The 288358-nt window shown below is 43.7% G+C and overlaps 2 protein-coding genes across 2 annotated transcripts; one reads left to right on the top strand and one right to left on the bottom strand.

The window, feature by feature from the left end:
• The first annotated feature begins 91350 nt into the window (after nt 1–91350).
• LOC121833978 lies at nt 91351–100612 on the top strand. Its single transcript, XM_042287709.1, has 6 exons — nt 91351–91476; nt 92473–92527; nt 93083–93325; nt 93685–93856; nt 96233–96381; nt 100425–100612. The coding sequence occupies exons 1-6, from the start codon at nt 91351–91353 to the stop codon at nt 100610–100612; spliced, it is 933 nt and encodes a 310-aa protein (XP_042143643.1).
• Nucleotides 100613–103642: 3030 nt separating this feature from the next.
• Nucleotides 103643–256891, bottom strand: LOC121833977 (neuronal acetylcholine receptor subunit alpha-7-like). The gene is made up of 9 exons (XM_042287708.1): nt 256709–256891; nt 209054–209098; nt 207975–208019; nt 196414–196523; nt 190906–191160; nt 136387–136583; nt 127163–127249; nt 107320–107429; nt 103643–103765 (listed from the first exon to the last, which is right to left on the bottom strand). The coding sequence occupies exons 1-9, from the start codon at nt 256889–256891 to the stop codon at nt 103643–103645; spliced, it is 1155 nt and encodes a 384-aa protein (XP_042143642.1).
• Nucleotides 256892–288358: the final 31467 nt, after the last annotated feature.

The following is a 288358-nucleotide window of genomic DNA, read 5'->3' as shown; positions in this document are numbered from 1 at the left end:
ACACACATAAAGAGGCAAATCCCATAATAAACCAGTCCGAGACATCCCATAAAAAATGGCCTATGGTCGTCTATGGGAAATTCAATAGGAGGCTATCACCCCCTGTAGCTTTGCATGGTCGGCCTTAAAAATTTATAGATACAGCTACAGCCAGCTATAGAGAAGTTTAGGGCCTTGTGTCTAAAGTCTCAGGTCTATGTTTCAATAACAACAATAATAATAATAATAATAATAATCAATAAGTTAGTGTTTTAACAGTGTCCAGGGACATTGTTCTTCTTGCGGGCGCAGCGCAATAGAACGCACAAACAGACGCTTGCGCGCTCGCAGTCGCACACATACACGCGCGCACGCACGTACACACGCATGCACACGCGCAATCCCACGCCCGCGCGCAGAGGCACACGCACGCACAATCAGAAACGCACGCGCGCATGCACGGGGACGTATCCACACGCGCGCGCACCAACACACGCACGGGCATGCACACACACACACACACACACACACACACGCTCAAACAATTACGACAAAGGAAACGTTGCTTAAGTTAGTTTCGGTTTCGGTTCACACACAAAAAAAGAAACAACCTGAAGTTTAAATAAAACCTAAGATTTACTCACTTTTTGTAATATTTTACATTATTATTTTAGTGACATTCTTATTGTTACTAATATAATAATATTTGCTTAGTATCGTTCTAAAAAAATTAACAGTAAATAAAAAGTAAAAGAGACTCTTAAAGACTGCGCAAGACCATCGCTATCGCAATCAGCTTCCGTTGGGCTCGGTTGAATGATTGTTGAAGTTCCAGAGGCTTCGGAAATTTCCTTTTTTTTACGTTTTAGCCGTTTTAGTGGATATTTTAAATATCTTCCTTACGAATACCGTGTTCAAGAATAACAATCGGTGACTGAGAGCTGAGAGACGCTGCCTCTTGCCAACGCCTGTAAGTTCAGAACCGCCCATGCACGACTCGTGCAAACGCCGGTTAGCAACTTTCTTTTGTTTCTGCGAAGTGGGCTGCTGTTTCAAACTTTGTCGTGTACCGTGCGCTTGCTAAGCTATGCTTGATTCTAACTATGCTTCTGCCCTGTGTTATTTCGTTATTTGAAAAGAGCGTATCTTCTTCAAAATCTGTGGCTCGCTCCGCAGTGTGAGAAAGATTCCCGCGCGGCGGAACCGTGGGCATGTTCTGGGCGCCGTCGTGCGGCGCTCGTCCGACGACGCTTGTGCGGAGCGTTCAAGTGCCGTCTGACGGCAGTTCAAGCATTCAGTCGCCGTCCCAAAGTGTTAATCACAGGTCACGCTAGTTCTGACGTCTTGTCCTAACAGCCGCTCGCCACCGATTTGCTTCATAAAGCGGGAGCGAGAAAAACGTTACAAGAGCGAGCATGCAGCATGATTTTTTGCATATGCTAATGCCTGTGCTTTGAGACGCGCGGTCTCTTCGTCATATTACCGAGGGTAAAAGCGCTAAAAACAAAGGACAAACAACGCCCTGTGTTGTTTGTTTCTTTTACTTGTCCGTTGTTTTTAGAGGTTTCACCCTCGGAAATTAGGTCTCTTCGCGTTTACCGAACCGGCACACTTTTTAAGTTTACGATTGTGTGATGCAAAAAATAAAAGGAGTTTAGATGTCACGTTTTTTAGTAGTGGCGAAAGCCCTTACAAAAATCAGAGCAGCTAGAAAAAGCAAAAACTTGAAAAAAGGCGGAAAAAATTAACTCATGTCAAACCTGAATATTTGATGGCGTTCAAGGACTACCACCGCACCAACTCGCCCGGTTATTCTTTCTGTCAAAGAATAATAGCCAATAGTAATAAACAAATAAATGCCAACTATTAATTGGTTACAAAGTCGTAATTTGTGCAGTGCAGCCCTACCCCACTCTACTCTTTTGGTGGTATCAGGTAATGTGTAAATGTATAGGGCAGTTCATAGCAACCATTTATGCCCGACCCATTATATTGAGATTTTTCTTTATATAAAAGTTATATGAAAAAAGGTGCTCTTCCTAAATTAAGCCGCACCACTGAATGTACAATAGCGTGTAACGTTTATGTATGTTCTCAGCAAAAGAAAAGGATGCATTAAAAAAAGGCCAATCATTTTGTTTCCTCTCTGTTGGAGCTTCTTTCACGTACACGCAAAATGTGGGTGTCTACGTCTAAAAGAGTGGAATTGACATTTCCTGCAGGGCTGGAAGGCCTGACTCAGTTTGGCTAGCAGCTTGAAACCTATGGGAACCTGGGGAACTGAACCGCAAGAGTGAGATTGACACCCGCCTTGCACTTCCTGAACGATGGCACCATGAGGAAGGGGGAGCTGCCCTAAAGTGAATGCAATAGCACATGGCTCGTTCCAGCGAACCCCTATACAGATACAGATGATACCAAGCAGAAAATTATTAATAACTGTGTTATTAAAAACATAAAATGTGAATGGCACGGACAAGAAGGAGGAGATCAACACAGCGCTGTGTTGTGTTCATATCCTCTGTTCCCATATTCTTCATGATTTCTTTTCAATAATTGGCTACTAACTAGTCTAATCATCAGCACTAGTCAATAAAAGTATGCTGCTATTTATTAGTATGCATTAACACGGTGCTTGAATCCTACAGTCATCCTACAGTTGAATCTTACAGTCATTTATTAATAAACAAAAACGAGGGTGCAAGCTAGCCAAACAGGCAAACAAATAATTTATTAAAGACGGGTTCTCTGAAGGATGACACAAACGCAGAGAAGTATCAAACACAGATGAGTATTAATGGGCAAAATGTGAATAGGCGACCCAAAAAAGAAAACGTAGGGGAAGACATGAAGTCATTCTTTAATATTTCTTTTCTGCTTGCCACCACTTTACAAAGGGAATTCCTTCCTGTGCCTTACAGCGTTTTACTGTTCACAACCCCTGACATACCCAAGGACAGTAAACATAAAAAAGCAACCTACTAAGATTTGGGTAAATGTGATTGAACAAACAACAAGGAATGCCTTGAGCTTTCAACCTAGGAAATAAAAAATATGCACAACATCAAGATTTAAAAAGACGGACGCATCACACGTGTTTCTAACAAAAATATAGGCCAAGAAACTTCTTCCACTCAATGGCAAAACACAGGGAAGGCACTAATAGATTTCTAGGTTTCATCATTGTTAGTGATTCTTTCAGTATACCCTTGTGGTCACTCTCTTTAGTCAAAATTATTTCATCATCATCATTCATTAAATCATCATCACAGTTGTGTTCTTTAAAGGGGTACGGAAACAAAAATTGAAATATTCAAATTTCGTTCGGAAGTGAATCAAGTATGGGGGATAATTACCCTAAATGATAATCGCACGTTTGTATTTTGAACGACTGGTTATATTTTTCGTTCCAAACGGTGCACTCGAGCAAGCGCTCGAAGAGAAGCGAACGGAGAGCGCGATGCGTCATGGGATATCCGGCGCAAACAAAACCAGAAAGAAAAGATTCCCCGCGTTCGTGGAGTAGCAAAGCAGGCGTGGTTATCAGCTCTGCCCTTGGTGGCGCTGGCAGCGTTGTGGTGGTGTCAATAGCGTCAGCGCGTTACAACCGAGCCGTTCGAAGTACCCGTGGCGTGACGAGCGTGTGGCTGGCCCACGTGGGCTGGCCCAAGGAGCACGTAGCTTCCACAACACTGTCAGCTTAGGGCTGAACGGGGTGGGGACAGCAACTTTTGTTCGAGTTTTGAGCGACGGGCTAATCATCTTTTAGGGGGAGAATGACTGTTTCCGGTTGCACGAACGAGGGTTCGAGAATGACGGGAGTCCTTCCTTTCCGTCTTCTTGGACCGTTTGGTACAATGCGCGATTTGTGTGTTGAGCCAGATGCGCGTAGGAGACAAGTGATAAGCGAAGCGTGGGTTGCCTGCAATCCTCTGAGACATACAAAACATGTCACTTGATCTCCAAACAGGAAAGCTTTACATGCTTCGTTTGTGGCAGACCATGATGTTCACAATGGTTCAGCCATGCAGTACGATGCTTGGGGCCATTGCTTGCTCACTTAGAGTTCGAGAAGGGGGGTGCCGTAGCACTTCCCAATTGCCCACGGGGTTATGATGTGGCTTGCAAGGAGCTCTTTTGTATTACTTCTTCATGAAGTAAGTAGTGTTTAGTGTGACTCAATATTTCTTCATCACATGCCTCGTATGTGGTGATCTGGCAATCCCTCCAAGTGAAAAAAGTGTAAATGTGTTCAGTAAACATGATAAGCTGTAAATCACGTAATAATAATATAAGAATGTGCAATACCATATATGATTTTTGTACAATTTACAAGTTCTGATATGTGTATTGGACACATTCCAATGAAATGTTCACTGGGGTTAATACTTCATTTCACCCTTCGTCCGAGCGCGGCGGACGCTACCAGCCAATCCAGCGTCGAGAGAGCGTCATGTGACCTTGTACTCCACATAACCAAAACGTCGCATGACACCCTCCCGGCGCCAGATTGGCTGGGGTGGCCCAGCATCCACTGGGCCACCCCAGCAGGTGCTCATTTCATGCCAAGCACCCTTTACCAAAAGTGTTAGAAGCACCCTTCATGAAGGGTGCTTGCCTGAACGCCATAAGGGTGTTAGTCCAGGGACAAACTGATTTACACCCTTAAGTGTGTAAGAACTTTTACTGTGTACTCAAGGCTTCTGTTTCCCATTAGTGCCAGTAAGCTTGTGTAAAGTGAAAAGTATTGTAACCGAACAGTAGAGAGTTTTAGTAGATCGCTCCCATGACTCCGATAACGATACCCGATACTCCGCTACCGCCTCCCTTGCGCATCCATAGTACCGTTATCGGGGCTATCGGAGGTATCGGAACGATTTACTAAAACTCTCTATTGTTGCACTGTCCCTTCACCTAAAGTTACTTCTTTTTATTTTTTTTTTACTGCTGCACTACCGGGGGATCTTAATGGTAGGACAACATACCATCCTTGAACCCACGACGACTGGAATGGTGGTCGCAACCAGCGTCGTAAGACTTAGTACTCAAAAAGTCTAATAAATATTGAGCAACCTTGCATCAGCTTCGCGTGTCATTACTATGTAAAAGTTTCTGGGGTTGAGTTCTCAAACTTGACCTCCCGAAGCTCTTGACAGTCTTCTGAGCAACACCCAAATTTTCTGGCGGTCTGTGATAAATTATGTATTAAGTGTATAACTACAGCCACTTTCGGCCAGTGACTGGCCGGAAGTCAATGGCTAGTGGCTGGCCAAACGTGAATGGCCAGTGGCTGGCCGAAAGTGACTGGCCAAAAATGAATGGCAAGTCACTGGCCTAAAGTGAATGGCCAGTCAGTGGCCAAATATGAATGGCCAGTCATAGCCAAAGGTGAATGTCCAGTCTCTGGCCTAAAGTGAATGGCCAGCCACTGGACAAAGGTGAATGGCCAGTCACTGGCCTAAAGTGAATGGCCAGTCACTGGCCTAAAGTGAATGGCCAGCGACTGGCATAAAGTGAATGGCAAGTCACCAGACGAGGACGAAAACACTGCTATTGCCGAGCACTTTGGCCAAGCTTGGGCCATCGAAAATCTGGTTGGCCATAGTACACTTGCCAGCGATGGCCCATTCACAACGTGCTGCTTGGGTCTGGTCGTCACCGTGCGTCGCGGCCGGACCCTGGCTTTCACCGCTGCTCCTCTTCTCGCGCTCGCCGTTTCTTGGAACGTGCTCGTTTCCTTCCTCTTTTCTTCCACCAATAATAATCGTCACCAGAACGTGACACAGCCCCTTCACTTCGAGAAGTTCACCATATGAAGTTTCTTCACGAAGGCGACCTCCTCGATGGCTTGCTGTAGTGTCCGCGGCACATTTGGTCTTTAGCACTCACGCACGTATGCCGTTTCCACATCCCGAAATTAATATTGCCCACATCACGAAAACAAACCGTGGTTACTCCCTCGCGTCCCTAATTGCACGTACAAATCACACGTGGGCAACACACTCTTGTCCTGACCGAACTTAACAAAACAAATTCCAATGGGTCTCATTAACCCTGTCTCCAGCCTTTGTGAACAAATATCCCCCGACGGCTCAGCTCTCTAGACGACTTAAGAAGTCAGCTCCCACATTGTCTTTCCCCTTAGTTTATTCTATGTGAAAGTCCTGTTCCTGTAATGATCAACTCCATCGCATTATGCGACTGTTGGAATGCTTCGCTTTGTTCAAAAACTCTAAAGCTCGATGATTCGTTTGCATGCGGAATTTTCTGCCATATAAGAACAGCCTAAATCATTCCACGGCCCAAACAATCGCCAGACACTCTTTCTCTACGGTAGCATAATTTTTCTCCGATTTTCTCTGTGTTCTGCTCGCATATTCCACTGGATGCAGCGGTCCTTCACTTTCCTGGAGCAATACTGCACCAAGACATACATCAGATGCGTCCGCGTCCGCAGAAGGAGTTCCTTGTCAGGATCTGGCACCAACAGAATAGGTGACCTCGATAAGCAGTCCTTCAGTTTCTCGAACGACTCCTGCTGTGCTGATCCCCATTCAACTTGATTTCGTTCTCCTTTTTTTCGTGAGCTCCAGCAGTGGTGTGGCAAGATCCGTGTAGTTTGGGACGAAGACGCGGTAATAACCGGTCAGCCCGAAAAACGACTTCACTTGACGTTTTGTCACCGGCCTTGGCGCGTCTTGTATCCGAGGCGATGAGAATGTCATCGATGTAATGATGAGCCTCCGGAATTCCATAAAGCAACTTTCTCATCAGTCTGGTGAAGGTAGCGGAGGCAGTCTTGAGCCCGAAAGGCATGAACCTGAACTGGAAAAGTCCGCTACTCGACGAGAACGCCGTCTTCCCCTTGGCCGAATCCTCCATCGGGATCTGCCAATATCCCTTTGGTAGATCCAGCTTAGAGAAAAACTTCTTACGGCCCACCTTGGCGAAGCTGAAGCCCACTCTTGGAATCGGCTCTACGTCTACCTTAAGCACGTCGTTTAATTTTCTGTAATCAACGCAAAACCTCTTAGAACCGTCTCTCTTTCTAACAATTACAACCGGCGCATTACACGGTAATGTGCACCGTTCAATAACACCCCGTCGGAGCATTTCCGCGACCTCCTTTTCGACTGCCTCTTGGACGGAAATTGGCAACGCATGTTGCCTTATCCGCACAGGCTCCTCGGTGGTCGATTTCAGATTGCACGTGATCAAGTTAGTCTGACCTGGGAGATCTGAAAATATGCTCTTATACAGTTCGATCAACCTCCACACCCCATCTTTCTCTTCATCATCCAGGTCATCGTTGACCGTGACCTCTTTCCAGCCATCTACAGTCACTTTCTCAGGCTTTGATGCCTTGTTGGCATCTCCAGCAAGTGTAGCCTCCCCAAGGTCCTGCGTTGCCACGCTGCAGCTTGGCTGCCTCCGGTCAACCTCGAACCTCTCTTGATATGTCTTGAGCATATTGACGTGGAATACCTTCTTGCGTCCTCCAACATCGAGCTCGTAGTCCACTTTTTCTTTTTGCAGGATACTAGAAATGGTCCTTTCCACTGCATTATTAGCTTGTTGTGGTCGCTCGGTAGGAGAATGAGGGCCAAGTCCCCTTCTTTCAGCTGACGCTTGGCGCTCTTTTTGTCATAGTGCTCCTTGTACTTTATCTTGACTTTTCCAAGAAGCGGTAAGCAAACTCACATGTTCTTTGTTGTTTCTCTCTTAGCTCCAGTACGTGACCGTAGGACGTCCTCACGTCGTCTTCGGGCGCCTCGTTGGACCAGATCTCCTTAAGGATGGCCAAAGGTCCCCGAACTCTTCAGCCGTATAGTAGGTCAAATGGCGAAAACTTCAGGCTTGCCTGTGACACTTCTCTATAGGCTAACAGTAGCTCCGGTAGGTACCTGTCCCAGCCCTTGGGCCTTTCTTGACACAGTCTTCTAATCATCTGTTGGATGGACCCGTTGAATATTTTCACCAACCGGTTCCCCATCGAATGGTAGGGTGCAGTCATGAAAGTCTTCATGGACAGCAGCTGGCTTACCTCTTTTATGAGGTTTGACTTGAAGCAGGAAGCTTTATCGCTAAGGACCTCATTGGGATTCCATACCTAGAGAACATTTCTACCAAGGCTCTTGTCACTTTCTCCGTGCCGATGGTTCTCAATGGGATAGCATTCAGATACCTTGTGGCAACGTCCACCAGGGTCAGAATATATCGGTCGCCCGAGCTCGCAGTTGGGTTGATCGGACCGATGATGTCGATCGACACTTTCTTGAATGGTGTCTCAATGGCAGGGATTGTCCCAAGAGGCGCCTTATCTAATCTGCTTTTTGGCACCGTGCGCTGGAATACATCGCAGGAACGCACATACCTCCTGATACCACTATGCATGCCCAGCCAAAAGAACTCTTCAGCCATTAGCGCGAGCGTGTTCTACATGCCTTGGTGGCCTGACATGACACCATCGTGTGCCATTGCCATAACAGTTGGTCGGAATCTTGCTGGGAGAGCCAGCTGCTCTATACTCCTCCCGGTGGAAAATATACAGCTCCGAAAGAGCGGGTTGTTCTTGATCAACATTTCATACTTCGCGCGGCACTTGTGTTTCTTTACCACCCTTCCGACCTTGTCGAAACATTTCCTCAAGGACGCATCGTTCCTCTGCTCTGTCGAAAGCTTATCGACTGTCGTCTCGAGAATCGGAACCTGTGGCACATACAGTGGAGGTTCCGCTTTTTTCCAACTGTTATTCTTCCTCAACTCTCCCAGTCCCGCGGTAATTTAAGGCGGAATTATCAATCCCAAATCCGTGTTTTCCAAGCCATCCAGAGCAGCTTCCTTGTGGTCGTTCCTCTCTGGTACCTCGTCTCTCTTCTCCAGCTGGTGAGTAACATTCTGGACCGTTGGTGTCTTCATCTCGTCGCTTCGCTGTTGATCGCATCGCCAATATCCCAAGCAGCACATTACGACCGGCTCAAGCTTGAGCCAGACTGGGTAGCCGGGGACGTTTCACTGGGCCTAGATTGTTTTGCACCATGGCACTAGGCAGCTCCATCCTGGTATGCAAGTCTGGCGACCACCGGCAGTTGCCTGTATAGCCATGGACTGGCTCACCACTGGAATTATGGCCTGGGCCAGGCGGGAAGCTCAGTGGTACCCCAAGCTTGGCTCTTTATTGTATATACAGCATGGGCCAGGTTAGTGGCCGGGTGGTCAGCCAAGCTTGGCTAGACAATAGAAATTCACCATGCAGTTAAACCAGTTTAACTGGTCATATTGACAACACACGTCGTAAATTAATAAAATTCAATTTATTTCCACAAAACTTACATACTGCAGGCTGCAAAAATAAACATAAAAACATATGTACAATGCAAAAAAAAAAAATTGGCATGATATTATTCATGTGTCCCAGGCGGTTGGCGAGATTCTCCACATCTTCTGGAGTTTCGGGGTTCCGGTGGTGGCTAACATAGTACCGCAAGGCATCTGAAAAAAGAATAAACATCAGTAATTAGAACCATGGCAGGTTTATTTGCAGCCGTCTGTTCTAAAAACGTAAATAACTAATGCCACTAAAAAAAAAATATGCACTATCATAAACACTATGAGAGGGAATATGGAAGCGTGTGCCAATCGTGCATGTGGTGCCAGTCTCGCGGCAATTAAGTAGAAACCTCATGTAAGAAATTTGACGAGCCACGAGACAAGCGACGACGATCCGCTTCACTGTCGTTCGGTCACTCGCGCGACGCAGCAAACCGCATGAAAGCGACGGGAGCAAGCGACCAAGGCGATGAGCAACGATTTCTAGAAATCCAAAAACCGAGCGATGCGACAAGCGACCGTGGGAAATCTCCGCCGCTCGTCGCCGACTCTCGTCGCTCGCTTAATCGCTTACATGCGGTTCAGCCTTTACGTTGCATAGCGGACGACAGACTAGGAAGGCAGGAAGGAGCAACAACAGCAGGATCCTCTACCACAGTGGTTAACCACTGCGGTAGAGGATCTCTGAAAATGAATGTATACACTGGCGGTTGTGTTACTAGAATAGCTGTTCCAAATGGGGTTGCAAAAACGTTCGGATTCACTTGACCCTGATTATGAAAATGAATACAAATGGTCGAGCCTGCTTACCTGGCTCGCTGGCGCCGAGACAGAGACAGCCAGTGCCCGCGCTGCAATGAGCACGGAGCGAATTCCGAACACGCCGTTCTGGGATGCAGCTATTTCGCGCGCGAGTGAGTGGAACTCAGGCGAAGTCAGGCTGAGGACGTCATCAGCCACAGGAACCATCGGCAGAGGCAGCACTCAAGGCACCCGCAAACTATCTTATTCAAACACAACAACTTGCAACCTCCGCAAGCAGAACAGCAGCGCGAACAAAGACCCAAGTTCGCGTTACTAACGCCAGATCTGGTTTTCTTTCTTTTATTTTTTTTGCTTTTCGGAACTTCGCCGGCCGCCGTCTCAAAACTGGCGCTTCCAGCGGACGCGAGAGCCGCGCTGATTGGCCCGCGCGCTCCCTGTCCTTGCACGTGAGCGGCTCTTCGCTTTCCAGCGCTGCGCGCGGGGAGACTGCATCAACCCCGGTCCTTGGGCACTGGCGCATTCCAGGCGCATGATTCATCTGGAGGGTGCGGGATCTTTCCCGCGCTTTTCCAGGCACCCCGCCTCAAGCACTTGCGCTTGAAGCGGCTTCTCCGTGCAAGCCAGGGTAGATAAAGGCCGCGGTAAAAAGCGGGAAAATGATAAAGTTCGAGTGGGACCACTTTCGATAGTTTGATTTCCAATTTCTCCGGTACAATTAAACTACAACCAGTTCATTTCGGGTTTGACCTGTTCATATCCAAGCTGTTTTCAAAAAGTTTTTTTTTTTTTTTTTTTCAATGGGGAAAGCGTGTTCTTTTTATGTCTCAAGCTAAAACACACTTCTTGCACTCAAACGTCACTTTCTAGTGCGAGGGCTCTTGCCACAAAGCACCAAAAACATGTTAAGAGAACGCTCATACGAATTAAAAAAAAAAAAAATGGAAAAAGTTAAACGAACTATAGAGTAACAGTGGCTTTCAGTGGGCATTCTGGGTCCGATAAAATACGAGCTTGGGCCACGGAACGTTGCATAGCGGCAAATCCCTGACATTCCTTGGCTCACCCTATCTTCGATCTGGCAGCATGCCCGAATATTGGCTGTTGCTTGTGTTGTGCGGACCAGGGAATTCCTGCGAACTACCATGGAACCCCAAAGCTTGGCAGAGGCATTGCTACCCTGGCCATCTCTGACCGAGGAAAATCAATAGACAGCCAGGGTACATCAAATACTGGCAGCGGCCTGTTTACACTAGCCATCAATGACCAAGGAAATTGATTGGTCAACCAGGGAAAGCGTTCCCTGGCAGTTCCGTGGCTTTCTGGAGCAAGGAAAGACTATGAAACGCCAGGCTGGCATACAGACGTAAATGGCTGGGCAGTCGTGACCTAGCTATCACAACTGAGTGCCAACCCTGGCCCCAGCTAAACCAAGCAAGTGTGCTGCCTTGGATGGGTTCGGATCGTTGGGATCTCTCACTTGCGGAACGTTGCCGAGCACTAAGTCGTATAGGGGATTCTCAATGCACTTCGCCGCGACTTTTCCTGCCAGAAATGGTGTGTTGATCACAATTTCCGCCTTAGGTATGTATTTCACTGTTCGGTCCAGTAAATATACGGGGTTACAGTTTCCAGTGTAGCACCCAACGGGCATCAAATTCTTTCTTAAGACTAGTGTATTGCAGCCGGTGTCCCAAAGTACCGTAACTTTTCTCTCGCCGATGCGGCCTTCGACCACAGGAATATTCTTCACCAGAATCTTGGGTGACCTCCCTACAGCTGTGTTAACCACTGGTATTTTGTAGCCGTTCTTTAACGCGAGGTAGGTCTCGTCTGGTTCGCCTGCTGTTTCGTCGGAGGCTGTTCACAGGCAAGAAGCTTGTGGTTTATTGCCAGCCCTCATAGTACATTCGTTGACCTTGTGTCCCATCCGGCCGCAGTGCCAACATGTCGATGGCTTGTATTGTTGATTGCGACCCTTGCAATTTTCCGCTTTCTGTCCTAAATTAATGCATCTAAAGCATCGGAGGATCCTCCTTGTGTCTTCTCTGACGGCGTTAGGGACTGTTCTTGGACTGGTTTTCGGGTGTTGTCCCTCTAGCTTCACTTTTAAAGCGCTAGGTTGACTCTGCGCTTCCAAAAAGACGTCGGCTTTATTAGCCAAGTCATCTAGGGTCGAGCAGTCTCTTTCTTTGAGAAAGACCATCAGCTTACTAGCGCAAGTTGTCATGAACTGCTCTATTAGCATTCTGTCCCGGAGCGCCTCGAAAGTCTTCTCGATTTCTGCTACTTCGATCCACCTATCGATATACCCCGTCAACCTGGCTGCAAATTGTTTTCTTGTTTCCCCGTCCCCGGGCTTCGCCTCACGGATTCTCTCACGATATCCTTCTTTTGTATACAGGAATCTTTGAAGCAGCGCCAGTTTCATCTTTGTATAATCTATCGCATCCGCAGGGGTCATGTGACCGACCACAGTCAGGGTTTCTCCTGTGAGACAAAGCCTTTAAGTGGTTGCCCACTTGTCCTGTGGCCATCCGAGGCCTGTGGCCTTACTCTCAAACCTCTGCGAATACGGGTCGAGGTCGTTGCGCGTCTCATTATACTGCGGTATCAGTCTGTGTGAACTGGCCCTATGACTTGGTCCAGTCGAGCCGCCTTCTCCTCCTTCGCCTCGAGCTTCGCGATTTCCTCTTTGCTGAGCCGTGATTCTGATTTGTAGCACTTCCCGTTCCTTATCCAGTCGGACACAATCCGCTTGACATGCGCGTTCTTGCGCCGCACATGCGCGTTCTTGCGCCGCGTGCTCTTCTCTTGCCGCCTCCCGTGCCTGCAGCCTATCCTCTCTTTGAATATTTTTCTCTCTCTCAACCCAGACCTTAAGCTCCCCTCCAGTGTACTCTAGTTCCCTCCCAGCCGCCATCAATTTACCAATCTCTACAACCCCGGACCCAGTCATGGTCGCGAACTCTCCTCTGGACCAACGAGATCAGGCCAGCGTATTAATGGAATCCTGGCAGGCTCGCCAAATTGTCATCGTCAATCAGAAAAAGAGAGAAACGACATCCATGAGAGGATCGAAAAAAGAAATGATATATTTACAAGAAGAGAGATAGGAACGTACCAGAAGCGAAACCATAGGAAAGGAATTAGCAATAAGAAAAGCAACACACTGAAGGCAGTTAAAGTGACGTCATCACACTGATAGCACGTTCCCGCTACCGCCCTTACCTTAAGTTCATGTCTTTCCCCTCGGTATCTTGCGGAGCGTTACCGCTTGATGTGATGAGGTAGAAGCCGGTGTCTCCTACTCCCCCTGGAGTTGTTCTGAGCAAGCGTCGCCGACCGTAGCGGTTGGTCCTCCCTCAGAGCTCTCTCTGGTCGTCACCGTGCGCCGCGGCCCGACCCTGGCTTTCATTGCTGCTTCTCTTCCCGCGCTCGCCGCTTTTTGGAACGCGCTCGTTCCCTTCTTCTTCTTCTTTTCTTCCACCAGTAATAATCGTCGCCAGAACGTGACAGCCTTATATAATGGATTATATCTATTCATCAATGAGAAAAAGGGCAGTGAAGCTATGACCCTACGAGCGTAACAACATTCCTCCGTCTATCTTTAAAATGTTAAACAGAACATGTCACACGAGTTTCGGAATTGGATACTCTCTCCCAAAGTACGAGCTACATCTAACTTTTAATCTGGATAAAACCTGGTACATCTTGAAGCAAGGTCCTATTCTCGAATATTACGGCGAACAAAGCGCTGCTGCCACATACTTAATCGAAACAGTTAATAACGAGAGAAATGGGGGGGAGTACTTTAAGTACAGTGTGCTCAAAGCACTACTTAAAAAAGGTTTAGAAAAGTTTGCTTTACTTAAGTACATTCTCTGAGTATGTACTTTTTTTTGACGCAGAAGTAGAAAACGCGCGAAAATGTTGTGATGAGAACCTCATCGCAAACGGAACCACTCTAGACGAGAAAATTAGTATATGGTTCGGTTTCTTTTTCTTTTTTTTTTCAGAAGATTTCCAAACGAGTTTTTTTACTCACGCCGAAAAACGCCGGACGTTCTGATCCTACGAGGCACAACTTTCTCACGTCCGTGCAGTTCCGTTCCAGCACACGCTTAATCGAAGCAGCAACGGCCGATGGCGCGGCCATCCTAAACGCCGCACCGAGTTTCTCCTCTGGCTAACCCCGATCCCCGATTCGGGGGGCATTCGGATCAAGAGCAGGAACTCGTAACACTTTCCCCCCAATCGCTTTTTCCGCATCTCACTCCTGGTCTTTCCCCACGACGCCCAATATTTCTTTTCACCCGCAGGCTGAAAGGGCGATGGGAGCTACCCGCTCGCCAGATCAATCTACTGCCTCCCCCTCATCACCTAACTCCGCTCTCTGCGCCTGGGTATGGGCGAGAGCCTGATCACGTGACGAAGGATAGACGTGTGATTGGTGCAACGAGCATTAAGTATCCAGTGCACTGTCAGCTTAGGACTAAGCGGAGTCTATCCCCTAAGCGCTTTGCTCTCGCACCCAGGTAAAGCAGCCTGAATCCTGAAGCTCCGTCCTGGATACCTCACGATAATACTGTGGCATCCAGCCACTGATTTCTCGGCCGTGCACGCCACAATTTCTTTTCTTCTTTTTTTTTTTTTTGTTTTTTTGTTTTTGAGGCGCGCGTTTTTGCGGGTGTCGACGACGCTCGCGCGCTGACGCTGTTCTTATTGGCGCTTTTCCGTTGCTCCGTCTCTAACAGCGAAAACTGGCGGCGGTGCGTTTGGAAATCCGGGCATAATAAGTTCCCGGGGCTCCTCGCTCGGTGGTTGCCACGGCGACAGCGTCGGCTCGTTCGGGCTTCTCGGAGGTTGCGTCGAGATCGAAATTTCGGGAGGAAGGTCAATTCAGGAGGTCCCGGTAATATGGCGTCATTGAAGGCTAAAAGAAAACAAAAGGATCGCGAAAAATAGGTAAGGAGAAAGGGAGGATAAAGAAGGTAAACATGACCGATGAAGACGGGTCAAAAGGGTGAGACCTGCATTGATCCCATGCCCCACCTCGCACGCGAAGGCGGCGACTATACGCTTGGATTCGATCGTTACGATACAACGCTTTATAAAAGGGCGATTATCTAGGGTGGTAGAAGAACTCGTGACCATTGGCTGTTTCTGTTGGGTCGTCCAAGGTGGTCCTGCAGAGGTGACAAAACATGTGGGTAGTGTTTTGGCGACAAGCTAAATACAAATTGAGACAAAAAGGGTGTAGGGGAGAGGATAATTAAAACAAAAATAACCGAAAAGTGTAGCCTCATCAACCTAATAACTATTTGTCTAATTGCACCTTTTTAGTTTTCTTTTGTGGAGAAGGGTGCTAGAGTTGTTTATAGGTGGCCTCATGACTGGGTTTGCACCGTAGAAAGGTAGGAAAGAAAATGAAATTTCGCGCGAATCCAGGAGGGCAATTTTTAGACTGCTTCGGACGTGGATTTAAGGATGCTCAAAAGACTTAAGGTGTATAGTATCGGGTATCACGTTTAGATTAAATAATCTTGCAACCGTGTCAATGCCTAAAAACAAAAATTTACATGTGCTACGAACATGCCGGTTTCAGGTCATTGGAAACCATATTTGAACTCCCAAAAATATTTTCTCCTTTAAAAGGTTTCTGACTTTCCTGGTCACTGTGCCTCAGATCCAGGCTAAATGAAGCCAATAGGAAACTTAAACTCCACTCTTGTATATTGTTTAACATGTGCGCAATGAACAGTGGCCTTTTTAGTTTTGTTGAGCGCTTGCAATAGCAGTTTTCTATTGAACTGGAAAACAGGAAGTTATATCATTAAAATATAAAAACAGGCAACTCTGGGATTTCCAAGAAATTGGCTGTTTTCATAGCGCTGGGAAGTGATTATTACGTGAAAAACTGCAGAGCTAGGTAATAGTCCTTTTAAGCAAGAATTTCGAGTCATCCATAAAGTTCATTGGGCTACCTACGATAAATAAATATGGGTAAATACATTATATATTTGTTTTTATTCTCTGTAACTACACCGAAGACCCCTCATAAACTATTGTAACGAACTCCTGGCGGGTCCTCAGCGCATCCCGCCAAGCTCTCGGTGTGGGTGCACTTATCTTACGGTGCCACGCGTGGCGGAGTCTTTCTTCCTACACATTGGTGAGTTTCCTCAACGTGGGCACATTGCACCAAAGAAATCTCGAGACAAAAACTGAAGCATGCATTGGAGTGCTTCGAATGGCGGCGTAGCCTTCCGCTTTGGCTGGAACCAGCTACGAAAAGGAACGCCGTCTGCACTTTCACTTAGCAAGGCTTTGCTAGTGACATCTTTTCTTTTTTTTTTTTCCTTTTTTGGCCATCGGAATTGGTATAACAAGGGCCACGATTCGGAGTCAATTCTTCGCAGACGTGTACAATAAAAATTTCTGCGCAAAAAAGAAAATATGTATATAGGAGTAAATAAAGACATCGCCAAAATCACTACGGGGCTATTGAAGACTGAGAAACGAACGTGGGGAGAAGACGCCGAAATGGCAAAGCATGAAGAGGTAGCGACAGTCAGGCTCGCGATGTCGATGTCTGTGGTGTCAGTTGATTATTTTATTCGGCAGGGGTGACATCCCCCCCCCTTTCCTCCCCTCGCCCCATTTTGGCCCCATTTGGTCCGTGAAAATAAATAAACTGGGAAAACGCGGCTGCGTTAAAAGGAAAATACGAGCGAACCGTAGGACGTGATGGGAATCGCCCATGTCTGCCGGACTAAGTTGTCTACGATATATTATTATTGTTGTTGTTATTATTATTATTTGTATTATTATTTCCTGCAAACTGAATTACGGCCATGCTTCATGCGTGCGCCGTATCCAAATACGGGGAGTGCTTTTTTTTTTTTTTCGCGTGTCGATTTTAGGGAGCCGTGGTTATGATTCGTGAACGGCGCACTGTGTCGACGGATTTGTCTTTTCGTTTAAATAGCGTGTGGGCTTTTCGGTTTGTCTTTGTCATCGAGAAGGCTAACTCGATCGAATCCAGCTATACCTCTCTCTTCGACAAGAAGAGGAATACGTGTATAGTGCCTCTAATAAGATAAAGGTAGCGGAAGCTTCAAAATCTAATTTACAATTTCCTCCGCCCTCTTCCAGAGTGGGCTCCTTTCGAGAGTTGCAAGCACTGCCGCTTCTGAGTTTTGTTTCGTTTATTAGGCTCTTATAGACAGCGAGGCGTGGCAATGAGAGCGTTATATTCCAGACCATCAGAATATAAGGAAACATAACTCTCAATATAGAAGAGCTGTAAGCAAAGTAAAGTCGACGCTACGTTTTTTTGTTTTTTTTTACTGTGATTTTTTATTGGGTCTAGGAAGGCGCTTCATGCGACGTGCCACAACTTCATGGCACGTCGCTAGAACGAGGTTAGGTTTAAAGTTGAAAGCGCGTAAATTCAAGTGACATAAGAACGTAAGCACAAGCAATATTACACGATAAAGGAAAAGCAAACTGAATGACAGTTCAGTCAAATAATGCTAGAAGAAAAGGAAGCGGCGTTTTTCAGGAACAGTAGTAGAAACTAGCATGCTAAAAGAACTAAAAACACACGTAGCGGTGCCGTGCAATGACAGGCTAATTTGTTTAGCCAACTTGGCCTTTTTACAACCATTGTCTTCAAAGTAAGTTTATCAATCACTGAAATGTACTGAAGCGCTGGAAGGCAGGAGCCGTTACTTAACAAAGAAGCCGAATTAAGTTAATAAATGCGCAGTCGGGGGGAAGATTATAAAACAAAAGAGCCGGATAACAATGACCCAGGGGTCATCCGAAGGTCACTTTGTTTTTTTCGCAAATAAGAGTAAGACTTTGCTGTTTAGTTTTGAACTTTCAAAACGCAATGCAGAAAACACACCCGTCACGGTGCAACAGAAGACACGGCTTCATCTGTACTTCGCTGCCGTGAACTTCGCTTTTTTGACTTCGACGCCTTCCTGAGTTTCAAACTGACAGTTGCTTCTAATTGGCTTGGCGTCTAGAAACGTTAACGTTTTTGTTTTGAGCGTTGTTATCCGCTGGTAGCTTAGCAGCTGTTACTCCGCCCCGCAACTTTCTCTCCCTGCTTAAATGAAAGAGGTTGCAAATGACCTCGCTGTTGCGAGGCAGCAGTAAGCTGGCTTTCTTCTTTTGTCAAACGCGCAAAGGCGGTGGGAGAACAAGGGCTTCGCAAAAACAAAAGAAAAAGTAAGACGCCCTCCAATGGAGCTACCTCAGAGAGCAAACAAATCGAGAGGCGGCAGCAACATCTTTTCCACTTGTCTCAATGTTTTATGTACGAGCACTTGTTGCCGTAAAATACCGACGCATAAACAAAGAAAACAAACAAACAAAACGCCACCCAGGCTCGACAACCGAGTAATCAGAGCAAAGGGAACGGACAAAAAGAAAGTATGAGGGAATCAGAAAGAGCTTGTATATTGGACGGGAAATACGGTGTTGAAATGAAAGGCTGCAAAAAGATAGATATGAAGGAAGTTATACACGGTTGCGCAATGTCTGTGTACGTTTCTCCGCTTCTCAAACGGAAGCTGTAAATAAGATCGTATTTGGAAGGGAAAGGGATGTGCTTAAAATTAAAAACGAAGTAAAAAAAAAAAGGAGAAAGAGGGGAAGCGGACGTTTTGGCGGAGTCAGAAACAGTGAAAAATGGGAAACAACTAAGAGGAACCGTTTTGTTCCGATCGTTTTGTGAGGACGGAATGGCCGACATTAGGGCTGCTTGTATTTTGAGGCGGAAGTAGAAGGACATGTTTGATAAGGAGACGTACAACGTTGCACGGAAAGTGTAGCCAGCCTTTAACCTCTGTTTCTTGCTGGGGATAAAGCGAAATGGGTGAACGATTTTTTCTTTTTGTTCTGCCTCTTTAATGTCAGCAATCGTTATGGAGTGCGAAGAATAATGGGAATGGGAATTCTGCCGGCTTAAGATTGTTTTCATATTTACTGCTGTTTTGTCATACTTTAATATAAAAATTCCGGTTGAAATATTGGCGGCAAGTGTATAAGTGCGCACGACATAAAATGGGAATGAAACGGCCTATTGTGATTGTTCGTGTGTTTTCCATGCGCCATTAAGCGCGGTCGTTGTCTAACAAATTTAAAGGTACAGTTGAATTCGCTATGCTTCTGTACCCTTTTATAATGTAATATGTTAAATGAAAAAAAAAATAAACGAGAAACAAAAGCTATGCAGAAAGCACGATGTACATATACTTGTTATTTTAAACGTGTGGTAAAATATTTTGCTTGCAATTGTGATTTTTACAGCGGCAAATTATCGCAAGAAATATCAAGAACAGCGCTTTATAACTAGCTGACTATTCGTCGACAGCAAACACCATACAGAAACGAAAAGTACATATCAGCTGACATAAAAAAAAAAGAAACGAACGAAAAAACAGAGAGTGCGCAGGCGAGCTGGTGAATGTTGATCGTGATGTAGAATACCCGAGACTGTGGTAAAAGAGGGGAACATGGTGGACATCACATCTGCGGTGCCCAAAAGCAATCAAATGTCGTATCACGTGAAGGCGCCGCAATAGGACCTGGTCCGTTTCGTTGCATTCGAACGCCAGAGATGGACCTCGTCAAAAGTGATGTTGAAGTATAGTGCAGCGGTGTGCACACCTCACTTGTAATCGGTAAACGAGAGTTCAGATTCTGGCTCAGACGTTTTACGTTCCTTGGCGTTTTTTTACTTCATTCCGTTTGATAAACATGGGGTGTTCATCTGCGTACCCGACATTGATTCCTTGATTCCGTTGGAAACAGCTCGCCGACTGGGCCTTTACTCCAGTATAGAAACAAAAGTTCTCCCGCTATATGCCCACTAATTTTCGCGAATTGTAAAATTCGTGAACTTTATTGGGCGGGAATATTTCTATTGTCTGTATAGAGGCGAATTCCAACCTTTATAACTCGCAAAATATAACTGTCGCGAATGTGATCCTGCTGCTCAATTCACAAAACTCGCCGAAAGCACTTAAGACCGCTTGCGTGTAGAATTTCGAAAGCATTCCTACACGCCGCACATCGTTATAATTAGCGCATCCCGTCTTCCTTTCGCAGACGGCGCTCCGGTGGTGACATAGCACTCCCCCACTGCGCAGGCTCGGCGAATTACCCACCGGCCTCACGACGGCTTCTGTGACAAAGCATCTGCGTTGCTATGCTTTTCTTTGTGTTTCATTTCTGCGGCGTGTGCTTGATGACGTATTTTTATGACCATCTTTCGAGGACAACGCCGACGGATTTCGGGTAATGCGAGAAATAATAAAAATTAGGGCCGCGAAAATAAAGGGCTTTACAGTACATACACACCACCACGTATACCAGTCACGTCATCGACTCGTTCCGCGGACAAACCACGAGGAAAGGTATAGTAGCCACGACGAGTTATGCCACGTTTTGCTTTGTGGAAGTAAAAGATGTGTGTGTGTGGGGGGGGGGGGGGGGGGAGGGTAGCGCTAGGACTGGGACATAACTACTATACCCGTTTTCACCCGAAGAAAAAAGGAAGTTTTGCGCATTGTTCATACGTGGCGCGAAGTAGTTCTTACGAGATTTGCTTGTCAGAGGAAAAGGCGATGCTTTTGGTGGTTGAAATGTGCACGTCTTAATAGGATAACATATATATATATATATATATATATATATATATATATATCTTATCTCAAATGCACCTACGTATATCTTTATTATAACATAAGTGGCGAAATTAGTTATCCTCTGCGAGGAGCCGGACTTTTTTTACCTTGGTTCTTGAGGTGAAAACGAATATAGAGGCCTTCACCCTCCGCTCTGTGTCCCCTCCCCCCCCCCCCTCCTTGACCTTTCCTCCAAACGTCACCACAAGTGGATTCAGAGATAGCGCCGCCAAGCTCGCGTCAGCGTCGCTGCCACTCCATCTTGCAGAGTTGGTCTCAATGAGCGCGACGCTATAGAACGCGGCGACGCCAAGACGCGCACGCGTCTGCCTACTTCGGCCTGTTTGCCGCTTGGGGGCGGGTCGGGGGTCCAGTAACGATGGCAAGCCGACGCACCAAGGAGCGTTCAATTGTTTTGCGTAGAAGAACGACTATACTCGGGGTGATCCCTTCGTCGTTGCCCAGAAGCGGTATGTCGTTGGTGGGAGCGCCGACGATGTGTACTGCCGATATCATGGCAAGATACCCGTCACGAATTTGTCACTTGTTACGCAATATGTATCGGGCCAGACTAATGGAGCCCAAAATGCTCGTCACAAGTGCGTCACTCTGTTACGCACAATGTTTCGGGCGAGACTGATGGCGTTTTTTTGTAACAGTTTTAAAATAAGGCAAGAAAAATGAGAAAAACAAATTATTGATGACTGCCTGGAAGCCCGTTGTCTCTTTGCAAATTGAACTAAATGTTCTGAAGCTTCTAAGACTGACTGTGTTCATGACTGCACTTGCTGTATGACTCACAAATCAATGACTGAAAACTAAACTATACTTTCGGACAACGTTCAGTGGTAATAAAGGCAGAGATATATTCGGCCCCGCGCGCCTTGGAACTGTGCACAAAGCTATGCACGCGCACCCTTTACCTACAACTATCATAGAATGTTATCTTTTCCATCGATAATGAGCCTAGGGTGACTGTAACGACTCCCCTCTTGCTTCACGTATGCTGAGCCCAGCAAATACGCAGCGTTAGTCTGTGCCCATAAAACGGTCCCCTAATACAGAAAAACTGATTTTTTTATTTTTAAATGAGCCATGAAACGAGTTTGTTACTTTTCCTAAATACTCCTTAGAATCACTCCCTAACGTTAATTACAGAATAAACTTGCCTTAGATTTTTTTTTCTCTAGGCCAAGGCAGTCGCCAAAAACATTCGAGAAATATGACCATCGTTCATCCCCACAACTCGGATCCAGGACAAGCGGCCGCGTGGCCAGGTTTTTAACATATGCCGCCAACGTTATTCATAGCCACGCGCTGAGTTGGCAAAGTAGAAGACGCGTGGTTTCTCAAAGTGTCACAAAAGTTTCTCAAAGAGCCAGAAATCATTCGCATACGGTCGCACAATAAAAGGGCGGTGCAATTATTTTTTTATTATGCGTAAATACCACTTAGAATGAATCCTTGACGTTTATAACCCACGAAACACACATTTGTTTTTGTACTCGTGGAATGTTTGTCGCAAAAATAAATGAAAGAAAGACGAGCAGCGTTCTTCCTCTCAACACGCAGCTATGATGCGTTCACCTTTAAGCTGATACTAGAAGCTCCGCTTTAGCGAGAGCTTTCTGCCCTTGCTAAACCAAGTGTGAACGCCCACGCATGCGCAACCAAAGCACTGCAGAATCCAGCGAGATCGCGCTGAAGGCGGCGCTTCTAGTCTCATTTTAAGGTAAACGGAGTATAGAACAAGCGGCCACGTAGTCTGCAGCCGACTATACGCCGCCAGTTTTTAGCATACCAACGCGCTGTGGTTGGCAAAGCCCAGGACACGCGCTGAGTACGAGACATTGTTAGGCTTCAGCTATTGTCGTAATTTAAGCGACTGCACTCTCAACAAAAGGGTAGTCGTAGGGTACTACATTTGGGGTAGTCAGAAGCCGTCTGAGATATCGCTACCCCCCCTTAGTAATACTAACGATCCCATGCGTAGTCACGCGGCATGAAATCAACAAGTAGTCACAGTGAGCACCCCCAAAAGCAACATGGCGGCTGGCAAGCGACAGTGAGGCAGAACGAGTAAGGCCTAGCGTGCTGGACCGCTTTTTGCTAAAATACGCTTCTGAAGTGCGCATGCCCGTTCGCTGCCTTCCGTGCGCACTAAAACACTCCAAAACGCGCCTCGAAGCACCGGCACAGCACCTATTACGAGTAGGGGTTTGGATGTGAAGGTGGGGGTTGGGGGCATTCGAGGGAGTTTGTCCGCTACTGCTTTCGCGCGGCCGGCTGCATTTATTTCCCGGCCAGAAAACATTCAAAGAAGGAATCGTATAGCGACAAATGAAATGATGTCTTTATTGAACAGGGAATCTGCTTACTTTGCTTGCCGCAAGTGATCCGGCGTTTTCGGTTGACAGCGGCGATGCGAAGCATCGCCGATTCAAGCAGCGTCGGTTTCGATCGTTCAACGCTCCTGCTCACCTGTTAGCATTCGTTATCCACTTTCAAGTCCCTGGTCATCCTCACCGCGTCTGTGCACGCATTATTCACCGCACGGAACACCCATTCAACTGGCTATGGGACTGATCCACTGATCCCACTGGGACGAGAGGCCGAGAACCAAACCCTTTGTGGCTCTCCGTGGAGCTATGGAGCGCCTCCATGCTTTTCACTCAAATAAGTAGACACATAAACGCGCGACTCCTTGAATTGGGCGGCGACACGCGCCACCTTAAGGACAGCGCTCAAACTAATAAAAAAGAAACCAGCAATCCTTGCCCTGAGCGCCTCGCCTGACATGCGCGTACTACATTGCACACTTCACACATAAGCGACATACAGACACCATACAATATTATACATGAATAACGAAAAAAATAGTCAGAGTGCAGGCGAGCTGGTGTGACTTGAACATGATTGTAAACCTGCGACTGGCGCAGAAAAGAGAACACAACAGCAGGCAGTAAAAGAGGAGGCAACGTCTCAAACTCAGCTGCAAAGTTTATTTCGAACACGCTTTATATACCCCATCTCCAACGCCGTCTCAACAAAAAAAAAAATAAATAAAAAAATAATACACACATGACAAGAGGACAACGACACTTGGGTAATCCTTCTCTTTTCTCCCTTGACCTCGGCTGTGGGACACTCACACGAAGGGTCGCATTCTAGCATAACCACCGCCACCCGGCGAACGTAGGTGAAATCACTATTAAACACAAAGAAAGAGTTTGACCTTCAAAGGTGTGTTTCCTCTTACAAATCACTCAGTCCAAAGAAACAATACTATACACTGCTAACAGCCGGAACTGGGGCCATCTCCAAAAAAGAAAACGACATTGCCCTCCTACCACGAACCACAAATGATAACACTGCGACTTTCTCGAACAAGTCCAAGGATGCACATATAAACAACACTAATACTATAAAAAAGAAAAAAAAAAAACGGAAACTTCACAAGCGTAGAAATTGTTTACATTCGTTCCCAAACTGCAATGACGCCTGACTTATAGAGTTGCCAGACGTTTTTATACGAATCGTTTCTTGGACTACACGTTTCATATCATTGCGTTCTTTGTGAATTACTTCCGTTTCAGTCCAGTTGGCTTTACAATTATTACACTTTAGAAGGTGCCTGGCTAACTCGGAATTGGACGCGTTGTTTTTCACATTCCGTTTGTGTTCCGTCACTCTATCATTTAAACATCTCGACGTCTGACCTACGTATTTAAATCCACACTCCAAAGTAATCTCATAAACCACAGAATTCTCACATGGTACCGACTTCTCGCGATGTGCCTTCTGGCAAACTTCCTGTCTCGATTCAAAAGGTGTAAGCTTGCATAACTTAGAATCGGATGTGAGCACTGTTTCTACGCCCAACCTTTTCGCCGACGCTTTTATGTTATGGGAAATAGCGTGAAAATACGGTATAGCAACTCGTCGGTTCCTCACAGTTGGTTCATTCCGCTTGTCTCTGATTTGAATAGGAAGTTGCCGTTTTAGAAAGGTTTCCTCATACCCCGCTTCCTCCAGTCTACCCCATTGTCTTCTTACAGCTTGACTCATGAAATGGGTACATGACCTTTTTAGCGCTTTACCAATTAATGATTTCGTAACTCCCGCCTTAATAATTTTAGAGTGACAACTTTGCCTCGGAAGCACCGGTTTAGCCATCTTCTTACCATATACCCAACATAAGCCATTTTTTACCCGAATGCGAAGTCCAAAAACTGCAACATGTTCTCCTCTGGTTTTTCTACTGTGAAATGCAACTCCGGGGCCGTTGGCCTAATAAGCTTTTCGAGGTACTCCGATTTTCCTTCTTCAAACGTGCATACAAAAATATCATCTATATATCTTCTGATTAAGCCCACGTTAGGTTACAACTCTTTCATCCTGTCAAACAAAACTCTATCTAAACTGTTGAGGTATATCTCAGCTAACGACGGAGCGACCGACGAGCCTATGCATGCACCTTCTTTCTGGATGTATTTTCGATTATTATATTCGAGGACTGTTGACTTTAAATAGAGATCTAACACGGTAAGGAAGCTTTCCACTGTTACGCCCGATCCTGATTGAAACTTTACCAGATTCAATCTAGCACCTCCTTCACGGCATTCATCAGCCTCTTCTTTTCCAGAGAATAATACAAATCTTTTATATCCATGGAGAATACCGAACTCTTCCTCCCATGGTTGTGTTCTAAGATCTGAATAGGTCCTTCTGTGTTTTTCAGCGATAAGGATTTGTCTAAACTGACCTGACCTAACCCATGCTGCAGAAACTTAGACACAACTTTTTGCCACGTTCCGTTTTCGTTTACAACCACTCTGAGAGGCATCTCCACTTTATGGTCCTTTTGGAAAAATTTTAAACATAGGTACATTTTGGATTGACTCATTATGCTTTAGACAACTTGCTCTTTATTTTCTTCCTTTAACACTGTGCATATGTCTTTTCTCATTTTTGCCAACTTTCCGTTCCAGTCCTTGAACAATACACTCATGGCATTTTCCGCTTTGTTTTGAAATTTTTTCATCGGGAGGATACCAAACCTCCCGATTTATCTGTTTGGAGTAATTTTAACGACCGTGAATCTATCTCATTCTTGACCATGTTTACATCCTTCAAATTCCTTTTTTCTTTCGGGTACATATCTCCCATGATTTTGTCTAATCTCCCCACCGTCTGATCCACAAAAGCCGTCGTTTCATCGTGACCTACTACGCGTGCAACGTTTTGAACAGCGGAAAATACATCGAGTCTGGAAAGCCTCACATTGAGACAAAATTCAGGTCCCTTGGATAAAAGCTTTCCGTTCCTTCTGAAATCAAAATATAACAAGGGTTGACTACACTTAAACGCGATCCCGACACACACAGAGCATTACGCCACGCCAATGGCAAACAATTCTTCCTCCTCTTCATTATTTTAACAGAGTTCAAGACTTGCGTTCGCTTGACATACCAGATCCTGTGGAACTGTGCCTTCTTGATGCTGTCCCAGTGCTGGAACTCCTTGCGACGCCTTTAGTCCATCCCCAAGAGGAGGTCCCAAAGTCTGTTGCACGCCGTGTAGAGTTCTTGTATTCTCCTGGTGGCTCCTTCCCCGTAGATCTTCATAACTTTCTTCTTTGAACTCCAAGATAAACCACTTGTTGATAGATGTCTGAACTGCGCTGGGTCGATGAAGTTTTTCCGCAACGAAAGCCCATAGTATTCTACGTCCGCTTCCAGTTCCGCCAACCGAAGTGCTAACTTGTCCAGTACCATGTATGCTTGAAAAATTAGTATGGAAGACGACGAAAGAAGAGTGGATTGATAAGAAAAAGGGATTAAGCCTGCTTTTTTATTTTTTTTTGTAGAGACGGCGTTAGATATGGGGTATATAAAGCGTGTTCGAAATAAACTTTGCAGCTGAGTTTGAGACGTTGCCTCCTCTTTCACTGCCTTCTGTTGTGTTCTCTTTTTTGCCCCAGTCTCAGGTTTACAATCATGTTCAACTTACACCAGCTCGCCTGCACTCTGACTATTTTTTCGTTAATCGTACCATACGCAGGCTTAATCCCTTTTTCTTATGAATCCACTCTTCCTTCGTTGTCTTCTATACTAATTTTTCAAGCATACATGGTACTGGACAAGTTAGCACTTCGGTTGGCGGAACTGGAGGCAGACGTAGCCTACTATAGGCTTTCGTTGCGGAAAAACTTCATCGACCCAGCGCAGTTCAGAGTTCTATCAACAAGTGATTTATTTTGGAGTTCAAAGAAGAAAGTTATCAAGATCTACAGGGAAGGAGCCACCAGGAGAATACAAGAACTCTACGCGGCGTGCAACAGACTTTGGGACCTCCTCTTGGGAATGGACTACAGGCGTCGCAAGGAGCTCCAGCACTGGGACAGCATCAAGAAGGCACAGTTCCATAGGATCTGGTATGTGAAGCGAACGCAAGTCTTGAACTCTGTTAAGATAACGAAGAGGAGGGAGAATTGTTTGCCATTGGCGTGGCGTAATGTTCAGTGTGTGTCGGGATCACGTTTAAGTGTAGTCAACCCTTGCAACATTTCGATTTCAGAAGGAACGGAAAGTTTTTTTATCCAAGGGACCTAAGTTTTGCCTCAATGTGAGGCCTTCCAGACTCGATGTATTTTCCGCTGTTCAAAACATTGCGCGCGTAGTAGGTCATGATGAGAAAACGGCTTTTGTGGATCAGACGGTGGGGAGATAAGATAAAATCATGGGAGATATGTACCCGAAAGAAAAAAAGAAATTTTTAGGCTGTAAACATGGTCAAGAATGAGATAGATTCACGGTCGTTAAAATGACTCCAAACAGATAAATCGGGGAGGTTTGGTATCCTCCCGATGAAAGAATTTCAAAACAAAGCGGAAAATGCCATGAGTGTATTGTTCAAGGACTGGAACGGAAAGTTGGCAAAAATGAGAAAAGACATATGCACAGTGTTAAAGAAAGAAGATAAAGAGCAAGTTGTCAAAAGCATAATGAGTCAATCCAAAATGTACCGATGTTTAAAATTTTTCCTAAATGACCATAAAGTGGAGATGCCTCTCAGAGTGGTTGTAAACGAAAACGGAACGTGGCAAAAAGTTGTGTCTAAGTTTCTGCAGCATGGGTTAGGTCAATTCAGTTTAGACAAATTCTTATCGGTGAAAAACACAGAAGGACCTATTCAGATCTTAGAACACAACCATGGGAGGAAGAGTTCGGTATTTTCCATGGATATAAAAGATTTGTATTATTCTCTTGAAAAGAAGATGCTGATGAATGCCGTGAAGGAGGTGCTAGAGTTGAATCTGGTAAAGTTTCAATCAGGATCGGGCGTAACAGTGGAAAGCTTCCTTACCGTGTTAGATCTCTATTTAAAGTCAACAGTTTCCGAATATAATAATCGAAAATACATCCAGAAAGAAGGTGTATGCATAGGCTCGTCGGTCGCTCCGTTGTTAGCTGAGATATACCTCAACAGTTTGGATAGAGTTTTGTTTGACAGGATGAATGAGTTGTCACCTAACGTGGGCTTCATCAGAAGATATGTAGATGATATTTTTGTATGCACGTTTGAAGAAGGAAAATCGGAGTATCTCAAAAAGCTTATTAGGTCAACGGCCCCGGAGTTGCATTTCACAGTAGAAAAACCAGAGGAGAACACGTAGGTCAGACGTCGAGATGTTTAAATGATAGACTGACGGAACATAAACGGAATGTGAAAAACAACGCGTCCAATTCCGAGTTAGCCAGGCACCTTCTAGAGTGTAATAATTGTAAAGCCAACTGGACTGAAAGGGAAGTAATTCACAAAGAACGCAATGATACATTTTTTTAATAATAATATTTTTATTGCAGGTTTCATAAATTCATACAATGTATTCCGTTTCACTAAAGCACTTGCGTGCTTGTGTGTGAAAAACGGGCAGTCCAAAAAAAACACAAAAACAAAAATACAATCCATTGAAATACAACGAGGCAACAACAACCATCAGTCATCAAATTTCCACCAATGTATCATACGAAAAGCAATTAACCAAAAATAACAAACGGGACTACTCCGACGTTGTAGAACAAGGCAACATTTCTGAGAATATCCCATAGATATTCTCGTTATGTTAAAAAACACAAAAAAAACAAGGCAACAACAACCAAAAAGCATCAAAGTTCAACAAATGTACCAATCCGAATCCATTAGCAAAGAATAACGAACAACAAGTCGACTCTGACCCTGCAAACAAGGTGGCATAACTCTACCATCGAGTACATCTTTAGTTATGTTATGATCCGTCCGGGTGAGGTTGCACGTGGTGGTTTTGTTTATATAAAGGTAATCACATGCTTACCCATCAGTACATTAAAATTTGCAAAGGTTTACACTCTAGCTGTCCTTAGTGTGTTTGGACAATTACTTCAGTTCTTTTTTTACCGACGATAAGGATTGCAAAGTTAATAAAGTGTCCGGGATGTCATTAAAATATTTGGGAACATAATACTTCCGTTGTCGCAATTCATAATTCGTATATGCTCTTGGAATATGGAGGCTTTCTGTGTGTCTCAGTTGTTTTTGCTTGTTCGACTTTAGCTTGAAATCATGTGTGAAGTAATGTTTTGTAAGGATGACAAACTTCCGCAGGTTATCCATTGACAATAAATCCAGATGATCTAGCTGCTCCTCGAGCGTAAGGTCTTCATACCGTGTGCCGTACGTTATGTTATTTAGCATTCTTTTTGTATATTATTTATTTTTTTCTTCTTAAAGCTTGAGCAGGATCCATAGGTTGTTAATCTATACCGAATTTTCGATTACCCTAGCATCTGGTAAACAGTCCTTCTTAGGTTGATATCCGCGCTGCTTCGTAGTTTATATAGGTATCCCGATACTGTTCGTAGTTTTTTTAACAAGTAGTCTATGTGGGAGTCCCATGATAAATGTTCGTCGAAGTAAAGACATAAATATTTCGTATCTCTGGCATAAGGTAGCGGTAGGCAAGAGCAGTGTACGCATTCAGATGAATGCAGGAATAAAGGCTTATCAGGGTTAATTCGCTTTTGGTGAGTGCGGAAACACATTAAACATGTTTTCTTTTTATTTACAAAAATTTTATTTTTAGAGAACCATGTCATAACGTCTTTTAAGTCTTCCTGGAAAATGTTGAGAGCACTGTCGTAATTTTTATCTGCGAGAACAAGAGCGGTGTCATCTGCGTACTGGTAAAGTTTGGATTTCAGAGGTAGGGCACCTAAGTCATTCACGTAGTGAATGACTTAGAGGTTCAACGCGTCAAAAGGTCCAACGAGTCAAGAGGTCCAATATTGGACCTCTTGACCCATTGGACCTTTTGACGCGTTGGATCTCTTGACTCGCAGGGGATCTCTTGACTCGTTGGACCTCTAGGCGCGTTGGACCTCTTGACCCATATGGGATCTCTTGATTCTTGCCTCGATGTGCCAAGAGGTCCAATATTCCCAGATTTTGTTTTATTATTATTATGTTGGATTGTGTTGGACAAGTCACGGATTTTGACGACGGATTTTTCCGACGGCTTTTTCGCTGACTGAGCCAGGTAATGCTCACGCATTAAAAAAGCAGACAACAGAGATGCTAAAAATAAAGGCGGAGAAGAAAATGTCTAAAAAAGAGAAAAAAGTTGAGCTGTGAAGACTTCCACACGGCAGGGGGGATCTCACGAACACGGCTTTGATACACCGTTTCTGGCTGGTGATGTAATCAGTGTTCGTGCGTATGACCCGTGATTTGCTTGGTTACTGAGGCGACAGATACGCGCGCGCTGGGCTGTGGTGTTCGCATGCTGGGCACTGGATTTGTGAACACCGGAAATCATTGTTGTTATAAACTGTCAAGCTTATAGCAACATTCGTTTGTTGGGGACCTGTGTACCTTCTCTCTTCCACCCCTGACCACAAAGACGTAAATCTGCATCTACCGTGTTGCTCTCTCCCGCGAATATCGAGATTTGAGATGCATTGTTTTAGGAAGTGACTACTTCGACATCCGGGTTCGAAATAATTATAAAACTATTTTGAAAACATCTTTCGTCACATACAAAAAAATGTCCATAGTTATTTTCTATTTCGACGTCTACCATCACACTAAATCACTATTACGGCGTTTGATGTAAGGATAACTGAACGTAGTTTTTTTTGTATTTCTTAAACATCATTTTCACAAGTTGTAATAATTGTTTAAATTTGTTCACGTATCGTCAAAATACCTTCCTTGATATTTTGAAGTGCTTGGTCTTCAAAAAACTTGAACAGACAGTTTGCCCTGGCGCAGCATAGCATGTAAAGTTAGTCATTTTTCAATTCGCCATGGCCTAGCACTGGACACAGTAGAGATCTATCGGCTTCAGAGATCGACCTGCTTTCCGGCACGAACAGTTCTTTAATCGATTTCAATCTCTATGACCCAATTTTCTAAAAATGATTGAGCAAGTAACCCATCATCTTACAATTCCAACCGACTAACACATCGCGTTATTTCAACTAAAAGTAAATGATATCGACAAACAAGTGTTAGGTAATTCGTGTCAAGAATGCTTAATCATGAAACGTTCAGTTTCATGGTTTATTTCACAGCATTCTCGAAAATAACGAGCAGTAAAGGAGTTACATATCGCTTGCATAAATATTTGTGGCTGCTCCCTGCTTTTAAGTAAGCCAACGGCCCAAATTAACCCGCACCGGTCATAACGTTTCAAGGAGACAATGCTCGCATTCATTAGCAACACTCTATTGGACGCCAAGTGGCATAATTGGGGCTCGTTTAAAGACGCCCTCCAGTGATATTTGAGCTTCTTCTTATGTCGTGTTATTTACCTTTTTAGTGAATCGGTGAACTCAGTGAATAAAAACTAAAGCATAAAATAGTAGCGCATCATATTTTTAATAAAACGTACGAAAACCCGGGACTGGACAAAGTTACCCAAGGAAGTATTTGCGTTTACAGTTACTGAGGTACATGACAGGGAAGACTAAATGCGAGACGGGGGCCTGAGCTACATTTGTATTTTATATCTCGGGAATATGAGTGACACTTCCGTAGAAATGGCATAAATAAGTCCTAGAACAGAGAGACTGGAACACAGATATGAAGTTCTAGAAGTCCAAAATATGTCGCCAGGCACTATCCATTATTTAACACTGAAATACATATTACATTGTGGCAAATAGTACCTGTCTACTTGTCTCCAATGGCTATGTAGTACTTGTATTCTCCAAAATGATTCAAAGAGGTCAAACAGTCAGTAACCGTCACAAGCAGTAATTAATAGCAATATCATTATAAATAAAGAAGATAAAAATAAGACTCGATGGACCTCTTGACGTGTAGGACCTCTTGACACAAATTCGACCTTTTGACTCGTTGGACCTCTTGACGCGTTGGACTTCTTGACTCGAATTGGACCTTTTGACTCGTTGGACCTCTTGACTCGGCTGTTACGTGGCTATTGGACCTCTTGACTCGTTGGACCTTTTGACTCGTTGGACCTCTTGACCATAAGCGTGAGGAATGCCACAGGCGGGATATGCTGCGTCACTCACATTATTCCCGATCTTGACTTTTTGTGCCCTGTTGTAAAAGTAGTCTTTGAAGAATTTTTGGAACGGTCCCCGGAAACCCAGTTTTTCTATTTTGTTTAGTAATATTTCATAATCTATTGTGTCATAGGCTTTTGTCAGATCTAAGAAGAGTCCAAGTACTATTTCATTATTATCTAGTTTACCATTAATAAACTCTGTTATGTCCTCAAGCAGCAGTGTCGTACTTTTCCCGTGCCGGAAGCCGTACTGGCAATTATTTATCAACGAAAACTTCTCACAGAACGATGTCATATGTTTTAAAGACAAACTTTTCCATTATTTGTGAAATCGCATATAACAAAGCAATTGGTCGATAATTGGTTACTTCTTTTTGGTGTATTGGTATAATGATGGAAACTTTCATTTCATTAGGGATAGTTCCTGTATCGAAAATTCCATTTAATATTGCAAGCAAAACGTTTTTTAAGCTGTCATAGTTAAGTCGTATCTCCCGAATTCTTATTTGATCATAACCCGCCGATTTCGTCGTCGACATTTTTTCAAGTATATCTTTTATATCTGATTCTGATATTTGAGGCAAAAACGCCGAGTTCTGTTGGCTTCTCCTTAGTTTAGGGCCTTCTGCAGCGTTCTTTGATTGGTCACGTAAGTCTTGAACCTCTTTAACGAATGCCCTATTAAATTCATTGCTTAATTTATTAATGTTGTGTTCACCAAAGTTTTTTTGTATGAAATCATCTATGCTGTCTTTTGGAGGCTTTCCAATTATTTGATTCACAACGTCCCAAGTTTTCCTCAGATTTTGTCCGCACTGTTTTAATTGCATTGAATGGAATTTCTTTTTTGCCAACCGAATTTTTGCCGTCAACCTATTTCGTACTTTTTTGAACTTTTCTTTTATTATCATCTCATCTGGATTTTGTTTACATCTCTTCCACAGCGCACATTTTTCGGAGCTTAGTTCTAGTATTTCTTGGTCCATCCAGTTGTTCCCCGGCTTTCTCTGTTCAAGTTTAACCCTTTTCATCCACCCCTCATATATGTTCCTGAACTTTTTGACTACTGCTTTGTATAGAGAGATGTGGTCTAGGTTTAACAGAGCGTCCCAGTTGAGTTTTTTTATATTGTGGTCTACCTTCCAGTTGTCCAGTATATGTTTATATTCCTGCCGTTTCCTATCGAAATTTCGATTGCCCACTATTTTTAGAGTGACTAAAAAGTGATCGGCTACTTTTTGTTTATTCATTCCTGCAAGAAACTTGACATTGCTCGTTCGCACTATTATGTGATCAATGGACGTTTTTGTAATTTTTTCTGCCAGGTATTCTTCTCTAGTGTAAGCATTAATGAGGCTTTGTAGTCCATAACTGTACAGTATGTCAAGGTATTCCGTGACTCCGCTTCTGCTAGGACACATAACGTCGATGTTGAAGTCTCCTGCTAATATAACATGGTCATTATTGTTAAACGTGGTTAAAAGTTTCACCAATTCGACATTAAATGCACTTATATTGCCGCTCGGTGGCCTGTATACCGCGCATAAAGTAAACGATAAGTCGCTTTTGTTCATATTTATCACCATAACCTCTGCCTGATGCAGGGGCACTTCAATGCGTTCGTACAGCCAAGTGTTTCTAATGAATATAAGTATTCCTCCCCCTCTTCCATTTCGGCGTACAGATATCGCATTAAACCCATCTAAGCTAAATGGTAAGGGCTCATTTGCTTCGACGTTTATTTCCGTGAGGATTATTATATCGGTATGCTCTTGTGAATCCTTGATGTAAACATTAAATTCATCCCGGTGTTTTTTCAGGCTTCGGACATTAATATGAATAACTTGAAGGATTCTACTTCCATTTCCTTCATCCGCTATCATATATTCCGTTTGTGTCTCCCAGTCGTTAAAGTTATCAAAAGAGGCCATCATGTTATCGTAGTCTATTTAAATCACTCTCACTGTCAACACGGATTGCAGCCGCCCCTTCCCTTTGCCTGACCAATATTTTTCCGTTTTTCATCCAGACGTATGTGTAACCTCTTTCTCTCGCACATTCTTTTGCTTTCCAAAACAGTCATCGTTGCAGTTTCGTCAGGTTTTCATTAATATAGACCCGCTCATTCTTTAGTGCAGTGCGCTTCGTCATCCATTGGTCTCTTTCTGACCTGTCATTGAATCTTACGATAATAGGAGGTATCTTACCCACCCTGGCCCTCAGTCTGTGCATTGACTCAATCTTTTCAGGCTGCGGTATAGATAAGGAGAGCTTTGCTGCTATATTTTTTACGATTATTGAATATCTTCTTGATCACTCTGAGCAATTCCGTGAATTTCGATGTTATTTCGTCGTGAGTACTGTCCTGCCTTTTCCACAGCCCATTCTAGCTCCTGTATTCTTGCGTCCCTTTCGTCGGCAAGTTTTTCGATCTGGCCTGTTCTTTTGTTTTAGGTCATTGGTGACATGTGTCAAGGAGTCTATCTTTTTTTATTAATTCATCATACTGTCTCGAGAGCATGATGGTAGTGCTCTCAAACGTTTCGGTAGTCTTTTCTTGTTTATCCAGTTTTTGGATCATTGTGTCATGTTTTACAGATTGTAGACTTAGTTTTCTTTCAATGTTTTCGACTCTAGCTAATACTTCCGTCAGCTTCTGGTTTGTTTCTGCTAACTCTATTGCTATAGTTGCTTCATTTCGTTCCACAGCTCTTTGAGGTGATACTGCTGCCTGACCGCCTTTTTGCGCGGATTGTCGGTGTTTATGTCCTGTACAAGTTAAGCACTGCCAAGACAACAGCTCTGCGTGTTCCATGTTTTTGAGTTTCGTTTTGTTTACCCCTGCGCAATTACCCACGTGGTAAGAATTTTTACACTCGTAACATTGCAATGATTGGCTCTTTGGTGCAATTTGTTTCAAGCAGGCTAAACATTCCTTAGGCTCCTCTGCGGCAGACATGTTTCAGCACAGTACAAAAACCGTACAAGTCAAGGCGGAACTAGGCAGTCCAGCGGAACGTAGGCCAAGAACAAAAAAAGAGCTTTTGGACCCACCTGAGGACGAAGACAGTAACGTTAGATACGTCTGGCGCCCTTCGCTGGACTGCGCTTGTTCCCCGCTTGTTGCTGGCTTATATGGGCCGTTGCCGCCCTACGATGGCGTGTTGCTCTGTTGTTGATGATAGCTTGTCCCTTGTGGAATTCTGGTGCGGCTGCGATGACAGCGCAGCTCGGATGAGATGATTTCAGCTTGATATGCCTGAGGACCAAGACAGTAACGTTAGATACGTCTGGCGCCCTTCGCTGGACTGCCAAAATATGAAACGTGTAGTCCAAGAAACGATTCGTATAAAAACGTCTGGCAACTGTATAAGTCAGGCGTCATTGCAGTTTGGGAACGAATGTAAACAATTTCTACGCTTAAAAAGTTTTCGTTTTTTTTTTATAGTATTAGTGTTGTTTATATGTGCATCCTGGGACTTGTTCGAGAAAGGCGCAGTGTTATCCATTTGTGGTTCGTGATAGGAGGGCAATGTCGTTCTCATTTTTGGAGATGGCCCCAGTTCCGGCTGTTAGCAGTGTATAGTATTGTTTCTTTGGACTGAGTGATTTGTTAGAGGAAACGCACCTTTGAAGGTCAAACCCATTCTTTGTGTTCAGTAGTGATTTCACCTACGTTCGCCGGGTGGCGGTGGTTATGCTAGAATGTGATCCTTTGTGTGAGTGTCCCACAGCCGAGGTCAAGGGAGAAAAGAGAAGGTTTACCCAAGTGTCATTGTCCTCTTGTCATGTGTGTAGTATTATTTTCCTTTTTTTGTAGAGACGGCGTTGGAGATGGGGTATATAAAGCGTGTTCGGAATAAACGTTGTAGCTGAGTTTGAGACGTTGCCTCCTTTTTTACTGCCTTCTGTTATGTTTTCTTTTCTGCCCCAGTCGCAGGTTTACAATCATGTTCATTATGCATGAACGCGGTCACAAACAGCACGGATATTGATACTCTACATCCCTATATACACGACTAGTCGACACCACCAGCTTATATACTGCTGTATTTTCTGTGACCGATCAGGATGGTGACCACTGTCATATTTTGCGTAAATACGAAATGACTGTGCAAGATTTATCCGTATATATTATTTTCCTCTACTGCTCTTAGGAAAGCGCTCGTATCTCTTATGTAATCCATTGAAAAAGTGAACTGCAGCTTATAAATCAAATTGAATAGTCGCTATACGCCACGTTTTGATCAGTTTCGTTTTCTCGCTTGCCTACACTTCAAGTATACAGAAGCCTGTTTAATTAATTGTATTAATTATCGAAGCCAGTTTCAGCCATCATAACTTTCTGAACACGCTGATGCATTTTCTTTTCTCTTTTTACATATCCGAATGACTTCAGCGGCGGTTGAGTAAATTTTGAGTACACTGAGCGCGCGCAGGTGATTTTAGCGAAGGCCGTCCGACGGTCCTCCCCAAAGCGTTGTTTCAGTTTTCTTCTTTTCGCTACAATTGTTTTTGCTCAAGCGCGTGTCTTTCAAATATCCGTTCGATGGGCTCGCCCTCGCGCCAAGAGCGCAGTGCAGAATTGCCATTTTCGGGCCCGTGCCTTCACCTACAGCGAACGCGAAATACGTATGCTAAATTATCTGAAGCCTGGTTCAGACAGTTGCGTTTGACTGCGTTGCGGCAGCGAGAAACCAGGACATCCCTGCTGCTTTTATCGCATGCCAAGACGATTCCTTGAATTGGATTCCACGCTTCATACGAAGCACAGATGTGCCGGTGAGTCGCTTTCGGTTCTCGACGCTACGCTGTCAAACGCATTCAAGCTCAAGTGTCTGAACCGGCCTTAAGCATCAAAGAGCGCCGAGAACATAGTTCTCTGTGCTGCACCTGCTGGCTACCCCAGCAGTACTTTTCCTAAAAACAAAAAACAAGTCTAAATAAATAGTACGTGTATGTTTGCCAACGCCTTATTTTTGGAAATTTACTTGGAATCTTTATATAGGTAAAAAGAACGCGTGCCGAAAGGTCTCAAATCCTAGTCCCCTTCAAAGTACACCCCCTTGGATGACACACACCTGTTTAAAGCATTTTTTTGTCGAGTATGCTCGATGAAATGTGCCAAATGAGCCAGTGAAGGCGAATCATATATCCCAAGACAGAGAAATACTCAAATACACAGGCATGATCCCAGATATCTGTGTACGTTCGTCCTGTCCGGCCTCAGTCATGGAGTTCAATGCTTAATACAGGGTGTCACAAAAGAAAATTTACACGGTCTTTTTTACCACAAATATAAACTAGGCATCGCCGAACGCTCATTCTCCACCCAAAGGTAGAGCTAGAGGTCACAACCAGATGCCAAAGTTACAGCCCGATCCGATAATTTAATCAAAAGTTATTAGTGATTTTCTGAAAATTTCAATGGGAAAATGGAGCCCATTTTTGTCCGTTTTCGGTTTCTGGTGCCTTAGAGCCATATGTGTTTGAAAACTAGGTCGGCCGCCATTTTCCCACTGAAATTTTCAGAAAATCACTTATAACTTTTGATTAAGTTATCGGATCGGGCTGAAACTTTGGCATCTAGTTGTGACCTCTAGCGCTACATTTGTGCAGAGAATGAGCGTTCGGCAATGCCTAGTTTATTTTTGCGGTAAAAAAGACCGTGTAAATTTTCTTTTGTGACACCCTGTACTTCACTGCACTTGAAAGCAAAAAAATTGGGTATGACAGGCGCGCAAGTTCGGCGGAACCGAGGAGGCCATTTGCAACTGATCTGCGCGCAGAACTGACCGATCACACCTTTAATGAGAGCACGCTCTTTACTGAACCGCACACTAAATATTACAAGAGTATCTCGTCCGGCGAACATTGCAGTCAACTCACGCCTGTGCTTAGCTTCCTGTGCTTTTCTAGAGATTTGGTTAAATTCCTCGAGCACGACGCCATCTGCCAACTGTTTACTAGGTTTACTAGCAGTACATGGTAAAACCCGCGACGGAACCAAAAAGGACAACCGCGATAGTTTTTATCTGCCTCGGGTTTTAGTAGGTGCCTACCAAGGTTGCCTGTACTCTTTAGCATGTTTATTTTCTGCCAGTTTAGGCGAACTGAGTCACACGCTTGTTTCGACCGGTTCAAATTTGAATAAATGGTAACCAACGCACAAAGAAAACAAAGTTTCAAGTACTTTTTGAGATTTTTGAAGTTACTTTTACTATTGAATGGCTGCATGTACTTGAATGTTCAATTCAACAACAACCGCAGGATGGCGCACCGTGGGACGTTTCCGTTTCCGTCCGTCGGCTGCCTTCAAAAGCATCTTCCACCGCTGCAATCGCTGGGGCACGACAAAGCCATGCCGGCGTTAACAATCTTCATGACGCAGATGCTGTTGCTCCTGTTCACGGCATCACCAAGTACCTCGGACGGCGATGGGGCCTGCCCTTCGCCATGGTCGCGGGAGCGCCCGTTCAACACCGACTCAGCAGCGCAAGAGGAAGCTCCTGCTGCCTCACTCCTGACGTGGCCAACGTGGTCCCTCACCGACAACAACCGCAGGATGGCGCACCGTGGGACGTTTCCGTTTCCGTCCGTCGGCTGCCTTCAAAAGCGTCTTCCACCGCTGCAATCGCTGGGGCACGACAAAGCCATGCCGGCGTTAACAATCTTCATGACGCAGATGCTGTTGCTCCTGTTCACGGCATCACCAAGTACCTCGGACGGCGATGGGGCCTGCCCTTCGCCATGGTCGCGGGAGCGCCCGTTCAACACCGACTCAGCAGCGCAAGAGGAAGCTCCTGCTGCCTCACTCCTGACGTGGCCAACGTGGTCCCTCACCGACAACAACCGCAGGATGGCACACCAAGGGACGTTTCCGTTTCCGTCCGTCGGCTGCCTTCAAAAGCATCTTCCACCGCTGCAATCGCTGGGGCACGACAAAGCCATGCCGGCGTTAACAATCTTCATGACGCAGGTTAGTTACATGCAAAACGCAAATTGGAAACAACCAAATAACACCCTATTTTTTGAAATGTCGTGCCCCATCGACATGAAGCGCCTACTAACCCTTTCTTGCGACGCAGTCATTTTTGTATTTTCATGCAAAGCCTGTATCGAGTTTCTTAGAGTCTTGCTGCTGCTTTCCGGCGATGTGGAAAGGAACCCAGGCCCCATGTCTCTAGCCCAAATAGAAGAATTCAATAATCTTAAAGACACTGTTACAAAACTTCAGGCGAGTCATTCTACGCTTCAGCAGGAAGTCACTCAGCTTACAGAGCAGCAAAAGCAGTACGAAGCGACCGTTTCGGCCCTTGAGGAACGCGTAGACCAGCTCTCAAGTGAACTGAATTCCCGGAAAGAAACAGGTGATTGCGATACATCTACTCCACCTCACCTTACGGAAGCTTTAAACGAGCTGTCTAAATTAAAAGCGCGCTGCGACGACGCGGAGGGCAGATCCCGCCGTTCTAATCTAATATTTTTCGGAATCGCTGACACTGACAAAGAAACTTGGGCTCAATCTGAGGGCTTGATCACAAGTCTGTGTTCCGAGAAACTCGGTATCGAAGTTTTATCTTCCGGAATTGAAAGAGCTCACCGTTTAGGAGCATTCCATCAGCAGAAAATTCGTCCCATCATTGTCAAGTTTTCATCGTTCAAAGAAAAAGAGGGCATTCTTGCTTCTTCGCACAAGCTTAAGGGCTCACGCGTTGCAATTAGTGAAGATTTTCCACTTTCTGTAAGGCTCGCACAACGTCGTCTTCTTGATTTTGCCTGACCAAAGGGAACGCCTTTTCGGCTGCGTCACGATAAACTGTTCATAGATGGCAAGTGTTTTGTGTTCGATGACGCTATCGGCTCGGTTGTTGAAAAATGTACGTAGCAATGCCGGCGTTCTTCGCGTTTGCCCACTCACAATCAAACTGCCAAACCTCACGTTATCAATAAGATATCTTCTATTCATTCTATTTTGTTTACTAACATTAGAAGCCTAATCCCAAAGAGAGATGATGTGAATTCCTTGATTCAAACATGCAACGCCGACTTCATTGTTCTTACTGAGACGTGGTTGAATCCCGACATATCAGATGCTGAATTGTTTCCTCCTTATCCAAACTTTCGTGTGTACAGGTGCGACAGAATTACTAGAAAGGGGGGAGGCGTACTTTTGGCTATTAATAATCAAATCACGTCTCGGCTCATTCCACTTTCTACCGCACTAGAAGTCGTATGGGTTTACCTCCCTACGGCGCCCTCTGTTGTACTGGGCGTATGTTATAGGCCACCTGATAGTAATAAGGAATTCACCTTTGAGCTTAATAAGTGTCTTTCTGAACTCGCTACTCAATATCCTAACGCTTCTGTTGTACTTCTTGGGGATTTTAATTACCCGAATATTAATTGGTCTACCTTCACATCCACTTGCACTTCCTCTCAAGAATTTATAGATCTTTGCCTAGATTATAACCTAATGAATATTATCACACAGCCTACTAGAATTACCGACTGCTGCAGCAATATACTCGACTTGTGCTTAAATCAGGAGCCTTCTCTTTTTAGCAACGTTACCTACTTAACAAGAATCAGCGACCATCTTGTCATCGACATAACACTCTCTCTCACTGTTCCTCGAAAATCACATTATTGCAAATACATTCGCGACTACGCGAGGGCCGACTATGTGTCTATCAACTCATGCCTCGAAGACTTTTACCAATCATTCTCTGTTAATCTCGAGGAAAGAACCGCCGATGAAAATTGGACGCTCTATAAAAATAAGCTATCCCACTTAGTTGAGCGCTTCATCCCATTGACCCGCATCATATCAGATAACTGTCACCCATGGTATAACAAAACGGTGCATAGTCATGCTAACAAGAAAAAGCGACTTTATAAACGAGCGAAATCTGTCAACAATTCAGCCTCGTGGGATGCATATCATGCGTGTGCTAGAACATACAAAACCGCCATTGCTGATGCTAAAATTAAGTTTTATACTCACGACCTCCCCAACATTTTAACAAATAAACCCAAAAAGTTCTGGAAAGTGGTCAACCCAGCTCTGTCTCTTCCATTGCAGTTCATAAACGACAACGGCATCCCACTTTCAGACGAAGATAGCGCTCTTTACCTTAACAATTTCTACACATCAATCTTTACTAAAGAAGACTTGCTAAACATTCCCGACTCATGCCCATTAACTCACCCCCAGATGAATCCTATCATAATTGACCACGCAGGTGTATTGAAAGCAATAGAAAACCTAAAGGTTTCCTCGAGCTCTGGAGACGACCAAATTAATTCGAAGGTATTAATAAACACTAAACACATTTCCTCTGTTTTTCTTTGTGACATATTCTCACAATCGCTCACGCTTTCCATAGTTCCACGTGGCTGGAAAATAGCTAACGTAATACCTGTTCACAAAACTGGTGATCGCCAACTAATAAGTAATTACCGTCCCATCTCTCTCACCAGTGTTCCATCTAAGCTCATGGAGCATATACTTTACTCAAATATAATAAACTTTCTTGACTCTCATAACCTTCTTTTTAAACATCAGCACGGATTCCGTAAATCTTACTCTTGTGAAACCCAGCTAACCGCCTTCCTTACTGATATTTACTCAAGCTTTGATTCGAATATTCAGACCGACGCCATTTTCGTTGACTTCTCCAAAGCATTTGATAAAGTACCCCACCAACGTCTTTTAACAAAGCTTAACGATATTAATATTCATCCCTCTGTTGTTAAGTGGATTTCTGATTTCCTAATTAACCGTAAGCAATATTCCTCCGTTAACAACGTAAAATCTCCCACCTCTACCGTAACGTCAGGTGTCCCCCAGGGAACCGTACTGGGCCCCCTTCTGTTCCTAATCCATATTAATGATCTCCACCTTAATATCGCTTCTTCTGTGCGGCTGTTCGCCGACGATTGTGTCATTTACCGACCCATTCTTTCAAACCATGATCATCATGCTCTCCAGGAAGACCTAGAGTCTGTAATCCATTGGTGTGAAAAATGGCAGATGACATTAAACTTCAATAAATGTAGATCCCTATCAATTTCCCGCAGCTCGCGTGCCACACCATTTTCGTATTACCTCTCTAACACTCAAGTAATAGCATGCTCATCTTATAAGTACCTGGGTGTTCATCTCACCTCTAACCTATCATGGACTACTCACATAACCTCTGTTATTTCTGATACTAACCGTTCTCTCGGATACTTGCGCCGTAACCTTAAACTTGCTACACCCTCCGTAAAACGACTAGCGTATACTACTCTTATAAGATCGAAATTAGAATACGCCTCATCTATATGGTCCCCATGGCAGTCCTACCTTGCAAATAATCTAGAATCCGTCCAAAACAGAGCCCTTCGTTTTATTTATAACAACTACTCACCATATACCAGCATATCAGGATTACGCCAATCAGCTAACCTTCATTCACTTTCCCTTCGCCGCCGAGTATCACGCCTTTCTCTCCTCCATCGAATTTTCTATCACAATAGCCACCTCAAAGAATCACTGCTATCACCTCCCCGTCGTATTTTCCCGCGTCTAGATCACCTATGTAAATTACGTCCAATTCAATCATCAACTGTTTCTCACCAGACTTCCACACTACCATTGGCCATCGAGGATTGGAATTCACTACCTCATAACATCGTTTGTATTAATGATGCTACTAAATTTGTTGAAGCCATTACCCTCTCTTTATCTAACCTACCTAGCTAGCTTACAGTGTTATAATTGTGTTTACTGTTTTTTTTTGTTTTTGTTCTATTGCCACCCCCTTGTATAATGCCCCACGGGCCCTCAAGGAAAATAAATGATGATGATGAGGAAGAGTTTATAAGACGTGACTACCCCATGCTTGTCACTTGCCAACAGGGTAGTAACACTCAATGGCTCGAGCCCAGTTGGTAGTTAAGTAAGCCTGTGGGGTAGTTTTAGCCGTCAAAACACATGATTACTAGGGGGGGTTCTCACTTTTTTTAGAGTGTGGGCACGAACCACTACCCCGATGCGTCTCGAGCAATGCCGAGCACAAGATCGTCTGCTTCTTGCGCAGGGGTTGCGGTGACGTCAGAACGCCGAGCTCTGATTGGCTCCGATTGCAAGAAGAGTGGGTAGACCTGAAGGCGGCTAGCATTAAAGTATACCCATCATCCTTTCAATCAAAGCCGAACAAAGCTCGGCGTTCTGACTTCACCGTACACCTGCCCAAGAAGCAGACAAACTTGCGCTCCGTATAGGGAGTATTCACTGGCGGCCATATTCGTGTGCACTGCTGCTGAGCGCGTGCTGTAGGCGAGCTTCCGCTGTCCTTTTGGAGCATGCATTTAGCACCATCAAGGTTGCCGGTCTTAGCAGGCTATTAATGTGAGCTCGTTCTGAGCATGCGCTCTAAACAGCACCCACAAATTGGCGTCCAGTGAATACCTCCTATAGACCAACCTCACCAGCCATTTCGAGTACGCCCCCGCTGTCACCATGCATCACGGGTTCTGTAGTCTGTCTGCACGCGCGACAATCCTGCTAGACGTCTGCCCGGGCAGAGCACGAGGCGGCACGAGCTGTCTCTTGCACGGGTGCCTACCTCTTGTGACATAGCCTCCTATATACTGACAAAACCTGGCGGATCACCTCGAGAAGCGGCCGCCGAAATGGAAAAAGTGGACCGGCAGACAACAGATGAGAGGAGACCCACGTGACTGGCGCCCCGCTGCGGCGAGACGCCGAAACACAGTTCTCCCGAGTGAACAAGTGTGTTTCGGGTCAACGCCGCTGCAAAAGCTGTGCGCTGACATCCAGGTTCCCCTAGAAATGGATGTGTGATGCGCTGTGCTACCAGATCCTAGCACTCCAAATCTGCGACCGTGCACTCATAGCTCCGTCGCCGAACTGCCAGGCTTTGTGAGCATAGAGGAAGGTATGTTTGTGACCTACAGTTATGGCGGCGTTATGCATGCGTGGAGCGCTTAGTGAGACAGGTCTATAGACCTATTCCTAAATTACCCATGCATCCAGGAGAGTGCTGGGAAGGTATGTACACGCGCCACACGCGCTCGCATTCCCCTTATAAAAGATTCGGGGCAAATTACGAAAATAAAGCTTGACAAACGCAAGTGCAAGATGCCTATTGTTTTAGGCATTTTCCTTAGAAAGTTACTGCTGCAGAAGCCACCACATGCAGGGCGTGAAAATATACTCGCAGCATGCTCCTTGGTGCTTGGGTAATTTAGCAAAAGGACTACTGATTACCGCGGACAAAAATCGAGTGGTAACGCAATGCTTGGGTCCAATCTATGAGCCGCATTGAAATATCGTCACTGGGCGAAGCTAGGCCAACACTGTGACCTCCAAACGACGTCATGAAGTTTTTCAAAGCAAAGCTTAAAAAAAATACCGCTCGATTTTATTCTACAAATTACACCGCAACAAATATGTTTCTTTGTTTATGGCGTCGCGTGCGAGTATACTTTGGTTCCCCTAGTGCCAGTAAGGTCATGTAAGATCAAAAACATTCCAACTGAGTATCGATGCACCACTCCTTTAACATCAACATTTTTTATCAGTTCCCGATTCATTAGAGAAAAAAAAAGCCTATTAAATTTTCAAGAAAGAGAAGAACCACGGGCAAACGTGCAAATAATGTTCATAGTAACCGAACTGGGTGCCAGTTTGGGGTAAATATGAACCTAGCAGAATCATTCGTCACCGTCAAAAAAATCTAACAAAGACGACAGGAATCCTCATACTACTGATGCAGCATAAACAAAAATGCGAATGTGGAAAAAAGTATTTCAAATCTCCATTGCTGATACAGTAACCGTACACACGTTCGGCATAAAAAACACCGAAGCGCGTTTCTCCCGAAAAATACTTGACAGCGGGAGCACGCGAGAACCTGGCGCAGAGTATATGACACGGGATCGTTTCTGACAGCGCGCCAGGTAGCGCACACCGATAGGCGAGCGTTCCTTAGCTGTCTCTTCGTTGCCTGCACGCATTTCTCACGTTAGAGCAGAGAGTTATGATTCGCAGCAGTAGTCCACGTATAAAAACAAATATGAGTGCTCCGTTTTTTTTGTGTGTGTGTTTTTTTATAGCAGAATTGAGCCGAGACTTTGCGGAAGACCGAGGCTGTTGCTCTCAGATTCGACTCTCAAAAGCTAAATACTGTAAAGAACGGAACTGCACTTTATTTTTATCATTTGTTGCGGCGCATTCAATGCCTTAAAAAACGCTTATTCGGGATGCTAGCCCGTTCGACGGAAACAACAGCCAAGACTAAAGAACGCCTCATCCGTGTTTTATACCGGTAGGGTTGTAGCCTCCTCCATGCTTGGGAAATCTTGGAGATATGAACGAAGGAGGTTTCCAAAAATGGTAAAGAAAGAAATATCTGAAATATCTTGTCGCTCTACGCCAGGCCGCGGTAGTGGCCGTGTTTGGAACTACATATTGTTTCCTTCGAAACAGACATCGCGACAGTGAAGTATCGGAGAATGTCTGCCTCCGGGGCACGGCGTTGTATGAAAATCGGCTATGCGCGCCTTCTTTGTCTTTTTTATGCTGGCGAGCAATCTGTCGTCAAGTGCTTTATTAGAGAGAATACATTCCGCTTCGTCCATCTGCATAATACAGCGCGCATATAGCGCCGAGTTGTTTTCTAGCGGCGTGGAAGTCCCGTGAACAACACGACGCATGCGCATCGTGTTGTTCGCGCTGGGCGCGCGCTTCAGAGAAAAAGGAATACCTCGCTCGCGTACCGAGACACTGGTAACACTGGTTTCGCAGAGACACCACCGGTAAACTCTCTCGACTGGCACTCAGAAAGTCCACGGCAATAGATGGCACCAGCCACCGGTCTCAATACAAAGGGGAAACCCCAATCGGTCGAACTACGCAAAACCTATCCTTGCCAAAAAGATAATATTTTCTTGGACTGAGATATATTCCTCGCACAAATGATTTTCTGATTTTTTGGCGTTGAAGTGTGCCAAGTTTTTTCAGTGTAAAGAATAATGCGTGGTGGAGTGGATGCCTCGCCTTCACCTGCCTTGTCAGCACGAAAGAATAGTGACGCGACCCACGAATAGGTAAACAAAAAAAGATGTCCATACTATTCACTGCGGCATTCGAGGGCAGTTCAGCCCAGTCACGTGTCTCGGGAACGGACTGTGCCTCATTGCATTTGTCAACAAGCAGAATAAATTATAGCTACCGAAAATAGGTCGCTTCCCCAAGACCAACATTGACTGAACTAGCAAAATATTATTAGTAATAAACTTTGACACCGTGCTGCTTTACTTTTGTACATGTGCGCGATAGTTTTTCTTCCAAATTCTATAATGCACGCATTGCGCTTTGTTTTGCACAAACTTTATATAAGAGAAAACAAGTTAGATGGGCTATGGAAAAAAAATTGGTTTCTCTAGAATACTCCCCATAGTCCATTCCTGACACCCTTGACTTGCGAAGCTAGCCTTGAAGCCGGAGTTAGACTGCTCCTACATCATACAAAGAACAAGGTGTTCGCTGGAGGCATAATCACAGAATTATCCCGAAAGGACGCCACAAGTACGCTCAACGCACGTTTGCTTCATACATATCCTTTAAACATGTCTAAAGACAAGTTTCGTATGACCAAAGTGACCGGACCTTAGACAGGCTGCCTCTGACGGTGCCTGCAGACTGTCTTTTGTATCACATATTAGCGGTAAAATAGCCTCTTTTGTGTTTTTTTTTATATTTTTTTCTAAAAGCGCGTTATCAAGCGAAGATAGAAAACCCCATAACTTGTAACCGGAAGTATAGTGGTCACGTCATCCCGTGCCACCTATATAGGCCTTTAATGTTCATCGCAGGAGGCACCATAGGGTTGGCAATGCCGTGCTGTACAATACGTTTGCCACGCTCGTCACCGCTGCGACTGGGCACCAACCCCAAGCCCTGTAAATAAGCCCAAGTCACCACCACGTAACCACCGCGATCTTATTGAACGTGGGACAATAACAAAATGCCTAGAATTCTCTGCGCCCTGCGTCTCTACAACTGTTAGCTACTACAGTTCGTGTGACATGTTCGACTGTCACTCTGGCAGGAGTGATATCCGTGGCTGGTACAGCATCGTGATTTCCACAACTATGTCAACAAGATTCGCGAAAAAAAAAAAACGTTTATAACACGTTGTATTGCAGAATTAGATCGCAGCTCTTGAAGAGGAGGGGAGGGAGCGAATGGGAGGGTATGCCTCTCCTTCCCTCCCCTGCCCCTCCCTTGTATCCGTCCCATTTAGTGGGAAATTTTCGCTAAATTTCACTCTAAATTAAGCAAAAATTTCCGCTGAATTTATCTGAAAATTTAGCCAAACTTTCCGCGCCAAATTTAGCGGGAAAAAGATTTCCGCTAAATTTAGCGAGGAAACTGAATTGGTGTTGACGTCACGTGACGTCCATTTTCCTGCTAAGTTTAGCGGCCTAATTATTCCGCTAATTTTGGCGTGACATTTTTTCGCAAGATTTATCGAGAAATTTTTTCGCTAAATTTAACAGGGAACATTTGCCGCTAAATTTAGCGGGACACGTTTTTTCGTTAAATTTAGCGGTAAATTTTTTCTCATGACGTTACACGTGACGTCACGTGTGACGTTATTATGAAAAACGTCACACGTTACGTCAGGTTTGACGTCATTCTTTCATTTCATTTAATTTATTTAGCTCAAAGACATCCTTACGGATGCAATACTTGGGCGAGGATTTTACAATATAGAGTAAAAAGCAGACTATAAAAAATAACTCTGTAAAAAAATTAAAAAAAGAACGACAGAGTAACAAAGTTTACATTATCTGGTTCAAACATGGTACCACATCATCATTCACAGTCCAGCATAATGAAGATTGCAAATTTTTAAGTTCGAAAGTCAAAAAGCCTATGCTAAATCTAAGGGAAAAACCGTGAAAAGCAACAGAAACAAATATCGCGTCAGAAATTCACGTTGGCTGATCCACACATAGCGCAACATTGTTGGCCGCGCTCAATGATTCTTAGTTTTGGAGTAGATTTAAACACATTTGTGCACACTTCTTTTTAAAGAACACCTCATCTTGTTGGGCTGTAACAAATTCAGGCAGTGTGTTCCAGTCGGAAATGCACAATAACAACGGCGATAAAGAAAAAAGATTTGTACGAGCTGTATAAGGTTCCACTTTCTGTGTGTTATCAATTCTGGCTGAGATATGAACTGCGAGTCTACAGAAAGACTTCTTGAAGGTGGAAGCACTGTAATAAAGACGATAAAAAAACACAAACGAGAAATCTTTCTTTGCATCTCTAGAGAACATAAACCAATACTTTGTTTTATGCACGTAACACTGGTATGATACGAGTAATTTCCAGAGGTGGAATCGCGCGCCTTTTTTTTGCAGTGCTTCAAGACTTTTGACTAGGTAATTTTGATTCGGAGTCCAGATTATATTTGCGTATTCAAGCTTGGGGGAACGACAGCTTTAAAGGCAAGCAGACGCATACCCTGGGGTGCCTGGTGAAATGTACGCCTTAGAAAGTTAAGTTCGTTTGATGCGCTCTGTATGACTTGATTGATGTGTTCATTCCAAGTTAAATTATGCGTAATGTGAATTCCTAAATATTTATATGATGTGGCAGCTTCAAGTTCAAGAGAAAGAAGGATGTATTGGATCGATTTCACATCTAACTTTTTGCTGACTGTCATTTGCCGACATTTTGTAGTATTGATGTTGAGTTGCCATACCACACACTATATGCCAATTTTGTCCAGGTCATCCTGTAGGTCGAGACTATGATCGAAGTTCACTATTTTCTGATATAACACGCAGTCCTCCGCAAAAAACCTGATGGTGGAAGTTAAGGTTAATGGGAGGTCGTTGATGTATATCAGGAATAGGTGGGGTCCTATAACGCTACCCTGTGGGACACCTGATGTGACGGGACGTTGGGATGAAAGGGTGTTATTTAATCTCACTGACTGCTTTCTGCCACGTAAAAGGGCTGCTATCCAGTCTACAATCAAAGGGTCTATTTGAAGTTTAAAGGTTCGAAAGCTTTAGTAGTAAGCCACAATGCGCAACTGTATTGAAAGCCTTAGCGAAATTGATGAAGATGACGTCAGTCTGGGAGCCAGCATGGGTGTTGAAGTGCAGAGCAGTGAAAAATTCGAAGAGCTGAATAATAGAGGAGTAGTTTTTTCTGAAGCCATATTGATTAGAAAAACAATTAGTCATTCCTGTCGAAATAACACATGATAGCTGAAAGAAGGACATTTTCCATCACTTTGCACGGGACGCTCGTAAGGGATATAGGACGGTAGTTAGAGGGGTAGAATTTTACGCCCGAATGAAAATTGATTGAACGATAGTGAAATTACAATTTGTTGCGACGATACCTGTATCAAGACTTTACTGAAAAAGTAGCACGTTGCATTATGGGAAATGTTCCACAATGCAACGCGCGGTTACGCCGACGTCGACGCCGCTCAACCCTGAGACGGTCGCCTAAGAGCTGCGCTCTGGAAAACTGAGACAAATTGTCTGCCTTGGTGCTTTAATTTCAACCGCCATAAAACAAAAGTTTTAGCCCAGTTCCATCGCAGGTGAGTATACTTGTGTCTCGCATGTATCAGTATGCTTGCGTGCAGTTCATAATGGCTTCGTAAAATAACCTTCAAACCCAAAATTGTTTCACGGCTCCTTTAAAGTTTCGAGAAAGCCTCAGGCAGTGCCAGTAAATGCGGGCTTTTTCACCACAAATCATCACTGCAGAAGTATATAGGGCGGTGGGTACCGCCGACTACGGACCTTTTAAGATTTTGATAGCCTCGCGTCAAAGGTCTTATGTAACTGGAAATCTTTGTCCCGGTACGCGTCGTCCCAAAATTAACTTGCCTGAAACCTCACGACTGCTATGGCATATTTTAATTAAACTGTGCCATCTGGAGGTAAAATTTCAGAATCAAATTAGTGTAATATAGGTAACATTTTGCGAATTATCACTTTACACAGGTAATTTGACGTCCGCGATAGTCGATAAAGTTACCCTGGATGGCTCCTTTAGTTTTTCCAGGTACCCTTTGAAAAGGGTACTTGAAATTCATCAGTCGTTAGTGCAACGCGTTTTTTGCAGCATCTAAAATGCCTTCAGAACGAACCCCTTTAAAGGCTGACAGCACCGATTCCTTATGTTACGTTACGTAAGCTTACGTACAAGCCCCCAGGATATCTGTGCTTCATATCAAGCGTGGCTACCAATTTGAGGAGGTATACCTGGCACGCGAAATTCGAGACACAAATTTTTCGGTGAGTTTGACGTAACGTAAGAAAAGGGTGCTGTGTGAACCGGTCTTTTAAAGTTGACCCGAGCTCAAGTCCTTACGTTACGATGATTCTTGTGTCCTTGATTGCCACGGTAACCCACTGTCCTAGCTCGTCGTCACCGAAACATTTGTGTTTAGAATGTCGCGTGCCAGGGTATCTCGTTGAATTGGTAGCCACGCTTAATACAAAGCACAAAATACCCGGTTACTCAGACATAAGCTATCGTAACGTAACGTAACGTAACGTAAGAGAACGGGTCTGTGTGAATCAGCCTTAAAAAAAAATAAACGAATCAGCTCGCAACTTTGGCTCTGCGCGTGCTCATCAGCGTGTGCTCGGTCGGCAATATTTACAAGGTGCTTGTTCCGAGGCTTTTTAGATTATCGTAAAAAGGCGACGGTTCCACGGCCCCAACCATAATACCGGTGACAGCTGTTCTAACGCTTCTGTTTGCGGTGCCAATGTCACGTCTCTGCTCGTGCCACGCTTTTCGTTCTTTTTGAAAATAAATGGCCAATCCATCATCAGTGTCTGAGCACAAAATGTGGCATGCACTTTTACAAACTTAACGCACAGTAAGAAAGCAAAAATTGCATGTTTCGACATTTTAAAAGACATGCCTGTACATATTTCAAGTTTCTAGAGTCGTAATGCCTCCGATGCGCGTTCTTATTTTTTAATGAATAGTTAAAGAAGTCATGTGGTTATGCATTTACGTTTCTTTCTTAACTAATAGTGTCACATTTTTTAATATTTATTCAAAAGTGCCTTTTTTTACGAATTTGAATTTTCCTAACTCGGTTTTACATCATAACGCAGCAACAACATTCAAGGGAATGCTCCTGGTACACATAGGAACTCAGCATACACAAATATTAAAAGTGTTACGACAGCAGTGTTACTGGAAACACCACTTGATTACGATAAAATTTAAAATAATTCCCTGAACGCGTTCTTGATTTTCTCAGATAGCGTTGTAGCATCGAATCTCGTTTTATTCATTGCATGCTAAAGGAACTAGTCTGGTTATCTGTAAAGCTTGTTCGGTTGTATTCGTATTCATAATTGCTTTAAATAATTTTACATCGTGGGATAATTTTTAAGCTTGACTCTGTCGTAAAAAAACCCGTTCCAGAAAAGAGGACAACTATATAAGCAACGTTTTTTTTTTAAATTAAGGCTCTTCTCGTTATAATTAAAACATTTTCCGTGAGTGTAATTTTTTAAAGCGTACTAATTGTCCTAATTATTAAAAATGACATATTGTAGAAGACGACGTACACTTGCGCCATTCCTTAGCGAAAACTAATACATTTGAAATGTACCACATTCTAATTTGAATGTATTTGAAGTACAGTTAATAATTGTAAGTACACAAAAAAATAGACCGAACACATACACTTCTCTTTTTTATTTAGTGCAAAAATGTATTTATGAAATTTTTTTAAAAATACCTTTATTTAAACTGTATTTGAAGTTCCCTTCGTGCGTTCTGAAATATGTAAATACTAAATTAGGAGGCACAAATACCTTTCACATATATTTCTTAAAATATTTATTTATTTCATGCAAAATATACTCCAACTCTAATAAAAATGCAGCTATCAAAAATATGTGCAGAATACTCTTAAAATACCTGGAAAAAGTAAATTCCGTTGTGTTATACTCTAAGTATTTTTTGACTGCGATACTTTGGTAGTTTGACTAAAACTATTATATAATTGAAAAGCTCGCGCCTATCAGAAGTTCACTTCCAGCAAATGTGGAGTACACTGAAGTGCCTAAATACAACATTTGATTAGTTTGCCAATTGAGTTGTGCAGCATTGTACTGATAAATACGCCCAGTTTATGTTATTGTCTCCTCTTTTCTATTAAGAACACACCTGATGAGTTTCTTGCACACCAATCACAAACGGGGTTATGGAACTACAACCACAATACTTGCTGATGGATGAAAGCTTCAGCAAGTGCTGTGAGCACCTCCTAAAGCTGGCGTGGTTGAGTTAGCACAATGTTAGTTCACTAAAAGTGTATACTCACTATTGTACGTGATGTGAGTAATGACCTTAATATAGTGACGCTAATGACCATATTAATTCGTGAACTAGTAAATAAAAGCTAAATAACTCTTTTAAAGTGAAGAAACTGCCTTGACTCGCTTCATCCTGAGTGGTGTTATGCAAAGAAGCAATAACATTTCTTCTAGGAGTCGTTCTTGTGGATATGGTTTTAGCGACTGCGCCAAATTAATATTATTTGTACCAAGGCTTATTAGTGAGAGATATCGTCCACGAACTTCAAAACACTGCTCCCCCTTTGACAGACTCCCGAGCAGAAGATGGAATACTTGGACCGTTAATAGGTGCAGAGGTGGTCACCGGCCAAAAGAGTACCTTCAATGAGTAGGCTATATAATTAGGGTTCTAGAGAAGGTACGGGACTGTGATTCAGGTGTTCATTGCGTCATGGTGTTTGTGCTTTTGTTCATTTCTAATGTGTGGTTGTGGAATGTATTTAGTAGTGCCTTCAAATACCACAGCGACACCATTTACTAACAAAGTCCAAAGTAAAAAAAATATTGTGTAACCGGTTTTTAACACACAAATGGCATCTTGCGGAGGAAGGAATTATATTTTTGGTATATCTAAAATCTTTTCTGATTACTATTTATGATATTTTTTGTATGCCTCACCCGCGTATTTCAAATGTGGACAAAATAATACAGACTAAATACGAAATGAATATTCATGTTCAATATATTTCAACTTCGTTTCAAGTACGGCCTCTTTTTTCTAAGGGACGTTTTGAAAGGTGGCTGAAATTTGAGGCTGAGAAGTTTAGGAAATGTGGCGCTGATTCTGTCGCTGACGCAGATGATTATTGTCTTAAATATTTTAATCCCGCTTCTTTCTCGTTCTTGTAATGAATCACAGTTAGTCTTGCGAAAAAAGAAAAAGCGAGAAGCCCGTCACAAGGATTACGAACAAGTTCTCGAAAACACCTTGTGCCTATTGGGAAGGAGATCGAACTGTAGGAAGTATTCACTGGCGGCCATAGCTGTGTGCGCGACTGCTGAGCGGGTGCTGACGACTAGCTTCCAGGGTTCTTTTGCAACGTGCGTTCCACACCACCAAAATAGCCGGTCTTAAGGCCCGTTCGCACGATGCATTTTTCTCGCGCATCTAGTGTCGCGAAACGTAGTTTCGCGAAATGGTTGCGCCGTCTGAAAAAGTCCGAAAAGGACGCGCGCATCTAAAAAAGGTTGCGCGCACACCTCGCTTCTGGAGCGAGCTTTTGATGAAACTTTGCCGAGTCCGTCCTGTCAATCACACTGAGGGCGCCGCCCAAGGCCGCTCAGAGACGCTCTCACGTGGCCTTTGAGGGGGGAGCGAGCTGCTGAGAAGACCACTTCACTGCCGGTGTTGTAGCCGAGCCAAATCCGAAAAAAACCGAAACCACGAACGATGGATACTGCCAGCGCTGCAGCAAGCACGTCACGCACCACTGAAGGAAAAGTGAGTAGCATATCGGAAAAAAAATTCAGCGATGGACGAAGACAATAGAGAGTTTTAGTAGATCGTTCCGATACCTCCGATAGCCCCGATAACGATACTATGCATGCGCAAGGGAGGCGGTGGCGAAGTATCGGGATATCGTTATCGGAGTCATGGGAACGATCTACTAAAACTCTCTAATTAGGCCTCATTCACACAGCCGGCATCTCGCCCCGTCCCGGTGAAAGCGCCGTGGGCGCCGTGCCGAAAACGGGACGGTGCGGGGACGGAGGAGTGTTCGAACCAGCGGCGGCGGAGCTGCCGGCGATGCTGCCGGCTTCGGTTTTTAGAATGAGGCGGGAGATGGAAAACACGACACTGAATGGCTAATGGCGATGATGATGATGTTGGCTTTCAACTGAAGCGCCACTTTATGGTCAACACTCAAACTATTTTCGCGAGTCTAAACGTCATCGCTGTTGCACGTGAAGCAGTACGTGTGAACGAGCACATTTCGCGAAACTTGAAAAAAATTGGGTTGTGTGTGTGTTTATACAGCCTAGAACTTGGTCTGCCTCACAGGGGCGACGAGTCTCCCAGCTGTAGATGAGAAATTTAGCCAGTGCGGTACAGCCGCTAGCCTGGGGCCTTTAACCTGCATCACGCAGTAGTGATACACGACCGCACGCCGGTACGATGCTCATCCAGATCGAAACAGGCAGGGGTGGGGCTCGAACCCAGGATCCCTGGGTTCTGCACCGCGAGCTTTCGCTCCACGTGCTCCGAGCTGATGTGTGCTAGCCCACTCGGCCACCGATCCCCCCCGCCCCCCCCCCCCCCCCCCCGCGAAACTTGAGTGTCGCGAAACTGTTGCGCGCCTAAAAGATGCATCGTGTGAACAGACCATTAGCAGCCTATTAATGGGGGTTCTTTCTGAGCATGCGCTCTAGACAGCACCACAAATATGGCGCCCAGTGAATACTCCCTATAAGGAGTATTCACTTGGCGTCATATTTGTGGGTGCTGTTTAGAGCGCGTTTTCAGAACAAGCCCAGGTTAATAGGCTGCTAAGATTGACAATCTTTAGGGTGCGGAATGCACGTTACAAAAGAACTGTGGAAGCTCGCCATCAGCACGAGCTCAGCAGTCGCGCACACAGCTATGGCCGCCAGTGAATACTTCCTATAGAGACGCTTAAGCGAGCTCGTTGTTCCCACAGCTCGGTGTTTACCAACGCAGCAGAAACAAAGAAATGGAACCTCGCCTAGCACGGTCTGGGCACGAGCGCTTCGCTATCGCATTTACTTTAATCGCACGAGGAGCGGCCTTCGAATCGTCATCTTCGATTTCTAGGATCAAAACAAACAAGGATATATAATTTGTTGTCCCTAGTGCGTGCCACTAAATAAGCTTCGCTTCAGGGTAACGACACTTGGCCATATTGTGGCTTAAAATCATGGTTGATAGTTATATGAAGTTTCATCTGAAATCACAGGAAATGCTTTTCCGTTCGCAACAAACGTTTAAACCGTTCGCGACAAAGCAAAGCAATATTGCATGAGGTTTCTGACACCGAATTTAATGCTGGGGAAGTCGCACTTTTGAATCATGACGATCGGCAGTTGCTTACGCTCTGCACAAGCACCAAAATGGCGGGGCCGGGGAACGGAGTGCCGATACTTTAAGCGCAGTTCATTTAGTGACTCTAGCTGTCCCCACAGCTGAAGCGTACCGCTCGAGGCCTGACTGTTCAATCTCCTGCCCAAAATGCTGCCCGTCATGTTCTGACACTATGGAAGGTGCAAATTTTGAACTACATATATGATAGCAACAATGAAGTGGAATTAATTTCATTTCATTCCAAGATAAACTAACAGACATTTTTTAAAGTTCCAACATTCCAACTGTGCCAGTTCTGTTTTGTCCGCCATCGTGCAGGGATTCGAAATCTTCAGTTTCAACGTTACTCTACTCGCAGACATGTTACGGAGAGTGTTTTGTCCAGAACGGAGTGAATGGGCCTCACAATAGGGCAACAGACAGCCAGTCATCGTGGCTCTAATCTGACGCTCAGGAAAAGGGTCTATTAAATTTTTTTGCCGTGGAGTGCGCTATCAAAAGCGTTGCAGATGGGCGAAACCCTGCCTGGTCGCCTTTCTTCGGATTAATCTTTATTTCATTTATTGAAGTAAGCTTAATGTCAGATGGTCAACTTTCATGGTGTTGGTTTAATAATGCAAGGACTTCAAGCTTCCACTTTGCGCCTTTACACCAACCATGACTCTTGTCCTTTGTTAAGCAGCTAGGGCTGAATTGCAAGAAACAGCGTCTCAGCTGATACTGGGGGAAAGAAAGCACTGCCAAAGCCAGCGCATGAGCTGAGCGGGGCTCAAGCCGCGTCTCAAAACGCTCGCGCGCCCCACCCTTTGCAGTACTTTCTTTCACCATAGCCCCCTGTATACTCACAAAGTCTGGCAGTTTGACGGAGCCATAGACTGCCCGGTCGGAGATTTGAAGCGCGAGGATTTGGTAGCACAGAGCATCAAAGAGCCATTTCTCGGGGAACCTGGGCGTCAGCACACAGCTCTTGCAGCGACAAGTACCCAAAACACACGTTCGGTCGCTTGGGAGAAGTATGTTTCAGCGTCTCGCCGCAGCGGGGCGCCCGTCACGTGGCTCTCCTCTCATTCGCTGTCTGCCGCTCTACTTTTTCCATTTCGATGGCCGCTTCTCGTGGAGATCTGCCTGGCTTGGTCAGTATGTAGGAGGCTATACTTTCACCCATTCTCAGCTGAGACGCTCTTCTAGCAAGCCGGCCCATGATCACAACTCGTGAAGTTTTATCGCGCTACTCTTTAGTTCTTGCAAGTGCACGCAATCAGTAGCTTCGTTCGATTTACCTGCACATCCTGCACCGGTGCAGAAAAGTAAAGGGCGGAGTACTTCCGGTCGTACCCCAGTACACATACCGGAAGTACACCGCCCGACACTTTTCTGCACCGGTGCAGGAGGTGCACGTAAATCGAATGAAGCTGATGTTGCAAAATAATATCAAGTGTGATGGCTGTGCTGCCCTGACATGTTCTTCTATGGCCGGGCTAGAGACTGGTTTTCCTTGCAGCCTTCACTCTCGTCTAGGAGCAATGGGAACTTTTTTAGCCTCGTGGGGGTGTGACCACACTACCATGCCCCACACTGCCTGAGCCATTCTGAACAACTGTTTCCCAACCAACGTAACTGAAAATGTGTTCGAGAATATTTATTTTAAATAACTGTAGTGATCCAATTAAAATAGGTTTCGGCTTATGATAAATAAGTGCTTGTTTATAAACACCCGTTCCTTGAGGAGATGAAGAGAAAGGCGTGTTGCGCAGAAGTTTCTGCAGGCAGCCAGCCTGATGAGAAAAGAGAACAACGCGGTGAGGAGGAGATGCCTCTCAAAAGGAATTAAAGCACGGTAGGGGATAGGGTTAAAGCGACCCCCTAGAGCTGCCGCCGCTGGAAGCAACTACTCCCCGTGCAAAGGACGTGAGAGATGGCGCCTGTTCTCCCTTGCCCGGCAATGGATCCTCCAACTGTTGAACGAGGCAAGCGCATGTTCATTAGCACGCTTGGCTTCAAACCTAAACACGTCAGGAGAATAACGGAGAGGGAAAGCTTGCACTGCAAAACCACGGAATCATCGACTCGAATCATGCCGCTGCCCGTTTCTATCTGTATGAGCATCGTACCGCGGCGTGCTGTATTTCTCACCCACGTCGGAGACACCAGGCGCCTCTTGGGATAGTTTAACTTTCCGTTGCCTAAACATCTACAACAAATTACTTACGGTGTATTTGCACAAAGAAGGTTTTCTGTACAGAAATGAGCACTCGTTCTCGCTTTTGGAAGTCACGTGCGCCATGGCACGCATGCTTCCGAATTCCCGTACTACGCCGCTCCGCCGACAGCTGGGGATTGTCCCACCGTTCCGGAGAGAAGATAATATGGCGTCGAACGAAAATTCGATGTTTCCTTTAAATGTATTGTGAAAGTTTGAAGTCGTCGCCTGCTAACACCAACAGCGACAACAACGTCCACTTTCAAATTGTTTATTGAAAATACAGCGACTTCAAACATCCACCAAGCTTTTCACGAACATCAAAAAACTAATCGAACTCATTGTTGGACGCCATTTTTCTTTCTCGCCGGAGCGATGCGACAATCTCTAGGAAAGGGATACCGGGTGATTCAAGGAGACGGCAGGCTCTTGAAATCGACCGGAGAATTCGGTTTCCTAACCTATCGCGCTACGACTTTGCCTACAGATGGTGCATTTTTTTTTTTTTTAATTTGGAAAGAGCGAACTTGCCTGAGGAAAAAGTAAAGAAACAAAAAGGCTTAGCTCCTTTGGAAACACAGCGACGCCACCGGTCTTCAAACAACACGGCGCCGTTTCGCACGGGACACAAGAGATGGCGCAACGAACGCCGCCAACGAACAAGCATACGGCGCCGAGAGCCAGCGTCTTTAGCAGACAATCGTTTCGACTCAAAAGTGGAGCGCGTTCCGCGGGCGGTGACAGTCGCAGAAACAAAAACAGGCGCGGTAACAACAAGGAACTGCAGTTTCTTGTCTGCTAAATACGCCGGCTCTCGGCGTCGTCTGCTCGTTCGTTGGCGGCAGTTGGCGTCGCGACCGGTAGCACCATCTCTTGTCTCCCGTGCGAAACGGCGCCGTGTTGTTTGCAGTCCGGTGGCGTCGCTGCGTTTCCATAGGAGCTAAGCCTTTTTCTTTCTTTACTTTTTCCTCAGGTAAGTTCGCTCTTTGCAAATTTTACACAAAAAAATGCACCATCTGTGGGCAACGCTGCACAAAGTCGTAGCGCGATAGGTTAAGAAACCGAATTTTCCAGTCGATTTAAAGAGCCTGCCGTCTCCTTGAATCGCCCGGTAGTTTGTCCTCGGCGCACTGGAGAGTACGGGGATTAGCAAGCGTCGGTATCGTAAGCCGCGTAACCTGAAAATACGATGACGTGTATTCCTCTACCTGGAGAAAATCTACGTCTTGTGAGTACGCCATAAGAGCAATATGACGCTGTCAACTTGGACGCTGCCGCCGTAAAAATGCGACGACTTCAAGCTTTCCACATGCTTTTTGCACACGCCAACGAATTTATATGACCGCGCCATCTTCTTTTCTTGCCAAACGATGGGGAAATCCTTGCGTCTCGGCGGAGTACAGGGATGAGCAAGCATCCGTGACGTACGTAACGCACGTGAACTCCAACTGCAACGACGTGTGCTTCTCTCTGTGGAAGAGATCTCCGTCGCTTGTATACACCATTAGAAGCTTCACCATTAGGCGTGGCGGCGGAAAAAGGCCGGTTCTCGCATCCGGTGCTACATAAAACTAACTTCGATCTTGCGAAGTTTTCGCGTGACTTTCCTTCAAACGTACCGCATTTACACGCCGACATTGTTCAGAAAAAAAGTTGGCTTTCATTCGCGAACGTTAGCTAGATAACTTGACAGGCTGGGTTGTGCTCGGAAAATTAAGACTTTTCCACGCCATTCAACCAGTAGGCCCAAGAATAGCACAAAAAAAGCCAAAAACAAACCATCTTTTCTCGGCGTTAAATTAAGGGAGCACTGCACTTTCCCAGTGTGTATGCAAGTTTTCCTTTCCAACCAGACAAAACAAAGCGAATGAAACGAGCCATTAGCCTCCTTACCGTACGTCGAGAAGGGGCAGTTGGAAAAGTGAGAAATTCTGAGCTAGACTTCTCTCCACATCGATAATAACTTGTTTGCCCAAAGTGCCCTGGTATCCCGCATAAGACTTTCAGAGGGGAATATTTATATTCCTTTTATCGTCATAAAACTGTTCAAATGATAATATTGTTTTTACTTTCAATACAGGCACAGGTTTGAGGCACAATTTTTATATTACAAAACATGTTCTAGGGTAATTTTTGAAATGAACGACAGCGCGAACACCAAGCTTGGGGGGTTATGTGTTGTTTTGAACGGCGTCGGCGTCGGCTCCTTGCACCAACAGAGACCGCGGTGGCCTACATTTCGGCCTAGGAGTTTCTATAGACAAGCATTGCTGATGACGTCATATGACTTAGTGTCAATGTGAAAACTGACGTTTCTTCCCCCTGTGGGAGATTGCATGCTTAACCGCAGGCTGTGCTTCCACTTCTCACACTGCTGCACTAAAGACTTCTGTGACACTCTCAAAATAGATTTTTACACGTATTAATATTCATAATAAAATATTTATTTACCCATTCATAATATTCATTTACGCATCCCACAAGCCAATTAAGGGTTGTGGGATGGCATCTTAATAAAGAAAAAACAACGTACATGTCTGTCTAGGTACAAAGTTAAAGTAAAATGGACACAAGATGCAAACGAATGCAAACATCAAACTAGCACACAACTAGCACTCCACAAAGCGTTTACACACACATCGTGACTGGTGCGTATTAATCATGATGTTAAACCCTGAGATATGGAAGGCAACTGGAAAATATATTCGAATAACACAGATGAAAGGTGAGCGACAAGCGTTCTATGACGCGTCTGGTGTCACCGAGGCGCGGGATAAATTGAGCACGACTGTACGGTCGCTTATCTAGATAGAAACAGGCGGCGGTGTGGTTCGAGTCAATGATTTCTTGGTTCTGCGGCGCAAGTTTTCTCTTCGCGTTGTTCTCCTGACGTGTTTAGGTTTGAAGTCAAGTGTGCTAATGAAGAAGCCTCGTTCAACAGTTGGAAGAACCATTGCCGGGCTGGAGTGAACCAATGTAAACAGGCACGGTCTCTTAGGGCCTTTGCAGGCGGAGTAGCTGCTACCTGCATCGGCAGCTCGAAGGGGTCGCTATGAGCCTACCTAAAGTCACTGGATCCTGTGAAAGTAACGCCAAGCTCCCCGCGTGGTCGCCATCTTGGTCCGTAGAATGAGCAATTTTTCCTTGACCCCTCCGTTCTTGGTGAGCCGATCTAGATTCGCTGGTGACGGGTAGCTTTATTGAGTCGTTTTTTTTTGTATACCGAGATTTTGCTAGCCACACACCGGCGCAACAAGCGTACACGTTCGTACCACCACCAGTTGCTGTGTCGGTGCTAGGAGGCGTTGAAAAATAAGTTTACTGTCTTGAAATGCGCAAGAAGAAATATATAATTTTAAGTGATCCACGGAGATGGGCATGATTATTAAGTTGATCGCGTACGAAGTGCCAAAGACATATATTAGCGAGGAACGCTTCCAGTACGATGATGCTCCATGGTAATCTTGGCGCGACTGGTTTAGAACGACCCCCTGGGAGCTTCAAAGATTTAAATGGACCAAGATGGCGATTTCCATGGGAACGTAGGCCGATTAGCCAATCGCCTCCCGAGGTTTGGGTCGTCTGTATGTTAGTACCCGTTTGTGTCCGGCTAGCAGGTAGGAAAGGCAATGGCGCTACTTTCCCAGGATCCAGTGAGTTTAAGCCTATTCTTCCTACAGCGCTTTAATTCCTTCTGAGAGGCAACTCCTCCTCACCGTGTTGGCCTCTTAGCTTCGGGGTTGAGTTGGAAGAGTTTCTAGAGTAATTAGACCAACAGGCCATGAGGCCACCTGCCTGCAGGGACTGATGCGGCACACCTCTTTTTTTCGTCTCTTCAAGAAACGAGTATCTATAAATAAGCATTTAAAGGGCCCATGAAACGATTTTTGGCTTGGGATAAATCATTTTAGATTGGGATTTCACTAATAGCACATCGTTCAGTGAGCCAAAAGAAAAAAGGTAGAAAATCAGAAGCCTGACTTTCAGTGCAAAAATTTGAAAACGCCGTGGACTATTTTGTACCTCCTCCCCTTCGTAACCTCTCTGCCTTTTCACTGTGATACATCCGCGGTCCCAAAAGCGCGTCATCGGGTCCAAACTGACGTCACACGAAACCGGACCTCATTTAGTCCCTTGACCCCTAAGCTGACATTATGGTCGAAGCTACGCGCTTGCCGGACCCATCAGCCGCCTCCGTTTCATCACCTGACCTCATTCTCTGCAGCCACATTTGCCACACTCACGTGGCAAAAGTTTGGCTAGCCCAAGGAGCACGTAGCTTCCACAGCACTGCCAGGTTACGGGTGAACGGGGTAGGGAAAGAAACTTTTGTCTGAATTTTGAGCGACGGGCTAATCTCCTAGGGGGACAATGGCTGTCTCCGGGTACACAAACCAGGTTCCGAGCGAGAGGGGCCTCCCTTTTTTTCGTCTTCTTGAACTGTTTGGTGGAATGCGCGATTTATGAGTTGAGGAGGAAAGCGAAACAGGAAAAAGTCGGAAAAGCGTTTCATGACCCCTTTAATTTTCGTAATCCGAAACTTATTTCAATCGGCTCACTAGAGATTCTTTCAAATAAGTATAATGACACGCAATTTCGATCGCAGTTGTCGGGGAATAGTTGTTCAGGATGGCTCAGGCGCTGTTGAGCAAGGTAGTGTGGTCGCACCCCCACGCGACCAAAGAAGTCCCATTGCTCCTAAGCGAGATTGTAGGTCGCAGGGAAAGCCGCTCTCTAACCGGGCCATAGAAAAAATGGCAAGGCAGCACTGAGCATCTCGCCACACTGGCAGGTGGGGCTGGCCTCGGCGGTTCACGTTGATCAGCTGGCCCTAGTCCGCTTATCGGAGGAGAACCTCTAGGATCTTTATTTGACCCAAAATAATGTGTTTCGAACGCCAGTGTGAATTCCGCCTTAAAGGTGTCATGAGAAGGTTTCTAAGATCACCTAAAATATGACGATTACTCACTCTGTTGGCTCTAAGCATCCTAGAAAATCTGTAATCATGACGATACGCGGCCTATTTTTCTATTAAAAAAGAAATTAAAGATCGCCACATACCGAGGTCATCTCCTGCGATGAAATGAGCACTGTTCCGGCAGCCAGGACGTCATGTGATAAATGAAAACGCGACATTTATTTGAGGCTGCATGCGCTGTTATTAGAAAATGTTATGATTTTGTAGATAAAAAGCAAATAAGAGAACTAAAAAAATTTTAATTATTCTTGAAGAGAGAGCATAATACTCCAATAATCGCCTCAAAAACCACGTATTATTATTCCGGGCTGTATGGGCAACGGGCAGCGCGCATTGGAGATATCACTTCACGGTTCCACCGGTCGGAGGTGCGAGGATCCTTCGCTCGCTATTGGCTGACAGTGGTCCTGGTTTCGAAACATGCTCCTCCCATCGCCGTAGTTGACCTCGGTGTGTTGCGATCTTTGACTGCTTTCTTAATAGGAAAATCGGCCACGTAATATCATGATTTAGGAATTTCTAGGATGCTTAGAGCCAGCAGAGTGAGTCATCGCCCTATTTAGGTGATCTCAGAAACCTCCTGAGGACACCTTAATGCCGGGGCCACGCTGCGTATACATCATACAAAAGACAGTCTGCATACAGATTCGAACGCGAGTCACCGTGAGATTCGTGCTTCGAATGATGCATGCCATTGGGTTCAAGAAGGAACTGGGCAATCGGCATTCGAACCACGGATATTTTGGTGACTTGTGTTTGCAGACTGCCTTTTGTATGATATATGAGCAGTGTGACCCCGCTTCACAGATTGAACGGAATCTTACCACGGCCGTTGCCTTTCTTACAACGATTAAAAGAAACGAAACTTATTGCTTAAATTGTAATAAGTATGTCGCTTTAAGAACTTCTCGCTAAACGTCTGACATCTTCATTTATTTTCCGAGTTATCAAACCACTCACATAATTGCCGAGTTATCAAAGTGCACGCGAATGACTCTTTTGACACAGTCTTGATCTAGAAAATAAGCTTCACCAGTCTTCTGCGATGAAGAAACTCCAACTAGACGGATGTAAACACCAAACAAAGCGATTCTTGCTTCTAACTCGCAAGTCAGCGAAAGAGCGCCTTCTTTATTCAGCTCTAGCGCTATATAGTAAATTTATGCGCACAAGGATATCTCTAATATAAACAAAAATTGATATGCTTTCGGATACATCCAAGTTTCTTTCTCGCCAAATAAACAGAATGGCCGTATCAAACATGCGAAACAAAATAGACAAATTTGAGGGCCAGACACCCGCGCTACTTCTCGCTTCTTTGGACAGATCTAGATGCATGAAAAAAAAACGACGGCAAAATCACGAGAGGGCGAATATGCAAACAGGGAGCAAAACCTCCGAAACAAAAAAAGAAAAAAAAAACATACAAAGAAATAAGGTATTGGAGGGGAAAAATATTTTGCGCGAGCCTCAGGATCTATCTCGGCCGGTGCTGCACATTCAGAGTATCCGAAGAGTGCAGAAAGACGCCTGAATTATATTGAAAGTGGGCCTCATTCAAGCAACAAGAATAGAGCACCGAACAGAGCCTTCAAATAAGAATAAAAGTATAAGACCATGCGTATAAAGTCTCAAAAGCGCGACGCAAATATTTCGAAACTGTTTTTATTTATCATAATCTTGCCATCCCGAACAGTTAAAGTTTTGTGTTCTGACCAATTCTAGTACTTTCATGCGAGAAGTGCTTTTGTTTGAACGGTCGCGAACAGAACAATGCGGCATATGGGGAGCAGCGGTAGGAGACGAATGCATAAGGAGTTTTTTTTTCGGCGTAACGCAGACCATTTGCATATGCTATCCAAAATATAGTTCGGTCGAAGAAGATTTGTCTCCGCCAACATGCGGGTTGTTGCTAGAAGTACAGAGTTCCCGAGAAAAGACAACCGTGCTTTTCGGCCCGGATAAATCAACTATGCATCGCAGAAAGTTCGCAATCTGTGAGAATGGGAAGCTAGCGGCTCGGATAGTACGCGAAAGTTTGACAACATAAAATTACCTGGATAAGAAGATAGCTGAGTAAAATAAAATACTTCTACGAGCCGACGTCCACCAAAACCTAATATCGAAAAAAAGAAAAAATGATATTGTGGACGCTTGCGGAATTTATAATCAGAGAAAAACACGTGTCAAAAAGAATCTTGTTTTTTTTTTTTTGCTGACAAGTTTGCTTGACTGAAATAGATGCTACAGGCACCCACTATGCCGTTCCTTGTTCCGACGACATAAGGCATATCCAGGTAATATATCCAGGTAATATCACGTTCTCAAACTTTCACATTCTATCCCAACCGATAGCTTCACATTCCCACCGAGTCTGAGCTTTTTGCGATGCATAGTTTATTAACCTGGGCCAAAACACGTTTTTTTTCCAAAAACTCCCTGGACTATTGACACCCTTGACTAATGCGGATTCTTGGGCGAGTTGGCACTGAAACTTTGAGAACATAATAGCGCTTCACGACAGGGAACGAGACACTGGGGAATTGTAGTAGACTGTTTCCGCAGCCCGCTAAGCACTCGGATAGCGCTCCGTAATCCGCCACAGGACCTTGAGCTATGCAGATAAGGCTGGCGGCGCGCATGCGCAGCTGCGTCGTTTTCTTCAGAGATACCGCAGCGGAGGAGAAGAACGGTCTACTACAATTCCCTATTGGGGAATTGTAGTAGACCGTTTCCGCAGCCCGCTAAGCACCCGGATAGCGCTCCGTAATCCGCCACAAGACCTTGAACTATCCAGAGAAGGCTGGCGGCGCGGATGCGCAGCTGCGGCATTTTCTTCGGGGATACCGTAGCGGGGGAGAAAAACGGTCTACTACAATTCCCTATTGTGTTGTCACGTTCCTACTCTCGCCCCTGTCGTGAAGTGTTATTATGTTCTCAAACCATTAACTAGCTTCTTTTTGAGCGTCTGGAAAATAAGTATACTATTGTAGCTTAGATATTGGTAGTCAATAATTTTGAATGAGTACCGAGAAATCAGCATAACTTATCATTTTTGTAACTAAAATCAATGCTACAAAAGGGACGACGTCGGTTGCGGCGCGTTGCCGACATTAGCCGCAATTAAATTTTCTTGTGGCGTAAAAATAGTTCACGACGAACAGTTTATTCGGAGTACCATAAACACAAATAAGACGCGAACAATTTACTTGCCGATATAATATTTACCGAAGAGTATAGCGTGCTTGCGAAGCGCCTTTATAAAAACTAAACTACATTTTCGGTTATCATTTGGAGACGCCACAGCAGCCACTAATTTATGTTGTTTAGTGACATCTTATGCTTCGAGTATCCCTAGATATTTACATTACTTTTGTTATGCCATTAAAATCCAAGCTGCAGTCATGGCAGTAAAATTTGACCCCAATTTGACCGTAAACAAAAGATCGCTACAAATCTGTTTTATTTCTTAGCAAAATAATAAATTAAGAACAATTTGCATCCGAGTTTGTGTTCAGTGTCAAAACTAACAGAGAGGAGTATACCCTACTCAAAAGTCTATGTAGCAAGATTGGCGGTCGCCATTTTTCTTGGGAACGAAGCGCATGATTGGATTCGAGTCGTAGCCGAACGATGACGCTACCCTCTTATACAATAAATGCTCAGAGAACGCGGGCAAACAATGACGGAATTGGATACTTAACGCAGGAGCGACTGGATAGGGTGAATTTTTTAAGAAAGTCTATTAGACGCCGTTGAAGAAAAAAAAAAAATAGGCGCAATGTCCACGTATGCCAAACCCGGTGGCCGCAGAAATCAACGCGGAAAATCGCGGAATGTCTGCGAGATTTCCTTTTTTTTTGAACTCCTCAAAGTGCTCTCCACAGCACTCCCGGCGTAGTAGGACTGCGGATGTTTATCCGATCGTCATTCACTCTTAGACCGACTGGAGGGGAGGGCTTAGACGGTTATCATCTCCTGTCCGCGCTCTTATTGCCCGGGCTTATGGGACCCGAGACGGCGAATTGCCGAAACGTTTTCTCTCGCCAAGAGAGCACGCGGAAAGGTCCTAGACTCAGAAGAAGATTCGGGGAGAATCTGTCCACGAGAGAGAGAGAGAGAGAGAGAGGTCACGGAGATTTCTCCTTGACTCCGCTCAGTCTTGTTTGAACTACTCTTTTGGAATTGTTTTGTTTCTGTTATCACGCTCTCACAGTTGCTTTAAAACGTAGCCGTCTCGTTCTGGATCTAGTATATTAGCATTTTTGTTTTTGTGCAAATGAAAAGTTAGGAAGAGGGCGAAGTAGCGAGGAAAGGTAAATTCATTTTGACGCGACTGAAAATGAAAGAAAGAAATAGATTCTTGAAGGGCTGCGATGTCACTCACACTGCAGCAATTATGTCAGTATTAGTCTCACAATGGAATGGATTGCGATGCTATTTATAATCTCCAAAGGGATATTTCATAACATTTTTTTTTTTATGTCTACGCATCGAGTATTGTAAAAAAAAAAAAAGTTCTTAGCGAATAACCGAGCCGTCTCTTCAAGCATAAAACTTAAATTAAAAAAAAGAAATGAAATGTTAGGAATAGGACATGAACGTCACATATTAAACGAGCCCCAGACAAGGAACTAGTGCCATATTTACTTCGCGACGCACAGTTTAAATGAGGTATAATTTCAAAACGTGCTTCTATTGACGCGAAGCGTTTTTTGGCTAGGTGTTCGGCATTTCATGAAGTCTGGAGGCTTTACACTGATTTATGGGCGTGCGGAAGGGGTGAGGGGGGGGGGGGGGGGGGGAGGTGAGGTGCTCGTCGCCGTCTGGTTAACGGGGAGGTCATCTGACCAAAGAGGTAGGCGAGTAGTGGCTCAACAACCTGTGAGCACCGAAGGAAAGGAGCTCGAAATTCCGGAAGGTTCTGTAAGATGGCCAGGTTTATCTGTCCGATCAGCGCTAGTATCGCTTCATTCTAGGAACCACTATGAAGTGTACATATGGTACGCATTAAACTATCTGACGAATAGCGCCTTCAACGTAGGCGTCTTGCGTCTAGGAAAACCAGAGTATCGCTAAACGTTTGTGGCGCTACAACGTTTCACGAATGCAACACAATAGCCGAGCAATTTGCTATAAACGTTTTGTGTCGTCGACGCCGAAATAAACCCGTGGTTTTGGAATCGCTCCAGGACACTGGACTTTATCCCAAGAAACTTCAAAATTTTCTTGATACGCCACATATATCATTAAATGAACATTCACTGAACAAAAGGATAAATAATAATTATTGACGCAATAATTACACCGCGAGACTCATTTTAATTTTGGAGCAATTACTACATATGCTTCAATTTCTAGACGTCAACCGCCGAAACCGAGGCATATGCTTGTAGATAGAAATAGAATGGAACATGCAGGCCAACTGCTAAACTTTCAGCATCTTGAGCACCCGAGACTTGGGAAGAAAAAGTGGACGTGGAGATCGCTAAAATAATGTGCAGCAACGTAAATGTTGCGATATAATTTTTTGGGGGGGAAAGTTTATTTTGTTGACGTACGTGTCCTATCCAGACACGATATAACATGTTTTACAGCGAAACATTTATCTTTTTATTTATTTATTTATTTATTTATTTATTTATTTATACATACTGCTGACCCGTGGGGCCGTGGAAGGGAGGAACAAACACACACACACACACACAAAAAAAAAAAGAATATGATTCATACCTCCAACAGAGCTACGAACAATAAAGTGGTTACAAGATTAAATAGAAAACGCGCCGAGAGCGCAAAATAGAAAACAAGAGCACTAAATGCACGTAAAAAGTGATAATAAATTTAACATTTAGAATATACTTTCAATATATAAAAAGTGATAATAAATTTAAAAATAATAATATAGTGGGAACCTCGCAGAAAAATTACGTGGTCGTCGTTCGCGGAAACTCCCAGTGACCACATCAATCACATGACTGCTGCCAGTAGTTTCCGCCATCGCTTACTTCCTAAAGTATCCCCTCCCCCCCCCCCCCCCCCTTGTCGTGCCGGATTGGAACCAGGAAGCTATGAACGACAGCAATCGTACGTGTAGTAATGAAAGGAGAGGAGGAGTCAGAATACCATGATCTGGTACGAATGATTAGTGGGTAGGCGCAAAGCTTCAGCTGCCCTCGTCTCTATACACACTGTTCGAAAGCAAAGGTTGAGCGCCGGACCCTGGAAGTCGGCGTTTGAACGAGTTCGAACAGTGAGCAGTGGCAATGGCAGCTCTAGCTTCTCGTCTATCTACTCATCATTCCAACCAGAGCTCCGTCTTCTGACGTCGTCGCGCGCTTTCCTCTCCTCCGTTCTTTTAGTTTTTTTACCCGTATGAAGAGGGTAAGTTCGTCCCATCGAACGAACTTGCACTCCGTATTGATAGACCTCGGAAAACACGTAGCGGGTTCAAAGAACGCAAATCTTTGTTACGGTGCGCTAAGGCGATACCACCTAGAAGAAAACACTTGCGGCGTCCCTCCCTTCCCGTCGTCCCTAGTGGACAAAAGCAGCGCCACCTAGGCAGCGTCACCATCTCCGCCAGCGTTAATGCCTCGACTTTAACGTTTGCCTTTTCTATAAACTCACTAAGGCGCAGGGAGTGTTGAAATACGGCCGCTGTCTGTCTACCCTTTTGATTTCCGCAGTCAAGGGTATTGTTGGGTATCATTTGAAGAGATTGCCTCATTAGTAAGTGAAAGCTTAGTTTTGATATTATAACTGAATTCATTCATATTTATGGGGTTCCGTATGGTTAGAGATGACTGTCGCCATTTTTCACATCCTTCCGTAGATACAGGGGGAGGAGGGGGGGTTATCGGTGGCCGAGTGGGCTAGCGCTCACCAGCACGGAGCACGTGGAGCGAAAGCTCACTGCAGAACCCAGGGATCCTGGACTCAATCCATGCTCGTTTCAATTTGGATGAGCATTGTACCGGCGTGCGGTCGTGTATCACTACTGCGTGGTGCACGTTAAAGACCCCAGGCTAGCGGTTGTACCGCACTGGCTAAATTGCTCATCTACAGCTGAGAAACAGGTCACCCGTTGGGGCAGACTAACTTCCGGCTGTATAAAGATATACACAACAATTTGCTATTTGGTTTACGTAGGTACACGTGACCAATTTCGTCATGTCCAGCCAAGTGCCACCTAGTTTCATTGGTTGTTTCTAAAAGTAACACTACCTCCCTTGTGAGTTTGGTTGAGGGGGCCTTTTAGACAGCGACGCTGACGCCACCCGCTTCCGGGTTGAACGGCGTCAGCGTCGCTGTTGCCGTCGCCGTCGGCGTAACCGCGCGGTGCATTGTGGGTAAATTTCCCCGCTGAATTTAGCGAAAAATGTTCCCCGCTCAATTTAGCAGGAAAAATTTCCCCGCGAAATTTAGCAGAAAAATTTCCCCCTATATTTAGCGGAAAATTTTCAACGGTAAATTTAGCGAAAAAATTTCCCCGCTAACTTTTGTGGAAAAAGATCCCCGCTGAATTAAGCGAAAAACCTTTCCCGCTAAATTTAGCGAAAAGATTAGCGAAAAAAAGTTTCCGCTACTTTTAGCGGAAACTTTTTCCGCTAGAGTTAGCGGGAAATTTTCCCCGCTAGATTTAACGGGAAGATTTTCCCGCTAAATTTAGCGGAAAGATTCCCCGCTAAATTTAGCGGAAAAAACTCTCCGCCAAATTTAGCGGAAATTTTTCCCCTGAATGGAGGAGAGCAGGAGAGGAGGATGGGCATAGCCTCCTCTCCGTACCTTTCCTCCTCCTCCTCAAGAGCTGCACTCTAATTCGGCGTTACAGGATATCGTAAACATCTTTCATTTTTTTAACTGTCAATGCAGCATTATATAGTTTTAGTACAGCGCCCAACGCATGGCGCTGCATACGGGAGCATCTACCTTCCCCTCAAAGCACAGTTGTGCACGCAGCCGCAGGGCCCGCTATCCGCATCGTACGCTATTCGAATACTCACCATTGCGAAGTTGATGAAACAATTTAAATTCAGTATGGTACAATGAAGAAATACAATTTAGTAGCAATCTTATTTGTAGAGAAGAAGCAATATAATTGGGTCATAATCGTGAAAAAAGTATAAAACATTTTCAGAATTACTTCGAAGAAATTTTGAGTTTTTTCTTGGCAAAAGTGAGAGCAGTTTTCGCATAACATAGGAATCCCAGAGTTCACCGTTCACGTGGTTTATATTAGAACGACCAGAACGGCTGTGTATGAATGAAAATTTTTTTATTTTTCCCTCTCAGCCCTCAGGGTTCTTGACCATGTCGTTAGCAAAAATATGTTCGCTCGAGTACTTCTAAAATTTGGATGTCTTATTCGTTCCGAAAAGGTCCGCCTGAGCGTGGCAGTCAGAGTATGAGTGAACCGCACAGTTGAAGCAGCACATTTTTTTCACTATATGTGCGCACAAGAAAGAGGGAAACAAGTAAGGTAGAGAAAGAGAGAGTGGTTCCAGGTCTTGAGTTTAATATTCAGGTATTTGTTTTCTGTTTATCAGAAAGCCCTGTGCAGAAAGGATAGAACAAATATACGTACGCCTTTGTGAACCCTGCCTGGACTCGTGAGTGTTCAGGGGCAGCGGCTAAAGTTACGCAAACGAACTATCGAACGCAGACCGTCACGTTTTCTTTTTTTGTTTGTTTTCTTGTGGAGCCCGCCAACAAATATAAAACCTGCCAAGAGGTTCATGGAAGAGGCGTTGTTTTCGTTGAAAGGTCCTCCGGGACCAGTTCGATATCCTGGTCGGGACGGTGCATTGGCTGTTCGCTGCTCTTCGTTTTATGAGCCTCAAGCGTGCGCTAAGGGATTTCGAGTGACGAAGCAGTCTCTGCGGACGCGCAAGCCTGACGCTAGAATCTGAATTGCCTGTTATTTATCGTTGGCGTCGCTATAGGCATGGTAAGATTTTTGAGAGCACCCTCCAAAGAAGAGGTTAAGGATCAACACGTGACTGGGTAGCTGTAGTCCCGTCAGCATCAACGATCATACGTGAGAGCTGTTAAGTGCTAAGCAGTGAGAACGCGAGAAAATTGGCTTTCACCCTATAAAAGAATTAAGCCGTTTTAAGATTGCATGGACGGTACGTTACGTGTCGACCAACTTTTGCCCGAAAATCGGAAGAGGAACTTGATTGAAAAAAAGAAAGCATTTGCTGGACTATAAATGTTTTGTGTCTTGACGTTTCTCGGGAAATAACTAAAAAATTGATTGTAGTCTTCTTAATGCATGTAATGACAGGATTACGAAGTGGTGCTTCAGGTGGCTTTCATATTTTGTATGAGAGCTACTCAAGCACAATAGAAAAAAAAGGAATCAAAATGTTATGTTAACAACTTGTGCTAACGCAACGTTGTATTAAAAAAAATTAGACATGTGTTAAGGTTGTAGAAATTAAGTTTACTTTCTCATCTCATGCAAGGTTTGGGAACCCGGTATTCACCTTGTAGAGCACTTTGGGAAGCTTGCTGGTTCAGTTTGGCTTGACAGGGAATAACCCAAGTTTCCTTTGTTTGGTGCGATATCCTCAGGCGCCTATGTAATGTATAACTCAGTAGTAAATTGTTTGTTCGCCACATTGTCGGAAAGTTTTGCCTGGGTTGCCTTCTTTTTGTCGCTCGTTGTACATGAAGCTTTTTCTGCCTCATACGATAAAACGAGCCCGAGTCGCTAAAACTATCCGTGTTACTAGATATACACACCACCGAAGCTTGCAGCTTCCTTGTTCCGAGTTTTTCGAGCGTAGCGATGCATCTATCCATGAAAGCTGTGGCAGGAAGCGGTTGACTGCACTTTCTTACTGCGTCAAAGTTGGAGGATGAAAACACGTATATATGCCAGAAAAAAAAAGCAAAAGGCATATATGTCTGCCAAGTCTGCCAACATAAGAGAGAAGACACAATTTGATCTTATCGAAACAAAATACGCCGAGCTGCGACAGAATTGTGTAACGTTCTTGGAGCGTGGTCGTTCAGACGCGTATCGTCGCTGAAATAAAAGTGAAAACACAAATTTCTCAATTGTATAAAAAACAATCATGTGAACACAAGGGCATGGCCACGTGAACGGGATAGCAATGAAACAAATAAAATGGATGAATCAAGGCAGGAATTGATTCTGATATTTTGTGTTGGTTATCATAATGACATTAAAACAAAAGGGAAAGTATGCCATGCTCGTCTTCAATTTTCACTGTGTGATGCCTCAGTCCTTTTGGGAAGTGGAACCGTCTGCTAGAAGGAATTTTGTAACGCGTTTTCGTCACGCGCCTATGGTACTCAGTAAAAAAAGAAAAAAAAAGTAGAGATTGTTTTTAAGTTTTACTGATTTCTTCTAAAGTGGATGATTGTTACGCAGGGTTACCGTCATCACGGTGTGTTTAACAGATGCAAATAAAATTTACGATAAGTTAACTAGCTAACAAAGATTTGGTAATTAACTTTTACATAATGGTCTTGATGAAATTGCATTGTCGGGGCCAATCACTATTAAGGGCCAGACAAATACGTAATGTTTGCACAAAGGGAACGTGCTCTGAGATATCTATCACTCATATTGCGTTTTTTTTTTCACTCGATTTTTAAATTGGATTCAGAAAAAGAGCGGGCAGTCCTGTTCACATTGATGTTTAGAAATGTGACGTAGTACTTACTCATCAAAGGCAAGTCGTCGTTATATCGGCAAACTGTCTTTGGCGTTCCCACCGAGGACACGCTACCGAAATAACAGAGAGTTTTAGTATTGCGAATAGGAGCAAACGCAAGTACTGCGCGCTTGAATTAGCGTTAGATATATCAAGGTACGGTGAAGCGATGGCGTTATATAATGACTGAATCCGAGAGGGAGAGGTGAGGCATTGCACAGTGAGTGACCGTAGGAGCAAACAAAATGTCTGGTTAGACGTGAAGGAACATGAAATTTCATCCTTTCAAGCAGTTGTGGAGAATCAAATGCACCATTAGCAACCTTGTGCAGAAAAACAACGTCTCGAACAGATCGCCTTGTAGACAGAAGTGAAAGTGAAAACATTTGAAGTGTATGTTCATAATCATAGTAAAAGCGCCTCTCAAAGTCTCTATCGTTAACAATTCGGATAACCTTTTTCTGAACATTTTCGATTGTTAAAGTCTGTGTCGTCGATATTGAGTTCCATATGACGGAAGCGAACTCGAGTCGTGACCTCACTAGGAAATTAAAAGGTGGATCAATGAAAGGGGTTGTTTAAAATTACGCGTCAAGTGCGATATTATTCCTAAAACTTTATAAGCATTGCCGACGAGAAAAGACACATGATTTTTGAAAGTTAAAGCACAGTCAACACACACGCCAAGGTCCTTTACGGGAGGTACACGTTGTATTGGCGATCCCTCAAGATAATAAGCAAAGTCAACAACGGCATGCCGCCGGCACAAGGAAAGCACTTTTGATTTTGCGGGTTTAAGCGACAATTGATTTTTTTACACCATTAAAGAATGTTTGACACGTCATTTTGTAAGATATCGCAATCTTGAAGTGTTTGAAGGCTTTTGAAGAACTTAATGTCATCAGCGAAAAGTAATAGCTCAAACATATCTACGCAAGACACAATATTTTTCATAAAAAACAGGAACAACAAAGGGCCCAGAACTGATCTCTGAGGAACACCGGAAGTTGTAAAAAAGAGTTCGGAGAAACTGTCATCAACGTGAACAGTGTTAGAGCGCACCGAAATATAGCTGTCAAACCATTCACACAGATCATGACACACTTCATATGAAAACAGCTTGTGTAAGAGTAACGGATGACTGATTTTGTCAAACGCTTTAGTCCTATTTTTTATTTTTATTTAAAGGATACTACAGGCCATTGAAGGCCCAAGTAGGTGTGGGATACAACATATAAATTCACACATACAACGAAAGCAAATAACACGACATTAAAATGTTTACAACTAACTAGCAAATATACAGGATATATTATTTAAAAAAAAGGGGAGGGGGTGAGAAGGAAGCATCAAGCAGTATGTAATTCCATCATGCACTAATACAAAATGACCTATCCAGATGTAGTACGAAGGTTTTTACAATCCTAATGTTCATGCGAAAAAGATGAAGGTGCAGCAATGTACAAAGCAAAACATGCTAGTTATCAAGACGCTCGAGACCTTCTACAAAGTTGGTGTCTATAAATAGTTCGAGAGGTAAACCGTTCCAGTCGCTAATAGTGCGAGGGAAAAAGCTAAACTTAAACATATTAGTACGCGCAAAAATGGGTGTTAGTGTAAACTGATATCTGTGCCGCGTAGCTCTTGACGCTAAAGGGGAAATATATTGCAATGGGTCTATGCGAGTCTGTCCTTGCTGAAGATGAAACAAGAATTTCAACCGCGCTAGTTTGCTTCTGGCCTGAAGAGTCTGTATTCCGTTAGCCTGCATAAGTTGAGATGGTGAATCCAGCCTTCTATACTTTCCGTAAATAAACCGAACCGCTCGACGTTGCACCATCTCCAACTTCCGGGTATTTTTCTGAGTGAATGGATCCCAAACGATGTTTGCATACTCCAACTTGGATCTGACTAATGAATAATACGCTGTGACGGTGTCGCGTGAACACTGGAAGAAAAAAGTGAAAGCCGTTTACAAACCCCTGTAACGCCGAATTGGAGCGCAGCTCTTGAGGAGGAGGAGTGAAGGGTACAGAGGGGAGGGTAGACCCCTCCTCCTTCTCCTCCTCCTCCCCTCATTCTTTAATATGCTCCGGGAGGGTGTCACGTGACTTCGGGGAGGGGGGTCACGTGACCTCGGGGAGGCGTGACCTGGGGGTCACGTGACCTTGGGTGTCACATGGGGGTCACCTCAAGGTCACGTGACCCCCAAGGTGACCCCCACGTGACCTCAGGGGGTCACGTGACCTTGGGGGTCACGTGACCTCGGGGGGTCACGTGGGGACCTTGGGGTCACGTGACCTTGAGATGACCTTGGGAGCGGTCACGTGACCTCGGGGAGGAGACCACGTGACCTCGGAGCTCACGTGACCTCAGAAGGGTCACGTGACCTCAGAGGGGTCACGTGACTTGGGGGTCACGTGACCTTGGGGGTCACGTGACCTTCAAAGGGTCACGTGGGGTCACGTCACCTTGAGATGACCTTGGGAGGGGTCGACCTCGAGGGGTCACGTGACCTTGGAGGTCACGTGACCTTCAGGGGGTCACGTGACCTTGAGATGACCTTGGGAAGGGTCACGTGACCTGGAGGGGTCACGTGACCTTGAAGGTCACGTGACCTTCAGGGGGTCACGTGACCTTGAGATGACCTTGGGAAGGGTCACGTGACCTGGAGGGGTCACGTGACCTTGGGATGACCTTGGTTACGCCGACGGCGACGGCGACGCCGACGCCGCTCGAGCCGGGAACGGGCCCCTAAGAGCTGCGCTCTAAAAGTGAAAGTCGTGTACCACTCCCTGCAACCCGAATTGGAGCGCAGCTCTTGAGGAGGAGGAGGGGAGGGTACTGAGGGCCACGTGTTCTCGGGGGGGGGGGTCACGTGATCCCCCCCCCCCCCCCCCGAAGGCACGTGATCTTGGTGGGGTCACGGGGGCAAACACGTGCCCCTTCAGGGGTCACGTGACCTCGGGAGGGGGTCACGTGACTCCACAGGTCACGTGACCCCCCGGGTCACGTGACCAAAATTTTTCCGCTAGGTTTAGCGGGGAAATTTTTTCCGCTAGATTTAGCGGGGAAATTTTTCCGCTAGATATAGCGGGGAAATTTTTTCCGCTAGATTTAGCGGGAAAATTTTTCCGCTAGATATAGCGGGGAAATTTTTTCCGCTAGATTTAGCGGGGAAAGTTTTCCGCTAGATTTAGCAGGGACATTTTTTCCGCTAGATTTAGCGGGGAAATTTTTTCCGCTAGATTTAGCGGGTAAATTTTTTCCGCTAGGTTTAGCGGGGAAATTTTTTCCGCTAGATTTAGCGGGGAAATTTTTTCGCTAGGTATAGCGGGGTAATTTTTTCCGCTAGATTTAGCGGGGAAATTTTTCCGCTAGATATAGCGGGGACATTTTTTCCGCTAGATTTAACGGGGAAAGTTTTCCGCTAGATTTAGCGGGGAAATTTACCCATAATGCACCGCGCGGTTACGCCGACGGCGACGCCAACGGCGACGGCGACGGCGACGACGCTCAAGCCGGAAACGGGCGCCTAAGAGCTGCGCTCTAAAAGGAAAGAAAGAAGATCGAGCTGGAAAAGAAAAAGAATGTCACCACGCCTCAACGGAGCCGAACATTAAAAGAGATATTTCGACGACCAATCGAGCTTCGTCGCACTTGGCGCCCGAACGGGGACTCCGTAATGAGGTAAATTTATGTCGGGACGGCGGTCATTATCAAATCGCCCATTGAGCTCTTCGCATCACCGAGAAGGCTTAACTACAACGTCAGCAACGATGGAGGAAGACGGCGCAAAAAGCGGCAGTGACGCGTCGTTGCAGGCTAAAGTTGAGGCGGCAGTTGCACGGAGCGAACAACTTCAGCAGATCCTTTCGAGGAGGGACGAAGAAATCGCTGAATTGAGGCAACGCATCGCGGAGCTTCTTAGCCGAGAACAGACTGTACCCGCACCGACGCCTGCCTATTCTGCAAGTGCTGCTGGGGATAGCGCTTCTCTGAAAGCCATGGAGACCCTGGTGTGCGGATTACTGTCCCCAGTAATCGAGAGACTCAACTGCTTGGAGGCCGCGAGCTCGAGAAGCAACTCTGAAAGCAGCGACGAGGGCTCCAAGCACCAAAAGCAGCAGAATAAAATATAAAAAAAAAAAACGGCAGCAGCAGTCGCTGCATACCGAACTACAAGAGAGCGTTCCAAACTCATGCAGCACATCTGAAAGCAGAGACAAGGGCTCGAACCAGCTAAGCCAGGGGAGAGGACTGGGAGATACCATCAACCATCGAGTTCAACCATCCACTGCGGCCGTAAGTGCAGCTCCCGTCCTTGCCACTGACGTAATTGGTTGGTTCCATCAGGTCGAATTTTGTCTGAAAATTTACGGGCTGCCGGAAGATATCGCACTGCCGCTGCTCATATCAAAGCTACCTTCCAAAGATTTTGCTTGGATGCGCTTCGAGCTTAACTCCAAGAAGATGAGCACTTGGAATGACGTGAAGTCCGCGTTTCGGCGGCACTACAATTTAGAAAGCCCTGTGGAAAATCAAAGAGCAATGTTCGCTCGAAGACAGACCTCCACAGAAACGTGCATGGAGTACGCTATTCAGAAGCTGCAACTGATAGAAGAATGTGTCTTCACAGGAAGCGAAGCCGAGAAGTGTGAATTGCTTCTTGAATCGCTGAACGACAAGGCAAAGCGGATGTATTTCGATAGAAGCTTCACATCGCTTGATGACTTGCTCGACTCTTTTATGAAGTTTGATCGGGCAAGCGGAAAAGCCAAGAAGCCCGAAGAGAAGTCATTAAAAGTTTCAAACTTCCACGAAGGAGGGGCCGATGAGCTGTGCAGTTTCGTCAAACTTGATCGGCAACAGCAGCCTGGGGAAAAACGTCAGGAATACGATGCAGCGAGCAGTGCGAATGACAAATCACGACCAAGCCTGACCTACCAAAGGGAATTCCGTCGCCAGAACAATGCAGCCCAGACCAAGGCTGAAGGATCCCGTCGCAAAGTACTCAAGCTTTGCCTAAATTGCAAACAGGAAGGCCACTTTGTTACATAATGCCCCCAGCCTCTCACGCAAGAATTTCTTGAATGGCAGCGCGCATTTCAAGTGGAGCCCAACTTAACCTCCGAGCAGAAGGAGGACCCGTTCTGTACAAAAATCATAGAGATAATGCAGAAAAAGGCTGGTACAAAGAAACAGCAGAAGGGAGCAAGTAAACAATTCGTGCTTTTTCATGATGTATTGTACAAAAGGGATGCAGGACCAGCGTATGAACGATTTGTTCTATGCTTGCCGGCGACGAAGCGAGCGGAAGTACTTCACGAATTTCATGGAAGTCGATTTGGAGCACACATGGGAATCCGTCGCACATACGAGAAAATCCACAGTAAATATTTCTGGCCTCAACAGTATCTGGATGTCCAACGGTTCGTGAAAAGCTGTGACCTCTGTCAACGGATGAAGATGACTACGACGTGCCCTTACGGACTGCTGCAGCCAGTTGAAGTCGATGTGCCATTTCATACAGTTGGACTCGACATATTTGGGCCCTTCCAGGCTTCACGAAGGTACAAGTTTGTCATAGTTGCCATAGACTACCTAACCAAGTTTGTTGAGGCGAAAGCTGTTCGTAACACTGAGGCTTCCACGGTGCAGAAGTTCATCGAAAGGAGAATTATCCACAAGCACGGATGCCCCACAGTACTAGTTACGGACAGGGGCACACAGGTGACTGCCAGATCAACTTCCGATTACCTCAAGTACCGTGGTATACGTCACGCAACGACTACAGCTTATCACCCAGCTGCCAACGGCCTCGTCGAACGAGCCAACAAAACGCTCAAGCAGATGATGCGAATCACCACCTCATCTGGAGAGAAGTGGGCTGATGTTTTGCCCTATATAGTGTTCTGCTATAACACAGGGTATCAGGACACAGTTCGTACTTCTCCTTTTCTCATTCTGTATGGACGTGACCCTGTTTTCCCCTTGGATGTGGCTTATAACAGGAAAGAGCTGCAAGAACTGCAAGCAAGCTCCGAATACGCGGTGCTCGTGCGTGAGCGCTTGGACGAAGCGCGTAGATTGGCTGCACGACACATCAAGTTGGGTCAGGAGAAGCAGAAGAGACTATTTGACGAACACCGAACTGACATAACGTTAGAACGAGACCAGTTGGTGCTGTTGAGGGCCCCGCCAGTGGGGCTTAAAAAACGGACAATGTACACTGGGCCTCATCGAGTTGTGGCCAAGCTATCGCCGATGAATTATGAAATAGAATTCGGTGATGGTTCAGGGCGGGACATCGTGCACGTAGAAAAACTGAAACCGTATCTACAGCCTGTTGCAGAATTTTCACTGTCCTAAACCTGTTCAATCGAAGACTGTTTTATACTTGTACAGGAGTTGCAATTACTACGTGGGACGATTGTGCCGTGTCTGTACTTGAATGTTGTATTCTATGTGTACAGGACTTGCAATTACCGCTTCAGACGATTGTGTTTTGCGTGGACTTGTGTACTGTTTTATACGTGTACAGCACTTGCAACTATCGCGTGTTTTGTGTGTGCTTTAAGTGTCTTCATTACACCAGTTTCTTTGCGTGTTGTGTGCGTCGGGTCGACGCCTTTTTGAGGCGGCGGCATGTGACGGTGTCGCGTGAACGCTGGAACAAAAAGGAAAGAAAGAAGAAGATCGAGCTGGAAAAGAAAAAGAATGTCACCACGCCTCAACGGAGCCGAACATTAAAAGAGATATTTCGACGACCAATCGAGCTTCGTCGCATACGCATGCAGCTTAACCTGAATCGGAGCGTCGTTCAACTTTCTTTTAATGAAACCCAACTTCCTGGATGCCGAGGTACAGATATGTTTTATATGAGGAGACCAAGAAAGTGTGTCCGATATAATTAAACCAAGATATTTACATTCTCGCTCCACAGTAACCGGGGTGTCCGCGATATTATAAATGTAATCAAAGGGCTGCTTCTTTTTTGTAATACGTAAAAGTGTTGATTTAGCAGAGTTAAGCTTCATTTTCCACCTATCGCACCATGATACAACGGAATGCAAACTATGATCTAGCAATAACTGATCCGAGCTCGAAGTTATTTCTTTAAAAATAATGCAATCGTCGGCAAAAAGACGTATATGGACACCTGCGTCAATGATTGATACAATATCATTTATGTACACCAAGAACAAAAGAGGACCTAAAACGCTCCCTTGGGGAACCCCTGACGTTACAGGCAGAACTGGAGAGATGCAACCTCCGACGGAAACAGGCTGTGTGCGTTGTTGTATATTGAATCAACTTGTCCTCTGTTTTTAACAATCCGAGCAAAAAATTCTAAAAACTAACACAAATTAGTCTCGCGAGACCGACCACTCATGAAACCATGCTACAAAGCGGTTATTTTCTGGCGAAAATAAAAAAAAAGTATTCGCGTACGAATGACTAGCTCGAAAAGCTTTGAAAAACCACAAAGCAAGAAAATTTGGCGGTAATTTGAGAAAAGAGATGCATCACCGCTTTTTAAAATCGGAACAATTACCGATTTCTTCGAAAATGACGGAAAGGTACTAGAACTGAGTGAAATATTAAATATATTTATTTATTTATTTATTTATTTACAATACCCTCACGGCCGTGAGGCGTTAGAGAGGGGAGTGGGTATTACAATATTGTTGAATCACTTCGCGAAATGCGGCGGAATCCTTGATGGCTGCGATGTCACCGGGAAGGCCATTCCAGTCCATAATTGCGTCGGGGAGAAGGGCGTTTTGATGCGCTGTGGAAAAACATCGTTGCCGGGCTATTTTTTTTAGGATGATCTAGTCTAGAGGACGAATAGGTTGGCGGAGTTGGCGGTGTAGTAAACGTTTCAGAATCGAAATGAAGAGTTCACTGCAACCTTTGAAAATAAAACTGGGTAGGTCATCGACACCACTCGAGAACTTAGGCTTCATATTTCTAATCGCTTCAGCGATTTCACCGAAATCGACACGCACGGAACATAAGTAGTCATGACGATATCTCAGTTCGTTTCCACGTTGAAAAGATTGCGGGCCGACAGTAAAATATTTGCTAAAATAATCAGCGAAAATATTTGCAACATCAGCAAGTGAAGACTGATAACTAGGATTATTATCTGTCCCAACACGCAAACAGATGCTACGTTAATTCGGTCTCATGTGTGGGCTGTTTCACGAAGTTCCAAAATGTTTTTTGGTCGACGGTTCAAGCTGTTTTTCATACTCTCCTGGTGGAGACTCTTATCACGCTTAAACAGTTTCTGTTTACTAGGGAACGGAATATGTTGAATTTTGCATATAAAAGAAGAGAACCGTACTTCTTAAAAAGTCGGTAAAATATTTTTGTTTTTTATGTAGGCTGAGTCGTAACTCCTTGGAAACCAAGTAGGAAATATCGACGACTTATTGCAGCATTTAGGAACACATCTTTCAATAGCACTTTTTGCAACTTTTACAATAGGTCGCTCCTGAAATATGCGGCTCTCGCATTGTCTTCTCGGTGCGTTACGGCAATCTGCCGTGCACGTGGTGTAAAGTATCTCGCAGAAATCCAAATGTTCATGTTCATCCATATAGCGTCGGATTTCAAGCGAATGAGTGACTTCAATACTCTACCCATAAAATTCTTATTTAAATGAATGGGAACGTTTCTTAGGCAGTATGGATATATATATATATATATATATATATATATATACACCGGGTGTTTCTTTTTTTAAGCTTAACAGATTTGTTAAAAAAAAGCCGTGAAAGTTACATTTATGCCGCTTGTGGAGGTGTGTTATACGGCCAGGGGGACATATTGTAGGGGGCTAATCGTAACCATCAGTCGTCTAATTAACTAAAATTCGTTAATTAACTTTTTAGTTAATGAAAATAGACATATGGTTCCAATTGAAAACTTGCTCAGCGTCATCGAAAACCACTAAATCAGTCATTTTGAGAAAGACGTTTGGCGCGTGAGAAGCGTAGTATTGTAATAAAGTTATTACTCCTAGAGGGCAGGTACAAGGCTGTGGCAAAATCGACAATAAAATCGCGCGGGCGCCTTATCGCAACCGCTAGCTTTGTACCTGCTCCACGAGTGGGAACTTTAGTGCACTACTACGCTTCTCACGCGCTCAATGTCTTTCTGAAAATTACTGATTTATTATTTTTCGTTTTTATTTATTTTACAACAATCCTTAGACGCCTTTGATTTGTACATTTTCCGTCATACACTAGAAGATATTTCCGGCGCACAAAATGCACCACCACCACCAGACTCCAGTGGTTCAACCGTATTGATACATCCATTGGGTAAACCGATTCGTTCCGTTCAGAAGCCTACTATGTTCTGTTTTAGTATATTTTTGCAATGGGCGAATGAGTGATCCGACAAAAATAACCTGTTTAATAGGCTCCGTCATCAAATATTTCTTTGGGCGCAACGAATATGCATTGCACGCAAAGGAATGCTCACACACACACACACACACAAAACAAAAGAAGAACGCGGACAATCCCTTAAATCACGTATTTGAAACCATCCAACTCTCTACATAAAGTACTAACTACTTCGTAAAAATCAAAAATCAGTATTTGATTTCTTTGCTGTAGTACACGAGTACAACTAAAACTTCTGAATTTTCTTAGGAGGCGTCGATTTTCTTACGTAAGTGTTTTGGCACTAACGGCTCTAAAATATAAAGCTGAAAGAAAACCACAAAGTCGACAATTCAGGTTGAAAGAAAACCACGAAATTGACAACGACCAGATCTAAAACGATCTGGTCGTGAAAATACTCTTCTAGGTTCTTCTGCTTGTGCCTATTTTGCACCCTAAAAAGTTAATATTTTATGCACCCCTCAAAGGGTACTTTGTGAAGTACATAAAATGGGCACTTTTCAGCTCCTTTTTTGATGCAAAAAACTTCTTCATCGCCCAGTTGCATTTCTAGTGCGCCAGGTGGCGATAGCGCCTGGAGCCAAACCGTGTTTCACAGGCTGAAAGAGTTCTTGGGGCGTCACAGGACCTTCCATATACAATTTTTGTTTTGTTTTTGTCTACTCTAAAAAAATTGTGTTTTAAAGGTTCTTTGACGCTCCAAAAACTCTTTCAGCTCGTGAACATCGGTTTCGTTTCTAGCACTATTGCCTTCTGGCGCACTAGAAAGGCAACTAACTGGTCGATGAAGACGTCTTTCGCATAAAAAAGGAGCTTTAAAGAAACCATTATTTCTTTTTCACGATGACCCTCTTTTAGAGATGCTTAAAATAACTTTTGAGGGTGCCAAATATGAACAAGCAGAAGAACCATTAAAGGGAAGCTGAAGCGGTTTTGATATGGATTAAAAACACTTGATTCTTTTTAATCGAACTTCAAACATCACGAGCATCGCAAAAAGTATTCTATTCCATGCCCGTGTTACCTAAAAAGACGCTTTTTCAGATGCGTTGAAACCACGCCTCTCCGCGGCAGCGGGAGAGGGAAGTAAAAGGAGAAGGGAAAGGCATGACGTATGACGACGTCACAAAAGGACCTTCGCTCCTGCGGCTTCTCGCCTCGCCTGTGCTGCTCGGCTCCCGTCGTGCGTCGTTGTTGCTCAATTGTTTAGTTTCTTTTCGGGTCTGTTAATTTTTTTCTTTTATCGCGTTTGTTCAGTTTAGTTTCACCTTTCTGTGTTGCTGTGGACTTTGTGGCCAGCTCGGCGAACGAGCTTGCTATCACCTCATGCCGAACTTCTGTGCGGCCGTCGGCTGCACAAACCGATATCGACGTGGTTGCTCCGTGCGCTTTCATCATTTTCCCGCGGACTCGGAACTGTCGAAGCAATGGGTTCTTGCCATGCGAAGGGACAAGTTTGTGCCCAACAAGCACAGCGTTCTGTGTTGGGAACATTTCTTGGTTGGAGCTTACGACGACAAAGTGCGACTTATGAATGAGATGGGCATGGGTGTAAAAACTGCTCGTCTGAAGCGCGACGCAGTTCCGAGCATCTTCCGACATAAGAGCCAGGCACCTCAGCGAATCCGAGGAGCTTACGCGAAACGGAGACGAAACGAGGTAAGGATTGCCACTTCATCGTTCTGCGAAAGCGTGCAATGAGGTTCGTGGATTATTTTAAAAGGCGGGAGCGTGTAGCCTGCCAAAGAGCTTCGTTTGAGCTAGCGCCTGTGCCCCACGTAGTAAAGTGCTCGACCTCACGAATGTGACATTTGTAAACATCGAAATTGCACGTGGAAAGAAGACTTGTGGGAAATCCAAGCCTTTTGGGCAACCGTTAAATCCCGGAGTCAGCGAGTCGGAATTTTCAGGATTGTAAACATTAAAGCTTCTCGTGGTGAAGCACTCATGCGAGATTTCCCCTTTATAAATGCGGCAGCGTGCAAGTTACTTGGTACTACTGTAAAACCCTTTATTTTTAAGGCCCTGGCTTTTCGCGAATTGGGCAACGGGGTCATATTCGCGACCATTAAATTTCGCGAATTCTAAAGGCTGGAATTCGCCTCTACAGACAATATAAATAAATATTCGCGTCCGCTAAATTTCGCGAATTATAAAATTCGCGAAATTTAGTGGACGCGAATATTTAGCTCGCGAGCAGTAAGGGTTTTACGCTATATGCAATGGGGATTTAGTAACTTGATAGCCAGCCTCTGTTCATATTATTCTCACACCATTGGAATTGTCGTGATTTTCACGGTCAGGGGTTTGTCCAGACTCGTAATCTGGAGGAAGGCTAAAACAATTTCTGGGAGGGCTTTGGGTGCCTGTATACCATAGGCTTGTGTACTTTGGGTTGAAAATTCGGGGGGGGGGGGGGGGTATAAACTACTGTTTATGGTCTAAGAAACGAAACGTCAGTGTTGCAACATATGGTCCCATAGTCAAAAGCGTATATTCATTTGCCTACGGTTCTCCTCATTGTCGTCTAAGATGGTCGCAGAGCCAAAAGCATATAGACGCTTTGCAGCAGCTGTGCATGGACGCCGCCATAACTGACCTTCAGTTTTTGTTTCCTCTTATTATTTTTATTTCACTTTATCATTACCATAGCAGGCCAGGTTACTGCCATATTAGATTCAACTGTGTCCGTTTCTGAAGCATCGGCCTTTGTAGACGATCGTCAACTACCGTTTCAGTTGCTCGGCATCTCGGTAAGACAAGAGAAGGTCAGCAATGGCGGCTGCAATTTGGCGCGTGTGTAAAGCGTTTCTATTCTTCATTGGCCGACAGTTCTCCTCATCTGTGTCTAAAATGGAACTACATTTTTGCTTATCTGGACATACCCCTACTAGACTTTCTAATTTGATTTACATAAAAAATCCTATGCAACAGCACGAAATACAGCACTAACAAATGCATGTAATGTAATTTGTTCAATTTTGAACTTTGTGGGGAAATGGATTAACTGTATTAAATGGACTGTAACACCCATTCCTCTTCCCAGGTTGTCTTTGAGCTCCTTTATGCACCGTCAGCACCCTCAAACTCTTCAACTGCTGGTGCCGACTTCACTTGTTCAGTGACGGAGACGCTGAACGGCATTGAGGCGGTGTGTGAAGAAGACAAAGAGCCTCAGTGCTTAGACCTGAGTGTTCCGCGTGCACATGAGCATGATTTCAAACACCACGGTCCACAAGTTGACACTTATGACAAGGGCATACAGGTGTTAGTGCGGCCCAAGATGACATCTCGGTCTACTCAAACTAAAGCTTCAGTCAAGTCCGTTGGTATGTCATTTTTGCTATGGTGATACTGTTCCTGCCTTGAGACAGACAAAATATTTTCTGTTTGCTCTCCCAACCCTATAATCCATTTCACAAATGTCCGCAGTAAAGACAAAGGCATAGGTGTGCAAGGCATAGGCGTGCAAGCCTAGCTCGGTAGTATGCTTTTGTTTATACAATGACTTGTTTCTAAGAGGCACTTTCTAAAGCCAGATGCTGGTGCCCATGCCTTTGTCTTCACTGCAGTTGTTTGTGAAATAGCGTATAGACATGACACTGACTGAAAGCATGCAACTGCATTTCACCTTTGAAAAGGTGCATGACTGTACAGTGAAGGTCATGCTCACTCCAGTGAGCTCTGCACGAGTAAGAAATGTTAGCAGCAAGCACTGAATAACTCCAGTTATATCATATGAGATCAAGAAAGTGAAAAACAGCCAAACATTTTTTTTAGTGCCTTAAAAATGCCCCTCGCCTCCAATTTTTTAGAGGTATTACATAAAGAATAGGCAGCAATAAAAACTATGACTGCCTAAAGAGAGCTCACAAAACAAACATCAAAAGGGCGAAGTATGCAGGCGTATGTTCAGGGGAAGACCATTTTGATCAGTGATAGCGCATAAAAAAAAATTCTTCGGAAAGTTTGAGAAGAGAAATTCAGGCAGGCTGATCAGGAAACATTATAATCGAAACCCGAGACTAAAATAAACGATGCACCACACCATTTTTTCTATTACTTTGTAGGTTGCGATGTCTGTGAAGTGACAGTCCATGCTTGGGTCATCATAATACAACCAATACTAGTGCACATTGGACACGGCACGTCCGGCGAACAATAGGGAAGATTGCACCAGGGGGTTTCAGAACAGTGTTTCTTCACCACAACTCAAACCTAAGCATCCTACTCTTGCAATGTTATATAAAAGAAACCACCACCTCAGTTGGGACCGTGAAATCCTGGCTGCAGCTAAAAAAAAAAAAGTTTTTCCGAATAACGTTTTTTTTTAAATTCGTAGTACTCTAGCTGGTGCATGCATACTTACCACTGAGAGATGTATTTGTTATCTGCTTCCCAATAGCCAATCGAATATACTCTTTGGGGCAAGTTTAAGTACCTACGGTATTCCCAAAGAATAGCTTGTGCACCTAATTGTGGCTCGGGTTCACAACTGGTTGAGTGTGCAATTTTATACTTGGTTTCAGCTTGATTCCGGACGCAGCCGACCTTTTCTGTTTATGATAGGTTTATTGATGATAGAACACGTACAGGAACAGTATAAACACCATGATGGTGCAATTTGATGCTGTCTGATATGTCCCATTACCTTGTAGTATGAGCTGCGTCCTCGCCACAGAAAAAACTAATCAATAACAATAAACCCCTGTTTGTGTAAGAGGTTGAAAATTTCAGATTTACCATATCTTCATAAAGGTTTTTATTGTTTTTCAGAAGTGCAAGCCAGTCCGCTGTGTGCTGATGCAAGCACAGAGACTGAGAGCAGCTTTTGTGCAACCCATCCCTCAATCGATGATGACATGACAAGCGACGAAAACCCTGACAAAACAGGGGAGTCCAGTGGGGAGGGCTATGACTCTAGTGATGACTACGACCGCTTTGAGGGTTGTGAAGACAGGTATGAACCAAAGGCATCAAGTTCAAGCAAGACAAAATCATTTCAGACATAAGCCTACTGTTTTGTGGGGAATGTTCTCAAGAGACCAATCTGTATACATAATGCAAGACTGCTAGCACAAACAACTGATTGCCGGTACTTCTGTTTATGATTTCTTGTATAGCTAAAAGGCTCTCATCAAAACTACTAGTGAGGTAGAAAGTACTCATTTGTGGTTCTAGCCTAAGTCATAAAATTTAGTGTCCACCAATACCCTTTTGAAGTAAAATAAGATAAAGCACTGACAGCCTGTTCGCTCTGTGTCACACAGTGTGTGCAGCAGTTGGTGGCTCGTGTCAGCGGGTCAGAGCGTCTGACCATTTAGTGAAAAATATACCTGCCAGAGAAGCATATCATAAAGTTAGTGAACTATGTGCTTGGTCATCCTCTATATTATCTTTTACTGTTGTTTGTATTGTATTTGCACTGTGTTAGGAAGCATTGAGAAGCAAAGGGTCTGTCTCTCAGATGAAGCAAGAAGTCGGCGGAGGGTATCACTAGAATAACCTAGCCGCCTCGGTGGCTCCGATGCAAAGCGCCAGCCTACAGATTCCCAGGTGGCAAGTTTGAATCCCAGCCAAGATGCCCGCAATCTGACGGGGGCTTATCGCGGAGAAGACCGAGCTTTCGGTTGCACCTCAAAAGATCCTCAGGTGGTTAAAATGAATCCTCATTCCTCCACTGGGCGGTGCCAGATGCCCATCACTGGTTTGGCATGTAAAACCCCCAAATATTACTTCAGTTGATAACCTCACCAATAATCTCTTTGATATATTACAGCCGAAAGGTTGAAACTTGCATGTCTTCATTTATTGAGATAATGCACACCTTCACAGGTGTTTGAGCCTCGAAGCTTTCACGTACATGCTGAAGTCTGAAATTGAAAACTGGTTGGAAAAACTTTGATTTGAATGTGAAGTGAGGTTCAAAGTGCATCTTAAAATTTTTAACCTCTATTTTTGTTTCCATTGCAGTTCCAATCAACCAGAAGCTACAGCTGATTGCGGCCGCATATTCTTGGTAGCAGAAAAGCACTTCAGGGAGCTCTTCGCGGTGTGCCGAGAATGCCTTGCCAGCTGCCAAGTCAACATCGAGTGTGAAGGAACGGTGGTGAAAGTCTACACGCAGTGCCCATCTGATCACCGGGGATACTGGATAAATCAAGACGTGATCCACCATCAGGCTCTGCTAAATCTGCTGATCGCTGCAGGAATCCTGTTTGCAGGGTGCAACCCTAAGGCCTCACTTAGGATCCTGAGCAGCATTGGTGTCCAAACAATATGCTGCAGGACATTCTTCAACTTGCAGCATACTCACCTTTTTCCCAGCCATTGAAAGAGTGAGCATCTTTATGCTCACAGGTTCTCAAGCATTTTTCTCACAAGAGGCACCTCCCTTTTTTTTCCGTTGGTAGCCGAGGAACTTATTCTGCTCTCAGTATTTTTGAAATTGGGAGCTTATTACACCTAAGGGGGGCACGCCACTCCACCTTGGCAGCTGGTTGGCAGCATCACCAACAATACCATTTGTGTGAAGTCACATGCTGCTGCCTGCTCCGACCTCTTTGAATGGACCTTCCCCTTCCACCTTCCTGTGGCCGTGTTTCTCCAATTAACTCCGGAGTGAAGGTTTCGCACCTTGGCATTCAAAAAGCTACCGCGTCCAGCATTATTCTGCATACAGGGTTCGCTTCTATACTCGCGGTCAGCTTTCTGTGGCAATGTGAAAAGAGGAGAATAGCACGTCTGCAGCGGTTGGCGCACCCTCTCCCCTAGCATTGACTGCATTGCCACACAAAGCTGACCGGGAGTATAGCTTGGGTTCAATCATGTGTCCCGCAGCTGTATACGGCAACAATGATAACACTCCACTGTTTTTCATTTATCTGCGCTGGCATATGGCTCTACCAAGCACTTGCGTGTTTAAAAATCTGGAGTCGCTATAGGACGGCATTAACTAGTGTCAGTGATCGAAAAAATCTACATGGAACTTATTTTTTGCTTATCTTATTATCAGGTTGCTCTTAGCTCGCTGCAGACCAAGTAGATGTCCTGGAATTGATATGATCACAGCTGTTTTTGCCAGTGCATGGAGGGGATCCGTGTGGTCAATCTCTATCTCTAGTCTAAAAGAAGTTAATGCCAACTGTGGCTCCACACATTTTGTATAGCACTGTGCACAGGTAAACTTACATTGATTAGAAACTACGTTTGGCTGCAACATACAGTGGTTATGCAAAATGCTTCTACTAGGAGCCACACTGGCTTCACTGTCTTGCTGCACACTTTTAATAAAGCAGTTCATAAACAAACAGATTTCATATATAACTAGGGGAGGTTTCGCTTAGAGTTATGCATTAATAGGTGACATATTTTCTGAAATGATGCTTACATTGGGAAAACGTTTCTAATGAGGGGTAGGCAAAACCCAGTTTGTGAGCCCATGCTCCAGGCATTTGTTGAGTAAGCTTAATACCTTCTTCATACTTTTATGAGTATTGAATGCCACAAAGTAGGTGCCATATCTTATTTTGTAGGTATGGACCCAGGACCAAGTGGCATTGCTGAACGAGGCAAGTGCCCATCCTGCCAGGCTGGCTGGAGATGGCCGGGCTGACTCGCCCGGTTTCAGTGCAAAGTTTGGCACTTACTCGCTGCTGGACCTGGACTCGGGGAAGATCATTCATTTCGAACTGGTACAGGTATGTAGATTGCATCTCGTTTATTTTTGCTCTTCTGTTGCACATGATAGTGTAACAGATGCATCTTAACTGCGGGTTTCTGGTAAAACACTGAAGTAAACCTTTACGTCTTTATGGTAGTACTTTGGGTTAGACACACCACCACAGCTAATCTAATGAACCAGGTGCATCAGCGGGAAATAAGGTGAGCACACAGGCAGGAGTCTGAAGCATTGTCGGAGACGACTGATGAAACAAACAGTCTTGCACTTATATGCATCATTGCACGAAAACATGTCCATATTTTATAGTGACAGTAAATGCATTTCTTTTTAGAGCTAAAGGAAGCTGAAAGCCACCCTTTAAAACTGACTCCTTTTCTGCTAGGCTTTCCCTGATTAAAGAACACATCTATGGCCATGTTCAGGGATATGATATTTAGTGCCAACTTTCTTTGCATTCTTTTTTGTCTACTGAAATGCAGTGCATACAATATAATTCTATTGACAGTCTATTGAAGTTGGTGGGAGCGGCCGGATGGAGCTGGCAGGCCTCAAAAAGGCCTTGATCTTCTTGGACTCCCATGGCGTGACGGTGAAGCTCCTCGTCACGGACCGCCACGTGCAAGCAAAGGCATTTATGATTAACACTTTGGAGTCATGTGTCGGGTGACCCCCGACAAAAAAATATTCAGGTTCTGGTCAAATGTCGGGGCTCCCCCGACAGGCCCATTTCTCCTTTGCGGTCAGGTGTCGGGCGCGCCCCGACAATTTCAACTTGCGCCATCTGTCATCGGGAATGTAAACTAGACTTCTTCGCCCTTCGAAAGGTGCTGCAAGTGACGCTACACATTTTTTTTTTTTGCGAAATGCGCGGGCGGGAATGTTGCGCGCCCTTTTACGAGTTCATCATGGCAGCCTTTACTCCGTCCGCATTTTACGGAAAGGCTTGTGACTCAAGTGACAGTGAATGTGATTTTAGTGGAGAAGACACCTATGATGTAAAGGAGGCCTCTGAGATAGTCTCTGATGAGTCCTCAGAGAGTGATGGTGACAGCACCGAGAGTGATGAGGAGACATGCGCCGCCGCCACCGCGCATGCCTACTTTTTTGGTTGCTGGAAGTGGGAGTAGTCAACAGCTACCATCCACTTCTGCCTCGAAAAACTCAGCCAAGGCGAGCAAGCACCGCAGCACCTCACGTTTTGGAAGGCATTGATAAAGGACCTTGTTGGAAATGTCCGCAACCAGCCAAGGAAACGGGGGCGCTCTTCTGATGGAGACTGTGAAGAGAGACTGAGTGGAAAGAACCACTTTATTTATAAACTCGATGGAAGCAAAAACAAGGACTGCGCCATCTGCAAGAACAGAAAAACCAAGGGGCAACGGCGCGAAACAGTGTTCTACTGCAAAATCTGCACTTGTCAACCTGGCCTGCACCCTGGCGCTTGCTTTGAAAAGTACCACACGCTGCGCAAGTACCGCTAGCATTTCAAGAACTGAAAGCACCCAGGAAAATGCAGAGTTATTTTCAATTGAACATATTACTATATTAAAATAAAAACGTTAAATTTCAAGTCACTTGTTGCTTGCATCACTTTTGCATAAACTAATTCTGACCTGAGGGGCCGACAAGGGGAAAACTCACATGACCCCAAAAGGTTAAAGAGATGCCTCACATCGTCCATGAGTTTGACGTCTGGCACGTGGGAAAAGGTGATATTTCATTTTTTATTGCTTATATGCATTTGTACTGAAATGTGACACATATTACCGACATCTAAGCTTCACGACTTTTGCTTTTCTTTTTACAAAAGAATTTTCGGTCTCTTTTAAACAGCAGTTAGGATGATTTCATTTTTCAGTTTTGGCAGTAACTGATCTTCCAGACTGCATGAGCAATGGTTAGTGCCTGGAAACTATCTGGGACTGCACTGCATTAGTGTCAGGGGGAGTACACATATTTCCAAAGAGGGGGGCCAGCATATCAGATCTCTAAGACCCCCCCCTTTTTTTTCACCGCCCTAAAATTTACACAACAGGAATTAGAGAAGAGGGTGAGGACATTTGGACCCCCCATTGAATCCGCCACTGATTATTGTACTTCATGGCATCGTCACTATCAACTTTTCTAGAAGCATACACAAATCAAGGATGGCTTTTGTATTGGGAGAACCTATCTGCAGTGCAAGATAACAAGCTTTAGATATAAAGTTTATTTAGTGATCATAATAAAGCACACTTCAGGTGGTTACCTCTTTCCATTTTCAGGGGTGAAGAAAGAGCTTCTTGCCGCTTCAAATACTGCAATCTATGCTGAGCTGGCGCTGTGGAGGAGGTCTGTGGAGAACCACCTGTATTGGGTGGCAGCCTCAAGTGAGGGGGACCCCAGGATGATCGTCCCCAAGTGGTTGTCTATCCTGAACCATGTACGGGACATCCACGTACACAGTAATCCTCTGTACCCAGTGTGTGCTCACGGAGAGCTGGAGCCTAGGGAGTGGCTTGATGATGGTGCGTATACATCTTTTAAATATGATCCCGGCTAAAAATTCCCGTGAAATCTAATTGGAATTCCAACTGGTTTTAACTGAAACCCATTGGTTTTAGTGGGTTCCAACTGGAAGCACACTGGCCAAAGGGTCTCACCAATTGGAATTTTTTTTCCAGTTGGAACCTGAAAGGGTTCCAAATGCTTCTCGTTGGTTCCCATTGGCAGTGACCAATTGGTTGTTCAAAAACCCAATTGGTACCTATGGGAAAATTGAAATTGGAACTTAATGAGAATTTTCGACTGGAATATGACTAAGTGCGCCACAGAAGACTTTGTGACGCTGATTGAATGTTTTATCCCACACTATTGGATTTCCTACACTCACCAACGTTCGAGAAGCTTGCTGCAATCATCACCAAAAGGCACCTTCTAGCAGACCTGCCACAGCTCTCAACCCGCTTCCAAACTTACTCGCTGGAGGCATTCCATGGGCCGCTTATTCACTACTGTCCGAAGTCCTGCCAGTACTCAAACAAGGGAATGAAAGCAAGGTAACTTGCAACAATTGTTGTCTCTTGGCCAAAACAAGAGGAATTTCTTAGACTGCCCATCTCATACAGTAACGAAAGAGGGAAGTAAATATGTCCTATGGTACACTCGTCACCTAAAAAAGCATATTCTGCGCATAAGTCATTTGACGAGCAAAATAGTTCTTGCAAGAATCCACTATCAAAGAAAACAATGCTTTCTGCCTTTGAAATGTGTGAATTTTGATAAAGTAACAAACAATGACTGAATTCACACCATGAAGGAGAAACTAGTATGCTTGCAGAAAGCCAGTCCTTGTTTATTATGGTTTTTAATGTTGTAAAGAGTGCATGAAATTAATTGTGAGTTTGTTTCACTGCTCTTGTGTCCACGCATGGCCACTCGCAGAGTGGAGCGAGTTCGTTTCAGCTGGCACTCCACGGCGGCTGTACAGTACTACGAGTTTGTTTCGGCGCCGGTACTTTATGCAAGCATGTACTCACTGTATTGAAAGAATCGAACGTGTGGCCAGAATGCAACCCTGTCATGCATGACTTTGGCAAGGAACGAGAGCAGACGGCGAGGAATCGTCTGCTACATGGTGTCATTTGCACCTAGCTAACCGAAAAAAAAGTGGACTTTCTGTGATAATTGCGTTCCGCAGGCGATAGATTTAAACATGAGCTTGATTTATGAGTGTCTGCTATTTTATGACGAAAGCAATCGACAACTCATGCTTCATTCCCAAGTCTTTGATTCATTTTGTTATCTATTGGTGGGTAAAGAAAAGCTTTGAACAAACATCAGCAGCTGCGAGATCTTTCTCACCATGCATGTGCGGGTGAAATGTTGGACATTTTTCAACAACGCTTGCCAAGCAGAAACCTGTGATGTACATGTCCAATCAGCAGCCAGAGAAAGCTGAACATCGGGAATTGTCCCGAGGCTTGCGTGAAATCACCATGTTTAACAGTGACCTACACCAGCTATCGTCATATTTTGTTTGAGAAAGCTTTCGTTCACTGCCCTCACTAAGGTAGTCTTATCCAGCTGTATATGACGATTTAAATCAAAGTTTCTGCGTGATGTATTGCTGGAGATTCCAATGAAAGCTGCAACCTCTCAGAGGTTGTGGCTCATACATCTCCAGGACAGTACAGTTTAAAAATTTGCAAATATAAACTACAGATTGCAGCAACTGCATTATCGTGTTCCCGACTATCATGGCGAACAGCAGGACTCTAGTTTCATTTCAAGTCTGTGCTCTAGCTTATGGTGCCTTGAACATCTTTCCAACTGTTGTGTGTACTGTGTCCAATAGGTGGTCCCTCGATTTCCACCTGGTGATGTCGCAGAAGTGTTATGCTATCACCTGCCACTGCAGCGGTGGTGGGTGGGGCAGACTCCTGTTCTGGTGCTAGTCGCTCTCCGGCTTGACATTTCATGGAAGCTACGGCGGTCAGCAGTTGCAATGCTGTGATGCCCGACGTTCTTAGATAATAATAATAAGAATATAATAATAATAATCATATATTTATTTTCAATAAAAATATGATGAGGGAGACTGAAGAAAAAAACTGCTTGACCAGTCCTCGGCCCCTCTTCCTAGAATGGCAGCAGCTGGCAGTTAACAAGCTTTACGAAAGAGCGGGGTTCGAAATAAGTTCTTCTCTGTTGTCTGTACACAAGCAGGTATGAGCAGATAGCATTCCTAGCGCCACCAGCATTACTGCCTATGGTGTGTACTGGCAACATAAGAGATTGTTTTCGAACGACTCTTTTTGCGTCAACTCTTGTGCAAACTTCATGTTTACCGTAAAAACCATAAGCTGATAGTGTAGCTGGTGCCGCCGAACGCATGCACTACGAAAAGGTGCCCAGTGTTGTAGGAAGCTTGTCAACGAACTTTGATCTAGTAACATTAGTGACGGCAGCGACACCATTTTTATCGAACTTCTACGACCAACCACCAGGATCACAAATCTGACAGGACGACACTCCTGCTTTTGTGGTGTCATCTACTGCCACTTCGAGACCACTTTTGATGCATAAGCAGAATGGGACACTAAACACACCAGTCGGGGACGTGTTACAGGCACCACACTCTTACTACGGGATAGATAGCGACAGCTTCAATCTACATTCGGTGCCCTCGAAAAGTTAGTAAGGACCGACTCTCTGCGCAGCACTCTGCAAGTGCGATGCATTCTGGGAAAGGAATCGCACGGTGCTAGTGCGTGTGGAACAAGCTCACTACAAGTTTACTAAAATGTGACTTACTATTATAAGGCTATCATTTATACATTTTATTTCTAACGTTTCAATAGCTGCTTCAACTTCAAACTTTCATTGAAACTCGTCTTGATTTTTATTTAGTTCAAACTGCTCGTTTATTTCAGGACCATGCTGGCAGTGCTTCATTTCAACGAGAACGGGAACAGAGCACAGGCAGTCACAAAAGAAGGCATGGAGCGCTTTAGGGTGAAGCACCCGAAGGCAAATGGAGGAGAACCAGTACCAGTACCGGAGAAGGAGGGGCCTACCTATGGTGTGTACCAGGAGCCTTTATATTGAACTGTGTGCATGCACAAATCATCCTATATTATTTATTGCTGCACTTGCCGGCAGCTTTTGCACAGAGGAAACCACGCAGTGTGCCATCTCTCAATCTGCCTGTGACTCTAGTCGCAAACAGCGAGGTCGGCAAAGAGGAGCTTCAGCTGTCCTGTTTGCAGTGCGAGCCTTCTAGACCGTGTTCCAAAATTTACTCAATCTTACTCCAGGGTAAGGGTTTTGTACCTTGGCGTCCCAAAACCTACCCGCGCCCGGCGCTTTTCAATCTGTGTTGTCGCGTGACACGACCCGCCAGAGTAACTCGGATCCATTTGGGTAAGACTTCGAATACCGCCCTAGTTTCGGTAACACTTCGGCATCTTGTACATCCATGCACAGCCAAAGCATTGCAGGAGAAAGCAAGTGCACACTGGAGGCTGGTTATTCAAAAGAGATGGCCTGTTGTTCTCATCTTGGCAGGCACTATGAAATGATAATTAATTTTTAAGACGCACTGAAAGATTTTATTTTTTCAGAATCAGGGAAAGTGGATAGACATGGCTGTGGTGTTGTTGGTAGAAAGACTATTGGTAGTGGGACAGTTTGTTGCATAAGGCACTTCATTTTAGGGAAATTCATTGCAGTTGCAGTTCGTCACACTACTGAAAGAGTTTTGTTTTTCCGTGCAATTTCTCTAGCGCAGAGCATATTGCCCGCACATTAAAAATCACGGGCAAGGCACTATTGACACAGATGTTTTGGTGTTTCTTACTATAGCTGGTCGAATCGCTGTTACTTAAACGACGCTGTCTGATCTCCCGGAACTCCAACACAATCTGAAAACGAGTCGTCCCAGTAACTAATAGGAAGACAGTGGCAAATATGCAAGTTTGTCTAAACAGATTTCTTTAGAAATGGTCATTTACCTTATAAAAACACCCACTTGTACTGAAATGTTTCGGGCACACTCCTCGAGGATCTCTGCTGTCTGTTCCGTCACAGCATCAAAGAATTGCTTGAAGGTGCTTGCGACGTGTTTCTTGCTTTCTCGGCTACCTTGTCGAGACACTTGCGGCTTAGCTTAATTTCATTTCGGCCAGTGCCTGCTCTTTCTTGAGCGACTACAGAAACATCCAGATAATCGGTGACGCACAACCGACATTGCTCTGCAAATTATATCGACACAAACTTGCATATTTGCCGCTGTATTCCGATTCCTTGTTAAAACAACTCATACTCAGATTTTGTTGGAGTCCTGGGAAGTCAGACAATGTTTATTGCGAAAGTAACAGCGATTCGACCAGCTATTCTAGAGACTCCAAAACATTTGTGTCAAGAGTGCCTCACCCAAGGTTTTTAGGTTGGGAGCAATATTCTCGGCTCTATAAAAATAGGACGGCAAGACATAGCCTGGACGAGCTGTCGCCACCAGGAATAGGCCTAAGACGAACTGCCCTGCTACTATTTGACGCGCTACGGATTGTCTTTGGAGAAACTGCCCGTGGCCCCATACACACATTGATTGTCATGTCCACAGAAGGCCCTATTGAAAATCGCTCTGATGGGACTTCAGGATTTTTTTAAAGGGTGTGAAAGGGACTTCAGGAATTTCTGAGATGTTTGACGGGGGCACCGATATTTCCTGGTGGGTTCACTGGCCCCGTCAGAGGCTCTCCTGAAATGTCTAAAGTCCCCTTTACGATGCCTTGAAATGTCTGAAGGCCTGTCAAGAACTTTTCTAATGGGGTCGGGAAAACCTTCAGGCCTCTTGATATGTCTGTGTGGGCAACGGCCCAGGTGGAAAAAACACATTTCGCAGAATTAATGAACATAGCTGCTTATTGTACGCTACGGGGGAAAAAATAAGTATTTGGAGAATGCCGATCGTGTGTGAGTACGGTCAGATTTTTATTACTGCTCTTCTATTAAATACGAGTGGGCTCCTGGACCCGTCTGTCACTGCCCGGGTGTTCGGTCGCGAAAGAGCTACTGAGGGCGACCGCCCATGTGGAGAATTGACGAGCCGCAGGCCGTTTGGTGTTGACCGAGCGGCGTTTTGAGGCGAACGCAATCCTGTCCGCTCGAGGCGAAATACGTGCAACCATGTATAAAAAAAAAAAAAAAAAAAAAAAAAAAAAGGACAAGCCGAGAGCAGTGCGCGCTTTCCAGGAACAGGGACGCACGCGGGAGCGACTCGTTCCGGGAACCGGTCCCCCCACGGGGGACTGTCCCCAAAAAGCAATCGCCTCTCTCCGCCCGGCGATGGGGAGAGGGTGCAGGGCTGCCAGGCCAGCGGTCGGGGGGAGGAGGGTGCTGTGTGCAAGCGGGGGAGGCCATAGCCATTTTCTCTCTGCTCGTGTGCGGTTCCGGTTATCCCCCGAGCCTGGATGTTTGGAGCGGACCAATTTCCTCCAGGAAGGTGAGCATGCATGGTTTTGAGGGCTCGCCCCTTGGTTTGTTTTGATCCGTGCAGTTTCTTTCTTGGTACCGCAGGTGAACCATAGTTCGGCGCAGGCCGCCTTCAGCACCGCTCGAGCGCCTTTGTGTTCAGCGCATTCAAGGAGATGGTGGCCGGTGTCGGCTTACTCGCTGCAAAGCCTGGCAGTCGGGGTCAGCGTCCCACCGCATGTTGTGCCTGCGCACCGGGATTATGGCACTGTGGGTGTTGAGACGGTGGATGACGGCCGCTGTCCGGACTTGTTCCTTGCGCCTCTTCGTCCGTCCGACTTCAGACCAGCGAGCAAAGAATACGCCGAAGACGCCGGCGCGACGTCATCATGGACGAAAAAGTGACTGTGCTCGGGATTTCTCAACGGCGGCGGGTGCTGCTTACGAGTTTGTGGTTTTCGCTAAACGTGCTTACTGAGATTGTGTATGTGTCCGTGAGGTGCACCTGCTCGGTTTTATTAGCTGAACTACCGTACATCAGGAATATACCCAGCGGCATTGTGAGTACTTTGAAAGGTATTTTTCTTTGTGATAAGGATGTCAGTTGTCCCTGTTTGATGTGATCCCTTTCGTCTACAGCTCCTTGCGCCGGGTTTGAACGAGCGTTGCTTTTTGAGTTATAATATGCATGTAAAACTAAATGTCGGCAATAAATTTTTAGTGTTTTGACCTGCATTTTTGTCTATGGTTCACAGACATTTGGGCGTCTAAAGGGTTGATGGGCTAAAGGGCCTGACGGGTTAAAGGGCTGTGGGGCTAAAGGGTTTTTCTATGGGGTATCCTTGAAGGGCTTTTCTGTGGGGTATTTTTGAAGGGTTTTGAAGGCCTGTGAGGTCCCATAATCCTTCAAGGCTGACGGGCCCTTTTAGAAATATTTTCAATAGGGGGGGGCTTCATAGAAGCGAGAAAAACTTGTACCAATTTGATTGTTTAGAACCATATAGATCGCCATGTTCCTAAAAAAGGACTCAATTGAAGCAAGTAGAAAAAAGATATCGATTCTGTTAAAACGTTCACAAAAGTATTGGCAGGAGTGACTGTCAACATTGCTCTATGGGGCTGCTCAATTGCCACCAAATTTTGCTTAGGGTTTTAGTTTTTTCAAAGTTCACTTTTCTTTCAATATGGGAGTGTTTTTTCCCCTCACAGACTCAATGTCTTTCTGTGTCTTTTTTTGTGTTGGAAACAAAAATTTGAATTTACTGAGGCCTATGCTGAAGCACTCTGAACACAGGCATGGGACATCTCAGCATCCAGCGAACATGTGGATGACCTTGATATGTACTTGAAGAACATTTCTACCGATGAAAGAATTAAATGAGATGAGGGTTTAATTCTCGGAAAGAAATAAGCAGCCAGCCAGGCAGACAGTTCAAAGCGAGCGTGGTTCCGGGTGAGGACAAGATAAAGCTGTAGGTTATGATTCCTTTGAGTGAAGCATCGGTTTTTCTTATAGAAGGACAGCTTCGATTCGAGGTTTTTCTGTATTGACGGATTGTGATAAAACTGACTCTGTTTACTTTTCGGGGTTTATCGGTTTACATCAAAAACACAAAACCACATTATGTTGCACTAAATTATTTCTTCCAGGCTACATAGCAAGGCTCCTTGAGGCAGTCCAGGAGGGGATGCAGAACAAGGCACTCCGTGCCTGTGTTGCCATGACTGCTGAGGACCCACCGCCGCTCAGCAAATCTGCAAGGAAGGTTTCAGAGGTGGAGCTGGTCCAAAAGCACAAGACAAGGTTTAACAGATCAGGTTTGTTTCATACACTGTGAACAAGGTGCAGGATTGTGAAGCTTGTCTCTTTGAAACGCATTGAAACGTTACTGTACAAAGGTGTTTACGTAACCGGTAAAGACTTAGCAAATGTATTTAATGATCATTTTGTAAATCTAGGTAGCACTGTCGATGGTTCCGACTCCTGCAAATATATTCAGCAAAGGAACTGCAATTCTATTCTTTTAGAGCCAATTACCAGCACAGAAGTTAGAAATGTGATAATGCAGCTAAAAAATAGTGCAAGTTGTGATGTTGATGAAATGCAAATTCGTCCAATTAAATATGTTATTGATATAATTGCTCCCGTGCTAACGTATATATTTAATCTTTCTTTTGAAACTGGTGTATTTCCTACAAGAATGCAGATAGCGAAGGTGTCTGTTTTATATAAGAAAGGTGATAAAAATGAGCTAGGCAATTATAGGCCCATTTCTATATCGCCCGTTTCTTCTAAAGCTTTAGAGAAATTAATCTATCATCGTTTAGTAAACTTTTCAAACAAATATAATCTCATTACCTCTTCTCAATTTGGTTTCCGGAAGGACTGTTCTACTGAAACAGCGTTACTTCCCCAAAAAGAATTCATTTTGAAAAATTTTGAAAACAAAAAAATAATGGTGGGGTTATTTTTAGATTTGACGAAAGCATTTGACTGCCTAAGTCATCATGTCTTATTTAAAAAAAACTTGAAATGTATGGTATCCGTGGACAGGCACTGTTGCTTTTGCAGTCCTACTTGCAATATCGTAAACAATTCGTATGCATCAATAGTAACTCATCTACGGTAAAACCCATCACCTCAGGCGTTCCGCAAGGAAGTATTTTGGGACCCTTTCTTTTTAACTTATAGGTTAACGACATTGTTAACGTTAACAGGGAAGCAAAATTTGTTAGCTACGCGGATGATACTAGCATATTTTTTTCTTCCGAAAGAGGTGATGACTTAATAGATATGGCCAACCACACTTTATCAAAGATAAAATCCTGGAGCGATTGCAATTCTTTAAAGGTAAACATTAATAAAACAAAAGCAATAGTTTTTCGTCCGAAAAACAAGTCTGTGGTTTTATCTAGATCACTGAGTTTAAATTCTTGTCCAATTGAAATAGTTAGTTCCTTCAAAACTCTTGGCGTATTTTTTAATGAGAACATGTCCTGGGATTGTCATATAAATTATCTTATTCCAAAATTATGCCGAGTAATTGGGATCTTAAATCGCAACCGTTCTTTTTTGCCCACGAATGTTAAATTGCTAGTTTACAACTCTCTATTTTACTCTCACTTAATATACTGACATCTAGTATGGGGCTCATCGACACTAACCAATATAGAAAAACTGTTTTTGTTACAAAAAAAAATATTAAGAAGCGTATGTAATGTCCCTTATGATGCTCACACTTCTGAAATATTTAGAAATTTAAAGATAATTACTATTTACAAGTTATACGACTATAGACTATGTGCTAGTTTCAGGAGGGAAAAAATAAGGGGCTCATGTTTTTTAGTAAACCTTGCAGGTTTACAGGAAAATTCACTACCATACCCCACTCGCGGAGCGGAGAAGTGGAAGATGGTCACTCAGCGAACGAACTATGGTCTCCAAATGCTTAAATTTGCCCTGCCACGCTTGCTAAATAATTTTTATATTGATGGTGTTGATTTTGACTCTAAAACTTCTACAGAATTGCGTTTGTATTTTTGCTCCTGATTTGTACCTGATTTTTATTTTCTGTTTTATTTTGCTCCATTATTAGGCAAGAGTGTATAGTTTTGTAAATTTTAATTGTTGATTTTTATGTTTGTCTATTTGCTTCAAAAAACAGGCAAGTGCGTAGTTATGTATCTTTCAATTCTTAGTTTTTGTGTGTATTTTTTTTATTATTTTTTTTTTATTTTTATTTCCGTTCCGTTGCTGCTGACCATTGTAGGGACCCGAGGACCAGTCAAGCTGCATATCGCAGCTTTTTTTCCACGGGTCCCACCATCACAATCGATGGAAATAAAAATTTATTATTATTATTATTATTATTTTATCCCTTCAGTGCCCATCTCGGACAAACACTGGAAGATTTTTGCCGGTGTGGCTGCGGTGTCTGGGTTCCACAAGATGGGGGGACTCCCTCCTACAGGCCCACATTACTCTGCGAGCTCTCCTGCCTCCTGATGGCGTGCTCCAAGTCTCATCATGTGCACCCAGCTAACTTCAGGACCTTCAATAGTACCTGTCCAGCTGTGACTGTGTCAATGAGAAAGGCACAGCCTTGCATCTTGCTCATTCTCCTCTTTTAAAATTTTTGTTATCTCGCCATTTTATGTTTAGCACCGATTGTTCCCTTAGCATTTCAAATCGGATCAGTTTATGTCGCCACACCATCACAGACGTGACGAGTGAGCGAGGGAAATAATCTACAAGGTTGCAGTCTGATGGGTCCCTACCCCCGGCCTGAAACAAAGGGCAAAGCAGTAGTGACACACATATACCCAGCTAGCACTTATGTCACTTGACCAAACGTAATGGGGGAAAGGGCAGCTTCCGCTGTGTTCACAAGATGCTTTTGGCCACCAGAAGGAGGGTCGGACTTGGGAGAAGGGGTCCTGTGGGATCACAGTTTCCGCTGTGTTAACGAGGTGCCTCTGGCTACCAGAAAGAGGGGCGTACTGACGTCACGTGCAAGTCATGTATAGAAAACACAAATGAATGAACTTATTTCAGATTCAACAGAAAATATTTTGCACTTGAATGCATGCTCAAGGTAATTAAATTTATAAAACAGGATGATGAAAAAACATTTTTACACATTATTTAGAATTGAATGAGCATCTTAACATTTCGAGAAAATACGGTGTTCAAGAATGACGGTATTTTGTGACTCAACCTTTCTGTGAGCCCAACATGTGGTGGTTCACACTTGGTGTATAACTGTTGTCTATTGTTCTCTCACATAGCTTATTATTGGTGCTTTAGAAAAAAACTGCATACCTCATACTTTTAGCAAGAATGCCTGAAGCCATTGTAGGTGCCGTCGTCAGACGGGTGCTTGCACCTTATCCTGTGGAGCACACAACTGGGGAGTATCCGTCGGTTCCCTTTTCCCAGGCATTTCCATGTAAGGAATGCAAACTGTCTCTACGCTGTGTATCGCATCTGGCTGAAGAGTGAGGAAAAGAAAGTATTAGAAACAATTTTGTTTTGAAGAATTTTTATATTTACCTTTTTATTGGGTAGGACGGCCTGAACCCGTCGTGCTTTCTACTTGCCAGAGCTATTCGAAGAACTGCTTCATTCAGGCAAGCATGTTTGAAATTAGGCGTCTTTGTTGTGCAGCGCTTGCTTTTTTGTTTTGCTATTATGGCTGCTACCTCCTGGCAGCACATGGAGTCTTCCTCTCCTTCCATCGGGACACATTCCTCACATGAGCACCTGTTGAAATATTGAGAAATAAAGAGCATGTGGTATACTCTTGTCAACTGTTTTTTTTTTTGTTGTTTTTGTTTTTACGAGGCTATTTTTTTTGTGTTAGGAGTCTGTAGAGGCGTGTCGGCCAGAATTCTTGAAGCGCGTATGCCTAAAAAAAGCGACGAATTTTACTGGGCGACGTTCACCCTGCGCGCGGCGACAAAACAGCTGTTGTCACCGCGCGCAAAGTGAACGTACGAACGGGCGAAGTACATTGTTTTTTTTTTGTTTTTTTTTTCCGCAAATCGCTCCCAAGAACTATTCTAGAACTGCATTTGTACATTTCACTCAGTTTGCCGATGAAGTATTAAATTTGAAAGGATCCGTGGAAGGCCGCTAACGACGACGAAACCCATGGCGGTGCTCGGAGAGCCGAAAATCTTCGAAAGAAACTGGCCGAATTGACTGCAGCGTGCACTACAACCTTTGGACTCGGATGTGCGCGGGAACCACAGTTACCGCACCAAACACGGGTGGCTTTGATACGCGAGTGCTCTTGCAACGGGCGAAAATAAAACAAAGGCACTGCATCCGTTTTTTTGTTTTTTTTTTCGTGCCACATTGAAACAGGACTGTAGAGGTGGTCGCCTTTATTTATTACTTTTTTTTCGACCGACAGGACGGCATACCCCACTCTGTCTAGTTTAGCCGCCTGCCGGCGCTTCGGTCGGGAGTGGGGAGGCGCTTTGGAAGTCGAGTGTCGCGTTTCAAGGGGTCCCGTGTCGTTACAAGTTGGAATTCTTCTTGTTTATGAGCTTTTCCCGGTATCGGGAAATGGCCGCGGGCATGTCACCCTCTTCGTTGCATTTCATGCGGAACCCCGGTTTTCGAACCCACGTGAAAACACTTAACTTGCCGACAAGAGGCTGCTGTCTCGGCGCCGCGTGCGTCTACCCATAGACCTTGGGACGCGGAACCTGGGAACCCACGGCCGAGACATTAACACGTCACCGGTCGCCAGGTCGTTTGCTGGGAGACAAAGTGCTTCAGAGCTCTTGAAGTCGTGTCTCGGAACTCTTTCGTGACGCCCGGGAACCAGGCGCTCCCTATATATTCTGCATATGCCTGGCGGTGGCCTTTGGCGGTGGCATTGACGTGCCCCAGCCGACATGTCTCGATGGTTCTTGCCGTTCGCGAATGTGTATCCTCTGTGGCCAGATAGGAAAGCCATAAGTCTTATTTTATCCTCGGCTTCTGAGAACCAAGGCTCGGCTTATGGTTCACTCCCGGAGCAATGACCTCTCACCCGATTGGTCGAAAGTGCGCTGTGTGTAGGCGTTGTAGTTTGGTTCCTCTAGCCAATGGGACCAGGGTCGAACCCCGATTGGCTTACGCAGGTTCGAGCACGCTGTTTTAGACCCTGGTCGGACAGGTGAATCTTTGAGTTTTGGAACGGGCTCGTGAGCGACCCCACTGACGTTCAGCTCCCGCGGTGCGCCGCGTTACCTGTCGTGCGCGACAGCGTCTTCGTCTTCGCGGCTACAAGGTAGTCGCCGTCCTTACCGTGCGCGGTAGGATCATCTGACGCCGAGGCGTCTCAGTCTGTAAGCCGTGCGCGGCAGTTTATTACAGCGCGGAATCTTTTCGTACTTGTCTTTTATGTAACTGTTTGATTCCTTTTTTTAATCGAAGTAAAGTTTCGTTCATCTCGTTAACCCTCCGAGTTGTCGGTAGCCTCCACATCACCACCAACGCATCCAGCCCTCCAGCAACTACCTTCATCCACGATCCCCCGGTCCTCGACGGCAACATCAAGGTGGTCTATCGAGGTGCGGGGAAAACAACCTACCTTAACATCTACTAGGACGACAGACTTTTAAAATGCCAGTGTGGTGGAATGATCTAGAGTGTCTCAATGTCCTGATGCCACATGTTGTGGTACTCAATGCTGACAGCACGCGCTTACAAGGGAAATAAGAATAGCCTGCAGCAAAATGCCACCACTGTCAGTGCCAAGAGCTCGTGCAGGAAGACGAGATTTGACGCGCTCCAGGACAAAAAAGAAACAAACGTAGCGGGAACGATATGGCCAGATGTCACCTCTCTAAACAAAGCGCACATGAGAACCCAGAATACGTACCAGTCTGTGCGACCAGCACGTGCGGAGCCGGATATCTCGGTGTGTTGTGAAGCCAGCGGCCCCGCTGGCTCCGCGCTGCTCGTCGTGTCCGCGCGCGAGCCCTTCCTTTGCTTTGCTAAGGGCTCAAAGGCGTACGGGGTCACGCAGAGGGTCCTCGGAACACGAGGTTCTTCTTCAGTACCCACTGATGTCCTCAAGTCTTCCTCCATGCTCGAAAATCTGTGTTGAATGCTGAACCGCCAGGGTAGCTCGCCAAGCGACAGCAAAGTAGAATCGCGCCTGGTCCTTTTATGACGTCACGGCTCCACCAGCCAATGACGTTCCGCGGCAGCGAGTGGCTGCTTGTTTTTCGATTTTTTTCCCATTTAGCGTTGTTTTGAGGACAAATGATGGTGATATTTAGATTCCCCAGGAAAAACTACGCCGGGAAGAAGCATTAACTCATTTCTTTTAAAAAGCGTTTCAGCTTCCCTTTAATGGTTCTTTTACGACCAGATATCTTTATAGTATACGCTAGGGTTTATTCAGTTCGGTCACTTTGCTTAAAATGAAAACGAGCACGAAGCAATAAATATGACCTTAGTACACAGCTTACGTGGACAGCAAATTAAAAATTGAGTTTCTCGTTGTGCTGCGAGCAATGTTTTTTTATATTTATTGCGTTGACATAGAAATGAAAGAAGATGTTGTTGACTTATACCACAGCGATAGCGCACCCCAGCGATAGCGTGAGGAATAGCTTAGACAACCTAGAGTTTTTTGATAATTCACAGAAGACTTCACCACTGGAGAATTGTTAGATAGCGGGCACCCCGCAGGTGATTTGAGCATGCTGCCGAAGTGACGGATTATTGCTTTATTAAAAATTGCTGAAATGGTCACAAGGGCTTCGGATACGTTTTCATTATCGTTTTATAAAAGCCCTCGTTCATAACACATCTGTTTTTTGCAGTGATTTTGTCGGTACCATCAGCTACGCTATGTTCTTCATTTAGGTAATGATTTCAGGATTCTCAGTGAGGCACGGTCAATGTTGAAATGTCTTCCACTGGATATCATTCATTTCTTTAGTAGGCTATACGTTGCTCGTAAAATGTAACCCGTGTACCTTTTTTTTAAATGTGATGTAGCGACCAATTTAGAAGAACCAGAATTTCAGAACTTACCACAGCAGGCATTTCGGTTGTTTTTTGATTTCGATGATGGTAGTTGAGCACCACCACTGTCATGACCACAGAGAACGCTACCGTGATCATGATGCAGGCGAAATAAGTTCCTGTACGCGAGCGAATTGAACCCACCGTTAGGTTATCTTTGCGCTTATCCGCACAAAACGCCAACAGTCATATACGCCCATACTCTATAGTATATGCTTACAGGTCCCTCGGCCGCATCGCGAACTTTATGGTGACAATAGAGTTGGAACCGCACTTCGCCCAAGACACCTACACTACCGTATGGTTACAATCGTTGTCCAGTTTTAGCGAAATTGTTCAGTACGTAAGTTGCCTTATATGGTCCCACGAGACGTAACTTTTGCGCCTTAAAACGAGGCTTCTTTCTCCCAGCGGTATCAGAGATGAAAATTCTAGCTGTATGGTTTTTTCAGCGCAACTCTAGCCACAGATTGTGGTTAACTGTGACGCTGCGAAATGTTTGTTTTTGCGAATGTCGCCTCGGCGTTCATATTAGTGTATGAGGGTGGGTTTAATCTCATCTGTTAAGACGGAAGGAACGCTGCTCTCATATATGCATATAAAATTAAAAAAAAAAAAAAATTAAGGACGCTGTTACTTTTTGGCATTATTTTTTACTGACCAACACGTTTGTTTGTTGTGCGCCAGCGACACTGAAATGTTCTAGAATGTGTGAATCAGCTGAACTTAAAACGCAGATGTAAAGTCCGGTACCCTTCACACTATAAACTCGGGTGACTCTACTCCCCCTTCAAGCACTGGGCGAGCCAATCGCTGGTAATCTACGAAGGGAAGTCGGAAAATGACAGGGCTAAAAACATGTTTAACCCCCTTCTCCCCCCCCCCCCCCCCCCCCGCCCTACTCAAAAAAAAAAAAAAACTCTGCATATTCAGCATTACCTACTCAAGTGAAACTCGGTGTCTCATAGTAGACCGCTTTTCTTCTTTTTTTTTTTAGATCTAGACACAATTTATTTTCGTATTTCGGCGAGCCCCCTTCGGTGAATTGCGCCAATGTGCTCTTCGAAGTGCTTTGCTGGTAAGCAGACCCTCCAGAGTTCTCAGGGTGTTCTATAAGGAGTACCTGACTTTTGACAACTTGGTTCCAGTTTGCGGGCAATAGTTCAACGGAATTTAATATTAATCAAATGTTAGGATGCTGCCATATACCACAAAGCTGTTGCCACTTGATGGGGATGAATTTGAAGTGCCAACCACTAATTAGGTATTATTGTACATTGCACTGTGCAAGAATACTTAATTAATGGCTGGCATTTCAAAGTTATTCCGAGTAAAAGAAACCTAAAATGAAACCAAAAACAACATCTTGAGCGTTTTATAACATATCTGCACAGACTATGCAAGCAATTTGTTTTGTAATTTATTACAGTTCTTTTGTGTTCATTACAATCCTCAATTTTACCATGCAGAGGGAAAAAAAACACTAGCCGTTTGAAACCGAACTTTGCATAGAATGGTAGTTGCGATGTTGAGTGCATATTATAGCTGGCCGCCAGTATATAGCTATGCTTTTTACATCTTTCAAATTTCCCGTGGGTCGATTTTCTCGCATTTGCACTCGAAAATGTCCGCTGTCGTCTCTTCTTTTTGCGTATTGAGCTAGAATGGCAGCGACTATAGCCTTATACCAAGAAGTTGGGCGAATGACAAGAACAAAAATATTTATGTCGAGACCGAAAATTTAAGTTTGCGTGAGCATAACGCATCAGCGTTGAACGTCAGAACGCCAAATTGATTTCTATGTCTGAACAAGTTTCTTGCCATGTCATTGACAAAGCACATTCTTTTCAGTCTCGTAATTCTATGAATTGTGTTATAGTAAAGTAGTGGACACAATCACCGCAGTATTTACACAGAGGCAGTCTTGTACACGTTACTAAAAAAAATTAATCGATTACAATTACTATTACTCTTGGCTAAAAAGTATTCGATTAGATTACTTGATTACTCGACGGCAAAAGTAATTGGACATTACTTAAAGAAGTAATCGTTACTTTTCCGATTACTTTATTGTGTGAAGACACATCTTTAGCGCTCATAACAATGAACTGCTTCCAACCCATATTTCACATTTGCACAAGCATTGAAGAAGAAAAACTGGCTCCCTCTTTGTGGTCGTTGCACCTTCACAATGCGGACACAAGCATAGAATTCGTTTGAAGAAGTTGAATGATTTGGGTGTTCGCCAGTTGAGGGGGGGGGGAGAGGAGGAAGAGGGGGGGAGGGAGCGGAGGGGGTTCTAGATCTTGTTAAGCTTAAGCAAGGGTTGTCGCTCAAATTGTGTGCGTCGCTCATTTTATTATTCACATGTGGATGAGCTCGCATGTTATACAAAAGAGCAGCAGCTCCAGGATTTGAAACGGATTATGTGTAGTATCCATTAGCGGAAGAGATCGCCCCGACCACTTCTCAACTCGAACATTGCTTGTCACAAAGACCAGGTAGGGGAAATATTTCACCTGCCTTTGTTATATTTTGCATCCGCTTTAGGCATTCTTCGGTTCTGGTTCTCCTACAGGCTGCGAGTAGGTACCCTCAGCAGGATTTAATTTTTTTTTATTTCTGTGTTTGTGTGCGTGAGGGGGTTAGTTTGAACGAAGGACTCACAAAGCTACATTCTGTTTCCTCAAACTTCGCCCTGAATGGCCTTTGCCACGCACTGTGGCTTCTCTGGGGCATCCCACTCCCAGTCCCAGCTCGAAAAAAAACAACAAAAGAAACGGACATTCCACAGAAACTGTACATAGAAAGAGATTGACCTCGTTTTCTACAGCTCCGCAAAAATCTTTCCTTTTTCCGTTCGAAAAAAAAAAATTATTTTTGTCATTTCATAAAAAAAAAGGGGTGTGGCGGGGGGGGGGGGGGGGTCCCGTGGAAAAATTGTAACGGTTACAAGTAATTTTATTACTTCAAAAAGTAATCAGATTACTCTTTTGATTACTGCCTAATAAAAGTAATCAACTGATTACAAAATTACTTCAAAAAGTAATCGATTACAAGTAATTTGATTACTTGTAATGCGTACGGTACAAGTCTGCACAGAGGTCTACATTCGTTTCATTAAAGTTTAGCCATCCGCCTTAACAAGTATGAACAAACTAGCTCTACAAAAACACGTAACGCAGATGTATCAGTAACTCACGGCGATTAGCTTATTGAATGATTTGTGAGGAAATAGACGCACGGGACTTTTATTGATATTCTACAATTTACACACGGGACAAACATAATTATGCACTTCATTGCAGGTCTATATAAAATTTTAGAGCACTTGCCGGTCCGTAATAAATAAAGTCATCATCAAATATTGTCAAAGCCTGCCATAGACATGCAATACAAATGTACTAAAAAGTGATGTCTATATATGGGGCCTATGCAGTGTTTTTTTTAAATTTTATATCTTACAGACTTGTGTACAACAAACAAAAATGCCATGAAACTGCATTAATGCGGTTTGCGCAGGTGAGTTATAGGACCTGGTGGACATCATATACGGGAATATTTGGCACGATAAGTCGGTTATTTAATTAACTTTCGTTATTTAACTTCCGAATTATTGGAGACAACTCTAATGTTCCGATGAGAAACGTTCTAAGCGTCATCGAAAACGACTAGTGTAGATTTCAGCAAGATTTGACGCGGGTGGGAAGCGTGCTGGTACCACGAAAGTCATCACACGTGCAACAGGTGCAACGCTAGTGGTGTGAAAGGGCGCCCGCACGGTTTACCCGTTTCTCGATCATCATCCACGTTTACTGACCACAAGCATCCCGACAGTTACCCGAGTGGTAACGTTGGCGCACCGCTGAACCTCCCACGCACCTTGCATCTTTCTCAAGTTTACTGATTTAGTGATTTGGATCACATTCAGCGAGTTTTTTTTTTTCGGAATCGTAAATTAACTTGCCCTAATAGAATTTTTTTTAGGAATATATAATATACCTATCTTAAGTATTATCTCTCCATATTATGTCCTCTTGGTCGTACAACGCCCCTGCGCAAATCACTTTACTGTATCTTTCACAGCTGTTTTTAAAAACAGTTATGTAAAGTAGAGGAAAACAACTTATATACACATAAAATCACGGGGCCGATAACTGTGAAACTCTAGTGACTATAACCCCGTAACTCTGTGAACTGAGGCCGTTACTCATGTTGACATCGAACCTCAGTCTTATACACTTATGGCAGCACAAGGACAGAGCAAACACAAGGAAACACACGGCATGCCATAATGGAGAGGGAAACAGAGGGAAAAGCGGATTACAGCAACAGTAGGCGTGCAACAAGACCCATGCAGAAACGCCAGCGAACCTTGTGCGGCGGGAAAGCACTGCATAGCGTTTTGTTTAGGTACACTATTTAGAGCTTCGTTTAAATGAGCGAAAGTCGATACTTAATTCCAAAGTTACAAAAAGCGAGTCACATCAAGCTCCTACACCGACTTTCGTGAGCGGTACCCAGGTAGCACGCCAGAGGAATGCCCAACTTGGGCAAAGGTCTGGCAAACATAAGGGCCCAACTTTGGCGCAGTTAGGTTTTTGCACCATGGCACTCATCAGTGCCAAAGTACGGTGCCTAACTATAGCCTTAGTTGGGCGATCCTAGGGCATGCCAAAGTTTGGCTCTTCTCTGGTACGCCAGAGGAGTGCCAAAGTTTGTGCCATACTTGAGCCATAACTGCCATAGTAAATCCTAATCTGGGAATGCGAGGCATGCCAAGGTTTGGCGTTTGTCTGGGCCGCCAGAGGAGCGCCAAAGTTGGTGCCATACTTAAGCCATAACTGCCAGAGCAACGCCTAATTTCGGTATTTGGGACGTGCCAAGGTTTGGCGTTTCTCTGGTCCGCCAGAGGAGCGCCAAAGTTGGTGCCATACTTCAGCCATAGCTGCCAGAGTAACGCCTAATTTCGGTATTTGGGACGTGCCAAAGTTAGGCTTTTCTCGGGTCCGCCAGAGGAGCGCCAAAGTTGGTGCCAGACCTGAGCCATAACTGCCAGAGCAACGCCTAACTTCGGTATTTGGGACGTGCCAAGGTTTGGCGTTTCTCTGGTCCGCCAGAGGAGCGCCAAAGTTGGTGCCATACTTCAGCCATAGCTGCCAGAGCAACGCCTAATTTCGGTATTTGGGACGTGCCAAGGTTTGGCGTTTCTCTGGTCCGCCAGAGGAGCGCCAAAGTTGGTGCCATACTTCAGCCATAGCTGCCAGAGTAACGCCTAATTTCGGTATTTGGGACGTGCCAAAGTTAGGCTTTTCTCGGGTCCGCCAGAGGAGCGCCAAAGTTGGTGCCAGACCTGAGCCATAACTGCCAGAGCAACGCCTAACTTCGGTATTTGGGACGTGCCAAGGTTTGGCGTTTCTCTGGTCCGCCAGAGGAGCGCCAAAGTTGGTGCCATACTTCAGCCATAGCTGCCAGAGCAACGCCTAATTTCGGTATTTGGGACGTGCCAAGGTTTGGCGTTTCTCTGGTCCGCCAGAGGAGCGCCAAAGTTGGTGCCATACTTCAGCCATAGCTGCCAGAGTAACGCCTAATTTCGGTATTTGGGACGTGCCAAAGTTAGGCTTTTCTCGGGTCCGCCAGAGGAGCGCCAAAGTTGGTGCCAGACCTGAGCCATAACTGCCAGAGCAACGCCTAACTTCGGTATTTGGGACGTGCCAAGGTTTGGCGTTTCTCTGGTCCGCCAGAGGAGCGCCAAAGTTGGTGCCATACTTCAGCCATAGCTGCCAGAGCAACGCCTAATTTCGGTATTTGGGACGTGCCAAGGTTTGGCGTTTCTCTGGTCCGCCAGAGGAGCGCCAAAGTAAGTGCCAGACTTGAGCCATAACTGCCGCAGTAAATCTTAATTTGTCGATTCGGGGCATGCCGAAGTTTGGCTTTTCTCTGGCTACCTACTGAAGTGCCAAATAAGTGCCGCAAAGAAAGCCGAGAGGCCAGCCCAAGTTTCGAATATCTCTGGTGTGTCACAGAAGTGCTCTTTCACGCGTCCCAGAAGAGAAATAAATTAAACAAGCGTTGGAAACACGATGGTAAGATGTCATCACCTCCGTTCCCAAGCAGCACGGCAATACTTTGCAGTATCGTGCCAGTGCCGGCCGAAAGTCGGTTCCAATATCGCTCAACTGTCCAGTTTTGCACCACCGTTCGATACCCGGCGGGTATTGCCGTACAGCTGTTTCGCCCCGACCTAGCGTTCGCGCAACATTGTGCGAAAACTCTACGATGCGTCTGCTTCGTATTGGCCGAACGTCGTGCAAGTATATGTACGTTGCATATCATTTGTTGCATATCCAATCACTTATACGGACAAACAAATTTTTTTCGATCGCTCCCAGAAGTTTATTAAACAGCTATCATTGCACACAGTGTATTCTCAACATATTTACAAAGGTCACACTTCTCTGTAAAACGAAAAGCAAATTATAAAATACAATTAACACTGTCCTTATGCCAAGCAAAACTCATCACACAAAAACCGCGGAGATTGAGAGGAAAGCAGGACGACTATCAGAAACATGCTTGCAGTGCACTTACTAATAAAACAGCGATATCGTGTAATCCTTGATAGATGCATAATCCAACTCAGGCACCCCACAAACACATTCGAGGATTCGAGGACTGATATCTCGTCGTCGGCGAAGAGCAGTTTTTGTCGAAGCGTGTCCAACAAACACATCACAAGTATTCCACGAACTCCGGTGCAAAAAATGGCTGTTACCGAAATATTGGCATGGACGTATTCCGACCGTTTACGACGAAAAAACACAGTCGCGTCTGCAGCGCACGAAAGCAACAGAACACTGAAGTGCAGTTCGAAAACCGAACCTACGTGGCCCGCTTATTTCTATAACTAGGCAAACGGAGAAACCGACAGCCCCAGAGATCCCATCAGCGTGACAGAGAAAGTCACGTGAAAAATTTTCGTCCGAACGTTTTTGTCCTACGAGTCCTACGTAGAGAGGTCACGCTGGGTCACGCGTTTCGCTTCACCCTTTTGATTTGCTTAAAGCGGCTGCCGCGCTCGCTGACAGCCACACGAAGACACAAAAGCAGGTGGGGAGGATTTGCAAAAGGCGAAGTCGAAGGGGAATCAACAACGCATAAAAGGAAAGGCCGCTTCCGCCGGTAACCTTGTCGCCTTGCCTAGTCTGTCAGCGTTCGGCTTCCATTGAGGGCCTCAAAAAGATAATCTCCTTTCTTGAGAGCGAAATGGACGGGGTGGTTATGTTTTTCGGGCTTGTCGCCATCCGATAAGCCTCATTATTTTCAGACATGTACGAATTACTCAAAAAAGGTAGTTAACTTAAGTTAGTGAGTATCGGCGCCAAACGTAATTGGAGTAGAGTAGAAATTACGCATTCGTAGTAGTAATTGAGTAAACTACTAACTACTGTAAAAAGTAGCGAGTTACTTTGAAGTTACTTTCGAAGTTACTTTTTTATATTTTTGTGGTAGCAAAATGAACGGCAGTTTTGATCAATGAAAAACCCTGCGAGCCTAAAATAAATGCAGTTTATTTATGGCTTGCGTTTTCGCCAAAATAGTTTATTCGCTCGCAGAAGCAATTGACTTTCAAAGTTCTTGATAGGAGAGTTTTCCCCTTTTCCTTCTAAAGACGTCCCCAGCCCAGCTAAATAGACGTTCCGTCGACGGGCTGGATGGAACGGCAGCGTTGAATTTGTGAAACAGGCCGTGCGGGGTCGGGTATCGAGTGTCGGCATCTTAGGAGTCCATGACGAAACTTGTGAGGTTTGCCTCGGGTAGAGGGTCTTTAATAACAAACTTTCCTCCTTTTTTTTTTCTTCGTCAAGTTGAGATTTTTATGACTGGCCCCTCTTCATTCCGGCGTCGTTCTGAGAGTACGCTGGGCGAGTGCACCAGACCGTCAAGGGTTAAGTCTCGCGCCACGACGATGAGATCATCAGGACGACTGCGCGTCAGGTCGTAGTGCTAGTGCTACGCTACTGAAAAAAAAATTGGGTCCAACAAAAGGATCTCCCAAGGGTAACTCGCAATCCTCGCCGGCGACTACAACATTCTGACTCGCCTGAATCATTTTTAACAAAGAGGAGGTCTCCCAACATGGATGGTCGGAAGGACGCGAAGGATTACGTGAACAAGCATCGTCGCTCGTATACAGTTGCAGCTGTAAGCGGGAACGTGCTCCCATGAACGGATTATCCGTACCAGGGTTTGTGCGCGGGAAAGTCCGACTTTGCAAAGGCGTATGCGCTGACGACAAGGCGCCCAGCTGCGAGGTCATTCCAGTGGCGCCTCCCGTGGAACCTACCGCTTGAGTCAGAACTCACTAAAGACAGACAGCACGAAAACAACAACTCTCAGAGTGTCCCCGTCTTTCACGGTTGCAGCTGGAAACGCAGCGCTTGCGTGCATTACCGGATTAGGTCAATACCCGACCAAGGCTTGTTCAGCAAGCATCTCTTCCTGCGTTCGTGCGTGCGGTGTTATGTTTTGGCTGCTCGTCGCCACCTTGGCCCAAGGACGCCTTCCCGAACAAGGGGGCCCCTTGTTCGAGAATGCCACTTCATCTGCCGGCGTCTTATTCATTTCTGCGCTCAAACTTTCGTGATGGGCAAAATTAGCATTATATAATTTCGAAAGTAGTTAGTAATTTGAGTAGAAGTTACCTGAAAAAAGTAGTTAAAATAAACTACTAATTACCCAAATCAAGTTGTAATTGAAAGTTACCAAATTACTCGAAAAAGTAGTTAAACTAATGTAGTTTGAGTAGAGTAGTTGAACTACGTCCAAGTCTGAGTCCCCACTCGCTCGCAGTGGCCTCCCATGGCTGTCGCACCGGTGAAATTAGGAGCGGAAAAATACTCCAGAAGCCGGGCGAAGACATGATAAATGTAATAACAAAAACGGCTTGACATCACAAAAATAACAATTTAATTAAACGTTTCGCCTCCCATGCGGGAGGCATCTTCAGTAGAGCGCAGAGCGAGTGAGAGTCGCACAAAAAAGTTCGTCTATTTAGGCATAAAGTATGTGTACACGTCCGGCAGGGGGCCACGGTTCTTGTTTACCAGCGATGAATCACTTCCGCGTTTGTCGTTCTGGATGAACCAAGATTCCAGCAGCTTCCTCAGTCCCCACCTTTTATCCCTCGCCTTGTCAAAGTCAAATTGGTGTCCTGACGTCCATGCATGGTCGACGAGTTCGGACTTGAAGCGGGTGGCGTTCGTGGAATTGGCGACATCCTGTGCGTGTTCTTTTAGTCTTGTTTTTCTTTTTCGTTCCGTCTCTCCAATGTAGGAAGCGTCACATTCCTTGCACTGCACCTGGTAGATCACGACCCTTTCTGCCTCTGGCGGGGTCGGGTCTTTTGGCTTGGAGATAACATTGGCAATTGTTCTGTAGGGTTTGTATTCAGTTCGTACCCCCAACGGCCTAAGGGCGCGTCCCAATGCCTCCGAAACCCCCTTAACGTACGGGATGCACACGACGTCACGTGTTCGTTCGGCTTGATCCGGGCGCCGACGGGACATTTGTTTCTTAACGCGATTGATAAACCGGTCGGGGTAGCTACGTTTCTTCAAAGCCTCCCGCACATGGCTAAGTTCTTGATCGCTAAGTGTTGAGTTAGATGGGACTGTTTCTGAACGATGAAGGCAACGATCTTACAACTGAGCTTTTGTGTTGAGTAGGGTGATGAGAGTGGTAGTCAAGAAAGTTTTGTCTGTCACATGGTTTACCATATACGGATGTCTCCATCTTAAAGAAAGATTCACTAGTTCTATGGACACGTACATATAAAAACGGCAAGGTACTATCGGTTTCATGTTCGCAGGTGAACTGAATTGGGGGGTGGACACTATTCAAATTGCGGTGAAAATCGGTTACGTTCTCTCTGTTAACTATTACAAAAGTGTCATCGACATAGCGACGGTAGAACTTCACGGGGAAATCAATGCCAGACATTACCTTTTCCTCAACATATTCCATGACGAGATTCGAGACGGTTACGGAAACTGGACTTTCCATAGGGCATCCGCTGACCTGATGATATATGTCCCCATTAAAACTAAAATTACACTGGTTGAGACAAAAACGCAAAAGGAGTATAACGTCATCAACAAGGAGGCTTGTGCGAGTGGACAACGACTCGTCTGCCAACAACCGGTCACGGGCGACATCAACCGCCAGGGCGTTGGGGACATTCGTAAATAATGAAATCACATCAAAGGATACCATAGCCTCGTGCGGTAGCAGGGTCTGAGCGCGTATAAGTTCAACAAAGTCACGGGAATTCCGGACGCTAAACTCATTGTTTCCCGTAAGAGGGCTCAGAATCATAACCAGATATTTGGAAAGGCTGTAAGTGGATGATCCAGTAACATATACAATCGGGCGTAGGGGCAACCCGGTTTGTGAATTTTGGGGAGTCCATACATCTTGGGTGTCGCGGCGTCAAAGGAGAAGAGACGACGGTATAGGTCGTCACTGATGCGTCCTTTCTTTTTCAGCTCTCGAAGGTGGTCAGCTAACTCTCTTTCGGACTTAGCACCGGGATCTCTTGATAGCCTCACGAAATAGCGACTGTCATTTATAACTTCATACATCTTCTTCATGTAGTCATCCCTATCAAGCACAACGGTTCCTTTTCCTTTTGTCGGCCTTTAAAATCATGATGGAGCTGTCTGACTTCAACTCATTAAAAGCAATGCGTTCTTGTTGATCTAAATTTGACCCGGCCGGTTTCACATTGTTCGAAACACTGACAACGCGGCTTCTCGTGAGATTTACCCCTGTGACATTGTGCACATGTCTGAGTTTCTCTTCAATTTCAATTATGAAGTCAGGTTTTGGAACGTACCGTGGAGCAAGGGCATAGTCCAGTGCTTTGGATAGCAGAAATTGCAAGCCAGGGTTGGCAATAGTAACATAAGGTACGTACGGAAGAATTCCCTGCCATAAATAAAATGATTTGGCTAACGATAATTTAACGCGAATTAGGTGCAAAGAGTTTTGCGATAGGAAGCGTAAACCGAAAAAAAAAGGAAAAAAAAAAAAAAGAAAGAAAGACTGAAAGAAAGGAGAAATAAGAAAAAAATCTGGTGACGTGGCCAAAAAAAAAAATTCTGTTCATGTGATTTCTCTTGTTACGCGACCAAACAAAAAAAAAAATTAAAAAAATAAACGAAATAAAAAGAAAAACACGAGAAAAAAAATTAGCCCGGTTTCGAAGCTAGGCCCGCTTGATCGTGAAACTAGCGCGCTGTCCGTTGCGCCAACATAACTTTTTTTTTCTTTCTTTATTGGAAGTTGCGCCAACATAACTCTGCCTGTAATGCTCACGCATTCTCCCATCATAGGAGAAAGCTTAGTTGCCTTCGTAGTTTTTCATGCATGTGTTATTTTTATTTGTGGCAAGAGTTCACGTCCAGAATGCTTTTAGAGTTTTCGAGCAAAACGAGTTTTCTTCATCCGAGTCACCTTCTACAACCAGTAGACCGCACTGGGTCGTCCGGCTAATCAAGCAGCTTTTTTCAAATTCTCTAACCTGCCCGTCCTCGGATCTGAGGTCGCCGTTTGAGAAGCTTAACTTTCTTCCACCTTTTAGCCGGAACCCCCACGGCAGCTTTGTTCCGTCCCCACTCCCTCTCGAGAGGATGGCTCGCCCCGAGGCTAATCCCATTCTCTAGACGCTCTTTCCACCCAATGATGGCCCTTTCCCTTCCCGTCCCCTAGCTTCGGGAGAGAAGGTTCTTCTCTGTAGAACCTCCCGTTTGTACAGCGGCCTTTATTTATTTATTTATTTATTTATTTCCAATACTACTAATCCCATTCGGGATTATTGTAGGGTGGTACATCATACTGAAATATAAATCTTTTAATACACATTTGAAGATAATGGTATGCAAGCCTATGTCGACAGGTGCGGTTCCAAGTTCCTAAGAAACTGCTCTACACTAGTGGAATGCACAATGTTTCGCGGCAAGTGATTCCATTCGTTGATAGCGCGGGGGAAGAAGGAATATTTGAAGCAATTATTGTGGGTTGGAAGTTCTTCGTAAAGCTTACCATGGTTATATCTTGTTAGCCGTTTACTAGTAAAAGTTAGATAATTTTCCGTGGGGATGTTGAAGTTGCTGTTAGCTAATTCATATAAAAATTTAAGCCTTGCAATTTTCGCCCTTTTTTCTAGTGACAACAGTTCCAATTGCTTACATAACTCGGAGGGGGAATCATGCCAACTATATTTGTTAGATACAAACCTTGCAGCCATTCTTTGTATTCTTTCTAACTTACTAACACCAGAGGCCGTGTATGGGAACCAGACGACGTTGGCGTACTCAAGCATAGGGCGGACTAGCGTCTTGTAGGCTAATAATTTCGTCTCAGTCGATCCACTTTTTAAGGTTCTTTTTAGAAAATTAAGTTTGTTTAGCGCTTTTTGAGTTACAGAGTCTATGTGTAAGTCCGAACGGAGGTCATGGCTTATATGTAGGCCGAGGTACTTGTACTGTGTGACTTTCTCCAGGGGTTTATTGTTGATGTGGTAGGAAAACGATTTAGGTTGCTTTTTGTTAGTTATGGTCATAGATACAGTTTTATCTAAATTTAACAACATCTGCCAGTCATGACACCATTGTACAATATGTTGAAGTGCATTGTTAAGGTTGATTTGATCCTGCTCATTGTTGATTTGTGAGTACAGTAGACAATCGTCAGCAAAAAGACGGATTTTTGCATTAACGTTTTGAACTATGTCATTTATGTAAATAAGAAACAGGAAAGGTGCCAGTACCGATCCCTGTGGAACACCAGATGAAACTTTTCCCTTTGACGATGAATGAGCGTGAATTGTCACAAACTGATAGCGATCAGAAAGGTAGTTTCTTATCCAATTAAGTATTTTGCCTGCTCCCAGAATAGTTTCTAGCTTAAATAGTAGTTTTGTGTGGGATACTCTGTCGAATGCTTTCGATAGATCTATGAATATAACGTCAACCTGACCCCTGTTGTCAATTACGGTAGAAAAATCATGAATGCTTTCGGTCAGCTGAGTAACAGTCGATAACTGACGCCTGAAGCCGTGCTGGAATGGGGTTGTTATATTATTGTTCTCGACGAAGGTTGAAATGTGTTTTAGTATAATGTGCTCGAGTATTTTGGAGCAAGTTGAAGTGAGAGATATAGGCCTGTAATTAGTAAACTCCTTTTTGTTTCCAGATTTATATATGGGGATTACTTTAGCCAATTTCCAGTCCTCAGGAATTTCCCCTGTGTTGAGGGAGTGTCTAAAGATGAGTACGAGATACTTTGCTATCCATTCCGCGTACCTTTTTAAAAATTCATTGGGTAGATTTTCAGGGCCAGCACTCTTTTTACTATTGAGGTTAAGTAAGAGCTGCAAGACACCTTGTTCGGTAACTACTACATCGTCCAATGTGGGCAGAGCTGAACAAGAGACAAAAGAAGGATTATCATTATCCATAGTAAATACAGAAAGAAAGTAATCGTTGAACATCTTCGCTAGATTGGTTTTATCATTTGACAGTGATTCTAGGTGTGACTTAGTTTTAGGGTTAACGTGACTCCAGAATTTACGAGGTGACGACTTAATAAACGACTGAAGTGTCACATTGAAAATTGAATGCTTAGCTGATCTAACTTTGAGGCCAAGTTCTGTATTCAGCTGTGCCAACTTATCTTTATTAAGAGGTGTTTTAGTTTTCTTTGCACATTTGCGCAGCCTGTTTATTTTACGTTTCACGTGAATAATTTCCCGCGTTATCCAGGGTTTTTTTCTGTCAATTCTTTTCGTCTTAGTTGGAATAAAGTTTGAAATGCAGAACTGAATGGCTACTTTAAATTCGTTCCAAAGGGTATCGGTAATGGTAAGAGCGTTGGAGAAGAGTAATTGGAAGGTATCAAAATGCATATCAAAGTAATCGAGTACGCCAACGTCGTCTGCATTGCTATAGTCCAGTACTGTAGAAACTTGCGCCGCAGCAGAAGCTACAGAGTTCATTTTAAAAGAGCACAAAACCATTTCGTGGTCAGATATACCATCTAAGACGTCGATATTGTACTCGTGGCTCAGAAAATGATCACTAACAAAAACCAAATCGAGCACCGTTTGTGTCGAGCCTTGAATACGAGTGTTTTCGGTAACAATTTGAGTTAGGTTATAATGAAAACATAGTTCTGAAAGAATATCAACACCATGGGATAATTTCTGGGGTTTAGACAAGGACCAATCAACTAGAGGTAAATTAAAGTCACCTGCTATTATGATCTTACTGCTCATGTTAAGATTCTTACGCATATAATCATACATATTACGAAAGAACTCTGGGGCTGTGTTTGGGGGTCTGTAGGCCACAGCAATGAAGCAGCAACTGTTCTCATAGCTGATTTTACACCATAAGCACTCAATTCCCTGGGAATCGGGCAGCAATGTACATGAAATCCCATTTCGAGCAAGAATCAACTCCGCCGCCACGTGATCCCTTATCTTTGCGCAAGATTGTGTAGTTGGGAGGCGTGATTTCGCTATCTTGTATACTGTCTGACAGCCACGTTTCGGTGATTACAACAATATCAGGTTCGGTATTCAGAATAGCTGTTTCAAGTTTATCAGTTTCATTCACGATACTCCTCGCGTTTAAGTTGAGTAGGCGAAATTCGTAATCATTATTGATACGGCTGGGCTTTAGTCATGGACTTGAAGCCTGTGCAACATCAGCTATCAAACTCTTGTCGTTTTTGACGTCGTCCCAAGTATACACTTTTCCGTTTATTTTAACTTTGTCGTACATCAAAGTGACCTTTTCACGGGCAAGCTTATTCGATTTCGAGCTTTCGAGCAGTTTTTTTCTGATTCCTTGAACTCGTTTCGAGTAGTCCTCGCTGATTGATAATGGTTCATTCTTTAACCTATTACAGTTACGTAGAATTTTTATCTTGTCTCTCAAGTCAAGTAGTTTGAGAATCACTGGACGAGTTTCACCTTCAGTTGGTTTTCCCAGGCGATGTATGCGTTCAATTCCATTGGTTTTTACGGAGAGTTTGTCCTCAAGGACCTCCTTTGTTACTCGCTCTTCGAGTTTGCTGCTGTCTTCGTTTGGCAGCTCAGAAAGACCGAAAATAATTAGATTATTTCTTCTACTGCGATTTTCTAAGTCATCAATCTTATACACGAGTGATGCAACAGTAGATTCGAGTTGTTTTGTCCTGTCTTGGTTTTGGTTCACAGCTGACCTCAGACCTTCAAGGCTTTTAATTTGCAACTCGATGGTCTCTAGTCTGGATTTTGTTTCCGCTTGGCTCAATTTGATTTCCCTGACGTCAGCGCAGATAATATCTAGTTTTTGCAATATTGTTTCTAGAGTAGGCCCGGGATTTACTTCTACATCACCACACAACAAAAGTAGGTTTTTCGGCAACATTCCAAATTCACACAGCACACTCAAACAGCTCCGTGGGCACGGTAGCAGGAAGGTTTAAAGTTCAGATTGTCCTGTCTGCGTCGTCCCTTTTGTGTCTCCACTTTTTAATGTTGAAAAAGTATCAACACGCTAAAATAGTACAATTTCCGGGATTTTATTTTCATTCCCCAAGTGTGATGCGGGAGCCGCGCCACGGAGCCCGGGTCGTTTCCGCTCTTTGTTATCGCTAGGATTTGACAGTGCTCAATCACAATGCAAGACACGCACAGAGCCACGCTCGATTTTGCAATGCGCCGCCTAATAATGATATCTCTTGTGGAAACGTGCGTACATCCGTCTTGCGCAGTGTTAGCTCAATGGCAGCACTTTCTGTAAAGGCGGATTCACACCGGGGATGTAAGCAGTCGCGCGATCCAACTAAATCGCATCGCAAAAAAAAAAAAAAAAAATAAATAAAAGTAATTAGTTGGTCAATTTGGCGTGCGCGATGAGCGAGTCCAACGCCTTCGTTGGCGAGTCGCTTCTCAAAAACTCTCGCTCCGAACGCCATTGGTTGGCTCGGCCTCTCCGCGACTAGAGTGCATCGTAAAGAGTCGGGTCAGCAAGCGACTGCTCAAAACCCGTCACTTTTTGCCCACGATGGTCGCTTTTGCGATGAAAGTTATGGCGCGACTAGATCGCATCGCCGGTGTGAACGCGCCATAATGTCGAACCAGTCTCACGGCGCGCCCCGATATTGGCTTGTGTACCTACGCGCGAGTGTAACCTCTGGCACAATTTATTTGCGTTTGCAAAGCCTGCTCCAGCCGCGTCAAAACATTCAGCCAACCTTTGGACTGCAGAAATCAAGAGACACCCAAAATAGGATAAAGTTGCCAGCCGAATAAAACTTGATTTCTATTTAATTAAGATAAAGACCACCCGCGTACATCAAATATTTCATCAGCCGAACTCCAAGGCAGTAAGCCTAGTTCTGGCACTTGGTTGGCAGCTTTGGCCCGCAGCTGCCAGATCACAGCCAAACTATCGGGAAGCGAAGCCTAACTTGGGCGCTGGTTTGGCGACTTGGGCCCAAAGATGCCAGATCTCAACCGAACTACGAGGTAGTAAGCCTAACTCTGGCACATTTGTGGCGATTTTGGCCCGAATGTGCCAGGTGACAGCCGAACTGTCAAAAAGTGAAGCCTAACTTTGGCATAAGTTTGGCGATTTTGGCCCGAAAATGCCAAAGCTCTGCCGAACTACAAGGTAGTAAGCCTAACTCTGGCACATCTCTGGCGATTTTGGCCCGAATGTGCCAGGTGACAGCCGAACTGTCAAAAAGTGAAGCCTAACTTTGGCATTAGTTTGGCGATTTTGGCCCAAAAATGCCAAAGATCTGCCAAACTACCGCGCAGTAAGCCTAAATCTGGCATTTTTTAGGCGATTTAGGCCCGAAGATGCCAGACGACAGCCGAACTACCCGGCAGCGAAGCCTAAGTTTGGCACTTGTTTGGCGAATTAGGGCCAAGATACCCAGACTGTTGCCAAGGGAGGTCAGGTTTGGCACTACTTTGGCTTTTTCGAGCTTTTTAATGCCCTAAACTGCCAGACGCAAGCCAAGTTTTGGCCCAGAACTCGGTGCTGCCTGGGTACGCTCATGTGCTTTTGCATCTGGGAAAAATAGAAACTAGAAGGGTCGAATTGACCCGACTTCCCAGGAGTTTACGAAATGATAATGATAACATTAATAAACACGCGAGCTGGTTTAAGCTAAGCCTAGTTAAAAATAAGAATCATTTGAGTCATCTCCTCTTTTATCTATTGATGAGAGGGTAATTGTGGCCAATTCCCAGCGTTGCTTAGCTTGCCAGCAATGGTTGTTGCTTTTGAATATTTTGTATTGCGATTCTTTCATGTTATGAGCAGGGATTGATAATATGAATGGCAAGTGGGACGGAAGTTGCGCTAACGAGCAGGAGTTTGAATGGAGCATAGGAAAGCAAAACAAAAACCATTTCTTTCATTTGTTGATTGTCTTCGTGCTATATGATTTGGAAAAAGGGGGAACCTTTATGGTTTTTTGTGACAAATAGTATTTGATTAGTATTTTTATCCTATGTATCAACGTACCAGTAGATTGTCGCCAAACTTGAAATCGCAAGACAAATAGATACCTTGAACAAAATGCGTCAATTGTAATAAAACAAAAATAAAAAAATTTTGCTTTAAACAAAAACGAAAACAAATGCGTATTTTAAGTTTCCTCCAAGTAAATTATTTATTAATAATCATTACTGTTTGGAAGTCCATAACACGCGCTTATAAAACAAATGTTTTAAATGAGGGCTGATCCAGCAATGAAATATGCTTTAAACTCTTCGTTTTTGCCTTTCGCTCCAACGAATTTAAATTATATTAACACATATTTGTTTTCCACCATAAGTGCATTTTTAGATTCGCTAAATAATGTAATACGAATATTTTTATATTGCATAATTTCTTCTTCGAGAGGCTACGTTAATTTTGACTACACACCGACTTCGTACCTAAGTTTATATACATATCTCCGGGAACGAAAAATATATACAAGATAAATTTCATAAACTCTATAAGCATGGACTTTATCCCGAGTGTAAAGTTTAAGAAACAAATTGGGGCTTAAAAATATCTTAACTCTTGACGCAACGCAAGAACTTAAAGTAACCTATATTGATACTTCTCGTGCCAAAAAAACAGTGCAGATAAAAAAAAGAAAAGCGTTACCGATCGTTGTTTTTATAAAGCACTTTGGTGGTACTCAAGTTTTATGGATCATATTTTCCTGTTTACAGCGGAAGTTCGGCCACGGAAGCAAGCGCAAGAGTTACTAGAGGCGTACATGTAGCAAATATCGACTCGAAGGCGTGTTGGGTGCCGTACACTTCGACCTATTAAGCTGAAGGATAAGAAAAAAAAAATCTCAAAGAAGTTTTGTTGGATGAGGTCATCGAAGTTTAGATAAATTTAAAGCAGGAGTTTACAAGTGAGCGAAGCACGCCAGAAAAGCTTGGTTTACATTGAATGAACCTCTCCAAGCGTGAATTCTTAAAACCAAGGGCTTTAACTCGATAGGTTGGTATTTTTCTCATTACGTCAGTCAAATATATTAGATTTACGTAACCATGTTCATTTATGCTAACGCCTCGGTTATATTAAATTATCGAGAATATTTCTTAGTCCGCATCAATCGGCAATTTCTGTGCAGTGGATGAGAATTGGTCAAAGAGCGACATAAAGCCACGAGTTTGAAAGTATTGAGCTTATACACTGTGCACATTTTGGAACTTGCATATTATTTTCTTAAATTCTTCGAATGCAGAGTGATGTACCGAAAATTGCGCTGTAGGCGACAGTAGATATTTAAGCTCGCGCTTTACCTTTTGCTATGAATACCCGTGAGCTTTTTTCTACCGTGTAAAGTGGCATAGTTTTCATTATTAAATATAAAACAAACTGTTGCACTTTTCAACCAAGCGCCAAATCATTTGAATGAAAATAACAAAATAAGGCAATTAAATCGAACTGGTAAGTACTTAAGAGCTCTTGGCATTAATTCATAGTTTGTATCTTATCCCCACAAAAATTCCATGGATGGCTTGGAGTTTGGCGTTCTAATAAAAGCCAGTAAACTAAAAGAAATTCTTTAAAAAACTGTTTTTCATTTTAGGTAACTAGCCTAATATGGCTATTTACTGCCATTTTTTGTATATCCTTTCTTTGGAAGTTATGGGAAAGATTTTATTTTACGGTCAGGACCATGCAGTTTAGCAAACGTTTACGTATACAGAAGATCAAATGACGGGTCCGAGAATCACACGAAATGTCACTGCAAACTATGTACACCTGCGAGCGTAAATAGATATTTACACTGAAAATAACCCGCCGATTAGATATTTTTTTAGCTCATAGATTAGCACGAAAAGAAAAGGTCAAGTAGACATTGGCTATTACAACACAGTCATGAATGCTACCTCGGCACCTAAACAGTAAATGCATAAGCAGTGTTATAATTGAAATTATAAGTACAACTCTTCAAAATGAGACTCATAATATAAAGTAGAAATATGTACTTTTTTGGAGCTCGTATTATTTAGAATTATAGTTTATTCGAGTGCGGACGCGAAGTTCTCGTAATTCAGATTTAAAGTGGACGTAGGGAAGGGAAGGACGCAGGCAGGAGTATTAACAAGTGAAAAATATCTCAAGAAAAAAAAAATTGATGCAGCGAGCGAACACTCGGCTCGAAATACGTGTACGATCTGCACAGTGCATACACTCAAAACTTCACTCCAGAGCAAATAAAAAAATAAGAAGTTAAACGCGTAAGCTCACAGGACGACACTGAGTCGCACCTAAGAGCGGCAGGACGTCTGACGTGACTGGCGTTTTGTCGCATATAATCAGCACGAAGACCATCAACGACAGAAGAATGATGACCCCTGCAAAAGCGGGTAACGGCTTTCCGTCAAATCACATGACTGCTCGTGCAACTTCGAAAAAAAAAAAAAAAGCGCTCGTCGTCTTTGTGCTTTTGCTATGACGGATTAAACGAGTCACGAACAGTGAACGCGCCGTGGTTTTTAGCTTTCTTTTGATTGGTTGAGCCGGTCGCAAGCACTAATCCCTGATTACTTTAGCCGGTCGTAAGCACTAATTCCTGATTAGTTTAGCCGGTCGCAAGCACTAATTCCTGATCAGTTTAGCTGGTCGCAAGCACTTATTCCTGATTGGTTCAACCGGTAGCAAGCACTAATTCTGATTGGTTTAGACGGTCACGAGAACTAAATCTTAATTGGTTTAGCGGGTCGCAAGCATTAATTCCTGATTGGTTTAGCCGGTCGCAAGTACTAATTCCTGCTTGGTTTAGCCGGTCACAAGCACTAATTCCTAATTGGTTCAGCCGGTCACAAGCGCAAATTCCTGATTGGTTTAGCCGGTCGCAAGCACTAATTCCTGATTGGTTTAGCCAGTCGCAAGCACTAATCCTGATATGTTTAGCCGATCACAAGCACTAATTCCTAATTGGTTCAGCCGGTCACAAGCGCAAATTCCTGATTGGTTTAGCCGGTCGCAAGCACTAATTCCTGATTGGTTTAGCCAGTCGCAAGCACTAATTCTGATATGTTTAGCCGGTCACAAGCACTAATTCCTAATTGGTTCAGCCGGTCACAAGCGCAAATTCCTGATTGGTTTAGCCGGTCGCAAGCACTAATTCCTGATTGGTTTAGCCAGTCGCAAGCACTAATTCTGATATGTTTAGCCGATCACAAGCACTAAATCTTAATTGGCTTAGCGGGTCGCAAGCACACAAAAACGACAAGCACCGTGACGGTGCATTTTCGACTCTGCTTGATTGGTTTCAACTGTTGGTATACCTTCGGCTGCTGTCGATTAGCTTGAAACGGAGTATAGACAGAAATTACTGTGGCGGTACATAATGTAGTAGAGCATTCTGCAGGATTAGAGGGACTGTCTCAATCGGCAGCACTCAAGTTATCTTCGTGTACGAAGTTTGTATGTTTAAAACAAGTTTTCTAACCCACTTTGCAAATTTAGGAACGGCCAAGTTTCTAGAAAACTGCACCGTGGCACAAAAGTATTCCTAAAGCAGAATTTCATTTTCCTTTGAGCCTAACCATAAATGGAACGTCCCCGCGGGAATTTTTTGGAGGTAGAATAGTCGGTCGCGTTGCACCTGCGCAAACTCTCACGGGAATCGAAGGGGCTCTCGGTGCCCCGCACGAGAGGGTTGCTACGTCTGAATTCGGCTGTTGTGTGTGTGTGTGTGTGTGTTTGTGTGTGTGTGTGTGTGCGTGTGTGCGTGTGTGCGTGTGCGTGTGTGTGTGTGTGTGTGTGTGTGTGTGTGTGTTTGTGTGTGTGTGTGTGTGTGTGTGTGTGGTACTGAACGAGATGTAGACATTGAACGATCTCCGTGGGAATGCTCTGACCTCAGAACAGCTATTTCTTGTTTCGGAATCGTTCACCGTATCAGGAACGTTATGATTATTTGTGTTGCCGCGTCGCATTTGATAAATTTCTCAGCGTTCGAAACAGGACATCTATATATATATATATATATATATATATATATAACGGGCATGGTGGTGGAAGGCCGAAGGCGTGTGTATATAACTGAGAAGAAAAAACTCTTGGTGAAAACAGCAACAACGGACGATTTTTTCTTCGACGTTTCGGCCGGAGTCCGGCCTTCGTCAGAAGGCCGGACACCGGCCGAAACGTCGAAGAATAAATCATCCGTTGTTGCTGTTTTCACCAAGGGTTTTTTCTTCTCAGTTATATATATATATATATATATATATATATATATATATATATATATATATATATATATATATATATATATATATATATATATATATATATATATATATATATAAGTGGAGTTTAAACTACGACGTGCCTAATGTAATATTCGGAACTTTTCCGCTGCGCCTATCGAGCTGCGCGATACCTTCCAAAGGAAACGAGTTGAAATCTCGAGCGACGTATTTTTAAATCGCCCAAAGTAAACCGTGACCTTTTAATACTGCTGAACGAGAAATCGAGACTAGATTGTTCCCCCCCGAAAAACCTGTCTTTCTAATAGTCCTCATTAATATACCATCTAAATACATCCTACGTCTATTTGGATGCGATTTCCAAAGTCCAGATCTGTTGGGTTCCCGTTGATCATAAAGAAGACTTGAGACGGATAATTAGCATCTACGATTTGAAATTACTCTTCTATTGTTTTGTCCTGCTCATGATTACATTTGTACCCTTTATTTCAAATAGGGTTGAATTTCGCGTCGGATGTATCGCTTGTTCATTGTTTCTGTTTACTCTAAGGGCGTTAGGTTTTTGACACCTGTGTACTCTTCAGTGAAGTGCGCACTCGGGAACCTATAAAAACTTACTGAATACAGCCAACTTAGGAATTCTAGCCGTTTGACAAAGATAAAAATAAGAACACAATGCATTTCTAAGGGAAAAGCATCCACAGCTACGCAGACATAAAATGGGCTTGTACAACGAAACGCTTCAAACATGAAGAACAAACACACACCGCCAACATCAAAACTCAAATGAGCCATGAAACAATCATGTCAAAAGTGAAGGCAGCCGGGTAGCACGGTGAGAGGACGAGCAGCGAACCCCGAGGAATGGTGGACGAGTCAGTCGGCGCATCTATAATGGACACGGCGTCCAATGTGGGAGGCATGGTCTCGGCAAGCTGCAGCAGGAACACCGTCAAGGACAGCAGAATGGTTATACCTGTGCGGGCGTTTGCGGGAGGACATATCGGGTGAGGAATGACGTCTATGATACGTACCTCACTATCGTCACCACTGAAAGGAATGTCGTGTTAGCACGCACAAAAAGCACAAACCTCACAGTTCACGACTAAGGAAATAGTACTGGAACCACTACCGTAAAATCACCAATAAGCGCCCACCCATGCTGAAAAAGAAAAAGGAAAAAGTATGAGGCAGGCAAGATTTCGAAAATGGGCGTTCGTTCGGGACCTTACGCTACTTGAACGATAACTATATGTTGAAATGAAATCTTTTCCCCCATCTGCATTTTAATTGCTTATTGTATAGACGGAAATTAGTACCTTCCGCAAGGAGCTTTGCCTTAAGTTTGCAAATCAGCGAAAAAAACTAAATATGTCGTAAATGCACCCCATGTAGCCTTTAAATTAGTTTAGGGCAGACGGAAGCCTACCAATGTTTTCGTTCCATACAATGTAGGCCTCTTTTGAGCTACTTTTTGACAGAGGCCATGACACTCAGACATTATACCGGGTGTTTAACCGAACATAGGTCAAATTATTGGTTGGTTGAAAACTACGCATTGTACAGAAATAAGATACGTGCCGTGAGGGTCAATGTCAACAAGGCTGTTTATTGAGGTGCAAAGTGTTTAGGATAATTAAGTTTATAATCATATTTGAAGGATTAGCTTCTTTTTTGTTACCGAAAATGAACATAGTGGTCGAATTAGAAACTTAGCAGAATCGTCGAAAGCTACGAAATCGGTCAATTTAGCAATATTTGTAGCGCCTGCCTTGTGTTTCTAGTTCTTGAAAATGCATTCAATTTTGACGCCCTAGCATGATTTTTTTGTTTCTCATCACCCGCACGTTCGGTTCGCCACCCTTGCTCCTGCAGCCCACACTGCGATTTTTCCTCACCACCACGCCTTCCTCGCGCTTCAAGTATTTCTAAAATTGTCTGATTAAGTCGTTTCCGGTGACACTGAGCAAGTTTCTAATTCGAGCCGTAGGTTGATATTTACTAACCAAAAAAAAAGGGTGAGTATACAGTGATAATTAAAAATTTCATTTGTTTGAAAGTCTATGCACCACACTAAACAGTGACGAATAAAGCACCGATCGTTTTTTTCTTCTCAGCGCAGTTTTCGTGGGAAAAGTATGACCGATGGTCGTAAAACATACGGTAAAATAAAGGTGAAAAAAAAAAAATAGAATGTAACTTTTCTCGGAAATATTTTTCCTTGTCAGCGTGCCATTAAATATATTTACATGGAGAGTGTTAAACCCTAAGTTTTATGTTTAACAACTGATGATGTCAAAGTGCTCTTCGGTGTCTCCATGCGCTGCTGTTAATTTCTCTGGGAAGTTTTTAAAATTTCGATGGTATGTTATACACATGATTGTGATATTTTTGCTTTTTATAAAAGTAAAAATTAAAATGAAGTTATCACAGAATTTTTTTTTTAATTTTAATCTAGCTTGAGTTGACTGTAATGGTTATAACGGCATTTAGACATCGCTCGTGCCAACACTTATAACACCTTTCTTGAGGATCTTGAGATATTGAGGAAGTAAAACTAAAAAATCCGTACAGCCTACTTTCTGCGGCTACTTTTTTCAAATAAACAGGGGCGTTCTGCGGTTTGACGCCTATAATACGCGTTGTTTGAGACTATCGCGACAATGTCACCACCACGGGAACGCCGAAATTTTGTTTTCACCCTCTTTTAATTTCGTCTTTTCCGAATCTTACTCATTAAAATTTTAGCTCGTCACGGATCCTGTATCTTGCAGACGAGGGAACGAAAGGTAGTAATAGGAGTGGCGTGATAATTGGTGACGAAACACGAGAATTATTCTAGGGATTAAAAGCACCCGAAACGCGATACGTGCCCCGGAAGGCCATTAAATTAACAAAAGCTGCGCGTTACGACCGCGCCCATTAGCGGATATTTTTTAAATCATGTATTAATGGCATCCTTAGCCTCCTCATAAAAAAAAAACACCTTATGACTCAGCCGAATCCTGGACATCCGCCCTCAATGATGTGCCTTTTTAAGCGGATCATCAATATTTTTATAGATTTGATGCACGAAAAAGAAAATAACGATAATAGAACGGGGCATTTTCATCGAAGAGACAGAACCCGTCGATATTATAACCCGTAGTACCACTTGTCCACACCTGGATAGGAAAAAAAAATATTTAGTCACTGACAGCTTATAAAAGAAGAAGGGAGCGGTTTCTTATGTTAATCACGCTTCTTGCTTTGTGATTGGTCCGTCGGCGTTCTTATTGGGTATAATGCTGCAATCCCATTGGCTGCGAAGTGATATTGAGATGCATGGGGCTCGTTACTCTTTATTTTTGTGAGTTTGCTATCACAGATCAAATCAATTACGTGCAGTAAAAACCGCATGACCCTACAGGTTTTTTCCTTTGAGCGTGATTGGTAGGCCAACGTCGCCATGATGGCGCACTTTTGGCGCTACCTGATTAGCTCTCTCGGATGCTGCACTCTAAAAAAAAAGTCTGTTGTCTACTTTCACGCACAACACTCCGAGAGCCAACCAGCTCAACTTACGGAGGCAGGTCAGCGAATGACGATGCCGAAACATATGTTTAGACCAAAAAAAGCAGTCTGAGTTGTGACATTAAGCAACGCAGGCGTGACGTTTTGCATTGCTTAATGTCACAACCCACTGTTTTTTTGGTCTAAACATATGTTTCGGCATCGTCATTCGCAGAGCTGCCTCCGTAAGTTGATGTGATAGGCTCTCCGAGTGTTATGCGTGAAAGTAGACGCACAGACTTTTTTTGAGTGTAGCATTTGGCTGCGGCCGGTCTCTTAGTTGAAACGGAATATAAAGACTATAGATATACCTTCGTAAGCATCTCGATCTAGAATCCTACTCTGTTCTCTTTGTTCGGACCTTCATCGTTGGGAGTTTAGCTGCGTGACTTCCAACTCGTTGGTCAGTTTACACGGAATTGCGGAGGAACTCTCTTTTTTTGTGTGTGGCAACAAAAAAACGCCTTGAGCGGTTTATACTCAAGTGCAGCGGCTCCGCCATTCGACGTTTCTCCGAAACCTCCTAGCCCTCCGAAATCCACGAGTCAGGTGAACGAGAGAGTGGTCGATAAACGGAGCTCTGCCGGATCACCTCTCTGCCTTCTTTGTGTGATCTTGGGTTCATTTAGCTTTATAGAAAAAGCCAGGTCTTTTCGTTGCCTGCTCCACTCCTTTTTTACGATTTCTCCCAGTTCGGACCGACCAGCTGTTGCTACTCTTTTGGGATCGGCCGACAGATTTGGAGACTTGGTCAAGACTTGATGGCCTTTCGATGTTTGCCGTCAAGCCTTTGTCAGTTGCTGTTTTCTTCTAAGTTTTATTTTTTTCTTGTCTATTTTTGGTCCTAGGCTTTGTTAGAGTGACTTTGCGATTGCTCCGACGTGTTGTTGCCCAGATAGATGAATGTTTAGAGTCATCGACATTGATATTGAAGTCTGATAAAAAGAAAGACAACGTTTTAAGGTATGTCGTGGGTTATAATCTCACGCTTGAAATTTAATGCTAACTCGTTGGAGTTGTAGCTTGTGGCTGACAGACTTCTCCACGTTACATTTAATATGTATGTATTAAATGAAAAAAAAATAAAAGAAACTCATATAAATTCTTGTTGGTCAACCGCAATCCCAGAGCACACAATGCGCTCCTCGATAACAAAGCAGAGAAACTAAAGTGTTGTTTGTTTGGAGAACGCGAGGTCGGTCTGTGCATGTATGACGACAATGGTCCACGCTGTAGGAAATACAATTAGCCAGTGCAGTACGACTGCTAGTCTGGAGTCTTCGGCGTGTACTCATGCATTAGTGATCGGAGCACCGCACGCCGGAACGATTCTCATTAAGATTTAAACGGACAGGGGTAGTGATTGATCTCAAGATGCCTTGGTCCTGCAGTGCGAGTTTTCGCTCCAAGTACAGCAATCTGCGGTGCGAATACGTTCAGGAACTAAGCTCCCAGATACTATTTTTTACGATGCTCAGATGTTTTATTAGGCGAAAATACAACAATTGAACACAAGAAATCTGCACAATACAATCTAAAGGAAAACAAAAAGGGTACATGTAGCAAAAAGCTTAAAATGTTACGTCGCCAAAATAACAAAGCGACTGACCAAGGTGCCTGTAGATTCTTGTTCCTCTGACCGTAGCGTTCTGTCGTGTACTGTGACGTCGCGTTATCAATTATATAATTATGTCTTTATAATTTGTTTCGTATCAGCAGTTCTTAGAGTACCACATTTTAACGTAATAATCTAGGTCTTTGAATGTTCCCCTGGAAAGGCTTGGAATCCGGATAGAGCTACAGTTTCTTCTAGTCTCAGTTGCAAGCCTCGTCTTTTATTGTAATCATTTGTTTCCCTGCGTTCAGGGGTATTGAACTGCGTCGCGATTTCTATGCTTTTGTGGGCTAAGGTATCGACGTAATTTTTTTTTTGCACATCACGAAACATTAAAGTCGCAAAGTCAGGATACAAAAAATAAATAAAAAAACATCCCTTTTGAAAAAAAAAAGAAAGGTGAATACGCAACGCGCGTTGTTTCTCCACCAGTTCAAGTCAACTCTAAGCACAAGATATCGAACGCGTTGGTGAGGATCCCCCGAGTGCGGAATGTATTCAGGAAATTGAAAATGCATCTTTACTCGCCTGGCGCTTTTTCGCTTAGCTTCGTTACACTTCACGTCTCTTTCGAGCGTTTGTATTGAAGACATGAAAGCTTCGCGCCCGTCTTTACTTTTATGCTGCACATTGTGACCTAAAGGGGCGCTGACGGGGAGTGGGCTGGAGCACTTGGTTTTAACGGATCCTGACTTGCTTTGTATGCACGCGGAACTGTGTTGTTTTAAGCTATATGTATTTGCCGCGCTGTTTGCCTATCGATGCTTTAAAAGGTTCAGCTTTGGTCGTGGATTGGCGAAAGGCTTTCTGGAGCAAGAAAGTTTTTTGAGCGCGCGTGGTTTTGATGTGAGCACAAAAGCGCTTTCTCTTTATTTTAATTTAAAGTCTCCTCCTTGTTTTTTTTTTTTTTTTTTCTTAGCTGGAAGTTTCGCGGTTTCATTTTATCCTTACTAAGAACGGATCATTTGCTTTTTTTTATTTTTATGTGAAATAATGTTTTCATTTAAAGCACGTTGAAATCACAAACGATTCTTGAGGCAAAAAAATAATAATAATGTGGCCGGAAAGTATTGCAGCTCTGTAGCTTCATTTGGTCGCTGGTTTCTCTAATCATATCTGATTTTATTGGGGACTTAGAATTCATACGTTTTCAATTTAAGTTCTTGCGATCGCTGGCTGAACTTTGTTTGAAAGAGCAGTAAAAGACATTCGAAGAGCAGTTCAATTTGGTCGAAAAACTTATACCTCCAAGGCATATTGCTTGGCAGACAAATGTGAAATTTTATATGAGTAGTGTGAGCCTAATTTACATTTTTATATCTTACACTGGGAGATTGTGAAAAAAGGCTCAGGCCGAAGGCTGTTCTGGGAATAATCGATTTTTCTGATGAAATGTGGTCAGTATTGTTAGTTGATCATATGTAAGTGCCAGTCCATACACAAACATAAAGGTTGACTTCACATTAGCAATTTCGTATAAAAGAGAGCTTCGGTCCAAGAAACAGAAGCCTTAAAAATGATTGCGCTCCTTTGATCTCCCGGATAAGAGCTCCGGTATGCAGAATGTATTGCCGATATACTATACGCAGATCTGTGCAGTATGGCAACCTAACATCACTGTGTGAAGTGGTGGCGTCACGTGAAGTTACGTTACGTAACCTGACGTAACGCACCCTTGTAGCGTGACGTGACATCACTCCATGACTTCGCAGCCCACGGTTACTGCATGTAATAACGCTGCTGACACTGCGACGTCTTGTGATGTTCCTTGGAGGGTGCAGATTGGCCGCTGCTGTTTCTTTAAGGAATCTAAAGAAACGCTGGCTGGAAGAACCAGATATCCGAAGGCTTTTTTTACCACCCTTTTACACTAACTAACTGAAATTCTTTTTTTTACAATAATCTTATTTTTGCGTTTTTGTCAAGGAGACATTAATCCAGTACCCATTTATATTTTACCTTCCGTATATTTTGCTGTTTATGATTATATTCACAGTTGCCTTGGCGAAAATCTGAGGAGCTTAACCGTCAGTGAACCGGGAAACCAGTCGACAACGACGAATTTCCGCTCCCACCAAAAGTAGGGGAGCAAGGCAAAGTGGGATCTTACCCAGGGTGAGCCTCTCTCCAGTGTCGGGAGGCAGGGTGAACCCGAGGAGGGTCATGGAGGAGATGAGCACGCAGGGGATGATGAGATTGAAGCCGTAGTACAGAGTCCGCCTCCGGATGTGTATCGTGTACGAGATGTCGATGTACGGCTCCGGACAGCAGGCATACTCTTTCTCGTTACGGATACCCGGCACGGCTGCGGCGTCACGCCAAGGGCCCCCAGGGTGCAGTCGCCAAGGGAGGGGAAGAAAGGGAAGAGGCGAAGAGCCGGGAAAAAAAAGGAAGAGAAACACAATCACGAACACGAGCCAAGGGGCCCTTCAAAGGGGAGTGCAATTGGCAGGTTGTTCTCATTGACTCAAGTCGCAGTTCGTTAGTGCCGGAACAGAGTGAGATGGGGGCACCTCTTTATGCTTCTTCTTTATAGCTCGGGTTGAGAAATGGCATGCTCCTCTGCAGGTGCTCGGTTAGGCAGGAAATACAAGGCAGTGCCCTCCACCCCTTCCTTTCTGCTCAATAAAAATGCAGAAGCTTTTATCAGGTTGTAATCAACGGTGCTGAACGCGGTAATAAGAACAATTTGGGCGAGTAATATTAATTTGGGTGTGATTGTGACTTTGCCATTATGATTTTGTATCCAGCCCTTGGGGGGGGGGGGGGGGGGGGGGTGTACAGTCTCGTGAACAAAGTATATAGCTTAAATGCGAACCCTCTTATATCTTAAAACGCCTTCCAGTCGCTCACTGTGATAAACTTATTCAGACTTTTAGCCAATGTTGGGAAGTGCGTGAAGTACGTTGCACTTAAAGTAATATTTTAATTACGCTTAGAAAAAGAAAACTTGTACTTTTCTTAAAGTCCAACTTCCGAGTATACACTTGTACTTTAATTCAAGTATGTTTACGGTGCTTTTTTTAGGGAAGTACAACTACCGACTTCAAAGCACATTTCCAAACCTTTGCATTGTTTTTGAATCACAACATGATGCTTTGTGAACAGGTAAGTGCCTTACAAGTTTATTGAGTCCAACTGTTCGTCAACGAGAGTAAAACATCTACACTGTGGCTACTTGATGTTATCTAATATTCGCCATTTCCAAAAGTGACTGATTCACTCCCGATTAACCGATGTAGGAATGCATACCCGTTTAAAAACAATGCACAGTAAAATGAATGGGCATCATAAAATAATAGTGGTAACAAGCTTACTGTTTTAAGTATCCATTTGGCGGGCAAAAATATAGGAAGAGAACTAAACACGGATTGTGCAAAAAGTACTTGTAGTTTGCTTTGAAAACACATTGCATATATATTACTTCACCTAAAGTACATTGTGCCCGGTGTACTTACTACATTAATTGATGTACATAACTTCACATTAACTTCGTACTTTAATTCAAGTACTTTTTAGGTACTTTCCCGAACACACGTCGGATGCGGATATTGTGCTTAGAGGAGATATTGTTTGAATAGAGTGAGCTGGAGGTAGAACTAGATCTCCGTGTTTTGGGACAAATCTGAAAAAAAAAAAAAAACAGAAAAAACTTTTCCCGGTAACTTTTCTGTCAGTTCGAATTTACCCAAAACGCTCTGAATTTTGAGACCACAAGAATAAACAAATAAAAAAAAGACGATGTTTTATAAACACAGTTCATAAGAGCACCGGGTCACAGGTCCTGAGGTCATGCCACTTAAGTTTTCTTTGAAATCTATAACTGTTAGCAAAGGGGTGTGCCTGCTAGCATGTCAAGACAGCGGGTCATAGTACCCGGATTTTATTTTACTATTTTATTTTAAATATAACAACACACTAGAATAAGCGACTAATTTTAAGAAATTGGAAATCCAGCAAAAACCAGCTTCGATAACCCCACAATTTCACCGAAAAATAAATACACACCAAAAAAAAAAGAAAAAAAAATCACACACACACTCCGAATTTCACGACAAATGAACTCCGAAAACACGGAATCCTAAATGCAACCCACTTATCTTGACTCATCGTCAAATGCGATGGAAAAAATATCTGAGCTCTTTTGAGTTATACACAGAGATAAAATAAAATGAAAGAAAGCTTTGTTTCACAACTTATCTCGAGGTAATTTTTCGAAATATTCTAGTATTTGTTAGACTGATATTTTTTTATAATTTGTCGCACTGTAGGTAACAAACTACGGGGTGCTGCCACCTTACGGAAGTGCTTCTCTTCGCTCGTGTCGCCCTCCTCTTTCTCAAGCAAAATTTATTTAGGCTGAGTAAAACTTATAAAGAATGTCAACATTTGAGTGCCCAGTGTTCTTCTTTTAATTTTTACAGACGTATTTTGTTAGTGGCAGGAGTGCACGAACTTCAGCCGCATCAGCAGGGCCAGTTTGCTAGAACAGCGTCTCAGCCAAGACTGGGTGAAGAAAGCAATGCAAAGGATGGGGTGCGCCAGCGTCTTGAGACGCGTTTTGAGTCCCGCTCAGCCCGTGCGCTGGTTTGGCAGTGCTTTCTTTCCCCGCGTCTCAGCTGAGACGCTCTATCTAGCAAGCCGGCACAGGGGACACAAAACATTTTTTTTAATCCATGTTTGCAGTTTTTTTATTAAAATACGTTTGTGCATTTCCCCACAAATTCTTCCAGTTAAAACATGCTAACTCAAAATAGTATTATATGTTTCCCACCTGCTAGTAAAATTCGTGTGGAACCTTTATTTAGTGCCATTACTCGCTAGAACCAACCACATTCGCACACTTACTCTAAAAGAGATTTGGTTTCCGTTATGTTTCAACGGCAATGACCCAGGAGCACACCGTGGCCAGGAGATATGTCGATGATATAATTCGTGAAATGCGTTCTTAACGATGGTTACAATCAGATAATCAGGTAGCCCTATCAGACGGCAGATTTTCTCCATTGATGTGCCTAGTCATGCAGGCATTCTAATAAAAAACTAATGAGACATTATCACAACCGGTGTGCTAAACGGCCTGACTCCCTAAAGGTATTACTAGTGTTGCTTTTTTTTTTTTTTGCTACCATGAAACTCGGTACCGGATGATTTGCTCACGACGACTGCATCTAATTGTCCCGCGAACAAACAATGAAAAATTTTCCCGCACAAAATGTCGAAATACGCTTCCCTAATTTTGGACCTTCCGAGGCAAGGCAATCTGAAACGTTCCAAACCGTCACCATAAATGGCCTAATCTGGTCACAATTACGATTTGGAAGGTAATATGGCGAGCAAGTTTCCCTCCCCCTTGTTCAGAGTTAAGCGGAGAGAAAGTTCTTCTGCTTCTTTTGCAGGGGTTGTGGTGACGTCAGAACACCAAGCTCAGATTGGCTCTGATTGAAGGATAGTGGGTAGACCTCAAAGCAAGGTGCCTTGAGGTCTACCCACTGTCTTTCAATCCGAGGGAATTTAGAGCTCGTCGACGCACTGACGTCACCACAAACCCTGCAAAAAAAAAGCAGACGAACGTGTGCTCCGCATTGTAATTCATGGCACCGAGCTTCAATTGGAGAAAATTGGTAGGTCGACAGAAAGGCTTTCTCCTGTATCCAAACATTGTATCCTCCAATCTGAGCGGGAAAAAAAAGTGTTTTCTCCTTGTGCGGAGAATACAGTGGCGAGTTCCGTCGTCGAATGCTGAATCACTGGCAGTTAAAAAGCAAACAAAAAACGCATGGGATAGCATGTTTTATGCCTTTTATAATCACTCCGAATTCAGTAAGCTCGTTAGCTTATAAAAAAAGCGCGAACATAACGAGTTCCTCCTTGAGTTTATTAAGTTCTCAGTGACAATAGTTGTATAAATGGCTGCTTTGCCTTTTTTGCGGCTTTCAGAAACCTATCGTTTTTTGTTTTTTTTTTGTTACTGACCAGGACTTGACTTTTGAGAGAGGGGAGTTTAAGATAGATTAAAGGGTACATTATTACTGTCAACTAACAAGTAACATATGCGCTGCGACGAGGGAGAGAAAAACCTCGGCCGAATTGTTATTGAGTATCATTCAATGAAAAAGAATATATCTTTCCAGGCGGAACTTTGTCGTCGCCCCCGTGATCCCTCCTTCTCATCTTTCAGCGGCGCAATATGTCTGGTGAGGAGACAGATACCTAGCATTTTCGGACTCCCATTGTCCTCCGCAAAGGGACACGTCTTAATTAATCTTCTTGATTATTCATCAAATCTGAAATAGGAGGCTCTTAAGCAAACCTTCAAACAATTAAAAAGAAAGAAAGAAAGAAAGAAAACTTATTATTCTTTTTGATTGCGTGAATCCTCTGAATTGACTTGAGCTTATCTACTTGCCACGAGTGGCGAATCATGACTGCAAACAAAATATTTCGCAACCTCAACACCAAGGGTACATAATTATCGTACAAATAAAAAATAAGAAACGATAGGAAAGAGACCGCTCTCCGGAGCTTGTTTGATATTGCACGCACAGATCGGCGGCATGGGCACGCCTGTTTCAGCCGTGGCAGCCAAAGTTTCTGGAAGGCTGGGAGCGCCGGTTCATCGATTTCAGATCGTCCGTGTAAGTAATTATATTTATATTAATTGCGCTGATGTTCGCTTATACTGCAACTAAAACTAACATATTTTTTTACGTAAATGCGCCACGTTGGTGGGCCGATATTTTTGACAGAACTTCAAACCTTTGTCGATCTTTGTTGCCTCAGTTTACTTATTCAACTCGAATTTCTCCCACAGAAGACGAGACCGCGTGAAAGAATGTACTTCTAGACTCCGCTTCACTACAATTCAATACGCAGCGAAGGTAGCGAGCGAACACGCGGCTGCAAGAACATCGAGCATTGCGAAAGCACTCCCGCCGTTGCAGCAGTCAGACTACGAGCTCGCGCTGACTACTTTCTTCGCTCGGGCGAAGCAGCGCTTCTGGCCGGCGCCATTTGCAGCGTTCGAGCGTTCTCAAATTTGCGCGCCTGCTTTCCGAGGCTACAAACATCCCAGGCAGCACAAAATTTTGGCCCGACACTGGCCAATGCCTGATTTTTGCTGGGCACCTGCCTGGCCAGCCCGGCCACTGGAAAGCAGCTGGCCAAAGGTCCCCAAAAGATCACTATTAAGTCCCCGGCCACAGAGTCTTAGTTTTTCCATTGGCAACCAATCACCGAATTATGTTCGGGAAGGGCTTGGCCACCAAGTCTTTGTTTCCTCCCTGGTCACCCGCCTCAAAAACGTGACCAGCACTCATCCGGCCAATGTTCACCGGCATGAACTTGGTCAATGAAGACAAAAAAGTGCCCGGTAGAAGGCAGAGTACTGATCGCTCTTTTCATCCCCGGCCACCAGTCCTAAAAATATCCTCAGCACCTGTCCGGTCAATGTTGACTGGCAGCAACCTGGTCAACGAAGACAAAAAAGTGTCCGGTAGAAGCCTGGGACTCACCACTCTTTTCATCCCCGGCCACCAGTCCTAAAAACATCCTCAGCACCTGTTCGGTCAATGTTGACTGGCAGCAACCTGGTCAACGAAGACAAAAAAGTGTCCGGTAGAAGCCTGGGACTCACTACTCTTTTCATCCCCGGCCACCAGTCCTAAAAACATCCTCAGCATCTGTCTGGTCAATGTTGACTGGCAGCAACCTGGTCAACGAAGACAAAAAGTGTCCGGTAGAGGCCTGGGACTCGCTACTCTTTTCATCCCCGGCCACCAGTCCTAAAAATGTCCTCAGCGCCTTTCCGGCCAATGTTGACCGGCAGTAACTTGGTCAACGTAGACAAAAAAGTGTTCAATAGAAGCCTGGCTACTGACCACACTTTTTATCCCCGGCCACCGGTCCTAAAAACATCCTCAGCACGTGTCCGACCAGTGTTGACTGGCAGTAACTTATTCAATGATGAAAAAAAAAACTGTCTGGTAGAAGACTGGGTACTGAACGCTCCTCTTATCCCAGGCCACCAATCCGAAAGATGGTCAGCCTATTTGGCTTGTTTCAAATTGGTGAACAAAAGAAAAAAAGTGTCCCATAGAACATGGGTGTGCGGAGTGCTGCTTTTATTCAGGACCACCAATCCTCTCTGGCATTACATTGCCCATTACAATACAGTATACAAGCCACAGGCTTGGTAAGCAATGACTTCCGCTTGTTCTGCAAATATTACGTCTGGTCACATGTAGGTGGCTACATGTTTGCCCAGGCCACGTAAGACTGGGAGAAGGTATTAACACTTGAGAAATCCAGGCCGTGGCGCGTTCCATACTATAAAATTGGCTCAGAAAACTTCATTTGGATAAAAATTATATTTTATTATTTGAACACACATTATATGTACAAAATGTGAAAACATTAAAAAATGACTGTGCCTTTAACAGAGCAGTGAATTCTGGACTTGTTGTACACAACAAAAATGAACCAGAATATGAAAAAAAGCTTTCTCTGGTATTCTTTTGCCAATTACAAAATTCTTCATAACAACAGCTTTTCTTTAATCACAGATTTCTGGCCAAGATAAAACCAGAAAACCTGAAAACAAACACACGATAAGCACATGTATTTCATAACCAAAACCTGGCTGGCAGTATTGCTATATCAAATATAACAGAAAAGTTCTATCACTTAAAAACCAAATTATATAAGCTACAGTCACAAAATATTGGGTGAAATCACGGTCAGAAGTCGGGTCTCTCTCCACCTGAGGAAACCTCAAGGTGACTGGTAGCAGTAAGGACGTCGTCAAATAGCTACAAAAGAAGCACATTGGGCTATTGGCAGCGCGTGCAGAGCAAAAAACAAAAAAAAAAAAAAGCTCTCCTAACTAAGGCATGGTTAAAAATATTGGGTGAAAAAATGGAGGAAAACACATATCCGACTCTTCGAGACAACGAAAGAACTTTATCGAACTAATCACACTTCCCGCCGTGGTAGGCCGACGTTGTCACAATCACGAGACCTACACTCGTCGTCGAAAACACGCCGCTAGCTTTTTGAGGGGAACGAACGGCACAATCGTACTATACACTCCGTGCGACGCGGCTGGCGCGTCGCCGCGCGGCCGGTACCGAAGGTAGGCAGTGAGCACCCCAGAGAAAACGAAACCGAAACCACGCCGGCGTACGTTGGTACGCGTTGAAGTCGGAGTGGTGCTGTTGCGCTGGGTTCACAGCATGAAGTGCTGCCTGTGCTGCGTCATTAAGTGCTTCAATAGTTATGCGTCGTATCTCGTGGAGACAAAGTTTCACAGTTTTTCCCCTCGCCGATGTTTTGTGGGACAGCGACAACGATGGAGCCGTGCCGTACGACGCGAGAAATTTGGTGTCCCGATCATGTCTGCCACTGTGTCGGCACGGCTGACATATTCTACACTGCCGCTTTGCGCTCTGCGTTTGTTTTCGTACCAGTAACGCCTACATGTGTCAGCGCCGATGGGACGAACTGAAATGCCATCCCACACTCGCGGGTATGCAGTGCCGATTTCGTTGGAGGAATGCCCTCCAAAGAAGTTTCGTCCCCATCGTACGTGTCGATGATATTTCCGGACAAATATGGCACGCAATCTGTACTTCATGAAGAAAGATTTGAACGGTAAAAAAAGTGACAAATATAAATCTAAAGAAAACAACCATGAAACTCGGAATCACTGGAGAGTCGGCGTTTTAGTATGTAAGTTCATGGTGTGCGCTTTTTTTCTTGATAAGCCTCCTTTTGGATGTGGAAACACTGACACCCCAAGTTATGTAGACAACAATTTTTTTTCTCGGCTTTAGAGCCACCTATCGCAAAGTGGTTCGAACTGGAAGTACCGCCCACTGGTCCCTTCCTACCTGTAAAGTGTGCACCTCCCACGATGAGTGGTATTTTCTGACAGCCTTTGACGGTCAAAGCCAGTTCCCATTTAGTTACGCCGCCCAAACTAAATTTCCACCTGGTTGCGCTACGCCAATTATTTTTGTTTTTTGTTATAATAAGTGTTGTGCCAAGTGACGGTCATGCCAAAGTACCTGTGGGCCGAAAATGAGCACCTTGCACAACAGGTTATTACGCAACAGCTGACCGCAAAAGCCCTTGGCGGCCAAACCGTGTGTTGGCCGACAACTTTGTTTTCTCGGCTTTGGAACCACCTTTTGTAAAGTTGTTTCGGTTGGAAGTACAGTCCACTAGTCCCTTCCTACCTCTAAAGACTCCACCTCCCCCGACCAGTGGTATTCTCTTGACAGCCTTTTCATGGTAAAAACCGGTTCCCATTGAGTTACGCCGCCCAAACCAAATTTTCACCTGGTTTCCCTGTGCCACCTTTTTTTTTTTTGTATAATAAGTGCTGTGTCATGTTACTGTCAAGTCCAAGCACCTGCGTGCCCAAATCTGCACTATGCACAGCCCGCTATAACGCAACATTTTGGGTCCAATATTGGATATACCGTACAGCTTTATTTCTTCATTCGTTAGAAACAACTTTCACACCTGCTGTCTTAATGAAACTTGGCACACTTCGTGCAGAAACTTAGTGGACATCTCACTCGCCTCCAATATCATCGTTCCAGCAGTCCTACGTTTACAGCGACGAGCGAAATAAATTTCCCACTCAAAGCAATTATGGTGGCGGCCGTCTTGCTTTTCGGAAAATTGCTCCAACTCCTTTTTTGGCCGCAACTAGAGAAATTCCCCCGAATAACGACTAAAACTCAATATATAAGAAGAGGAGAACAGCTAAATGCCCTTCTTAGGTCTGCCCCAGCATTCATGCAACGTCACCCTCAACGTATCGGCTCAAAAAGCAAAAGTTTCGTCCGTGCGCGCTTCCGCCGCCACAGCTTGGCATGCGAAAAGGCGCCGCAGGCTGCTGAACGCGACTCACGGTCGAACGCCAGCTCCTCCGCTAGCGGCGCTGCGCGCGTTTTTCAGAGCGCCCCCTATAGTTCCCGCACGGAGTGTATACACAGTGCGACGGCTTTGTCCCAATCACGATATCTCTACACGTCGTCGAAAACGCACCGCCTCATCTTCCACGGCACGATCGAGCACCAGTTGCACAATCCTGCGCACCTTCCTTCAACTACGTCCGACAGGCGTAGCGTAGTCTCGCTTTGCCCAGCTCGAACACTCACCGCGACGCCGCGCAGTTGACGATGCGATGCAGTTCTCACAAACGCTCTCCCGTGCACGAAAAACACAAAACAATCACATGCCGATGCCTCGGTTGATTTGTGGGCCTCTAACTTCGTTGAATGTCTCACGTGTACACAGATTTCCACTGACCCGTCACATAGGGTTACGTAACTTTGGCTACGGAGGCCAAATAAAACGAGATGCGGTGCTTCTTCTTGGCTCCGTAAGGTCCAGAAACATACACCGATCTATCTTAGGTCCGGTCCAAGGCCAATTGTCCGGTCTTCGACATACCTTTTCCGATTTTCCAACGAAAAAAACTAAAAAAAAAAAAAAAGAAAAGAAAGGCGCGCTGCTTATCCCTGCTTACCGAGCAAACATACAGATGAAGCAGGTGAACCGGAAGTGATCTCGTCCCAGCAAGTTCCGCCAGTTCCGCCAATACTTGTTTATGCATACCCACGACCCTGTACACCGACTGCGTAGGGTGAACACGAAAACTGGCGACTCTTGCATAAAAGAGAAGTGACGGGTGCTTTAATTAAAATATATTCATGTTCGTCCTAATCCCCAAAAATCTGACTAGATTCCCTGCGCGGTGATAGTTGTCCGACAGGTGGCGCGAACTACCTCCCATTGCAAAAAGAGAACTTATAATTTTATTATTCACCCATCCACTCGATCGTGTCGCGCTGATGCCGGTGCAATGGCCGGTGCAGCTGGCTGATGGTGGACTCATCAGGCCTAGTTCAACTTCATGCCGTTCAAGGCGTTCAAGGTTCGACGATCTGAGAAGCTTTGTTATCGGTTTGTGCACACTTCAAGCCACCCAAGATAGCACGCGGCGGCGTCCAGAGACAAGAGGCCATGAATACGCTGATCAAGGAGTAAGTCCATTTTCTACTCGGTGTTTTGTTTTGCATAGTGATTGGAACACAATGGGCATAGGGTTAGTAGTAACGGCTCAGTTGACAAGCTCTGCATTAGCGGTGCTTCGGAAAGGCGGCCCCGTCCGTTCGTGCGAGCGTGATGACGCTGTCGTCGCAGCCCGCTTGGTTCGCAAGGTCGGGGAAGCTCGGGCCACTGGCTTGTCATTGCAAAATCAGGCGATCGGCGGCGTGTCAGCGGCATGTTAGCGGCTCTTGTGCACTTTTTAGATTCTGCTGATTGTGTGATTGTTAATGGGAAGTGGGGATTTTGCCGGCAACCGTCATGACAAACCTACGAAGAAAAACTGTCGCGAACGCCGAACTGGCATGTTGTTTCTTGTATAACACGAAATGTAAGAGGAGAAATATCCGAACCGGCGGTAGCTCAGTGGTAGAGTGTCCGCTTCTCACGCAGAAGTTCCGGGTTCGATCCCCAGTGGGTATACTTTTTTTTTTTTTTTTTGTCAAGCTTTTTGCGATATTTGCACATTTTCTTTTAGACAATTATCGCTGAAATTGAATATATATTTTATTATTTGTTTCCACCGATAATTTTTTTTTTATACTTAATGTTTTAGTGATAGTGCTCGTTTTTATAATTGATATTTTAGTGGTAATTGATAGCTTTTTGCGATATTTACACATTTTCTTTTTGACAATTATCGCTGAAAATAAATATATTTTATTTTTTATTTAAACCGATAATTGATTTTTTTAATAATTAATATTTTACTGATAATGTTTTTTTTATAATTGATTTTTTACTGGTAATTGATTATATCATATGCGTGAATGACGTTTTAGCGAACAACGCCATTTGAGTGAATAACGGAGGCGTGTCTGGATGGATGGATGGATGAATACGGCTGAGCCCTTTGGATCGGGCGGTAGCTTACGCCACCTAGCCATTTTGTTTTACCATTTAAGCTTAGAATATTTAAATGTGAAATCTATATTCACTCCGCAGTGCAAAGAAAGTGAGGCTATGAAACCCCCTTGCCATCAGTGGATAAGAAAATACCTAGTTTTCTTAGCCCACTCCCCAGCACTGCACTCGCGCCGCTTTTCGGCGGCAGTCTGCAGCTGCTCGTTACAAAAATGTTAGCTTTCGATTGTTTCGATCTCGCCCAGAAGTTCGTTCATTTCTAACTTTCAATGAAAAAACGGTTAAAGTGCGGGCGAGCTGGTGTAAGTTATACATGACGATTGAAAACCTGAGTCTGTGGTTGGAAAACGGAAAAACGTGATGTAGAAAGTATCCATGTTGGATATACCTGAGACTGGGGTAGAAAAACATAAAAGTCGAAGAAACAGAACGGGACAGGACGACGTCTCAAACTCAGCTACCAGGTTTATTCAGTCCTCCTCCTTATATAGTCCACAAACAGCCCACCACCAACACAAAGGGGCAACTCTAACCAGTTCAACCGCCAAACCCTCCAGACAGTCACTACCAACACAAAGGGACAACCTCTAAACAGTCCAAACGCCAAACCCTGTAATTCCAAACTAGCGCTATGGACGGCCTTCATGCCGAATCACAAAGATAACTCAGCAATCTCCCCCAAAATATAACAAAAGGACCATTACCTCTTCCAAAGTAACAAGGATCCACAAACACATACAAAAAAAAAAAAAAACTTTTTTTTGCTTAAATTGTTTTCCTTTCCTCCTCGACGAAAGGATGACACGCACTTAACGTAAAACGGTGCAAAGTTGAACAGTACAGCAATTGACCTTTTTCAGAGTTTGGCTACGATCGTGGCGCGCCCTCGCGGGAATCGCTCGAAACACTTTTGGTGGCTCCGGGACCGTCTCTCCGTCGTCCGCGCTAGGCCTGGCTTGTCTCCCGGTCCATGGTTTTGAGTGTGTTTTCTGGTGGCGTTGTTCCGTCCTTCACCAATCTGAACGTGTCTTTCTGTCGTCGCTTAGCGTGCATATTTTCTTCGAAATGGCTGAGAACGACCTGGAGGATTAACAAAAGTCACTGTCTAAGATACAAGACGCGACACACTTCGGTGTCGCGTCTTGCAAGCAACTAAGAAAGGGGTCTGCTTTCAAAGCAGAGTCGCAGAGTCTTATGTAAGGAAAGTAATGGGGACCAGCTTGGATACCGACCCAACCATCCACCTTGTGCGGAGCTTGTGAGCTCCATTTATGATTTCCGGCCGCTACAAACGGCTGATTTTACTCTCCTTGATCGCTTAAGTTATTCAAGCTTATCGCGTCCGTCACTTCGCCGCCCTGTGTACCGCGCTAAGGCACGGGACGTTGCCGTATTCGGGAATCTGTAAACAAACTCGGACGGTGCGAAATCCGGGCCGTCTTGATATCGCAAAGGAATGCCTGCACCATCAAAATGTAAGGAACGGTATGTTAGAAACAATCCATCTTTGAATTCGGCACGTTTACGAACCTTCGACAAAGTGGGCCCAGCAAACAGGGGGGTTCACGGTTGGTTGCCAAGAAATTTCATTAAGGTTCTGTCTCCGTAAGGCTTAAATTCGTTTCGCTCGCTTTAAATGGTTTGTCAGTTTTTTTACGTGGCAAGACGCGAATGTGCATAGCGCACGCCTGAAGAACGGAAAGCTTTATGCTGTTATTTCTTAATTGAGTACCGGGTATGGCATGATTACGTCACCCAACATCGTTTCCACGTTTACTATTAACAAAAAATGGTCAGAGTGCAGACGAGCTGGTGTAAGTTTAACATGATGGAAAACTTGATATATGAATACATGAAAGCTTGATGGAACATCGAGGACAGGGACGGAAAGAGTATACTTCTTTCAAGAAGTCCTGTATCCGTTCCCGTCCTTGAAGTTTTATCCTTTCATGTATTCGTATCTCTTTACCAGCACGCTCATTTTCCATTACTAAACCTGAGACTGAGGTAGGAAAAGGAAAACGCAAAGAAAAAACAGGCAACGTCTCAAGAGACGTTGCCGGCTGTTTTTCTGTGTCCTTTTGCGTTTTCCTTTTCCTACCCCGATTTCAGGTATATCATCATGTTCACATTTGCTGTATTTTAATTAAAAGCAGAATGTCCCGCCGTCACATTGATGATGCAGCCACCTGACACGGGGACTCTCGTCATAGGCTTTTGAAAGTAGGGCAAAAAGGCGGGGCGTTTGACATCGGGTGCTTTCGTGCACCACCCGCCAAAGGCTACAAGAACTTTATAAAATTTGGCATTTCAAGAATGTTTACTTCTATTTGTACCACCTTCTGCTGCGCGGTGGTGAGGCATGACGACTATGAAGCCAAGCCTCGAGAATACCGGAGGAGTCAAGCATAACCAGCACTGTCTGAGCGACCGAGCGGGCGAGAGAGCCACCAAAAATGGCGCCTTTCCCTTTCCTCTCCTCTCTCAGAGTCGGCGCATGCGCCCAGCGATCTCTGAAAAAGGTCAATTCCCTCTGTCCACCCAAAAAAAAAAAAGAAAAAGAATATATATATATATATATATATATATATATATATATATATATATATATATATATATATATATATATATATATACATAAATATAACTATTTTTAAAAAAAACTTTTGGAATTTTTACCGAACTGTAGCGACGCCTGGCTTATGCAATTACCTAAAGACTTTATTCGCACCGTCTCCCTTACTAGCCTTTTTGTATCATTCCTCTCCTTGTGAATGATTTCTGTCTCCGACCAAATAGCAGTGCAGTTGTTACATTCGTTGACATGTTTTGCGATTTCTGAGTTCGGTGCATTGTTCCTCACGTTTCTTTTGTGTTCACTTAATCTGTCGTTGATGCATCGTGATGCTTGTCCTACATACTTAAACCCGCATTCCAGTGGTATCTCATACACCACACCATTCTCGCAATCTACCGATTTTTCTCGATGGATCTTTCTGCAATTGTTCGCACCTGTCTGAAAAGGCGTCAATCTACTAAGTTTAAAATCTGAGCTGAAGACCGTGTCTACTTCAAACTTTTTCGCACAAGCCTTCAACTTGTGCGAAATTTCATGAAAATAGGGGATCACGGCGAATCCAGTCCTTTTACCCTGTTCCTTTTCTCTACTTCCTTTAATAACTATTTCTAACTGCCGTTTGATAAAACTGTCTTTAAACCCTACATTGATAAACCTTTTGCATTGTCTTTTAACCGAATCCGTGATGAAATGAACACACGACCTGTCCAGCGCGTTTCTGACCTATATAAGGAGGAGGACTGAATAAACCTGGTAGCTGAGTTTGAGACATCGTCCTGTCCCGTTCTGTTTCTTCGACTTTTATGTTTTTCTACCCCAGTCTCAGGTATATTCAACATGGTTAACATCCACCAGCTCGCCTGCACCCTTACTATTGTAGAAAGTATGGTGCCTGGATCGCGTCTATGACTGGTGTGTTTAGCGTCCTATCCCGCCCATACATCAAAAGTGGTCCCGAAGTGGCAACAGATGACGTCACAGAAGCCGGAGTGTCATGCTGTTGACTGTTGCGATCCTGGCGGTTGGCCATAGAAATGCTGGCGAAAAGCACAAGCGAACGCGAGTGTCGCTGTCGTCACGGCGTCCCAACTTGCAGCTGCTGTAGCTTCCGTGGACTGTCACAGTGGAGAGCGACCTGCAGCAGGACAGGCGTCGCCACATACACCACAACTATTGGGACGCCACCAGGTTCGCGACCAGCGGCAGCATGACACTTTTATGATGTCATCAGGCGGAAATCGAGGGACCACTTTTTTGGACATGGTAAACACACCAGTCGGAGACGCGTTCCAGTCACCATAGTAGAAAGACAAAGTGACAGAGAGCATCTCTTCCATTTTTTAACCACAGTCTCAGGTTTTCAATCATCATGTCTAACTTTCGATTGGTGTTTCTCGTTCAGAAGTTCATTTGCGTTACAACAAAGCAGCTGAGTAGTTGGGCAGTGAAGTTTCGACAGGGGCCTTTGCTTGGCACGTAGCCAGGATTTTTTTTTTTTGGGTGGGGGAGGGGAGGGGAAAGGGAGGAGGAGGAGCAGGAGAGGAGGAGCGCGCCCGCCCATGACAAAATGCTGTATGAGGGGGGGGGGGGAGGAGGTCCCAGGAAAATGGAAGATTGCGGGGGGGCCTTATGGTCCCCCCCCCCCCCTGGCTAGGTGCCTGGTCTTTGCACCCCAGCCTTGCTGTGTCAACATTAACAGGGGCTGACAGTAAAGTGGCTAAAGACTTCTTATTTTGGCTTGAAATAGATAGCAGAAGCATCACGACATCAATTGAACAACATCATCATGAACCTATGCCCTAAACAGACCTCTTGCTTCGCTCCTAAGTGTAGCGTATTCACTGTTCAGTCTGTGGTCGCGTCTCGTGAGTGACAGTGAGCTCCTTTTTCAAATCGTGCGGCGAAAAGATGTCACGCGCTGCGGGTCAAGTGCAGACGTTTTGCGTCTCGCTGAAACTTAGACGTGCCTGTTTTGCTAGATGTATTTATTTTGGATCTCTGCTACAGTTTTTTGTGAGTTTAGTGCATTATCCTTGTATCAGAAACCTGCATTTGTAAGTAACTTTTTTAAAAAATTTGTTTAGCGGATTTCTCCATCCAAAAATAAACAAATCTGGCAGTGGTTTGTTAGTGGTTGCTGGCGGGGCCCCCAACATTGCCCAAGCTGTCTAAAATAGGTTCTAATATTCTGGTAGAATGCATATTCCACACTTTCTCTCTATAGCTACCACGTCATGCAATTTAGATGAAGGGAGCGCATACGTCGTCTCGGAGTGTTGGCTGGTGAGGAAGCTAGAGCAAGTCGTCTCCTACTGGCCACCTTACAAGCAAAAGCAGCAGGTCTTCAGTGCAATTTTAGAGAAAGAACAGATTACACTGACTTGGTCGAATCACCCAGTGAAGATTCTTCACTCCTACATTAGGTTGGCGATTTTTGTTTTAATTGAGCGTATAATTGAGATGATCGTTTCTCATGCAGCCACACTGCAGCACGCTTGAGACCTTCTGGTTGCAGCTGCCTGAGCACCCAATTTGGACTGACAGACCGGATGTAGCCCCAGGACAGGAAAGGGCGAGGAGGCCTGCTGGCCATATGGACAGCGACTCTTCGGACGATGCCTCAAGAGAAAGAGTGTGTCCCGGTATAAGGCTGTTCATTATAAATTATTATTCAATGTGAATCAAAACTTGCATGAATAACTTTAGCTCCTTATGCAATTGTAAAATTGCTAAATAGTTATGGTCAGTAACAGGTCAGTAACAAAGGGCAAGGGAAACGAAGGCTGGATAGGAGAAAGCAGACTGAAGGTAGAAGAGGTTTTTGTGCTCTCACCTTCAACACCCCATCTGTTTTCTCCTTTCCCACCTTCGTTTTCCTCGCTCTTTGATCTTGATTTATCTCTGAGTGTAGGTCAGTCTGGTTAGTGCACGCACATTGTAAAATTCAGTAGTTAAAATTGAAAGAATGAAAGCACGAAAGATGTATACAGACAGCTGAGAGCTGTCAGTTAGCAACATTTAATTCTGGATGGAAAATTTTGTGCAGTGCCTGAAACAACCAACATTGGTTCAGCCTTGAGCGAGCCTCCCCTCTGAGAAACATGGAACTGTCCGAATCATGTACTGCGCCCCTTTCGGCCACCGCCTCGGCCATGCGCTCTGAGTGGGTATTTCATATTGCTGCAGACTGTACCACATCAGTTAGAATTGCTTGTCCTTGAAACCTTGCAAGCCAGTCCCCTAGTTACCCTAGTTACACGTACACTTTCAACTATCGTTGAGTCTACGACATTTATCAGCCTCAACTTTGACTGAACTCAACTCAACTCTCTAGAACCCAGTTAAAGCTAGCACGAAACTGGTTCTTGTGCCGTGTGATCAGTCTAATTTTTATAGTAATTTACTCGGAGACGCACGTTTTATTTATTTTAAGTAGATCATACTATATGTTTGATACCTTGTTGCTTTTTAGCGGCATTTACACGAGTACCAAAGCAGATTCAGGGCTAGGTTGCACATCATTTAGGCTAGGTGGTGCAAGCTACTGCCCGCTATGATGGGTGCCCCACTACTATTTGTCTATTTATGCAGCATGTTCCTCCGCCATTTTTGCTCGTTTGGAATCTTGCCGGCTAGCCGGGATGCTATTATTGGCAGCTCGGACGCCTAAATTTATTCCTTCCCGAGAATTCTGCTGCTACGTTTCTTTCTAGACGCCTCCCCCTACATCTCAAAACAGTAAGTGCCTCACAAACAATGGTTGCTGGCAGCGGTCCCGCGAACAGGTGCCAATTTACCTTCATTGGGGAAGTCCGTTCGGTTGAACTGAGGTGGGGGAGCTCAGTCGAACTCAACTGTCATTAGCGGCTCAATGACGGTTGGCGCTGCCGTGTAACTTTGGCTTATCGCGATGGACTCGACTGTTGTTGGACTCAATGGCAGCTGAGAGCGCCCGTGTAACTGGGTACTAGTGCACTAGCTGTCCAACGAAGCTTCCAGACAAAAATGTCCCCAGCCTGCGCCCAGGGTAGTTCTCTCAGCCATGAAGTGAACAGGTGTTGACCATGGGGTCCCCAAGAAATGTCAGTAGTCTATAATGCCTTGTTGGTGGTCTTTGATTTCTGACTTTGTTGGGCTCAATCTTTCATACTTTCAAATATTATATACATAATCTATTTTCACTTACGTGGTACAATCGACACGGCGAGGACTCGAATCCAATCACGAAGCCTGTGATTGGATCCGAGTCCTCGACGAACTCTGACAGAGCGCTCATTTCCAATATGACCTAAGTTCACGCCGAACGCTGCCGCAACTGCCGTGTCCATTACATGCTCAGAGTATGTGAGCAAGCAATGGTGGCCGGGTGTTGGTACAAACTTTTGAAAAGGCTCTAAAAACAAATTTATGAAAGCTTTTATTTCCAACGACCATGCGATTGAGCTTTTTGTTCGCTGTTCTAGATAGCTCGGAAAATGGCACTCTGAAACAAGAAATAAAAAAAGTGCCTTAGTTGTTCACCATACCTCTAACACAAGAACATTTGGGAACATGGTGCTTAGATATGCTGTAGCTTTGGGTTAAGCAATATGGCCTATCCTAGGCTCTAGGCCTGAGGCCACAGATGTGGCCTCAATCCAAACGTTTTTGTCATCAGAGTTGTGCATTCTTGCGGTAGGATATTACAAAAGCAGTCTGCATGAATTGAGCGTCAGTCCTGCATTCCTTTTAATGGATTGCCAGAGAAGTGTCAGAAATGTGGGTAAGAGTTCATAAGTCCTACCTTTGTTTCAGGGAGCCATTGCAAAGGCTACACTGTAAAAAACACTGCTTACATACCTATAGTTTTTGTAGCATTGTTTTCTGTATCTACAAAACAGTTTCACTCTTTCTGATTCGGTCTAAGCATCTCTCTTTTTTCGTGTTTGAATGTCTTCTACTTCAGGTTCAGTCCTGCCAGCTTATCATGTATCAGGTTAGTTCGGGCTCATTATGAAATATCTCAAGCTAATATAGCTGGTCCCACTTTGAGAACACATTCAATTTCGCTCTTGGTTTTATCTCTTGTGCACTCCTGCTTACTTGAGGCCGTCTTTTTTTTCTGCTCCCTACAGGGCTGAAGAGAGCCGCGTCTACCACAACCTGGATGCAGGGAACTTCTCCGAAGGGGTGAGAACATTTATGACATCTTGGCTTGTTAAAGAGCACGTAAACAGAGGATCGGGATTGGCTGAAGTGTGATGTCGTTGCTTGCTTTTTAATAATTTCTGCAACTCTGCATGCACCACCAAAGATAGGTAATTTTGTAATTTCACGGCATCCAGTCCACAGATAGCAGTCGATGCGGAATGCTAGCCGTGGCTAGCTACTAGTTGAAACTTTTCTTGGAGGAAGCAACATTAGTAACCTCATATTAATGCCTTGCAATTTCAGCAGGATGCCCATGGTGCTATCGTTTTATCCATGCATGTTTGATAAACAACTTTTTCATAAGTGCACATTTTATCAACACTCATTACGCAACCTTAACTGTTGCGATGTTTGATTGGCACCGTGATAGCAAGCTACAATTCCAAACATGCCGCGCTTTGTGCAGTCACCCCTTGCTTTGCAAGGGGAAAATAAATCTATTCTTGGGCTTGAACTTGCAGTGAGCCTTCTTAGAAAGCTATGCTAGCAATCAAAAGGGCGGATATGGGGCGCTGTTGGCCGAGCTTCGATCCTAAAGAGGTCTGGCGATATTCATGTTAACAAAAATCAATTTCAAGGCTGTCATGAAAAGGAAGCTATCTATGAAATGTGGCAAGATGTGTTGCTGAAACAGACAGTCTTCATCGACAAAGCAATTTGTCGGTTAGACATTCTTTGATGAACTGATTGCCACCAGGGGGTCTAGACAACATCTGAAATCTCTAAGGCCTGCATGCTTCAAATTTGACAGTGCATAGGTAGGCCACTGAAGTGCACAAATTGAACACGGGTGCCGCATCTGCATTCGGCAGGGTCCTTGGTAGAGTTAGAAAGGGTTGCAAAGTGAACAACTTTCGAACATTGCCATGGTTTGAATTTACAAAGTTGCTTTCGATGTTGATAAAAGTAGAGTTCAACAGTTTCCTCTTTCTTTTTTGCAATTTTGATTCTAAAAATATTTGAAGATTTGAAATTTCTTGGTTTAAGTTAGAATTATTCGAAGATTAAGAGTTTTGTTCCAAGTATAAGTTTGTAAAGTTAGAAGTCTTCAAATCGCACGAGGGTCCCAGTTTCAGTTTCGAGTGATTTCTTAATTTTCTGATGTGTGAGCTCTGTTTAACTGAGTTTAAACAAAGCTTGCGGAAAACAGAGATGGATACAGCTGTTGCTACCACCAGATAGCTTGCTGCATTTGCTGGGCAGGTCGGCACTCGGCCACTTAGCTTGCCTCTTTGAGCTGTGAGTCAGTCTCACGTGACAGCAATTGTTATCTGCACAGTTCAAGCGTGGTTCAAAAGTTGAAGCAGTTGCTATGTGTTCTGAACATGTAGGTACCGATTGAATCATGTTTCGTTAGAAGTTCCTCAGATCAAAAGTTCAAGCTTCGTCAAACTTTTGGACTTCACGCGTTCGAAGTTCGACAAATCTGTAGAGAAATAATGACTAAAATAGTCGAATTTTTTGACATGATAGGTTCAGTGTTATATTTGTTAGTGCCAAAGTTAGAAAGGTTTAACATCTTTGAATTCTTCATACCTCAGGTTTGGAAAATGTTTGCTTCATCTCTAGTTCTTGGTCTGATCAGTGAGAACACCAGCCCCAGCCGAATGCTGATGCAGCACTCGTGGTCTGTCTGCTTTGTGCTGGCCTATGTGTCAGCATATTTGAAGCAGGTCAAAATGCTTTAGGGGGGGGGGGGGGCGAAGAAGAGAGGAGGTGCCTGCAAAACGAATTTCTGAGTGAGTAATGACCTGGCAACTACTTAGTAACCAATTTTCTGCATCTTATTCCCACAAGTGAGAAGCTAAGACTAATTGGTGTGTGGTAGAGTAGAACCGGATTTGGGAGGCACAAAAGGGGGCCCTGATAAGAGGCGAGCTTCTTCTTGCCCTCCTTCCTGGTGGTCATCGTAGCGCTTTTTGAATGACGTCGCGTGCTACCCATGTGTAGATTGAACTACCAAGAGCGCCGTTTTGCTCTGCAAGCTGGCTTTCACTCAATGCAGACAAACCCTTGAGGGAAAGCCAGCTTGCAGAGCTGGCTTTCCCCCAGTGCGCCTGCTGGCAATGAGGCCGCTTGAAATAAAAAAAAGCCAGCTTGTACAGCAAGCTGGCTTTTCTCTTTCAAGAGGCCGTGTCGACCACCCGGAAGAGAAGAAAAAATTCTCTTCTGTAAAGGGTGTGGGGAGAGGGTGAGCGGGTGAGACCTTGAAAAATGAAGAAACGGCCACTGACTATCCGCGTGACGCGTCCCTCGTGACGTACAGACACTCCTTTGAGAGCAAACAACTTTCCTAAATGTGGCGTTCTTGTTCGTTGTCAAAATCATTAGAACTTTTATAAGCACACACGCCTCCCTGACGTCACGCAGCTGTGGTGGTGCTGTCGACGGCACTGCGCATGCGCAGAAGCCTCAGTTCACTCGAATTCGGTTGCTGCGCGTGCGCAGTGCCCACACCTGGTGTGGGCAAAGGCGGGTTTGTTAATAAACATTGTGTCGGTCTATATCGAATTACTGAGTATATCAGACTGGTAGAGTTTTTGCAAGTTCAATAAACGTTGTTGACTGTAATTTTATGTCTAAACTCAATGCTTTTTATTTTCTCAGCTGCCAGCAAGGCGAAGTATACGGACTTGAGCGAGGCGACGGTTCAAGATATCGCAAAGAGATGGCTGTGGTCATTTGTCGACCGTGATGGTGGGCGAAGCAAGAAGCAGGATGAAGAAATGGAAAAGGTTAAATAAAAATAGTCCCAGAAAATCCTCAGCCTTTTTTGTTTTAACAATACAAACCAGTTCTCAGTGAGTTTGTGCATCCCGACATTTGATCTCAAGTGGTTGATCTTAACTGATACAGCATCCACAGCTACTGCAAAGTGTGCAGGCAAAATGTCAGGCACAGGCTCTTGTTCTGCAGTGCGTCCATGAGTTAATTGCAGGGCTAACACCTAACTGCAAGTCGCTCACTAATGTGCGACCTCGGCTGTAGGGCCAGCACCCAATCGCAAAGGTACGGCCTATGATTAGTTGCGAGGGATCGGCCTGTGTCCAGCTGCATGTCATCGGCCTGTGCCCGGTCAAACTTTTTCGCCTAGCACCTGACATCTAATGTACGGCTAATGCCCAGTTGCTTAACTCCGGCCTGCCTCTGATCACAGGACACCGGCCGATGCCCTGTTGCTAAACTTCGGCTTGCTTTCGGCCACACGGCATTGGCCAGTGCCCAGATGCTAACCTTCAGCCTGTGTCCTGACACAAGTCTTCGGCCGGCCTCCATTTGCTAAACTCCGGCCAGCTTTCAATCGCAGGTGATAGGCCAATGTCCTGTTGCGCACCTTCGGCTTGCTTTCGGCTACATGGCATTGGCCAGTGCACGGATGCTAACCTTTGGCCTCTGTCCATACCAAAGTCTTTGGCCGGTCTTTATTTGCTAGCCTTCGGCTTGTGTCCTGCTACAGGTCATCGGCCAGCCTCCAACAGCCAGTCCCCTCAAGTCTTTGGCCAAGGCCCACAGCCATGTTCGGGCATAGTAGTTTGACCAGCCTTAGGCCGGAGGAAATGTGACTGGCCAAAATGCCTCAGCCATTGGCCGGCCGTTCATTTTGTGCTGCCTGGGATGTCTTACTGGAATGCCTGGGGAGAGGGTACGAGGTTGTCCCGGTGTCCTGCGCCTTCACCGCGCCCCTTCCCTCTTCTCTTGTCACCTCTGTCACGTGAGCCGCAGCAGCGCGCGAGCTGCTCGCCGATAGCATCGAGATTCTGGAAGGGCGCGCCTGGCAGCCGCTTTTTTCTTTGTCTGCTTGTTTTCAGTTGCAGTTCGAACTTCGCTCGTCCTACCTGCTTCGATCTGTCGCCTAACCCTGCGGTCTTATTAGAATGTCTCTCGACAACGTATTCGAAGTGCACCAAAGTTATCAGTGTTCGAAAAGTCCTAGACGTATATCGGCAACAAGCGATTCTTCAAAGATGTCAGGAATTCTTACGGGTTGGTTGGATTCGGCAAATGACAGCTTGTGCGCCGCATCGTGTCGAAACTTCCAACGAGCCGCTCCTTCTCGTTTTTGTGTTTTTGTGGTTGTCCTGCTTTGACCGTGTCGACATATATCACAGATTACATCTTTCAAATCCGCTATTATTATGGTAAGTGGACTGAAACTAACTTACTTGTTGGCTACGATTGACCGTTTTTCTATGCGTACTCTTCCAGATTATCTATAGAATTATGCAGCGTCTATTCTCGGGGCGTCCGGGAGAATAATTTCCCCGAAAGTCTACCTTTATAGTCTAGAATTACCTCGGCTCTTGTTTCCTTTGTAATCTTCTCAGCTGTATAAAAGCTTAGAGTGCCTCTCACATTTCACAGATCACTTGCACGTTTGTACTTGTCTGCATAAGAGGTTGTAATAAACTTCGAGGAGAATTGAAACAATCTTATGTGTCTGTTTTCACGTCCATTTGCAAGCACCTACGCGAGCACATATGTTCTACGTGTTTTCTCCATGTTATAAATACGTTTATGAGTTTCGGGACGTTTTAAATAGGTTGAAGATAGCCAACCTTCCAGACGATACCCATTTAGGGCTAACGCATAATATGCTTATCCGAATGGCATGTTCAAACGTGTGGTCACGTGCCATGTCGAACGGGCACCCGTATCAAGCGGGAATCCCTATCAAACGGGTACCGTTTCAAACGGGTAACGTTTCAAAAGGGTACCGGTATCCCATAATCATGTTTGATCCAAACGGATGGACAACTTTGGCACCCAAACGGATCCACATATTTGGCGTACCCCAAAAAGGGAAAAACTCCTTTTTGGGGAACGCCAATTAAATCGCCTCAATTTATTTCGCGCTATGTAAATCCATACCCAAATGACACACTAATTGCGTGGCCTATCGTATAATAAAAAAGAAACGCTGCAAAGGTCCATTCTTTTTACATATAGATGTACAAGTGCCATGCCCCCTAAGCAATACCTTCAATATTTACATATAGATGTACGCGCAAACAAAATTTTGAAAACTATTTAGTAATACATAACCCAAAGTCAAGGTTACCTGATATGCACTTCCCATAAATAAAGCACGAGGTTCGGGTAAATTAAAATGTGCACAAAGAGACAAAAATACAGGAAAACATGATCAAAGCAGAATCTTGATGGCGATCCTTCCCAAGTATATATTGATCAGATTATATATATATATATATATATATATATATATATATATATATATATATATATATATATATATTTATATCAATCTCAGCAAACCAAGGTCTTAGTTTTGGTTTTTCTTATGGGGATCACGGCAATTATGTGGTTAAACTTTTTAGAGTTATTAAATTATAAGCAGTGTTGTGCTGTCTAACGGGAGCTGTTCGAAATTCAAACTTCAAAGTCATCAATCACGCTTTTTGTTCCTCATTGAGTGACTAAATTTTTAGCTCCGGCGAGCACTTGAACGAGATGTGACATTAAAACGGCTGCAAAAGCAGTGATAAATAATTGCCGTTTTCCCGTATGCGAATAAACTTTTCTTACGAATTTACGAGGGCTCATTAGCGATCGATCTTGAGACAGCGTGTCACAGCATGCATGGAAAGAAACTCCGACGAGATAGTCCACACGCTCAAGGAAACTATCAAATCCTGTTTTTAAGTTCAACCCTGCGACCAGGTCATGCATAATTTCTGAAGAGTACATATGTAACATTTTATTTCTGCGATGATTGTGCAGAAAATTTTCTGAGAAAACGCGTAAGTGGACAACACTTTGCTTCATCTCATAATTGATCTACTTAGTTTTGAGTTGCAAGCTAGAGAGAGTGATAAACATGAGAAAAGTCCTAAATATGGTGGCTTTCTCGATATTGCCCTGTTTAGTCGGTATTGCACTTCGGTTAAATGGGGTGGCTGCTTTCATGACCTGTTCAACGACCAATATGCTTGACTTCTAAGTCATTTTCATGCAGCTCATTCTGTTTCTTTGTGATGCTTGCTAACAGGCCAGATACAGTTTGGAACCGTTTTAAACAAATATTTGCATTTTTATACTCATGCACCTTTTGGCGATGATTTTTGAAAACTAACCACAGGTATAGATAGCTCCATGTATTTTGTTTCTATTTTAACGTGAACTCTGCATAAAATCGACCCACTTCATGCCTAATTTACCGCGAATTTCAAAGATACACAATTTCTGCAACCTACAAAAAACGCCTTGCCAAAAAAAAAAAAAAAAAAAAGTTCAAGATGTAGTGTGTTTATACTGGTAATGGGAGTCAGATTCTGGGCACGTGAAAGTTGGGATTGAGTCTCAGAGCGCAGTAAGCTCATCTTTCGAAAAGAAATTGTTACCGCCACTTTGTAATTAAAGTGGCAGCACAAATATTTTCAGACTTTGACCCATTTTTTGTAGGAAGCCTTATAGTATCATTGTAAAATAAAGAAGTGCAGTTTTCTCAACATCGGACATATATGAAAGGGTCATTCCTTTTCGGTCACGAGAATTCTCACTTTTGTGATACAAATATTTGAAGTTTACTTTAATTTTTAACGTGACTAATTTTTTGTTGAGCAATGATGATGTAGCTGCCTTCTTATTAAAAAAATATGCGTCGTTGGAAGCTGAATCATCGTGAGTACTCAGCTCCTCTAAAATATTTTGTCTACAAATTAAACATAAACGTTTCTCATGCCGCGGTCCAGAGTAACGTGTCATAAACTGAATATAAACATATTTTATTTCTCAGTTTAATATTTAACACATACTTTTTAACCGACTACGTGTGAACTCCGGACGGGCTGGTGTAAACAAATCAAATGTTTAATCCTCACCATTCGCAGTTTTCTCAATTTCGCACCGAAGAAAATCCGCGTTCCTCCTCCGCCGCAAAAAGAACATCGATGCATTGAATCTTTTTTCTTGCACTCGAAAGTGCACGACCGTTTCCTTATGCCAAAAAATACTCACAACAATAAGTGTTAGGAAAAACAAGTCTAGAAGAAAAGTAAAAACCCTGTAATCTTGGTGTGAGAGAACTGTGGGTGAACTTCGAAGCACAGATTGGATTTCTAGCGGACTCGCAGCTGTATTTTTATGTGCATCGATGAATACCACACGCTGAGCTGGGGGGCGAATAAAGGAGCACCTATACAATTGTTGGATAGGAAACAAACAGTTCAAACGACCTGCCGCCTTTTTCTTCGGCTTTCACCGCAGCTGCAGCCTTTTTGCTATCACAAGCTCGGTGTGCAATCTTCTCTCTTCGCGCCTCGGAGCGCATTCCTGGTACGGCAGGAGTGTGGCCCCTATCCTGGTTCAAATCTTGCATATTGAAATGAACAAGGAGGAAAGACGCTGATTCCATTTAGTGTTTGATAAGCCACTCGAATGTTGGCGTTTTGTAGTGAGATTGTCGCGAAATCCAAGGTTATCTCTACTTCTTACCAATTTATGCGGAATTGTTGCCTTCCAACCGAATACATTTGTGCTTAAAAAAAGTCAGATTGGTCACGTTTGCACGCCTGTGTCAGCCCCAATACAAAAATCAAAAACAAAAAAAAAAAACTGAATACGGGAGTTTGTAGGGGTACGTTTTTGTATGTCCTCATTCACGCTTCTGTGTGTGTGCGCGCGTGTTTTCGTGAAGTTTTGTTGGAGCCTTATTTTACGTAATCGCGTGTTTGTGCGTAACTTCTTAAGCAATAAAATGCCCCAGAATTGTATATCTGCATATGTTCGCTTAATATAAAAGTCTTATATTTTTTTCCTAAATGTATTACCTTGTTTAAATAGAATGCGACTTTTTACATTCTGTTCAAAATAAGGTTGCATTACACTCAACCTACGTAGCTGGATTTGGTCTCAGTGTATGAATTGATGTGTGCCTTAAATAAAATTTCACATGATCCGGGCTATCCTAAAAACCTAAATTATTTGCTCTTTATCAACATGACCTGCACGCGTTTTACGAGAACTTTTATTGATTATAGAAAAATGTAATTTAGAAGCGTGATTTAAAGAAAACAATACCATCCGACTTGCACAGGTTCGCTTATTTAAATCAAGAATGCCTTCAAGAGGCATGGTTTCTTGCTTTTTAATTATATAATTGGAGCGTTTGTTAATTTATTGTATGTTTTTTTAGATGTTAAAAAATTACGTTAATATTTTTCATAACTCCTAAAATGCGTTAACGTATCGTTATCTCCCACATTTCAGACACCACGCATTTAGCGTAACAGTATGTTGATGGTATCTGACAGAACCATTGTGATACATGTTTTCCTTGTTCCAATAGTCCAGCTATTAACTAAATTGCTGCCTCCTTTAAACTATTCCTTCTTGCATCCAATCGTGAAGCTCTCTATCTTCAAACAGAATATAACCAAAGCAGACTTTTAGCCCCGAAAATGTTATATCGGTTGTTTGATGTAAATTTGCGGCCAAGGCTTATTAAACTTTACGATAGTGGAATTGGGGGACCTGTCTCAGTTGTTTGTTTGTTTCATTACGTTTTTAAGGGCAAATATTGTATTCATTGTGAAAACATACTTGTTCTTTTAATATCATATTTATTGGCAATGCCTCTGCTAGATTAATATTAAGCACTTATGAAATTGAATTAGTAATTACTCTGAAAATACTAGGTGTGGTATTCTACGAGCATATGTTATGGCACGCTAATATTCAAAACCATACTATATCAATACGAACCATAGGTGTTTTTTTTTTCAAACAGCGGTATAGGTTAAGAACCCAATCTAAAACTCTGAATTTTAAATCATTATTCAATATTCATTTATCTTATAGTCACATGTCTGGAGAGCTACAACTTGTATAAGCATAAATAATTTGCTTTTCTGGCAAGAAAGGCCATTAGCGGCACAGAAAATGCGCCACGTTACTCGCACACTGAACCATTCTAACATATAATTACAATAATAAAAATTGAAAAAAAAAAAACTTTTACTATAAAGTGGCTACAACGTATGCGGAATTTCTGGCTACAACGTATGCGGAATTATGAGCTGCAAAAATCAGCAAAATTTACTTAAAATAAAATATTGCATATGGAGTGCACTGCGCTGTGTCCTGGAGAGTGGTACGTCCTGGAACAAGCTACGGCCTACCGATGCTTCAGTACGCACTACCCACTTTATTAAACTTTTAGGCGAGCAAGGCGTTCCCATTGAATTGGCTAACTGAATGGCATCGTGCAAATGTTTTTCCCTCTGACTCTGTATTATTTTTTATATAATTTTCTTAATTCCTGTTTAAATATTAAATTTGTTACCTTTTCTGCCTACCAAGCTGACAAGTGAAGAAGGTAATGACCCAACAAGCTGCATTATTTCAGCGTTTTCCCCTCTCGCCTCCCCCCGCCTTCTTTCTGCACTTAGTGTAAAATAACTTGAATTTAATTGTCTATGTGTACGCTGTAAAAACCTTGAGTCTTATGCCGCAGTCTTCATTTAGCTGAGGGGGAATTCTACGGCCTTGGAGAATATTTCGTGGAGTAGCAAAAATAGGTTAAATACCCGTGTTCTTAAGAATGAAATGCCCGTAATAACGACAAACCTCTCCGCAGAGCTGTTTTAGTTTTAGATGGGAGATGTAAAAACAATTTTCATTTTCAGTAAATATCGCTTAAAATATTCCTAAACGTTCATACATAAAAAACACGCCATGAATGTAATCTACACGCAATACAATTCCCAGAAAAATCTACCGAAAGACAAACAACGTTCGCACTCTTAATTTGTTGCCATAAGGATCTGCCACGTGATCAGGAGCCTATTATATGAAACCAATGTTCAGCATAGCCACGCGCTGAGGATGGAAAAGCAGAAGGCACGTATCGAGTTCCAGAGGTTGCTAGAATTCACCCGTTCCTGACATAGCAGGGATTGAACACGATCCACCAATACCCGAATGCGTATCGAGGCGTTGATTCTCACAAGCCCAAATGGAGTGCTCGTACAATGTTCCTGTGCCGTCTATAAGCCGCATTTGAATATCGTCACTGTGAGATAATTTCCGTGGCTGTGTGAGCACTGTAGTCCATGTGACTATGCCATCATGTTTCGCAAAGGAGAGAACGAAAAACAAAAAAAAAAGAGTCTTTCTTTTTGAAATTACACTGCCAGAACCGGATTTTTGGTCACGGGCGTTGCCTACAAGTGCTTACAACCACTAGAGCAACCTTGGTTGCTGTAGTGGTTATAAGCGTGAGTAAAGCACGAAACATTACAATCCAATATTTTTCCGTGGACCATTTATGGTTTACAAGTACTGTATTAAAAAAATTAGGTATATAAGAACAGTACATCCTCGCTTTCATATTTTGATGTTATAAATACAAACCCATCAATACTTCATGTCTAGATTTGTATATTACCATGTACGCATAGTCACATTTATTTTTTCGTGAACAAATGTTATTGAGGTATTTTATATACCGATCGATTCTCGTCTTAAAATAGGTTGTTTTTATTCTAGGTTTGACAATAATAAAAATATAGTAAAATGTTCTGCGATGCAAGCTCAGCATGTTCCTCGCGAGAAGCATTTTCGAAGAAAAAAATGCGTAAATAGATTCATTAAAATAATTTGGAGCTGGTTCCTACTCACTCGTTAAAAATAAATAAAAGGTAGATACTATATCTCTGAATATATAAATATATCCGAATAATACTCATTTGAAATGCCCTCCTATTGAAAGGAAAAAAAATGTTCCCTTTGTGCGTGTTGCATATAGTGGTGAATTGGGTCTAAAAGAATTTCAAAAATTTTTGTGGCAGTCCGAAAAAGTAAAGAAGGCATAAAATATTTCATTACTTTCAGCCCGTAAAGTATATAATGCAAATACTTTTTTTTGAGGGGGCGCTTTGCTTGGCTCAGTCGAAAAAGCTTTTTATATCGCTCTGCAAAAGTGGTGGGCCCATACAACATCATAAGCAAGTAAATACAATCACCATATCAACCCGCTTCCACAGTTTCTCATTACTGCGGTCTAGTCATCCGAAAAATGTTGTTCTAAAAGCAAATATGTTTTTCTAGCACAAACATTTGAAACCTGCAACAAAATGAAAAAAGGAAAAAAAAAAAAAACTGAATGCAGGGTTTTCATGCATGTGGCATCAGAGTGTCGAACCGATATTTTTATCGGTTCGGTTCGGGTTCGGGTTCACGGCTTTCGGTTCAGTTCCGGTTCAGTTCCGGGGCGCAAAAATAACGGTTCAAACCGGTTCGAACCGGTTTGAACCGCTAAATTGAGAATATATTTTCTGCGTTGTTCTGTCAATAGGCACTATTTAGGCCATGAAACTAACTGCTGTAAACAATCTGATTTTTGCGAGGACCTATTTTTGAGAATTTCGCGAATCGCCTACAATTCGCGAAAAATGGGTCCCGCGAACAATTTCGGTAAAATGTAAACAGATTGAAATTTATAGTGAGATTCCACCGCGTCGAGAAAATTACAACCCACGAATTATTCTAAAACTTCAGCTTTGACCTAAATCGCGAAATATTGAGCCCACGAAAAATAAGTCGTTTACAGTATATAATTTTCTTTTTTTAATCGTTTGTTCAATCCAGTTTTATTTTCAGGTACAAAAATTATAAAATTCTGTTATTTATACCTACACAACAAGAAAGGAAAATCTCCATTAACATACCAAACGTCGTGTTTATACGACTCAACCTCCCTTCGTTTACCAGAGTCACATACATTGCACCTGAATCGAAATGTTTTCGCGAAGTGAAGTAGGTTGCCTAAAATACCCGTGACAGGTACAACTTTGTATCGCAGTATTAGATGTTGAATCGTGGTTTTGCCCCTGAACTAAGAAATTAATTACAGTGAATAAAATCATGAAATGGGCACCTCGTCGCCATATATACCATAAAATGTGTTTTACGGAGTACGTTTCACAATATATATATGACGACGAGACGACTGATCTTAAGGCAATATAATTTTAAAAATGTCACGAAAGTCACGGGACAAGTCCTTCCACTCTATATTTTATAAAAACACTAAGCGACAATCGCAATGCTTGTTTTTTCTAACTAGCATTGTTTGCTCTCAGCACCATGATGCGGGCGACGAATCATGCGAAAAGGAGTGGCTGAAATTGTTCACTCTAACCTATGAGCACCTTCGTACTGAGATCGAATCTGACCTAAAACAGTGCTTACCCATGCGAACATTTTCTATATTGGATAAACTGGCATAGCCTGGTTCTGAGGTTTGCTCTTGACAAAATGCCGGTCAATTTAATTTGCAAATAAGCATCACCCTCTCTAATTGATGATTTTTGTCAAATAGAACAAAGTGGGATTTCATGCTCTACTCAATTCGGAAGCTACTTAATTGGACACTTTCTGAGAGTTTAAGTGTGCAGAGAGTTTAATGCAGTGTGCAATCGTCATAGTTCCATCATTCGTTCCAGTAAAAAAAGGCGATAATAAAACACATAAAAAACGCAATAATCAACTTCTATATATTTGAGAAGTTATATATGCGTGAGGAACACATATAGTTATTTAAATTAGCTTCAAAATAAAAAAACAACAACATTATTTAAAGCTTTTCCAAATCACCTATGACTAGGGTTTCGCGTTTTCGGTTTCTATTTTTTCAAAATTCGGCGTACTTTTTTCGGTGTTTATTTTAAATTTCAATTTTCGGTTTTTTTCGGCGTATATTTATGCCCACAAAAGTTTATCGACATTTTTTCGGTGAATATAAAATAAACACCAACGGACACCGGATTAGATAATCCTTGTAGCTCTGATATTTGTGATCACTGAAAGAATAACGGCACAGATACATTAAAAAAGAAAGGGACACTTTATTTGGAAAATGTCTGCAACTGTAAAAAAAAAAACAAGAAAAAACACAGAAGTACAAACAAGTCAGATATGAAGCTTACGCCCAAAATCGTGGAACTTCACCCTCTGTACATCAGGATTACGTAATCTTATTATAGTACACACACACTTGTACTTCCCCAGGTCCTCCTAGTTGATACGCACTCTTTCTTTCCTGCTAATATGACCCCGAGCTTCGAGAATGCCCAACGCTAACACTGGACACTGGCAGGCTGAAGGAGATAAAGCGCTGCCTGAGCCAAAATCAGCCAATCAACCAATTGTGACCACCAAAAGAGACACAGTGCGACGTTTTGAAGTACAACAAAACATGCAGAGCTTGCATCAAGTCAGTCTTCCTTACAACGAGTTTGAAAACACGCTCGTACATAGCGAAGTCATGGGGCATTTCGGACTTCACGTTCCGATCGATGATGGGCACATTAAACCAAAACGTCGTGATGGCACCCTTGTATCCCATACATTCGGAAACGTTTCGATAGACAACTGTCTCCACTTTTTCGCCACGGCTCTGCGGTACGACCGGAAGGTCAAAGTGACCTTTTCCGGTTAAAACTGAATTTTGTCACATGGATTCGACGGACTTTTGTCGGTTTTTATCGGTTTAGATCGAAAATGCCGAACCTAAAAACTGACCTCTTTCGGTTAAAACCGAATTTCCGAAATTGGATTCGGCGTACTTTTATCGGTTTTTATCGGTTTAAACCGAAAACTCCGAACCCTACCTATAACGTGTCTATAGAGGATAAAAGCGCCGAAAAAGATTTGCAGAACATCTTTCAGATAATTTAAAAGTGCATTTACTTATATATCTTTGAGGTGAGGATCTTCTATTTATGCTGCCGAATCTTCAGACAGGAATTAAGTATATTTGTATTATCATCGATAAATTTGACTTTATGAAGTTCACATAACCGCCTGAGACCGACACGGAAGGACGATACTCGAAAAGACGCCAGCTGTTGAGTCTTCGGCAACGTGCTTTTGTTAGCTGTTTTGCAGTGTAAAATACTGGGTTGCAGGGTATGCCAAAAAACACTGTGGTCACATGATATATCGCAAGGCAAATACACGAAATGTGCAGAAATAAGGAGATGACACTCAATTTTTTCTAAATAATCCCTTACACAACGCTTTACTGCAAAAAGAGATGGATAGAAATGCGTAAAATGATATTCCTAATTAAACATAGATTCCTCGCAGGGCAAATGAAGATTTTTAGAATCCTAATATAAGTCACTTTTGGGCATCAGCTTGCCTCAGCTAGAAACGTCGCGAGATACTACTAATGTTATCTTAGGTTTTACGTGCACTTGTTTTGGGACCTTACTTCACGACTACGTTCTTTATCAGTCATGTGCTGCAACATTTCATTAGGCTGCCGTATATCATCGCGAGACTGCTATAAATACTACACAACTTTACACCTTGGACGTCTACTGCTAGTGTTGCGAACGTCGCACTTCACCAGAAAGCTGAAGTATTTAACATGGTTTGCACGTGACGTAATCGCATTAGATACTGGTTGTCATTGCGAGTTGTTCTTGCTGAGAATATCAAATCCGATGGGGCAAAATGCACGCTGCAAAAGTTTCGCGCTCAGTGCAAGCTATGTATTTGAGAGGCACACATTTTTCTTGTTGGTGCATCGTCGTTAGACACGGCGCGAGTATCTGGCGCGGCGAAAACGTTCTTTCTGGCAAGAGTGTTTTTACAAATAAAAGTTGTACCAACTACCCACCTGTCACTATCGCTTCCAGGCCACGCTTTCTAGTCTGCGCCGAAAGTGCGCGGTAGAGGAATCTTTACGACACAGTATGCTTTAAAACTACCCCCCTCCCCACTCCCTTTTTTTTTAGTTGCTCCTCAAGATACTTTTTATTCCTCAGGGATTGCCTGCTCCGTATTGAGTGGTGTTCACTCGACAATTATATTTGTGTCACTCGTTAACAGTAATTCTTCCTTGCTTTTACTTTGCACCAAACTGTGAAGGTTAAACAAAATACAGGACGGTCGAAACTTGGAGAACTTGAGAACGACACTCCTGTGAGACTTAGAGCGGCTGCCAACGTTCGGCTGTCCCCGGCGTGAGGCCATCTTTCTTTTCAGCTATCCCTCACGTACACACTAATAGTTCCATGTAACGTCGGACTAATACGTCACATTTATACCCTTTAACACTTCTATTCTCGGTACAACTTACTGAGGCAGTTCAGCAATAACGAAAACATGTTTGGGAGCCTCAATGGTGTGCATACATGTAAAATGGGCCGTGCAGCATTTTTTTTACCTTCAGTTCAACAAATACCGCCAAGTTGTAATCCCTGACGTTGATAACTTGCAAAAGCATCCATTAGTTTGTTCCTCCGAGAAATGAGAGACAGTCGAAAGAAAGAAATGAAACAGCTTTCCCCTCCTCAACTCGCAATTAGAACTATCAGCCACGTGATCTGATCCTAATATATGCAGCGTCGGTGTTTATCATAGCCATAAGCAGGGTTGGCAAAGCGAAGCATGGGCTAATCTTCAGATATAGTTTTAGTTGGGCTATAATGCCCGAGCCCCACTAAAGCGACAAACAGAAGCAAACGACAGCGGCTAGCCTTAAACCAGAGTATTTCGCGATTTGACAGGCTTTGTAGAATAAAGAAGGCTATGCTCAAACACGAGTATCATGCACACGATGGTACCATTTGCAGGCTTGTAAACACTCCTGCTAACTTTGCGAGCACCGAACAAATCAAAGCCGTATAAAGGTACCATCGCGAACATGCTGCATGTGTCTGAGGCTTGTCGCTTTCGTTTGCTTCTGCTTCTAGCTCTAGTGGGACTCGGGCCCATCATAATCTTTGAGTTGAACACGAGCCGTTACCCGAATGTTTGGCGATACTGGTTGTCATGAACCAGAGCATTTGACTCGGGATCATGACAATCGGGCACATCATGGTGTCACGGGACTCTCAGTGCGAAGTTGTGATGTCATGTGACGTCACGGTATCAACAACGTTAATAGATCTAGCGACGTCCTCAATTTGAATCGACTTTACGCGGTGAGTCACGTGACGCCACGGGGTCACGTGATGTGACATTACTTGACAGCATCTCTTGACATTATGACGTCACGTGACGATGTGACACATGGCTATTCATAGTACCAATAAGAAAGCGCCGCAAAAAACCAGGATTTATTATACATTGGAATTCTGTATATGACGATTTGATCAATACTTAGAGGAATTCACGTGCCAATTTTTTATTCCCAAATAATAAATTTGTAATACTAACAAAAAAAAAATTACCGTGAACCGTTTTGAACCGGTTACCGTTATATTTTTTTCCGGTTCCGTTCCGGTTCAGTTCCAAGATGGCGGCGAAGATTTCGGTTCGGTTCAGTTCCGGTTCGGCTAAAAATAACGGTTCTGTTCCGGTTTTCGGTTCGGTTCGGTTCCGGTTCGACACCCTGTGTGGCATGCATGAGGCAGCGGATTCAGCGCGCGCCGTCGCCGACGGGCTATCGGGCTTTGTGATTGATATATTTTTGTTACCCGTGGTGTGCGCTCATTGGTGCGACAAGAAAAAGACGAAGTGAAGACGGAAGGACCGAGGCTGGAGACGGTGCGCGAGGAGAAAAGGAACGCGGTGGGCTGGAGCTGGTGCAAGCACGACTTCGAACCGGAATAAAACGCTTTCCCCCCAAAAGGCTGGCTCCCTGCCTTCCCGGGTCCCACGGCGCCCAAACCACAAGCCGTGACTGGCGCAGTCGACAGCGGGAGTTCAGCTACGGAACCATGGGATGAGCGGCCAGCTCCAACACCGCACAGACGTCGCCGACTTCAAGTAAGCCCGGATTTTTGCCTGCCACAACCGAGGGAGCGGTGGGTCCGGCATACTACACGGACGTTGCCAGTTGAAGCAAGCCAGGCTTTTCGTCTACCATATGCGACGGAGCGGCGAGTCCGGAGCACAGCACGAACGGTGCTGAGAGCAAGCAAACTCGGCTTTTCGGCGGCCACGCAACCGGACGCCAGGCGAGCACTTGGCGTGACCAGTGGGACGAACGCTGCATGACGCAACCTCAGCGCAAGAACCAACGGCAGAAAACAAGACTTCCAGTCTTCGAGAGGGACAGGAACTACTGCCTGCAAGCGGTAGAATTCGGATTTCAGTGATGCACGGACCCTGAGACATTCCTGTAAGGCATTTCCGCTGCCAGAGCTTCTGACTGCCCATCGACGACGAAGAGCTGGTCAACCTGAATTGGTGAGCGCATATGCTTGTCTATTTGGGTTGAATGATCACTCGAGCCATGGCGAAGAACTATGATTCGGGCAAAGGGGAGGGTAAAATGCCTGATAAACTTAAGGAGCCTGATGACGCATCAAAGGATGAGGGGAGAACCGATTCTGAAGTGATGAACACTCGGTTAGAAATTGAAAAAATAAAGCTCGAACAAATACGGGCACAAATTGGGCTCCAAAAATTGCAGAAGGAAAATGGTGGTGGTGCAGATGGGGGGCTGGGATTACAACCAGAATCTGGGGTAGCCCACTATGCTGCACTCTTGACTAATGTGCTCAGCCGGATGCCCGGGGACAAAACCTTGGTGCCTGGCTGGTTTGAGGAGGTAGAAGTCATATTTCGATCCTTTCAGGTCCCTGACGAGATAAAAACTGTTCTGATAATGCCGTATATAGCTGACAGGGTCAGGTCAGCGATCATGTGCAGTGGCATGAAGGAACTGCCATCTTACGCTCAGCTAAAAGAACGAATTTTACGTGAGCTAAGATTATCTCCAAACGAATACAAACGACTATTCACCACGGCAGGCAAATTGCGGGAAGAGTCCTGGAGCCAGTTCGCCGACCGACTTAATAGCTACTTCAGCTATTATGTGAACAGTAGAAAAGTGGATACTTACGATGACCTGTTGCAACTAGTTGTCGCGGATAGGTTGAAGGAGTCCCTCCCTAATGAAATAAAAGCATATATTGCCTTGAACGAAACGGGGGGTGGCTGCGTCCCGAGGCGATAGCTAAGCTCTCTGAATGCCATCAGGAGAGTAATGCACAGAGGGTCCCAAAACCCTATCACAAGACAGACACTACTGGTGACTCTAGTCAGAGCGAGTCTATGACGCCTCCGAAAGAGAGAGGTCATACTGAGTATGTCGGCGACACTCGACGCTGTTTCGCTTCTGGGAAACAGGGTCATCTGGCAAGAAATTGCCCTGAGACCAATCCTAAGCTAACGGCACGTGTAAAAAGATCTTTAGACTGCGAACACGCCGAGCAATCAATCGAGGTACATGATAAACTAGTATCGCTGACTGAACAACACGAAGTGCTTGACGAAGAACGATTTGTGCAACTCCGCTCAGGAGACAAGCGCTTGAATGCTAGGGTTGATTCGGGGGCAGACATTACAGTGGTTCGAAGGTCGATGGCCACCATTCTGGACGAGAATCAAAAATTGAAGGTTCGGTTGAAGGGCGCTTTCGGCCACGAGGTGGAGGCCGATCTCATGTATGTCCCGTTTCGACTTGGTAGCAGGGCGTTTGATACTGGAGTGGATACTTTACTGCTCTGTGCTGTAACCGAGCAGCTTGCCGAAGAAGTTGACGCGCTACTCACACCTGAGGATTTAGTAGCTTTAAGAGAAGTAGAACAGAAGGTGCCCTTGGTAGATCAGGTGGATCTTCCCTGTGACGCTGCAGTATTGAAGGAAGGGCTGGTGATAGAGGCATGCGTGGCGAGCACACAGTCGGAGGGTGAAAACGGGATTGTAGAGTCTGTGGACGAGCGAAGTGACGTAAACGAAATAGAATCTGAAGGTTGCCTTCAGTTTCGAACAGAGCAGAAGAACGACGAGTCGCTGAAGCCCTTATGGCTACAGGCAAAAAAAGGGACTAATGGAATGCAAGTGGTTGATGGAATGCTGTTCCACAAAGAAAAAATAAATGGCAGAATTGTCAAGCAGCTAGTTTTACCGGAAAGCAGGCGGAAGACAGTGTTAGAAGTAGTCCACGACAAACCAGTTGGCGGGCATTTCGCTGGAATGAAAACGCAACAGCGAATTAAGAATTCATTTTACTGGCCTAACATGCAGGAGCAGATTAGTAAATACTGCAAAGATTGCCATTACTGCCAGTTGAATGCGAGAAATAGAACCAGAGACCGTGTGCCTATTACCCCGCTAGTAAGACCAGATGTTCCATTCCAGACAGTTGTAATGGATTGTATTGGACCGTTAGACCCGGCGTCGTCGAGGGGGCACAAATATGCCTTGTGTCTGGTTGATGTGTGCACGAGATGGCCAGAAGTGGTTTGTATCAGATCGCTAACGGCGAAGGCACTGTGTGACGCGCTGGTTGAAATATTCGTGCGAATGGGAGTGCCAGAAACAGTCTCGTCCGATCAGGGCACAAACTTCACGGCCGAGCTCACACAGGAGTTGCTGCGTAGGTTGGGGTCGTCACCCAGGTTCTCTACACCAGAACACCCTGAGAGCAATGGGCTAGTTGAGCGATGGAACGGTACGCTGAAGCGGATGTTGAGGCAAGTGATAGCGGAACGTGGGCGGGGCTGGGATCGCCTAGTTCCTTGTCTACTTTGGGCCTACCGCGAAGTCCCGAATGAAACTACGGGGATGTCGCCATTTGAACTCATGTATGGACGTGCGCCGAACGGTCCACTGTCCATCCTAAAAAAATCGTGGACTGGTGACTGGATGCCCCCGTCCACGCTCGTTGAGTCGGCGGACAAATATCTGGTTAGATTAAGAAAACAAATAGCCGACATGACGCGAGTAGTAAAGGAACAGGCAGAGCACAAACAGAGGTCGTACGCCACGCGTTACAATCTCCGTGCGAAAGAGAAGGCCTTTTGTAGGGGCGATCTAGTGCTACTAAGGGACACGAGTGGTAAAAAGATGAACTTTCCTTGGTTGGGACCAGCGAAAATACTAGAGGTTAGGAGAAAGAACAGCTACGTAGTTGAGATGCCTGACGGTGGCCGTAAGTGGATCCACGCCAACAAACTTAGGCCATATGTGGCACGCGTTGACGCTGTTGGTGTTATCTTTGATGATCCGGACTTCGGTTCGGTGGAGGAAGTCCCCACAGACGGGAGGGGGGCAGGTGAACCTAAATCACAGAAAACCGCGGAGGAAAAAGAGATGTACAGCATGGTACAGCAGTTCGTACATGTCTTTTCTAGGCACCCAGGAAAGTGTGCAAAAGGACTGCACAAGATAAGACTTGTTGAAGGTTCGCAACAAAAGAAGAGATATGCTTATAGGGTCCTGGGTGCCGATAAAAATGAGAACTGAGGTTGAAAGGCAGATAGAACAGCTTCTAGAATGGGGTATGATCTATCCAGTTGAATCAGAGTTTGCTCATCCGGTAGTGTGTGTAGCGAAGAAGGATGGGAGTGTGAGATTGCGCATCGATTATAGGCAATTAAACGCGATCACTAAAGTCGATGCCTTTCCAATGAATAATGCTACCGAAATTATCTGGATGGTCGCGAAGGCGTCGTACATAACAGTACTGGACCTAACCCGTGGGTATTGGCAAATACCAGTTGAAGAACGGTCTCAGAAGTTCACGGCATTCGTAACCAATCGTGGGCAGTACACTGTTAGCAAAAATAACACGCCCAGACGTGTAAACCGTTGTCCCATAGCGGACACGTCGAAACGTGTTCGTTTTACACGCAGCCATCTGTGTTTTTCGTCTACACATGAGGTGCTGTGTAAACTTAACACGATACACCGTGTTTTTCTTCCGCTAAGCACGGCTCAGCGTGTTGGCTGAGCGTGCTCATAAAACATGGCGGCCAGCAGCCGAGAACAGGCGAGGGACGAGCCCAGCAAGCCGCGCGCCTTTCGGCTGAATTGAAAGCACACAGGACGGCGTTTGTTCTCCTTCGATGTCTTTTATACACACTAAACAGTCTCCAAGCGGCGGACGTAGCTACGCGCAAAAATACGTACGTGCGTCGTCGGCGGTCGGCGGCGTCGGTAGCTACGGTAGCTACGTTCGAGCCGCTAGACAGAAAAGCGAACTTAAATGGACAAATAACTCGAGCAAACTATTTGAAATCGGGCGGTAACTTCCGCCACCTAGCGGGATTTCTAGCAGTCTATAAAAAAAGTTTGCTAATATGCTACGAGCCTACGACCGATCACAAGTAGACACAACCCCTACATACATCACGCACAACACCAATACCACGCATTACACATCACCGACATATACACAAACACAACACCCGACACTGCGCCCGACACTTCCTACTTAACATGCTTTTCTCTCCGCGGCGTATATAAGCTTGGCATGTGCGGGTGAGCTATTTAGTCGTTGACCGTTACAGATTTATAGAAGAAGACACAAAACACGGCGCAATGGACAGCCGTATGTAAGAACTCTTTGCATTTAAAAAGTATGGAGGCAAAATCTATAATGTTAGTCCGTTGCGAAAGATAACGATGTATTGACAATAAATCCTAAACCGGTCATGAAGAAATTCAAATGTTTGTTATTTTTATGCTAGACCAGTGTTATGAGCAGTCCGACTAGCTTGAATCAGATTTTTTTTTTAATTATTAAGATTTTATCACTATATAATTAATAATAAACGGAAATGATGCTTGCGCAAAGCATTTTTTTATATATTCTTGTGAAGGACATGTGCTCAACTCTTCACTTCCGCTAGTTGCAGTACAGGAGCAGACGCCTTCACTTTTGGGTCGTGTTGATGCAGTTCGTTGTCGTCTGTCGTGTCGGTGTTGAGTGGAGCGGTGGGGCTCGGGAGTTCGTGGCCGGTGTTATTCGTGATCACTGGTGTAAGGCGCTAATGCGTCTTTTTTTTTCTTTTTTTTTTTTTTTACACTGCCACGCTGTTATCATTCCGAACTTTGAATATACACGGGCCCGTAGCTCTGCATTATGCTGAATGGCGAGCTCCTTCTCTGCTGACGTCGCTTTCCTGGTACCACTCGTGGATACTGCAAGCGTTTAAACAGTGTACACCGTCTCGCCTACATCCCCGGTGACGTATTCGACCTGTTGAAACGTTTTGCTTCCGTCATTTTTAAGTACGCAAGGCAGTTATCTCGTTGCTCTGGTTCCGGTTATAAAAGCAAGGCAAAACGCTCGTAGTTCCCGCCCTCAGTACACGTTGGACATCTTCCCCACTTTGACACCGGATAACTGAATGAACGAGGATCTACATTCACTTCAGAGGTCACTCTCGCCGCTTCCTCACCGTTTAGCAGCAGGATCAGCTGGCGACAAGCCACGGATGAAAGCATTCGTGGCTTGTGAGCATCAACAGCCCAAGCGCACTAGGTGCCGACGCGGGCGATGCGGGTTTCTGTCAACGGGGAGGCCAGCACAAACCGTGACCGTTCCAGCTCTTCGTCATGGCACGGTGTTGCAGAGAGCAGAGTAAAATACAACTACACGGACCACCGAAGCAAACGCACTGCTATTGTAAATCTTGGCTTGTGATTGCGCCTTTGTAGATCATCTTATTCGTTTTACTGGAGAGACGCAAACGACAGGCATAACAAAATCGCTTGCATACTCCGCATACCTCGCAAAAGCATTTACCTAGTCACCTTACGAAAAGCGCGAAACACGGAGTCCGCACCGTCCTAAGCTTCTTCTGTTTTTTACCTGCTTTAGAGCAGTTTGTACCCGCTTTTAGATATGCCTACTGAAACTGAAACAGGGCAGTGCCATAGAAAACAGACAAAGTTGGGAAAGCTTGCTCGCTCTCTCCAATTTCTCAACTCTCAAGTGATTGGGGAGGCACTCACTTGATCGAATGACGTTTTAGCGAACGCCCGCGTTTCATCGAACGACACTTTAGCGAATAGTCGGACGCCGCGAAGCGGCGTTTTCGGGTGGGCCAAGTGAGTTTATATTTTTGTAATGAGTTGCCGTAGACTGTCGCCGCGAAGCGGCGTAAAGCGCAGCGCGACGGATGGGTTAACGCGCGCCCCCGTTATTCGCTAAAACGACCATTCGCTCAAATGTCGCAGTTCGCTAAAATGTCATTCGCTCTTGTGATATGGACCCAAGTGATTGTACCATAGTAAATGCACCAGCGCCTTTCCAAAACAAAGAAAAAGCACTATGTTCACCACGCAAAAAATGGTCTCAGTTCATGCATCTGTGGGCAGGTAGGAAATCTTGCCCCAATTTATTCACACCGCATGATGAGCGCAACAAACTCGCACGAGATTTAAAGGAAAATATCAGTGGTGACTTAAGTTTCCATGAAATTCTGTTACCGGTCGTTTGCAGGACCGAGTCATCTACTCGAGCTGTGTGCGTCGCTGTGCAAACGCAGTCCAACACGAAGCATAAAAACGGCAGATCTAGGACAACAATCCGGAGTCCATTGTTCAATTTAAACGACGTAATTTTGTTGAAAACGCCCACAGCTTTTTACTCACGGTATGCGTCGGTATACTTCCACATTTTGAAACAGAACGAGGGAAGATTTACTTTTAAAAACGCTCGCTGCGTCCTCCCGGACCAGCTGGACCGGATCAGCTGATTACGACGGACTAAACCAACAGCAACCAATTCGCGCTCCGTGTTAGTGTGGCTTTCTACCTCCAAGCACCGCACCATACACCACGGACACTTCAGCTCTTTGTCGCATCGCCGCGTTGCACCAAACAGAACGAGATCGCCGAAGTAAACGCAGCGCTGTCGTGACCCTTGGCTTGTGGTTGCGCACTCGTGGACCCGGTGACACCCTTCGCTTTCCAAGCACACACGACGATTGCGAATGATGCTTTCCGTCGTCCGGGAACATCACAGGGGCACGTCTCCGGTCACGTCTTCGCTACATGTGCTCGCAAACCGAGCACCTTCCAACCTTCTTGCTCAACCAAAAGAATACCGGCGCCATGTTAAACGTGCGTTGTTGCCAGATTTTCTCCGACCAAATAAAAAACAACGAAAGCAAACCGGTTCTAGCTTCCAGCTTACATCGGCGTTACGCCGTGGCCAAATTTTCTCTGTCAGCTCTAACTTAAAGATGACCTACAGATGCAGCAACACTGGACACCACGGAGCGCCGTAAATTCTGAGGAGGATGCATGGGAAGCGGCGGCACCTTCGCTTGCAGCTGGAAGGGTTGAAGCCAAAACGAAACCAACTGCAATGTCGCGTGTTCAGATCAAGGGCACGCTTTTTATAGCCATTGTAACTGTTTAGAACGAGTAATTATACGCCTAACTTTATTTTTGGTGTGTGAGAAACAATTATCAAGACCCCTAATATAGATACAAACAAGGGCGACATAAGGGAAGCCGCATTGCCATTGTCGACCACAAACAATGGCAGCCAGCACGCACGGTAAGCGCGGGGTTCGCCCCGTCTCGCGACATGGCGTAATTGCTTTTGGTGCTTATCTATCTCCGAGGCATGTTCCTTTCCGCGGAATTTGACTCCGCGGTCCTTTCTAGGTGTGTCCCCAAGCGTTCCGGTGCTTCGGTAGCCGGCAGTGCTGCGGTCGTCGCCGGCGGTGGTGCGTGTTTTCGAGGTCGGCTACACGGTTATGCGTGTATGACCGAACGAAAACACGTTTTTTACAACCTCGCATGATTTTTGAACGAATTATCGGTTACTCAACGTGTAAATTTATGGTAATTTGTGTAAATAGCGTGTTTTTCACCCCAAATATTCACCAAATACACGGGACTTGCTAACAGTGTACGCATGGAAAGTTATGCCCTATGGGTTGAAAAATTCAGCGGCAACTTTTCAGCGCGTGATGAATGAAGTGTTGCGACCACACAGAGAATATGCAGGCGCATATATCGATGACATTGCAATTTATTCTTCTAAGTGGGAAGACCACCTTTTGCATGTAAAAAACGTTCTCGAAACCTTAAGTCGCGTGGGGCTTACGGTGCAGCTGTCCAAATGCAGGTTTGCCCAGGGAATGGTCATGTACCTCGGCCACCAGATCGGCTCTGGGAGGCATGCTCCTGACCCCGTTCGTATCAAGGCGATTCAGATCATGGAGAGGCCAAAGACGAGGAAAGAACTGAAGAGCTTTTTAGGGCTAATGAACTACTATAGAGACTACATTGCGAACTATGCTGAAGTGGTGTTGCCGTTGACCGCGCGAACTGGAGACAGGACTCCGAACATGTTACCGTGGGGTGACGAGGAGGAGCAAGCTTTTCAAAAGGCAAAGTGTCTCCTGATGGAAGTCCCAGTCATGAGAGCGCCAGATGCCAGCCAGCCTTTTGTTCTGTCCACCGACGCATCCGATAGAGCTATAGGGGCATGTCTTGCCCAAAGGGCAGGTGATGGGAAAGAGTACCTGGTGGCGTTTCTCAGTAAAAAACTAACTGATCCCCAAACCCGTGGGCTGTAATCGAACGCGAAGCTTACGCGATTGTGTGGGTCTTGGGTCAGTTGGAAACGTGGCTATTTGGGGCGGAGGTCGAAATTCGCACCGACCATAACCCTTTGCAGCATTTGGCGTCAGCAGCACCAAATAGTGCGAGGCTGACTCGTTGGGTGCTGGCGTTGCAAAAATTTAACCTGAATGTCCGGTACGTAAAAGGGACGAGAAATGTCCCTGCTGATGCGTTGTCAAGGCTGTAGCAGGGTGGAGTTTTGTTTGTGGTTAATGTACTTTAGATGCTCTCAAGAAGTTTGTCAGTCTTTCTAGTGATCATTCACGCCGAATGGACGGGAATGTGCGCGCAGTTGGTTTTCTTTTGTTCTAAATGCTACGATTGTAAAGGAATACACAAATTGTAATTTTTTTATTGGAAAAGAAAAAAAAAAAAAAAAGGGGGGGGGGGCGTGTTATGCATGTGGCATGCATGAGGCAGCGGATTCAGCGCGCGCCGTCGCCGACGGGTTATCGGGCTTTGTGATTGATATATTTTTGTTACCCGTGGTGTGCGCTCATTGGTGCGACAAGAAAAAGACGAAGTGAAGACGGAAGGACCGAGGCTGGAGACGGTGCGCGAGGAGAAAAGGAACGCGGTGGGCTGGAGCTGGTGCAAGCACGACTTCGAACCGGAATAAAACGCTTTCCCCCCAAAAGGCTGGCTCCCTGCCTTCCCGGGTCCCACGGCGCCTAAACCACAAGCCGTGACTAGGGTGAATATCCATAACAATGTGATTGACCACCAAAATCTCCCTTAAATCTGAAATCATCTCGGGAATGTTTATAAATGCGCCGCCAAGATTTCATTCATGTGTAATAAGAATTGGGTGTTTGTGGATAAAAAAGGAGGCAATTATAGGAGATACGACGCAATTTGCAAGGGGGATCAAAACGTGGATAGGGCGTATAGCATCCTGAATGATGTCGTTTCCTTGATCGTCGCTCTTCATGGTGGTCTTTGTATTACTAGAGTAAATTGATTCCTTTTTTTTTTATTATAGGCTGATATAATCTTGGCTCGGAGAAGGGCAGGTTGACAGATTGCGCATAAAAAATACCAGAACCCTCAACAATCATGTTCACTCAATACTAAAAATAATGTAAAAGACAAATTGCAAAGTCTACCTTACTGCCGAAATAAATTACGCATTGCGGAACGCTCATTCTACGCCCGAATGTAGCGCTAGCGGTTCAGAATAGGCGCCAAAGTGTCAGAACGAACCGTTACCTTGTTAAACAATTATGAGACATTTTCTGCATTTAGCAATGGAGAAATGGTGGCCGCCAGAGCACTCGAACACATTGACCTGAATTGCCCCCAGTTACAGAAAACGAACGAAAACTTGCCCACTTTTCTCATTAAAAGTTACAGAAAATCACTTCTAACTTCTTATTGAAATAACGGTCTGTCATAAAATTTTTGGCATCTGGACCAGACCTTTAGGGCAACATATGGGCGCAAAATGAGCGTTTGGCAATCCGTGGTTCATTTTTACAGAGAAAAGACCTGTGTACTTTTGTTTTGGGCCACCCTGTACATTCATCGTTGTTGTGCACCTCGCTTTGCAGGTGGAGGGTCAATAGATACCATAATCACTGAAAGCATAAGAAATGCGGGGCGTGGTGAGCCCCGCGAGTCTTAATTATTATCACTTTACTGTTAATGAGATTGCTTCCCTAATTAGTTAAAAAAAAACGTCAAAAGACAAATCAGCGCGAACATAAAAAGCCATGCCTCGCGTCTCTAAAGTTGTTATGACTATGCCACCATCTGCTGACCGCATTACTTGCTTAGAAAACTATATGATGGAGATTACCCACCTCATTGTTAATATCCCTCTACGTACTGAAGTAGCGCCGCGCTGCATCGCACCAGGTGTGATGTTAGTTTTTGAGTTAACCTTATGCCTCTTGTTTTTTTTGTTTTTTTTCTCTTCAGCTATAATTACGTATCAAATATAGTAGAGCAGTCTAAGTTTGGTAGTTCAGCGTATGAGAAATTCTTTTGATTTTAGACGAACGTTTGTAAACACTACACCGGATAATATTTTTCTAATTCAGCTACAAAAACAACTATGTTTTGTTAAGTCGCGGATACGCAGCGATATTTTAGGATTCTTAAAATATTTTTTTTTTATGCAAAGATTGCACTTCCACATTCCTGGTTCGCGGCATCTATAAGCACCACGAAAAAGAAAATACATACCGATATTGCGTCCCTCAGTGGTATAAAAAAGCCCAAGAAGCTTGTGCTCAGTAGCAAGTGTATGCGAAAGCAAAAAAAATAAAAAATGGTTCGCTTTTTTTTATTGTTAAGTCACGGCATTTGAAAAGTGAAGTCGAAGTCCTTTTTAGACTAGAGTTTTAAGCTTTTTCTTTAAATATGAAACAGCATTATGTTGGCGGCTTGAATGCCATGAACATGCTTGCGTAAGCATCTCCTGTCCTGTAAAATACCTGGGAAGCGTCGAGTTTTTGCCTTCCGTTCTCTGCACGAAGCACCCGAAAAACCGCACAAAACCGCACAAGATAGCTTCACCTCAGAGAATGGTATGCACGATTCCAAAGGGACGTTACATATTTAACTCGTTTTTCTCCCTATAATAATCGTCCTGTTGCAAACACTGTAGTGCACATCCACACACCTACACGAATGTGTTACAGATAGCCGAATGACATTTGCAATATACTCAATATATATATATCGCTTTCCGAATAAAAATTATTTATGTTGTGTCGAGCAGTTCTAATAAATCCATCTGACAGGATTAACGCGATAGCTTCGTTATGTGTCAGCCCGTATGTGATCGTCGAGTGGCCGAAAGGATCAACTTATTTTGAACGAGGACAATTTTTGCCTGCCATTGAAAGTTTGTTGCTTAAAATTGTCATTTAATTTACGAAATTGTTGGGCCATTCTGTTCCAATCCAAGGAACATAAATTGAAACCGCTTTGAACGTGCTAAGTTGTGAATTTCCGAGGGGCTTTCATTGCCTGTCAAAGCGAAAATCTCGTGCAATGTGGAATGAACGTCATGCGCTCGGGTTTAGCCCATCTTTGAAATGTCACTCAATGGCTTCCAGTAAAATTTTAATTTAACAGTCTACCCCCTGTCTTTCACTTGACTGCATTAGTGCTTAAAATTTTAGAGCTAGTGTCGAACTAAATATCTAATTTATCTTTCGGAAAGATTAACCGAGTTAGGCAGGTTTTTCGCTTGAGGTATGTTATGAAATGGCACTCCCATTCAACCCCAAAGAACCAGCTAAGAACACATAAAGTGAATTTAGTGCATAGACTTCACAGGGTTTTTCCTAGATACGAGCTGACTATACTCCTAGAAGTGAAAAAAATATTGATTTAGAGGGTTTTTATGCTTGATTGAAGAACAGCATCTGGCTCGCCCAATTGAAAGACGGATCATTAATCTTGACAACCCGGAGAGATGCATCACTCTATAGAATGTGCTTCCGTTATTTTTATTTTATATCTGGTGTTTTCGGCATTCTATAAGCACTTGCTTAACCTGACAATTGGTTGACTTTTTCTCTTTTCTGATTATTTTAAATAACAGTGACTCTCTGAATAATATTTTAATAAACTGAGCCCAGAGTAACCAAATGACTATAAGACCAGACGGTTGACATTAATTCGTAGCATGCATTTATTTAAATAGAACCATCGATTGATCGATTAATCTTTTGACGTGCAATCAAAACGTTCAGTTATATTGTGATCCCGCCCGAATCACCCTTCCATCAAATGGTTGTTGCCTCGAGCGAGATTCGAATTCGTCGACTGGAACCCGTGGACCAACACTTGTAGAAATCGGGCATAATATTTAAACTGTGAGCGGTGTCCAAAACGGGTAAGAAAAGCAAAGGAAAAGCTCGTCTAAAATAACTAAAAGACTATGCACGTTTTGAGGCAAGTGTTTATCACATTGTCTCATACCATTCTTAAAGACATCGTTTGTTTTCTTTCTTTTAAGAAATGGAATCGTGTAAGCAGTTTCGATCGAGTAGACCGAACATTGCAATAGCCTGCCATTCTTAAAATTTTAAACACACAATTGTGTTGAAAAATGAGATATTTTTGAAAAGGCTTCACTTTAAATGAGATGAGGACATATTTTAGCCCGGTCAGCTGAAAGCCTTTACATTGGTGTAAGCTTTGTGTGTCCCGTTACCTCTTCATGCTATACTCGATAAAAAAGTTTGAGATATTTCTTTAGCTAAAAAAAAAAAAGGCTATTTGGAGTACCTATAAAGGGGGCGCGCAGTGACAGCGTTTACGTTACACCGCATGTAGAAGCACTGCCCGCTTCGTCCTCTTCTATTCGCGCGCAGCTTCTTCTCCTTACCCCCCCGCCCCCCCCCCCTCCCCCCCGGGCATTTTTCTTCATATCGCTCCGGAGTAAAAACTGTCAGTACGTTGACGTTCAAAACCTATATCCACGTCCAGCTTTGCTCTGGGTGTGTTTTTCGTCATTCGACCGGCAGGAGTTGCTCGGAGCTCGGGTTTGATCGTGTGTCCTGCAGTGGTGAGCGGCAACATACACCGCCACGCTGTTTTCGTTTATCTTCTCTGGAAGGTGCTCCTACGAAGCGTTTGTGCGTTTTGACGGCTCTGAAATCACTCACTCTACGGGGACAACACTCATCATTGCCGGTAATTCATAAAATCTACATGAGAGTTACTTTTCGTTCCTCTTATTAAGGGATTGCTCATCGCTCACTGGCAGATCGAGTAGACGTGTACTGGGATTGAGACGATTGTGGCGCTTTTTACCGGCGCATGGAAGGTATCTGTGTTTTTAATTTACAGGCCTCGCGTAAAAAAGAAAAAAAAGGTAGTGCTATCTGTGTCCCCGAACGCTGACGTATGGCGCTGTGCTAAGGTAAAAGTTCATATTGATTAGAAACTGAGGCTGGCTGTTACAAATGATATCTTTGCGAGTCCAGGCGTGGTCTATGCGAAACGATTCTGGTAAGGAGCCGCCCTGTGACGCCACTGATTTGTCGCATGATTCCAATCTGAAGCGCAGGTTTGTCTGCTTCTGGTACAGGGGTTGCGATGATGTCAGAACGCCAAGCATTTATTGAATAATTGAAATTAATAGTGGGTAGACCCCTATTGAAAAAACCAGCTTAAGCTGGTCCCAGCTTCAAGCTGGGTTATTGCCCCAGCATGCCCAGCTTGGCATGCTGGTCATGCTGGTTGATCTGGTCATACTGGTCATGATGGTTGATCTGGTCCCAGCTTCAAGCTGGGTTATTGCCCCAGCATGCCCAGTTTGGCATGCTGGTCATGCTGTTAAACTGGTCATGCTGGTGAACTTCCCAACCAGTTTAACCTGTTTAAATTAATACACTGAATAAAAAAGCCAAGCTCGTCAGAAAAGCCAACTCGGCATCCAATTTATTATTTTCGTACTTGCGGCAGCCTCACATGAACTCAAATGCTACACATCCTCGGCGCTGACACAGTACTAACCGACGCACAGATTCTCGGTGCAAATTGTCTACAATGTTAATAAAACCAGATTGCTTATCTCTCAACACGAAAAAAATACTAGACACAGGCCAAAAACAGGCAATAGCAGACGAAAATACTACACGGACGAGAGAAGCGAACCTGGGTCCCGCCAGCGATGGGGGCGAAGCGGCAACTTGCGTGGTCGGCAGAGGCGAGGAAATCCGTGTGGCTTGGATGGCATTGGCGATACTCCTCGGCACCGCCGTCATTCTTGGGCACACACACGTTCGAAGACACGAAGCGACGCCGCAGTCGGGACGTCTGACATCTTCCCGCACTGAACGGACTGCCGCTCGCTGTCTTCTCAAAACCCGCTTCGCTTGCACCGTCGTTCAACTAGTCTCCAAACAACGCGCACACAGCCGTCCCTTCGATCTGCCCTCTGCCCAAGCTATCCAAACGCGTCTTCGATTCTCCGTTTCTACCACTCTCTCTCTCTCTCTCTCTTTTCTCGCACACAAAGGTAGCTTGCAGCGCGCCTGACGCGCCCGGTGGTCTACCAAAAACGAGAGGACAAAGAACAGGACGTGGCCTCGTTCCAGCAGCCGACCTTGTCGCGCGCGCTCCCAGCAATGCCAGTTCGGCTATCTCTAGCCGACCTTGGCGTGCGCGCTCCCAGCATGACCAGCTTGACCACCACGATTATTATTTCGACCAGATTCACCAGCTTGTCTCCCAGCATGACCAGCTCGTCTCCCAGCTTGACCACATTGGCTCCATGGAAAACCAGTTTGACCAGTTAAGACCAGACTGGCTCCCAGCTACACCAGATTGAATCTAAAACCAGATTCGAGTGAGACCATGCTGGTTTTTACTTAGACCAGACTGACCAGCTTAAATTCCAGCTTGCCCAGCTTAAACCAGCTTGATTGCCAGCTAAACCAGTTTAATTACCACATTGACCAGTTTGACCACCTTGATCACCAGCTTGACCACCTTAATTACCAGCTTGACCAGTTTGATTTTCATGCTGGTTTTTCCAATAGGGACCTCAAGGCGTCTTACATTGAGGTCTATTTACCATCCTTCCAATCAGAGCCAATCAGAACTTGACGTTGTTCTGACGTCACCGCAACTCCTGCGCAAGAAGCAGACGACTTGCTCTCCGCATAGTCGCCGTTAGCTTATGAAACGCAGAGCACGGCCAGTTCCGAGCGTCTAATTACTGCCCAGCAGTCAACGAGATTATGGCTTTCGCCGAGAAGAACACCGGATGATGAATCATAAAGTAATACGCGTGAACGTATTAACCTGCGCCAACCGAAATGCGTCTGGCCGTGTTTTAAAATTTACTCGATCATACTCCAGAGTGAGGGCTTGGTACCTTTGCGTTCGAAAAGCCTACCCACGTCCAGCGTCGTTCTATCTGTGATATCGCGTGACATGACACACCGGAGTAACTCGGATCTGTTTGGGTAAGATTTGGAACACAGCCTTTTTTTCCCCGCGGGGGGCACCTGTGAAACCAGGTGTTTGGAGAGTGGCGTCTTCACGGACCCAGACCCCCGCAGGGGGCGCCTGCTGCTTACGTGCTAGGTGCTTGTTGAGTAGCGTCACTACGGACCCCAGCCACGTGGGCCACCATACCCGCACGCAGGGGGCACCTACTTTATAGTAGGTGCTTGGTGAGTGGCGTCACTACGAACTCCGAGCCATGTGGGTTCGCCCGCCAACGCCTGACTGTGCGTGGCTTAGCCCATGTCCGGAGAAAAGGGGACCCTGGTGGTTGAGCTGAGCCCTGGGTATGTTTGGACCCTTCGGGGTTCCCCGGGCAAAGCAATACACCGCTTCGGCCCTTGCTTCTCGTAGACGGGTGTCCTGGCTTGGCCCGACGAGGACGATTCAGTCAGTCGCCTCTTCTACCCTCTTCTTCCTTCTTTCACTTTTCCTCCCACCTCTTTTTCTTTTTTTCTACACTCTCTTCCTTCCTTTTTCACCTTCTTAGGCGCAAGGGCTAACCTTGAGTGGAACCAGGACCTGTCCCTGCGACCACACTAGGGTATAGTGCCCGGGACGCATTGGTAGCGTAATTGTGTCAGCCAAGTCCTCTTGCTATGGCACATTACCTACCCCCTTGTTGGGCTCCGTGGTGGGTGGTACACCCGGGCACTGAACTTTCCTTCCCATCTGTATGGGTACCAAGCAACACAAAACCTCTGATCTGTCCCTGAAAAGGGTCCGCAATGAAGAAAATTTCCCTCTTTTGGAGTCACGAAGCAACACCGACTCTATCACCAAATTTTTTGTAGTTCATGCTGATGACGCATCCAAGCCACTGTCTAAGATGTCACCTTTTCTTGTTGGAAAGGAGCTGAAAGGTCTGTTAGCGGAAAATTTCAACTGGAAAAAGATGTTTACTGGTGACCTCTTAGCAGAAGTTTTCGAAAAAAACCAGGCAGTGGCTTTGCACTGCCTTAGCGATATTCAGGAAACAAAGGTAACAGTTTCTGCTCATCGTACACTGAAATCTGTCCGTGGTGTTATTTCGGAGAATGACCCGATGGACTGTCCCGTAGAAGAAATTCTTGAAGGTATGCATGGCCAGGCCGTTGTCGCTGCCAAACGTATCACCATCCGAACGGATGGAAAGGAAATCCCTACAAAGCACATCCTCCTCACTTGGACATGCACCGAGCAGTACAAAAGGCTCGGAGGCATCAGTAGAGGAACTGGAGGTTACCCCGTCACAGACGGAAGGTGCCTCCTCTCAAGGGGGGCGTCAAAACCCACCCAAGAGAAATAATCCAAAAAAGACAATACCCAGAATCACTGGCCCATAATTCACAATCCCCTTGGTCTTGGTTTTTATGACCAGGGGCCTTATGCAATAGAATTGCAGAGGACTTTTTCACAATTTAGATGATGTAAATATTCTCCTGCAGAAACATGAGCCAGTAGCACTCTGCCTTCAGGAAACAAACTTAAAACAATCAAATACCAATTTTTTAAAGTCATTTCAACTTTTCAGAAAGGACCGTATAACCTCTTCCTGCTTTTCAGGAGAAGTTGCCATTGTTGTGAAGAGTGATGTCGCAGACTATGAAGTAACTCTAGCCACCCTTCTTGAGGTTGTTGCAGCACGTATTTTACTGGATCGGTTGGTTACTGTTTGCTCATTGTACATACCACCTTCATTTGCTTTATTAGCAAGAGATCTTGAACAGTTGGCTGATCAATTGCCAGAAGCCTTTTTTATACTTGGGGATTTTAATGCTCATAACCCACTTTGGGGGAGTCAACGGTTTGACAGTCGGGGAAAAGTGATTGAACGTTTCGTCTCATCGAGAGTGCTCTGTGTGCTTAACACCGGTGAACCAACATATTTCAGCTCATCTCATTGATCTTTTTCCTGTATCGATCTTTCCATTTGTTCCCCGGATATATTTACCTTTTTTCAGTGGAATGTGATTGATAACCCATATGGCAGTCATCACTTCCCGGTTCACCTGGCCCCAACGCAACTCCCGCCGAGATTGCAATCGCGTCCTCCCCGGTGGAGGCTAGAAACCGCAAACTTGAGCTTTTTCAAAAGACTGCTGTGTTCTCCCATGACCTTCTTGACACGCTTTCTGTCGATGAAGTTACTAACCACATCGCAACAATCTTAATAGAGGCAGCACGGGTTTCGATCTCCCAAACGACAGGCTATTTACCTAAACATCCTAAGCCTTGGTGGAACGATGAGTGTCGTGAAGCAAAGAAAGCACAAAATAAATTCTGGGGAATTCTACGCCGATATCCAACAGCTCTAAATGTCTTGTCTTTTAAGCAGAAGTAAGCATTCGCACGCTATGTTCGAAAGCGGGCAAAAAAGAAGTCCTGGGTTGGCTATACCTCCTCCATCAATAGTTCCACACGTGTCAAGGTTGTCTGGGACAGGGTCAGGAAAACAGACGGGGACTACCGTCAGTATTCAATTCCCTTAATTTCGTCACCAGATGGTGATACCCCCTCCTCACTAGAAGAGCAAGCTAACATTCTGGGCAGGCGTTTCCAAAGTATATCAGGATGTGGAAATTAAGGCACTAACTTCTTAAGTCACAATGCGAGGGCAAAGAAGGTTAGGCTTGTTACTGCTGGCAGCAACAATGAAGAGTACAACCAGCTTTTTACAGTTGCTGAGCTGCGTCACGCTCTTGCATCATCAAAGCCTTCAGCCCCAAGTTCCGATAGAGTACATTACAGCATGCTAACCCATCTCGCTGATTCATCGTTTGATCTTCTTAAATTTTTTAATTGTGTATGGAGAGAAGGGTAGCTACCCAATGAGTGGAAAAAAGCCATTATAGTCCCCTTTTTAAAACCAGGAAAAGACAGATCTGATGCCTCTAGTTACCGCCCTATTGCGTTGACTAGTTGTCTGGGAAAGACTTTTAAGAGACTTGTAAACAACAGGCTCGTTTTTATTTTAGAAAGCAACAGTCTTTTAAGTCGTTTTCAATGTGGTTTTCGCGCTTCGAGGTCTACAACCAATGGATTTCCGAAAGTCGTATAGGAAAGGTAAACAGCCTTTGCTACGACTAGCAGGCGACACTGGCGTTCGGCGTCCGAGCAGTGGCCCTGACGCCACTGTTGCCTTTGAGCGAGGAGCACACGACACCCTTCCCCGCTCTTGCCGGAGGAATATTGTGGGCAGAAACAGAAATATCCAGTCTTTCTGTCTAACCAACATACTTCTAATAGCAATTGGCGGTCTGACGTGACTGCACTCGCTGCGCAGAAAGCAGGTGGACTTTGCACGCCGCATAGGCATATTAAAGCGAATGAATAGACCTTTTTCAAAAATTCGTCAAGCAACATTGGTAATCGCCATTTTTTGGGCACGAAGCGTGTGATTGGATTCGAGTCTTCGGCGAATTATGGCGCAGGGCTCGCGTTCAATGCATGCTCAGAGTACGTGCCCAAACAATGGCGAACCAGCGATGCCTCCCACTTTTCAAAAAAGGGTGTATCGCGGACTCCGAGTGGACGCAGCAGAGGCAGAGTGACTCATTAATGAGGTCCCACTCGCCGTTGGAGATGTAGGAGGATAGGTCTCCTCCCTCGTCGCTTTTGACTCGCAGGTCCAACTGGTAGCCGTTGTATGTCCACGAACCGAATTTGAGGTCGCACTTCTGGTCGTCAAAGGGGAACCAAATGATGTCGATCTTGCACGTGCTTTTAAATATACCCGGTGGGATGTAGTTACAGCTGCCGTTGTGGCGGACAACAACGTTTGTAGGATACGTCCCGTCGAATTTTTCGTCCGCGCTGTGCAAAGAAGAATAAAAAATGAGCGGGAAAACAAACTGAGACACAATTAAAAAGACACACACAGAGGGTACAAGAAAGCGCCACAGCCGACCTTCAAAAGTATAACCTCGCAACATGTTCTTTTTTTTTTGTTTTATCGCAGCTATAATGTGTTTAAATTTTGGTTTCTCGTCTTATCTTCTGGCGGTGGTGTCAGAAACAGATAGCTCATTTAGTCTGTAATTACCTAATTACTTCCTTTGATCCTTGGTTTATACTCCATAGTATATAAAGTTTAAAAAAAAAAAAAACTATTCAGTAGAGAAGCACACGAACTGCCTCGAAGTTTTTTGTTTTATATCTTAGGTCAACTTGTCGCGCAAGGCAGATAATGCCACTTTCAAAAAGGTGGGATGAAGAAACTTAAAACGACCACCGACGTTTCTCATCTACGGAATAGAGATAACTGTCTATGCTATTTGAGCCTCCTAGCAAAATCTCGTTTCTAAGTTTAGGTTAAAGGGACCATGAAACGATTTTGAAATCCCATTTCATCCACCGCGCGTCGTAAAAGGTGTGAAAAGACAGCCAAAGCGCAAACATCGAGAATAAAAAAAAAAGTTTTTCTATAGAACTTCTAAAAAAAAAAAAGCGGACTCTTTTGTACCTTTTCTTTCGAAAGCTCTGTGCCTTTTCCCTGCGATGCATACGCGGTGCCACGGCACATCAGTTAAATCTAGATCGCCTATTGGATCAGAGCCTACCACACCAGCACCGCGATCATAAACAATAAATTGCCGGAGAATGTTTCTTAAAAGTTGTGTTAAAGATAATTCTAGTCTCCATTCTGTTGAATATTTAGCGATGTGACGGAAATTGTCGAATTTTATAATACTCGGGCTATGCGCCATCTATCGTGTGGTAAATGAAGCAAGAAAAATATCAGACTGCGCCTGCGCATAGTCGCTTGCTGCTGAAAAACATGAGGTCGGTGGTGATGATCGACGAGGTCGGCGTGGTGGAAGCTCATCGTTCCACATAGAGCGCTATCCTTGCCTGAATCCTCGTGGCGGATCGCGATGTTAAGCCAGCACGTCCTAAACCGAAAGATTATCTACTCGTGCTGTGATGTTGTGGCGGCACCCTCGAGACAGCACAAACGCTCGTGCCGTTGTCTTTGTTTACTTCGAGTAGACAGTGGTGCTTTCTTAGCATTTGTGTCATCGAGCATCGCCCGGTTTTCTTATTTTTGCGCATTCCATCCGTGTGATCAGGTTCGAGATATTACTGGTGCGTACGCTATTTAAAGACGTGTACAAAGGGTGCGAATTTCGACGCGGTTTTTTCACCCGAGAAAAGTGATTAGCGTTAGCATTCCTTGAACGATCGCAACGTCTATGTGATCCCGAAATCACATTTCTACATGGCTATATTTTTTGCTAAGACTACATTGTCTTTTGCAGTCGTAGGATAGGCGTGTGACCAGATTTGTACTATCAGTAAAGTCGTGTTTCAATGTCGTGATCGTCCAAGACGGCATGCTGCATTATTCTATTTTATTTTTTTAGCCACTCTCTCCTGCGAGCCTATCCTGACAAAATAAAAGTTCATTAAGCTTGAGCCCATAGGAGACTCTGTGCAGATTCTGCCACGCCAGTGAGTGACAGCGCGTCCCCTAATTTTTAGAGATATAGCGAAGCGGCTGACGGCGGCGGAAAAGCGGCTGTCGTGCTGACGACCTCACACGCATGCGAATGGGACCAGTCCCATGCTGCCGCTGCAGCGCAACATATCTAATTGAATTTCGCTCAGATGCGATGTGTCCACGGCTATCTCGGTGAGGGGAGGCGCCGATTGGGAAATTATGTCGGTGGCATCGGTGCCACCAGCGCAGTAAAACCTACCGGCACACCGCCAGCTCTCAGCTAACGCTCCCAATCTTCTACTGCCAAGAGAACTCCCGTTTCTGGTGACAGGGCACGTCACAACCGTCAAAATTGCGCTGCGGCTTGTTTTTCGGTGGGTAGGAGAGGAAAAAAAACTCAATATTTCAATAATTGTTCATGTAGATGTTAATAAACCGAAACAAAAACGGATGCATGTTCGGCGTTTAGTGAACATTGAAGGTATAATGTAAAAGTTGTTTGTCAAATGTAAAAAGGTCATTTCATGGTCCCTTTAATTACAACTTTATTGCTTCTACTAGCGAAAACTACCAATCCGAAGACAAATTTAGTAGCTTAGATATCTCTCTCACTCTCTCTCTCTCTCTCTCTCTATATATATATATATATATTGTTTTTTTCTTTAATGTGCTCTCTGTACCAGTACCGTTACGGATACGAGTGTGTTATACCAAAAGACGCTTAAAAAAAAAACGCGTGTCAGCGATACCTATGGTAAAACAAAAATTATGATATACAATGGACCTTTTTCCACTAGGCTTCTGCGCATGCGTACACTCCCGCTGTCGCCATTTTCCCAGGACACCGGGACAGTGGCCCTGCGAAAATGGCGACACCAAAATTGTCACGATCCATCTTCGCGCGTATTTAGCCTATCTTGACGCTTTGTTTTTTAATACCAGTAGTATGGGGTATTAAAAGCACTGAAAACCAATACAACGGCGCGATATCAATGTGTTTTGACGGGCGGAGGCATGTCGGGCTGCTCGTCATTTGTAGTTCGCAGACAACTCCGCAGACGGCGTTCGTTACTTGAAAAAGGTCCATTAAAGCAATACAGTTTATTCGCGTCATTTTTAAAATCATCGCAAAACAATTGCATGCATGTCCGGGAAGGTGATTGCAACTCAAAGGGGACAAATACTGGCAATATGCCTATGGTCAATGGGCGTCGAAATGAATCGAGGTCTCCACTCATCGACAACTTCAGAAACGCAGGGCGCATCGCAGACGATTACATTGTTGCATTAGCCTATAAGAACGCAGCAGAACGAATCACAAAGGGCGAGCTTAATAAACCATCAGCTGCATTTCTCAAGATGTCACTAAGCATAGTAATAACTAACTGATTGGAATACCAGTTCCATTGCTATACGGAGCGCAAGTTCGTCTGCTTCTTGCGCAGGGGTTGCAGTGACGTCAAAACGCCGAGCGCTGATTGGCTCTAATCGAAAGGGTAGCGGCTAGACTTCAGTGCTAGCTGCCTTGAGGTCTACCCACTATCCTTCCAATAGTAGCCAATCAGAGCTTGGCGTTCTTCTGACGTCACCGCAACCCCTCCGCAAGAAGCAGTCGAACTTGCGTACAGCATAGGTTTTTGGAGATGCAGAACCAAAGATTAGTAAAGGGTGAGTTGGATTTTATTCCAATAACACTGAAGGTGCAGGAGCAGATGGTATGAAGCCTTAATCACAATTAGAAACAGCTTTGTATTTTGAAATGGACAGGTCAAGACCAGCGTTTTGGGTAGGTCGTGTGTATACTCTAGAATTCCGACATCATTAATACGGTTTTTGTGTTTTTTCTATAACGATGTGTATGCCCGGGTGTTGGAGCTTCTGGCAGCTCTGTTCTTTAGCCATATATTTGGATGTCTGTGCCTTCGCAAAATATTTTTTTATCTCGCTCTTAATTACTTTTGAAACCCGATGAATGTTTTATGCCTTTAAACGTAGACAGGTGTCGCCAAAGTGAAATCAGATTTTTAATTTATTTTCCTTTTTATAACCTTCGCTGAATAGCAAAATAGTAATTTTAGTTGGGCTCGAGATATAAAGAGATATATTATCCTCTTTTTTTCATTTTACACGCCATTTTTAGTCACATATTTTGGTTATTATTACTTAGAGATTTGAAATGGGAACGTCGACAACTTGTCAAATGTGTGGCACAGCCTGCTTTAGAACGCACCAATAACTGTTGTTCAGTATTTATAATTATTTTTACCTTTCTTTTTTTAATTACAGCGGAGACAAAGTACACTTCGGCACTACAAAGATTACGAGTTTGCAATTATACGCTGGTAAATTGGGCTCAATAAGTGTCCGCCAATCAAAGTTTACAAAAAATTGTCATTAAGTTTCTGAAGACTCATTTTGCTACAACTCTGTCTTGTTTTTCTGACGAACACTTGATTTCAAATCAATAACATTTGTTAAGGTTGTGTTTTTTTAACTTCAAAAAAACGTGGTGAAGCGTTACTGGAACAAATGCAAAATGTTAGGGGAGCGAACAAACGACTGCCTTTCACATACGTGACCAGAAGTTAGCGAACAAAGCTTAAACGAATGAATCTGCTTAAACTCTGCTTAAAAGTGTTAGACGATAAAAATGCATGTGACCTTAAGCTCCTTCAGATTTTGAGCCGTCTTTTTGCCAATTTCTAAGATTGCGACAACCATTCGTTATAACTTCCTTAATATGTCCCTGACGTGGACTTTCGAAAATATGGTCGCTCAATAAACCGCTTGCAAAGATTGCATCAATATTAAAGGTAACCCTAAACCAACACTTGTAGCGTCGCCTTCCCTTTGTTCTGAGAAATCCACAAAAACGTCTTCGGAAACGAAAACGTCTTCAGTTTTCGTAATATGACCGACAAAGTTTTAGCAGAGTTTCGGGCTTGAAGAGGTCTCCTTTCACGGCAACTGCTTCAGAATGCGTTGTACGCTAGGATGAGTGAGTTAACAATACAAAACAGCTTACACGTTTGTGTTGTAATGATACTAACGTGTGGCGCGATGGCTATACGGGTTCCTTACGTTTCTATATCAAAATAGGCGAAATATGCACATGAACGAACCGTACAATTGACTTTGAATAAAAGTTACAAAGCTGCCGAAGGGCAAAGTTCGGTGCAGCCTAGATCTGAACTCCGGATCACCGTGTTTACCGGCGAGGTACACTACATATATCCACACGCGTCGTGTGGATATATCTGGTATATATCCACATATATCTACCTGCGCGCGATGTACACACCATTTAGGTTGCCTCTGTTCACACACAAAAACCAGGACAGCGACTACAGAAATAAGGGGAAAAGGGTGTTGTGGATGATATGAATCAAAAGTTGACCACGGCTTTGGCAGATTGTAGTTCAAATCTCGGGGTGTGTGTGGTACTAAGTAGCACCTTTTTTTTTCATTGTGTTCTTTGCCTCGGTATAAACATTTACATACACTTTTTTCTATAAAATAATACGGTAAAGACAAATCCGTCTTCGTAGAGGAAACGTTAGAGTACCACTGATTGCACACATTTTTATTTACTCGGAAGTGGAGTGAATAAAGTTGGTGCATCTCACCTGTTGTACATCAGCACGTCGGGTTTCCAAATTTTGCTCGGCGGGATCCGCACTTCTTGCACTCCGCCGTAGAGCTTTGGATCCCAGCGGAGGTTCACGTCAATCCAATCCTTTCGTCGAAGAACTGTCGAGGAACACATTTTCCGTGCGTAAGGGCGCCCGGGGAAGTGAAGGGAAAGACAGAAAGAAGAGGAAAAAACGAAGAGAGGAAGAGAGAAAACAGGTATAAGGGAAGACAGATAATGAGAGAAAGAGAAAGAAAGATAGAGACAATATAAAAAAGAAACAAAAAAGATGAAAAAAAAGAGAACGAAATAAAGGAAAAAAATAGAAATAGGAAAGAAAGCAAGAAGGAAAGGGGGAAAGAAAGAAAAAGGAGAAAGAGCGAGGCTATGAAAAAATGTCAGGGAAGAGAGTTCCGCCACCACGCGGGGATTATAGAACGTTCAGAAAGTAACGAGAAAGGGAGGCAGAAAGCCAAGTAAGGAGGAATTGAGAGAGGGAAGATAAAAACATTGACAAAAGATAAAGAAAAAAGAGTGAAATTCGGTATTAATTACGGTCAGCTGTCCGAGTGATTCTGCTGTAACAATGAATAGGACACCGAGAAACACCGACATGCACGCCAGTTCTGAGAGTGTAATGAAGGAAGCGAAATGTGGCAGCCAATTTGAGGAGGGTATGGATTGGTGACAATGGAGGAAAAGGTGCGAGCCCGAAGGGAGGGAATCTGAACAACAGCAAACAAATAAGTGGTGGTATGAAAGGAGATTCAAAATAAAACAAACAAAAGAAGTTTTCGCCTTCCATTTGATTGCGCTAAGACTCAGTGTGAAACATTCATTACTCTTGCTTTACAGACAGTCTGTTCTGCTTATAAGGAGGGCCGCTTTCAGCAAGCCACTTCACAGGGCAGATGCTTAAACCAGATGCCAATCGTTTTTATTTTTTTTAAATCTGAAATGCATCATTAAAGCTGCCCTGTGACGAGGAAATTTCGTTGTTAATTGTAATTCTGCCTCTATGAACTAATAAACTAAGAACAAAGGGGGTGGAAGTTTAAGTTCCCTTCCAACAAGCAAGCTGTCTTCTCTAATGCTCCAACATCGCGATCCCGTTTTAGTCTTGCGCAAAGTTTAGTCGCCGTCTCGGCACTGCAGAAGCCAGTGACCTCGTAATCTGTGGTCAGGACGGCCAAAAACGTCTCTAGGCGTTCCTTCCAGTTAAAGACTATAGATGGGTAATTATAAATTGTTTAAATAGAAAAGTAATTGCCGGTAATCGCTTAAAACTGTGACTTTTTTTCATAAAAACTAAAACAAATTTGGTATTTTAATTTATTTTCAGGAATTGGAGCTAGCGGAAAGAAGTGCTAAAAATATCGTTCTCATTTTTTATGTTAGTTGTCTAAATTCCTTAAGAAATTCTTTAAATGATCGACACCTGCGCATCAGTAAATACTGACGATTTGTTTTTAAATTTACCTTTAATGACAGAGTGTTTACGCAAAGAAATCATGCACTTAACAAGAAGGCGTTCTTTTAAAAACGCTGTGCCCCTCTTATTTTACGTAATTGCTAACTTGAACATGCAACGCCGACGACGTGTTAGTTTGAGAAACAATGAAAATAAAACTTTATTTTTGTACCTCAAAGAAAAGCATGAGTTTCCTTAAAAAAACTTTTCTCGCCAGGCCTGTTTCAATAGTCGTCAAATTATTTGTACGTGAAGGGGTAAAATTACGTTTTAAGATAGATCGTCCGCAAACAGAGGCAAAGACGACACGTTTGTTAGCAGCGCTCAATAACGCTTTCAGAGTTGTGTTTGAGCCCCACGACACTCAAATGGAAGGCGCTACTCCAGATACGACTCTTGGAGCTGCCTCAGAATATGTATGCCAGTATGTTATCATATTTTGTGAGCTGCATTGTGCGGTGAATAAATATGCTACAGTCAATTTCTTAGCGCTTCGACCCGGCTGAATATGCACAAAATTTTAAATTTCCTAAACCTAATCAAAAACAGCTCAAACTTTCCCAATGCGCCATATTGTTAGCCGATAAAAATATAAATATCGAATTATTTGCCACAGTCTAAGGGCTGCCACGAACAGTAACTATACAAAGAACATAAAAATGTGCGGCATTGACATCCTCGCTAAATCTTTCTGCCCGTGGAACTTGGTGCTTTATTAATTGCGCCGTAGTGAGCAGACATAGATGGATGGATGGATGGAAATAACTTTACTTATTTATAGAGGTGAAGGCGGTTATGTCCGCCCTCATTCGGCAGTTAGTCACACTTGGTGGCCGGGAGCCCATGTGCCTCGGCGGCCTTAGCATCCCTACGGACCACATGTAATTCGGTGATCGGGTTTGAGCCGCGTAGTGCAGCGTCCCACCGCTCCTCTGATGGGAAGGGAGAGGAAGGGACAGGAATATATTGGGAGTTGAATTGCTCACGGAGACATATTTTAAGAAAGTGTTGGTTGTCGGAACCTCAGTTCGCAATATAAGACTGCAAAACCAAACTCGAATTCTTTTTTTTTAACGTAATTTATGTAAGGCTACGTTATCGTGCCACTCTTGTACAATATAGCGATATTCTGCTACACATAGAACTTGTTGGAGACAAATTATACTAAGGGGAAACCTAACTTATACAGATTTACATAGAAGTACCATAACACGCCAAAGCAAAGCTGAAATTCAATCTAAATAAAAACAAATATTATATATATATATATTTTTTATTTTTTTATTTTTTGCAATCAAAGAACATCTGTTACATGATAACGCAAAAGCGAGTTGCCTCCGCGTGTGATTAGAATACACTAAATAATTTATCGCAATGCTATAGCTACGGCGCAATCGCAGACGCTGAATGGCTGCTTACAGAAACAATACGCCTGCCTCGCTCTCTGAAAGTATTTGACTTCGGTATTTTAATTTTTGTTTTTAGTTTCCCTCGTTGAGTACAAAATTGCAGTCTTAACACGAAGTAAAGATCGAATGACCCTTTGGTAACAGATAAAATCTAACGGCATTCTTCCCAGATGTTTGCCTCTTACCCCCAGAGGATTAAGTGGAACAATAACCTGCCCCCTAAATTTTTCTTGTGCTGCTTTTACGGTCCCTTTCATCATCTTCTTTGCTTTATACACGGCATTGTGGGCCTTTTAAGTTTAGTAATGATGGCAGCCTCATGGGGCTGTAGCGCGTGTGAGATAATGCCGAATACACCGCGGCTCACAGTGCCAATTAATCCATGCTAATGAGACTGGCACGTGGTCCTAGCTACTTTTTGAAATAAGAATGCGCAGATCCATGTGATTCGTAATTGCTGTCGTGTTTTTCGATGTGCGGTAATGTGTCCCTCTGCACAGAAGAGATGAGCAAAACATTCTTCTGACATTCGTGGCCTGCCTTTTTCGGCACAATTTGCCTTTATTTTGTTTAAGATGCATTGTATTCTAAGAGACCGACTGCGGGAATGCCATACTCCAACGTTTTATTTTTTTTAAAGGTTATTTAAGAAGTAAGGAAAGCTTAGTACCTTCATACCTTCTTATTTTACACGAATTAGGCGATTAATATTAATTGGAAATTGCAAAATATGTTTGAAGAACAAGGGCTGCTTTTAGAGGCCATACACTAGAGCGCACATATTGCTACAAATGCAAGTGTTTTTTGCGCAGCGATTGAGTTGCCTGTACTCGATTTCAACTGAAGACCATGTGTGACGTCCACTGGAATTTGTTTTAACTTCTCTGGGTTATGGCACGGGCGAAATGCCGAACAAGACATTGTTCCCGCGTCAGTTTTTATGGGGAACGCTACTAGACCTCGTTCATTGCTCCAGAAAATTACACTTTCTTCGCGTGTTTCTCTCTCTGGGGTGGTGCGCGCCGTGGCACCACGCCTGCCCCCTATGCGGTGAACCTGCGGAACAGATAAAGAACAAAATGCCTTTTCGCTTTAGAGTTTGTCCGCGCAGAAGTTTATGCTAATTTGCGCAAACTCGCTAGCTCAACTTTAAATTCAATTTGACGTGAACCATTGTGATTAAACAATTTCAAACTTTTGGAACATTGACGGGAAAAGCTCTGTCAAAGGGTGGTCAGTTGCTTAATGTTTTTTGTCACTCTTGGTGATATATTAAAAAAACAAGTTTTATGGCGGCTTAGAGTCTATTGGTGTCAAAGTGTGCTGTACGTTTTTTTTTAGTTTTGAATACGAACACTGAAGATAAAACGCATTGGAATGCCGAGATTCACAAGACAAAATACGAGGTTTGTGAAGATTGGAGTTGAAGACATCAACTGGTGAACGTTCACAACGAAACTACGAATGGAGTTCAAATTCGGCGTGAACTAACGCTCTTTGATGACTTGACAATCCTGGATACCGATGGGTACATTGGTCAGCGAAGGTTGGTCACTAATATGAAGCACAAACAGCGCATACGAAGGAACATCGCGAAGAAGGAATTGGTCTTCTAATATGATGGGGCTCCGGAGCAAGTAGCTGCCACTTCAGTCACTCCAGCAACAATCATCTCACTGCTGCAGACGCCGTCCCTGCCGATGGCGCGTAGGTCACTCCTGATAGATGCTTCTAAATTGACATCAGGGGGAATGCCAGGAAGGTCACTCAAACACCATTGCTTCAAATTATCCTTTATACGGTGTACTTGACGTCCCGGTCAGATTACACCTTCAAGCCCCGTGTCATCTGTTTCCGTGTTGTCGCCGTCTTCCGTATTTCTCTGCGCGTACCTCTTGCCCGCCGTTTAAGTTTTATAAACGACGCCATTTTGATTCAGAAATCGTAATCTTGAAGAGAGCTTAGTGGAAGTCAGCGACGGGCTGTACATTATTATCCTCTTATGAACAATGGGACGAACAATTTACATCGCACCCTAATATATCTCAAGAAATCGAACAGCAGCTGTCATCCTATTATTCGAGGCGTACTAGCAGTAGCTCGACAATAGGACGGCAACGGTCTATTATATTTGAAAGTACTTTGTAATATTGTTTATTTTCACGTACACAGTTGAATACGCGATGTCCCAGCCCATTTCCAACGACTAATTAAAATGTGTTTTGAATAGTCCAGGAATCCAGTGACTACTATCGCGAGGAACATGAGAACCAATAGTTCAACAGTCATTTCGGTGCTCCACTGAATACCTAGCATTTTTTGTAAGAATAATGACACGTTATTGTCGATGCATGCTTCTAACAAGACTTGGCTTCACGCTGAGTGGCTGCTACAGATTAGCTTGCCTTATCGAGCCTCTGAAGTTGTATGAACATATTGCTGAATGTAGCACGGTTATTAAGTTCAGTTTTTTATATTCCGAACTGAACGTCACTCTGAAATGCGGCGCCAGGACAAAATTATGGAGGAGATGGTTTGACTCAAGATGAGAAATGTCGTTGAAGACCACTGAACTGATATTGTGACTACTGAACTGATAGCGTGAAGCACCCTAGCGCTAATTCTACTTGTAAAATCTATCTATTGATGGAAATACAATTCTAGCATTATCAGTCGTATTCAATAGTGTGCTGGTCCGCTAGTCAGCTGTGAAGGCAGCCTGCAAAGAAGCCAATTACACTGAGAGTTCGGAAATGGTCTAACCTTCTACACCTCAATATCCAGTCAATTCGAAGAGAGCGCAAAATGGCTCCGGCAGGTCTCTGATATCTTGAAGAGAGATGCCATCACATGCTTCTGCATCGATAACACAAGGAAGCTGACAGGTTGTTTGACCGTCGGTTCTTAAAATCGGCAGCCCTCATTGCCAAATGATTGGCCTATCCAACAGTAGAGTAAACGGTTCTGCTTGAAAACGTTCATTCAGGCACATTTTTTACTGGACAATACATTCCACGCGTGGCTGAAGTTTTGTCCATGTCGAGGTGAGATTATACACGGGAGTTGTTTGGTCAAACGAGCAGTAAAATAATAAAATGAAATCCTACTAAACACTGGGGACAAAAAATATTTGGGTTCATTAAATTTAATATTTCTACATTACTCGACGAGAGTACTGATACCGTCAAATTGTTGAACTCTAGAATAATGAATTCTAGAGCCTACACTTCCGGAATAAATATGTCTATTTGTTCTTCCTTTTATTGAATCAAAATGTCTATTGCTATTTTTGTTTCTTCTCTACAAGCGTTTCTCAAAACGAAGAGCAAAATGTGGCAAAGACAAAATATGATAAATTGTTTGCACAGATTCAAAGTTAATATTCTTCCGTGAATTTGTATCTAAAACACTTATATTATTAACTAGAGATACAAAGCATACCTTACAAAATCAACAAAAAAATGTATAATCACCCGCAGCCTAAGTATGCAGCATTATAGCATATTGTTAACCAAACATTTGTTTATGAGTGAGTTAGTGACTTAAAAATATTGCAGTTTTCGCCACCAGATGTATTGCGCGACAGCTAGAACATCTCTAAAATTGAAATATGCGCGATAATTTTTTACTGGCATCAATATTTTGAGGCATATCCTGAAGGCTTGCGTGCAGTTTTGGTAAAGCATAGCAAACATTCACAAGCAGAATCGCAACATCGAAAAGCGTGGGAAGGTAGAAAATGTTACTGTGTTCTGGTTGAGTTTATTTTGGTTTCCATTATAATTTCACATTTATTATCAAAATTGTGTTTCGAGTTTGTAGTGATTCCTCATATACTTTTTGTTTCAAAAATAACCATCAAGCTTCAACGCAGATATTGTCACGGGTGGTGACCAGAATAACAATAAATAAACAGGAAGAACTAAACGTTTAATGTTGCGAACTTGTGCCAAAACAAAAAGAGAATAGAAAATAATAACAAAGCGTCGCGAGCGTCGAGGTCGGCGAGACAGCAGAGTCGAGCGCTGGGGCGAAAACTGACTCGACAAGGTCGCGGGCAGCCTCTTATCTAGAGTCAGTCACTATCTCGAAGATTCGGCGGAGAAGGTTCGAGCGTAGCGCGCTCGGGGCGAGAATGAACAAGCACTTTCTAGAACAACAAAAACAAGGATGAACGATAGTTATGTCCGCAGCAAGAATGAACGAGAACTTTCTACAAGTCCGTGACCCTGCGCGCGGCATTATGCCCCCCCTTTAAAAAGTGCATCGTCCCGATGCAGCACAAAACGAAGAACCACAAACAAAAACAAATCCAAAACAAAAGGCAGCAGAATCGCGAGTCGCAGTTCACAGTTCACAGTTCACCCGTCGACGAGAGTGGAAAGTTCTATCGTTCGTAGTACGGCTTCAGCCGGACGACGTGCACCACCTCGGGTCGCGGCTGACGTCTTGCAGATGGGCGCGTTCCGTCGGGCAGAACTTCGTAGTTCAGATCGCCGAGGCGTCGGAGGATCTTGTAGGGTCCGAAATTGCGTTTCAGGAGTTTTTCGCTGAGACCGCGACGACGTATTGGTGTCCAAACCCATACCCGGTCTCCGGGTTGAAAGTGGACGTCCCGGCGACGAAGGTTATACCGGCGTGCGTCGACTCGCTGTTGGTCTTGAATCTTGACTCTTGCCAGTTGACGAGCTTCCTCCGCGCGCTGGGAGATGAGTTGAGCGTCGTCGTTGACATCACCGGTTGGAACGTGAGGCAGCATGGCGTCGAGCGTCGTGGTAACCGTTCGGCCGTGTACCAGTTGGAACGGTGTCATTCCCGTGGTTTCTTGAACCGCTGTGTTGTACGCAAACGTGACGTACGGCAGCACCTCGTCCCATGTCTTGTGCTCTACGTCGACGTACATGGAAATCATGTCGGCGATGGTTTTGTTGAGTCTCTCCGTCAGCCCGTTGGTCTGCGGGTGGTACGCCGTGGTGCGACAATGGCTGGTGTGGCTGAGACGAAGGACTTCTTGCGTCAGCTGGGCCATGAAGGATGACCCGCGATCTGTAATCAGTACTTTAGGTGCGCCGTGTCGAAGGAGAATGGACTCGACGAAAAATTTGGCGACTTCCACGGCTGTTCCCGATGGCAGGGCTTTCGTCTCGGCGTATCGTGTAAGATAATCGGTCGCGACGATAATCCACCGATTTCCTTGCGTCGATGTTGGGAACGGCCCAAGCAAATCCATTCCGACTTGCTGGAAAGGCCTAGTCGGGGCAGGTATCGGCTGCAGGAGTCCTGCTGGCTTCGTCGGAGGCCTCTTACGTCGTTGGCACTCATGGCACGACCTTGTGTACAGATGGAGTGTTTTCGGGAGTCTCGGCCAGTAGTACTTGTCACGAATCCGGGCGAGCGTCCGGCTGTAGCCAAGGTGTCCAGCCGGCGGGTCGTCGTGGCATGCTTGAAAGATTTCTTCTCGCAGGCTGGCCGGAATAACCAGCAGCCAAGCAGGGTTGCTCGTTCCGAAGTTCTTCTTGAAGAGCACACCTCGCCGCAGAACGAAGCTTGACAAGTCTCGGGCCAAGACTAGCGGAACTGAACTTCCTTGGCCTTCTAGGTGTTCGATCACGGCGCGAAGTTCCGGGTCGTCTCGTTGAAGTGCTCCCATGTCGGCATCTGTCACTGCACCGAGAAAACGGGCGTCGTCGTCGTCGTCAGTGCTTTCGGGAGGAGATTCGACTGGGGCCCTAGACAAACAGTCGGCGTCGTTATGCTTGCGGCCAGACTTATGCACAATGGCCACGTCGAATTCTTGCAGTCGCAGACTCCAGCGAGCGAGGCGTCCTGACGGGTCCTTGAGGTTGGCGAGCCAACAGAGAGCGTGGTGGTCCGTGACAACGCGAAACGGGATCCCGTACAGGTACGGGCGGAACTTGGTTAACGCCCAGATGACAGCGAGACATTCCTTGTCGGTCGTCGAGTAATTTTTCTCTGCCTTAGACAGTGCCCGGCTTGCGTAAGCGATCACCCTCTCTGCTCCGTCTTGTCTTTGGACGAGTACCGCGCCGAGTCCGGCGTTGCTGGCGTCCGTGTGAACTTCCGTTTCCGCTGATGGATCGAAGTGTCCGAGGATAGGGGGCGACTGGAGTCTTTCCCTCAGTTCGTTGAACGCTTGTTCTTGCTCCTCCCCCCACTGGAAGTTCACGTCGTCCTTGGTCAGATGCGTGAGCGGTGCAGAAATCTTGGCAAAATCGCGAACAAAGGTTCGAAGGGGGGGGATACTGCACAGGCATGCGTTACCCAGCACCTCCACCAAAATGTCACGGGTGGTGACCAGAATAACAATAAATAAACAGGAAGAACTAAACGTTTAATGTGGCGAACTTGTGCCAAAACAAAAAGAGAATAGAAAATAATAACAAAGCGTCGCGAGCGTCGAGGTCGGCGAGACAGCAGAGTCGAGCGCTGGGGCGAAAACTGACTCGACAAGGTCGCGGGCGGCCTCTTATCTAGAGTCAGTCACTATCTCGAAGATTCGGCGGAGAAGGTTCGAGCGTAGCGCGCTCGGGGCGAGAATGAACAAGCACTTTCTAGAACAACAAAAACAAGGATGAACGATAGTTATTTCCGCAGCAAGAATGAACGAGAACTTTCTACAAGTCCGTGACCCTGCGCGCGGCAATATCTCTTCGAACATTACTTTTATATTTTGAACTGTTCTTTCAGTTTTACACTAAGAATCCTCTTTGCGTATTCTTAAAGAGTTCTTTATAACGAAGTGAAAAAAACTCAGACTATTAGTGTAAAAAAAAAAGTTTTACAGCTGCAGAAAACAAATTAACCTGACATAATAGAAATCTAATAAAAATACAACTTTTTGTTAATATTTATTGAACCGCGGCTTTCATTATATTAAAGGGTTAGTCCGGGTTTAGAAATTACCCTTCGACCAGGTCGCTGTGCATTTCTTTATGGGAATCCAAGATGGCGAGTATTGTTCCTTTGTCCTATTATTTTGGTAAGATGACAACGAAAGTTTTTAAGTGCATTGTTTATTTAGTTAATCCAAAATATATTTAACTCTTGTGTACTTAAATTTACGAACAGTTACCTTTATCGAAGAGCAGTTTACAGCGACCTTCATTTTTGTTGACTCTGAGAGGATGAGGCTTTCTTTGCACTAACAAGAACAGGTTTAACTTCATCGTGTTATTTATTTTAATTATACATTGCATTACATTTTGCATTAAACCCATAAGTATCTCTAAAACAAACGGAGGCACCCACCGATATTGTCTTAAAAAGTAATTTAACCCAAGTTTTACTAGCAAGAACAAAATTATCTTAATTTCCAAAATAAAGTGTGGACGAAAATTAAAACTCACTAAAGAACCACTTTACACGTGGTAATGATATATTGTAAATTCTTGGTTAATCATTTTGTACTCTTGTCGCAATGTTTTAAAGCAATATGTACAATCCTCAAAAAGCAAACTCTCTGGTAACTTCTTCAGGAAAACCCCGTCATGATTCCTCTCTAACATTTTCACAAAATTCAAACATGCTCTCATGCTTGCAGTGCCACTGAAGTTGTCTATATGCCTAGTATTTGCTACTCAAACATGATTTTAATGTATTTGAATAGTTACTAGACAACGTGCACTGTCCTACAAGTTTTAAGCCCCTTACTCTCGGCAAGAAGGTCATGCATTAATCGGGAATCTGCAAACCGAGGAAACTATCCTATTTTCCGTCTACAAAAATAAAAGGAAACTTAAAACAGGCGTGAGCGTGCGGAGGAAAGCAGACTGCATGCAGTGGTGGGCCTAACAATGTAGAGTGTTGGCTACGCAAGTGACTTCAAAGCTTCAACAACCTGAACATTTCATTGATTCTATATCTGTCGATCATGCCTTTAGAGTTAGTTCAAGTGACAACGTATGGGACTCTTCCTATCCATATTGCTCTTCAAATACAGACAGCGTCTTCTTCCATGAGCTTTGATTGCTCCGTAGTTCTTAGGCTTAATAAAACTTTACAAAGCAACTATTATTTATTTGAACTATGATGATTGACAGTGTGCTAGCTCATGTAATCTTTTAAAAGGGCAGACACAAAGAAACAGCTTCTTAGAGGATAAATTTGGTTGAAAGAAATCACCCTCTCAGATTTCTATTTAGAAATCTCTTTAGTGAGTACTCATTTTTTATGGCACAAACGCCTATCAATATGAACGCACGAATAAATTTTCGTAAGCTCCTTTCAATGGTGACAAACGTTATTATATCAAAGTTAACGTTTTTCAAAAGCATTAAAGCAAAAAAAAATCTTATATTTTGAATTAAGCGATTCTTGCCATCTGCTCTGTCTATTTTGCATAAGATAGACTGGTTTAGTTTTCTGGTTTGTTTCATTGTACCCACGCGTCACTGATACCCCGCGCATATTTGTAGGTTGTGTAGTTTGCTGATTTTATTGAAGTATTCTCCAATTTGAATGAACAATCACTCGGCGAGAAAGACCCCTCCAACCTCCTTTATCCTCTAACATGAAACAAATTATTTCTATTCTGCTTAAATGGCAATGATCAGACTGGCCTTAGTTATAAAAATGTTACGGCAGAAATTTAATTTTAAAAACTGACTTAACTGCTAAAACAAATTACGGCACGGGGTACTAGATCGGCGAACTTACCAAGGTTAACCAGATATTTGTAATTATTAGTTGATTCTTTTCATCCTATAAAAGAGTAGAAGTGAAGAGAAGGCAGGCGTCAGTATCGCGAGCTATAGTGGCGCCTCCTAGAACACGAGGACTCAGTGCAACAGACCGTGACATCACGTGGTAGCTAACTCGTGAGGCAGGACCGGCAAAATACAGCATTGATAAAGGATTCACAAGAAATATAAATTAATTGGAGCATTCCGTAAGTTTTGCTTGTTTTGCTTTGCATGATTTACGACACCACGGCATTAAGCACTCAGGCCTTGTATTCAAGAAGGCGCGACGTTTCACATCTTCTGCGAAGGTTTTGCTTAGTTAATGCATAGTAATGAAGCAGAAGGCATTCTCTATAAACTTAGCGAAGATGGAATGAAATATTCACCAGTAAGAATGCCTGAAAGTGTAATTGTTTTAAAATATTATATCTTAATTATAAGCCGCTTAACCGATGGCTGCATTCAACACGCGCGATCTTTAAATCGGTACCCAAGACTGACAGTCTTTCTGACAATCCCTGGGGTAGAAGGCCGAACACGGACTAATTCAACTTTCTTGGTCTAGGAATGGAGCACACTTCTCACCCTATTAAGTTGGTGAACTGAATAGAATCATTTCTAAGTTGGCCGAACGGCTAAGCTGATCATAAGTGATCCAATAATGATCGTTTCACGCTCAAAATGGCACGCCCATAGGTATTGTTAGAGCGTACGCAGTAAGGTTTGAGTGCATCAGGAAGGATAGAGGGAGATACGAGAAAAGTGCTGCCTTTCCTAAGAGCATGAGCGAGGTAGCGGGAGAGCGAAAGAGCTCTCGTATCTTCCAGTGCCAAAGTTAATTCCGTCCATTTAGGTTTCCTTTATGGAGAACTTGTTTTTCTAGTAACTATTTTCACCTGTCTCCACACTATATTTTTGTTCCTAATGTTTGCCTGCTTGCGTATTGTGCATGTATGTGTGTGTGTGCGCGTTTCGCGCGGAATAAAAAAAGAAACGCTGCGTCACAAGACGTTTTCCACACTGCACATCACGTAGGCACTTGGAGTCACTTACCAGGTTTAACCAAACGTTTGTTGTTATTATCTGATTTTTTTCGTCCTACGGGAGAAACAGAGTTCGACACGCTTTAGCGCACGAACCCTTTTTGTTAAAATTTTGAGGTCGACTGCACTGATTATACAGGTTGATGTGTTTCTGGATTACTTGCAGTGTTCTGTTTCTGGAATTATACTATTTGCATTGTAAGAACAAAATCGGCATTAGGTTCTTTTTTTTCGTATCCGTGTTTAGGAGACCACTATGAAGATTTAAGGCTCTTCAGCACTTGGAGTTTGACAATTGTTTATATTTACGCCATCACGTAATTTTGTGCTGGTCGTCTTAAGCTACTATCGTCGTCTTAAGCGTACGTCTAGGGATGCAATCTTTACTTTTAGGAAATAGTTGTTAAAACGATTCCTCTGGGGACCTTACACTAGTCACCGGGAAAAATTGCAAATGCTCGCGAAATCTATACGCAAATATGATAGCTCATGAAAGCAAGAGTCGTTTCTAGGCAGGTAATTGCTTTTTCTTCGGGTATGTAGAAAACAATAAAAAAACTTTCGAATTAATTTGGTAATCAAAAAAATAACAGTGACGCAGATCACAGTTAGTTCCGTGTGCTATCACGAATTTGAGGGTGTCCGTATGTGTGTATGTGAATATGCGCGTGGATATGTGTTTGCGAATATTTTGGCTTAAATGATAAAACATTTTTGGTTAGTGAAACTAAGCTGTTCGATGTGTCACTTTCTGATAAGGGTTTTATTGCCAAAACAGGCACCAGATTCACCGAGTGGGTGAAGTGGGTAAAGCGGTTTTCATCGATAGGTAGAAAAAGATTGCGCTCTAAAATTAAGATAAAATAGGGTGCATAAACGACTAATTTTAAAAGGAATGTTAAGAGCCCTCTAAAATATTCAAAAATCGTACGCTCTGAAAACAAATGTTCACATACAACACTCACAAGCCGTATTTATACAATGATACTTTTCAACTGCTGGCCACTTCTATATACCTAAAATTTTGAGTCAATTTGTAGTTAACCATACCGTACGTCCTGTAATTTTCTTAGATTTGGTTCAATTTGAAGTTCATCAATGTGTGGCGTGCCAAAAATATTTGATGATGTGAAACAATTTTAATATGGGTATCATGTTGGTTAATTAGAACGATTGTATCTAACGAAACTGAGTTATAATACATTGTCTATTTCACGTGTGTCACAATATTGTGACGGAACAGAATACAACAATTTTTTAATTTCAAGTTCAATTCTTACATCAAACTGCATACGTCATTACCTTTATCACAGTGAGTAGTAAAATTCATAAACCAGTAATTGTCTTATATTTGTTTTAAATTGTTTTAAAAAATGAAGAGCAAAAAATTAAAATAAATTGTTCCTTTAGAAGAAAAGTGTTCTGCGTAACTTCGGAAGATACAGAAAGTTGAAGGATTCCTTTGATTTCGTTTTAACAGGATATCTGAATTATGCGATCCTTATCGCATATTACCACTTTGGTTCAACTTAACGCTAGACGCCCTACAATGCCACCACTTTGTATTTTGGCGATTGATATTATACTAGTATTCACTGACCTCATGAAAACATCTAGAAAAACGTCTGTACATCTGATGAGCTGCCACGTCCCACTGGGTGTTACTTGTTATGGTGGTGATTTCTTTCTAACTATAATCACAAACCTACAGCCGCTGCTCATGTAAAATAACATTATATTTCTAACCACAGGTTTCTCTCTCAGGTCGTTAATGCTCCCTGAAGCTCGGAGCTGCCGTTGTATCGCCAACATTCCACAAGCAACAACCTAACTGTTTTCTTCTAGTTAGACTCGCAAAGAGAGAGGTCTATATAAATAACATTGTCTTATTTTCACGTTGTAGCCTTTCGATTAAGTTATATTAATGTTTTCAATAGATTTGTAGTTGATTATACCGCAACTTTTCATTGAATTATGCTGCGTAAAAACCGTTTAATACTCACTAAAACGAAAATAACCATACCTCAAAAGGCATATTGCCATGCACTAGTGCATGCAAGAAACATGTAATGTGGTTTTTTTTTTTTTCTTTGTTTTTTTTTTGGCTAGCGGTACACCCTGACGTGTTTTTACTGTATTAGTGCAGAGTGAGACAATAGACAATGGTTGACGCTGATGGGGTCAATGTAACGATATATCTTGAAGCTTTCGGTGGCCGGGACGATGTACCTTGGATAGAGATGCGTAATCTTTATGAAAGTCTTGAGCTTTGTGTTCGCGCACGAAGAAATTCTACGAAATTATCCGCCATCAACAAATTAGTTTGCAAGGATGCAATGGGAACGGTCATGGAGCTCATTACTGCAATCTACTAAGTTGATTTTACATAAAGATGTTTCGTCTTGCATATTAATATAGTGGCTTTGGCAGGATACACATTTCCGTACTGTTTGGTTGTGTTGAGCAAGAATTTATTTTGTGTGCGATTCTTGTCTACTGAAAACACAGTACGCTGTAAAAAATTTGGACACTTTGAAATTGCCATTATGTGCATTTCTTTTCACATAAAAAATGTGGGAAGCATCTGTCAACAATTGTATGGTTAACTATTAGAAAAAGCAGTATAGTAACACCTCATTTTTTTATATTGAGAGTGGAGGAGCCTTAAGGAGTCGCAATAGGATAGAGACTGATAAACTTCTTCACAGCTACGGGAATTTGCTGTACGCTTTGGATAAGGTCAATGTCGGGCAGTTTTGAACACTAAGAATTTCCGAAATGGGAGAAGCATTTTGTCCTACGAGATTCTGGAAAGTTCACAGTACACCAAAAAACACAGAGCACAACAGCATATTCTATACCACAATCCAATACTCATGACAAGCACTAAGTTAATCAAGTGTCAATGAAATAACGACTCATTACGTGCAAGAAACATTAATGCTATTGACGAAAGATAAATAGTTTGTTTGTTCTAATAATCTATATTGCACAACTTATTACTGTATGTACTCCTATGTTCAAGCAATACCACTGGAGCAGTTATTAAAAATAGTGTAACCCGAGAAAGCAAGAAATGGTTCACGATGAAAAAAGCATAATCTTACATATTAGTTTTTTTTTAACCTGCGACCACATTAATAATTCTAAATTTTATCAGTCTATCAGTTTTAGTATGACATTTCGCACAAAACACAGTTGTTGTTTTTTTTTTGTTGTTTTTTTACAATCGTTTTGTTTTAAATAACAAGCTGAAGGAGAAAAGTCAGTTTAAAGTAGGAAATATAAGACGTGACATTTGGTTCCTAAAAATATGGCAACTTTATTTTTAACCCCAATATTACGAAAAGTTTCAGATGATTTTTTTTTCGATTTTAAATGCAAATTGGCGAAGGGGAGTGGGGAAGGGTCGCCGCACGAGAAGTCGGGTTCGTTCTGGTTGTGTCAGGCAGCCTGATCTCGTCCGATTAGGTGGAAGTAAGGACATGGGAATGATGCTATCTTTAGTGGACTTCCATTCTAACTCGTCGCGAGAGCTTGGGCTTAATGGGATCATAGAACGAAGCGGCAGAAGCTTGGAACTTAGAGTCACCGCGCGCCAGCATTGCGCTGCTTTTATAAGACGGAGCCAAGGCGTCTAGACTGCAGCTGGGGCTATGTGGACGCACGCTACAGACAATTCCAATAACCATCTATTGTGCGCGCCACCTTTGTTCACTGGGCAGTGGAACGCGTTCTGAGCACACGCGGTAGCGCTCCTCTCTGGAATAAAAGACGCCACGCATACGTCCGCAGTGTCTACGTACACAGGGCATTTCTCACTTGGGTGATAAGCTCTTCAAAAGAGTACAGGGCGGTTTCAAGAGGAGCTTTAATTCGCTTTTCTTCTATCCATTTCTATTCGTTTACAACGAAGTGATTCTTCATTAGCGTAAAGTTTGGTGCTGGTAAAATGCAGAAGCATGACGAGTGGCTCCACTGATGATGGTATTTCAAGACACAGGATTGGGGAGATCTTCGACAGCGTTCTTTAGCTTCCCCGAGTACGTCCAAGCCATTCTCGCGGGCATTGCCAGATAGGAGACAATTAAAGTCGGACAATTAAAGTAGTTTGTTTTATTAGATCAAAGCGTCGACCTCGGACAAAAAGATACGTCATCCTTGGGAGGGGCGCTGGTGGACGCGGGTACACTCTTAAAGGCTCTGTTATACTCCGACGTTGGGAGCAGCAAACGTAGCGTAGTGCTGACCGCGGGCATTTGATTGGCCGGCGAGCAGGAACTCGATATCTGCGGCCTATCAGTTTCGGCATGCGCTGCTCTACATCGCGTGTGCTACGCTCGACGTCGGAGTAGAACAGAGCCTTCATAAAGTTGGAGCGACTGCTGTCCCACAAAACACGTTGGAAGGTCAATCACTGTAATTCATCGAAGTAACTTGGCGAATGACGAGAGAGATAATATGCTTACACCTAAAAAAAACAGCCTGCGATGTAGCAATGAATACGGGGAAACCTCATGATTAGTGACACAGCGACGAATGTTTTTATAAAGGAATAAACATATCTTAAGCCTTATCACTCGCCGATTTGCCTCCATAGCTCGCAGCATTTACGATTCTCAGTACCTCTTGGGGAAGTAGTCTGAATTTCTTGGAGAGTAGCTTTTTGAACGCCAAAGTACAGAAACTTTACTCTGGAGCGTGATGGAGTAAACTTTGGAACGCGAGTTTTCTGTCGCGTACACCAATGCTCAATTTGTAATCCCCCCCCCCCCCCCCCCCCGCCACCTTCAGCGTCGCTCCCGGCGGTAGCTGCTGGCGCCATTTTCGCCACCGTCGAGTTCACTTCGTTGGCGCGGGCTCGTCTTAATTTCGAAAAAAATACCGCAGGTATGCTAAGTGCCAGGCGATTCTCCTTTATGTCGCGCATTACTCCGGCAAATGCATTTCATCACAATGCAACAATATATCACGAAGAAAAAAAAGAAGGAAAAAAAAAAGCTTTCCTCAGTTTATAGAAGTTTACAGGACAAAAGTTCTCTGGATTTATTTCCGCCCTACTTTGCTCCGGAAGTAGTAGGTCATGCATGAAACCGCCCTAACTATGCACCGTAATGGAACCCGCGGTTTCATTTCCGCTGCATAGTTTTCAAACACTATCGTGAACAAGTTTAGTCATTTGCTCTATTTGATTGCATGCATGCAATAATTCACCAGGGTCGTCTTAACCGTTTGCAAATCTCAGAAGCATGACGAGTGGCCTAACAACGGACTTCAAGAAGTACGCTCGGGAACATATTTCGGTGGCAGGAACTCATGCTTAGTTACTCTTTCATTTTCCCCAGTTCATCCGGGCGCATTCGCTGGAACTATTTCAGCCGCCGACGAGCCATCCTTCGGAGCGCCGGCCTGTCTTACCTAGGAATCACCGTGGGCACGTTTGAAAATTGGGTTAGAGGCAATGCTCCTTTATATTTTGACTTCTGTGGTTGGTGCCTTTAATCATAAGACAAATGAACTCGAGTGAACGGTAAAAACGTTCCTTTCACATATTAAAAGACCTAGGGGGCAACTTCATTAGTCACTGGCTGTTTTTTTAGTACACCTTTTAATACAGAAACCATATGGTGAACACTGCTAATGTGGCGGTATGTGCCGGTTCTGAAAAACAACCTGGGAGGTAACAATTTTTGTGTCTGTTGTTAGCGCGCCTAAATCAAACGATAAAAATACACCAAAGTCCTGTTCGCACTAAACGTGTCGCACGGTGTACGCAACGTGAAACCGCCCTATAGACGACACAGCGAAATTTAAGTCTTGATAACCTTAGAGAGGAACAACACAGACGTTGTCTTCTAGAAGGTATGGGCAAGAATTATTAAAAAAACGAATATTCCGCCCTTCACACAAACTTGCTGGTTGGGATTACGGCACACGTTCAGGAGCTGAAGCTCAAGTTGTCAAGGAGATTCATCCCTTTGCAATAGTTTCGCATTTTTAATGTTTGGTGGCGTTTCGGCTAGGAAGTATTAATAATTCGTTTATTCCCACCTACATTGATGATGGAGGTCGAGGAAAAAAGTTGTCAAATACAGCTTGACAAGGCACTCGAACCCCTACATAGTTACAACAGCAGAAATACAGGAAAAAATGCTGCTTCATGAGAAAGAACAAAACGGGTGGAAAATATAGGAGTACAACACACATAGCAAAGATGATTGAATGATCCTGAAAATACTAAACAAAGCCCAAGATCACAGGTATTTTACCTATTTAGGTTTACAAAATATTCTCTAAGTTGCTTAAATGTAATTTTAACCAGATCCAACTCACTAGAATCAAACTGGTTGAGCAATTTAGGCAGCGTATGTCTAATAATCTGAGAGCTGTAATTTGCCTTCTGAGCTACCATCTCCCAATGTTCTGCGTGACAAGTGGGCTAAACCGGTTCCTGCACAAATTGATGTGCGAAATTCGTAAGAAAACTCTTGTTCATGTGGCTTTCCAATTTGAACATATCGCTAAGTCTATAGTTGTATAAATTGTATATATTAATAACGCGGGGAACCGTGAACAGACCAGCTGTATCAGAGTCAAATGAGACACCACCGATAGACCTTAATACCCTTTGTTCTTGAAGCAAACTGATAGTTCGAGTGCTCCACCCTTCACACGGCATTTAAAAACAGAGTTTCGAGAACCGATAAACTCAGATCATTTGCTGATTGAGAAGCAACAATGAATATCCGGCTCCGCATTTTTACCGAGCGTGCAACGGGTTGCAAGAACGCGCTCTTTTCAACCTTAGGTTGAAAGCTTAAATGTGTAAGTTTTACGTGAGTGCTTCGCCTCTCCACGTGTGTACATTGTATGTAAGTATTCAAAGGGTCGGGTGAGCAGGGCTTCAAAACACAACTATACGCAACAGCTACTAGACGCTTCAAAACACCCAAACGTGACGTAAGCTACAAGCTGTATCTTTTTAAGCTTAACATATTGTTTAAAAAAAAAATACGTGAAAGCTACACTAATGTGGTTTGTGCAGGTGATTTATACGGCCAGGGGGACATAGTATATTAGCTAATAGTGACGATAAGTCGGCGAGTTAACTAAAATGTGTTAATTAACCTTTCAATTATTGACAATAAACATATGTCTGGAATTAAAAACGTGCTTAGCGTCATTTAAGACCACTAAGCCTGTCAATATTAGAATAACTTGGAGAACGTGGGAAGCACGGTAAAGTGCTAAAGTTACCAATCGTGAAGCAGAAGCAAAGCTACCAGTGCGATAACGCGTCCGCGCGGTTTATCCGCCTCTTATCATCCGCGTTTTCTCACCCCAGCCTTGAGCCTGATGCACGAATGGTAAATTTAGCGCATTACTGCGCCTCCCACGTGCTCAAAGTCTTTCGAAAAATTACTGATTTAATGGTTTCGATGATGCTCAGCAAGCCTAGAACGTGAATCGAATGTCTATTTTCACTAATTAAAAGTTAATCAACAAATTTTAGTTAATTATTTAACTTACCGTGACGATTGGCACAATATAATATGTCCACTTGGCCGTGTAACTCACAGGTAAAAACCGCATTATTGTAGCTTTAACGGCTTTCTTACTTTTTTCAAACAAAACTGTTAAGTTAAAAAAACACCCTGTACATACCCATAGGAGTATATCACGGGCACGGTTCATCATCTTACGTGATCGCCAAAGATGAAATATTCGAGAATATGCAGAAAAAGGGACAGTCCTTAAATGAATGGAACGGGGGTTACGAGGCCGCCGAAGAACCAAATCTTTTTTCGGAGCCGGGATTCGAGCTCAGGTGTCCCAATATCCAGTCCGGTATGTGCAGTGAAGAGGCTAGCATACCCGACGGGATCTTGGTAGATCCGGCATTCCAATTCCGGCTGCGCCAAAGACTCTGTGGTGGCTTCGGAACTACTGTTCTATTAAATCAAGTACGGTTTTTTATCTGCATATTTTTGTATAGACAAAAGTGTAGAGATGGGTATAGACCTTTTTGTATGAAGTGACTCCTAATATGCGAGTGACTTCACAAGGTAGTAAAGCGTCTTTGTTAAACGACCATGTTCAAATAACACACACACACACACATACACTCACACACGCCAGTTCAAGTAGGTTGCTAATTCAGTCTCGTAGCTTTTTCTCTCTATTCTAGTTTAGACGAGACGTAGTACGTTGGTTCTGGGTCGCCTTCAAAAACGATTGTTCCGAAGAAAAAAAAAAAGAAACTTCTCGTGTGCACTGCTTCTGCTCACCAAGTCCCTGATGGGCGACTGTCGGCGCTCGCACAGTGGACACCCCCTTTAATATTTGACTCAAACGGGACACTACGGTTCCGTTCTCTGCCCTTCTCTCTCATTTGGTTTCTGAGAACCTCAAGCATTCCTAGGAACATCCTTTCCACAAAGCACGCGTAAGGTCTGACACAACCTGCAGCGAACCAACTTTCCATGGGCCTAATGACTTCTAGCTGTGCGCGCCAATTAGCCCCGAGTAGGTTTCAGTCCAGAGTCGCTGCTCGTTAGACATGTGGTAAGTTGCCTGCCATCCCCGTGACGCCGCTTAAGAATTTGTAACTGGTGCACTTGCCAGTGGCGGTTACAGGCCTTTTAAAAAGAAACTTGCTTCTACAAAAAAAAAAAACATCTCCCGCTCATAATTTAAAGTAAACAATAACAGATTGGTTCGAATTAATGACAGATTTTGAATATTTCATTTCAGAATAAGACTTTCAAAGCCTCAACTTGTATGCAATTAAATTTGTTTTCTTATTAAAACAATCGCGTATTCCAGAACAACCTTATCAATCGTTATTGCATGCTCATTAAATTTTAGCCGAAATACATCTTGTAAACGTGATAGCATACATATATATATATATATATATATATATATATATATATATATATATATATATATATATATATTATTTATATTTGTACATCAAAAACCTGAGATCACGACATTCAATCGCAATTTATTCCCATTCTTTTGAAACAAAAACTAAAAGTGTTTATTTTCAATTAACAACTATTATTTTAATTTAGGCATAGTCACTTAAGTAGAGTTATTTTAGTAGTGATTTTAAAAATAGTCACGTGAACAGTTTGTTCACGTGACCTGTACCGCCAAGGGAACATTGCAGAGCGGGATAATTGTTACGAGCAGTGAACTAATTACGCAAAATGTGTTAATAAACTTTCAGAATACTGAAAATAGGCATATGCTTCTAAATATAAACTTCCTGGGCGTCATTAAAGATCGCTAAATCATCCATTTTCAGAACGTCTTCGAGCACGTGAGAAGCACAGTAGTGCGCCGAAGTTACAACTCGAGAGCAGGAGAAAGGCTACCGGTACGGTAAGTCGCCCGCGCGATTTTTTCGTCTCTTATCACGGCCCCAGTCTTGTACCTGTTGCACTTGGGATAGCTTCAGCGCATTACTACGTTTACCACGCACTCAAAATATTTATAAATATTATTGACCTGGTTGTTTCGGATGGCTACCAGCAATTTTCCAATTGAAACCATATGTCGATTTTCCCTATTTAAAAAGGTAATTAAATGTTTAAGCTTAATTAGTCGACTGATCGTTACGATTAGTTCCATATACTATGTACCCTTGGCCGTATGAGTCACCTGCACAAACCGCGAAACGTAGCTTTTACGGTTTTTTTTTAAAGCTTAAAGCTTTAGCGTTTTTTAATGTGTAAAGCTTAAAAATTACACCATATACTTCTATACAGTCAGCTTGAGCCTTATACGCGAATACTCGAGAGAAATTAGCTGACGTACACTTCTTCCCCACGCGTGCCCATTGTCCTACGTAAAAGCGACGACAGAAAGTAAGGCTTCGCCATTAGCGAGAAGTAGAAATCACTAATAATGTCTGACTTGCGTGTTCCAACTGCAAACTTGGAATTTCCGTTGACCCGGACAGCCCTAATGGAGTTCGCGTGACCGCCGCCGTCTCTGGTTATCCATCAGCCGCTTTTCGGAGCATGCATCGTGCTACGAAAGCAGCAGCGCTGTCAGTAACACTCCTAAAGTCTCGCAAGTAAACTGGGTGTGGCAAAGTGATTTCACCCTGCGGCGTCCAGGCTGGGGCGTCAGAAAAAAAGCCACGAGGGAAGCCCAGGATACATTAAGCTTTTAAGAAAGAGGTTGGAATGAACTGCAACTTTTTTCTATTGATGCAATGCGGCAGTCGCTTTTATAGCTTAGAACGCCGAAGCCACCCGATGTGGCATTTTACCTCTTTCAACTAGTACTAACCGCACATTGGTAATGGCTGCATATCTTATTGCCGTGAGGTTTCTACAAACCGCTGACTTCACTATCAAACTCAAGTCTTTTTTATTTTTATTTGCATGAGGTGTGGTTTACTTTAGTGCTCCCTATTCCAACTGTTGCACAGTGGGGGGGGGGGGGGGGGGTGATCGGTGGCCGAGTGGGCTGAAGCGCACACCCAGTTCGACGCGCGTCGCGCGAAAGCTCGCGCTGCAGAACCCTCGGATCCTGGGCTCGAGCCCCACCCCTGGCCGGTTTGATCTGGATGAGCATCGTACCGGCGTGCGGTCGTATATCAATACTGCGTGGTGCACGTTAAAGACCCCAGGCTAGCGGTTGTACTACACTGGCTAAATTGCTCATCTACAGCGAGTGACTCGTCGCAACTTTAAATGGCAGACCAACTACACGCCGTATAAATATCCCCAAACCTAATTTGTTGCACAGTGGTTAACTTAGTTGGCCCGAAGTCTCGATTATTTGGCTTCTTTTTTCTTTTCTAGGCGAGCGGGAACACTGGTCACGCCTAAATTAGTGCAGTATATTCAGGGGGCGAGCGCTTACAAATTTTAGTTGTTAACTTTAATTGCAGGTCTAACTCGCACAAGAAGCATGTGAGAGAACAGCGTAACAAGTCCTGTCAAAATAAGCTTTTTGTTGTTCTTAATTTGGTCGCAAACTGTATTTTTATGTTGCAGAGTCTAATGGTAAGCCATTTCAGGTATAAGTCCGAATACGGAATTAGAAAGCTTCAGAAATAAAGGGAAGTAAATTGAAAATGTTCTTTTTTAATACTCCTAGGCTTTTGAAACTGGAAATGTCTAGCCCCTTATATATGTATAACACTTAGCAGATGGAATGAGGTTCTCCTAATATCTTTTTTGAGAACTCCGAGCATCATTTCTAGTGAGTAGTGTACGTGGCTCGTCTACTATAGTATCAATTTAAAAAAAAAAAGAAGAATAAAGTTGTTGGCCAAAATAATGAAGTATCTGGACAGAAGGCCGCTACGTGGACACGAATAACTAAATGATTTCAGCGAAAACACGCTTCTCGTTGTTTTTTTTTTTAATTACTTTATTGCAGTTTTTTTTTAATTTTTGGTGCAGCTTAAATGCTTTTTACCGGCGTTCAAACACTGGATTCCCAATAGGACCACAAAATCAAAGGCAAAAAGGAAAAAAGTGCCAACAAACAATTGTCCTCGTGTAAAAACTCAGAGAAGGTATACGAAACTCTTTGTGTATCCAACACGTCGAGAGAGGTAAGATCAGGAAGATGCTGTGTTACGAAAATAAATACAAAATAAAACGGCACACACCATCGTAGGTGTGATGCATCGAGTGCCTCGCCAAAACCCGGTCTCGCAGAGAGTATACAGCGCTGCGTTCTTTCGCTTCTGACAACGTTGCAGCCTTTTTTGTTTTTTATCCGTAGGGGCCAGATTTCTTTCACTTATGGTGTTTCGTGTCGTATTTCCACATTTCTCTTTTGTCTGGGCGTTGTACCTTGTGTGATTCGGCCGTATCTTGATAGAAGGCCCCGGCGTTAGTCTCGAACATGCCGCCGAAGTGGTTCTTCCCTCTGTGCTACAGGCCGTTTGTTACCCGGCCCCGACTGCTCCTTCGCTCGGCAGGGGTTCGCTAGCAGAACGGTGTTTTGTCAATCTCCTCGCTTAGGACTTTATGTATCTGTATTTTGTGTCCCTTTTTGCTTCCTTGTTTTCTTTTGTGGCAATTTTCCTCTCTCTACACCAGCCATCTTTTGTTCTTTTTTGCCTTCACATGGTGAAATTGATGCCACGAGCGTGCATTTGTGAGTGTCGTGGCGTCGCTTGGCTTGTTTCCCTCGATTGTGATAAACGGGATGGTGGCGAGGTGAACAGCAAGTTTCTTTGTGTGCGCAGTCAACCACAAAAGAGGACAAACTTGGTTACGGTGTTGACGTTGTTTTGTATTGAGTCTAGTAACAGTCTACCTGAGGTGCGCAAGGTTGTTCGAACTACCCTCTCTGTTATTTACATCACCTGCCAAAAAACTAGACGTGGCAAGTTTTGAGCTCGTCTTATTGGTATAAATAGGCGCGTATATTTTGTTTGTTTTAGGCTGCCCTGTTTTTAGTTTTGTTTTTCTTCGATGACGGTTTTATAGGATGTATGTTTCCAATTGAATGTGTCAGTCAGAGAGATATGGTGTTTCGAGGATAGTCCTGCGTAAAGAACAGGTCAAAACTTGGGTCCTCCAAGCAGTATTGTGCTCATTTCCAAATAAGAAAAAAACTGAAAAAGAAGTGCTCAATTAAGTTATTTGATTACTTGAAAAGCAAATTAAATTAACATTACTTTAAAAACAAGTATCCGTAACTTTTCTGATTACTTCAGAAACTCATTATCAGAAGCAAAAAAGAAGAATTAATGTAAGATTAATAGTACTTCGTAAAGTAATTCAAGTCCCACATACCTTAAAGAGGCACAACCGATAAAGTTCGATGTGCTTTCTCGAGTTAGAGTGCATAGCATTGGAACAGGACAGTTGTCCCATAGGCTCACAAAGTGAACACTGAAATGTAAGGTTGCCATCGCCCCGCTTTTTAGAGTGCAGCTCCTATGCGCCCGTTTACGCGTATAGCGGCGTCGCCGTCGGCGTCGGCGTAACCGCCCCGCTAAATTTAGCGGAAAATTAAATTGGTGTTGACGTCACGTGAAATCAATTTTCCCGCTAAATCTAGCAGAGAAACTAAATTTGATCATGGCTTACGTGACACGATGTCATGTGAAGTCATTTTTCCCGCTAAATTTGGCGGGGAAACTGAATATGTGTTGAGGTCACGTGATGTCATTTTCCCTGCTAAATTAAGCGGGGAGTCTGAGCTTGTATTGAGGCCAGGAGAAAGAGAGGAGGAGGGGAGAAGAAAGAAGGGAGGAGGAAGAGAAGAGGAGGAGAGGAGGAGAAAAGAAAGGGAGGAGGAAAAGCAGATGAGAAGGGGAGGAGGACGGGAGGAAGAGAAGAGGAGGGGAGGGTATGGAGGAGGAGGAGGGGCATGCACTCCCCTCAATATTCTCCCCTCCTCCTCCTCCTCCTCAAAAACTGTGCTCTAATTTCGCATTACAAACATTTGTAAACGTCTTTCATTTTTGAACCCAAACAAGCCTGTCAGCTGCTGCCACAGTGGCACAGAGTCGCGACTCTTAGTTATAGCAGCAGCCATGTGTGTGCCACGGGAATGGAACAGATTCGCGAGATTTATAGATGTTCCGACAATTTAACCCGGAAAAACTCTATCCTTCCCAGATTAAGAAATAAATGGCGATCTATTTCTGGACTCACACTCAGCGGGTGTTACGAAAATTCTGCTAATTATACTTTGGCGCATGCGCTTAGATTATACCGTGAACTTGTGAACAAACTTACCCATGTAAAAAAAGAAACAAATCTAGGCAAAGCTAAAAATACAAATAAATGAAAGTACGAGATTTGTTCCAGGACGTCACACGGAAAAAAGAAAAATTTTTTTCTGACTTGTAATTAATGCCCATCTGTAGAGTAGAATCACGGGGCTATAAATCTTAACTATTGTGGAAATCCAGCCAAAAAGAGCTCAGGTTTTGACACACATTAGCACTTACATTATCTTGTTTTTGTTCTCTTGAGGGAAGAAAACTGAAAGGCTCTTTGAGCCTAATTTATCCTTTCGTTCAAGAGAAAAGGGGTGGACTGTTGAACAGCTAGTAAAAACGCAGACGCTAAATGAACCGTCGAACGTTGGATACAAAGACTTTTGTAGAAAACCCGAACCTGACGGACCTAACTCGAAACACACCAAACCCCTCTCTAAACGGCCCCACACAAACTTTTCCTCCTGTCGTACATTTACAGATCTCGGTAACAATCCTTCCATTCTTTGTGGTTCTGCATTTTTAAAATCTGATATAGTGACATATCGCAGCACTAGCTCGGAATGTGGTGACTAAGTAATTCTAAAACCGGAAGTCGAGATGGGAGAGGGGGTTTGTAATGGTTAAAAGTAATTTTATAACTAACAGAATCAACGAGGTGACTTTTGCGATTACTACATAATAAACCGTAATCAAACTATTATTAACGTACTTTATTATGTAGTCGAATACTAGTCATTTGATTACTTGTAATAAAAACCATACAAGCCTACTTAGAGCCAGGGTGGTTAGAATGGCTTATGGAACCTTCCCTTGATTGGTCAGGTCTCTCTGATGTACTCTCATAAATGCCCGACTAGTCATAAGTGTCTTTATACAGCGACTCATGTTGTGTTTCTTTCTGCAACTCTCATGCAAAAAAAAAAACAGAAATGTGGCCAAAATAGCTTTATTGGGTAGATCGTTGACTTAGAACAGGCGGTGTTGCAGGTTTAATTCCAGCTGCCTTTTAAAAATAGCATGTCGTCCTCTCGCTCAGATGTTTCCACTGGAAAGAAGCGATGACGCACACATTCTAGATCTTTTTGTGCACAAATGTTTTAGCAGCATGATCACATACGCCGCTCTTATATTTAAGATGAACAAGCCAAACTCAGCTGGGCCATTAATTATACGCCACGCAGTATTGACCGCAGCCTTGACTTCGGTCAATTAACTTTTAAAGTTGGTTGATTGTTTTTGTTTTGAAAATTATATCTAAGAGTCTTCCGGCATGTTCAAGCACTTAACAAAAAAAAAGACTCAAAGTATTCCATCTTATAATCCTAAAATGTCAAAGTCAATATCGTCGTGATGACAGGTTCCGCACAAACTTTAATCCGTCTTGCTGAGATGATTGATTCGGTATACTTAATTACCTCTCAACTTGAGTGCACTTTGGAAGTTTATATACGGGGATAATCATGCAGTTTGTTTGGTTTTAAGCTATGATTAAACGCATTAGGATCCCGCACATAAAACGCATCAAAAGAAGAGTACATATAAGTTTTTTTGTATATTTTCGACTTAATTTGAACAAAGTTTGCAACTAAGCCACGTCAACGAGCTTCCACTTGTGCAATGCATTCCCTGATTGCCTGGATTTTCAAAAAAATGTCTGATCTCAATCTTCGCTAAAATATTAGTTTTTTTTTCTTAATAGGTAGTGAGTAACGTATATCTTATATTTTTACACGTTACTATTGACCATATTTTATTGCGCTCTCGGACATCACTCATTACTCTCCATCTTCTTTCTAACGTCAACGTATTTCCAATTTAATCGTTGTAACTTTTGTCTTTCACGGAACTTTATATAAAAATGACTCATCTAAACTAGTGTAATAATCGTGATAGATGGAGCTTTTCAATCACTTATCAGATCCTTAATCCATCAAAAAGTAGTAGTACCGTCCTGAGGATCACAAACATTGAAATTGATCCACTTAATACATGCAGAAGTAATCGGCCAGACGAGTTTGAGTAAATAACCAAAGCAACCGATTTCTAGATCTCCAGAGTGTTTGCCTTCCAATACGAAATACATTTTTGTTAGCTTAAATTTATACACTTTCGCTTCAATGTTCAACTTCAAGCAGTTTCAAACAAAGGAGGCGTGTTATTCGTGAGATCAATATCACTCAATCATCCTTCGCACCTGCTCCTACCCAAGGTTGCAGTCATGCTCCATGCAAGCAAAGAGAATGGGAATATTGGTTATGTGGGAAGAGATCCAACTCATACTTTCAGAAATTGAATCACGGTTTGAAAATAACACGTGCATGTGATCTAAACCTTAACTACTTTCGCCTCTGTATATGCGTTTGAGGATTTCATTTGCAAATCTTGGGCGTTCCATTCTAATTACATGAAAAGCAGCTATCGAGTCTGCTCCATGCTACTTTTTGTTTTTGAATGTTCGTTTAAATCGAAGGGAATTGCTCAAAACTTGAAACTCACTTGCCGCAAGAAAGGGCGGCATATTATTTCTTACTTCGAGATATAATATATTTGATTAAGATGTCTAGATTTTTCTACACACTTTTGTTAATAGTGAAGTGCAAGTTAAAGCCAATAAAATAATGAATAAAAAAAGAAAGAAACCAGAAACACACGTACCCTCCGCGACGCTGTTAACGCAATCGCAATGTCCAGCGCTATTTGGCACTTAACTACAAAAGGGCACTGGCTCGCATCAAACTTTAAAAATTATGTTTTCCACAAGTGAGCATCCCCCCTCCCTCAAGTAGTAGTTTTTACGTCAGCCTTGGAAAACTAGAGCATGCGAGCATTATTTGGAACCCATGGCAAGATTATTTAATTAAAAAAATAGAGTCTGTTCAGAATAGAGCCGTACGTTTTATTTTTAGAGATTATTCCTTTACGTCGAGTGTCACAGCACTAAAAACAAGAGCTGACCTTGTTCCTTTATGTAATAGACGCAAAGTATCACGACTGACTTTTCTTCATCGCGTGTATCATTGCAAGGCTGACCTTAAAAGTCAGCTTTTACTTCCACCCCATGGGATTTTTCCTCGGCATGATCACGGTCATAAAATTAGGCTACCCTTATGTCGCTGTAAGCATTTTTCAGAGTCGCCCTTGATCTTGGCTTTCCATGAATGGAATGACCTCCCTGAAACTGTGGTTGATATGTCAGACTGTGCACTGTTAAGTAGTGTAAGTGAAGAATAATTTATGACAGTGCAATTTTATACGCTCTCTGGTGTGTAGCTGTTGTGCATATAGTATGCTGTGAATGTGTGCGTGATCTGTCGCGTGCTGTTTTCATTGTTAGTGTTTTCCTGTTTTTGCCGCAAACTTTTTCTTTTGTCTCTCCCGCCCCTCATGTAATGCCTCCGGGCTCTTTGAGGGAAAAAATAAACGAAATGAAATAAGAAACAAAAAATGGCTGTCACATGTTTGCGTTCACAGTGTCGGGCAGTGTAGGTCGCCTTTTCTGACGCAATTAGGAAGTATTTTCTCAAATTCCTCCGTTCTATGCTGGAGAACCCATCGAAAAATACCGAAAACCGCACCTAACAAAGCGTCACTCCGAGTCACGTGTCAAACTTGTGCTGATACAAATAAGAATGAGCTTAAAACCAAAGACATAAATAGCGAACGCAAACAAATCAACCAAGCAACATCCTATAAATATTTTACTGCACCCAATTCACAAAAGAGTGGAAACCATCAGCAGAAATGTCGTAAGTTGTCGTCTCAACATCGTTAAAGGCATATTGATCAACACTCACGGTGCTCATTTCTTTATTTATCATAAATGTAAAACAAATCATTATTTGTACCAGTTAACAATAATGACGAATTTAAAAGACATTAATTAGTATCTTGCATGTACTCAATAATTTCGGATTCTTTTTTATCAGTTGCCTTGTTTACGGTTCTTGATGGATTTGTCTGCCAATTCGGAGAAATGACTCTAGACGCCAATGCGACGAGAGACTGAGGGAGAGGAGGATACGGGAACGCGCGGGCCGTCAGAACGTCGAGCTCTGGCTTCAATGAATAGGGGGTAGACTCAAAGCTAGCTTTGTCTCGACTCTCTCTTCGAAAGCGTTCGATTTCCGAACGCCTTCCAGTCAGAGCTGGTCCGACCGAGAAAACGAAAACCCGGCTTTTCGACCCGCACAAACAAACTACGCATCGCGGAAAGCCGAAACTTCGTGATAATGTGGCGTTAGTGGTGGTGATAAAATGAGAAATATTGAGTGCATGACGTTACTTGAATCGAAAGATACAAAAAGAAAAGCAGCCATTTATCTACGAGCCGGCGTCCGCCTAAGCCTAATATTCATCAAACCGAAATTTGAGACTGTTGAGAACTATATCAATCATTTTGGTAAAAATAATATTTCTTGCAATAAAAGAAAACAATATCGCATTTCTAACTGGCAAGTTCTTTTGTTTTTTCACTGAAATAATGGCCACATGCGCCTACAATCTCAAATTTCAGTTTAATGAATAATAATTTTAAACGGGCATCGAATCATTAAAAAAATCATTCTTCTTTTTTACTTTTCAGACCAAATAGTCAAATGCAGAAACTTACGCATTTTGTCACCACAGGCAGCGTCACATTTTCACGGGGCTGTAGCTTTCTGCGATTAGTAGTTTATGGTTTCCGGTCAGAGCAGTCCGGTTTTGCTCGATGTAACCCAGTATATTATAAACCAAGCTTTCCTGGAACTTTACCACCGCATTCCCCTGCGCTTTCCAAATCCTCCTGGTTAGAGGGGAAATGTCCTTTCTTAATCAATTCAATGTATTTTCATAACCTCACTGCAACAGTGTAAGGCGCAGTGCAATAGTTTTGTTTTCGTAATATTGCATTAAAAAATGGACACGCGTGTTTCATTCTTGCTTCAACAACCGCTACTAGACCAATAGTATCTTCTTACCCGAGACTGAATATATTCAAAATAATGCTTAGTATTAACGAAGAAGCGGTATGCGAAGTTTCAGCGTTTTCTTTTGCAGTGCTTATGACACCCAGTGAGTCCTGCGTTCTAATCCCTTTCATGCCGTATTTTGATGAGGCTGTGAAATTATTGCAAAAACGAAGGAAATAAAGAAATATATAAATGCATAAATAAATATGCGAAACTCATGTTACAAAATGGCCTATTTTCATATGAGAAGATCCATGCTAACCATCACCTCAATATTTCAGGGTAATTGTTCTACGCAGAGAAGTTCAAGCGTAAGGTATCTTTACACCATACTTCTAGCCTAAAGCAATGATTGCAAAAATGTGACTTTCAGGGAAGGTTTAAAGTAATATCTAACATCTCATATGTCAAATATTGAACCTAAACAGCTGTTTTGGAGCAGTGTTTTACGTGCACCGGAAATATTTTGGAACAAATTCAACTAGATTATGCTTTGTAAATTTGTCTAAATGAGTCCAAATTTCATAAATCACGAAAGAAGAAACACGGATAGTTTGTCGCCTAGAACATGTTTCGATGTTTCAGAAACACACACACACACACACACACACACACACACACTCAGCTAAAATTTTACTTTATGCATATACTGATAGACGGAGGCGTTTCCAAAGCAGCTGTCGTTTATTTATTTATTTAGAGTGCCCTCATGGCAGTACACTAAAAAAAGGGAATTAGCTTAACGAAAACTTTCAAAGTCCAGTAAGAAAAGTCTTAAAGGGGGACCAGCAGAAATACTCTTCCACCTGGCGGAAAGTCCTCCTCACCCTCTTTCTTGTATTGTAACACGGCGAGGAGAGGGGAAAGGTCCCCTTTTGCGCCGGCTTCTTCTGAGAGGATAAGCCGAGAAAATTCCCATTCTGAGCGACGGGCGATGGGTGCGGCAGCAGCGACCTCGTGACTTACAGGTAGCTTCAGCTCCTATCGCGTAATCTGCCCCATTTTTTTGGCGCTCACCAAGCCTAGCCCCTCGGGTGTAGGTTTTACTGAGCTGCAAGGCTGCGCCCGCGCAGTCACCGAATTTCAGCTGTCAAAGGTCTTTGGTTTAGCCCGTGGCAAAGTAAACGCATACTTGAGAGCTGCGATGCATCCCCGCACCCATTGAAGGAACGTTTCATAGATATTTTCGGTTGATCAAGGAGCTCAAAACACATGCGCGAGAAGTGGTTACTTGAATATGTAAGGGTGACTTACATCTTCACAAAACATTCCATCTTAAAAAAAAAAAAATGGCTGATCACGCTCAAACCTTTCTCAAAATGGGATCGATGGAAAAGAAAACGATGTACCAGGCGCGGGCAACTTCTAGAAGGTCTCTGTTTTCTAGCAGCGAGCACAAATATTGCGTGCGTAACTCACACTATATGATGGCCAACGAATGTAGGTGACATTTATATTTACGCATCCCAGCAACCACATGAGGTGAGGAGGCAGCAATGGTGTGTGTCGATACTAAAAAGTTTTATTGGATCGTCTTTAGCTCTTGGATAACCTCACCCTACAATGATATATAAGCTATAACCTTTCTGTGAGCATTCTTGATCGAGTGCGGCTACAGAAGCGTCTGGTGTTATAGTTCAACGTTGCTTAAATTGGCGCTATAGCACGCGCTGCCACTTTAAAGTATTTTTGAGGCATTAAAAATAAAAATAAAAAAATAACTCAAATGTAGTCGTTTTTTTTAGCATGATACGCGTTTGTAATTTGTCTTTGCAAACACATTTTAGGTATACTGCTACACAGTTAGCACGGACAAACTATTGCCGATCTTTCTGATTTTGTTTTTTAGAAATAAATGATATTTAGAAAACTGTCAATGCAACTATCCAACCTAAGTGGCAGAGCTCAGTGCTAGACAATACATGTTGCTGGGCAGAAATAGTAAAAATCGCCGATGTCGCGTTCGGACTAAAAGTGCCACGTAATGCACGCGTACCGCTACAAGTGCGTACGGACATTTCATCGAACGCTGTTTCATCGAATGCCGTTTCATCGAAGCCGTTTCATCGAACACCGTTTCATCGAACGCCGTTTCCTCGAACGCCGTTTCATAGAAGCCGTTTCATCGAACGCCTTTTCATCGAACAACGTTACAGTTTCTAATACTTTGGAATTTACTTTAATTTTTATACACAACTTCATCTAATTCTCTCCCTTTTTTTCTTTTTTTTTTCTTTTTTTATATCACTGGTGGCGAGATAAGTTCCATCGTGTACATATCCTGCTTCGAGAAGAAAGCCTCCATGAAACAATGACCCCTCTCCATGTCACATGAAACAATTAAAAATGAGACAAAAACAGAAAGCACAGACGCTTAAAAGTGTTTTAAGTGTCTGTCTTTTATTTGCAGCGTCGTGGTTTCAGTCATGTATGTACATGAGTAAAGCTTTTCAGTAAGTCGCATAAATTGTTTTTATTTCTTTTTATGCCAATTGCTTTTATTTTTTAGTAATTCGACACCACCTTCAAAACAATTTCACAAGTGACTACCTTAGTCTTAACAAATGAAGGGTGAAACATCTATAAAGCACTATTATGCCCCAAAACTCGGCACAGAGCCATAACCGAGAAATTCGATGAAACGGCCCTTGGCGATTCGATGAAACGGCGTTCGATGAAACGGCGTTCGATGAAACGCCGTTTCGATGAAACGACGTTCGATGAAACGGCGTTCGATGAAATGTTCGTTCATTCGGTGAAACGACTTCCGATGAAATAGCGAAAAAGTGAGGTTCAGGCTTGGTCGGAGATTTCTACGGTTACACTCGCACGCTTTTTCAGCTCTATCTCGCGTAAATAAGCTTCTTGCTTAAATAAACAGGGGCATCTGACTTTCCGCTCATTTTGGCGTTTAGCGCGACTTTTAACAAGTTCTAAAACAGACAAAGCAAAAGTGATTTAATTAGCTCAGGATTATAGGTTGAGCGAAACATTTACAAAGTTCCAGGTTCCCTGAGTCGTCTTTTGTATTCAATTCCCCCTCCCCTCACCACCACTTCCTTCCTTTAAATAAACAACGTAGATTATTTTATGAACCACCAGTAATAGAGCGTACTCGCAAAACGTCTATTTGGCATAAGAAAGCGTAAGAAAGGCTTTATTTAAATGTTCGAGCAATGAGCTGGTCTTCTTACTGTGCGTGACACAGCTAGCACGAACACAATTCATACTGACATTTTTACGCAAGGGCCATGCAGAATTTGTGTATAAGAACAAATTGATGCCTCGTAAGTTGGTGCCCTACGGAAGCACTCTTTACCGAATTGTTTTTTTTTTAAATAACAACTTCTCAACCATAATAACCAAACAAAATAACACCACTTTTTTGGGGGCCACTAAATTTACTGATTCACTCCGTTAGCGTTGATCGTGCAGCGGTATGCGTACATTACGCGACACTGTTAGCGCAAACACGACATCGGCGCTTTTTGCTTTTTTCTTCAGCAATGTATTGGCTCGCACTAAAATCTACCGCTTAGGCTGGATACTCGCATTAACAGTTTCCTAAACATCATTCACTTCTAACAAGAAAAACAAAAGTGGGAAACATCGGCGATAGTTTGTTTGTGCTAAGTGCGTGGCGTAGGATACCTAAAAGTTTTTTACAATGTTAAATACAATTCTGTGCACGTTAAAAAAATTGTCTGCTTTTGCTTTAGTTTCTTTGAGACACCACAAATACTTCGAAGTGGCGGCCCGCGCTATGGTACCGATACAAGCAACGTTGAACCATAACACGACACGCTAGACTCGCCAAAAAGGGTTTTAATATTGTCTTTTTTGCTCCATAGCCGCTCTCGATGAAGAATGTAAACAGCGAGTCTAGCTTACATTTCGTTGTGGGGTACGGACCGTAGGCTTATCTAAGTGGCTAAAAGCGACCCACTAAAACATTCTAAAATCGACATCCATCCTTGATGCCCTTTCACCTGAGGTGGTTGTTGGGAATGTGTAAATATGAATTTCATACATTTTGCTGGCCATCATGTTCTGCGAGTTATGCACAAAACAGGGCATTTTAGTAAATCGTTTTCAAAGGCCCGCTACCACTTCAGGCGCGCGCTTCAGAGAATGCATCGAAGTGGCAGCGCGAGCTCCCGCTAAATATACACGTTTCCAAAAAACGCTTCTAGGCCGCCGCCATGTTGCTGATGCTGATGCGGCTGGTGCGACTGTCGCGCCCTCTATCAGCTAGAAATTTTCTGCCACACTCTGGGACTGTGAAGACCCGCTCAGCGCGGTTCTCTGCCTACGTTTTTGCGGTTTTGCATTCGGCGTTTTCTCGCCCCTCTTGAAGGTTTCCACTTAATTTTTTTTATGCGTGCTGCCTACCCTTTTTGTATTATCTTCCATTGTGAGAAAAAAACTGGTAAGTGCCTGCCATTCAAGCTTTTCTGCTCGACATTCACGGGAACCGAAGGAGGTGAAGGACGTCGAACGACCCTCGACCCGATTTTGCGAACATTGTTCTCCCCCCTCCCAGAGATAATCCGCGTAGAATCCCCAGTCATCTCCAAAAATAGTTGTCCGGGTTGGGGTGAGAAACGGGTCAGTCGCGTTTGTTTCTTTGCCTTGGTACGGTTGTGAAAAAAGGAAGCTCTCCCAAAATCGTGCCCCAAAACCAAGTCATCTCGGATTCCGTCCGATCGTCAAGATGTGACTATCGTCGACTGTGACTGTGTTATTTGAGATCTTTCTCAAATAAATTATTTTCGGATAACGCTGCATCGTGTGGTACGTACGATATATTGTTCGAATATTAACACTTCCTCAATTGTATGTCCGTGTCCTGTCCATCGGTAAACACGTTATTTGTGAGCGTGAAAAATGCATGCCTTTCGGCCCTCTTCGGTGGCAATTTATTTTTGACAGCAAAGCGCTTTGTTGTTTCACATGCGGCGAATCCCGCGGCGCCGTCAAAACTCTTCGTAAGAAAAAAACAAATAACTAGAACTATACATTCCAGTCGCATTCGTTCTGTCGCGCGCGTACCCAACAAAAATAGTTTACAGTTTTTTTTTGTTGCTTTTTTGTTCTTTCAAATGTCGCACAATGCTTTCTCAATGTTATCGGGAAAATACATGTACCATGGAGCACAAAATATAGCGGGAAAAGACGATAATTTAGCCGCCAGCAGCGTTTGAAACTGCGCCTACGCAGGCTGCGCCTATTGAAATCACAGTCCACTCGGTTAGGGTTAGGAGGGACGCCGGTGAGAGTCTAGCCTCAAACTCAGTGACTGGGCTCGAATATGGTTTATTGCCTCTGGGGTCGAGTGTTTTTTGGAAAGGTGTATTCGCGACTCCAACTAACTATAGGTGGCGCCACTCATTTTCCAAGATGGCGGGTTTAGTGAGGGTCAGAGATGCGTGCCGCTGTTGAGCCTGTCTAGTGTGCTGGCTTCACTGAGCGACATAAATTATTTCTGGTAATACGAGGAAGCTAATGTTTTAGAGCGCAGGTCGCCTCTTTAACCTGAAAACAAGAACGGTGTTTAGAGTATTATTCACGGAAGGATGCGCGTTTTAATTCTGGAGCGAAACCGAAACTTACGTCTATTTTGGATTTAATTTCTCGATATAGGTCTTAATTTCGAATTCTTTCATGACTGAAGATGTGTCTCACATCGTAATTATTTACTTAGAAAAGTTTTTCGCGGAAACTTTATTTTGTGACATACTGTTCGATCCAGGCTGATATTTGTAGTTGTTGAAAAAATCAGTGCTGATATCTGTGCGTTCTCGCTGCCTTTCTCTCGCTCAGATAATTGTCATGGGAAATAATGACAATTATCCCAGCACAAGAATGAGAGAATAATACCAATTTTTACAATATGTCCACGAAACGCATAAACTAGTAAACGCTGCTCTCACTGCAACAGCCCGAAGACGGAATCCGAGTCAGACAGCTGAAGTGTGTGTGTGTTTTTATAGCACCGCGTGACGCGTAGGACTTCATATCACATCCAGTGTTTGACTGTTCGTCTATCTTGACAACTATGTCAGAGTTTTTTATATGCTGAAAAGAAAACAGAATTATACCTTTCTGAAAAGACTATTATGGTTAAATAGCTTATTCTCGTGATATTGGCGTTAATGGAGGCATACATTGCCGCGATTTGTATTAATAATAATAATAATATTAAAATTCACATATTTGAATAATTAATTCTTCAAGCTCTAATATAATTTGTTGCTTATGATCTAATTTTAAACGCGCGAAGAAATATGACAATGAAAACTGTGCTAATTAACATCACTGGTTCCAATTGCTGCATTTTAATTACCAATAAAATAAAAAAATAGTATAAAATCAATGAAAACATTTTAGTTAATGTGAGAAATCCATGTAAAATTACATTAATTGTGGATAAAGTATATTGTGCTATCAAAGTCGAGACTTTTGACAATCGGCGAAACGTCCAGAGTCGCCGCGAATATACCTCCAAACCAAATGCCCAAAAGTAAAATAAATAAAAAAATAAAAAAGCTTTTTTTTTAATTATTAGTTTTTTCATAACATTTATTTACTTTTGTATTTGGTCGCCGTCGTTTTGCCAGTCTCAACCCTTCCAGTTCGAAGGAACGCCTACCTGCTTGCACACGTCTGCTCACTGCATCACGTTTCGTTGGCGTTGGAAGCTGGTGAAACTGTAGCGAGTTTTAATATTTCGTATACGAGCGAACTCAAGCCCTGTGTGTTTGCGTTAGCTTTGCGTGTTCCACACTGCGCGTGCGCGGAGCCCAAATCGCGGTCTTGGATGGCGCACGGCGATGAGGCGCACGCACAACGTGGGGCACGCAACTCTAACGCAAACGCACACCGCTTGCGTTTACTTCTGTGCGCAACTCCAGTAAGGTACAATCCCATGCCAGCCGCAGCACTACGTTGGGACAGTTAAGAGTGTTGTTTGCATTCGGAAACGACACTTCGCGAGCCATGATCGCGAGCAGTTCCGCCATGCCCGCTGAGCAGGAGAATCGGGGGACCCTCACTAGAGCGCTTCCCGTTTCCGCCGCGGGAGGGCGAGCGTCGAGCTGGAGACGCGAATAGTGTGGCCTGAAAACATAGTCTGCTAAAGTTCTCCAATAATTTGTGCTCGCTGCTAGAAAACAGAGACCTTCTAGAAGATGCCCGCGCCTGGTACATCGTTTTCTTTTCCATCGATCCCAATTTGAGGCAGCTTTGAGCGTGATAAGCCGTTTTTTTTTGAAGATGGAATGTTTTGTGAAGATGTAAGTCATCCTTACATATTCAAGTCACCACTTCTCGCGCATGTGTTTTGAGCTCCTTGATCAACCAAAAATATCTATGAAACGTTCCTTCAATGGGTGCGGGGATGCATCGCAGCTCTCAAGTATGCGTTTACTTTGCCACGGGCTAAACCAAAGACCTTTGACAGCTGAAATTCGGTGACTGCGCGGGCGCAGCCTTGCAGCTCCGTAAAACCTACGCCCGAGGGGCTAGGCTTGGTGAGCGCCAAAAAAAAATGGGGCAGATTACGCGATAGGAGCTGAAGCTACCTGTAAGTCACGAGGTCGCTGCTGCCGCACCCATCGCCCGTCGCTCAGAATGGGGATTTTCTCGGCTTATCCTCTCAGAAGAAGCCGGCGCAAAAGGGGACCTTTCCGCTCTCCTTGACGTGTTACACTACAAGAAAGAAAGAGGGCGAGGAGGACTTTCCGCCAGGCGGAAGGGTATTTCTGCTGGTCCGTAAGCAAAACAGTATGGGTGATGTTAGCAGACAAAGCCGGATGGCGGTTCCAATCATTTGACGTCTGGGGTATACAAAATACCGAAGAGATGACGTTTGAAATTTAGAAATACCCAGTCTTGTAAGCGTTACTTGAAAAATAAGTAATCCATTTCAACTACAAGTACTTTTGGTTAAATTGTATTCAATTAGGTTACTTAATAACTCGAGAAGAAAAGTAATATGTCGTTACCTGGAAAAAAAAAAGAAGGACCGTAACGGTCCTTCTTTTTTTTTTTTTTCCAGGTAACGACATATTACTTTGATTACCGGAAATATTCAAATCGACTATTTTTTTTGTTTTGTTTGCCGATTTAAAAACGGGTTTTTCGTACTCATGGTAATAAAACCCGAGACTCGGGAACACAGAAGGGGACGAGCACAACACAACGTCTCAACTTACCATGAGTCATCACCGGCTCGCTTGTTTTTTAAGTATTATTACAGTTTTTCGTACTCTCCAATTTTAGAGAGTTTTAGGGAACCGTCTTTACACATCCGTTACGGTGCGATGGGTGCTGCGGTGCGAACTGCGCATTCTCTAAAGCAGAAAACTCGCATATTCACAGTTCGTACCGGAGGGCTCACCGTACAGTATAGGATATGTGTCAAAAGCGGTTCCCCAAAACTCTCGAATATTGGATAAAAATTACCGAACTAGGAAATGCTTACTTTCTTCATCCGCCAATTTTGGTAGACCATTCTCCCGTCGGAGACATGGTTCCAGGACTCCGTGGTAGGAGAGTTCTACAGAGGGCCCCATTACGAAGGGGAGGTAATAATAGTAACCATTACAAGTAAATGCAGTAGTACAAAAAATAATAAAATAGTATCGTGATTAGCTCCTAATAAAAGTATTCAAATGATTACAGATCACCCTAAAAAGTAATCGCTCACAAGTAACTTGATGACTTGTCATTAGTGTAGCATACAAGTCTGGGATTACCGGCGATCAGTACGAGAAGGGATGTAGTATACGGTGAATTTATTAATCTATGAAAAAGTGCAGTATCTTAACGCAAGATTTTATTAAAATGACACAAACAAATGAGTTTACGACGATGCACTAAAAATCTGAGCTACAAACGTTTTTCATGGTAGTAATGCTGGCAGTGGGGTACGGTGAGAGGTGATTAGGATGGCGCTTGTTGAGATATTTTGGACTGATTGCATTGGAGTGATTAGCGATGAAAGACTGCATGGACTCCCACACAGCAGCAGCAGCGGCATATTCTGATTTTGAACTCATAAGCGTTTTGTACGACGCTAGTTTCACCGAAGACGGAACGAGAAGTAACTTTATTTCCAAGTGTTCTAACTACAGCTAGCACTCTTAACCACATGTTTGACGCGAACTTTCCAAGGAAACTTAGTCGTCCAAGGAACACCAATATCTTAATATACAAACACTGAAGCGAGATATAGTATATTAACGTGACATGCATGATGCAAAGATTGAACACGGGACACCTTCACAGATTTGCATTTGTTAGCGTTTCATTAAGTACTGGTAGCACCAATAAGATAATCGATTAAGGTCAGACGGTAGCCAAATGACATCAGGTATATCAGAAAACTTTCCGATAGATGACGCAATCGTCGGTTACTTGACTATTGTGAAAATGTACTTTCCGCAGTGCCGCGCTTTTATTACGAATCAGTTGGATAACACGAACATCGGACTCGACCGCTATAGTCCCATCCAATAAAATTCAGACAAGCAGTACAGCCCAAGTCAATCAGGTTAACTCTGACCTGGCACAGCGGACGACAGCAGTCCACTACCGTTCTTACTGTTGACTCGCAAGCCCCCAGAACCCTACTGAACCAACTCAAAGGCATTCAAGGTCTACCGCTCGGATCAACTCAAACAAGAGCGCCGGCGACAAATTAAACCAAATCGGGTTAGGCGACCCTAATCTATACCACTCTCTCCGAGTCATCGCAAACCGCAAACGCGACTAAAAATAAAAATTAAAACAAAAACGCTGTTGAGTTCTACAACCAATTTGTGATTTTCTTTCTTGCGTTACGCGCTTTTTTTCTCTCCCCGTGGAAGCGAGAAGTTATCAAAACAGCAGCCGCCTTCCGCCTGCTTCGCGCCAGTGGGAACAGCGTCAGCGAGAACAGAGCACCGCCGCGACAGGTAGGGAGGTCCTACGCTCCGTTCGTCCCTAAGCTGACCGTGGGGTTGGAGCCACGCGTTCGCCAGACCAATAAACCGCCTCCCTTTCATCACATGACCCTGCTCTCTTTGCGCTGGTACGGTGGGGAAATAGAGAGAAAGCGTGATCACGTGACATAATACAGACGTATGACTGGTCCCAACGAGCACGTAACTTCCACCGCACTGTCAGCTTACGGGGGGACGAACGGCCCATAGTCCCCGCTTCCCTTCGCCCCAAGACTCTGGTAGGCCGGAGGGGGTCCTACATCGATTTCTGAGCTGGTCTCCAGCGCCTGCTTTTCTTCCCTCTCCTTTCCCTTCCGAACATTTTCGTCTTCTTTCTCTTTTAGGGAGGCAACCGTAGCCGCAATACCAGAATGGCGGATCCTAGAAAAATATCTTACTCACGTCTCTCTCAGCTCTTTTCTCTTGCCCTCTCTTCGCCTGCCTTTTGTTCGTGGAAGAGGTGTGGTTTTCGTTACCCTGGTTACGACGACTATGCGTGCGTGCGTGCTCCTCGTTTGGAACCGTAATCTTTTCGGGCTCATTCCGGTGGCACCTCCAAGCACCTGTTGACATTGTTTTTACTTTATACCGCCGGCGGTGAGCGTTTTCAAAGCGCCGTCGCTTCGCAGGGGACTGGCGACTGTCAAGGAAGGAAAGGGTTGGAGGGGGGGGAGGGTAAGGTTCCCGATTCGGGCCTGTAAATTTTTTTGTCTTCCATTCCTAGCGGGCGGCCGGTTTTCTCGCTTTTTCGGAACATTTGAACAGCGATCGAAACTCATCTACAGGTTCGAGTAGCGTCCGGCTGCAACCGCTGGTGCCTCCAAGAAGAGAAGGATATTGGTCCCTGAACGCTGCGAGCGCCCTCCTCTGCTGCAATAAGGCTTTAACCCGGAAGGTGCCTCCCCCCCCCTCTTCTCCACCTAACCCCCCCCCCCCCCCCCCCCCCGTTTTTTTTCTCTCGTGTTGTCTGCTTCCATTTTTGCTTAGCTGCATCGAGCTATTGACGCCTTCCATTTTGCACGTTGCCTGCTATGAAAGAGGCCGGATCGTTACAAGCACCCGTGGAGCGTGAAGATTTTTTTTTTTTCTAGTTTATTTGGTGGATATTTTCATCGCCTCGTTATTTCGCCACTTTTAGCGATGGTGGGACCGCTGTGAGAATCGCGCTGCCTAGCTCCTGGGCTTCCGAATGAAGGTGCTAGCTTACCACTTCTTCATGTGGAAGTATCTGGTGGAGCTCTTATATCGCTCGTGTTTCACAAAATTAGAATCATTTACGTGTCGCAGAGCCAACCTCGTACTGCTGTTCTACGACGATCATCTAGATGGCAGCCATCTTGGTAGGAACTAGCGCGCCCCTTATAGACAGTGAGAGTTGCGAATTTGGCTTTCAGTGTGTGGAACGATGCTTTCCTTCATATAGGCAATATGTTGCGTTTTTTGTTGCACGCCGTTAGTAACGAACGTTGTATATGTATGAGTCTTGCCATCTTCCTGTTTTGTTTCTGACGTTTTTTAGGGCTTAGAGAGTGCTTTAGTGAAGTTCGTGGGGAAAAAAGCTCCACCACAGCGTGGATATTGCGTTCAACGTCATTGAGTCTTATGTTGCTCTCCTTTCCTCTCCTTTTTCGGTAAACAACTCTTACAGGTAGACGCTTCTAAAAAAGACGAAATCTCAAATGCAGTCACCGTCGCGCTTGTTAGTTAGAATTTGTAGATTGTGTATTAGCGCTTACGTCCCACTTACGTACACCCAATTTTTTACCCCCCTCTCCCCTCATTTACATAAGCTTTAAAAGAAAAAGGTCAAGACAAGAACGTTGCAAGATGGACATTAATTCCACCTACTGGCGCATGGCCCCCTGCAGGGAGCCAATTTCAAAAACCCTGATGGGATTGCACAATAAGCACTGCTTTATTCTTTCTGCTCGTGAATAGGTACGAAGACGCGTCTTCTGTGTTCAGTACATCACCCGCACACAGGAAAATAAGGAGACGCCAAAAACAAGTGCCCGATAAAAGCTGCCCGGCAAGGAAAAATTAAAAGAAAAAAAACATTCATAACCCACGTACTTTGTACCTTAGGTATTGAATGTTTTCCGCTCGTAAAAATACGCGAAGGGATCATTTTCATATGGTGACGGGAATATTAGCAATATATAAGCGCCACCAGAATGCTGACGAAACTTGAACACACTCTACATTCCTTTTGACTTATTTTGCTTAGAAACATCGCTCCTTTTTAAAGGAGTGCTTTGGAAAAGCACTCCTTTAAAAGGAGTGCTTTTCCAAAGCACTCTGTTGCCAATCGTTCATTGGTAAAGAAAAATAGTGTAACTAAAGTGTAACTTCTACAGTTTTAATAAAGGCACATACTATTCGGCGCGGGCCTCAAAAAAGTGCTACAAAAGTAGACTGGTTGCTGTCCGCTTTAGCATCGCAGTAGTCATATAGTCACAAGCGCCAGTTTAAACTCTAGCGTACATTTTAATACCTGTGTGGTTAGACCTAAAGCTAGCTAGCTCTGTCTCCACTGTTGAACTGATCAAACACCTGGTCTACAATATAACATACCTTACTCCCATTTCGTCAGAAATCCCACCTTAGAGGCCACTACCCAGAATCAAAGCTGATCCGGTTCCTACAGATATGCGTAAAATAACAGATACAAACAGAAGAATCGATGGAATTAAACGCTTACAAAAAGAAGCCGAGCACTTAAACACAACAATATATTATACGAACGCCACTTTTAAAACAGTAAAATGCACGCTAGCAACATGGCCAGAAAGAAATCATGACGCGGGAGTTCCAGCGAGTTTCTTACCCCCTGAACGCTGATGCTAGCCATAGCCTCGGCCATAGCCGGGTTCATCAAACACGAGAAGGAAGAGGACATAGTGAGAACGAATAGCCAACATGCCTGCCGACTTTTTCTAGACAAAGAACTACCCACATATATCTACAACATTCTGCGACGACACATGCACAAACATCTGCTGCTAAGCATTTTTACCGAATAGGTCCCAGAGCACCAGGTTCTGATAAGGAAGAGCCGAGCTCATGAGCTCACCCGCGAACCGAATCCGAAACCCTCTCTGGCATGGTCGGCAGTGCAAAAATATGAACCGAAATCGACAAGAAAGTATATACATAAATATAAAAAAGACGTTCTTGGGGATAGAGAGAAAGCTTCCGCTTTTCTACCCCCGCCCTCACACACTCATTCAAAAGAAGAAGCGTTCCTCATACGTAAAGCGCAAACACACTCTCCACTTACCCCGCACCATATCCGTTGCATTAACAATGCTGCAGGTCGACCCGCCTGCTGCCACTGCGGTATATACCCCTGTAACCAACATACACACTCTGGGACGGCTTTTCAGCCAACCAGAGATTCTATCAGTCGCCCTCCCATCTACCCCACCACCTCATGCCAAGCGACTGGGAGGAATGGTCCTCCTTCCCTCGAGAGCTTCAAAAGCTGTGGTGGGCGACGAAGGCTGTGGTGGGTGACCCCTCCTTCGTCGCATTCAGAAAGTGGTGGACGACGAAGCTCCGAACACAGCTACCGAAGGCCTGTACCTGAGCTAAGAGTCGAGGAGCATCTTCGATCTAAATAAGAGTTTTCTCTTTCTTTCTCTTTTTCCACTACACTCGTCGAGAAAAAAAGAGCGAAACGTCGGACGCCGGCGTTCGCATTCTAACGCGTTCAATGGGTGCAGTGGAGACACATACTACCTTTGGCTTCACTATGGTGCCTGTAACGAGTCTCCGACTGGTGCGCGTACCGCGTCCAAAAAAGTGGTCCCTCGATTTCCGCCTTATGACGTCAGAGAAGTGGCATGCTGTCGCCAGTCGCGATCCTGGTGGTGTCCCAGCAGCTGTGGTGCACGTGGCAGGCTGCATGTCCCTCTCCAGCGTGGCAGTTCACGACATTCGACAGCAGGGCACTGCGACTTGAGTTACGTTGTTTGTAAGCACTTCGGGACCACTTTTGATCTATGGGCGGGATAGGCTGCTAAACACACCAATGAGAGACGCCCTCCAGGCACCATGCCTCCTCTGCACTCGTCGAGCGGGTTCGAATGCGAAAGCCAAACGACGGACGTCGGTGTTCCGCGGTGTCCAACGTACAAACGGCCTTGTTTGCCTACGTTCTTGTCCCTATGTTTCTCTTTGCGCTTGCCTACGTGTTCCGCATCCTAGCACATTCGATGAGTGCAGTGACGACAAAAACACCTAGTTCTAGGTCCACCCACAAATCATTGGAACCAGAGCTTGGCGTTATGACATCCCCGCGCGCTCTCATCTCCTCCCCTTCCTCAGTTTTTCGGCGTAAACCACCTAGAAGAGTAGGCCTGCGCATGATGCCATCGCTAGGGGTTTCCCGAAAGGGCAAACACGCAGAGGTTGGCTGAAGGGTAAGCCAAGCCAGAACAAGCTGCGTTCGAAAATAGCGGGTTCCAGCCTTCGTGAACGCGACCTCTGCAGCGTCCTCCCGACCGGGATTTTCAAAACGGGACGACAATGCCCTCTCACGCGAGGTGCATTACAAGAAGTGTTTGAAGATCCAACAAGTGAGCGGCAGCCTTGAAACCTTAAAGGTCCAACCGCATGGTTGCGTTTTTGACGCGCTTCATCGGTGTCCGTGTCTCTCTACGTTGACACGCCCCTAGCACGAGAAAGGGCGAGCAACGCAATGGTGACCCGCACCAGTTGCGCAGTGTCACTATAGAACGACCAGGCGTGAAACCTCAGAGAGCCGGCGACAACCCCCTGGTTACGGTGTATTGGTGCTCCACAAAAAGGTAATTTAAAACTCATAAACCTATTGTTTTGTTTTAAATTACCGAAATTTAACTACCAATTTCGAAACGGTCGTGTAGCTTGCTGCACCTGCTGCGCGGAGGCTGACTCGAGTGTTCCAGAGGGCAGGCTTGGCTACACTTTAGCCACGCGCGACTCTGGTTAGTCTCTGCCTGGCAGGCCACTTCCGGAGTCGACGCCGAGATCTGTCCTAGAGAGATTATGGCGCCTCGCGCGCAACGCAATGTTGCGGGTTACCTCGTGCGACGCGCCCCGACGAAGAGGGACGCCGACGCGGAAGAGACGCGTGAAAAAATGCCTTATGTGGTTGGGGCTTACAGCTCCGGTTGGACGAAGACTTTTCTGCGAAGGCCAGTATGGGACCGGCTCTTCCTGAGGCGACGGGAGTGTTCGATCGGACCCGACTGGTCGACCGCTCAGCCATTATTCTAATGTTTAAACGAATATACATTATACGTTTTCTCAAGACCAAAGAACTATTTATTTTCCTAAGTTAAAGCATTTTGTGCGTGCAAGGTTATTGCATCTTCGTGGCGCTACGCGCGAGAGATGCTTGGGTCTTCAGTTGCGACGGAGAAACGCTATTCTAAATCTCTCTTGTATAACATGCGCTAACGTTAGGGTTCGTTATTTTAAAACTCTCTATTTACAGCACCGACCATCGCCAGACTGGCTCATTATGAAACTGACTGGTTTCATATTCCAAACACTTTACTCGAGTTAAGTCGCCGCATGTTAGCCTCGTTTGCTGAAATGCAAACAGGCAACACATAATTAAGTTATTCTGGGCGGCTTTTATGTTATTTCGTCGAACGGCTCCAAAGTTACTCAAATTGGGTTGTTCATTCCCCCACTTTTCTTGACGGGCTTGAGGCGTGTAAGCAAAACCTTATTAAACATAAACGAGGGAGTCTCATTGACTGTCCCCGTCGTTTATGGGTCGTAATTACCGTGTTAGGCGTTCACTCACCGCTAGGCTGTCAGAAGAAGAAGAACGCTCGAACACTTGATTTAACATGCCCGCGTTAAAACTTGGTCCGTGCGAGGTGCGAAATCGACCCGTTAATTGCGTTAATTAACCCAATATAGTGAAAGCACCACATTGCCGATCAAGCTCACCAAATAGCTATTTTCTTTAGCCGAACCTAGGTTTCTTAGGTTTCAACAATGCCATTCCCGAGAAAATACAATCCAAATCAAATTCTTGTTAAAGTCTCGTTAAATTCTCTTTAAACCGGTTACCTCATTTAAGCTAGACACGGCCTCGGTTTCTAAACAATATTGAGTGGTAACTTAGATGAATTATATATTTAGCTTAACAGGTCTAAGTTACATACACGTCGCAATTTAATTAGGTCTGTAGAAGTGTTGAAAGGAGGGCCCATTTGAATTGATGTATTATGTATAAAAAGTACCCAGAATGCTAGAAGAAAAAATTAAAACTTACAGCACAGACAAACACTTGTCTTTCCCGTGTGTTATTATTTTTGCCTAATGTTTTATCTTTTTTTTTTCACGGTATTCATACATAAAAAATTATATCTGTGTGGTCGTCTTGTGAATTCTGACGTGGCCCGAGGTTGAGAAGCTTAATTTTGCTTCTGCATTAGATTTACATTGGCGAGATCGGTCGGCCTTTAATTTACTTGACTCTGTGTAAATGTTTTCTTTCTTTGAGTTTAATTCCTTCCAACGTTATCCTAAAATTTCAAAGATACTTTTATTAACGTATGATCTACAACTTATCCTTACACATTAATGAATTATTTTTACTTCGGTTATCATCCCGTTCCGACAGTTATCACTTTAACTAGAAGGCCTGTCTCGTGCAGGCAGTTAATACGTGAATACATAAATTTTAACAAGTGCAGAGGATAACGAACTGATATTTCTCGAAAATTACTTGAACTACACAAAAGCATGGGCACTTATGGGCGTTCACGTAGCTAAACTGTGTTCACTACTGTTAATAATATAATAAATTAAATTTAAGCTAAGCGGCGTTTGAAAAGCTCACAAAATTTGGTGCACAATATAGTGAGAAGTGCTCCGAATTAGAGTGCCATTGAAGGTTATTTCTAATGCCGAGTCGTTGAATGATGGCGACCAGGTTCTTAATTACACATTTTCGCCTGATCGCTCACATTAGTTTAACTATATAAACTGTTGGTAGTTTCACGTTTATTAACATTAAAATAACACTAAATAAGATAATAACACATAAAATAACACTAAATAAGATAATAACACAAAAAATAACACTAAATAACATAATAACACATAAAATAACACTAAATAACATAATAACACATTAAATAACACGCCTCTCACCCAATGCGCGCCTATGGACATTATTGGAAAACAGGTTAGAGGGATCATAAAAAATGTATTCAAGTTTTACGAAATGCTTCTAGTGCAGAGGGAAGTATTCACAAACGTAAACACCATGTTCTAAAAAACGATATATTTTTTTAAATATAATTTCGACCTCAAAAAGTTCTTTCTAACTTTATTAAAATGCGTCCGAGGTTAACAAAAGCTGGTACTTCCGATCCCAAGACACGATATTTGAACGCTGTTCAAGTAGCAAGCACACGTAGTGTGAAATCGCTATGCTCGTGGTCAAGTTGGCCCCGTTCCTGAAGCTGGTATCCGACTTCAGGCACGAGGCTAATCAATGGAGGGACGAATATCACCAAACTTTAACACTGTCAAAAATACAACATGCACACAGTTCGCTGCAAATCTATACGCGTTGCTGTGATGAACATTGGAGGCGCGAATGGGAGACAGAACACGGAACAAGAGACTTGCTGCTTGTGAGAGACACACGCAGGAGAAGGTGGTTCTACTTTCTCTTTTTTCTTTTTATTATCAGCTGCTGCACAGAGCGAAATTATAACACGCGTATTACATAATATTTAAGTAGAAAATTAAGCTACAAGGTATTTAGAAAAAGCGAGAAAGTCCGTTTCCTAGTCTCTCAAATGACAACGATTTTTACTTGCACGTTTCCTGCCCTGTATGGAAAGGTGGCTTCTTCTCATAAAGACCCTTTATGCGGCAGAGCTTTTCTCTCAGGCCAGAGGAACCGACTGATGGTTGGCGGTTTCATTTCCATTCGTGCAGGACAAAAAAAGGGTCCCATTTCAAAAACTTTTTATTAGAATATACAGGGTGTCACAAGAAAACATTTACACGTTTTTTTACCGTAAAAATAAACTAGGCATCGCCTAACGGTCATCGCCTAACGGCCCAAAGGTAGCGCTAGAGGTCACAACCAGATCTTAAAGTTTCAGCCCGATACGATGCCTTATTTAAAAGTTATGCTCGATTTTCTAAAAATTTCAATGTGAAAATGGCGGCCGACAGAGTTTTCGAATGCATGGGGCTCTATGGCACCAGAACCTGAAAGCGGGCAAAAAGGGGCTCCATTTTCCCTTTAAACTTTTCAGAAAATCTCTTGTAACTTTTGATTAAGTTATCGAATCGGGCTGAAACTTTGGCATCTGATTGTGACTTCTAGAGCTGTCTTCGGACGAAGAATGAGCGTTCGGCGACGCCTATCTTAGTTTTGCGGTAAAAAAAAAAAAGCTGCAATTTTTTTTGTGACACTGTATATATGCTGGGCAAATCCTTCACTAGGAAGAATATTTTAAGCCGTTTTTCCGTCATATGTTTGTTTTTAGTGTTTTACTTCTAAAGGACCAAATGCGAATTTTGTAGTCTGGGTGACCATCACAGTATGCGTTTTTGGGAGCTTCTCCGGGCTCAAATACCTTCCTCAAAAGAAAGATGCTTTTTGCATGGCGTTCTAAATTACTTTTGTCTCGCAAGATGTTTATAACAAAAAAACTCGCGTTATTCATTTTTTATAAAAACTTCAAAACTTGTCTTCTTTGACGATAATTTACCAGGTTTGGATGAAGGTAACGTTTGTAGCTTTCAATAATATGACATAAATTATACATCAACTGCAACCTTGAATAAATACCTATTCAACAAGCGCACTGTTATATTATTCTGTAAAAGTTAAATTACTAAAAAAAAACACTGAATTCAAGAGGAAACCGCAAAAATACAAATTTCATCAAGTTTCGCAGAAAATCGATTTGCAAATTTTTTTTCCTATGAAGAACCTTTGGTATGGTCAGAAAAATCCAATAAAAGACGTAATATGTGGTTTGGATACACAAATCAGTACAATAAGAAATACGTTATTTTTTCAGTTCTATTTTACGATGCTAAGTTGTGTCATAAATACTGTAAACGACTTATTTTTCGCGGGCTCTATATTTCGCGATTTAGTTCAAAGCCAAAAGTTTTGTATAATTCGTGGGTTCTAAAAGTTGCGACGAGGTGGAATCTCAATATAAATTCTAATGGTTTTACATTTTACCGGAATTGTTCGCGAGACCTAGTTTTCGCAAATTGTACGCGATTCGCGATATTCGCGAAACTTAGGCCAGCGCGAAAATTAATTTGTTTACAGTATGTGTTTTTCCAGATTGTTAATTATTTGTTGGCCCTTACTTATGTGTTGCCTGGCTTTAACTTAATAAAAATTAAGCTTGTTATGCATAATATATGAAGGTGTACATAAACGTATTCGGCCTGTTTATTTAAAAAATAAAGCAATGGCAAGTACAAAAACATTCCCCTAGATTGAATAAGTAACAGCTTATAAATATTACCTCATGAAAGTGCTATCCGGGATACTGTGGCACTAGAGACAAAAACACACTACGTTATTACACATGCACCGAGAGGCCTAACACAAAAGTTCGTGTTTCGAGCTGGCGCCTCGCCAAGCAGATTAGGCCTAATCAGAAGCTGGGCTCGTTTAGCTCCTTAATCTTCATTTCTTCTTCTTCTTAAAAAAAAAAAACGAAAAAACTTGCATTAACTATGTGGGAATACAGTGTTCTCCAAACAACACTGTCATGAGATGGTCCGGTTTGGTCACTTTTCGTGTTATTTCTGGATTATACCGGTCCAACTACGTCGTGTCGTTTTGATTTCCGACCACAACCTAGCATGGTGAAAACATTCCAGCTGCTTCAGTGATCAACTTAGCTTTGAGTAACCGGCAATATATTCATAATTGGGTAACGGACTGTAGGCGTTAAGTTTGAAGTGCACTGCACATACAATTACATGATATCTAATGACAACAAGGACGTTCATTGTGACCATAAAACGACGTTAAATGATGTTAAATGCTCACTATTCAGGCTTAGCAAATCGTTTTAGCATAACATTTAAAGACCATCCAAAATCCGAGTTTTGGACCACGAGTCGCGTACCGAATGATTTATCGATACAACTAAAAACCTTCTTTTTGTTTGTGTCGCAGCAGTGGGCTAGTTTTGTTGCATCACATTTCGTAGGAATAATTCAAGGCTTCATGACCGACTATCTGGACCAAGTCATCAGTATGTCGCGTTGTTTCAAGTTCTGTGGATCGGCGGTAGTTCAAAGAGGCTTGATGCTTCAGTGGTCACCACACGCCGCGACACGCACCTGGCACTCCCCAAAAGCCGTCACAACACATATGGCCCACTACCTCCATGCCAAGAAAAATAAACGTAATGCTGTAAGTCTTCTCAAAAACATTTGGTCATGACACTTATTGACGAAATCTCAAAGCAAGAACCGGTTTCTCAATGCTATAGTAAATAACTAGCTACGCATCGGAAGAAATGCTGTAATCCGCATTAACGACGCTTTCCGGTTGTATTAAAAGTTCTCGTGAACTTGCATTGCCATATATTTTATGTACTTGTCCGTAATTCCCCATGGCCTATGCAAGCTTTTTCTTTTTATTTAGATCAAAAACAAACACGAATATCAGTAGGCTTACACAACCCTACCTTCCTACAAGGCTTAAAGGGCGTGGAAACGCGAGAGTTGGAAAAGGCTAATATTTCGTGCTAGGGCAGTCGATCGACACATCGAAAATATTTTGTTTCCACCAGGGACTCCGTCATTCTGCATAAAGCTTTTTAAGGGAAGTATCTTTTAGCTCCTTATTCTGATAATATGATCGAGAAAATTCATTTAATTGTTTTTATAATTCTTAAAGTTCAATAAAGTTGATATTTGTAGGAAAACGAATATTATAAACACAACATTCCATCCACGGATCAGCTATACTTTGCTTAATTGTATGTTAATTTGAAACCAACGAATACTATGTCGAGGTGCCAATCATTAATTATTTATTAAGGAAAAAACGACGATGACCAAGCTTCGATTCTTGAAATAGAACTTGAAACATTTCTTTTTTTTTTTTAATGTAGGGATCTATGTTTACAACCATATATCACATATGATATAAATTTTAGGATTTTGACCGGTGGTTATCAAGCATGAGGGTGTCGGGTTCCCCTTGGGCACTTGACAAAGTGATGGGGATTCCATGTCAGTGGGTGAAGGAGACGGGGAGAGAGTATAAAATAAAACATCTAATTACATATTGAGGTATTTAGCGCACAAGGTAGAGAGAAGGACAGGACAGAAATGAGCGCTACTCACAACTACATTTACTGATAAGAAGGGAAGAGAAAGGAGGACAGAAAAGAGTAGCGCTCTTTTCTGTCCTGTCCTCTCTACCTTGTGCGCTAAATACCTCAATATGTTAGACTACCCACTAGCCCAAATGTCAACTTAACTAATTACAGTGTGAAAAAGGACATAATTTACACTTACAGAGAGGAAAAGTAAGGAGAATCAAGTAAAACAATGAATGAATAGATATGGTAAGGCTGTACCCTTTCTAAAAGGAGGCAGTACCCTTTATAAAGAATGAATCGCAAATTGCCCTACAATTGTGTTGCGATGTGAAACGGCCTTGGTTTAGCGCTAATAACCTACAGGCTTTTCTTCTTGAGCTGTGGCTCCAGGTCTCTCCTTTCCTCTTCATCCCATTGACTCCAGTCCCTTCTCTCCACCCCATTGACTTGTTGACAATTTGACTTTCCAGGTCGGCTTGGCCTTTGTCCACAGAGTATGGGGAATGTCGGGTAGCGGCTAAACTAAATTGATGTGCAGGTCACGTGACGTCAAATTTTCCGCTAAATTTAGCGGAGAAACCACCGAATTCGTGTATAGGTAACGTGACACAAAGTCATGCGACATAATTTTCCTAAGTAAATTTAGCTGGGAAACTGAATTTGTGTTCAGGTCACGTGGTCATGTCACGTGACGTCGATTTTTTTCGCTAAATTTAGCGGGGAAGCTACTAATTTTGTGCATAGGTCGCGTAACATGAAGCCAAGTGTTGTCCTTTTCGAGGCTAAATTGAGCGGAGAAATTCGCCGTTACGCTTTGTGAGGCTTCACTTCACCTCAAAATATCTCCAATAAAGACTGCACGTTAAAAGCAACTCTTCTTTTTCAGGAAACGAAGAGAGTAAGGGGGGGGGGGGGGGGAGTTGAGAGTCCTGGCGAGGGCTTCGCAGACCCCAAAAGTACAACCCCCCCCCCCCCCCCCCCCGGCCCTGCGGTTCCGCGGCGCCCCGTTTGCGAACCACTGATTTAAACCATACTGAGGGTTCTTCACGCGAAGAAAGCAAATTTATTAAAAGTGCCTTTTTAAGAAAAAAGGATGCTGAAATAGGACGTTTTTTTTAGAGTTCTCTCTTACATTCAATGGCGATTCTTGCCAAATATCTTTATTTGACGATAGCGGTATTGTGCATGTTGAATATGTATTTGTTTAAGCTTTCATTTTATATACATATATTTTAGGTCATACAATTGAATGTTATGAAACTTATCATCATCCACATCTGATAAATCATCGTCAATGAAGTGAGGTTTTGAATTTCTTAACAAACAAAAAAACGCAACAAAATATTTTATGAGTGTCTTGCACTTTCAATGAAGTTTAAAAATCGGCTTAAAGCATAAATATATATATCCGTTGTTTGGAAGGCATATAAGCCTGGCGAAGCTCCTCAAGTATGCGTCCTAGTAACGAATTTGCACGGCTACATATACTTATTTTTTTTTTTAAGTTTCTGAGACATGAGCCGTTTTTTTTTCTGCATGATATGGATAGGGTTTGGAGTTTTTTAATTTAAACCAATAAAAACCGATAAAAGTACGCCGAATTGATTTTCGGACATTCGGTTTTAACCTACAAAGGTCTGTTTCTTTGTAGCTTCGGCGTTTTCGGTTTAAACCGATAAAAACCGCTAAAGGTACGTCAAATTCATTTTCTGAAATTCGGTGTCAACCGAAAAAGGCCCCTTTGACCTTCCAGTCGTACCGCAGAGCCGTGGCGAAAAAGCGGAATGGCAGTGTCAATCGAAACATTTCCGAATGTATGGGATACACGGATGCCATCACGACGTTATGGTTTAATGTGCACATAAGAGATCGGAACGTTAAGTCCGAAATTCCCCATGACTTCGCCATCTATGGGCCTGTTTTCAAACTCGTTGCAAGGGAGGCTAACTTGGTGCAAGCTCTGCAGCCAGAGTCTAGTGAGTACACGAAAAATGTTGTGCTTCAAAACGTCGCACCGTGTCTTTTTTGGCGGTCAGATTTGGTTGCTTGGCCGATTTCGGCTCAGGCAGCGCTTTCCTCAGCCTGTGAGTGCCCAGTGTTGTTCTAAAAGCTCAGGGTCATATTAAGAGCAAAGAAAGAGTGCGGATCAACAAGAACTTGGGAAGTACATGTGTGTTTGCTATATTATGATCACTTAATCCTGATGTACAGAAGGTTAAGTTCCATGTTTTTTGGGGCATAGGTTTCATATCTGGCTTGTCCGTACTTCTGTGTGCTTTTCTTGTTTCTTTTACAGTTGCCACATTTGCCAAAAGTGTCCATTTCTTTTTCAATGTATCTGTGCCGTTATTTTTTGAGTGATCACAAATATCAGAGCTACAAGCATCAACGGATCCGGTGTCCGTTGGTGTTTATTTCATATTCGCCGAAAGAAGGCGGTAAACGTTTGTGGGCATAAATATACACCGAAAAAAAACGAGAAATGAATTCTACGAAAACACCGAAAAAAGTACACCGAATTAAAAAAAAAATAAAAACCGAAAACGCGGAACTTTAGCTACCGAATAGAATTCGCCCTGGTATAGTTACACTGAAAGCTTGAAAAACGCGGGTTAAATTCGTAAACGCTAGTAATTTACTTAACTAACTAACTTTTTTTTGTCATCCTTGACGTGGCTGTCGCTGTCAGTTTGTTCCCGGAAATAGGTTTTGTTTTTCTCAGAAACTATTTTTCAGGGTTTTTAAAAGCCTTCGTTAAAACACCCGGCGTAATCATAAAACATTTCCCCGGGGGTAGCCCTATTTGAGCGTTCCGAAACGCATCTTACGTAATAAACATTGCGAAAACTCGTTAACGCCGAAATATCGCGATATTGACAGTTCTCATCTGGCCTAACCAGTCAGTTCATTTGTTTTGTTTACTTCTGTATATTTGTTCGATGGAACGCTACAACAACCAAGGGCATGTTCATTGCGTTGAGACGCTCGCCGCGAGTTCTTTGCAGTGATTCTCTGATAATCCACGAGGTAGCAATTAGGTCGCTGGAAGTCGCTGCTAATCAGTCGAGTGGAAGCATGTCGTGCTCCGCCGCATCGATCAAATTGACTGGAACCCAGGGGAGAGCCGCGTTGCTTAGAGCATGGCGATGCACGCGTTCAAGCTAAGTCTACCAACGTCGAGCGATGCCGCATTACGAAAGGGCTGGCGTTTCGTAACAGGTCGGGATGAATTTACGGTGATATGAAGATAAAACGTCTGGCGGAGTCGAAACATGAACATGTTAGAGCAGAAGCTGTTTTTGAAATGCTCGCCTCTGCTTTTAATGGACTCCCGGGGTGGAATAAGCGCCCGCTCTGTCCTGGAAAATTAACCTGAATATAAAAAAAGGTCTTAATTGTCTTAGCATCAATTTAGTTTGCTTGTTTAGACATGGCTCTCAACAATTATTTGTGCTGCATCTGATTAAATTATCTGCGTAGAGGGAGATGTAGTCCCGTTGTTGGCTACTGTAATTTACCTCTTCTTTTAAGACACCCTTTGGAAGGAATGTTTTCTTTTTAGTAACATTTTTAGGGCGCAGCTATTAGGCGCGCGTTTCCGGCGTAAGCGCCTTCGCCGTTGCCGTCGGCGTAACCGCTCGTTGCATTATGGGACCTCTTCCATAATGACGTCACACGTGACGTCACGTGTGACCTCACGAGGGTCACGAGTGACGTCACCTTCCTGACGTCACACGGCGTCTAAATTTGGCGGAAAAATTTTCCGCGCAATTTAGCAGAGAACTTTTCTCGCTAAATTTAGCTGAAAATGTTCCCACTAGATTTACCCGGGAAATTTTTCCGCCACAATTAGCGGAAATTTTTTTAGCCAAACTTAGTGGGAAAAATCAGCGCCAAATTTAGCAAGAACATTTACCTTTAAATTTAGCAGGAAAATTTTCCCGCTAAATGTCGCGGAAATATTGCCCACTAAAATTGGCGGAAACATTTTCTTTTTAAATTGGGGGGGGGGGGGGGGGAGGGGGGGGGGGAGGGGGGATTTTTTTGCTAAGTATGGCGGGAAAAGATCCCCGGTCGATTTTTTTAACATATTTAGCAGAAACATTTTCCCGCCAAACTAAGCGGGCAATTTGTTTTTACTAAATTTAGCGGGGAAAGTTTTTCTGACACATTTAGCGGGGAGAACTTATCTGGAAATCGTCCCAGAATTTCCCCCTGAATTCCCCCCGTACCCTTTCCTCCTCCTCCTCAAGAGCAGTGCTCTAATTCGACATTACAGAGAATCGTAAACGTCTTTCATTTTTTTAAGTTTTATTAGCCGTTGAACCCTGATTTGTTGCACGACCTGTAAGTATAAGTCATATAATATGTCTATCTTAAAATAAGTAACTCAAGGGTAGAACAAAGCTATTGGAAAAAATATATGAATGTAATTTTGAAGGATATTGTCATTTGATGCCGACGACTATGGTCATGAAACGTCTTCATATGTGTTGAATTTACGCACGCAAAAATTGCTCTCACCAAATCATTTGACCTCGAACAACGCTGGAGAAAGTGTTTATACATTATTGCTGCTAGCCTTTTCATGTCTTGTAGCTATAGAAAAATTTAAAAAAAAACATTATCTCCGTCAGCTACTCTTGACATTTCACGCCACGATATATCGTTATATTTAAGTAGGGTGGTGATTTGGGCCAGTTCATCTTGTCGTGATATTTGTTTTCGGTTCATAAACAACATTCTGTAAACACACAAATACATACCTGACGCTTGTTATTTTTTGGTTAACAAACTTTCAGCAAAACGCAACCATTTCTTGATGGATGTGGTATAAGGTATGGATTATGGTAGAAAATATGGTGTTGTGCATCTTTCAAACTATTGAATATAATAAATACACATTGTACACTTTTGTGAACTTGTTGATATTGAGCGCTTGCACGTGTGTATGACAGAAACGCATTTCATAGAGTCCAGAGCCAGTTTCATCTCCTGGATCGCTTTTTGGCGCCGAGTTCTTTTTTCTTTTTAATTCGCTACATTTGCGCTATATTCATATATTAGTTCACAGAGGCAAACATTGGGAAAGAGGGTGCAAACCGATAGGTGATATAACCAGTGCTTGACGTATCATAACCTAGGATAGCAGTAACGCAGCATGTAATAAATAAAGATCTGCCACGTAAATAGAAAATAAAACAAAGAGGGAGATTCCATCTTAAGCTCTTCACTTCCCCTTGATTACTCGGTTTATTTGTTGCCAAATAAACAAGGAAAATCTAATTCACACCGATGACTTAAAAATAAGTTTTTATCTTAACGTGATACTCCAGCCTGGATTACACGTCAATCGTCTCTTCCGCTATAATCTTCGATCAAATTGCAACCAGTTTGGCGCTTGTAGAATGCGTTTTAATACACAAACAATGTATTTCATTAGAAACAATTTAGAGTAGTAAAAAAAGTTGTCTAAAGTGTAAATATTAAGGTATTGCGCAAAATAGTCTAATGTATGAAGTATTTTTTTGTTTTTTTTTAGTTTTTGCAAGTGAATTGTACTCAAGACAATGCACACTCGCGGCTGTTTTTAACGAATTTAGATTGCTAGCTAAACTTTGTTGAACATTCATCGTCACGCGCAACTCAGGCCATAAGTGCAACAAAACAGCTTTGCGAAAGTGTCGACTTGAACGACCACTCGATCAGCAAACGCACAACCCAGAGCTATACCTTTGCGAGACTGTCTTAGAAAACTATAAGCGAAAAATATGAAGCACTGGGAAGTTCTTAGCAAACTTCAGACAGTTTCGCAGCACAGCCGCAAGCGATCACAGGAGACGTGCAGGATCGGGACTCCTTTTACAAAGACCGTGAGCTCCGGCCGAGGGCCGAATACAAAGCCTCTCACGAGGAGGCAGCGTATTCGCGACTCCAGCAAAACGGACGCCGCCAAGCGGGAAAACCGGGAACCAGCCGGTCCAGGTCGCTCCGCGCTTCTCCGCGTCTCCGGTGGCTTTCGCGGACACGTGTTGTCGGCGCGGTGGCGAACATTATAATTCAACAAAGGTCAGAAAATTTCTTAAGTTTGCCTGAGTGTTCATCAGTGTGGTGAAGCCTCAGATAGATTGCTTCTTTCCATCACGTGTTTGAAAGCCCGTTTACTCCACAACACATGGTCGCGTGCTTTCGATTTCTTGGATGGGGAGGAATCACGGAAAAATGTTTTGATTTCTTGTCTGTCTTGAATCACATTCAAAGTGACGACTACTTAGTAACTGATAAGTGGTTTCTTTATAAGGATGTAGAACAGTGGACTATAGACGACAGACGAGGTGTTTCACTGGAGGGAACACCAATGTTGCAGTCAAGTGAATGGGAAGGTTCGATACCTGCTTTTCTTGAGTTTGGTTGTGCTCGATTAGCTTCAAGTTTGAGCCACCCACGCCGGCCGATGCGTTGGCTATTCGTTTTGGCTGCTTTTCGCCGAAAAAGCCTCTGGACCACACTGAAGGAGTGGGACCAATTTCGCAATTACTTGATTCAGGAAAACCTGCTCGCTGCCAATGATTAATGAGGTAAATTATCTGTTTTCAAAAGGTGGGGGACGCGTCTCGCAAAGTTAGAAGCTTCCACGGCATTAGGATCTATCGCGCCTCCAATATTTACATTATACCCTCGTCGAAGCCAGCAGCAATATACGTCAACATTGCTCAGGTTGATCGGCCACAAAAAATACTCCTTTTATCCGTTCACGATTCGAAGTCAAGTTCAATGCAGAGAGGTTCTGAGTGAATCTCCGATGAAGACTCTCTTCGATTTGTCCACATTCGTCTCCGTGCTACCGGCTAGAACCATTTGGCTAAGTTTAAGCATAGTAATATACTTTTATTCAGCAGGTCACCTGATAGCTAGTCAACTAAGTTCATATTTCAGCCCGAAGAATATACTAATATCGCTTTAGTGGAACATAATACGTAATATAATACATAACTCGCTGGTCAAAATGACTTCTCGATTGCTACTAAAACCTGAATTTAAATACGAGTATCAGCTGCTTAGTGAAGCGCCAGCGGGTTAACATGCTCCTTGGCTCAAGAAGCGCTTGCTTAATTTTCGTAATTTTCCTGCAGCCTGTGTTGTTGACCGAGCAGACGACTTGAGCTGTTTCTTAAACGCGGATACGCACAAAAACTCGATTTCTTCGACAGATAAGTCGCATGGTCGAGGCATGCGAGTTAGCTAAAAATTACTCTCGGTGGAACAATTCTGTGGCCATTGCCGCTTTCCTTAGATGATCAAAATCAATTAGAGCCTATTACCGTTTCTCCGGAGCCCATAGTTTCGGTTTTGAACGAAGTCTCCGGAACGAAAGTTTGACATGAAAAGAACAAAAAAAAAAAAAAAACACCGGCAAAACAAAACTATGCTCGGCACGTTTATGCGCACCGGCTACATATAACCGTCTCAGTTCAAATGCCTATAAAATTGGGCATTGAACAAAAGAAAATTTGTTAAACTGAATGCGCCACCCGTTCAGGCGGCCCGGCCGAGCCGACGCGACCTGGACCCAGCCGCCATGTTTGTTTGGTGGTGGCGCCCCCTATAGGTCGCTGGAGTCGCGAATATATTCGTCGCAACCAGCAGGTTGGTTGTTCCACTTACTACGTCGATAATCTGCTGCAAGGTGAGACCGAAGCTGAGGATGAGCGGCTCGGACTCGTTGAAGACGGGGCGCTCGAGCGTGTTGTAGTTGGCCAGAAGATCGCCGAGGAGCCGGCGTTCGTGGGCACCTTGCTCCGTATCTATAAAACAAGAGAGAACAAACAGAGGGTCATACATATACATATCCAGAGTATGATGCAGATCAGCAAATTATAATCTAAACTGTAAAAAAAAGACGGGGTTTGAGTTTTTTTAGTGTTTCTATTTTATTTCCCCTTTGTCCAACAATCGTTATGGGGGAGTGGCTGACCCGTCGCACAATTTTTCAGTTATACTTGGTTCGACAAACGGGCGAGATGCTATCAGGGGAAATATATGGTGTCACTTCGTTTTTGCATTTATTACCTAAAACACGCTACGATAGGAGATCTCCACTTGTTTTCGTTAATTCTGGTATACCATTACTGTTTCTTATATATATCAATGATTTGCCATATTCCATTTCCTTTTTGCATTAGTTTATTCGCTGATTACTGTCTTATTTACGGAGAAGTTCCTAACACTTTGGATACTCAGAATTTACACGAAGATATTAACGCATTCTCTAACTTGTGTGATTAGTAAGGGATAAAACTTAACACGACTAAATGCAAAGCCATACGAGTATATGGTGTCAATCTAATATTCCTCCATCTTATTTTCTTCAAAACATCACCTTACCTTCCGTGTCTAGATAAAAATACTTTGGTGTTCATATATCTCCAGATATCTCCTGGTAGCTACATGTTGATAACACAGCACGATAACCGCATGCTGTGTTATTTTAAACGAAATTTATTTTTGCTCCTTTTTCTCTGGAAGTAACTCTGTATAAAACACTTGTTCGCAATAAATTACAATATGCTTCTGCTATCTGGAAGCGTGGTCATTACAAACTAAATAATAATCTAGAATAAGCATAAAAGTGTTCCGCTTGTTTTATTCTTAACAAATATCATCAAACCACCAATATAAGCTCAATGAATGCCACCCTATTATGGCCTAATCTTGCTTTACGCCGTAAAAATAGCTCGCTTGTGTTTCTTTCATAACATATGCCATACTAATCTATTACTTCAAGATCGATTGCTGAAACATCCCGTTTTATATTTCTTCACGGTTGGATCATATATATTACGTAGGCATTCCAAAATAAAACACTAAAAGATTTCAAGGGTCGCTTCTCCCAATAAGTTCTGTGGACTAAAACCATTTTCCCACACCGATAGCCACAATTGCCATTTGTCATCTATTTTAAACTGCCGTAAATATTATAAACCGTTCCGACTGATTATCAAAGTGTACTGACCCCCTACTCCGTTCTGTAATGTCGAAGGCCCTGAGAGTATTTGAAATAAAATATAAATAAGTTATATATATATATATATATATATATATATATATATCTTTACAAAAGGGAAACGACTCAAGCAACATAAAAAGGTTTGCTTTAAAGGGTCATGGCGGTATATTTTCTCAATTTTAGGACTAAGACTCTTTTCAGTGAAGTAGGTGCCCCAGAATTACGAGTTGCCTAATTTTGTTTTATGTCTTGTGTAGTTTTGTAGACATCTTATCTCAAAGTTTTGTTTTGAGCGTCTACGGCGAAACCGAAACTTTCGCCTCGAGCATGATGGTAGCCCTTGTGATCAGCTGTATGACCATCGCGTGATGTAAAGCTGGTACCGTGGTACAGTAAAACGTACGACTGGCTTAGTCGGAAGAGCAGTTCCGATCAGTCAGGTAATATGCTATTATTGTTTTACTGGTTTGCTTCGTATATGTTAACGTCTGTAACAAGTAATACACGTTCCTAAAGTTGCCGGCTAATGCGAGTTCAATGAACGCAGGCTCAGCGCAGGGGCAGAACAAGCCCCACTTATCCCCTGAAAAGAACTACGATATTTGTGGTGTGCCATGCACGTTTCAAAAGCGTTGTCGAAAATAATCGCAAGCTCCCGCAGTAGGAAGGGACTATACCTTGTCTCATCCTACGATGGACTAAAGGCCAAAGCCACGGGCTGCCAGGTCCAATCACGTTCCACTCTGTACTATGACGCGCTTAACATTGATTAGGGGTGGACGAAAAATGCTCGAATCCGAAAACGCCGCATCAGTTCTATAGCTTCCACACTGCAAAGAGCCAATATATCGTGGCTTTCTTTGCGATGTAAAATTGTTGAGTCACTCAGTGCTCTTTCATTTGACCCAGTCCACCCGTCCTCTTAACAGTGATCCGAGGCGCGGGCACCGATACGTGCATCAAAACGAATTACCGCACAATTTCTAAGTGGCTCGTGATTGAATCTGGCGGTCCGTAGCTTTTGCCTTTAGTCCATCGTAGGGTGAGACGAAGTATAAACTATGGCCGCCAGTGGATGCCACCTTTGGCACCATGAAGCTTGAGCGAGCGGGGAGTTAATAATCTTTGTTCGCGATCGCTGAGGAGCACTTACAAACGGCGGTCCAGAAATCCGGGGTAATACTGCTTATGCATCATCCGAAGACAGTCTGTATACAGATTCGAACGCGAGTCACTGAGAGATCGGTGCTTCGAATGCCGCATGGCAATGATTTCAAGAAGAAAACTTGGCACGCGGCATTAGATCCGGGGATATTGCGGTGACTCGTGTTTGCAGACTGTTTTCTTCTAATATGCAGGAGCAGTGTGACCCCGACTTACGGCATAACATAACAAGCAGAAATCGTCTGATGGGACGGCTGAAAACGCAGCAGAAATACACGGCGAAAGAAATGGCAGTACAAACACATAACCTCCTTCATTAGGATCATGACATCGGGGCACAAGGTTGCTTGAAAAAAAGCGAACCCGCTGAATGTCCGCTGACAAGCTAGCACTATCATTTTTAATATCGGTTTTAGAGTGGGTCGCGGCTTCCGATTAGCGTAGTATTTTGGCAGTGCTCTTATTTAAATTCTGTAAATCGATATTCTTCGTTCAGTTTAGTTCGACTTTTGATGAAGGTGAGTCTTTGAAGAGAAGCCGAAAATGTTAATGAAGAAAACGAGTTAGAGGTGAATGCTAGAGTAGTTTTGTCCCGTGAATATGAATATCACATTCGTTTTAACCGAAGATGTACCTAAATACGAGATAACACAAAAACCGTCTCACCAATCCTGGATATTTTGGCCGTCAAGCCCGTGTCGTTTGGGTGGACAACACGTGGAATATACCTTTTGCCGAATTACCTTCAAAAAGAATGTCGGAAACGTAGGTACACGCGCTGCGCACGCTGGCATCTTTACCTCTAACTGTTGGAAATCAAAAATCTAAAACAACTGGCACTTCGCACGCGTGTTCCACGGACGCTTAATTTTGGTAATTTAATTGTTTTTTTTTTTGTTTTTTTTTTTGTATAGGGTAGGAGAGCAGTGCAGCGCGTGTACCTACGTTCCGAACATTCTCTTGGATGCTTGGGTAATTTAGCAAATGTAAAGCTTGTCAGGTATATTCCACACACAAACACCTGTCGTGACATCTTTTTTTACCTTTTTGAAAATAGCAGGAGTGTGCATGCATAGCTTTAATATGCACTGAAGATACGTCAAAGCGGAGATTTTGAAAACTCCTTTTGTGGCGTAACGCTCCTGGAACATGGGGCTTCAGTGGTACATTAAAAAATGATTTTCTGAAACTTCCGGGCTCAATATTGAAAAAAAGAAATGTCAATATTCGTAATCCTGGAGGCCAAATGAATTCCATTTAATTGTTTTTACTCAAATAGAAAACCGCTCCAGTTTCCCTTTTGGTACGAGTGAAGAAAGTGTTGTAACTGGCTACAATAGGTATGGAGAGAAACAAATCCAGATGCTTAAAGCGTGTTCGTAAGATTTTATACATCAAATCAAACCTCAACAGCATTTTCCGAAGTCGCTTGAGAACTTTGGGTATTGCACATATGCAAACAACGAAACGATGAAAATGTTCCTTTTGAACGCCATCGTCGCCGTTTATTTTTTGTTCTTTTTCTTCGGTTTCTGCTTTTTTGGTCATTGAGAGACATTTTCTATTTACACGCTGATGCAATACAAAACTTTCAAATGTAAGGTTACAAACCTTGTGTAAGATAACAGTGACGCGAGACAATGACAATTTGTTTTAATACTGATTCATTTATGAAACAAGTCGCTAAGCTTATAAAACAACTATGTCTTATTACAACGTGCTTTCTAATATTGTAATTTTCAATCTATAACTTAGTACGAGATATGTTTATTTCGGTCGTCGGAAAATAAATAAACTCAACTGAAACTGTGTCGCGCGATGCACGTATCAAAATTACTATCGCTGGTGCTTCCTTGTTGTTCTTGCCATCAATAATGAACACAAGTGACCACAAAATTGTCCGTCTGAGTGATTTGCGATCAACTAAAGCGATGTGTACATTAGCGTGAGTCAAACCATGAAATTATGCTAATGCGTGTTTGAAAAATGTGTCTTGCGTATATCCCTAATCAACCACCACTAGAGCAAAGTGAATAACATCAAATGTCTCATCCTCCAAGCACACATACACACACACACACCACATAAATAAAAATATAAAACAAGGGCGTGTCGGACGACCGAATAATTCTAGCATACAGTAATGATTACCCCTCACGCTTGCGAGCACTCGGTGGTCTCAGGTACCTGCGTCTGTTCCGCGACTTGAGCAACAAGCCTACATACAAGCTCGCATACTATCCGTGAACAAGACACAAAAGCACGGCTTTATGTCCCTGAGCCTCACGTAGACACGCTTCTTTTTTTACCTCCCCAACGTGCTGGCCGTTGCCAGCCTCTCCAAGCAGCGCGGCCTCCGCCAGAGTTGTTCCGCACGACCGCTCAGTTGCCCCGGAGAATCTTACCTTCTCTCCGTTGGACGCCGCCTGACCTATACACCGATTTTATTCCCCCGGTTCACGAAATACACATCCTACAACCCCGAACATCCCATTCTCCCGTTTTTCTTGTCTTTCCCTTTCCTCCTCGTTTTTATTTACTCAATATTATTATTATCCGCTCGTTGTCTGACCTCCGCCACGCCCCAATCCTTTGCGCTAGTAAGTTTTCCAAAGCTTCTCGGGCATTTGCTGACACGCTTCATCATGCCGGGCAGATTTGCTTCTTTTCCTCCTCACTCATTCACTTACGCCTTTTCCTATACTCCGTTCGTCCCTCAGATAACAGTGTGGTCGAAGCTGCGTGTTCGCTGGGCAGGCGTCCATCTCTGGCCACGCGAACTCGCTCCGGCTCATACCCATGGGCGGAGAGGACGGGCTCAGGTAATGAAAGGGAGGCGGTCGATTGTTTCGACGAGCGCCTAGCTCCCACCGCACTGTCTGCATATGGTTGAAAAGAGCATATTCATTCTTTCTCCTCTTCCCCCGGAGCGGAAAGGGGACCTTTGAGCACGAGCGATCGCACGTTCCAGCTTTTGCGTGAATGAAGAACGCTGCGCCTTTTGTGGGAGACGGGGAGGAGCCGGGAGAACTGCTCGAATGCGGGTTTGACTGATTTTACGGTCTCGCTGGCGCTCCTTCCCCGCCGGTTTTCGAATAGGAAGCTCTTCTATGGGCATTCATGCGTCTTGATCGCAAAACAGGAATAAGAAGCGTGTCTGTTCGTGGTGGGGGTGGAGGGTGGAAGCATACATACAGTCCCGCGTATTTATTGTATATTATTAATTTATACTGTTTCTTTTCTTTCTTTCTTGTTATTGAGTTAGATGTGATTGTTATTATTCAAGCACTTTTCGTTCTTTAAATTCGCGCCATTGGTTTGGAAATAATTAGCCGATTTGTGGGCATGCGAACGGAGCTTCGACGAATAAAACACATAAAAATTAATCTGCGGTACACGAGTCGGACGCTCAGCATTAATTAATTGTCGTGAACTTTCTGAACATTATAACACTTTAAATATTACAATTGCCTCAATCAGCACACCTTGTTGTACTAGAGCGATTTGTACTTTCCCTTATTTTGTGGCTCAAAGGATTACGTGATTTCTATCTAAGTGATTTGAAACTCCGAAAACGTTCTCTCGACACTCTCACTCAATATCAAAAGAACCTTCCAATATTAGATCGCGTGGGCCCGCGCTCATACGGTGAATCTAGCGATTACTAGATTAACCAAATGGGCGGAGTGATGTGGTGAATCTAGGCTAGAGTAGCTGTATATCGCAGCTGCACACGTTAGGGTAACTGTATACGCTCCTCAAGCGAATCATGCGGACTTACTGTAGTGATGTAAAAATTAGATAGCGCAAAGGTTAGACAAAGGACAGAACATGTAGACAGGACAAGCGCTAATTCACAACTGGCGTTTTAATAAAAAAGAAGAGAAGAAAGCAGCATAGAAATACGCCGAAAAAGAAAGGAAGAAGATTTATTATAAAAGGAAAAAGTGAAAGGTATATGCAAGAATGAATAAAAGAAAAGAGAAGAAAATGAAAGAAAGGGAAGCTGCGTAACTAAATCAATTCCTGGGAATATATTGAAATTAAGAAAAAGACTGTAGCTTAAAGAAAGATGAAGTTGTGAAGACTAGAAGTTCCCGCTGAATCAAACTCAAGTTGGCCACCGAAGGTAAGTTCATTCTTTTTCAGTTAATTAATGCCACTGAAGGTGCACTCACACAGGCGTCTTCCTTGTCTTTGATGGTTAAGGCTTCGTAGATTTCTCGTGAAGTTTCATCGCGGAACCGTCGTAGGATTTTGGTTTTTGTCAGGATCGGTTGGCATTTACAGTCTCTAACATGTACTGCTAGATGTCCCGCTGGAGTTGATTTGAGTGAGGTGGCGTGTTCCCGCAACCTGGCGTTGACGCAGCGGCCTGTCTGCCCGACGTATATCTTGCCACAAGTGAACGGTATTTCATAAATTACCTGGCTTTGGCAAGGTAGATATAAATGCTTGTGTTTGACCGTGCACGGTACTTCTCGATCTTGCGGCTTGTTTATCTTTGGACACAGCTTCTTGAGCTTGTTAGCTGCAGAAAATATGACAGGGATGCTATATCTAGACACAGACACAGGAACATCAAGGCGAATCCATCAGGCTATTAGACACTCCGTCCCTCCCCTCAGGAATCGTCAAAGTCCTTGAGAAAGGCCCCACATTTTGTACGGCACCGAACTTACGAGGTGTACAGATGTTATCGGCTATTCGCAACATCACCGGAAAAGCCCCAGATAATGACAGAAGCAGATGTGTAGATGATTGTCTTGACGTATTGTTGAAAGTCAAACAGGCTGAGGTCAAGACAAAAAATGTTAGAGTGGAAAATTATTTTAAACGACAAAATTTAAATCTCCTAGTTTGCGATAAAGGAGGATGTGTAGTGTGTTCAAGCACCACTTATATGGAAAAGGCAGGAGTAGCCATCCAGAAAAACTTTAAAAAGTTACAAGACATTAACATAAAAAAGTAAAAGCTAAAGTATTTCAACTTTGCTCCAGACATGTCCTGACTAACCTGAAAAAACAAATTACTACTACCAAAAAAGAATTCTTGGATGTGTTTTTCACGGCAAAGACGCACAAAATAGAATGTCCATTCCGAGTCGTTGTCACAGAAAAAGGTTCATGGCAAGGAGCAATCTCACGGTTCATTTTCAATAACTTATCTGCTCTTTGACTTGAAGATCCTTTTCTGATTCATAATTCAGAAGAAATTATACATTTTCTAAAAAATAACAACCAACAAGTAAGATATGGTTTCTCCCTTGACGTGGAAAATTTGTCCTATTCCATACCTCATGACCGTCTGTTCGAAGCCGTTAGAGATTGTATTGAGCACATTGGTACAGTTTCTTTCCAAAACAACTCTGGCTTACATCTGGATTCATTCATGGAACTGCTGACATACTACCTTGCATCCACAGTCGTCACTTTCGACAACAATCACTACCTACAAAAGAAGGGAATCTGCATCGGTTCCTGCGTAGCTCCTGTGCTATGCGACATCTTCTTGTCTCAATGCGATCGAGCCATCGCTCAGCAAATAACCAACGACCAGGTACCAAAAGTGTACAGGTACGTTGACGACTATCTCGTGCTTCTAAGCAGAAAACCAGGTAAATAAGAGGAGACGCAAATCAACAACATCCTAGCAATCTTTACGCAAAATTCTCAAGGGCTAAAGTTTACCTTCGAGCTACCTACAGACTTCTCCCTACAATTTCTCGATCTACAGCTAAAATTCCAAGAGTACCACTCGTGTTGGATGTATAAACCAAGGTCGATGAAAAGATTACTTCAATATGAGTCTTCGCATTAAAAGCTCATAAAGACGGCAATCATCAACAACTGTCTCAACGCGGCCCTCAAGAAATCGTGCGAACACAAGGCGGGACAGAGCTTTGAAGACCAATTACAACGGCTTGCGACTTCTGGCTATTCAAATACCATCTTGTGTGAGGCAGTTGAAAGAATGATCCGCCCTCGAAAGGGAAAGGAAAATACCAAACCCCCAAGACAGCGTCCTGCAGTGATACCCTATATTCACCAGGTGTCGCATAACCTGAAAAAGGTGGCGTCTAGATATAGCATCCCTGTCATATTTTCTGCACCTAACAAGCTCAAGAAGCTGTGTCCAAAGATAAACAATCCGCAAGATCGAGAAGTACCGTGCACCGTCAAACACAAGCATTTATATGTACCTTGCCAAAGCCAGGTAATTTATGAAATACCGTTCACTTGTGGCAAGATATACGTCGGGCAGACAGGCCGCAGCGTCAACACCAGGTTGCGGGAACACGCCACCTCACTCAAATCAACTCCAGCGGGACATCTAGCGGTACATGTTAGAGACTGTAAATGCCAACCGATCCTGACAAAAACCAAAATCCTACGACGGTTCCGCGATAAAACTTCACGAGAAATCTACGAAGCCTTAACCATCAAAGACAAGGAAGACGCCTGTGTGAGTGCACCTTCAGTGGCATTAACTGAAAAAGAATTAACTTACCTTCGGTGGCCAACTTGAGGTTGATTCAGCGGGAACTTCTAGTCTTCTCAACTTCTTCTTTCTTTAAGCTACAGTCTTTTTTCTTAATTTCAATATATTCCCAGGAATTAATTTAGTTACGCAGCTTCCCTTTCTTTCATTTTCTTCTCTTTTCTTTTATTCATTCTTGTGTATACCTTTCACTTTTTCCTTTTATTATAAATCTTCTTTCTTCCTTTTTCGGCGTATTTCTATGCTGCTTCCTTCTCTTCTTTTCTATTAAAACGCCAGTTGTGAGTTAGCGCTTGTCCTGTCTACATGTTCTGTTCTTTCTCTAACCTTTGCGCTATTTAATTTTTACATCATGCATATCCAACTAGCCCACCTCAATATCTTATTACTGTAGTGAGGCCGTGCGCTGCTATGGTCTTTTTCGTTTTGTTGAGCACTGTACGTTTGAGGAGGCAAGTTCGGAGGCTGGGTCGCATTCATCACCTGACATATCTCTGCCTTACGGAACAAATGACTACTCATGAGTGATGCGCTGGCTAACATTGGATCTTGGTGTCGTGAAAATAACATGAAGATTAATATTAGCAAAACTCAGTACATGCATATTACAACAAAAAAAACTGTCTTAAACTTTAGCTATGAGGTTGCTGGCGTGGTATTGACTCAAGTAGACAGTTACAAATATTTGGGAGTGATTTTGTCTTGTGACCTCGGGTGGAAAAAGCATGTGGAGCATGTTAAAAAGCGGGCAACTAACAAATTGTGGTACCTGAAGAGAACGCTGGGTAAAACTCCCCCTTCCGCTAAATCCTTGCGTATAAGACAATTATGAAACCTGTGTTAGAATACGCGTCTGCAGTGTGGAGCCCATGGCAGAGCTCTCTGGTCAAAGAACTCGAAGATATTCAATCGCTAGCAGTGCGTATAGTTTTTTTCAGATTTCAGACAAACTACGTCTGTGACCGCACTTAAAAGGAGAGCCAATATAAGCCCTCTGTCAAACAGAAGAGAGAGCCAACGGTTAAAGCTGTTCTTTCAGATTTTCAAGAACTGTATAAAAATTGATGGCTCCGTTTACTTAAAACCAAAAACTTTTTACTCGGAACGCTTGCATCACTCAAAGACCGTAGCCCCTATTAAAGCTTGAATAAATAGCTATAAACAATCTTTTTTTGCGTATACAATTGATTTGTGGAACAGCCTTCCCGGTGATGTTGTCGATATTGATTCACTCTGTTCTTTCGAAAAAGCAGTAGATATTATTTTTCAGTGCTAAGATTGCTTTTAATGCTCTTATGAAATTATTTTTACTGTCTTTATTTTTTATTACTGCTGTTACATTTACTGTTATTGTTATTACTAGTATTACATTTGGTTACTGTATTACTGTTGATATTGTTTCTCTTCTTTCGAATAAGTCGTAGATATTATTTCTCGGTGCTAAGATTGCTTTTTGTTTAGAACTGTTGTGTTTATAATTTGCATGTGTGACACTGTATCACCCCACTCCTGCCTTGGCCCTATATTGGGCTAGCAGTATTGATAAATAAATAAATAAATAAATAAAATGAATCTCGCGCTAAAGTCATTTTAAATAATAATTGCGACGACTCCTACTTTAGACGGGGGGAGTTTTTTAGAGACAGAAAGTGTAACCCTATTCACAGAGTATTAAGATTTAAAGTTCCCTAACACGTTAACAGGTCGACGTGGTCGTTGCTGTTTGGTAAAGCATGTCACACACAATTGGTCAGACGAGATCTTGCGAGAATAATTTAACTGGAAGTTCTGGCTCAATGCCATCGTGACTCTTTCTGTTCTACAAGCATTAGAAAAAAAGATTATTTTCGTTCCTCCCTCTGGCAAAGCTGGATATTGGCTTTAACCGCAGAGAAGTCAAGTCAGTAAGCGTACCGAACGAAAAAAAGTATATAAGAGAGTCGGCACGTGTACCTCTGATTCACAAACATTTCAAATGGCATTTATGCCAAATGCCTTTGGACCAGAAGTGACTCGACCCGCAATCAAGACTCTACGCGGGCCACTTGGCGTCACTGTTTCTGCTATTCCTCAAAACCCTTCCCTATAAACGCAATATTTAATGCCCACGAGGCGCGAAAGTTATATACCTGTTTTACGGTGGGCATCCCAAAGGCCAATTGAACGAAGATATTCATAGAATCTGGAGACCATCTTGCGGTTTTTACTCTCCGCGTACCCCTAGTCTGTGCACTAATTCAGTGAAAGCGTTAGGCCCGAAACACAATTGAAATGCCCTGGAAACAAAGGTGTTAGTGTACAAATTACACTAAGTAGTTGAGGTAGCAATTAATTTTATAAGCAAGCTATGGTTTTTTTCTTTTTTGTGTGTTTGTAGAAGTCGATATAGAAAGTATGTTGTTTGTTAGATTTTCATTCAAAATTACTTTGTGATTTCTTTGACTAACGTATAGTGGTAAATGTTTCGAATGCAAAGATAAAACAAGAGGTCGTCATTGTCTGTTATTTCTTTATTTTTTTTATCACTTTACCCTATTTTTTGAAAAGTGGTATTGCTCTGTGGTTTTCATATCTATCTGATAATCATTAAAAAAAGTTTAAACATTTTAGTTTAACGTAGCATGCACAGACGAGAACACTTGCTTTGTTTCAAAATCAATAAAATTGAAACAGCTCTGTTTTTGTTTTGTTTTTTCTCAATCGGCTGCGGAGCGTTTGTTGTATCTCCTGTCTTCACAAAATTGTATGAAGACGACGAACGTGCGCCGAAGCCGGATTTTCAGGAAACTTCTTTGCCAGTAGCAAAACTTCGACAAAGGTCTGGAAAATTGTATTCCTTCTGACTTTTTGCTTTGTTGTTGTTTTGCTGGCCACTAAAAAGAGAGAACGAGATATTTCACCACCGCTTGTGCTCAACCCGCCAGATACACGGAAATAGTTTCTTGTTCGGTATAAAGAGGGGTCAACAAAGACTGCTGATTTGAGTCAACAGCTCTGCGATAACGCTTTTTGAGTGGAGAAATAGTAGAAAAAGTAACAGGGAAGAGCCCGAGAGAAACAGGCTTTCGGTTTCCGGAATTTGCAGCGGCCTCGAATAGAGGCATCACAGATACGGCATCTTCGCGAGGGGAAACTTTCTTATTTGTTCAGAGTGAAAGTATTTAGAGGCTTCGCAAATTCAGTCCGACTGATTTTAAAGGTTCGAGATTCGAGACAAGAGGGCTAGCTCTTGTCAAAGTGAGGCCGCAGAACAAGTTGATGCCAGGTTAATAGGGATACCTTCAATTTGCATACCCCGCTGTACACCGTATTTACTCGTGTAATAGCCGCACATTTTACGAAGAAGGCCCTTGTATCTGATTTCCCCAAAGCAGATATGCAGCCAATCATCGCGTTGCGCATAAATAACACAGCGAATAATCAGATCGAAAACACGATTCTCCATACAATTTTGATCTTCACAGATGCTATCTTCGCGCGAAGACTTTATCGCTGTCCTTCAAACCACTGAAATCATGCTGTAGATTGCGGTGATTGGCAATCCTCGCGCTCTGCGGAAAAGCGAAACCCCCGGTCTTTTTTTATAAACGGTACGGCTATTACTCAAGTAAATACGGTAGACAATATTCTCAGGAATGGACTTTACAAATGCATAAATTTTGGCCTTGATAAAAAAAAAGGCCTTCATTATAAACTTTTTAAAAATTTTTAATCTTTTTTTTTTATGGGGAGAGCGTATCTATATAAAACGAGACGTCACCGCAATGTTCGTGTATTATCAATGTAAGCCAAAGCAAAGCTCTTGATCGTCAAGAATTTATAGTTTTTCCAATGCAATGACGACGATGCAATATTTTAGATAAATTTCAATGAAGAAGCGCATTAAAAAACTGATAATACATTTTTACATGTAACTTTCGATTTCATGCACATTCCGTTTTCAACGTAGGCGTGATCTCCGCACGATCGCGCTGTTGAGCGAAGATTGGCAACGTGAATGATCATCGTCTTCGGTAGCACTGCACATGACGACAGCGACTGTGGAATGGAGGAACCTAAATGTAAAGAGAGTGCCGCTATATGTGTGACATCGTACGCGTGAGTAGCGGCTTGACAGGCTGGACCCAATGTCATTTACTTTGTACCTTTAGAGTGGAGCTTCGGTAAAAAAAATGGATGAACTTTTATTTCTGTAAAAGTTTCGCCCCCGTGAAAATCCTCTATAAATAAGCTCCAAAAATGGTTCTCCTTATTGTAGTGTTAAACAAAAAATGCAATTACCAGTCCATCCATGACGGTAACTTACAGCGTTGATCTTCCAGTCATCACATTTCTTCAAACATGAAACAATTTCGGTAAAAAACATATATTGTCTTTCACCAAACAGCAGCAACATTGTTCTTACATCAAAAATAATGACAAGAAAGGTAACCACGAGCTGAAGTAGGAACACCAAATATAAGTAAAAAATACAAAAGCAGTACACTGTAGTTTTTTTGTTTGAATTTTAGGTCATTTGTTTGTTAAGCAGATAATGTGACATTCACCTAATGCACAATAATTAACATTTCTTTCTTGCTTTCATTCTTTCTTCTTCCTTTTTCCGATTGACCGGGAGGTGAGCAGAGAGTAAAGGCGTGATGCCCGACAAGGTCACTGTCCGCTTTACAGTTCTAACACAGCAGTGTAGGGTACATAAATTGTTGAGCACGAAAAATAGAGAAAAGAAGCTATAAGATCCTATACAGCTCAGAAACAAAAAAACAGGATCAATCAATTATCCCGATAGTTTTTTCACCAACGACTGATAAAAACAAAGTAGTCAGAAACATGTTTTAACAATTCAAATGCGAAATATGGACATGATTTAATAAGTACGCAGTACACACATATCAGAACACAATGTCACGGCCCACCATAAGTGTCTTTAGTCTTTTTTTTTAAATTGGAGTATATTGCAGTTAAAATATATTAGATCTTCTGTATTATTCACAATTCTGGCGACTTGGAAGCTTGTCGTTTGTTTTCCGTAATTGGTACGTATTTTTTTAGTTCGTCTGATTCTATGTCTAAGTCCTTGATAGGTTGTGTTTTCTGGAGGAACTGCGGAGAGTGTTTTTGTGTGTATTATTTGTAACAGCGATGGGCAAAATACATGCAACTATGTATCGAAATACAAATACAAAATACTTCGTCAAAAATGTATTTAATTACAAAAATAATTACGTTTCCAAAAAACTATTTAAGTACAAGATACAAATACAACCAAATGTATTTGGTCTCCTCCAAATACTTTTCCAAATACATTCATGAAAATGTAAGTCAGCGACTTTAGGTCACCTGCAACGGGTTTCTGGGCGTCTCATTTTAATTTTGCATTGAATACTCGCGAGTTAGTGTGCGGTGCTCTAGTAAGGTAATAGAAATATAATAAAAAAATGTAATCAGCTTAGATGTAGCAGATGAGAAAAGTATAGAGCTTCAAGCAGCTTTTCTTTGTCGGTTACATTTTGGTATGGACCAACAAAGAACCGAGACGACAAAGACGCACAGCACTAGCTAGACAATTTTTTATTGCAACTCGCACCAGTTGCGAAAAACTGGACGACCCGCGCATTTAGAATGTTCCAGGCAAAAATATGGATGGAAATTAGGCTGGAAAGCATCACAAGTTGTCACAGGCACTTATTTAGCCAGTCTGCCTGTGAACGTCGATTTCGTCACTACTCTTGCCCTGGACTAGCACCGTAATCACAAAGTCACTAAATGTTTGTGCTTGATTGAGAGACACTGTATTCGGTGTAGAACGCAGTTTTCTTCCTGCTCTGGACAGTGACAATAAATTTCAGGGATGTATTTTCGCCCGCAAAATTGTATCTAATTACAATTGTATTTGAAATACCCACGTTTTAGTATTTAAATACACCTGTCTAATACATTATCCAATTTGTAATTAAATACAAATTCAAAATACACAAAGTATTTGAAATACGCATTTAAAGTACTTGTATTTGAAATACGTATTTAAAGTACTTGTATTTGAAATACGTATTTAAAGTACTTGTATTTTAAATACTGCCCATCCCTGATCTGTAACAATTTATAATGATAATTTTGATTCACTTTAAGCAGGCCATATTTGCTGAATATCGGATCAGCTGAGAGGTCTGGAGGCTTGCCTTTATAATTTTGAAATAATCGCAGAATATTTTTTGTATGATGATCAACCTATTATATTTGGTTGCCGATGTCGTGCCCCAGACTAAAATGCAACAACACAGTTTGGAGTAAAATAAAGCGTAATATATATTTTTTTAAGCCACAAATTTATGAGATTTCTTATTTTATAAATACATCCGATGGCTCGGGATAGCTCAGAGCTCAGCTTATTTATGTGCGTGTTCCAACGTAACTCCCGATTGAGCCACACACCAAGAAATGTTTCTTCTATAACATCCTCTATAATTTTATTTTCAAAATATATTGTTACCTTAATGTTGTCGCACCTATTAATGGGAGTGAAAATTATATATATATATATATTTTTTACGTTTATTTGTAATTTATTATTTTGAAGCCACGCTGATAGATTATCCAGGTAATTATTTGTCGTAGATTCTAAGGCCGCTTTACACGTTGAAGCAAAAAACGCGTTAGTGTCGTCTGCGTACATGACAAGCGCAAGTTGTTTGCGTTTCCACTGCATTCGGGATGCGCTAGGGGAATTCCGTGAACGTTAGAGCTTGGAGTGGCACGCATGAATCGAAAAACAACAAAATGTTGGTTTAACATTTTTTTTGTGAATTCAGAGCGCAAATAAGGTCAGGAAAAACTTTCAGCCTTTCCAATCTGGCGAAGAAGGAAGAGCAGCGGAGCTGTAGCTTCTGTTCTCGGCGGTGGCTTTCTAGGCGAGCGATCTGCTCTTTTTTCGCAAGGGAACCTGAAGCGCTCGACGCACTGAAACTTTAGGCGATACCGACATCGAGGCGGTAGCGGAACCATACGCGCTGCTGCGCACAACGCCGCTCGTTCCGTTCCCGCTCTTTCCCCGAAGAAATGTTGCCGCCATCTATGAGCTACGGCGGCAAACAGACAATCGGCAAACATAAAACTCGGGACAGCTACTCCTTCTATGAGCGACGGCGGCAATCAGTGTGGTGTCGACACCACGGGTGTCGACATTTGTTTTTGTACCGGACACGATCCAGAGAAAACTAGCTCTTAACAGCATCGCTGTAAAAATAGTGTCCGTGTAGGACCTCAATAGGCTTTTAGAGCGCAGCTCTCAAGCCCCTGTTTCCGGCTTGAGCGGCGTCGCCGTTGGCGTAATCGCGTGTTGCATCATGGGAAAAGTATTATAGTGCAACACGCGGGTCTCCATCGTGACCCGCGCGTTGCATTATGGGACGTTCCCACGATGACATCATACGTGACGACACGTGTGACGTCCCGAGGGTCACGAGGGTCCCGCGCGTTTCATTAAGGGAAACGTCCCGTGATGCAACACGCTGGTTGGCGACGGCGAGGGAGACGCCGTTGGTGTAGCCGCGCGTTGCATTATGGGACCTTTCCCATAATGACGTCACACATCATATCGCGAGGGTCACGAGTGACGTCACAAGGGTTCTGGCCGTTGCATTATGGGACGTTTCCCATAATAACGTCACACGTGACGTCACGAAGGTCACTCCTGAAGATCACGACGAAGGTCACGACCTTCACAGTGAAGGTCACGTCATGGTCACGACCTTCACAGTGACGGTCACGACCTTTACGAGGCCTTCACGAGTAACGTTTTAAGGGTCACTAGATCACGAGTGACGTCACAAGCGTCACGAGTAACGTCACGAGGGAAGATGGGGGAGGTAAGGAGGGGGATGAGGAAGGGAGGAGGACTGAGGAGTACAGATGGAGGGGCAGGGGAGGAGGAGAAAAATAGGAGGAGGGAGGAGAATGAGAGGAGTAGGAGGGAAGGAGGAGAGGTTACAGAGGAGGAGCAGGGGCGTACCCTCCTCGCCGCGCCATCTTATCCTCCTCCTCAAGAGCTGCGCTCTAATTCGGCCTTACAGGGAGTTGTAAACGTGTTTAATTTTTTACGCTAATAGCTCTCGAACATTGTCTTCTTTTTTTTTTACATTAAGACTGCAAGTACACTGCAAGAATCGGCCAACTGGAAATAAAAAAGGAATGAAAACGAAAAAGACCGCATGGGCAGCGCTATTCAAAACGCAGCCGTAATTCTCAGAACCCAAACAATGTTTACAAAAAACGGAGAATAAAAAAAAATGTATTGCAAATTTTTCGGCAATTGTGTTGCATACGGGAAGCGTTCTCGCTTCAAAAACGTTTATTTAATCGTTGAGCAGCCCGTCAAAGTTGTTTAACCAGATGCCTTTGTAACGGCTCTCTTCATTAGACAATTTAACGCGTGACATGTGAACACTTTAAGTATTAAACCTAATGATCTACCGGAACCTTTTACCCCGCTCCACTTCTCCTCCTCACTCCACACCCGGTCACATTGCCTCCCCGTTACCAATCACCGTCGAGCACCTCACTCCTCCTCTCCCACATGTTGGACCAGTCAGTGTCAAGCCTCGCGGCCACACTTTTATCCAGGCTTCATGTTTGTGCTTCACGAAATGCCGAACACCTAGCCAAATAACGTTTCCCGTTAAAGCGTGTAAAGTGGACACAGCGGAGAGCTCTGGCACTAAATGCTGGGAGAGGCGGGTAAGCCGTAGGTGGAAAAGAAACCGCAGAAAACCGACGAAGAAAGTTTCCAAGGATCACCGATATGCGCTATCTGGCACTGGCCACCTGTATCACTACTTCCCTCGCTCTCCAAGGACAGGCGACCGGTTTCGGCCAGCACCTCCTCAGATGGCAAGACAGTAGTGATGCCTTTTCGGTGTCACGCCTACAATAGACCAGTGAGGGGCACAGATTGAACAGGAACACTAGTCCGAGCCGAACGTTAGCGTGGTACTCCAGCGCAAATGTAAAATGTCCAGTGCTACGACCTTGCTATGTAGGAGGAGCTGTTATGGTGCTGGACTTTCAGGCTCACTCAGTGTACATCAACTCGGCTCTCCGATGTCACATCAACGTGACGACGCTGCGGTCGATACAGAGCATGCGCAGACACTATCTCGCACGTGATTCTGTTTTTTGCCCCCGCACATTACCCACACCTGCTGTGGGAAACGCGGGCTTGTTTTGTAAAGGGCGTGTTTCTGTATAAAGGAAACTTTGTCAGAATAACAATGATGGATGGTGTCAGAGGACATACGGAGGGTCGGAGCCGGCCCGAACGTTCATCCCCACCTTCCCCTTAAAGAAGAAAAAAGTTCGAGCAGTATTTTCGAGAACAAAAAGAACCTCACAGGCAGCTTGAGAATGTATCTTCGTGTGTGGAACAAAGAATATAATAACTAAAAAAAAGACACGCGAACACTACGCACGCACACACGCGTTGGTCATAAACAAAAGGAGGGCTTGCGTGAGGTTCAGGCGTTAACAAAAAGAGTCAGTGATAACGACACACTCAGGTCCGTCTTCGTGCTTTAACATCTCTGTTCTCCCGTTTGCTCAGAGCGGAGTCACCAAGCGGGGAGTTATTTGGCGGGAGAGTAGAAAAGGAAGGGCGGGGGAAATAAGGAAGGGTGAAAGAGAAGGGGGAAGGGGTCGTTTTGATTTCCCCCGGACGTCAAAACCCGGGACCCAGAGCGGAAATCGGAAATGCTCCTGGACCTGAGACGGAAATAGAAGGCTGCCAGGAGAGGTGGCTGGGCTGTTAGGGCGTGGAGTCGGCGGTGGTTGATCTGATTAACAGCTGATTAGGAGCAGCCAGGCTGGGACCTGGAATGCCAGTGCGCCCGAGTTGACTGCGGGCGGTCTCGGTTGAGTAGTCGACCGGGTAGTCAGCCGAACCTGCCTCGGTTGTTATTGGAAGGACCATTGTTTATGTGAGGCCGCTGGGCCACAGTGGCTCGGGGCGTAAAGCTCATAACCCTAAGGGTAATAGTTTCTCAGCCGTTCTTCCTTTTGTTTTTAGGTTTGTTTCTGAGCTCGTATGGCGGGCGGTTTTGCGGTGGACGTGTCTGAAGGCAATGTTTAGGGGAGCCACCTAATGAAACAACGTATAGTCTGCCAAACTGGCGCCGCTTGCGCCTTATACCGTAAAATGTCGAATGAACGCCCACACCCGAAAATCGCCCACCCAATATTTGCGATTATTGATATCTTCTTTGTGGGTGGGCGTTTGTTCGGGATTTTTTGAAGGGTAGGTTTGAATGATTTGGCGTTTATTTATTTTTTTTTTTCAAATTGGGTGTGTGCTTTTTTTTTACCTCGGGGTTAATTTTTTTTTTTTTTTTTTTTTTTGCAGGTTTGATATTTTCCGGTGTCAATTTTCGGCGACAGACGAAGCAAAATCAGGATATATCGAGGCTTCCTCGTATTGAAGTAAACAGGACACGGATGATGGGTTCCCCAACCTCCTGGAACACTTGCGTGATTTGAATACTTGAAAATCGTCCCAATACAAATATAATTAAGGTAACAAGAAAGCAACAGACCTGCTGAAAGTTCGGTGCACTATGTGCGCCCTGCAGATTAATATAATATAAAGCTGTACTTAAAGAATTATTTCTAGTCCACCTCGTCGTTTTTTTTTTGTTTTTTTTTTAAGGCTGACGAACATACTGAAAGGAGGAAACTATCACTCAACGTTCCAAGCTTTCCATTCGAGAAACAAGGAAACCCTTCTGCTTCCCGCGGGAAGTATAGATCAGAGATCCGCTCATATAGGTATGGGAGAGGGAGAGATAAAACTGAGAGAGGGAAACTGGGTACCGTATTTCTGTCCGGCATAATACATTCTCTAGGTCGGACTTCAAGGACAACTCCAATTTGCAAGGGTTTTATTTTTTAGGGTTTTTTCTTTCGATTCTGCTAAAACCGGCTTGGATGTAACTTTTCGGCGTTAATCGGTATTAACCGAAAGCACGAAACCGTACTTGTAGCCCAACACGCTGTTTACATAACAAGTTCAAGTTTTCCCCCACTAGGTGTGGGCAGTGCGCATGCGCAGAAACCAGTTCCGCGTGAGGTGAAGCGTTTCTGCGCATCTGCCCAGAGCCGTATATTGGGAGAGTTGGGCCATTGGGAGGCGCAAGGGCCGCCGCCAGTGCCAATTATTCCCCAAGCGGTTATAGCTTGAACTTTTTGTAAGCCATTTGCACCAATCAGCAAACCGTTACGTCACAACATTGAAAACGACATTGAAGGCGTGTAAGTGAAGCGTTCAGTCTGGGTTCAGTCGGTTTAGCCGGTAGCGGTCGGTGACACAACCGGCGACAGAGCAACGGTGATCGCCGATTGAGTGTGGCGTGACTGAGGCTACGAAGAAACTGATAAAAACGTTCCCATAATCGAGACGGTAGCCTCTCTTCCGTGGAAATTAGACTTCCTTTTTTGTCAATAACAGGTGAGTGAGCGCCAACCTAATCGAAGAGAGAAGGCATCGGGATTTCCGCTGACACCTAACGGCTCTGTGCAGCGCCTTGCTTACAAGCTGCATGTACCAGAACTTATATTCTGCACCAGAGTGGACTGTATGTAGTACATCCCGCCCGGTGTCGGAGTGCGTAGTGAAAAGCAACTCGCAACCGGCGGAAGCTAGCGGTATCATGCTATCCTGCGAGGGCGAGCACCTCGCTTTTGTGCCCACCTGCGCTGCTCGAGTGTTCGTCGTGGACCGAAGTGGTTGATGCATCGATCAGAGCCCCGATGAGCGGCGCCGGAAAAGAAGCTACACCTCTGAGCCACACAAGCGGCTTGTTTGATTGAAATTTCTCTACCACTTTAATAATTTCTGCCCCGGAAGTATGCTTAGCAGACTCCGCTACCACACCGGCAGTAAAGAAGCTAGATCGAGATGAAGCTCCCCGTGTGTTGCGGTTTTGTCCAGTGGAGGTTGCCTTTTACACCAAATTCGCGTCATATAAAGTCACTCGATCGTTTAGGACAAAGACAACTCTCATTTGGACCAGTGCATAGAGGAAGCTGAGTGTCAGTAAATATTTTCGAACCACTACTTCATCTGGGCGACATCAGTTAATTTGAAATGTCATTTCTTCTGCTCACGAGAGACGGGGGTAGAGCATGTAGGCCGAAGGCCCGAACCAGGTGGCTGTCATAGTGTGTTTGCACTGGATTGGTTACAAGTTTAATTACAGCAAGAGATACTTATAGGTGAAGCGAGCACTGGAAAATGTATCTCATTTTGTTGCTGTAATAAAAACAGTCCCATCACATTTAGTTGGGTGTATTTCTTGTCTGCAGTTGCCTATGCGGTCAAATGAGTACCATCCCAGGCTCTACGAGCTACAGCACTCAATCTGGCTTTTTGGTACTGTTGCAATTTTCACAAGCGATCTCCAAATTTCTCAGAGTAGAGAGTTTGGGGCTGAAACTTCGTATTCCAGTCCTACTCTTAACCATAACTTTAAAAACAGGAAGATATGTGGCAAAGAAGCAAAAAAAGGCTATGTTTAATTAAACTGAGACGGGTAGAGAAGAAGCATCAAAACGTAGAAGGGACAGAAAATAGACAGGACGACGTCTCAAACTCACGTAACTTATTTATTTAGTCCACCTCCTTATATAGTCTCAATCTCAAGGTCATCTCCACCAACACAAAAGGACGAAATCTATACAGATCAAGCGCCACAGCCTTCATCGCACAATGCAAGAACGTTGACAACGTTTACAGGTCAACGCGATAAGGCAACATCCATCCACCCTCAAACTTGAACAAAAGGATCTCTTCCACTACTACTATTCTATACACAGTTCATACTTCTCTTCAAGTTTGAGGGTGGATGGATGTTGCCTTATCGCGTCGACCTGTAAACATTGTCAACATTCTTGCATTGTGTGATGAAGGCTGTGGCGCTTGATCTGTATAGACTTCGTCCTTTCGTGTTGGTGGAGATGACCTTGAGATTGAGACTATATAAGGAGGTGGATTAAATAAACAAGTTAGCTGAGTTTGAGACGTCGTCCTGTCTATTTTCTGTCCCTTCTACGTTTTGATGTTTCTTCTCTACCCCAGTCTCGGGTTAATTCAACATGGTTAATATTCACCAGCTCGCCTGCACCCTTAAGATTTTTTCTAAAAAAAGGCTATAGTAGCTCATTGTTTGCAATCAAGTAAAAAGACAATTGGCGAAGTACCTTTCTATATGAGCGGAGCATAAATCCTTCCATATCAGAGCTAAAATGTAAAGTTATGTTTGGGCACACAAGCATGTGCACAAAGTTTTGTGTCCACGTACCTTTTTTGTGCCTGTGCCTTACTCACCTGCTGCAAAACTTTTGCTTCGATGTGCTGGCAGTGCGTCAGTGTGATTATTTTTTATTTACCTTCTGTCCAAACGAGGTGAATGGGCCAATAATTTTTCAGCAACACATGCATCGTGCCAAATGTTTTATTAGCACCTCCATAAAACTTGCACTCCTGGCTTTAACAAAAAAAAATCTGCATTACAGAGGTATGCCCACTATACCGAGAATCACATCTTAGTGTGCCTAAACTTCTCTTTCATTAGTCACGGAGTCTATTATAAACTACTCCCAACGAATTATGATGTGGTGGTACATAAAAAGAAACACACACAGCTACCAGTATGCAAATTTATTTCGAGAGTCACTCACAAAAGGTATAAAATATGCTTTCAGAGAGAGCAGAGCAACTTTGTTGGTTAACGGTCAAATGGCGCACTGGAAAGAGTGCAGGAAATTGCACCAATGATGATACATAGAAGAATAACATTGTTGTTTTGGATGCTCAATTATATCGACAGCGTGTCCTTGGTGGATGCACCTCCTAATTATTGTGTTTACGGAATTACTACGCCACTCTTCTACCATTATAAACGCAACCTCTTGTGCACACTTTTTTTTTTTTAAATCTGGTGACAAACGGCAAACTTTTAACAATAAATTCTGAGAGCCTATTTCCCCTTCATAAATTTTGGAGTACATTACCTTTCTCCACTTGGTGATCCAGACATCCCATTAGAGTTACAGAAAGCATTAAGGCGTGTACCACACATTAGAGGGGAAACAGTGTACCACAAATGTTAAAGCAAAAGAATGACATTTTATTATAAAGAGTGTGAGGCAGTGTCAGTTATCCGAGTACCAATCTTCAGTAAAGCCTTTAAGCTTCTTAGAGAAGAATGATTTGTGCACTCCTTAATTTAAAATTGGCAAGTTTTGATATTTGCTTGCAGACTTGCAGCCTACAGTAAAAAGAAGTGTTAGTATAAACAAGTCCTGTGTCTTTCATTAGTAATAAAAAGTTTATTTAAAATGTATTAAAAATTACTGAAAAATAATTAACAGTGAAATTTTAAGCCTTATATTGTTCCCATTCAAGCAAGGGGATTCCACTCAAAACTCATCCCAAAAAGAACAGAAGAATGATAAATACTCAAGATAACTTACCATGCTCAGGTGTCCTGTTAATTTTGCCGTAAATGGCATGTTATGCATGTATGATATCAAAATGTGGTTAAAAGCAGCTTCCCAAGATCAGTGTTATTGTGCTCTTGGTATAACAAACAAATCTTACCACAATCGCTTTATGAACAATGGGTTAGAATCATAATCCCCAAGTTTGTCAATGGGTTTTCAAGAGTTTCGCAGGTACTCCACCAGCTGGTGTTTAAGACAAAGAAACTGGCATTCCTACCAGAAGCTATGTGCCGTAAAATATTGAGTAAGCGCTCATCAAATGGTTGGAGATAATTGTAAAAAATATGGGATAGGCACTTTGCAGGTTCCAGCGCTGAAAGTCAGAACGGTGCAGGAGCAGTGTTGTAGTCTGGTGGGACCCCTATTTTCTTAAAGCAGTTGCACCGCTTGCATCCAGCCAGCTTTGTGCTGGCACTCTCATGTGAAGCTTCATTGCTTCTTACCGGAGTGAGCATGGGAAGCTTCACCGCTCTGCAGCAGCGCACTGGGAAATGTGGTTGATGCGGAGGAGCGCCTTGTTTCATTCAATACATTCAGAAGTTCACTGGCCTGGGTGCTTGATATGTTCTTAATCACTTTTTAAATGTTCAAAAGTGAAGTGGACACCTATTGCGATATGAGCACATGCTCATCATTTTATGGCACATGCAATGGCAGAGATAAAAAAGTAAGGCAAATATTTTGCCTATCACAATGGCGGGTAGTAGAAATGCGTCGAAATGATGTGTTATGCGTCACGGAAAGTTAAAAACATGAATGGTTAGTAGTGACTACTGCCGCATTAGAAGGAAGAAGGAAGTGCAGAAAGGAAGGCCAAGAAGTTAACTTGGGGCATTTTATGCTGCATCAGGTAAGTTATAGTAAAGTTTATAAAACACAACATTTTAGAGACAACATGCCTCCTATAATTTATACAATTTTCGTCATGGCAACATACCCCCCCCCCCCAATACACATCCCACACATCTAAACCGCTATTGCATGCCATTATAAATAGGGTGCTATGGCAACTATTTAGGCGTCTCTCTTGACTTGTAACATAGCAGACATTGTAACATATCGCGGCACAGGCAAGACCGTGAATTTCAAACATTACTAAATCTTAGGCGCAGGAAGACCGAAAGGAGAAGACACAAAAAAAAGAGTGACAACACTGAACGGGATGGTGTGTGTTCCTCTTTTTTTTTATCTCCTCTCTGTCCCCTTGCACCTAGGTTTACTGATGCTATGACATGTTCCAATCAATATATCAATACTTAATCATTTCTAAATTGAGAAATATAACATGCAAAGCATACTGCAAGATCATAGGCGTGCACAGGCTCCTCCTATAGGGGGAGCCAAATTCACCGCAGCGCCGCCCCCCCCCCCCCCCCCCCCCCCCCGTCTCACCGAGACCCTTACGCCGTAGGGGTAAGGTGTTCTAGTGTACCCTAGTAGGAGTGCACTAGAACACCATATTTTAACCGCGAAATATGACTTCCAAGTTTACTTCAGTGTCACTATAAAACTACCCTTCACTTTACTTTCCCGCAGATTACTTGGAAGTCTAATTATTGCGGTTTACGAATGGAGCCCGGAGAATGATAAGGCTTGAAATATGTTTGAACCTAAAAATTAAATCTGAGCTGTGACACCGAACATGACGTAATGCCACAAAACGTCATACTTGCCACTGTTACGTGTCATCGTATCCATATCCTCGTAGACCGCAGTAATTGGATTTGCGAGTGCTCTGCGTGAAAGTGGGCTTACATGCGCTTTGAAGTGTGGGAGAAATGAGAAGATGAGATAACTTTTCTAACAACAAAAACGATTTATTGCCAAACAAAAGTGGAGACCCCCACGATAAAGAAACCACAGCTTGCACTCGTAGGGCACAAGCGCCATCACAAAACGGTGGCAATCAGTTCGTCGAACGACGTTTCACAGACAAATCGTTTCGTCGACACTGCGATGTTTCATCGACAGATCGTTTCGTGGAAACGAGCACCCGCTCGTTTCATCGACAGATGTTGCGACGTTTCGTCGACAGCTCGCTCTGCCAGCTCCTGGCTCCGCCAGCTGCGCCTCCTCGCGACTTCTGTGCCTGCGCGGCACGCGGCCAAGCGCGCGGCCTTGTGTTGGATAGATGGATGGATGAAAGATGGCCGACTGGGCCAAGTATGGCGAACCAGTGCGCAGCCATCTTGCCTCACCAACTTAAACTATCGCAATTTTTTTTTTGCTTATTATTATTATTATTTTTTTTTTTGGGGGGGGGGGGGGGGGGTCGTCGATTGCACTGATTTCGGAACTTACGATTTGAATGGTTTCTCTCGTGTCTTTGCCCGAACCTTTGGGGAAGCGTTGTCAAAGCCGGGTAGTTTTGTTATCGACCAGTGTCCTCCCTCAAATTAGATTTTTAAAACATTTAACAATATGCGCTGCTCTTGAGGGCTACGCTTTCGGCAGCATACGTGATCGAGGTGTCTGTACGTCATCGAATGCAACCCTTCGCGGGCTGGCCGCCGGCACTCCGACTGTTTTGAAAAAGTGGCTGGGTCATTTCCAGAGCAAGCGTATCTTTCCGCGCGTCGCGTCTTTGGCAGAATCCTCAAGAGCCACCTGAACATAGCATAGATAGTCCACACGTCAAAACACTGAAGCTCTTAAAGAAAATTTGAAACAATAAACGAGGCCTGTTTGCGGTGCACACAGCCTTCCTAGCGTTGAAAATGGCATAAAATCGGTTTTCAGGCTAATTGGCATCTAGTCTTAGCCGCTAGCAATAAACTTTGAAGGAGACTGAGCATTTTCCTACGCGTGGTTTACTTTTACGGTGATAAAACACGGTTAATTCTCCTCAAAACACTGGGTATTCAACGTACTGTACTTACCAGACCGCATACGATTTTTAGTCTTTAGCATATTTAGCTTCTGGATAATGAATAACACAATAGTTCTGCATATGTTATGCCTGTACTGAAATTGTGCATGCACATAAACGAATATGTGACCAAAGAACATTAGATTTGGAAGCCGCTCTTTTATGAAAAGAGCTACGAACTTGCCCCAGGTATCTGTCTGCTGGCATCAATAAAAGAACAATTTAATGTCGCGTGTGAGGATCAGTCGGCTGCTGCCGACAGATTTCGTCTAGTGGTACTACCGCCTCCAAGGCCTTGCATGTGGCGGCTGCTCGAGAGAAGCTATATAATGCATTAAGATGCACATTCGATATCAACTATGGTTTACTTTGTGTAATACGACTAAACCTGGTGTACTGTTTTATTTATCTGTTACCAATTCTCGTGTTTATTTATTTATTTATTGCATTGCAATGTAGTTTTTTTTTAGGTTTACTCGCGGGCAGCGTGCGAGTGGAATTGGTTTTCGTGCTTTTGTTATTTATTTTTATTTGACATTGTTTACAGCCCCCTTATTGTGTAATGTCCTTTTTAATCGGCCCTTAAGGATAAATGACGATGAAACGAGTGTGACTAAACAGTTTTTTCGCGTATAAGTCGCAGTAGCCAGTAAAACACTGCTTCACTTTTCCTTTTGAATAATTGAGGGTAATGAACATGCTTAATTTCAATTGAAATATTAGGGTTGTAATGTTGCAATAAAAGGCTGCAAGCTGTATTTTTGTTTAAAAATAACCAATATGAAGAAGAAAAAAAATGTTTACGCCCTTTTCCGCAATCCACCATTGAATCGAAGTTTTGCTTTGTGCCTACTCATATTTTTCTCCACCGTTTTTCTTCTTCCAGTAACTTTCGGTTCTATAAACGGGCATCGGAACTTGCAAATATCCTAATAGGCCGCGCGCGATGTCCTACGCGCTCTTGCTTTTCCATCTGACACGGATGAGAGCGAGAGGATAGCGCAGTTGCTCGCCTTGGAGAGCAACTGCGCTAGGCATCGTCTTTTTCCTCCGTTACAAGCGCATATACCTTAAGTTTCCGGCATTCCTTTCGGAACCGCAAAAAAAAAAAAAGTTTGTCGACGAAACGTTTTACGGTGGTGCTGTCGACGAAACGATTGTCCACGAAACGTCACACAGTCGACGAAACGTGTGTCCATGAAACGTGTGTCCACGAAAAGTTGTCCACGAAACGTAATTCCACGAAATGAGTTTCGACGAAATGATAGGGACCCATCACAAAACACAGAAAGAAAATGAATCGCACGAGGGCTCAGACGATACACAATTTCAATTCACAAACGGTAGACTCTAAAAAAAAAAATTTAACACAACACAACAACAGGGCTGGTGCAAATGAAAACAGTAACACACAGTAAAATTAACTACACTATACAAAAGTACTATTCAAGCTGAGCTGTGCAAAAATACTATTGGTGTGAGAGGCGAACCTTAGTTCGGACGGAATCGGCTGTAAAGCACCCTCTTCCGCCGGCTGGCAACCAATTAAGGATAAAGTAGAATTATGTGACATTGTAGGTTAATGCGATAGCATATCCTGCGAAATTAAAACACATTCATAACAAAAGTTTGCGCGTTTCAGTCGTAAAATGCTTTAAGATATTATCAAAACTGATGGATGTTGCTAGGTCCTGCTCCACAAAGGGCAGCATCAGCCAACGAAGCCGTTCCTGCGACATCATGGATCTTAACTTGGTCTTTACATGTGAGAGCTTCGAAAATGTCCTTTCGCACGAGCAACTGGTTACAGGAATCGTGGAAAAAAGTCGAAGAGCGCGAGAAAAGTCCTTGAATACTGACTTGTCCAACCCATTTTCTTTGAGTGAATCCAGCCAGTCATAGGCGGTCATGCTGTTTGTTTTTTCGTCGCTGGTTTGGGATTTCAGGAGTTGCATTTCAGCACCCAAGCTGTCGGGATCTACCTCAAAAAGCTACAAATAAGAGATATTTGTTCGTCGCTCGCAGAGAGGCCCAAAAGGTTCTGGACAGCACACACAAGCTCAAAAGTTTCTTGTGTGAACTTTTCCTCGATCCCTCGAACACAGGAGTCAAGCATCGGAAAGAAAACACCGACACAAAATTCCTCCTCTTTTGTCACATAGAAACATTCATTCGCCAGTTTTGGTCAAATCGCTTCGATACCTTTCTTCTTCGAACTTCGGGAATCTCGATTTCATTCATCTCGCAGATCGAAGAGGCTTCCGCAAACATCTTTTTAAAGACCGTCCCATCTTGCCTCATCTCTCGCAGCGCTTTTTGCAGATGCCTGACTTCATTGAGTGCAGTGGTAAGGTTAATTTTAGGGTCCTGAAGAGCTCGGCTAACCTTCAAAATAAGCTGTAGAATAGGGTGAGCTATTTCCATGCTGCAGACAAAGTCAAAGCTCATCACCTGGGAAAGGAGTCCCTCGCCTTTTGCTTTCGTCTCCGGGTTCTTTGTGGAGTCCACAATCGTTCTTACTGCACTCGACAGTTCGCTGTAGCTCTCACAGCGAACTGGCCTTTACTGCTTCAGCACGACATGCCCATCTGGTTGTAGACAAAGACTTCAAAGTTTTCAGCTGTGTGCCGACAGTTTGGAAAATTCGCTCAAAAACAGCATGGCGCACAACACTGTTTTCAATAAAGTTGTACGCAAGTTGCACAACGCCAAAGAAATCAAACATCATTCTGTTTTCTGCTCAAGACAAGCATGCATCGACAAGCACCAGGTTTAAGCTGTGGGCATAGCAGTGAACGTAGACGAGCTTGTTGTTCTGCTCTTTGCACTTTGCTTGAACGCCAGCAACGTGCCCTGACATAGTAGAAGCCCCGTCAAAGCAGACGGAACTCACAGAATTCCAGGAAACATTGATGGTGATGAGAACTGCTTGCAATGTGGAAAACACAGAGTCGCTGTCTAAATTTTTAAGCCTGTCGAGAGTAAGGAAGACCTCCACTGGCCTGTTCTTAATTTCGCAGAAGTACCTAATAACAACGGAGAGTTGTTCATGATGACTGCTGTCACTTGTTTCGTCGCACATGAGCGAGACTGTTTTACCTTCTATGCAGTGGACAATCGAAGAAAAAATGGCTGCATGCAGTGACTCTAGGATGTCATTTTGTATTCTGTTGCTGATGTAGGAGGCGTTTTTTGGGCCCGACTCTAAGTGGCCCCGCAAAACGGGGTCGTACTTCTTTAAGATATTAACTATCTCTAAATATAGACCTTGCTCTGCGCTTTCCTTATTTTCACTGTGCCCTCTGAATGGCCTTCCTCCCTTTGAGAGAAGAACAACGATGTCAGGAAGGCGCTTTAGCACCTCACGATTTTGTTTTCGTTTTTCTTCAACTTGAGACGCTCGTCGTTCAAAGCTTTCATCCAGCATTGAAGCAATCGATCTGTTTGCTTTGGAGCAATTCCATGACACAACACTGCTAAGATGGCCCTGAGACTTTTCATGCTGATTAAACCTTTCTATCGCTTTCTTCCAAGTTCGAAACCCAGTTGAAACAAAGGATGGGTCTAAATGTCCTTTGGATATACCACTGCCCGGCGGAAACGCCCGACAACAAAAGCAAAAGGCTGCATCTTTTGCTGGACTGTATTCAAACCAGCTGAACTTTGCAAACCAGTGTTCACAAAAGCTGCGCTTTCGATTATTCGTTTCTGTTTGGGCATAGCTGCCCAGATGAGGCTGAAAAGGACCCCGTGCTTGCCTTGCTTGCTTGTCCAGGTCGTTAGTCGGCATTGGCAGCGACGGGTCGTCGTCAGACATTTTGTTCTGGTTGGTGGAAAGCGTTGAGCAAAATCTCGGAGGCTCATCTGGTGCATCAGCGATGTGGCTTGGCGTCGTGGCACAGCTTGGCGTCGTGGCACAGCATGGTGAAGTGGCGCAGTCGTCAGCTTGCTGGTGGCTGGACATCTTTTCCGGTTCATTTTGTTCATGCTGCTCTTTGCAGCTTGTTGACTGTGCTGCAAACAAATAAAAGAAGTATAACTTTTTAGTTTTCTTTTTACCTGTTAACATGGCTCTTAGAACACGCTCGAAAAGAAATCTGAGTAAACAATTACAGAACCAACTGCGCCAATAATAAATATATATTTTTGGAAATTTTACGACAGCTTTCTCATCGACAGCTCAGCATAGTCTCTCCAAGCTAACAACAGCAACCGCTGCTCGGAGGCGAGCCAAACACGGCCTGCTGATTGTGTTTTCTACGTTTTAACGCAAACAACCTTTTTGAAAAAACTAGGTTGCTAAAAAGCTAGTTTTTTTTTATGTCGGTGATGTTAGTCGCGCTAGAGTTGCTAGTCTGGCCGAGGAGCACTACCTTCTTTGTTCATCGCGACAGAAGTTCGCGCCCTTCTCGTATAGTTAATAATTTCTAGAGAGATAATCCTGCACAGAGCGAATACACGACTCAAACATTTTAAGACTGCGTTTTATTAATGGGGAGCACTGGCGCTGGGCACGGAAATGCCCAGAGCTGCTGAGTACGTCAGTGAAGACAGACGGGGCTCTAATAGAAATGTTGCTAAATTCGTTAGACACATTTTCTTTTGTGAGGACTTAAACATTCGTGAGTGGGTGCGTCTCTCACTCTCACTGTTGTTTTCGTTCATGAGGCACTTCATTCACCTCAACAAGATCAGTCATTTTGCTCAACGGGGTCCTGTTGAGGTGCCACGCTATCGACTACGAAAAGACTTCATAGAATGATACCGACACGTGCTGCTATATAGAGACTTTTAATGAAAAGGATATGAATAATTTAACCAACTAAACTGAGCTCTGGAATGAATTTAATTGTGCCTTCAACAACGAAGAAAAATACTACAAGGTCAGTTTACTCGTTTTTTTCTTGGAAGGATCACATTACGTGAATGAAACTGCCTCTAGGAAGCCTTCATACAAGCACTGAACGTCCCTGAATTGACTCATCCAATCACCAAACCAGTACCGATGTGCACGGTGGACCCCTTCTTTCGTTTCTAATAAATTGCACTGTTCTCTCTTTCTATACTGCTCCGGCAATTTATGGGGTTCTAAAATAGCGGTGTCGTTTGCATGGGCACCGACAGGACCTTCTTTCTAACATTTGTCACACATTCAGTTTTAATATCCAGCCACTAAACTACCAGTATATACCATGGAAAAGTTCAAAATATTTTCACAATTTGGACA

Source organism: Ixodes scapularis, unplaced genomic scaffold (genome assembly GCF_016920785.2).
Source record: "Ixodes scapularis isolate PalLabHiFi unplaced genomic scaffold, ASM1692078v2 ptg000236l_1___fragment_1__unscaffolded, whole genome shotgun sequence".
NCBI classification, from domain to species: domain Eukaryota; kingdom Metazoa; phylum Arthropoda; class Arachnida; order Ixodida; family Ixodidae; genus Ixodes; species Ixodes scapularis.
The sequence above is the reverse complement of the archived record's forward strand: the minus strand, read 5'-3'. Positions and strand labels throughout refer to the sequence as shown.

Excerpts from the sequence above, each read along its gene's own strand:
- LOC121833977 (XM_042287708.1), bottom strand. The coding sequence starts at position 256,891 with ATGTATATGTATGACCCTCTGTTTGTTCTCTCTTGTTTTATAGATACG. Across the intron at positions 136,584-190,905 it reads AACGGCGAGTGGGACCTCAT|AGCCGTGCCGGGTATCCGTA; the intron begins TAATGAGTCACT and ends GCGTGACGCCGC. Across the intron at positions 103,766-107,319 it reads CAACCGAAATGCCTGCTGTG|CCAGATGCGATACACAGCGT; the intron begins GTAAGTTCTGAA and ends CTCACTCTTCAG.
- LOC121833978 (XM_042287709.1), top strand. The coding sequence starts at position 91,351 with ATGGAGCTGGCAGGCCTCAAAAAGGCCTTGATCTTCTTGGACTCCCAT. Across the intron at positions 92,528-93,082 it reads CGTCTGGCACGTGGGAAAAG|GGGTGAAGAAAGAGCTTCTT; the intron begins GTGATATTTCAT and ends TTCCATTTTCAG. Across the intron at positions 93,857-96,232 it reads AACAAGGGAATGAAAGCAAG|GACCATGCTGGCAGTGCTTC; the intron begins GTAACTTGCAAC and ends CGTTTATTTCAG.